This window comes from Artibeus jamaicensis, unplaced genomic scaffold (genome assembly GCF_021234435.1).
Source record: "Artibeus jamaicensis isolate MK-2021 breed Jamaican fruit bat unplaced genomic scaffold, CSHL_Jam_final scaffold_369, whole genome shotgun sequence".
Classification (NCBI taxonomy): Eukaryota; Metazoa; Chordata; class Mammalia; order Chiroptera; family Phyllostomidae; genus Artibeus; species Artibeus jamaicensis.
The window spans coordinates 10,674,864-10,963,221 of record NW_026522042.1 but is presented as its reverse complement, the minus strand read 5'-3'; the positions used below and the strand labels follow the sequence as shown (position 1 = coordinate 10,963,221).

The following is a 288,358-nucleotide window of genomic DNA, read 5'->3' as shown; positions in this document are numbered from 1 at the left end:
TCGGTTCCAATCCCGAGTGGACCACTTTCTGGTCATGAAACCCGGGCAAGCTATTATACCTGCTCCTACTTCGTCAGGTCGCCAAGATCAAGTCTAAGTTTTTTATACAACCCTTAGCATCTGGCCCCAGCTTATTTCTCCAGCTTCATTCCTCACTTAAAATCCACGTTCTAGCCAGAATTGGGCTAGCTCTAATCTCTGACCTTTGCACACTCTGCTCCCTGGAAACTCTTGGAAACCTTTCCCTCCCCTCCCCCACCAACTCCTACTGGCGTTCAGGTCTCCTGTGTGTTCACGCAGCACCTGGCACTTCCTCTCCGGAGCACTTACAACCAAGCCCACGGTGACGGGCTCTTTGCCCCTCAGTGCCTCACTCTGCTACAAGCTCCTGCTATGAACTTCAGCAGCACCCTGTTAAAGCAGCTCGCTTACTTCTGTACTTCCTCTTTCGTGCTAGACTGTGAGCTCCAGGAGGGTATGGACTGTGCGTCACTGTTGTGTCCCGGAGTCCAGCATAGTGTTCAGCACACGGCGTGAACGTGGTAAACACAGCTGACTGAATAAGCAAACCTCTCTGACCCTCAGTTTCCCATCTGTGAAATGGGGGGAAACGATACGCATCTCATGAAGTGTGTGAAAATTAAAGGAAAGAGCAGGCACAAAGCACCTCCCCAGGCAGGAGGCGATCGATGGCGGCTGTATGGACCATCCAGTGTACAGCTTCAGGGGTCCGATCACCCTCTAAGTCTAGAGAAACTTTGCATTCAGCGGGTGGGTCACATCCCATTACAGGCGTGTCTCTTTCATTTCCTTAAAAATCTCTAGAGTAGAAGCCACATGTCTCCCTTTAGCAAATGTGTAGGTCTCCCAGCCCTCTGTGAGTCAATCAGTACCTAATTATGTCTCAGTCATCAACATATGCTCAATAGTCAGCTACACTATTCACACATTAATTGATATCCAAAGTAACAAATCTTCAAAGTCACTTCCAAGAGTCATTTATTTATGGTTCTCTCCCTCCCTCCCTCTCTCTCTCAGACACATGCATGCACACACTCAGAGTCTCCAGGACACTAGAAAGTTTTCAAAGGACAAAGAGTCAGCTCCCATTCACTGAGGCCTTCCCAGTGCCCACTAGAGGCTGAGGCAGAGGCACAAAGACGAGACAGAAGCCCTGCCCTTTGGGAGTTCGCAGGCGATTGGCAGGAACAGGCACATAAACAACTGCACAAGGCAGTACATTGTTGAACTGCGGGAAATGCAGGGCAGTACCACGGCAGCCCAGAGGAGGGAGCACGAGCACAAATTAGTCGGACCTCATGGGGGCCTTAGACGCAGGCTCCCAGGTCCTGGCACGACTTGGCTACCCCTGCAGCCCTCTTGCTCTCATTCTGTCCTCTGTGAAGATGGAGAACAGCTCATCAGCCCTTTCCGAGTCATAACGGCCTCATCCATCATAAAGGCCAGCTCTAATGAACACGGCAGTCACTGAAGACACAGTGGACAGTCCTGGTCTGAATATTTCACTGTCACAGAAGTCTGTAAGGCAGGACCTGGAATCTGTCCAGTGGAACTAACAGGAACTTTCTGAACGCGAGCTATTCTGTCCTTTTGTAGATAAGCTCCGTGTAGGTGCGTGTACAAATATATCCCCCTGTTTCCTCTGAGGGGTGTTAAGCACTGGCTTGGTCTTCAGCCTTCGCGGCACTTTGTGTCTTGAAAAACCGGGCTGCAACAGAGATTTAGAATCATTACTGAATGAAAGAGAAAAAAAATCCCACACTGCATGAATTATAAGTGCAGTAAAACCTTATTTTTCTGTCTTGCTAATGAGGAAGGACACATTTCTTTCTGAGCATGCTTCACAGGAAGGCACATGCAGGGATCCAGTGCCAGACACAGCCTTAGGAACAGGTGGCGAGGCAGTCCCTGGACAGCTGCACACTGGACGCTCAGAAGGCTTCTTTGACCAGCTCCCTCTCCCACCAGTGTGCCCCCCACGGGGATGGGACGTTCCTGAGACAGAGCACTGTTATCAGGGAAGGATACCCTTACTTGCAGTTCACAAGGAACAATATCTCGACAACTACTCAATACCACCCACGACATACTCAGATAATGAGAGGCTGAGCAACAGACCTGGTGAAATGTAAGCAGGCGCCCGCACTGGTAGCACGGTGTGCCCCCAGCCCAGATGGGGTGGCAGGACGAGACCCTGGCCCCTGGAGGGGTGTAGTACCCTGCTCAGGCTGCTATAACAAAGCACCACGGCCTCAGGGGCTTAAACAGCAGAAATGTATTTTCTCACAGTTCTGGAGGCTGGAAGTCCAAGATCCCGGTGTCTGCAGGGTTGGTTCCTTGGCTTGTGTCTTCTCCCTGCGACTTCCCACAGTCTTCCTCCTGCATGTGTCTTTTGTCCTGATCTCCTCCTTTTACAGGGGCACCAGTCGTACAGTGAGCTCACCCCAGTGATCTCATTTAACCTTAACTACCTCTTTAAAGGTCTTCATCTCCAAATACAGTCACGTGTGAAGATTCTGGGGGACAACACTTCACCATGTGAATTTTGGGGAGATGCAATTCAGCCCATAACAAGGCAAGCAAAGGGAAACATGGAATGAAGGAGAAAGGACTGCTGCTTGGAATCTCCCCCACCCAGCCACCACCTCCCTTGTGGGCCCTGCAACAGGGCTGGCCGTGAAAGGCAGGAGTGAAGGATTTCATCCACCACCTCCGTGCCGGTGACTTCCAAACCTAATTCGCCTCTCTCACATTCCGGTTCCTCTTTTCCAATGGCTTCCTGGACACGGGCCCCCTGCATGACCTGCCAAAGTCTGAAACAGAACACAGAACAACTCAAACTGAACTCATTTCTGATTTCTATTATTGCCATCACCAGACTTCCAGGAATTTTTTATCTTTCCTCTCTGTATCATCAAGGCCCTTTGCTCTTGCCTCTTGTGTTCCTGGCAGGCGTTCCCTGTTCTGGGGCTGGCTGCGGAGACATCTCCTCTAGCCATTGTTATCTGGACCACTGAAAACTTCTCCCCCCAGGTCTTCCCCCCTCCAGGCTCCCCTCGTACTGATCCATCTACACACACTGCTCTCAGATTAACCTTTCTAAACACTGCTTTCTCCACGAATCTACCTCTGCTCTACAACTTCCTAAGGCTCTCTGCTATCACCAGGGGAAAAAAAATCTGAACTACATAACCTGTGTAACAGCCTGGCCTTTTCAAGTGTCATAGCCCACCCCTCCCCCCAACATGTTGGGAAAACATTGGAAATGAATGGATGAACAAATCCTCCATTTTCCACAAGCAAATCATCTTATTTGTCTCACCTCGTAATATGCCATGCGCACACTCACAGGCCTGACACTTCCTCCTCTGCCTGAACCCAAACCCAACCTTTCTCCTACTCCCAGCAGCAGCAGCCTTCCCGCCTGGTCCGTGCCTGCCTCTCCCGATTACCGAAAATATCTCCATTCACTCAGCAGCCTTTACTGTCTGAAGTGCCCCACTGAGCACTCAAGTAGAGACGACTGTTTTCTATTTTTCACTCTCTGTTCCTGTGTGTTGTCTTACTCCATAGTGACATGCGTGAGTTTGCCTTTCTCCTCAAACTCCGCAAGGGCGACGCCATGCATGTACACTTCTTCTTTGCGAACCCTCCCGCCCCATTAATAAAAATCACCAAAACATTCGTTACTGTTTGCCACATGCCAGGCATCACGCTACGTGCTTTTTAAGTACTATCTCATTTAGCTCAAACAACAGTCCAACAAGGCAGGTACTATTATCATCCCCATTTTACAGGTGAAGCAACTGAGGGTTAGAAAGGTGATATATCCGGCCCCAAATAACATATCAGGCCCCATCCCTGTGATAGTACCTCCCAGAGAGTGAGTGTTGAGTGTATTTTTTTGAGTGAAGATTATGCCTGCCACCAAAGCAATTGGGGTGTGAGGCAGGCAAAATAATGGCCCTCAAAGCTGTCCACGCCTTGATTCTCTCAGCCCGTGAAGGTGTTACATGACATGACAAAGGGAAATTAATGTTGCCAACAGAGGCCAGTTCCTAATCAGGGGACCTTAAAATAAGGAGATTACCCTGGACTGCCTGGCTGGGCCCAGTGTAAACACTCGGGACCTTAAAGGTGGAGGGGGGAGCAGAGGAGTCAGTAGTGATGCAACGTGAGAACTTGACTGGCTTTGGGGACGGATGAAGGAACACCTGCAGCCTCTGGACGCTAGAAAAGGTGAGGAAGCAGATCCGCCCCCCCCCACCACCACCACCACAGAGCCTCCAGAAAGGGCTGTGAATCCTGCTGGCTGAGCCTTTGATTTTCACCCAATGAGACAGGTTGGGTGCCCGACTTACAGAACTGTTAGATGATCCATTTGCTTGTTTTAAGCCACCAGATTTGAGCTGATTGTTTACAGTGGCGGGAGGAAACTAACCCAGGGTGTGCAAATTCCCAGCTAGGCTTGGGCAGCCGTCACGAATGGGCACTGCCTGGCGAAAGGCAAAGAGGCTGCCGTCCCAGGAACCCGAGCGCCTGCCCCGCACCCCTGCACGCTCTTCGTGGAGAGAAGCTGTACCACTTCCTTCAGTGTCCACTGCTTCCTGGCCTGCGCCTTGCCCACCCTGTCCGTGATCGGCTCTGAAAATGGCCTCCCCGAGAGGGACACGGAACGCTCAGTGAAAGCCACATTAGTGACGGTATTTTCCCAGGAAGATTATCACAATCAAAACACGGACGGTGTCCTTTTAAAATATCATTACCTGGTGCTTTCATTCCTAAGCACTCCTCATATATTATCGCAGGTGTCTGTGCCAGCCCTTAAGTGTGCATGAATGGCAGTTTCGAGCATACACCATGGTTTTTGGACTGTGGTGTTTGAGTCAGTTCCAAGAATTTTACTCTTAAAAGGCCCAAATAGCACAGTAGAAAAATGTATTTTTTGAAATGGCAGGAAAACCACCAGTTTTATATTTTTGTGCTGCTGAAGTAAGCGATGTGCAGACTTGAGTACAGGCTGCCGGGCTCGTGCCCCTGCTCACTGAGCCATCCTGCCCCTGGGGCTTCACCTGACTGGCTTTGGAGGGTCTTTAGCTGCGTCTGGGTTGAGGACGTGCTGATGGAGTTGGAGCTGGGATCCTCGTTCCTATTCCCCAGTCCCTGTGCAGCCGCCTTTGATGGATTTCCCGTGACCACCTGGCCCCTTGCCCCCTCCGCCATTTCCCTTATAAATCAACAATGAGCCCATCTCACCCTAGCTAGGATCTGTTTGATGTTTATGTGCCTATGGTAATGGAAACAATGAACAGCGACCACCCTGCTATTTTCCAGGTACTCGACGTACCCAATATCATACCATATCATTGAACGTGCAGTCGAGCACGCTGGGGAGAGCACGGATTTGGGAGCTAGACCACTTTGTCTCCGGTGCCAGTCCTGCGGCCCATCAGGTGTGTGACCTTGGCCACGTTCATGAACCTTTCTCGGGCTCAGCTTTCCCATGTGTAAATGGCAATTTAAAAAGTACTTCTTCATGAGGTCGTCGTGAGGGTTGGGCGTTTAGAAGAGTAGCATAGTCAATACCACCTAAGTGTTACCACTTCGTGACCTTGTGAGGTACGAGAAGCCTGAGCAGGTCACAAGAAGTATCAGTCCTGCCCTAGGCCACATAATGTAATGAGGGGCAGAGACAGGATTTGAAGCCGGGTCATTTCGTCTGTAAGGCCACGTGCCACCTCACATTGTTCCCGATTCCTTCTAAACCGCCGGCCCCCACCCTCATCCTGCCCGTCCAAAGATGGCCCAGGCAGTGTCCCGCGCCCCTTGTCCATCCCGGGAGGTCCCGGGAACGCCAGGGAAAACCGGGGCCCCCGAAAACCGTGCCCTCTGGAGAAGCCAACAGATCTATCTGCTCTTCATCCGCTGCCCCTGGACCCTGTGCGTCTCTCTTCCCGAGATGCACCCAGGAGCCAGGTGCGAGAAGCTGGCCCAGTGTTGCCTCCCCTCCCCGCCGACTCCTGCCCGAGTGCTGCCTGGTGGGAACCCCAACCCAGCCGGGCAGGCAGGCAGTTGTTTTCCTGCTGGTGGAACGTTCCACTTGAAATCGTTCCACAAGGGCTGTTCTCGCCTCCGACTCCGGGAAGAACTGTAATTAACACAGCAACAAACGCCCACGACGCTCACTGGCACAGGGAGTGTAACACGAGCCGCTTCTCCAACCCAGTCGGGCCAATTGCTTTCCCTTCCTTGCCTCCCTGTTTGGTCTGTTTTCGTTCCGCAGTCATCCAACTGTGGCGTTTCTTACAACACGTCAGTGGCTGGTGTTTGTGTTTCGGGTTGAACAGTTTCACACACGGCGCTGGAGACGGTCCCCGACCAGCTGCCGCGCCGGGTCCCGCCTCTCTGTGGCTTGGGGAGTGGCGAACGGAAAGCTGAAGAAGCGACTGGAGAGGCGGGGGGAGGATGGGGAAGGGCGCCCGCCTCCTCCGATTGTCTGGACTTGGGTCTGCAGCCGCCCCTGGACAAGGACAGGTCAAACCGGTCTGCCGGGTCTCCAGGGCGAGCCGCTGGAGTCGTCCCAAGTGAGCCGCTTCTTCCGCTGGGGGCTGCGCTCACCCGGCGGTTGCGCTCACCTGGCCGCTGCGCTCGACTCTGAGGCAGCGACGAAGGCGAGGGGGCCAGTCCCCGCGGATCCTGCAAACAGCACTCGGGGGCCAGCAGTCGCGACCACAGGCGGGCTGGCTTGGGGGCGCTAACCGCGCAGGGCGGGCTGCGCTCTGACCGCTCCATCTATGATTGTAAGGGCCCGATCTCGGGTGCGACCATTACAGAAACCTTGCCCTGGGCAAGTGTGAGGCATGGACCAGCAGCCACGTGGTGTCTCGTGGGCGCTCGTTGCGTGCAGAATCTCGGGCCCTGCACCAGGTCTGTTGGTCCTCAACCTGCTCTTTAACAAGATCCCTAGGTGGCTTGTAGGCACATGAAACTTTGTATAAAACGTATGCTTTTCTCTAATGTCTTTCCGTCAGTGCTCTGTAGTGTCAATATATTACCTTAGAAATTTGTGGAAAACATATAGTTTGGGGAGAAATGTCACCCTCTGCCCCTCTGATGCTCAGCAGCAGCCCTCTGCTAAGAGGTAATGAGCTAGGGAAAGGCAGAGACGCTTGCTCTGGGGTCTGGCCCAGAAAACCTCGGAGACTAGTGGGGAGCCAAAGCCCAAAGGGGAATTCGGTAACTAAATGAGATGATAATTCAAGTGACTACCCAGAGCAGAATAACTAGATTTTTATGTCTATTTTCTCTATATACATTCATATGTATGAGGTCTGTCCAGAAAAAGTCCAGCCGGTGTTAATATAACAAGAATGGTTTGTGTAACATCAGTGTAACCTGGCAGCCCAGGAGAGTGGACTGGAATGCACATGTGTGAACAATGACGACTTCACTGTACTGGTCAGTGGGGGTGGTAGATGCCACTGAGTGAGCATGTGTACTGTGTGGCTGTCACATTCAAAATGACTGAGCGAGGAGAGCAAGGAACCTGCATCAAATTTTGCATGAAGCTTGAACACTCCTCCATGGAAAACTATTTGGATGACTCACAAGGACGCAGCTATGGGAAATGGTGATGGGCAGCTTCATCAGGACAAGCTGTGCCCACTCATGCATCACGTCTGTTACAGAGGTTTTTAGAGAAACATCAAGTCATGCAGGTGACTCACCCTAAAGCCCAGATTTGATGCCCTGAGACTTCTGGCTTTTCTCAAAAGTAAAATCACCTTTGAAAGGGAAGATATTTCAGTCTGTTAATGAGATTTAGAAAAATACAACAGGGTAGCTGATGGCAAGTGGGAGAACTGTGTGAGGTCCCAAGGTGCCTACTTTGAAGGGGACTGAAGCATCACTGTCCTGTATATGATGTTTGCTGTATCTATCTTGTCTCTTCTTCAATAAATGTCTCTATTTTTCATATTGTGTGGCTGGATACCCTCTGGACAGACTTCAAATATACATAGAGAGACTATTCTAACATCGTGCCTCACACACAGTAGGTGATCATTATTTATTAAATCAATAGCTGGTGTGTACACCTGAAATTAATATAATATAGTATATCAACCATAATTGAAAAATAAAAAATTAACTAATTAGGTAAAATAGCTGGATTTAACATTCTCCTGGAAAAAGAAATTTGTGTTTTAAACCAAAGAAGCATGGATCTGTTCCCAAAATAAAATGTATTACAAATAACCCACAGTCCATTGCGTATGTCTTTAAAAACGTTAATTATACACACGTCCACTATAGCTACGTGGCCCCTGTTTGAACACAATGTACTGCAGGAGCCCAGAGAGGTCTAGCATAGCTTCTTCAAGTGCTCCGCTGAGTCCTCCGGGTAGAACAACAGGACAAGCTCGGCATGCCCGTGAAGGCCTCCCAGGCCACAGTTTCCTCCTAGATCACAGATTATAACCTTTTTCAGAGCTGTTTCAGTCTTAGGGAGTTATTGATCTGCAAGCCAAACATTTTAAAACTGAGGCTTCACTGAATGTAATCTGTGAAATACTCAAAGTTCCCCAAGTGGGCACTTCCTCATGTGAGTTGTGTGTGCATCTCTCGGTGTTTTAGAAGGATCTTTATGATTAAAAAAATATTTTATTTATTTTTTGAGAGAGGGGAAGGGAAGGAGAAAGAGTGGGAGAGAAATATCAATGTATGGTTGCCTCTTGTGCACCCCCTGCTGGGAACTGGCCTGCAACCCAGGCATGTGCCCTGAATGGGAATTGAACTGCGATACTCTGGTTCACAGGCCTGCGCTCAATCCACCGAGCTATGCCAGCCAGGGCTTAGAAGGATCTTTATGATTTTAAAAATTCATTTATTTTTGTTTTCACTGCAAGATTTTGTTGCCATTAGCCCACCAAGAGATGAGGGATGCCTCTCGCCTGCTTGTCACCGGCACTCACTATGCACAACTCACATGATGAAGTGCCGAGTTAGTGAACTTTGCGTACTTGACAGAATAAATTGGAGCTGCCACAGGCCACTCGGTGGTGTCTCCTTCAGATACAGGGTAAAGAAGGGCAGGGCTCAGTTAGGGCAGCGATTTTTTATTAGAAAAAAAAATCTCTAATATTTATACCCAACCAAACTAGCCTTTTCAGCTTTACAGATTACACTTGCTTCATGATGAGAGTTCAGCAGAACCTACCTGACACACATTCGTGGTAAGGATGAATGAATGGTCACATGCTGATGAGGGAATCATTCGGAAGCAGTTGGAATCTACAGTGGCTCCACTCTGAAAGCTTTCTTTGCTTCCACCATTACATCAATGTGAACCCAAAATTTCCTCTCAAAACTCCCAGGAGAGCTGAGCAGCAAACACCCAAACTGGAAGAGAGTAATCTGCTTTTGGTGGCAGTCCATTCAGCTACATTATCTGGCTCCATTTATGTTAAAGTATTGAGAATCTTGACATTGAAAGAATTCAGAATCAGTTTCAGATGAGAACTCCTGAAACTGAAGTTTGAAGTCATTGCCTCGGGGGATATTGTTGGTAAACTTGGCTTGCAAAGGTCACCAAGATATCATCATGGGTCTGGTAGAACCAAGCATAGTATCCAAGGAAAAGAAAAGAAGGAAAAATCTTTCTTCATCAGTGATGTCAAGAACTATAAAATCAGCAGTTCGATTTATGGAAAAAGCCAGTGGGAGTTAAAACCACGGCACACAATGATGCGATCAGCTAACCTGGCGCAGGTTAACTTTTGGTATAGCATGGCCACAATTGCTATCTTTTGCTGATACGAACCAGTGGAATAAAAAACAAACACAAATGACAATGGACAATAATAAAGATGTCTACTGTTCCTTCCTACCAACTTTTCTGATAATTATATAAACATGCCATAACATTTCCAATGCTATAGCGAAAAGAAAATATTTAATAGAAACATGTGTAGGGAAAAATCTGTGAGTTTGTTTATTTAAAAAAGCATTGAAATTAATTATGGAATGGTTTTATTATCCCAAGCAGAATTTAAATTTTACCTTCTGTACTTTTGCAACAAGAGTAAAAAAGGTAAATCTTTAAAATGTAAAGCATCTAAACATTTATCCCAGGAGGAAGTAGAAGAAATTGACTGCACATATTTATAGGCTGTAGTTCTGTTTTGTCGTGCGTGGACATTTGTCACCCTTCCTGGCCACCCATCCTCCAAGCCTCTTTTCCATGTCTCAGGATGCCCTTCCCCAGTCTCATGTCCGTTTCTGAGGCAGAGGCCGATTCCCACTGTGTAATTGGAGATGCCAGGTCCTGGATTTCTCTGCCTTCCTGTGACTCCATTCATTAGAGGCGTCCTCCTCAGACTTCAGTTAAAACGGAAAGGACTGACCAAATGTATTGTGGGTATGGGTGTGGCGGCAGCAAGATCTGGTGTTCGGAGGTGGCAATGACTACAGTTATGACGGCCGCAGCGGCTGGCACCCGCGCCGCAGACAGGAGCAGCGCACACCTGTGGGGTCTGGGGTGCAGCGGAGGTGCCCTGCAACATGACCTGGGCATTCTCCTGGGCCTGCAGCTTCCCCGCAGAGTCTGTGAGATGTCCAGTAGCCTTTAAACACATTTTTTAGCTTCTGAAATCACTTACAATATATTGGGAAACTGCACAGTGATGTGCAGCAATTACATCCAAGGAAAAGAAGTGAAAATGAAAGTTCACCTGATTCCCTTTGGGACGAGGTTATTCTGAAGGCCTTTTTGCCACCAAGAAAACTAAGAATATAAACCAGGACAGTAAGACTGCCTATCTACAAATTGAAGTATGGAAAACAGAAGCAACAACTTTCACTTGGAAGCAAATCCTAATTCTTAATAAGGTTTTAAAGTGAAGATCAAATTGTTTTCAAGATCTTAATCAAGATTTTTTTTTTGTAATTGGTGAAAGAAGTGGTCTGAGACACAGAGGAGGAGGTAGATAATTCTAAATTCGTCACTAAACACAGTATCCCAAGCAGACCGTGAAAATGTGGCTTGATGGGAACATCTAGGGAGTCGTAAATGACAGCATGAAATAAGCAAAGGTCGGTTTGGTAGGATGACATTGGACAAGATGCTTAGCACGAAATCCATTTGTTGTCTCAAAAAAATTATCAAAATTCCATCTGGAAACAGTTAAAACCCAGCCAAACATGACACTTACTATCTATTAAATTATAGCACAAAATAATAGCTAACACAAAAATAGCAACACGAGAAACACCTTTCATTAGTGGATCAAGGTTCAAATAAACATTCCCTAATTAATCCTTTCAACAGCATCAGGAAGTTATTATTTAGCATTTTTGTAGATAGCACTTAATGTTTTCAAAGTGGTTTACCAACAGTAATTAGCTGTTCTTCTCATCAGCCTTTTGAAGTAGGTCAATATCATTATCCTCATTTTAAAGACAAGCAAGGCACTGACTACAGAGTGTGGAGACCTCTAACATCAGCCTCCTGGTGGTCAAGGCCCCTCTTTATGCCACTCCCATCTTAAAAATAGGAAAAAGCACCCATTAGAAAGTGTCTCATTTTAATCCCACCAAAACCCGATGATGTAGGCGGACTTGCCTCCGTTTTGCAGATGAAAACCGCGAAGTCAACATACACACTCGCACACGCACACACACACTCCTCATGTCAGCGAGGTGGTGGCCCTTTCTGTCCTCACATAAGTCCTAACTCCATGGCCCCAGAGTCCAGGGCACTGATGCTGCCCAGGCAGACCCTCTCCAACATCTCAGACCATTTCCTTTCAAAGGGAAGCCAGTCCACAGACATCTGGACCACACCATACAATGGGTTTTGCAGGATCAGTTCTTACCATAAACAATTCTGGGCTTGTTTTATTCATAGCAGGTCTCACACAACTGGGAGGGCCATTTTGGACAGAAAGAAGGCATTTGTTACATATGGAAAATAAAAAATAAAGTGAAAAAAAAACAGGTTCCCTGCTGGCTTTAGGAAAGAAAAGCAATCTTGTTGAGAATAATATGAGTTGATTGGTCTTTGAGAAGAATAATTCAAAACTGGGCAATCAGATTTAAGAAAATAGTTGTTACTGAAACAGAATCAACTTGAACTGATTTATAGGGTTTTTTTAAAATCATATATGGTATTCCTTCACAGAAAATATAAAAAATTAACCAAACAATTACATCTTTTTTTAATTCTCTGTAATTATACTGGACATTACATTCTCCTTTTACAAAAAGAAATGTCAATTGTGTATTTTATTTGTAATTTAGTTGAGCTGTTTGCTAAATGTTTGCAATTACAGCAAAATATGAAAAATAAAAAGTTGTCAGATCATAGTCTGACCTCCTTTTCTTCTCCACTGCATGAATTCTGACTATATCAAGCAAAATAAATTAAAATTAGTACCATGCTATTTTCCATTCATCTAACTGACAATTATAGTAAGTGAAGCAAATTAGGCCTTGAAGTATATAGAATTATTCCACATTAAACAAAAAAGAGCCGGAGCCAGTCAGTGTCTCTCAGTCACTGTTCTGCAAACAATGTTTTTTTATCTTGGAAAAGCTATTTTAGGAAGCTTAAGTTCTAATATACACTATTTTTAAAACCTGCTCTTTCATTATAAGCGCATTATAGTGATTCTGGTCGATTGTTTATTTTCTTTAGTTATATCTTACTGAATGTTTCATCTAAGGAAAGCACCAGTTGGAGAAGCCAAACGTGCACTATGACAGAATGCTGCAAATAGAAAATGACTGGAAAGTGTACGTTGGGGAAATTCCAAAAGCAAGGACATGCCAAAACCGAAAAAAAAATCAACTACAGGAATTTCCCTTTGATGCCTCCTATGAGTTCTTATTACTTAGCTTCACTTAAGAATTGAAGCCAAAGACCTTCCATGAACCCTTTTCAAAATGATTTCTTTTCCTAATTTAAGTACTCCAACTTTGAGCAGAGGCCTAACTGGAAATTCCTCCCTCTGAGGGAGTTCTGAGAGCGATGTCGCCCTGACCTGATCGGATTACCTTCGTAGGCAGCTCAGTCTATTGGGCACCATCTGGCAATGCACCCCACGAGTGGTGACCCGTAGAAGTCAACAAGAGGGAGGAGCCGTGACCCAACCAAACGGAGGGGCACTGGACCTGCCCCCTTCCCCTTCCACATCTCTCTCGCTCCCAGGACTGGGAAAGACTGAACATTGTAACATGAGGCCCTTAGAAAAGGGTAAAGTGCTGCTTGAATTAAGGCGTCATCATCACAGACTTAACGTTCAGGGCCATTCACTCAGCTCTAGCGTGGCGTGGGTACAAAACAATGGCAATGGCAAATGGCCAAGTGATGTATCTGGGGCCCCGTAAGTCCCACTGAATACTTATCACAACACCCGGACGTAGGCATTACTCCACTTTTTGCAGATCATGAAACTGAGGCAAGAAGAGGCTAAGTAACTACCTTGCTGTGATTGAAGCCGCCTTTCTCTGACCTCAGCGCCTACTCATAAAACCAGTTCCTAGTTAAATGGGTATATTGTCTTGGTCTGGGCTCCTCGGCAAGCGGAGCCCAAGGCTGTGTGATACTGTTTCATTAGGAGGCACAACCCCACAGAGCAGGAGTGGGGGGATGGGAGGAGGGGGCAGGAAAGTAAGGAGAGCAAGGCTGCCTGGGACCAGCCACCACTGACCGCTCTTGATTGCTCCGTCTGCAGGACTTTGGCCCCAACAAGTCCTTTTAACTGCATCTCATAATGGGGTGGAAAGGGGGGAAATGTATCACTGTGTCCTTCCCTCTGTTGGTCAAAAGTCCACCACCTAAAACATTAACTCCCACCATGCCCAAGCTGGTCTTTAGGTGGGCTTGAAGCCAGAGCTGGATCCCATGGTGAAATCAACAAGGGACCCCAGGGCTGCCAGCGAGAGGCGTGCGCATGAGCAGAGTGCACTGCTGTCTCTGGGTGCCTGGAACGGGAGTCTGTGCAGAAGGAGAGGATCCCAAACGGTCCGTGGGAGGTCGCATGCACAATCCATGAGACCGGATCTCCAAGGTGAGCAGGAGTCAGGGCTCACTCAGGTGAAAGCCATCGAGCCTTGGAAATCAGTAACTGCTCGTGGGAAAACTGCCCCAGCTCTACCACGGGATTTAGACTGGTCTAGGGCTGGGTATATTCACGCTGGAGTAAAATTATCTGAAACAGTGAGAGAACACGTGTTACTACTCAGCTATGAAAACAACTCAGAAATCACCTGCCTCTGGCAGTCCTCCTTAATTCTCCACTTATTACACATGAAAACAAACAAACAAACAACCTAAACTACCAAATTCCCTGCCGGCTTTAGGAAAACTAGTCCTATTGAGAATAATATGAACTGATTGGTCTTTGAGAAGAGTAATTCAGAACTGGGCAATCAGATCTAAGAAAATAGTTTTGACCCAAACAGAAACAACTTAATCCTGTTTACAAAGGTTCTCTAAGTTCTGATATGTCCTGTGTGTGTGCACAGAGCTCAGCCACTGCCCTGCCCCTCTGTATTAGGATGATCTGTTTCCATGTCCGGCTTCCCCGTCAGCCTGTGAGATCCGCCAAGGGAAGGGACTGGTCTCGTAGATCTTTGAGTCCCCAGCAGGGTATTGGATACCCTCACGTGCATTAGGTCCTCCAGGGTACTGTGGAAGAAAGGGGACATTGGAAGTGTGAGCACGGCGAAGGCCTGGAACAGCCGCTCTGGGGAGTGGGAGAGTGAACAGACCCGAGAACCAGGAAAGAGTGTCCAGGCACTGCTGAGGGCCCACCCAGGGTTGGCCGGTGTGAAGCCGGCACAGAGACCATCTACCCCCCTGTGTGACTTAGTCCACCGGCACCAAACTGGGGCAGGGAGGGAGCCTGTGAGCCAGATGCTATAGATTTTGATGAGTGTCATGAGCAGGACATCAGAAGATAATAATTTCACAGGATGTTAGATGGTATTTCCTGTTGAGACCCTGATCTACAGATAATGGGTTATAAATTGTTTACGGATTCAAAGAAGGTGGTATCGGATGGTATGTCTAGTACCTGCAAAGAGACAGGTGAAAACCAGCCCTTAATCTATTACCTGTCTCTAGGCCATAAAAGAATAAAGAATGTGTTTGTCATTGGAAAATTATTGAAAGAAAGTTAGCTTTCTGGGGAAAAGGGTCATGGCATTTCCCTCCACTTTTCCAGGAAAGGAAGGAGGTTGGTGGGCACTACCCTCAAGCCAAAGAGGGGGCTGTCTTGGTCCACATGCCCCCAAGGCTTGCACTTGTTGGAAGTCCCAGATGACCCTCCCAGTGGCTCATAGCCTGTGTAACCTCTTGCTGAGTGTGGGTGAGACATGTAGATGCAATGCGGTATCCTTCCCATGATTATGTTACATTACATTACAAGAGGGATTTTTAAAGATGTAGTTCAAGTTGCCTAGAATCAGTCCAACTTCATCAAAGGGGAGACTATCCTGGGTGGCCCTGACATCAGGCAAACTCTTTAAAAGGGGCCGATGGCCTGAGATGTGCCCTTGCTACTCTGGACAAAAGCAAACAGCCGTGTTGTGAACTGCCTGTGGGGGCACCTGGCAAGGTACTGGGTGTGGCCTCCAAAGGCAGAGACCAGCCCTCCCTTGGCAGCTCGCAAGGACATGGGGACCTTGGTCCTACAGCTGTAAGGAAATGGAGTCTGCCAACAAGCAGTGAGCTTGAAAGAGGATCCCAGATCTCAGATGAGAATCACAGCCCTGCTTTCAACACCTTGGTTTCAACCTGGGCCAGGTGACTCCAGCAGAACAGGCTGCAGACCATCAGAGGACTAGGTAGGAGGTTAGCCAGGGAGGATCTTCCCTGGCAAAGAATGCACAGCAGGAGGTCTGCTGAGTGACGGGGGCGGGGTTCTCTGAAGAACCCACAAAAGCACCCCACAAGTGAAACAGCCAGCCATAAAATATAGGCCAAGACAGAGCAAGCTGATGGCCGGATAACACCATTGACAGTCAGGTAAGAAACTGCCCTTCCCTTCTGCTCCAGGGGTTCTCAACTTGGGGCCATTTGACGCCCATCCCAGGGACATTGCTGACCATCATATAATGCACAGGCCAGTCCCCACAACAAAGAATTTTACAGCCCAAAATGCGGACAGTCTGAGGCTGAGAAATCCTCTCTAATCCTCTTCTGCCTGCCCTGGGGGAGCCAGGGGCAGCAAAGAGACGATGCAGAGGACAAGAAAAGATCTCTCGCCTCCTCTGTGATGCCCTCCTGCAGCATCCCAGAGCAGTCCCAGGACCGCAGAGAGAGGCAGCTCCGAACTGAATGAGAGGTATAAATATTGATGGGACCTTTAACGTCCCCAAATGAGACTGCTCTGTGAATCGGAGCGGTCAGAAAAGCTCTGGAAGTCCGAGATACCATCAGGGGAGGGTCAGGGAAATACAACTGTGTGCATTTAAAGTCAGTTGGTGGAGAAACAATTAGGGGATTTCCTGAGTGTCTCTCACTGGGTTCGGCTAGTTTAATAAAGCTGCTACAGTGTAGTAACACGTTCCAAGAGAAGATGGTATATAGCTGGATGTTATGAACCTCAAAGGAGCAGGATGTTTTGCCTGAAGGTGAAAGTCCCGTTGCTTTAGGTCAGGTTCTTCAGAAGCAGAGCCTGAGACAGGGATTCATGTGCCAGGGGGTCAGTAAAGGAGTGTGCTTAGATGAAGCCCTTTGGTGAGTGCCCCAGAGCTGCCATAGCAACGAGCAACAAACTGTATGGTCCAGTGGGTCAGGAAGGGAGCCTGAGAATTTGCTTTTTTAATGAAGGAGCCGGTGCTGCTGATGCTGCTGGCCCAGAGATCACACTTTGAGACCTGTGGGCATAGGACAGTTCTCAGAAGGCAGCGGTCATGAGCCGTCAGCAGCCAACACTTTGAGGAGTCAGGAGCCTGATGGGATGGGTGTCAGGAGCCAGAGGGGATGGGTGCTTGAGGGGAAGGGACTCTGGGTAGCAGAAGGACTGTACCTTCTTGCAGGTGTGCAAGGCATGGGAAAATAAACCTACTGGGCTGCAGGGGAATCCACATGGTCAGGACAAGGCCAGCTCTTTTGCTCTAGCAAAGCAAGGGAGAAGCCTCTCAGAAAAGAGGTTGTAAAAAGATGGACATACCACTGCAGACTGCCAAGCTGACTGGGTAAAAAGCCAGAAAGAGAAATCCCTATTTTTAAAACAACTAGTGAGATAATTCGGGTGCGCAGTAATGCTGTGGGTGATTTTTAAACTACAGAGTCAGTCTGGGACCTACCCGGTGTGCCTTGGGACCAGATTGGCTGCCCCTGCCGGCCGACTCACTCGTATTTTTTTTTAATCTCTGAATCTTCGGGAGGCCATCAATAGTGCAGCGACACCACTCAGCCACTACGAGGGCCCGAAGAACCCCACTGAGTGTGCGGGAGTCAGGGTGTTTCACAGGTAGAGGCAAAGCTTTACGGGAGCCTTCTGCTGTCACTGATGCTTGACTCTGGCTCTTCTGGTAAGAGAGTTAGTTATCAAAGGTTGTATAAAATTGCAGCAATTTTCCCGAACCCAGTAACGTGTTCTGTGGTTACAAAGAAAAAAATGATTTCAAATGCACTACACAAAAGGCAAATTAATATGGTCAATTTAAAGAAATGGGCTAAAAACAGAGGGAGCACAGAATCAATTAGCCTCGATAGCCACAGAAGTTGCTGGAAAAAGAATCTGGGAATAAAGTTATGTATTATTTTAACAGCATCAGACTGAATTATGGAAATAGATGTTTAGAAAACAGTAGATTACCTTCAAGTTAAAAGCAAAGTAGAAAAAGGTTTTCAAAGACATTGTATCTACTTTGAGCTGAATGGACAGTAGATAGGAATGTAAAATTTACATCATACTGAATGTAAATTAGTCACATTTACAGTTACCTTTGGAAATAAGCTGGGAGCTTCCTTTGGAAGAAGAACTTTCATCCGCAGATTCATCCAACATTCTTATTGGGCAGCCCCCCAAGGAAGCCTATGGGACAAAAGGTTGGGATTTTCAAATTATCTTTAATTTTGACATGGAAGGCTCATTAACTTTTTTTCTGCATATATAAAAAAACCCCCATCTTAGTCAAGTTATTAATCTGTCTGCACCTTGGCTACTGGCTTTAAATGAGTTCCTATAAGCAATTAGAAACGCGTCTGGTATACGTGGTGAGTCTATGTACAAGGCAGCTGTGCTTATGGTAGGGAAACTCAGCACACTGACTTGGGAGAGGAAGAAGGACAATCTGAATCACGTGAGCAACGGAGCCCACTCTTCCGCTCAAAAAGCATCTGCCTGGATCCAGAGCGAGATGGGACACGGGCTTCTGCAGCTTCCACGGGGGAACGGTTCCCGGGTACTTCTGGGACGAATCCAATGTTAAAAGGAGAATAGTTTTTAGAGACAGACTCATAGATAGAGAACCAGATGACAGCTTGGTGGGAGGAGGGGGAAGAGGGTGGAGGGATTAAGCAAAAAGATAAAGGACTCCTGGACCTGGACAACAACAGGGTGATTGTTGGGGGTGGGGAAGGGAGTATAAAGGGACTAAATGGGAATGGGAAAAATTGCAATAAAACATAAATACATACATACATACATTTTTAATAATAATAAAGATAAATACTTTTCCTGCATCGGAGCCTGTAACTCATGCCGGCTTTGTCACCTGGCATTCAGGGGAAGTGACACTCTGTCCCTCTGCTGGGAAACCTTGGTACCTGGTTCTCCACTGTGCTACATTCTTAAATGATTTTCAGAGGCCAGGGTATAGAGACATGACTTTTGCCTTAATTTCCGATATCTAAGATGTCACTTTACTATACATCTGCATCCATTTCCTTTTGCTGATGGAACAAATGACTACAAACATGATGGCTCAAAACAACAGAAGTTCACTGTCCCACAGTTATGGAGGCTAGAAGTCCAAAATCTGTTTCACTGGACCAGCATCAGAGGGCCTGATCCCTTCAGGGCCCCTAGGGGTGAATCTAATCCTTGCTTCTTCCAGTTTCTGGTAGCTGCCAGCATTCCTTGGCTTGTAGCTGCATCGCCACAACCTCTGCGTCTGTGGCCACACTGCCTTCTCCTACTCAGCTTGTGTCAACTCTCCCTCTGCCTTTTTCTTATAAAGTCACTAGTGATTGCGTTTAGGGTCCACCTGAATAATCCAGGATAATCTTCCTACCTCTAGACCTGTAAATTACTCACATTTACAGTTATCTTTTTGCCATGTAAGATAACACTCAAGGATGTCAAGAATTAGAATGTGAATATATTTAGAGCAATTATGCAACCTACTAAAATACCCATGAAAACTTTATGTGTTTCTTGTGTCTTTGTGTGTGTATGTGTGAGAGAGAGAGAGAGAGAGAGAATGAGCGAGAAAGGCATCATGGGTGAGACCACACTGTGGTTTGATCTGGGTTCCCTTGAGCCAGCCCGGATCCATTCATAGGTGCAAACTGATCTCCAGAGGACAGAAATGAGTTGCTGCTCAACAGGTTTTTATAATCTGCTTTGAATACACCAGGTAGATCTTCAATTACAGTATTTCCCAAGCTTTCACTTAACAAAGCAAGCCCCAGCTCTTCATCTCCTCCATGTGTTGTTTTCAGTAAATACACATTTGGTCTTGCGTGACTGAGGAAGATTTCTCAAACCCCGTTTCTGGACCCATAACACCCTATCCCATTTGTCCGATTCCAACAGCCCTGACCCACCCTTGCTGCTTCTTCAAATACTTAAGAAACAATCAGTTTTGCTGACACACGAAATCCAATTTTCCAAATTTTCTTATGAGATTATACCTAGCCAGCAGAAGCCAGAAACTGCCTTCCATCAGAGATAAAGATTGCAGGTCTCTATGCATATTGTCAAACATTCTTACATTCTTTTCTTAAAAATATATATTTTATTGATTGTGCCACTACAGTTGTCTCATTTCCCCCCTTTATTCCCCTCCCACCCTGCACACCCCTTCCCCCACCATTTCCCCCCTTTAGTTTATGTTCATGTGTCACAAGTTCTTTAGATTCTATATTTCCCATACTATTCTTGCCCTCCCCCTGTCTATTTTCTCCCCACCATCTATGCTACTTATTCTCTGTACCTTCTCCCCCCCTTCTCCTCCCACTCCCCAGTTGCTAACCCTCCATGTGATCTCCATTTCTGTGGTTCCACTCCTGTTTTAGGTATCCACTTAGTTTGCTTTTGTTTTAGGTGTGGTGTTAATAACTGCGAGTTTGCTGTCCTTCCACTGTTCATATCTTTTATCTTCTTTTTCTTAAATAAGTCCCCTTAACATTTCATATAATAAGGGCTTGGTGATGATGAACTCCTTCAACTTGACCTTATCTGAGAAGCACTTTATCTGTCCTTTCATTCTAAATGAAAGCTTTGCTGGATAGAGCAATCTTGGATGTAGGTCCTTGCCTTTCATGACTTGGAATACTTCTTTCCAGCCCCTTCTTGCCTGTAAGGTCTCTTTTGAGAAATCAGCTGACAGTCTCATGGGAACTCGTTTGTAAGTGACTGTCCCCTTATGTCTTGCTGCTTCTAGAATCCTCCCCTTCATTTTAATCTTGGGTCATGTAATTATGATGTGCCTTGGTGTGTTACTCCTTGGGTCCAACTTCTTTGGGACTCTCTGAGCTTCCTGGATTTCCTGGAAGTCTATATTGCCTTTGCCAGATTGGGGAAGTTCTCTTTTATTATTTGTTCAAATAAGTTTTCCACTGTTGCTCTTCCTCTTCGCCTTCTGGTACCCCCATAATTTGGATGTTGGAACATTTAAAGATGTCCTGGAGGTTCCTAAGCCTCTCCTCATTTTTTTGAATTCTTGTTTCTTCCTTCTTTTCTGATTGATTGTTTTTTTTTCTTCCTTATGGTCCACTCCATTGATTTTAGTTTCAGTTTCCTTTCCATCACTATTGGTTCCCTGTGCATTTTGCTTCATTTCACTTAGTGTAGCCTTCATTTTTTCATCTAATTTACAACCAAAATCACCCAGTTCTGTGAGCATCCTGATCACCAGTGTTTTGAACTGTGCATCTGATAGGTTGGCTATCTCTTGGTCACTTAAAAGTATTGGCGCTGGGGCTTTTATTTGTTCTTTTGTTTGAGCCACAATTTTTTGGTCAGGTGGTGCCTCTTACATAATGAGTGGTAGAGCCTTAGGTGATCACCAGGGTGACAGGGCAACCCAGTCACTGGTTTGTGATGCTGTATGTTGGGGCGGAGTCAGAGAGGGAATAATGGTACTTGCTCCACTCTCTCTTGGATTTTAGTCCCCTCTGCTGCTTCCCACAAGCAAATTGGGCCCTTCTGGTGCTGGTTCCCAGGTGGGTGGGCTTTTGTATGTTCAGGGGCCCTGTGGGTTTCTCCAACAAACTCTCCTGTGAGGCTAGGAGTCTCTCCTGGCACCTCAACCCCCTCAAGTGTTTTCAGTTGGTGCTTTTAGGCTTTATTTCCTGTTGCTGTGGCCCTGGGATGCACAGTCTGTCTCACTGTTCATTTTTATCTGGTTTCTCTGCAGGTGAATGTGTGACCGAGTCAGCCAGCAGCCTTGCGCACCTCACTGGGTCTGCTCGTGTTCTCCCCATGCCCAGGGCCTGCTAGCCTCATGCCACCTGTGTGCCCTGGTCTGCCAACCATCACTTTTTCCTGCCGTGACCCCTCTCTACTGGCTGACAACTCTGCCCGTCTTACCAGTCTGGATGAATGTTTCATTGTCAGACTTCTGCACAGTTCAATTTTCTGTCTGTTCTCGTTGTGTTTTTGTTTCTAAATCTTTGTTGTCCTTAATTAAATTTGGTCGTTCGAGGAGGCACAGTGTTTCCACCTACACCTCCATCTTGGCTGGAAGTCCTTGTCAAACATTCTTGAAAAAGAAAATGCGAAGCTGGAAAACTGGCTCTCATGCATATAAAAATCAACCCATTTTTATCCTTCTCTAAATTAAAAGAAATGGATGCATAATAATTGGTACTGAGTAAATAAAATAATAATAATAGTGCATTTGGAAGATTACACCCAGTATATGTGCATGAAGGAGATTAAAAGGTGCTCAGACCCCTCTATTTATCTGAGGTGGCTATGCCAATTGAAGAAAATCCAAGAGAATTCAGGTTATATCCTCATTTTCTTTTATTGGTGTGAAACATAATGTGAAAGAATGCAGATCTTGCAAAACTTCTGATTTCTACTCATTTGAATTAAGAATTGTTTTAGAAGTGGCTAGGTCAGGATCAAGACTGCATGTGGAAACTGAGTAGCAGAAAAGAAATGGCTAAATGTGTGTAGACTGAGTTATTCTTAAGAAGCCCACCACAATAACCATGACAACCAAGGTAAACAGAAAAGGGAAAGTAATAATAGAATAATAATGATGACCTTAGATTAGTGGAGACAGAGTGATCATGGATTTCTCTAGACTGCTTATGCACTTGGTAGTATGAGATACTCTCACCACTGACCAGCCCTAACCCACCTGTCCATCCATGTCTCCTGTTTGTACCTACCTGGAACCATATTAATATTAAACACCTCTCCCCCGGGAATGCCTACCTCATTTTTTTCCCTTTCCACTGACCAAAAACTACCCATAGTTCTTGCTCTACTTTTTTGTTTAAAGTCTTCCAAAACCATCCAGTTTATGCTGACTAATACACACACAGATTGCATTTCATAGAATTCTATCAGTTGTTTTTATGTGTATCATACACTCCTTTGTATGATTTGATTACAAGGAGCACCATGTAGGTGATGAAGAGGGAGTAAACATTTTACCACTCTCTCAAGGTTAAGATCCCATTTCCAGGCAAATCATTTGAGAGAAGCATTTTGTTTTGTTTTGTTTTGGTTCAGTTTGGTTTGGTTTGGGTTTTTTTCCAGTAACTGCTGGGAGGAAGGGATGGACAGAGTAAGTGCATGTTAATGTCTGGAACTTGAACCTGAGACTTTTGAAACCTTGACAAAGTACATGGAAACTGAAGAATTGCCATTTCAAAGTAGATACTTTGATAATGGTTTGGTGTTGGGCAAGAAGTGGAGAGTTGCACATACTTTTGTTTGTTTTGGAAAAACTACCTGGACGGTATACCTACAAATGTAATGAATACCCTCTAAAGAAGAAGAAAAGAAAATGGTCTTTGAGACTGACTGTGCAGGGCCAAGGGCTAAAGCTACAAAGGATGGTAATGTCCGTGTGGTTGGCAGGTACCACTCTGGGCCTGGGCTGAGCCACTTTAAGCCTAAGTCCCTTTTCTACCATTAGCACTGCTCTGGCCCTCCAAGAACGGTGGCTGTGGGGGTGTCCCTGGCAAATACAGACTGTTGGCAAGTTCAAAACAGAATTCCCCCCTCCTCTGCCAACAGAACTCATCTAATTTGAGGTTTCAATGAGTGGAGCCCAAGGGGATGAGTCCTAATTGTTTAAGTCGGTTATAGTCATCCTGTGCGATGAAGTATAAGGAAGTGACTTGGACAGATGATCACTTCCTCAGACTTTCTTTAAGGCAGGGCAGTTCGTGACACCCCATTCTGACCAATGAGCTGTAACAGGAAATCTGGGTGTGTGCGGTGGTGGAGGAGTGCCATCTGTGCCCCACTTTTTCTCTGCTGCTGTTATTCCTTCCTGCTTTAAATCATGATGTCTAGAGTTGTGAAGGCACTCTTATGGCCACTAGATGACTCATACAGGGACCCAAAGCCAACAGAGAGGATGGCACAGTAGAAAGGTGCAAAGTATCTGAGTTCCAGAAACTGTTGAGCCAGTTTCAAACCTAGAACTGCTTTCTTCCAGACTTTCTGTTATGTGAGAAAATTAAGTCTCTTTATTACTGAAGGTATTCTTCAGTAGATATCCCATTACTTGCAGCCAAATGGATCCTAATAATAATAATAGAGCACTTCACTTTTGTCACCAAGAATATCAGCAGTGGAGACCATGCCAGGAAGACAGGACTAGCAGACAAGAGTGAAAGAACTTGGGTGAATTTTAGCCAAACAAATATGAGACAATTTTCCAGGGTCTCTGAGAAGCATGCCCAACTTCTTACCCAGAAAAGCTGGGGCTCAGGGTTATTACAGTCTAGACTTAATATAAATATGATTTTAATTGGACTCAAGCCAGAAAGCTAGAGGGGGCAGACCACTGACAGTTGTATCTCCCACAATGATTTAGCTGATTATACCAATCGAGTTGCCTGTCTCGGTGCTACTCAAAATGCCAGTCTGCAGTGACACAGGAGGTAGCACCAGAGTGTAAATCAACATACTGCTCCCTTCCCTCACTGAGAGGTCTCGCCACCAGTGAGGGGTGGGGAGAGTGGGTAGAAGCTAGACCAAACTATGCTTAGTGATGTAGTTAATTGACATTAAGCAACAAGTTCCTTATCTCCTTGCTAATTGGTCACAGTTTGAAGACCTATGACTGGTCTACAGAGCATACAGGCTAATGAGTTACAGGTCAGGCACCTGGATAGCCTGCATATGATAATATACAAGGGAAGAAATCCCATGATTCTACCCTGAAACCTACTCCAGTAATCACAGTGGAAAGCTTCTTTATATTTAAATGCACTGGCTACCAAATTATGGTTCTTTTGAAATTTTCTTGAATTTTGTTCAAGAAATAACTAAGTGTATCTGTAGCTTTTATTGCACACTTCAACCAGATGGTTGGAAGTAAAGAAATTTCATGTTCTGTGTGGCTTCTGATTAGATCTTTCAACTATACCTAATAGAATAGTACTCTTTTTCAAGAAGTCAATATATATATATATAGTATGTGTGTATACACATACACACACACGCACACACTAAATATCTGCAGTATCATTTAGGAATTACATTCAGCTAGAAGAACTGGAAACTTGAAAGGGAAAAAGAAATCGGTGGCTAAACAAATTAAGGGTTTTGTTTTTCTCTCATAAAAGAATCCAGAGTTGGATGGTTCTGGGTTGGTACAGTGATTCTATGATGCTATCAAGTCCCAGGTCTCCTGTCTTTCCACTGGACTGTCCTTGGCTGTTGCTTCACGGTCTCCTGTCAGAGAGCTACTCTACTGTCAGATTCATATTCCCATTCCAGACAGCAAGAAAAGGAAGGGCACATAGCAAAAGGCACGCGGTAACTAACCCTGACCTCTGTTAGAGAGTTGTAGCAAATGGTCCACCAGGGAACTTCCACTCCATTTCTCCTGGACCAGGCTGCTGAGGCAGGGCCACCCACGGTTGTCAGGGAACTGGGGGGAAAGTTTTTTGTCTCCCACTTATGTTAGTTTGCTAGGGCTGCCACAGCAAAGTACCACAGTCGGGGGGCTTAAACAACCAGTCTTGACTGTCCCCCAGTTCTCAAGGCCAGAAGTCTGAGATCAAGGTGTGAGCAAGATTGGTTTCTTCTGAGATCTCTGCTCGGTTTGTGGGTGGCGAGCTTCTCTTTGTGCCTGTGCGTGGTCTTCCATTTGTGTGTATCTGTATCGGAATTTCCTCTCATAAGGCACTGGTCATATTGCATTAGGGCCCACCCTAGTGACCTCATTTAACCTTGATTGCCTCTTTAATTATTCTATCTCCAAGCAAAGTTACACTGAGAGGCATTGGGCATTGGGACTTTAAGAATTTTAAAAGGACACAATTCAGCCTACAACACCCTTCCAAAACATAATTAGGGTGCCTTTTGGAAGAAAAAAGGAGGATATTGTTTATAAAGGGTAAGCACAGCCATATCTGCCAAACCTATTATATTACTTGATTTTTTTAAACAAAAAAAACCCTTGAAAATTGCTTCAATTCAGTTTAGATATTAATAAGCATGATACATGATGAGGACCACCTAGATATAACAAAAGGCATGCTTGTTTATTGAATATATTTAATTTTTCTTATGATGAAAGACTTTGTCTCCAGTGGCCATGAACTGCTTCAGTAACACTCTAGAAGACACCAGCAGATTCCATGAGGTCGAACAGCAATTGCCACAACTAAAGGAGAATCTACTTGAGGATCACTGTGCCTGATGCCTGCCCATGCCTTTATCATTCAAATGATACTTTAGCAGGACCAAGTCTTTCTCCCTAATGTTGTAGTGTCAGAAGATTTTTCTCTCCCAATCATTAAGTGAATTAAGTACAAATCCTTGATTTTGTTGGCATTTTTCCTTTTATTTTTGTTAGATTATCTATCATATCAAATAAACAAAAACATCTACTTGTAATGTTACTACTTATGCCTGTGCTTCAGAGCCTTGTGGAATTGCTGCATCTTATGAAAAGTTTAAGAATTAATTTGTTAGTTTAAGAAATAACTAGTTTAAGAAAAAAGTCTTTCGATATGTTGTATATATATATATATATATATATATATATATATACACATACACACACACACACGTATACCATTGGAATATAATTTCACCTCTCTAAAAGCATCCTTTGGAAGTGTAGACTCAGTGGTGTTTAGTACATTCAGAGTTCTGTATCCTGACCACCGTCTAATTCCAGAATATGTCTATCTGTCCATGAAAGAAGCTGCATTCCCACTAGTGATCACCCCATTCCCCTCCTCCAGCCTTGGTGACTGCTAACCTACTTTCTGTTCCTGCCTATTCTGGAAATCTCACATAGATGGAATCACACAATACGTGGTCTTTTGTGCCTGGATTCTTTCACTTAACATAGTGCTTTAAGTCCCACCCATCTTGTCACATATATCAGTACTTGATTCCTCTCTCATTTTTTACGGCAACAGTTTTCATGTAGCTTGCCTGGCTCTTTCTACATTCTCTACGCTGCAACCAAGGTGATATTTCTCAAATGCATTTCTTTTTTTTCTCCCACTGCTTTTTTCTTTAACCTTTAAATGCGTTTCATCCATCTGTCTTACCCCCGACCCCCTACCTCTGGCAACCACCAATCTGTTCTCTGTATTCTACGATCTTGATTTTTAAAAAAAATTTGTTTGGTTTTTAGATTCCATACACAAAAGAGATCATACAGTATTTGTCTTTCTCTATTTGATTTATTTCACTTAACATAATGTTCTCGAGGTCCATCCATGTTGATCCAAATGGCAAGATTTCATTCTTTTTTGTATATATACCACAATTTTTTTTATCCATTCATCCATCAATAGACACTTAGGCTATTCTCATATCTTGGCTAATGTAAAAAAATGCTGTAATGAACACAGAGGCGCATACATCTAAGTTAGTGTTTTTGTTTTCTTTGGATAAAATGTTCCTTTTCATGTCTGAATAACATTCCATTGTACAAATCTTGCTTTGACTTTAAGATTTTGTTACCTTCAAGGATTTCGTATTACGTTTCTGATTCCCTGAACAAGCAAAGAAAACCATCTTGGAATTCTCACCCCAGCTCTACTGAGTCCTTACGGACCTCAGTTGTACCATTCACAAAATGAAATATTTTTCCCTACAGCCTTAAAAGGACCCAGCTTCTAAGAGTCTCTTTTGACCCCTATGATTATTTTTTTCCTGCATTAAAAGGAAATCTGCAGACATGTGCTTCAATTTTACTTAAACTTGATTTTTTTTACCCTACAAGATGTAGAAATTTTATTGAATGTTCTTTTATTTTTCCATTGTTTTCAAAGAGCCAAGCTTTAAGAAGCATTTAAATTCACATATGGACAGATTTGTAAATAACCAGGCTTGGAAACAAAGACATAAAACCAGAAGAGCTGTGAAAAATTTTGGTTCCCCTGGAAATTATCCATTGAAGAATAAATACTCACATTACCTAGTTGCGCCTGTCAAATGAAAAAAGAGGATACTGCTTTGATATTCCAATCCTCGGCTTTTAATGAAGGGGGAATTTATTCATGTAAACATCCACCCAGTAATGTGAGCCCCTTCTACTTGTGAGCACATCTGGCTCAGAAATAGAAGAACCCAGTAGTCAAAACCACCTGCAAATTCCCCAGTCTATACAAAAAAAAAAGACAAACCACACCCATCATGCCTAATAACAAATTCTTCTTGCATCTGGTTTAACAGAGCTTGAAAAAGGATGCTTGTTATCATATTGTGCGTTCTCATTCCAAAATATCTCCCTTTCATTCAATTCACAGGGGAGTCTGTGGGTGGGAGCGGAGAGTGTGGATGTCAGGCTTGGTTAAGCCACCATTGTATATTTTATAGCGAGCAAAAAATGAGGAGCAGCTGGCTGAGAAGTAAATAAGTGTGGAACATATGTGCATATATAAATGAAAAGAAAGGGGCTTGAAAGAATATAGAACAAATGGTTAATAGGTCTGGAATGCCTTAGTAAGACACACACATGTGGCAGATAAATTCAGGGACATGCTACTTCAATGAAGTTTCTGGGAGTCCAGTAGATGGAATATATCAGAATATCTCCTCAAAAAAGTGAGAGGAAAGGTGCTGGACTTCGGAGCCCTTCCCACCAAGAAATGCCTAATGGACCTCGGGTCATGTGGAGATAACATAGGCCACGCTGAACTTCACGGTTTCCAGCCCTTCACTCAGTGATCCTCAAGGAGCAGAGAGGAAGAGGAGCTCTCCCACTGCTCTGGGCTAACACGAGTTCCTTACTACGGTACAGTCAATGATGTCTGAAATGTTTATGGCAGATATGAAGAGCCACGCTTCAAAAATCACTGTCCGGTCTCCTAGGATTTCAAGGGAAAGCCATGCCCTCCTTGAAAATAACGACTTTCCTGCTGAGAAAGAGCTTTGGCTTGCTACTCTGCCTACCGCAGTCTTAATACACACCTGTATTAGTTGCCACTGTAACAAAGCACTAGAAATTTAGGAGTTGTAGTGGGTTGACCACTGGCTACCTCCCTCAAGATAACGACTCCAAATTCAGGAACCTGTAAACGTTATCTTATAAGGAAAAACGGTCTTCGTAGATGGGATTAAGGTAAAGATTTTAAGATGGTTTGGTTATCCTGGGTTATCTGGTGCCCTAAATGCAATTACAAATGTCCTCATCAGAGAGAGATACAGGGAGATTTGACAGGAGAGAAGATACACAGAGAAGACAAGGGGAAAACGAAAACTGAGATCGGAGTGATTCAGCCATAGATGTAAGGAAGGCCAGCAGCCACCAGAAGTTGGAAGAGGCAAGGAACAGATCCTTCCCTGGAAACTCCAGAGGGCAGGCAGCCCTACCAACACCTTGATGTAGCCCAGTGATACTGCTGTGAGACCTCTGGCCTCCAGAATAAACATCTGCTGCTTTAAGCCTCCAAGTTTGTGCTAATTAGTTGTAGTAAAGCCACAATGGCCTAAAACAATGCAAATTTATTCTCTTATAGTTCTGGAGGTCAGAAGTCTGAAATCAATTTCACTGATCAAGGTGTTGGCAGGAGTGTATTCAGCTCACACATTAAATAGACATGTTGATTTCTTCAAAAAATGTACAGAACTACTACGTGGCAATAACTGTGCTAGGTGGTGGGGGCAGAAAGAAAAATAAGAAAATAAGACTGAACCCCTCACTCCAAAGGAATTTACAATCATACAAGGGGAAAGCAAGGGAGAAAGGAGGCATGGTGGGGGGGTTGCATTGTCCTCTCTGTTGCTCTTTAAATATATTTTTTAATTCAAAAACATATATTTGATTGTTCAAACAAGTAGCTCTACAAGGCTTTCTCTATCTTCTTTCCCTTTGCATTTAATGAAAGCAAATGTTGCTCTTCCAGAAGGCTCATCATGAAAGAGGCAGCACAGATTTCTCACAGGAGGCTGGTAAGAAAAGAGATGGTGTGTTTACAGACCGTCTAAAGAGCAGCGCTTGCTTGGGAATCACCATCTGGTCTAGATTTCACTAATAGGAAAAAGAAACATTAATTCACACAATAGCAAATAGTAGAATCTTTTCTTGTTTTCTGCACATCATCTGGAAGGCACTGATAATCAAACATGCAGAAAATCCCCATGTGGATCATCAAGAATAAGCTGCAAATGTATCAACATGTTGTCTGCAGATGACTGTGATTTCTCCTGATTCTCCCAGATCACCTACAAAGATCATAATTTTAGGAAATAAATTAAGCATCCATCTTTAGTAATGGCCTAACAAGCATGATACCTATTTGGAATGTTTGACCTGACAGTGTGCCCTTTGTTAGTAATAAAAGTATTAGTATTTTTAAGCATTAGAAATATGGACATACCTTGAGGTGATTTATAAGTGATGTATTTCACATTTTATATCAGATATAAAGATGCTACTATAATTATTCCATTATTTAATTTTTCTAACTTTATTGGGAACCATTCTGAATGATTGGTATGGTGCTTCCCGTGGTCTTTGCTCTCATCTGGTGAATCATTCAAGCTTTAGTGCAGAAAACTAAACCTGTGTAATTTTTTCATTTTTAAATTATTTGTAATTGTGGTGAAATACATGTAACATAAAATTTATCATCTTAATCAATTTTAAATGTACAGTTCAGTGGTATTAAGTAATTCTGCATTGTCATTTAACCGCTACCACCACGTCCAGAACTCATTTCATTTTGCAGGACCGAAACTCTGTACCCATTAAACAATGATTCTCCATCTTCCCTCTCTCTGGTCCCTGGCAAACACCATTCTACTTTCTGCATGTGTGAATGTGATTACTCTAAGTACCTGCACAAATCATACAATAACAAATATTTACTTGGCTCAGGAGCTTGTGGTTGGCTGACTGTGGCTGACAAGGCACACTCAGCAGAGGCCCCTCTGCTCCACGGGTCTCTCATCCGCCCTGTGGGGCCAGCAGGATTATGGAGCACGTTCAACTCTTGGTGACGTCAGAAGAGTGAGTGGGACAACAATAACAAAAAAGTGACAGAACTTGAAAGACAGATCTTGACAACAAGGCAATTCAAAGCAATACATATATTAGTACACAGCACCTGTTATGGTTAAAGGGTCCAGCAGGACCAGTTTAAAACCATTATTTTGTTTTTATTTTAAAGCATTTAATTAAAAGAAGCATACAATACCTGCATTTTTAAGAAAGACTTTCTGGTACTAATTTTACATTGTGTTATTTAAGCACTCAATAGAAAGCTAAATTATTAATAAATTAATTTATTAAAATCAGGTTTCATAAGAGTTGTTTCTATAAATGACCTTTTGTAGAAGTATGATTTTATAAAAGAGACAAAGAATTAGGTCAAAAAGTTTTCTAATAATAACTAATGGTTTCTGCCAACCTAAAACATAACATTCTGTATCTCAATTTGAATATTTGATTTTACAACAGCAGTAAAATACGTACACCATATAAATGACTACTAGCATCATTAATACCATCTAATGTTTGGAGTGGGGAGAACCTCTTATGCTTTCTCATGTGGACTATGTGGTCTCTAAGATCAATGACAGCTCAAACTGTATGGTTGAAGATGCTTAAAGATGTGTGACTGTCTATGACCAACATGTTGCCCTTCAACAGCCAGTGGATTTACATAATCAGCTAGAACCACCATAGCATGCACAAATATTGTGTTCAGAAAATATTCTTTGTATTGAAAGCAACAACTTCTAGCCAAATTCCAGATATTAGTGGAGTTGATCAAAGTCTTTTAAAACTTTGTAAGGGGGACTTTCCTCTGGCAGCCCACTTCACATTTCCATCCAAGTCCCTTCTTGGCTATATTCCACATTAAAAAAATTTAAAAACCACAGATTCCAATCTGTTTTAAATATAACCAATTGGTCAACACAGGGATGGTGTTCATCTCAGCAGCAAGATTCTTCTGGGCAGGAAACAAATACCAAGTGCCTAATAGCAAGACAAACCAACACAAAAAAAATTGTGTTATGTCTGGTAGTTAAAATCTATTAGGCCGGGCTCTGAGTTTCAAAATTGCATCTTGTGGAAATTATTACAAATACAATAGTTTCCGGTGAGAGCCCTTCTTTACTGTTTACTGTAACTTCTTCCTGGCCCGATTTTACAGGAACTGGTGGCATTGCCTTCAGAGCATGGAGGACACATGTTGCTTATCATTCCAGTTTTTAATACATTTTAACATAAAGATCCCTGCTGCTTTGTTTTGAATGTTATAATTATGTTATTTTAAAGTAGTCTTTGGGGAACGCGAACATTATTAACTAATTGCATAGAGTAAAAGCTCTAAAATTCCAACTGTGTTTCACTTAAAAACAATTTCACCTAAGACAGCTTGATAAACTCTGGGTTAGTTAAAACAAGCAGAGAAGCCAAAGAGATCAGTCTCATATTTCTCATCAACACACTTTTGCTCATACTGTTTATCCTAAACAGAATTCCATAGAACTGTCTCTTTTCCCAATCACAAGCTAAACACTTTTAAAAGCAGCTCAATGTTAGAAGAAATGTGTGTGTGTCCTGTCCTGGCCATTGGCCTGGCTCTCCTCACATGGGAACTTGATGTCTTAGCTCAGGCTTATATAACCAAATGCCATAGACCAGGCCGCTTAAACAACGGAAATGTATTTCTTGCACTTCTGGAGGCTGGGAAGTCCAAGATCAAGGTGCCAGCATGGTAAGGATTCTTTTTTGGGCTTGTAGAAAGCTGCCTTTTTGCTGAGTCCTCACAGTGGGGAGAGAGAGAGAGATCTCTCTTCTTCTTATAAGGCCACATTGGATTAGGCCCCCCCCCTTATAAATTTATTTAACCTTAGTTACCTACTAAAGACCCCCTGTCTAGATACAGTCTTCTTGGAGGTTGAGGAGCTACAATATGTAATTTGGTGAGACACAATTCAGTCCATAGCCCTGGGAAATGCAGGGGTTTGCCATCCCTACTCAGCTGTGAAACCAACAGAAAGGGCAAGAAACGGATCTGAGGGTGGCAGGACAAAGACAGGCGCACTCTCCACAATGCCACCATGTAGGTGTTGTCATCCTTACATTACAAATTAAAAGGCAGAGGCAAGTTCAATAAACTTATCCATAGTCAAGTGGTAAAGGACAGTGCCAGGCTCTCTAACCCCAGGCTTCTCCTTTCAGATCCAGCTGACGGTAACTTGCACTGAGCCTTCGCCATGTTCAACTACCCTGGCTCGCCTTTCTCCGAATTTCTACACCACTTTTATTCTTTACATTGCAATTTGCCAGCGAGTACTATCACGTCTTATTTACACCATTCTTGTGAGAAATATTCCATTATTCGACATTTCTCTAAATGAACCAAAAGTATTATACCTTAAGATCAGGAATCACATAGCTCTTCAATTGGCATCATTCCATTGCCTAGGTACACAGTAGATGCTGAGTAATTATTAATTGATTAATTTTCACCCACAGCATTTGCTACAGTATGAGAGGAAGGCTCTATTATTTTTGTTAATAAAGCCCTTCATCCACTTTCCAAAATGACATAGTTCTCTAGTCACCAAAAAAAATGATCTGTGACTCAAGGATAAACTATATAGATAAATAGTTTAGATGTAATCCCATGGAATGGCCTATTGGTATAACTCAGGATCTTCAAATACTTTCAATTTCCCTCTTAACTGAGTTATCTGTCAAGGTTATCTTTTTATCTTCTCCATTTTCATTCTTATTGTGAAACTGGCACTGTCTGTTGTCAAAACTGTCCTGTAAATATCTGGTGTGGTCACTATTGATCAGCAAGATGTCATAGCATCTTTTGCAGATAAAATTTGTAGAAAAATCCAAAATTCCTTTGCAAAAGTTCCTGAGGGAAAATTATAAAGATTTCTTTCTTCATCACCATCTATGTTTTGAAATATAGCATGTATTTTTTAAATTTTATTTAGTTACTTTTCAAGTACAGTTTTCTATTTCTCCCATCCCAGCCCACCCTGCCCCATGCTCCCCACCTCCCTCCCATTTCCACCCCCTTTAGTTCTTGTCCCTGTGTCCTTCATACTTGTTTCTCCAAATCCCTCCCCTTTTTTCCCCTTAAATTCCCTCCCCTCTCCTCTCTGGTCACTGTCCCCCTGTTCTCTATTTCAGTGTCTTTGTTTTTATTCTGCTTGCTTGTTTGTTTTGTTATTTAGCTTCCTGTTAAAGGTGAGATCATATGGTATTTGTCTTTCAACACCTGGCCTATTTCACTCAGCATAATGCTTTCCAGTTCCATCCAAGCTGTTGCAAAGGATAGGAGCTCCTTCTTTCTTTCTGCTGCATAGAACTCCATTGTGTATATGTACCACAATTTTTTGATCCATTCATTTACTGATGGGCACCTAGGTTGCTTCCAACTCTTGGCTATTGTAAATTATGCTGCTATGAACATTGTGGTGCATAGGTTCTTTGAAATTGATGTTTTAGGATTCTTAGGATATAATCCTAGCAGTGGAATTGCTGAGTCAAAAGGCAGGTCGATTTTTATTTTTCTGAGAAAACTCCATACTGTTTTCCATAATGGTTGTACCAGTCTGCAATCCCACCAACAGTGAACTAAGGTCCCCTTTTCCCCACAACCTCTCCAACATTTGTTGTTTGTTGCTTTGTTTATGATAGCCATCCTGACCGGTGTAAAGTGGTATCTCATTGTGGTTTTAATTTGCATCTCTCTTATAGCTAACAATATTGAGCATCTCTTCATGTGTCTCTGGATAATCTGTATGTCCTCTTTGGAGAAGTGTCTGTTCAAGTCCTTTTCCCATTTTTTAATTGGGTTCGATGTCTTCCTAGAGTGGAGTCGTGTAAGTTCTTTGTATATTTTGGAGATTAAACCTTTGTCTGTGGTATCATTGGCAAATATGTTTTCCCATACAGTTGGTTGTCTTTTTAATTTAATACTGTTTTCTTTAGCCACGCAGAAGCTTTTTATTTTGATGAGATCTCATTTGTTTATTCTTTCCTTTATATTCCTTGCTCTAGGGGACATATCAGTAAAAATGTTGCTGCGTGAAATATCTGAGATTTTCCTGCCAATGTTCTCCTCTAGGACTTTAATGGTGTCCCGGCTTATGATATATACCATGTATTTTGAAATCACTGAGAATATTATAAGCATAATGAGATAAAACAAGACCAAATTGTACAGTACTCATATTAAAATATTAAAATCATTCTACCTTTTACTTTACCTTACCTCAGCCGCCAGTTCCTGGACCCCATCATAATTAGCACATCTTTCCTCCAAGAGCCTACCTCCCTGGTGACCAGCAGTTATTCCTCCACATCACCCTTCTGGCCCCACTGCGTAAACTCCTCACCTCCCACTCTCCAGTGCAGTGACCCACCATTTCTCCCCACCCGTGGCCACATACCCAACCCCCTCCTCCCCTAACTGCCCTCCTTGCCCCCAAAGTTCTTTTTCTGCATCCTTTTTCAAGTTGCTGGACTTTCTTTGAGGAAATAACATACTCAGGGTAAATGCTTTCTGTGCTTTTGTCTTTTTCCAGAGGTAGGAGCTTGCTTTGTTTTTTTTTATTGTATATTATTTTGAGGGGCATGAAGGCTGTAGCTTCTCCTAAGTTTTGGGGGAGATCGATGGCTCCTGTTAGACCCAAACTATTTTTAATCTTTTAAAAACTTTACACACTCATAATTTAAAAATTCAAGCAACAGAAAAGGTATAGAGAGCCAAATAAGTCTCCTCTGACCCCTGACCTTTGGCCCCCTGACTGCCCTCTCTAGGAGCAATCAGCTTTTTTGTTTCCTTGTCTTCTTCATGGAATTATATTATACTAGCTGGGTTGTGCTGAGGTAGCAGAGGAAACCCCATATGTAAGTGGCTACATGCAGCAAGGGCTTTGTTTCCACATCGGACTGCCTGTGAAGCTGCACCCACCTGAGCAGCTGCCACCGCAGCATGTGGCTTCCAGGGAAGAGAGCTGGATGGCTGCACGGGGGCTTTTCTCTCCTACTGGGCCTCTCACTCGCCAGAGCTGGCCCCATGGTCCACTCACCTGCAAAGAGCAATCTGTGCAAGCAGGGGGGAACCAGCAACGGGTAAACACACGCTTGTCGTCTCTATTGCATCTGTGCTTACCCACGCGCCGTTCACACATGGGAGCGTACTAACACACTTTTCTCCATTTTGCTTTGCTTTTCCCACTTTACAAGGTAAGTGGCATATGATAGTTCCTTATGTATGGCTATAATATCTTTATCTGTTATTTAATTAGTGGATATTTAGGTCGTGTCTCATCTTTTGTCACTACAAACAGTAGCTTTAATGTGTGTCCTTGAAAGAGTAATATTAACCATTGACAGACATTGAAACCTAACCATGTACAAGGCACTGTTCAAAGCAAAATGTATGTTTGAATTCATTTAATACTCTGTGTGAGACACAACTTCCTTTACAGGTGCCTCTTTTTTTTTAAAGAGACCTTTTTCTTAAATAGATTTTATTTGTTTATTTATTTATATTTTTTAGAGAGAGGGGAAGGGAAGGAGAAAGAGAGGAAAAGAAACATCAATGTGTGGTTGCCTCTTGTGTACCCCCTACCAGGGACCTGGCCTGCAACCCAGGCATGTGCCCCAACTGGGAATCTAACCAGCGACTCTTTGGTTCACAGGCCAGCGCTCAATCCGCTGAGCTACACCAGCCAGCGCTACAGGTACCTCTTTTATGGTGGCAGAGCCTAGTCTGAAACCCAGGCAGGTGGCCCCAGAGCCTATCAAATTCGCATAGATATTTGGACCTAGAAGAACAAATATCTTAGGAAAAATTCCTGTAAGAAAATTTGTGTATCATAAAGAGTTTACATTTTAAAATCTGCCAGATATTTTCAGGTACTAGATACCTTTTGTGGACCCTTTCAATCCCACTCTGCTCTGTCATCTACAAGCTCCAGACACGCAACCCCACGGCACCTTCTCGTGGCATTCCTAGGACTCATGCTTGGGAAACACGAAAGCACCGGCAAGTTTAACGCTCACGGCTCCACCCTTGGTCAGTAGGAGTCAAGTGATAAGTCTTTCCTTCTTTTTCCCAGGAGGAAACTTCTTCGGTGCATTTCCTAAGACTTCTCAGAAGAGCTCACAGAACCGAGCAGCAGTCTTCCAGAGCAGCAACCCACCGCAGAGCCCATTTTTGTGCTGGCTTTGCTTCCTCCTTTTCCAGTCTCCTCTCCCTACTCTTACACCCTGGGATCACCTCCCACACAGCGTATCTGCAGCACAGAATTTGTCTCAACTCTGCTTTCTCTTCAAATATAGTAAATGCCGTGGTGCACTGTCCAGATCCCTGCTTCAGGCCCATAGCACCAACTTGTGCCCTTTGCCTCTGGGACTGCTGCCTGCCCGTTCCACTGCTGGGTCCCTTTCAGGATGTGGCCCTGGCAAAGAGAGCTGTTTCACCCAGGCTGACAGCCCCTTCCACAGCCTTCCCCAATGACTAATAAATGGGTGTGGGTAAAATATGGTATAGTCTTGCCTCAATTTGAGACACCTCTGACGGGCAAGAGATTCCTGTGGGATCTGCCAAACCCCTTGATGGAGCTGCACCACAGTTCAACTTCTCCCTCTGCTCCGTCCTGCTTCCCTCACTCCCTGATGGCTGTTGTTTTCTAAAACACCTCCCCCCCCCAGTAAACTTCCTGCTTGCAAATATCCATTTCAGAGTACATTTCCTACAAAACATGACCTAAGATGCTACACCAAGACAATTGGTAACAGGAGTAGCCCTTAGAAATGGTCCCTTTGGTTGAACTTTTGGAACCAGATTACTCATAAATAGTGAGAAGACCCTGTTCAATTCCTTTGACTCAGTTGGGAGAGATTGAGACAAACTGTAGGTGGAAAATGAGTTTCTGGGATAGGCGGTAGCTATGGTACTAAATGGTTGTGATGTTAACTATAATAACTGTAGTAGAGCCTGAAATGGTTTTTATTTGAAAGGTTTCATAGAAACCCAACAGGTGGAATTCACAGGGATCTGATGGGGATCTATACCCCTGAATTCTTTAAGTATAGATGGAGGTGCTAGTCACTTACTGTATTTTCTTTAGATTGTGGTATTTCTGACGACCTTGGCTGGAAGCAAGGGGATAGATTCAGAGACTTATAGAATGACTGGTCTATCAGCACAGCAACCAACACATTACCTCTCGCTAGGGGATGCATTTTACGGCAAAGGTGTATGTCAGTGAGCAGAGGAGCACAAAATAAACTAGCTTTTTTTTCACATATCTCTTTACTCCAAGCCTCTAGCTTATTAGATGGTTAAATGACCTTTTATAGGCTCAGATAACTCTCCCACTCAAGGATACCATTCTAGGAGGGGTATGTGCCCAGACATGTGCCCAGACAGGGAATCCAATCAGTGACCCCCTGGTTCACAGGCCAGCACTCAATCCATTGAGCCATACCAGCCAGGGGAAGAGGGGTATTATTTTAAAAAATGGAAAACAGTAAGCGTTGGCAAGGATGTGGAGAAATTGGAACACTGTGTGTTGTTGGTGGGAATGTAAGGTGGTCCAGCCACTATGAAAACAGTGTGGAGTTCCTTGAAAATTAAACACAGTCCAAGGTATAGAGACAAAGGAATCAAAAGTAGGGACTCAAACAGATGCTTGTATACTAATGCTGTTCACAGTAGTAGTATCACAATAGTGAAAAGGTGAAAAGAACCCAAAATGTTCATCAACAGATGAATCAAAAAGCAAAATTTTGCATATATATATATATACATACATATATATGATCTAGAAAAGATTATGCTAAGTGAAATAAGCCAGACACAAAAGGACAAATAGTTATGATTTCACTTAAAAGAGCTATTTAAAATAGGCAAGTTCATAGAGACAAAGAGTATAATAGAGGTTACCAGGGACTAAGTATGGGGGAAATTGGGAGTTATTATTTAATGTATGGAACATGTCTGTTTGGGAAGATGACCGAGCTCTGAGAGTGGAGAGTGAAGGTGGTTGGCCACACTGTGCATATTCCAAGTGCCACTGAATTGTGCACTTCAAAATAGTTAAAATGGGAACTTTTGTGTCATCTATATTTTACCACAAAAAATACAAAAAAGTAAATACAGTAATACACCTAGACAAAAATGCCACTATATTCAAGCTTCATCTCCTTGTTATTGGAGGTACGATCAGAAAATTAGGCAAAGCATGAAGACAATTTACTAAAGTGTTTTCATTTTTGTTCAAGTTTTGAGTGGTGTGGTCCTTTAGATATCAGTTAAAATATACATAAAGTTACTCTACTGACTTTGCTTTATCTCTTCATGCAAATATGCTCCATACCATCAGAATAAGTACAGTTGACCCTTGAATAAAGTGGGGGTTAGGGATGCTGACCCCTGTGGTCCATGTATAATTTTTGACTCCCCCAAAACTCAGTCGTCCCTTGGTATCCATATGGAATTGGTTTAAGGACCCCCAGTGATTTTAAAATCCATGGATGCTGAAGTCTTTTATACAAAATGGCATAGAACAAGGCATACAGTCAATCTTTCAAATCTCAGATTCAGCTAACCACAGATCATTTCAATCTTCGACTCATAAAATCCACAGTTGCAAAACCTGTAGATAGGGAGGGCCGACTATATAGTTACTGAAGAAAACAATCCATGTATAAGTGAACCTGCACAGTTCAAATCCATGTTGTTCAAGGGTCAACTGTAATTGTACAATTAAGGTAGAAAGTGATAGCGTGATTCACTGAACTACTGTATACTTTTTTACTCACTAACCCAGCTACGGAAATCCTACAAGCCAGATAAATATGTATTTTACCAGTTTTGCACCTTTTCAGGCATAGGCAATCTTCCAAGAAATTTCCATGAGTAGTTAGCTCCCTTCTGCATTCATATGCAATAGAGCAGATTCCTAGTCTAAGTGCATCATTAAATTTCTTGAGAATCCCCTCAGAGAATGATAAAAATGATAAGTTGGCTGTTGATCCCAAAACCATTGTTTGGGGCATGGGCTGGGATGGGGGTAAAAGGCAGAAAACTGTACTTGAACAACAATAAAAATAAAAATAAAATAAAATAAAAAACGGTTGTTTTGTTTTATGTAATTTCACAGAAAATTGCAAAGCTAAGATGCTGCCGTGTACATTGTAATTGTTGAAAATATCCAGATACACACATAAATTGGCACAGAGGATGCAGCAATTAGTACTTGACCGAAATATTCACGGTGAACGTAGAAAGCGTTCCTGCCACACAGGCCAGTTACTGTTCCTGTATGCAGAATTAGTAACTTAGTGTCTGAAATACAGATTATTATTTCCCCGGAGATCATATAAACCATTTTAACATGCTGGTGTGGTTAATATTTCAGTAATGTAATACTTGTTGCTTTCCCAATTATGACTCAAATAACTCTTTTCAGCACGTTGCTTTGTCATCTTACTCTGTGCAATTTTCCTTTAAAATTACTGCCATGCTTGTTTTCTGTGATTACACTATGGTTTCTTTTTACTTTCCTTTTTTACATAAAATACATAGAGTATAAAATGGAAGTGTTTGACATGAATTCCGTAAAAGTAAAACATCCTGCCTGAGGCCCACAAGGCTCTGAGAGCTAAAGGCAGAAAACCTGGGAACTTCTGTTTTCACATTTGAGTTTTATGCTGGTCAAGATTCAGTTTCTACCCCCAAGTCTGCAGATGCCAGTTTTACTAGTTATTATGATTATACAATTTGATTAAATATTACATAAAGTTAGAAATATGAGTGAAAATAAATTAGGATTTGATTCTGTGAAAACTAAGTCAAATGCTTACAAGTGCTTAAAAGGTGAGTTGCTAAAAAAATCAAATTACACGCAGGTGAGGCAACTGTAAAAATAATTTAATTGTAAAAACCTGGAAAGATTCTGCACTCAGACTGCTCTGCAATGCCTTTATATTCTCTTTTCATATGAATGAAATGGAAACCACAAAAGTGAAGGTGATATAAATGAGAGTGTAATTTATGTCAAGATTTTCTTTTCAAAAATTTAATCAGGAGCCAAAACTCAAAGGAAAAAAACTTGGCTTCACTGAAGATCTGCTGAATGAATGTGCAATATACAAGCTTTAATTTTAAAAGGTTATATAGTTTTTATTATCTCCCCCATCAACCCACTTTTTAAAATCGAAATATATTTGACGTATAACATATAACATTGTGCAAATGTAAGGTATACAACATGTTAATTAGGTACATTTATAAAGTTACAACAATTGTCATTGTGGTGATAATTAGCACCTCTACACATCACATAATTACATTTTTCTTTAGTGGTTGAAATAATTAAAACCTAGTCTCTTAGCAAGTTCAATATACTTGACTATAAGTGTATAAAAACATGTAGTAAAAAAGTCAAAATGGGGTCATAATGTGAGGCTCTTAAGCACTCAGTGAGAGAGAAAAAGGTGTGAGGCAATATGTTAGCTCTTTTTAGGAATACTTGGGGGTATCCTTTTATTTGTATGTTCACTTGAAGCATGTGACAAATTTTTCTGCTTCTGTCATTGCTTGTTTCCTATTATCTTTCCTCACAAATAGAATGAGCATTTGTTAATAATAGGTGCCCAACCTAAACAAAAAAGGACATTTATCAGCCTGTGTAACTTGGAAGTTCAAAGAGTGAACTTCAGGCATAAGCAAATCTAAGAACTCAAGATGATATTGTTATCATTTTTCCTCTCCCCCTTTTTGAGTTCTACCTTTCCCCATGTTGAATTAGTTTCCAGCAACCTCAGGAGACAGAGCATACCACTCTCATAAGAACAACAAAAGTCCCAAGTAACATTCTCAGATGTTAAGATTGGCCCTTGTTGGCTCATGTAGTCACCCCAATAACTCAGCATAGAACAGTGATTTCCAGCCCACGTGCCACAAGAATTTTTAAAGTGTGCAATCCCTGATGACTAAGTTGGGGGGCACTGACCTCTTTTCCCTTAGACTGTCACATTAAAAAATGACAGCACTCAGCAGCCATCTGGTGTGAATAAATTAAAAGTATACCTATTTTTTTGTCAGATTGGCAGAAGATATATTTTTGTTGTGCCACAGAATTTTAGTAAGTAACCTATATGTGCCATGAGATGAAAACGGTTGAAAATCGCTGGTGTAGGAAAATGCAATACTCCATGCCAGCCCCCTGTGTAAGCGACCACACACGGAGCAAAGTCAAGGTAATATTACCAAAAGAAGGGGAATAGAATTCTGGGCAGCCTAAAATTGTAAATGTCCACTATTAAATTTCTTTTCCCCCCATTACTCCTTTTTTCCTCTTCAGTCACTTTTCTTTTCTGGGAAAGTACTTGAACTAAGTCCTCTTTCAGCTTTTTCAAGTGGCTCGCTGTTAATTTGATAGTAGTAAATAAAAAAGCAAACGCTGTATTGTTATGGGTTGAATTGCATCCCCTCAAAATTCGTATGCTAAGTCCTAACGTCCGGTACCACAGAATATGACCTCATTTGGAGATAGTCCTTCTAGATAATCAAGTTAAAATGAGGTCATGGGTATGGGCCCCAACCCAGTGAGACTGGTGTCCTTACAAAAAGGAGAAGTTTGGAGATGCACCCAGGCAAGGAAAAGGCAATAATATAGACACGAGGGGAGGAGACAGGCAGAGAGCTGGGGAGAATGTATAGGTAGATGTACGTTATTGATAGTATTTTGGTTCTTGGCTTGGATGAATATTCACCATACCTTTTTTTCTGGGGGCAGGGGGGTAAATAAAAATAAAATTAAAAAATAAAAAGTAAAAGGATCATTCATGGGCCAGTGATGGTAATCTATTATGATCAATTCAATTCTGTTTACCTGTGATCCAAATAAAGTATATTATGTAGATAAAAATCAGTCAAAGAGTAGGATCAATAACTTCCAAACTACCAGAATTTAAAAAGAAAAAAGAAAGTTAAAAGGAAAAGGGAAAAAGCGCCCTCCAAAATTTATTACTTTTTTTGTTTTTGTTTTTTAGTATATTCTCTTTATTGTGGACCAGAGAAAATTTCTTCATACACCAGTTACTGGAAACCAGTGACCTAGACTGAGCCCCCCAGAGTCCCCAAGGGGTTAGAATGTCACCACCCAACTTCACACACTGCCTTTGGAATTGGGGCAAAGGGCTTAAATGTGTCTTGTCTGAGTCTGTATTCTTAAAAGTAAACATCTCGGTGACCATAAGTATTGATGCTATTGCACCTTAGAAACACATGGCTTAAGATGTATGTTAGCAGAAACCAGTCTGACGATGTCACTCAGTGAAAACATTTCCAGAAGCTTAGCACTTAATTGGCCTTATTAACACCATCTGCTCATCAGTCTTCCTTGTGGAAAAGTGTTTTCGCTGGAGAGCAACAAGTTGAAAACCAGGCAGATCACCGCACTCTCTTTTGAATTGGACACCACGCTTTGCCTGCCTCTTATCATAGTTTTAAATCATCAGATTGAATAAGGTAGCTGAATCATATCACTTGCATTTCACGTTAGACCCTGGTCTTCTGTGATCCCTCGGGCATGTGCTCATGTCCAGAAGTCTGTTTCTGCCCCATCAGATTCCTTAGCCAGACATTTGGAGAAATTTTCTTTTACTGCTTATATTGGAACAAATTTGTCCAGACACTCAGTTTTTTTATTCTACAAGTCCGGTGGTTCTAACACATTAGGTGTAAAGGATCACACAGAAATTAAAATCAGATGCTGGGTGAAGATCTGAACTAAGTATCACTCTGATTATAAACATTTGACAACTAAGCATTAAGAATATGTGAGTTTGCTGTATGGGCTTCTTCCCTTCAATGTTTACTTTAATTCTGTGAATTTAACCATGTTTATTTGGAAGATATTTATAAAATAAAGAAATATTATAGTTAATTGTAACATTCGTTTCAGGATTTGAGTTAAAATTTATGTTAAAACTGTTGCCATTCCTTTACACTTATACATCACTTTCTACAATGAAAAATGTAACAAAAAATGGTAAAGTGCCAAAGTGGCAATTTAGCCAAAGCAAACATAACACTTATCAAGAAAGAGAATGTAAACAGCAGCTTTCTTTTTTAGCCAGCTTGGCTGCGGGTATAACTGTTTATATTACACCACATTAGTACTTTTTATTGAAAAATAAAATGATAAACAAGAAAAATAAGACTGTTCAGAGCTCTATCTAGAACATAAAAGTCTCTCCCAGGAGAAAACAGCAAAAAAGTAGATTTACAAAAGTGTAAATTTAAGTTCATTCTTCTGTTTCTTCATTAGAAGAAGATGCACGCACATACAAGCCTGAGTTTAGTTAGAATACACTACAGCGACAACCATGGCTATAAAATACAGCATTTAAAAATTTTTTAATTTTAATTTATTGTAACCCTAACCCTAAAAAAATATAGCAATTTTGTATACTGATAAAATCAAAGGGATTCTGTATAATGGCCAAAAGCTACTTTGTTCTCAATCTCAAAGAATGTTAACAATTATAATCCCCTCTTAAGTTCGCTTTGCTAATTATAGGAGATAGAGGCAGATATTCTGAAGAGAGCAGCCATTTTTATTGTAAAGTATTAAAATTGGTAAATAAACTTTGCAAAGTAGAGTTGTGCTATTTCAGGTTTTCTCTTTACCTGTTTCTATAACTAACAATTTGGCATTTCTCGCCAAATGTCTTGTTAGTTTTATTCTGCTTGGTAGCATATACTTATTAAGACAACACAAAAATAATATAGTGCAGTTACTAGTCTTACACAAAAATAAATATTTTAAACCATAAAATACATGTTTAAATATGTATTTTAAACCAAAAATACATATTTTATGTATTTTACATATGTGTAAATATATCACACATTTTAGGTTACATCATTCTTAATTTTAAAATTTCTGTGGCAATATGAACTCTCACAGGGGAAAGACTGTGTGAAGACACAGGGAGAAGATAGCCAACTACAAGCCAAAGGAGAATGGCCTTCAGTGAAACATCCCTGCCCGCACCTTGATCTTGGACTTCCAGTCCCCAGGATTGTGACCAAATTTCTGTTGTTTAACCACCTCCCCCAAAAGGAAGGAATATATGAACTCTGCTAATTCTCAGAGGATTTATTTTTTTATGAGCATTAGAACAGAACAACATTTTACCTCATATAGCCGCTTTGAGCAAAATGAAATTATCAGCAAAGGAAAATATTTAAATGTACATGTAAATACTGAAGTGAAACATAGTTATGGTAATACATTTATTAAGAAAATCTAATCTGTGTTAAAATTAATCCTAACATCATTTAGGTGGTACTCCCACCAAAAATGTTCAATGTGAGTCTAATCATAGGAGAAAAAGATTATAGCAATGCAGACTGAGAGACAGTCTATGAAACATCTGACCAAGATGCTTCTATGAGATCCACGGTGGGAGAGACAAAAAAGGCTGCATGAGTTCTCAGTTAGGTTCTGGATTAATCTAGAAACGTTCTAGATTAAAGGAGACCAAAGAGACTTGACAGCGAGTTGCAAGGCAGGATCTGGGACTGGGTTCTAAAGCAGCGTTTAACATGATTTACATTGGATACTATTGGGGCAATGGAGGTCATTTGAAAATAGACTGCATATTAGATGATAATGAATTAATGTTACATTTATTAAGTATAATCATTGAATTGTTATTATGTAGAATGTCCTTGTTCTTGAGAGATATATGCTGAGCCATCAGGACACATGCAACTATTAAAATGAAAAATATATAAATCTATAGAGAGAAGCAAATATGGTAAAGTGTTAACAATTTTCAAACCTATACGAATAGTATATAATTGTTCATTGTTCTATTTTTTTCAACTCTTCTCTAGGTTTAAAAATTTTTTTTAATACAATACTGAGAGTTAAAAAAGCCAAACTACCTACTGTGAAAAGTACACTATAGCTAACAAAAAGTGGGTGCCGCCACCTCCTTTCCCACCATGCCCTCCCACCTCCTGTCCTCTCATGGTGCCAGCCGTCCATTGGCTAACCCGGCCCGTCATTGCCCAGGGGCTCCGGGGTCGTGCAGAAACCACTCACACAGTAAATCCACCGCAGCCACTGACCTGTTCTCTCCCATGATGCTGCTCACTCTCAGGTGCACGCACTTTATTCCGTTCAGATCCTCTGCGTGCATACTTGGACTACTCAAACAAGAATTTGAACGTTATTCTAATTAAAACGAAAATGTCATGAAACTCATGGGGAGGGCCTTTATTACAAATAAAAAATTCTATGTTTCTCAGTTTTCTATCAATAAATTAAAGGAACGCTACCTGCCTCACAGGATGGCTATGAGCGTTACGTGAACAAATGTATGAAAACCCTCAGCCCGGAGTCTGGCGTCTAGTAAACGTGTCGAAATTAAATACATTATGGCAACTGTTTTAGCCCTAACTTTAATTGAAGGAGCAGGGTTTTATCTGTTGTTTGTAAGGAAAATAGGCTGGTCTCCGCATGAAAATTCACAATTAAATTTAAATGTATCATTTCTACTAACAGAGAGCGAGTAAAGCCTTGTCAAATATTTCACTCACATGACCCACCTTATAGATGGATGTTACCTGGTCAAGAGAAAGATGATGGTGTTATGGAAATTCACAGGTAATATTAAAGTACTGTGACTTGTCACACCCAGGGTCTTTAATTCTAAAATTTTTTACAGGAAAGCTCTGCCTCTTTGCTAAAGAATAGTGTACAGTGATTCTTGTTCCTTTTCATGCCAAGCCCTGGTAGATGCAAATAATAGGTGTTCAATAAATGTTTCCAGGTTGAAGTAAAGATGAGAGAATAAAACAGAATGTGTGCTAACGGGAATGTCCATGGTGAGAGGGAAGAACTGTTGGACATGTACTTTAATTGACAAGAGAAAATGAGATTGGTCTTAAAAAGAAGCCCATTCTGTTCAACAAAATATAACACTTCACTTAAATTGGGTGTGGGAAGGGTCATGGGCGGTTTGAGGAGACAGTCGTGTTAGATCATGAGTTTTCCAGGCTTTTGTTCCCTTTCCAAAATATAACTTTTTATAAAATACTTATCTTTTACTACCAGGACTAAGAAAAATGATAGATTGCACGTAAAGTAAATTTTCAAAGAAAGTAAGCATTTTTTGACTTTCAGTAATATTTGACTCTCAACAGTCACTGCCTAATCTAACCTTCATTTGCTCAGACTTGGTTAGAATGCTTCTTTTTAAAGATTTTATTTATTTACTTTTAGAGAGAGGAAAAGGGAGGGAGAAAGAGACAGAGAGAAATATTAATGTGCAAGAGAGAGATACATCAATTGGTTGCTTCTCACATACCCCCAACTGGGGACCTGGCCTGCAACCCAGTCAAGTGCCCTGATTGGGAATCGAACTGGTAACCCTTTGGTTTGCAGGCCAGCACTCAATCTGCTGAGACACACCAGCCAGGGCAGAATGTCCCTTTTTAACTTGACCTCTATAGATTAACTTTTTATGCTACTTGATTTATGTGCTTTGGTTTGCAAATCATGAGCCTAATAATTTTAAAACTCTTGAATAAATGAGAATTAATCAGATAATTATTTTAATGAATTCACATTTTAGTTCTTCAAAATTGTGTTTTAAACAATTATGAATATTTTGTTTACACACAGATTTATACACATATATGTCTACACATATGCAGATCACACACACAAATTTATACACATGTACGTACACACATACATATATCATTGGCAAAAAGCCCTATAATTTATGTTGAGCTTGTTTTCTATTACAAAGTCTAATATGAATAATTTTATATTCTTTTTAGCTTAAGGTTAAAATTTTAAAACCATTAACACAGATAGAACATTTTTTTGTTGTTTTTGAGGGGAAAGGAGATTAAAATATTTACTGTTGTTTAGTTGAAAAAAAAATTCAAGTGAATTCCTATTATTGGGCCATTTTCCAGAATTTATTTTCCAAAGGTAATAGTTTTTAGTTTTTAGTTAGTAAAGGCTTTAGTTTAAAAAGACAATGTTGTCTGTTTCTTTCATGTCTAGAAAGAATGACATTTTTAAAACAGGGATTTTGAAGCAATAGCAATTTCCAATTTACTTAAATAAAATTAAACTTCCTCATAAAATGTTAACATGCATCTATTAAAATAGTACAATGTCAGATGAATCAATACCTATTTCTTCAATAATGTTAAAAGGCTTATATCAATAGAGCCTTTAAATGTTTAAAATGACATATAGTTATGAAATATAAACCCTACTTCTGATATACAAATTCAAATTTTATAAATTAAAAATTTAAATAACCATTAAGTGTATTGACATGTACATTAATGTTCAAGCCTATTGTTCTGGAATCATGTTACAAAAGAAACAAATTCCTTCATCTGAAATAAAGCCTTTCCAATGACAATAATTTAGATTTTAATTTTGAAATGATAATACCTGAAACTCTACCATTAGTCTCAGAAAAGATTAAATTCATTGTTCATCATTTTGTATCACACAAAACTGAACAATAGTAACTTGTCCTACTTAGGTGTTGGGCCAGCATTTCCATTTATTATTATCTGTATGTATTAAGTGCATTCTTTCAAGCCACTTCAAGTATTTTTGGAACAAGAAGAAGCATAAAATAAACAAATGAATTACATATATGGCTGACATTTCTCTTCCCGACATGTCGGGAAATATGTCATATGATCTCCAAAGCTGAAGATAAAAGCAAACGTTATGCTGTACTATTCACCAAAGTCTTTCATGTAAGTTGTAAGAAGATGAAAGAATACTTCATTTCATATTAAGTAACAGGTGGTAAGATACTAAATTAGGTTCTGGAAATAACCAAAGGTTATTAGTTTACAGATGGTGTCACAAGCTGATTGTCACTTTTATTTTATCATTCCTTGTGGCAAGCCTTCCAAGCACTTCAAGTTCTTACACCAAGGCATCCTCACCTCGGGTGCGGCTAACCAAAATATCCAAAAAGAAAGCCAACTGTTTCTCCAGTTCATCATCTCCCACAAGCCTGCACCCACCCCACTACACTACCATCCCAAGAAGCAATTCTAACCATAACCTCTCCTTTCCACCCACTCACGATTCATTTCTAGGATTCTACAACCACTATGATCTGAAGGATAATATCAAAATCAGGGCAGATACGACTGGTTCCCTATCTGTCGCCACTTCCCCAATTTAGTATAGTTTATATATCAATTTAAAGGGTCTCCAGTGTTCTTCAGCAGCAGCATTTTCAAAAAAGGTGGCTCCTCCCTCCCTGATATAATTATGGTATCAACCGAGACTGTAATCACATTCTCCTTTGTTGATGTTTGATGTAACCCAGTTTTGGCTACTTCTGGTCCATAAGATATGAGAGGAGTCTCCTGGGTGCACTTTTGAAAAGGAGTTTGCTCACAGTCGGATGATCCTTTCATTTCTCCTTGAATGTCTGAGGATGCAGTCACCTTGTGATGGGAGGTGTAGTTCTAGGACAATAGGCCCGCATTCAGAGGGTGGCGGCGAAGGGTGAGCCTGGCTGAGTTCCATACCTGCAATCCCCCCCCTCTTCAGCCTTCTTGTTTGTGGTGATGTTTTAATGTCTTTTCAGAGTATGTAATTAATGGTTGGGTGATCTGTTACTTGCAGCAAAAATCTTTGTAGCTGATTTTCTGAAAATTAAGATGATACCTTGCCTGCTTCACTTAACTTCAAGTGCTACTTTAAAGCCTTTTAATGACACCTCCTTTGAAGAGAAATCTTTCATCTCCTATCTTTCTCTCTTATGCTGTGTACCTATTCTTATTTTGGACAAGAGTTTACTACTAGAAAGTAAGCTTTATGAAATTATAAAGAATTAAGTTATCTGTCCCCATTTTAAGTACTCTTTCCCTAGCATCATGATGTGCCAACTTTTGAAGTAGTTGATCTCTTCCCAAACCCCACCATCAACGTTAGACTGCGTTTTCAGGAAAGTATGTTAAGTAGTTCTATACTTCGCATTATTTCAAAATCAAGATGAAAGAGGCTCTTATGCAGTGATTTTTCCAATATGTGGACACAGATCACCTGCATCAGAATTACCTGGAGGGTTTGTAAAAATGCAGACTCCTCAGCCCCATCCCAGAACTGGTGAAACTGAAGTCTTTAAAGATGGAATCCAGGAATATGCATTGTAACAAACTCCCCCATTAAAGACTGAGTGCCAAAGGCTTTACATAACTTATTTTGGTTTAGAGGAAAAGGAGATTTTGAGAGGGATGCTTGAGCCTCTTAAGTAATCCTGAAGAAATGGGCCACCTGGGAGCTTTCTTGGCCATTTGCCACGTTACAATGCTTCCTTGCCAATGGCCATGTGAACTTCTGAACGTACATCAGGAGAGCACAACCCAAGAAGGCTTCTCCCGTCTATTAAAATTATTTCCATAAATCTAATAAGGAAATAACATAGTCCACGGGCTACTAATTTCTTTTGGCTTACACTGAGCCGTCTCTGAGAGAAAAATCTCACATAGAAGCTGCTTTTCAATACTCCACATCAGAAAGCAAAACTATGCATCGAAGGTGCTCAGGAAGGAAGCAAGAAGCAGTTGTGGGTATGGTGTTCCATCAGACAAATCCCTCTTCTCTCTGCCTCCCCTGGGCCAGATGGTTTGGGTGGGAAAGGAAGTACAGGGTGTCTAATTCCTGTTCGCACCCTGGAAAGAGTTCAGTCATTAAGGAAAGAGACTTCACCACCAGAGGCTGAGTAACTAGTCTAAGTAACATTGCATTATTTATTAACAGTGCTTTGACTACACAATAAAGAGACTTTGCTGAAGAATAATTCTGACTGAAACCTGAAACTTTCACACACTGGTTTATAAAATGACCTATTATTTCCACAGCGCTAACAAGAAAAATGGACATTTCCCCAGATCGTTGGCCCAAAAGTCCCCTAAAACACATGGCAATCATGGAATTTGGTTGGGATGCACCTGAGATTTACAGGTACATGAGTCTGGCTTTTCTCCATTGTTCCGCCCCACCTGAGTCTTCAGAAGATGCTAGAACTAAACAGGAGGACTTTCACAAATAAGAGACAACCTGGGCCCTAGATGGTAATGGGAGACAAAGGGCAGAGAAGCATGATGAGAGATGAGGTTGCTATCTCATCTCAAGGGCCCCAGACGAGGACAGATGCATCTATTACAGGAAAGAAGTGGACTGGAGGTAATCGACCATGTCAAAACAAAAGCGGGGTAGACCCTCCAAAATGTAGCCCAGTGATGGAAGCATCACTGAATGTGGATGAGTCTTCCAGTTTTTCAGGGGAAGCTAGAAAACTGAATGTTTATGCGACAGTTCCTAATTTCTAAATATTGGCTCAAAACAATTTTTAAACACCGTGTGAGCCAATAAAAACACATCTTTAGGGTTGAATTTGACTTGTGAGCCTACCTACATTGCTACCACAGAATCTGGCTTTCAAAGGTGAAACAGGAGAGTAAAAAACTATTGAGATTCCCAAATAAACTGGGGAGGGGAGGGTTAGGTATCTTTTCAAAATTATTAATGTGCTTTCCCCCCCTGCCTTTCTGAGCGCATGACATTGGCCCCAATCTACTTGAAACATTGAATCATCCCTTGGCTTGGAGCAAAAATTAGGAATTTTTAGCTGGAAAAAAAATTAAAGAGACCCAAGGTAAATGAGTTAAAGATTTACGTCCACAACTGTTAAGTTTCTAGAGTGATGCTGCTTGGGAAAATCTTGGAACATTTTGCCCAGCTAAGTTCAGGCATTTTAAAGGAGCTTATCAAACCAGTCATTAGACAGTTGCCCATAATCTGTTCAGACACTAGCAGTCCAATAGGAGATATATTTTAGAAATTCCTGGAGTTCGGACTCCACAGGCCTTGCTCAGTGGTCATGTTTATTCCTACTTGCCCAGATCGTGGGGTGGAGGGGAGGATGAGGAACATGCAGATTGCAAGGTTCTCTCACTGCTGGCCTAATACTGTCGTGAACCAGCTAAGAGGTCTCTCTCTGGAGGTGATGTCAATTACATTCTCGGTTCTCTTTCTTCCCCTCTTTCTTCCCGGCTGGTTGACCCTTCGTCTAGGTGCTTAACCTCTCTGAGGCTTAATTTCCTTCCCTGTGTAATGGAGAAAATGGTAGCAATTATCTCATGGGTTTTAAGGAGTGAGATAGTACATGTAAAGCAATGAATTTAGTATATAGCATATTCTACATACCAGGTGCATAGCAGTCATTGCGATCGCCTCATTCATTCCCCATTGTGATCATCCCTTGACTAGTTTCTCTTTCTGATGACAACAGCTCGTTTTAGTGCTCTGCCATGTCCTGAGCTAATCTAGGGCCAAATGCCCTTGCCTCTCCAGCTCTGGTTGCAGCACAGACGTGTGAGGGGAAGAAAATTTCACACTTGTGGTTGGCCTGCATGCCTGAGTTGCTGCTCTCTTCTGTTTAGTTATATTACAGTAGGTGGCAAAGTGTAGCTGTTTAGGATCTCAGGATTTGTTTCTACTGCTATGTAACCTCTTTTCTTCAGTTTTCTCATCTGTAAAATGGTAGTAATTAGAGTACTTAGCACATTATTACTAGTCTTAGTTTGGGAGGGTTAAATGATTAATTCAGAAAACATCCTTCGGACCATGCTGGGTGCATAGAACACTCAATAAATGATAGGTTATTGCTATTATTTTCAATTTTCAATGAGCAACTTGAGATTCAGAATTATATACCTAGTAAGTGTCAGAGCTGTGATTTGAATCAAAGTCAGTATAACGCTAAAGTCTATGCCCCTCACCATTACTAGCCATACCCACTGAGGCAGGTAAACAATATATTTACTTATTATTTAACAAATGTATAACAATAAAGAATTTATAAACAGATATATTCATGAATAGATATTGTATGTACATTGTACTCATTTTAAAAGCAGATGAGAAATTATGTGATCAAAGGGACAAGTTATGCAAGCAGGAAATGGGAAGGTCGTGGGTGGGCCTGTGGCCTTCCCCACGCTTTTCTATTGTGAAGGGGTAGGCGCCTTGTCCAACCAACCCTTGGGCTGCATTATTTGTTTTCTGTTGCTGCTATAACAAATTACCACACATGTAGTGACAACACAAATTGTCACCTAACAGTGCTGTAGGTCAGAAGTATGGCACTGGTCTTATTGGGTCAAAATCAAGGTGTCAGCAGAACTGTCTCCCTTTCAGCAGGTTCTAGGGGAGAATCTGTTTCCTTTCGACTTCCAACTTCTAGAGGCCTTCTGCATTCCTTGGCTCATGGCTCATTCCATTTTGAAAGCCAGCAACAGTGCATTGAGTCCTTCTTACATCATGTCTCTTTGACCCTTCTTCTGGCGTGGACTGTCTCTCTGATCACAGCCAGTAAAGGTTCTCTGATTTTAAGGCCTCGGGTGATTAGCCTGGGCCTGCCAGGATAACCCAGGGTGATCTCTTCATCTCAAATTCATGCTGTCACTCATTTCTTCAAAGTCTGGGGTTAGGGTGGGAACATCTTTGGGAGGGTACACACCGTGTTTATCACAGCTACACAGAACATATTTTTTAAACCATTATTTCAGGGTAAACATTGATCCATTTTTTTTCTAGTTAGTGAAAGTTGGGGGCATTTTAATGAAATACAGAAAAATACACAAGCCAAATTTTTTCACATTGATACAGTTTTAGAAAGATGTCACACAGTGAAAAGGAAACAAAAATAGGAATGCAGTGAAGTCCAGGTTATTGAGCTAAATACAAAAATGTTTATTTTGATTTGCTAATTACAAAGGTTATGAAGCCAATTACAAATCACATTTAGTATAATTTTATTTATAGTTATTTATATCCTACCTCATTCTACAAATATCTAAGGCAGAAATGGGATTTAGGTTTTAAAAGTTTACCATTTGGCTATGCACAAAAATTTAGCCCAGAGGAGACAAAACTGTAACATTTATGAGTTGGTATTTCTACAGATAAAGAAGACATTTATGCTTGCTTTCTTTCACTGAAAAAGCAGGGCACAAATAATTATTCAGAAAATATTAAACTGCTTACTACTTAGTATTTCTCATCAACAGAACAAAAACAAGGGGGAAAAAGGCGTGGCTCTCTTTCAGGTTAGCTCAGAAGAAATTTACTTCTCTGCAACTCACAGATATGAAACACATGCTTTTAGGAAGGTTATGCCTACGTGGCAATTGTCTCCTTCAAATAGTCTCATGAAGGCACTGTCTCATACTTTCAAGAGCTCCAGAGCAGGGGGGCTGCAGAATTGACCACCTCTGTGCACTCCTCGAGACCGTTGCCACTCCCCACCCCAGCTGCTTCTCACCACGACGGCCATTTCTACTCCGTTACTTCTGCAGGTACTCCCTCCCTCCTCGCTCTTCTTTATTCTTTGGTTATTTCTTCTTTTAGTTCTTTTCACTAATCCTCAGTCTCATGGCTTTAAAAAACAAAAGTTAGCAAGATGACTTTCACGAGAAAGATTAATCAACCAGAATGCTCTGGTGGTTTCTTTTTTTTGTTTGTTTTGAGTCGTCGGTTGGTGTGGTCAAGCCAACCATCATGGTGCAGAAGGCATAAGCTTTGTTTTGACACTTTTCTTTGCGATGTTTATTTTGTTTAATTATGGGTTCAGAGTTGTTTTTGAAGGTCCAGAGTTGTTGAAGGATGGTTGTTGGACAGGCAAAGATTCACAGTAATTATGTCACAATAGCAAAATAATTCCAGATTATTGTACTAAAAAGAAAGAATTGTAGAAGTACTAATGAAAAGTTAATAACTTGAACACTTCCCTTGATGTTAATTGGCCCTAAAATATAAAACCAGTGCACCAAGCTTCAATCATAAGCATGACAGGCATATATTAAGCCTAAATTCATCTTTTTCTCCCTGAATCCATGTCAGAAAACAATAATTCTCTTATTAATACAGACTAATAACAAGAATAAAGGACACTGCCCTGGCTGGTGTGGCTCAGTGGATTGAGTGTTGGCCTGTGAACTAAAGGTCATCAGTTCAATTTCCAGTTAGGGCCTGTGCCTGGGTTGCGGGCCAGGTCCCCAGATGAAGGCATTCAAGAAGCAACCAATTAATGTATCTCTCTCTTGCACAAAGATGTTTCTCTTCCTCTAGTTCTCTCACCCTTCTCCTCTCTATAATTAAATAAATAAAATCTTTTTTTAAAAAAGAGTAAAGGGCAGTTTAACTTTTTCAAGTCAATTCATTAAAAAACACAGGTTAACTTATCTCTGTAATTTGATAAAATAAACTAAAATTTAACCTGACCTTATCATGACAATTAGCTAGGTAGCACTAACAGAAGCATTCACTGTAGTACTATACAATTCTTAGAAAAAGATACACAGTAATGATAGTCCAGACACAATAAAAAGAAAGAAAGTGAGGAAATATTTTTTAATATATTTTATTGATTATGCCATTATAGTCATCCCATTCTCCCCTTCACTCCCCTCTATCCTGCACACCCCTCCCCCCCACATTCCTCCCCTTTAGTTCATGTCCATGTGTCATAAGTTCTTTAGCTTCTACATTTCTCACACTATTCTTACCTCCCCCCTGTCTATTTTCTACCTACTGTCTATGCTACTTATTCTCTGTACCTTCTCCCCTCCTTCTCCTCCCACTCCCCTGTTGCTAACCCTCCATGTGATCTCCATTTCTGTGGTTCCACTCCTGTTTTAGGTATCCACTTAGTTTGCTTTTGTTTTAGGTGTGGTGTTAATAACTGTGAGTTTGCTGTCCTTTCACTGTTCATATTATTATCTTCTTTTTCTTAGATAAGTCCCTTTAACATTTCATATAATAAGGGCTTGGTGATGATGAACTCCTTCAACTTGACCTTATCTGAGAAGCACTTTATCTGTCCTTCCATTCTAAATGAAAGCTTTGCTGGATAGAGCAATATTATGTGTAGGTCTTTGCCTTTCATGACTTGGAATACTTCTTTCCAGCCCCTTCTTGCATGTAAGGTCTCTTTTGAGAAATCAGCTGACAGTCTCATGGGAACTCCTTTGTAGGTGACTGTCCCTTTATCTCTTGCTGCTTCTAGGATTCTCTCCTTCATTTTAATCTTGGCTAATATAATTATGATGTGCCTTGGTGTGTTCCTTCTTGGGTCCAACTTCTTTGGGATTCTCTGAGCTTCCTGGACTTCCTGGAAGTCTATTTCCTTTGCCAGATTGGGGAAGTTCTTTATTATTTGTTCAAATAAGTTTTCTACTTGTTGCTCTTCCTCTTCCCCTTCTGGTACTCCTATAATTTGGATGTTGGAACCTTTAAAGAAGTCCTGGAGGTTCCTAAGCCTCTCCTCATTTTTTTTGAATTCTTGTTTCTTCTTTTTTTTCTGATTGGTTGTTTCTTTCTTCCTTCTGGCCCACTCCATTGATTTGAGTCCCAGTTTCCTTTCCATCACTATTGCTTCCCTGTGCATTTTCCTTCATTTCACTTAGTGTAGCCTTCATTTTTTTCATCTCATTTGCGACCAAAATCAACTAGTTCTGTGAGCATCCTGATCACCAGTGTTTTGCATCTGATAGGTTGGCTATCTGTTGGTCACTTAAAAGTATTGGCTCTGGGGCTTTTATTTGTTCTTTTGTTTGAGCCATAATTTTTTGGTGAGGTTGCTCCTGTTACATAGTGAGGGGTGGAGCCTTAAGTGTTCACAGGGGTGGGGCAACCCAGTTGCAGGGTTGTGATGCTGTATGTGGGGGCGGGGTCAGAGAGGGAATAATGGAGCTTGCTCCTCTCTCTCTTGGATTTTGGTCCCCTCTGCTGTTTCCCACAAGCAAATTGGGCCCTTCTGGTGCTAGTTCCCAGGTGGGGTGGGCTTGTGAACATTCTAGGACCCTGTGGGTCTCTCCAATGAACTCTCCTGTGAGGCTGGGAGTCTCTCCCAGCACCTCAACCCCCACAAATGTTTTCAATTGGTGCTTTTAGGCTTTATTTCCCATCATGGGGGCCCTGGGTTGTGTGGTCTGTTTCACTGCCCATTTTTTTTTGCCTGGTTTATCTGCAAGTGAATGTGTGATTGCAGTCAGCCAGCAGCCTTGCATACCTCACTGGGTTGGGTCTGCTTGTTTCCTCCCTGTGCCCGGTCCGCTAACCACTGCCCTTTCCTGCCTGGACCCCTCTCCACTGGCCGCCGACTCCACCCGTCTTACGGGTCTGGATGAATGGTTTGTTGTTTTCAGACTTCAGTACAGTTCAATTTTCTGTCTGTTCTGGTTGTGTTTTTATTTCTAAATCTTTATTGTCCTTAATTTGGTTGTGCGAGGAGGCACAGTATTTCCACCTATGCCTCTATCTTGGCTGGAAGTTGACATATTTCTTTAAAAATACTGTAACATGTTCTTAAAGAGATATAGTTTTAAAAAGTAGCATAACATTCACTGGATAAATTAAGAATATTTCCAAAATGGTCAGATAACAATTCTGCCCACATAATAAGATAAAAATTATATAGCAACAGATTCTTTCTCTAATATTTCAGTCTGGTCACTGAAGAAGAAATCGAATCATACAACATTAACTTGAATCAAATGTATACAAACAGTTTACTATATGGTTCATTATTACCTTGCATGAATTTTAATTCAAACTCCATTCCAAGAAAATTAAAACAATTTACAAATAAAGGTTATAACAACTAAGTCAGTCTATGAAGAAGTTCTATTTCCCTATCAACTTTATTATAGAAAACATTTTTATTTTTTTAAAGTATATTGTAATATTATAGAACACTATGTCACAGGCACTGGCATCAATATTAATGTCTGAGTACCTACCTAAAATCATAATTTTGAAGATTAAATATGACTTCAGATAAGTAGCTTGCCCTGGCTGGTGTGGCTCAGTGGATTGAATGCCAGCCTGTGAACCCAAGCGTCACCAGTTCAATTCCTAGTCAGGGCTCATAAGTGAATTGTGGGCCCAGTAGGGGGTGCACAAGAGGCAACATATCAATGTATCTCTTGCACATTAATGTTTCTCTTCCACTCTTTCTCCTTCCCTTCCCCTCTCTAAAAGTAAATAAATAAACAAACAAATAAGTAAATAAATAAAATATTTTACTTTTTAAAAACCAAACAGATCAGTAACTTATTCATCATGTCTACTCAGTTCCTGGTACAGTGCCAAGCTCAACAATTTATTGCCAAGCAGTAGTTATGAGTGTTACCCTATGGGCAGGTGCTAAATAAAAGCCAAAATAAGAGAATTATTTTTCGCGTTTCAATCAAACCTTCACATTTAAAATCACTTAGTTGAATGGATTCATCAAATCAAGCTTAGTGTTCGTAACATCTTTGAACGGTTAAAATGTAAGCATATCAAACTGTATTTACATTTATAAACACATAATTCTGCCTGGATTTTTGCAAGTGCTATCATCCAATGGTAATTATTTTCTTGTACTTATAGCTAACGCATTTTTAAAACCTGTCAGCTCTACTTTCAAAATACATCTCGTCCCTCCACCTCCACCAATCCAGACTCCTTAGGCTCTCACCAAACTGTCCAAGGAACTTCAACTGGTCTGTTTCCCTGCGTCCTAAACACAGCCAACGGTGATTCTTGTCAAGTGGGTCACAGCACGCACTCCTCCGCTCATACCTGTCCACGGGCACCCCACCTCGTGGAGAGTAACTCTAAAGCTTACAAGCCCCGAACAGTTCTGCCTGCTGCTGACTGTGAATCCAAGCTCATCTCCTCCCATTTTCCTCTTTGCAAACTTTTCGACACTCTCTAAGCATCTTTTTGCTTTTCTCTAAGCATCTCCGGGCCTCGGGCAAGTCCTCTTCTCCTGCTTGGGTCATTCTTCCCCAGAGATCTGTGTGGTTCCCTCCCCGTCCTCACTGACAGTTCTGCTCAAAAGTTGACCCTCTGAGGAAACTTCTGTCACCACTCTATCTAAAGCAGCACTCGTTTCTTTCTCCGGTCCATTCTCCTGGTCTGCTTTCTTATCATCGTCCCTTGTGTACTTACTTGATGGTTTATTCATTTTGTTTGTCTCTCTCCCCATGGTCTGATGTAAGTTCCAGGACAACTGGGATTTGTCATTTGGCTCACTCTCTCAGAAACTCCACTCTTCCAGAAACAAAATATCCTTCTTACTGTTTTAGAGCATGCCAAGCTCTTACTCATCTTGCACATCTTACTGTTCTTTACTCTTGTTCTGTTTCGGCTTAGAAAACTGTTCCCCAGACACTCCTGTGGCTCACGTCTCCTTTCATTCATGTCCCTTACACACGGTCTCCACGGAGAGGTCTTGCTCCAGCCTTCTGCCATCATTCTCCACCCTCTTTGTCTTTCTTCACACCATTTATCACACTAGCATATTCAGTATTTATTTGTCTTTTTCCTTATTGACTGTTTTCACCCAGTAGAATATGAACTTTCTTGATCATCACTGCATCCCTAGCATTTAAAATGGTTCCTCCATAAATATTGGGTAGGTGTTCAATAAATATTTGTTAAATGAGTGAATGAGTAACTATAAGAGATACTTCGAATGACAAGAAATTGATCTGATACCTCTCCTCATATCTAATCATTTAACTGCTTTTATTGGAGGATGGCACAGGCTCATCAAAATAAATGTTTTTAAATGTAACTAATAGCCTTAAGGAAAAATGTATTGAGTCAAGCCAAATGTACTGGTGTGGCCAACTTGGGTGCAGTACAGATTGGCTAACACCCCCTAAAGGGTAGTCCATAAATTAAATGAACAAATGACTAGGTTTGTCAATCTAGGTGAAATTTGTCAACTAATTGAGATTCAACCTTTATTTTTGCTGTAACTATAAAAAGAAAAATGTCAAGAAACATAATAACTATTAGGTTTTTCTTTAAATTTCAATGTGTTTCCAAATATGTTCTCTCTTTAGATCCTCATGATCCTAAAATAGAGGTAATGCAAGGGATTATGCCCAGAGGGTGGATATACTGTGAAAGGTAAATTTCGGGACCCCTCACTTGCATGATGCTTCTAAGGACAGGCCCTAGATATGTTTTTGTATTGTTTTTCTTAATATGATCTCCATGTGTTGTTTTTTAGAGAGATGTTTTTGATGACCTACGCCAAATGACACAATGTTCCAAGAGCACCCAGAAGAATGAAAATATGTTGGGTAAAGAGTATGCAGGAACTTAGCTCCTGGAAAGAAGGAACTGTGTACTGGGGACCAAGGACTAAGATTTCCTGAACAAAGTGAGGGTCGCAGGCTGAGACTGAAAGTATGGATAGAGGTCAGATCATGGAGGGGCTGAAAAGGAATGTTTAGGATTTTGGACTTTTATTGAAAGGATTTTAGGCTTGTATTTTTATTTTTTAAAAGATTTTATTTTTATTTATATTTAGAGAGAGAGGAAGAGAAGGAGAGAAACATCAATGTGTGGTTGCCTCTTGTGTGCCCCCAAGTGGGGACCTGGCCTGGCAACCCAGGCATGTGCCCTGACTGGGAACTGAACTAGCGACACTTTGGTTCACAGTCCACACTCAATCCACTGAGCTATGCCAGCCAGGGCCTAGACTTGTATTTTTAAAAGATCATTCTAGCTGCAATGTGGAAAATAAATACATTTTAGGGCCAATTTCAAATTTGATTATACCTGTGAAATGACTTTAAAGAGTAAGAGAAAGTGAATCCAGGCATTGAGAATAGAATATGTTGTTTGGTATTTTTACTTATTTCCTTCTCAAAAAGGTACGTTTTCTTTATTTTACAATTTTTTTAAAGAAACTCAATTATTCCAGTTTTTTCCTATTTTAAACCTTTGGAGAGAGTAAATTTTATCATGATTATGAAAAACTAATGCAAAGAAAAAGAAAGCCTATGGCATGTAGTAAAAGCAAAGAAATATAAACCAAAACCAAAATACATTTCTTTTTTTATGCTTAGTAAACTAACAAAAATTATTAACACTAAAAACTACTAAAGCTGAAATGGAATAAAAACACACACAATTTTACTGGTATTCTTCATTTGGAGAAAGATATAATGCTAGGTAACAAGTGTTATATAAATGTTTATACCCTTTGATCCAATAATCCCAATTTGGGATTTTTTCCCCCCAAAGACAATTTAAGGATAAAGCTTTCCATAAAACAATGTTCATGCAGGCTTTAGCCAAAAACAGTGGCAGGTAATAGTGACTTATGTCGTAAGGCAATGAGGCACAGACCTGGTGATGTTTACCAGGGTATAAAAGTCTGAGACGCTGAAGCTGGGTATACTTTTCTGATACTGGAGGTTTCAGAGTGGGGTACTTTCCTTGGGCAGACTAGAGTCTGTATGAAGGTTCTGGGATCTGGAAAAGATGAGATGGTGTGCAAAAGGATTGTCCCTTAATTTAGGGTTATTTTCTGGTTACAGTATTGTTAGGCCATGACATTCCAATGAAATTTTTCTGGGCAGACTTTTGTAAAACTACTTTTGAGATGGCAGAGGATAAATCACTCAAATGAAACAACGTAACATACCTCAGAAATTGGTGGAGCTAAGAGCCTGAGAAAAGGTATCAATTCCATACCAAGGTATCTTTGAATTTTTACGCTTTATAACACAATTCTATAACCAAGTAGCAATGTGCAGATTTAGTAATTTTAAATGAATATGTGTCTAAAATACATTTTGGGTAAAATTACAAGGCAAATAATTCAGAGAAACATGTTTGCTTTTGTTAATATAAACAAAAAATTAATATAATATGAAAGAGTTGTTACAAATAATTAAGGCAGATGGCTGCTACCATAGAAAAATATGTAAATGACATAAAAATGGGAGATGAAATGCAAACAGACAATAAACAACTTAATTAATAATAAACATGCAAAAAAAGAAAGAGAAACTTTCTGGATAGTCGAAGTTTAAAAAGATTTATAATAGTGATGTTGAGAGTGTTGAGAAATGAACATTCTCTTGTAATTGATGGGATTATAAATTGATTCCATATTTTGGAAGGCAGTTTGAAAATATATCCCAAACTTTTAAATGGGTATAATTTTTGCTCCAGCAATACTGCTTCTAGAAATGTATCCTAAAAAGATAACCCAGCAAATACTCAAAGATGATATAATAAGGATATTCTCCAGTATTATTCATGTGTTATTAACAAATTGGAAACACTCTTAACTGTCCTTGAGTGAGAGGTGGTTGATCAAACAGCTTATCACTCAATCATATACCCGGTCATATGGAGTCATGGCATAGGAAGTTGTACACAGCATAACGTTTCGTCAGAATGCAGTGCACAAAGCAGTGCGCATGTAGATCTTCCAGTTATTTAAAATCATACGCAAATGTGTACATGTGTACTACAAGATGGCTGGGAAATTGTTTAACACAATTTCAGGTGAGATTTCAGGTGATTTTACTCACTTCACTCACGCCTTTGGGCATTGTTTTGATTTTTTAAACTTTATTACTTTTACTTTTTTAAAGATTTTATTTATTTATTTTTAGAGAGAGGGGAAGGGAGAAAGAAAGAGGAAGAGAAACACCAATTGTGTGGTTGCCTCTCTCGTGGCCCCCACTGGGGACCTGGCCTGCAACCCAGGCATGTGCCCTGACTGGGAATCGAACTGCGATCCTTTGGTTCGTAGGTCCAAGCTCAATCCACTGAGCTACACCAGCCAGGGTTGTTTTGATTTTCTAAACAGAAATCATGCATTACCATTAAAGTCAGAAACACATAAAACTCTTCTCATTTGAAAAAAAAAGTACACTGCACGTTTTATTTCTCACTTTAAACTCCCCAGTGAGCACTTTTTATTTAGAAACTTATTCATGGACATCCACTTAATTCAAATTGTCGATTCTGTAAAAAGTAAAAGTAAAACTGGTTCATTGCAGTTTGAGCATCATAATGTCACTACAATTTCTTTTTTAAGTATTTTCTCTTTTTTTCCCAGCCTTTACATTAAAGAACATCTATTTGGACCAGCCAACTCTTTAAAGGGGAAAATTGTTTCCGCTGTACGATGATTTACAGCCCCCGCCCCCCTGGTCCGTGACACACACACACACACACACACACACACACACACACACACACACACACACACACACACACACACACACACACACACACACACCCGCCCCCCCCCCCCCCCACGCACCACCCACGCAACCGCACGCACAGCAGGGAGCTCAGCACAGCGCGGCCGCCAGGCTGAGTGCGGACTCCGGGAACAGCCAGTGGACGCTTCCATTTTTCAGAGTGGCGGGGGGACTCCCTTAGAAATATAACTTACTTATCCCACTAACTAATAAAGGAACTTCACGATCACCAATGAAACACATAGGACAAGTGACAATAAACCAGAGTGTGGCATCAAATGACTGAGTCTGAGGTGAAAACTTGAAATTGAGGATTCTCTGGTCTCTCCTACGGGAACTCGCGGAGGAATGGTTTAACCCGAGGCTTCCCGCTCAGGTGAGAGGCTCCGCGGTTCCCTCCGCCGCTCGCTAGTTACTAGGCGATTCTCCGTGAAGTCCCCGCCCGTTAGTGGGTCCTCTTGCAGAAGCACAAGCACCCGTCCCGTCCCCGTTACGAGTGCCCCCCAGGTTACACAGCTGATAGAGCCGCCTCGTCCTGGACCCGCCCCCTCAGGTGTGCAGAGGTCGGGGCTGGGAGGGCACGTGGGATGCGCTCAGTACCATAAACAGAATCTGCGCGTGAACTTGACACGCGAACTGTTCTAGACTCCTGAGAAGGTGGCTGTGGGCAGTTGGAGGGGGAGGAAAAAGCAAACCTCTGGGATTTACCAGGGCAGCCCCGGTTTCGTGTAAACACGATCTTCAACGAAGGTGATTCCTTAAGTGTAAGTTTTCTCTGTCTTAACATTGAAAACAAATAGAGGAACGTCCACGTGCCCGGGTTTCTGGTTCCTCGCCGACGCCCGGCCGGAGGGGAAAGTCGAGGCTCCTCCGGGAGACGAGAGCAGAGGCGGTTTCGGGAAGGGACGCCAACGCCGGCTCAGCGCCGCGCGACCGACCGACCGACCGACGCGCAGGACCGCGCGGACCTCCCGCTGGAGGAAAACACGCCTTTTCCCACCCGGGGCAGGCCACGTGCTCCGAGACACGGAAGCAGCGGAAGTCGGAGTGTGAGGGCCCGGCCGGCCGGGCTCCCGCGTGTGCCGCAGCAGACGGGGCCGTGCGCGCCGACAGGCCGTGGTCCTCGGCCGCGCGGGGCGGGGCAGTGGCGCCGCCGCTCCCCTCCCCCGACCCGCCCCAGGCCGCGAGGGTCCCACGGGGCCCTGTGCTTTGAACCGAAGCAGAATGGAAGATGCGCAAAGCACTTTTGAAAATCCTTTCTTTAAAGCGAACTAGAATCTCGAGGACGTTGGTGACAGATCAGTGACTTGTTCTCTAAAGCACGTGGGAAGCGATAACCCAGGCGTGCGCCGTTTCCGGGGTGGCCTGGGCTTTTATTTTTACTTTATGTGATGGTGAGTTGAGCGTTTATTAGTTATGAAAAAGGGCGCAGCTTAGTTTTGCCCTTCCCATAAATTCTCTGTGATCTGAGTCAATCATTTTCGAATAGTTTATTCTTTAGTGAAATTGGTACAATCTTGTATTACCTTAGTCACAGCATATTCATTTCTTAATAAAGCGGATGATGTTTCTTGGCTTACAAGTTTAGTAACATGGAAAGTTCCATAAAAATCTCTGCAAATAATAATCCGTTCCATAAAAACTATTAGTTTTTATTTTGGGGAGGAGGAGTGAAGTTAAAGAAGTTAAAGACAGCACTTTTTAAAAAATCTAAAGTGGAATCTAAGCATTTAAAAGTATTTTAAAAAATATTTTTTATTTATTTTTAGAGAGAGGGAAAGGGAAGGAGAAAGAGTGGGAGAGAAACATCAGTGTGTAGTTGCCTCTCACGTGTCCCCTACTGGGGACCTGGCCTGCAACCCAGGCACGTCCCCTGACTGGGAATTGAACTGGTGACCCTTTGCTTCACAGGCCCGTGCTCAATCCAATGAGCTACACCACTCAGGGCTAAAAAAATATTTTTAATTGCAAAATATTTACATCAATACCATGAGCTAGATTAATACTTAAAAAATACAAATTGCATAATTTCCCTGATATCAGAATTAAAACTTAGGCTAGTCCAAAAATACAAACATTTATTATGTGCCAGGCATTGTGCTAAAATTTTAATGTATTATTGCTTCTAATCTTGACCCTTACCTGTAAGAGTTAGGCACAACTATAATTTCTAATTTATAAATGAGGGAACAGGTTTAGAGAGTTGTGACATTTATAAAAATTAAGTGATTATCCTAAATTCTAGCAATTACTTACTTAAATCTAATTTTTAAAAGATTTGAATTATTTAAAGAGAGGAAAGAAGGGAAGAAAGGGGGAGAAACATCAGTATGCAAGAGATATTTGATAGGATGCCTCTTGTATGCCCCCAACTAGGGACCTGGCTGGCAACCCAAGCATGTACCCTGACTGGGAACTGAACCGATGACCTTTCTGTTTGTAGGCCTGCACTCAATCCACTGAGCCACACCAGCCAGGGCAACTTAAATCTAATTTGTTAAGGTGTGTGCTTGATGAAATTCTCTATTTCACATAGAAATGAAATTTCAAAATAATAACAGTAAAGACTAGACAAAAATATAACATTTTAGGGTATATTTGCTTTTAGTTTATGAAAATAGGCTAAAAATTGACCCATTCTTGCAATATTGTATTTTTTATGTAAATACTAACACTTCAATTTTTTAAAACATTTTTATTGATTTTACCTGAACTAATGACTTATATCTGCACAAGCTTCTTTTAAAACTTAAGATTTAAATTATTAAAAGTATTGGAAAGACAAATGTAAATGTTACATGTGTTGACTTATATGGCGAACTTATTTATAAAACAAAAACCCATTAGTTTTAAAGATATCTAACGAGAATTGGGCCTGTTTTAACCATGTGGGCCTATTTGGTATAGTTAGAAAAAAATCCTTGAACAATGTCCATTCACAGCATGCTGAAAACATTTGCACACTTATTATAACATTCAACTTGGAATTAGGTAGTGTGGTTTCCTACAGAAAATGTCTGTTTTCATTTATTATTCCATATGAATTTTAGAATAATTTTTAAGTTCTACAAAAAGAATACCTATGAATTAGAGGACAATTCTCTTCTAGGTTTTTTTATTGTTCTCAGTAAAAAGTTTTATACATTTTTATATAGACTCCACACATTTCTCATTAGGATTATCTGAAGTTTTTTGTTATTGTTGTCATTGTGCTATTTATTCTAAATGTAATCAATTTAGTTTATTTTAATGCAGTAAAATGGCTAGATTGTGGCAACTTGTCAAAGAGTTACACTGATGTTACTTTAGATCTAAAACTTTTTGGTAATTAAAGGGACACAACTTTGTCTGATCCTGTCTTGGTCATCTTGGGTGTGATAACAAAATACCATAGACTGAGTGGATTAGAAAACTGACATCTATTTCTCACACTTCTGAGGCTGAGAAAGCCAAGACAAGGTGCTAGCAGATTCGGTTCTTGGTAAATGCTCTCTCTGTCTTGTAGATGGCCACCTTTCTGCTGTACGGCCATGTGGTGGAGAGGAGCTCTAGTGCCTCTTCCTCTTCTTAATAAGGGTACTAACCCCTTCACAAGGGCTCTCCCCGCATGATCTCGTCTAAACCTAATTACATCTCAGAATCCTTATCTCCTAATGCCATCACAATGGTGGTTTAGGGCCTCAACATATGAATTTGGGGAGAGGAACCAATATTCAGTCCATAACAAAGCCCAAAAAGCTAACATGATTGTATTTCATGTTTGGTGTTGCAAGCAAAATGCCTGAATATACTGAACTTGAAACTGCAGAGGAAGAAAAAAAAAAAGAACTGATGAGTTGGTGAAGGAACTATAGTTATTAATGTTCAAATCAGAACATGGGGAGTGGGTAGATGTTACTTGGAGTGTGCATTCATGTCCCTTATCAGACTGCCTTGTGCTAAATAGAAGCACAGAATTTGAGGAACTGCTGAGCTATTTGGCAGAAATAAAATCAGAATTTCTGAAGAAATTTACATTAGTTGAATTATGCTTTGAAGTTTCTGCAGCTGACTTTAGAGTGATATATTTGAATTTTTTAAGCACATGCCTTGTCAACATGGCTCTACTTCAAGAGGAACCAACTGAAGTGAAAACAGACTAGTCCACTAATAATCAATAGTATCCCTAGGACATTGAGGATGATTATATACATCACACATTACTATTATGAAATTTCTAGCTCTGTGGTCAAATTCTTGCAATATATGAGTCTTCCAACTTTTGTTAATTTGTATTATATTCTTTGCTGAAACAGTGGAAGTTAAATCTGAGGGCCACTTTCAGTAATGTAAACCTGAAGTGGACATTGAGATGTTTCCTGTCTATATATGTAGGGTCTTTGTTTTGTTTATTTAACAGATTTATTCAGACAATTCACACACCATAGAATTCTCCCATTTAAAGTGTACAATTCAGCGGTTTTTAGTATATTCACAGATATGTCCAACCATCATCAGTCAATTTTAGAACATTTTTATCACTGCAGAAAAGAAACCCTGTACCCTTTAGGTATCATCCCTTTTATCCACTCAACACGCTTCCTGTCCTTGCTGCACCCCCCCACCCCCCCTGCTTCCTGGGCCCAGCAGCTTTAAGCAACTGCTAATTTACCTATTAATTTCTCTATTCTGATTTTCATGTGAAAAGAATCACACAGCATGTGGGCTTTTGTGACTGACATAATGATTTCAGGATTTATTCATTTGCAGCATGTATGTCTACTTCACTCCTTCTTAAGACCAGATAATACAGGGCGGAGCAAAAGTAGGTTTACAATTATGAATGTGTTTATTCTTGTATTATTATTTGTTGTATTATTTTCTTGCCCCACCCTATATATCCAAAAATGGAAATACTGCATTTTGTTTACACATTTCTCAGTTGATGGACATTTAGGTTGGCTCCGCCTTTGGTAGATTCTCAATAATGTTATTATAAACATTTGTGTATATATTTCTGTGTGGGCATGTTATCATTGCTCTTGGGTATATCAAAGGAATAAAGTTGCTGGATCATGTAGTAACTAGATGTTCAATCACTTGAGGTACTGCTTGCTTCCCAAAGTGACTGCACTGCTTTGCATTCCCACCAGCAGTGCACGATGAAGGTTCTGGTATTTCCATATCTTTGCCAATACTTGTTATTTGACTTTTTTTATTCTCACCATCCTATCAGGATGGAGTGTTAACTCATCGTGATTTGGATTTGTTTTTCCCTGGTGACTAATGATGATGAGCACCTTTTCATCTGCTTAGTGAGCATTTGCATTTCTTAAGAGAAATATATATTCAGATCTTTTATGCATTTTAATTGGGTTGTTATTGAATTATAAGTTTATATATTCTAAATGCAGATCCTTTATCAGATATGATTTGCAAATATATTCCCCATTCTGTGTGGGTTTTTTTTTTCATTTTCTTGTGTCTTTTGAAGCAGCTTTTGTTGTCATATCTAACAATCCTTTGCCAAATCCAAGGAAATTATTTCCCCTATGTTTTCCTCCTAGAGTTTTATAGTTTTTACTCTTACATTTAGGTCACTGATCCATTTTGAGTTAATATTTGCATATAGCATGAAGGATCCAATTTCATTCTTTTGAATCTAGCAAGTTGTCCCAGTACAATTTGTTGAACAGCCCTTGGTTTTTGAGCAAAATTTGTTCTGTTGTGTAACAATAGTCTCACTTATTTGTCAAAATTTATTGAAGACTAGTAATTGGCCAATAATCATGCACTTTCCTTTGAATAAAGCTGATTAGACTATTTGGACAGTATTAATACTAAATATTTTTGAAGTTAATAGACTACAGTTTATTATTGTTATGATTTAAAATGTATGTGGCCCACAGACATATGGATTTCTGATTGTGGGTTACTACTGAAAAACATAGATATCTCTGGAATATGTTTTGCATAATCTTCACTTCCACCATTATGCTATTTTGTCTTATTACTAGATGACTGGAAAGATGAAGACTGTGATATTACCCCCTGACTTGAAGGAGTCAAAATATGTGGGGAGAGTAGAAACCAGTGACTGAATAGATATTATCAGAGGGATAGTAGTAAGAGAAACAAGGTTTAAGAAGGAATGATTTAAATGAAACAGCCAGAATAGTCAGAAGTGTGTATTGGATTGGAGTGGCACCTTAGGGCCAGTACAGTCAGAAACTACTTAGAAAGTTTGTAACTAAACTTTCTAGATCTGAGATACAAGTATTATATAATGTTAAGACTTTGCTGCTTAACAATAAAATGTCATTAACCTTTTCTATTCTTTTTGGAAATCAACCTCTGGTCTCCTATTCTCCCATTTCGAGTAAAATATAAGAGAAAGACACAGTAATTGAACAACTTCCAGGATTAGATAGTATAAGATGTTATAGGTTGATTTTAGAATCAAGAATCTGTTACAATATTTAACTAAATGTCATAAATAAAAAGGGTTCTTTTCAAATTATTGGATTATAAAACCATAGCAATCTTTGGTAGCTTGCTTTTTCATTAATGGTCCTTGTAATTGTTTGTACATTTTATAAATTCTCCCTAGGTTCAACTCTGTGGCTTCAACCATCACTTTTATGAAGATGGTTCTCATGCCTTTAGCTTTGTCTCCTGAGTAGCCACATATTTTTTCAACTGTCCACTAGATATTTCTAAGTGGAAGTCTGATAGGCATCTCAATTTTAATTCATCCCAAATGTATTTACTGTCTCTGCTCTCAGCCTACACTTTCTCCCATATGTCTATCTCGTTTAATGACACTGGAATCCACCTAAAGAACTAAACCAAAATCATCAGTAATGCTTGAGTTCTCCCCTCCTCTTCGTACTTTATATATTCATTGGCGAGAGTCCTCAATTCTACTTTATCTTTTAAAAATCTACCTCCTCCTCTCCAGCCCTGTTCCCATAGCCAAGCGCTCATGTCTCACCCAAGAGATTAGCTTTCTTACTGATTCACATTTTTCTAGCCTCTCTCACATTCTACCCTTTCTTCATTCAGTTGCCTAAACTGCTGTTTTAATTGAAGTAACAAAAGTAATATGCCTCACCAAGAGTCCAGATGAGAAAGTACTGTTTTTAGAGGATGAATACTCAGCTGGGTACATATTTCTAAATTGTATGAAACTTCTCGGTTCCCCCAAATTTCACTAATTATTCTTTTCTAATGCAATATGTACTTTCTAATGTTAATTTGCAGTTATTCTTTTTTTTTAAATATTTTATTTATTTATCTTTAGAGGGGAAGGGAAGGAGAGAGAGAGAGAAACATCAATGTATGGTTGCCTTTCGTGCGTCCCCTGCTGGGAACTGGCCTGCAGGGAACTGGTCTGCAACCCAGGCATGTGCCCTGACTGGGAATCGAACCGCGGTTGTCTGGTTCGCAGGCCCGTGCTCAATCCACTGAGCTACACCAGCCAGGGCAATTTGCAGTTATTCTAACATGCAAATTTCATCATATTGTCTTTGGTGTAAAATCCAAACACTTTGTTCTGGAGTAGCAGGTCTCAGTCCCCTCACCAAAGCAATTTTCAGATATGAAATACAAGGAACTTTCTCATGCACATTATATATATATTTATATTTATAATGTATATATATTATATATAAGTAATATGTGTAATATATTTTTTCATCTCCTTTCGATTGGTTGATTTCCTCCCTTCCTTTCTCTGCCTGGAAAGTTATTTCTCTTTCACTAATGTTCAAACTTCACCTCACCTATGAAGCTTTCCCAAAACCTCCAGGTATCTTTGGTACTTTCATAATACTTTTGATGCAGTTCACTGTATCATTTATCTCACTTTTAAATTTGATTTATTCTTCCGCTGGGCTTTGTGTTACATGAGGAAAGAGAGAAAGGTTATTCATTTGTATTTACTGATTTTAGCATATAGGTGCTGGGCACAGGCTTATGGAATGAAGAGTCTATAATAAAAATGTTGTGTATTCACAAGAACAATTTATCCCCCAACTGTGGATGCATAAATTCAAAATTTCTTTAAGAAGCATGCTCTCTTCTGATATGCTTAGAATATAATAACAGTTTTAAAAATTTAGAAAATAGGAGACTCATTTATTCAGAGGTCATACTTAACTCATAACATATGGGATATGATAGTTATATGATAGTCAGAATAGTTTCGAACCAGTTTTGGGGTATTTTTAAAGAGCCAGATTTCACAACTATGATGTTTTACAGCAATACCATAGGTAGAATTAAAGTTTAAAAGGTCTAATATAAGCACAAGATTAAACATTAATTCATGATCAATTCTAAGCTCTTAGCCCAAAATAGATATTTAAAAAATTTTACAGAAGGCCTATAAGATGTACACTAACTTCTTCAAATTAAAAATACTTTAGCATAATGAAGTATTGTCAAGGACTACTATAGATCTTCTAAATTCATAATGTAACCTATTTTTCCATACATCAAGTAAAAGTTATGTAGTTTGCCTGCTTTGGCTCACAAGGAATCATCTATATAGATTGGAGAAAGCCAATGGATGTTGATGGTAGAATTAGGAAGAATACTGAAGAAGCTACATCAGAGAGGTGCTTTAGAAAAGGTACAGAGGAGGAACAACTATGAAGGACACAAGGACGAGAACTAAGGGGGGTAGAAATGGGAGGGAGGTGGGGAGCATGGGGCAGGGGGGCTGGGATGGGAGAAATAGACAAAACTGTACTTGAAAAATAAATAAAATTATTAAAAAAAAGAAAAGGTACAGAATTCAACAGTGTAACACAGAAAACTGGTAAATTAGAAACATGACTACAAAATCAGTTTGGGTTTTGGTGCTGTTTTTTTTAAAAAAAAAAATTAAACACCTGAAGAGCAGTGTTAAAAACAGTATTCACGCATGGGTATAAATTCCTAACTAAAAGTTTGTATTTAATTTTTTTTTTAGGGAGAGCAAAATTCATTATTCAGACCTCCTGATTTTGTTCACTAAAGTCACGTCCTTGGTGATTTTCCTAATCATTCCCTACTCCGAAGTAAGGTATGAGCTATTTTCTTTCCTTCCTTTGTTTGGTTTTGGGTTTATTACTCTAAACTGCAAATTTCATCATACTGTCTTAGGTGTAAATTTCCTTATCTGTTGAGTATGGGGTACAATCCAAACACTGTACTGGAAATAGCAGGTCAAACTTAGGAGTATTAAATACAAATTAGATAAAACAAAAAACTTATATGACACATTTAATAGGATCTTAAAATTTTGATTTTGGTCACAAAGTTAATGGTTTTTATAGGGCTTTTATATGAGTTAACCCATTATTATGCTTATCAATAAATAAATGGTTCATGGCAAAGCTACTGCTACCTTATTAATGGAATTTTTAAAAGATTATAATAGTTTTCAGTGGCTGGAAACAGTAACAAAATTAAAAATATAATTTAAAATGTTAGACTGTTTATACAATTCTAATAGCCCATATCAATCACAATTTCTGTGCAAAAGCAGCACATTAGTTGTAGTAGTACAGGAACTGCTTTTTTGGCACAAAAATGTTTCTAGGGCTGATAATGGATTAGTTTTACTTCTTAGATATCATTGCAGTGATAATCTAATTTGACACAAAATGCCAATATACTTTCCAGTATATAATAATGACAGTATAAAGTTAGCATTATAAAAGAATGGAGCTACACAGTTTACAATCTACCTTTTATTACTCAGTATCAAATGATTTGCTTCTAAGTATCATCTACTTGGATTCAGTTAGTTGCATATCAAATTTCTATAACTGTTCAGAATTGCTAAAATTAAATCATTCAACGAGATTTAAGAATTTTGTCTAGTTTATAACAAAGATATGCTCCATGTCCTATGGAGATGTTAAATGTTCAAAAGTAGGTTTTTGGAATGAATAAACACGTAAGAAAATGTAACTGTAGCTAAAACTCGCCTGAATCTACTGTCCTTCTATGCTTTGGACAATGTATTTTCACAAACATCATGAGTAAGTGGCTAAACTAGCAGAATTGAATTTATTTGTTTAACTAAAATTGCTTGGGCCTTTAAACATTTATTTTGATGCAGTTAGCTAAAACCCAGCTGTTACAATTTTACTTCAAATAATTTTATCAGGCATTTTGATGTTCTTGGAATATATTAAATAAGCTGCCAGTACAGTTATCAGTCATTATATTCCTCCAAACATGTCACAAAATAGGTATGGCTTTTTGTTGGATTAATAAAGGGTAGTGAAAACAATTTCACTTTCTATTTTTAAAGTAAAAAAAAATCTCATTATCTTACTATAATCATTTCTATTAAAATTTATCCCTTGCTTCTTAGGTTGTCAAAGTGCATATAAATTTAATGAAAATTCAATCTACTTATTTGTGGAAACTTTGTAATTTTAAAATGTGCCTATTTAGAGTCTAATTTCATTCTAAATAAAAAACGGTATTAAGGAATGGTTCACTGTTGTATCTGGCTAGTAATTCTTTGTGCTCTAAGGTACTGTTTAGTATGGTTTTCCATCTTAGGCGATAATAGTGAAATACTTCTACTTGTATATTTCTATTTTAATTTCCTTTGCTTAATGGTTGATAAGCTTATCATTGCTTTGCTCTGATCCACCTAAGTTTTAGTACTTGTAGTAGGAAGGAAATCAATATAACGGCATATTTTCATTCCATTTTTAACATCTTGTTTTAAAGAATTCTTTTATGCCAAATATTCTACCTCTGGGCTGTCCTTAACAGAAGTGTTTCCTTTCAGTTTGCTTCCTGCAAGGTGATTTTGACAGTTAAAATTGTCACCCTATCTACATCTGATACATTTTTAGCCTTTCTGTACTTCAGTTGGCTTTTTGGTAAACTAAACTCAAGAACAGCTGCCAAAACAGTCCAACTCAAAACAGGAAGTCATGTGGTCTTCCTTTGTACTCCTACCTTTTAGGACTGACTTGGCTCCCTCTGCTGGTTAGTAATATAATTTCTTTAATTAAACAGGGTATATATTATGTTGGTAAAATACTTGGGAATAAGCTTTGGTTCAATAATTGACTAGAAGATTCTTATTTTAGTTCCCTAGGAAATTTTGTGTTTCACTAAGATTTTAATCAAACCAGGTGTTCAGTACCTATAACTGAAAGGGAGCTAGCATCATACATCCGAAAGATTTGAATGTTCTTAAATAGATGTGCACAAGATTACAATAATAAAATCTACTCTGAAATAAGTAATGAAGTGTTCAAAATCATATTAAAACATTTCAGTATAACATATTCCCTACCTTATTTTCTGTGATATTTTTCACCATGTATACAGTACATTGCCTTCCTTTCAAATTCTACACATAATTTTTTTATTACAAAATTCTGTACAAAATTTTAAGTACTTAATTAAATATATGAATGAGTTGGTTGGCAAATGAAAGTTAACCATTTACTTTAAGAAATGATTATTTACTTTGACTAGAAAGAAAAACCATACTGAAAACTGCTTAACTTTTTGGAGGGAGAAAAAGTTTCAATCATTTTCAGGGAATAAATTCTTATAATAATTACTTTGTGAGTAATGGGAAGTAATGTGAGAAGATGGGAAGAAGTACAAACAGATTTTTTTGCCTTATATTTATTATTTTGCTGTATTGGACATTTGAAATTATATGTGCTACAACAAATCAATAAGAAAAGTCATAAATCTAAACACAGCAAATTTAGCTTAATGAGGAAAATAATTCCTCACAAACACATTTGACATTTCTACATAGTTTATCTACTTTTTACCTTAAGATCATCTATTTGAAACCAACTATCAAATCTCCTAGTGCCTCCTCTAAAATTCCTATTTCACAGGCAATCAGAACTTCCTAGTAGTTTCTTTTTTCAATTTTCTAATGGAGGTAGTAAATGAAAAACTAAACTGCAGATTAAAAAAAAAGACACCAATTTTTTCAGCCTATAATCCATGTTACAAAATATACAGGGGTGGGCAAAAGTAGGTTTACAGATATGAATGGAAAGACATGCAGGTTGTGATTATTACAATGGTTGTATTAATTCAAAAGAATGTTACAATGGCATTGTAAACCTACTTTTGCCTACCCCTGTATGTTACCAAATAACCTAGCACATGCACACCCGTAACTGAAATGTTCATGTAAAAGTAATAGACTTTATCATCTGTAATGTACTTAGATTTTCTATTCTATATTTTAAATAAAATATACGTCACAACCCACTAAATTTATTTCATGACTCATAATGGTACATGACCCAGTTTTAAACCAATGGTCTAGGGAAGAAACTCTGAAATGAGTATCACAACTACTCCTTTCATACCTATTTTAGATGTGTTTAATGGATTTTGTATTTTTCCTTAATAGATAAAAACATTTTAAAATTAATGTTGGTCCAGCTTAGTTTAGTATTAAAATACATGTATAGTTTAATTCTCTGGTTCACATTTAGGATATGTATAGGCTCCATTAAGATTAGACTTTTGTGAAGATTTAATGGCTAAATAATTTTATACTAAAATTATATTTTAGAAATGCATTTTGGGGGGATGCGACCCTATGCAATGCACAATAAAGCTTGTAATGTAGTGTAACACATAACTGGTCACTTTGATTTAGGAACATAAAGCACATACATGCAAAAAATGTAAACAATAATATAGGAAAGTCATAGGACTATAAATGGATGGCATGGATAATAAACTATGAATTTAGAGGGGAAAAGAATTAATGAAAGGACAAAGCTTGTTCTTCAAGGACAAGAAAGTCATCCAGGGGGAAAATTATTCATTTCTACCATCTTAACATAAATAAAATATGTTGAATAACCTTCATAGATACTATCACAAATCTGATTAAGTTGGCTTAATCAGATTTGAGGGGGAGTAGAGGGGTATTTACTTTAAAAACTTGAAGTAGGAACTTATTTACAGACTGTTAAATTGTTTGATATTTTTATAGCTCATCCTCAAATCCACATCTATAATCAACTGTTTAAAGTTTTTTAAGATAAAAATTACTCCCAAAGTAACTTAATTTTCCTAAATATGAAATAACTTTGGTAGAAATAACTTTAAAATAATGTCCAAAACATACAAAGTAAAGGCCATACAAACACTATATGGCCTTTACTTTTTTAGTATATTTTAAAAATCTGTTCTTGTAAGAGTTAATTTTGCTCTGGCTGGCATGGCTCCTGTGGACCGAAAGGTTGCCTGCTTGATTCCCAGTCAGGGCAAATGCCTGGGTTGTGGGCCAGGTCCCCGGTTGGGGGTGTGCAAAAGGTAGCTGGTGGATGTTTCTCTCCTGTTCTCCCCACCCCCGTCTCTAGAAATAGACAAAACATTTCTTTAAAAAAGAGTTAATTTTACCACTAACAAAGTATAGAATTGGTGGGCATGAAATATTAAAATGATTTTCTAAAATTTTTCATTGCTATCATTTTATGACAAATTGTATTTCTCTTAAAGATAGTATCAGTAAAAGTAATTCATAATCTGTCAATTGCACCAATTCCTCCTGATGAATCAATAGTTAATATTTAAAATCCACTAAAATATTTTATTAAATCTACAATTTATTGATCAACTATAAATCAGCCCATATTTGACAGTCTCAAAAATGGAAGAGCAAAATAAATGGATAATGTTGAGAAAAATAATTATTAGGCAAAACCCCCCAAAACAAAACACAAAAAATAAATGAGACAATAAAATCAAGAAGACACTAATATTAAATCAATAGCTCTACACAAGATCTCAACTTGGATACTTAAAATTTAGGCAAACAAACATTTACTTAATACAGAGCCATTCTAATATGCACTAAAACAATTTCTTTAACTCTATGATCTAGAAAAAGTTGCTATAAACTGTATATAAGTTAAAATCGTAAAGGCAGAGACCTTGTCTGTTTTCATTCACTAATACACAGGAAGTACCTATCATAAAGCTAATGAGCACTTAATAAGTCTCTAATAAGTAAATGAGAGAAGAAACCGAAAAATAAAATATCTAGTACTTGAAAATAAATCTACAATAATGCCAAGACTTCAGTTACCCAGACATCCAAAATTATAGTTTATCAGGAACATTTTAAGTATGGATATATAGGAAGATAATTGTGTTTCCTTGAGTGAAATGGAATTTTAAGTATTTTGCAGTTGAATAAAAAACATATTCCAACCTTCTGTATAACACTTAAAGCTGTTCTTAACGATTAATGGATAAACTTAACAGACTGTTGGGTTTATTAAACAATGGCTAATTAATTGTTAATGGTTATAAAATAACTATCAAAACTGTCTTGTCTAAAAATTCCATAAATGACTATTTATAATATCATAGCCAAAGCTTTATTGCAGTTTCTAGTTTGTAAGTATACTTACTCATTTTAAAAGATCTGTTTTTTCAGCCACCAGGAAACAAAGATTCTCAATTTTTAATAGTTTTAAAAATTAATTTGACATACCTAGAGCTATCATAAAGTAAATGTATCTAAATGAACAGCAAGATAAAAGGTGAAGTAAAATCTCCATACTAATCCTGCCCTAAGCTTCACTGACCTTTTCTTCTGAAGCAAACTGTAAAAATAAATCTCACTAGCCTTTGCTTTTGCCTGACAGCATAATTGAGTAGTAACCAGAGTAGCCTGATGTGCTCCTTTATATAAGGCCTCAGAAACACGCACCTTTGGAATCACTGACTGGCACACATTCTGTGCCCAGTAAATACTTGCTGAATGAACTTTTTCAGTAGCGCTGCGTTTGGACTAAGCCAACCAATTCTTAACTTTAATTCAGTGAAAATAGCATGTATTTTGCAAGAAAAGGGGCAGTAGGATGAACAAGTCGGTTTGTAATTCAGGAAGAGAGCAAAACTAATGGGCCCAGTAAGAACACGATCACTTACTTGATCGATCCACTGTCCGATAGCAAGCCCATTTACAGAAACCTAAAAAAATTATCATCACTGGTTTGTGGCTTTCTGGTGTTGTGGGTTTTTTAAATGTCTAGAAAGTGCCTTTTTCCAGAACTCTGTAATAAATTCGCATCCCTCCCCCCCGCCCAGTTTTCACATCTTTCATAGTTATCTGTAGCACATGTAAGTATAAATAAGAAACAGAATTCAGAAACTGGTGTGTGTGCAGGGAAGTAGGGGGGGTTATTCATTCATTAACCAAATACTAAGCATCCACTCTGTAAACCATCATTCTAGGCATATTTCCTCCACAAAACACCAACGGAAAACAAGAGGAATGTACGTTTCACTGGGTAACACAGATAATAAATACGTATGATATGTAAAATGCCGGAATGATAAAATGGGAAAGGGAACTCGCAGTTTAAACAGTAGCCACCGGAGCCCCGAGGTGACTGACATTTGAGCAAACACTGGAAGGTGAGGGCGCAAGTCTTACTGTCACTTGGGGAAAGAGCCTGGCAGAGGGAACAGGGAAGGCAGAAGTTTGCTAAGACGCCAGCCGCGCAGCTTCTCCCATCCCAGCGCGCCAGGCCTTCACTCTGCCAGCACGGCTTTGGCTTTTACTCTCAGCTAGATGTGAAGCCATTGGAGGGTCAGAGTAAAGGAGTGACAAGATCTGATTTAGTCCCTCCAGTGATTTTTTTTTTTGACACAAAAGGAATAACCTGTAGGCAAAAATTCCCATTTACAATTAATGTCATTTAACCAAATTCATGAAAATATAACACAAATATCATCCCGTTTACTAAAATTCGCGTACCTACTGCATTTTTTACCTACAGAATAGTGCCCCTTTATTTTACCCAAGTACACTTAATCAATAACTCTAGAACGATAGTTACTTCACGTGTTACAGTAAGACTACAAGCATGGTACTCTACACGTAATCACTTTTGCGCCCCAGAACCTCACTGTTTCAAATATACCAAGGAAAGGGATGTCTGAAATCGGCCCGCCAGGGTCGCGCGGGCAGCTCTCCAGCGCGCTCGGCTCCACCCACACTAAAGGGGGGCGCCAACCCGCGCGCTCCGGACCGCCGCGGGCCAGCCACTCGCTCCAACAGCGTCGCCTACAGGCCTTTATCCCGACAGTTAGGGAACAGCCAGAACCACCGCCAACAAAAAGGAGATTCAGAAAAGACCACTTATTTCCAGAAATAAATGCATCACAAACACGATTCCAGTTCGATTCAGCTGGGAATCTTCTTCACCTCCAGGGGCTGCGTTCTTACCCCGCAGAAATAATGCTGAGACAGGCGTAAAGTCCGGCCTCTCAAAAGGAGAGAAGGTGTACGACACATCCACCAGGCTGCAGGGATACCATTTAAAAAATGCAGTGTCGCCGTCGAATCTCGGGCGTCCTCTATGTGTCCGCCCCGCGCTCGGCTCCCTACAGCTAATGAGGACCCGCTGGGGCAGCGAGCGCGGCCTGCGAGCCGTGCCTGGCCACAGGGCCCCCCACGCACTCGACCTCCACCGAATCCGGACAGCAATCCGGTCGGCCTCCAGGAAAATAAAGACCCGAGGGAGCCGGCCCCCCTGCGCCGCAGCGAAAACGGCGCTCCGCAGGATCGTCAATAAAAAGCAACATCCACAGCCGCCTTGAGGAGGAGGAGGGCGCGGAGCAGAGCCGCTGCCGCCTCGCCGCCGACCCCGCCAGGCCTCGGAGGCCCTGCGGAACGAAGCGGCTCGGCCGAGGACGCGAGCCGAAGTGGCGGCGGCGGCGGCGGTGGCGGAAGTGGAGTGGGGAAGAGGGGGTGGTTGTTAGTGTTTGGCGCCGGTGGAGGGAGTCATTCCTCCAGCTGCACTTCCGGTCGGCATTTTGTTCTGAGAGGGAGAGACGGAACGAGAGAGAGAGACACACAGGGCTCCTTCCCCCCCCGCCCTCCCCCCCCTCCCTCCGTCGGTACCGACTCACCCGACACCACCAAGCCGCAGGGAGGGACGCCCCCGCCGACTGGAGGATTGGTTCCCGGGCCGGCGGCGATGCGCCCCCGGTAGCTCGGGCCCCTGGCTGGGTGTTTGTGAGTGTTTCTATGTGGGAGGAGGAGGAGGAAGAAGAAGCAGCGATTTGTCTTCTCGGCTGGTCTCCCCCCGGCTCTACATGTTCCCCGCACTGAGGAGACGGAAGAGGAGCCGTAGCCACCCCCCCTCCCGGCCCGGATTATAGTCTCTCGCCGCCGCGGCCTCGGCCTCCCCTCGGATTCAGAAGCCGATTCGCCCAGGTAAATTCCTGCTCTTTATTTCGGCGGCGGCGGCGGCGGCGGCGCCAGGTCCTAAGCGTCTCTCCTCCTCGCTCCCCTCCCCGCCGTTTCCTCAGCGGCCCCAGGTCTCCTCCGCGGGCGAGTCTAGAGTTCGCTCCTCTCTGGTGGCAGCCGCCCTGGTCGCGGGGTTTAGTACCCTCTCCCGGCCGCCTCCGGTGGCGGGCACGGCTCCTGCCGGGCGGCCGGGGAGGCGTAGGCCCGGCGGAGAGTGCAGGCCGCGGGCCAGCGGAATCTACTTGAGCTCGGGGATTAGGAGAGCTCCGGGCTGAGCGGGGCTGCTGCTGGTCGGTGACAGGCCTCGCCCGGGAGAGGAGCCGCGGCTGGCGAGGAGGCGGAAACAATACAACTAACAGCGAGTGTGCCCTGCTCGTCCCCATATTTACAACTTTCCCGGTCCGGGAGTGGGGAACGTCCCAGTGAAACAAACAACCCCCCTTCTTCCCCCTGTGACCCTGTGAAGGGAGGAAGTAGTTTCAGTTAGTGAGAGAAATGTAAATACTCCGACACGGATCCTGGGGTAATTCTTTCCCCGTGTAAAACTTGTTTGGACGTTGGAAAGTTCATAAAGACTCATTTTCTTTTTTTGAAGAATTAAGTTGTTCACATGAATATTTAATACAGAAGACCATAGTATTGTAGACACTGCATTATGTCCCCCCTCCATGCCAAAAAAAAGCGCTTTTACGTTCTTTGACAGTGTTTGTTGCTCATGGACTTTTTATCCAGAGACAAGTATAAAGTACTTGACAGGTTTACCCTGCCACTTTATATTTCTGTGTGTTATGTAAGGACAGTTTTAGACGATTGTAACATAAAATACTCAGGTACTTCCTGCTTTAGCTTTGTAGAAGCATATAAAAACAATTTTAGACGTTTTGAGAATTGTGCTGAGATACAAGTAAAACCAATTTTCTTCAAAAGTATACAAATCAAGTTTTGCTTAAAATCCCTGGGAGGTTAAAAAATGTAGAAGGTGCCATCCTTTCATGTCAGGGCAGATCTTCTTGAGGTCCCAGGATTGTCATTGGCTGTTTGTGCCCATGATGTTTGACTGTGTAATGAGAGAGGTGTCATTTTAATAGGTCAAATTATCTGTAAATGCTGGAGAAAAACATAAGTTTTATCTTAAATTCTAATTGAAGTGTAAGTTAACGTGTTTTGAGCTTGTTTATGGGGGCATAGATTGGTAGAAAGGAAAACAACCATTTAAAAGTTTTCAGCCATACAAATTGCATAGCAAGATAAATAAATGTACCTGCATTAGACCATTTTGATACTTTGTACTATGTTCAGTGTAGGGAAACTTTTATTGGTTAAAATGAAGCAACACTGATCAACAATGTCCCTTGTTTTATAAACTGTGGTGGTGGTACATTGGTTGGAATTTTTTTGTCTGGTAAAATTGTCATTGTAGACGAGAGTAACTTTTCTGAAGGTTACTTTTGAGTTTAGTATTGTGCTTAAAATAAATTGTACCACATTTACTGCATACGTATGGAAAAATGTTAAAAAGACTGAAGTTAATATAGCTGTCACGTACTGGGTATGTTTTTAATGCTATAAATCCGTGTAGTAGTCAGTAGCGTGTCCGTGATTTGTATTGGTCAGGGAGCAGTTTGAATTTTAAAAAGCCTGAAGCTCCTGCTGAGCCCCAATCCCGGCCTCCCTCCCTCCCACTAATCTCCCATTCCTGTCTTTGTGCTGCCTGCTCCTGTTAGACACTGTTTGCTACTGGGCCTCAGGCCTACCCTGTTGGGGGGCATGCGAATGGGGGCCTGCTGTGAGAGAGAATATAGAAGGGAGAAACACTTAACATCTTAAGCAGAGGGTTTGGGGTTTGGGGAGACAGATAAGGGCCTCAGTATAAATGTTTAAAAGGCCCTTACATGAACCTGTAATTGTCATTACAACTTAAAATACAGAGACATGTCAAGGGCTGAACATATTTCTGTTAGAGGTAATGGGAAGAAGTTCTGCTTGCTTAGTTTTCATCAACAGAAGGAACTTTTAGAATTTTTACTTAAAGACAGCTTGCTTACACAGATATTTAAATCTATGTGTTAGTAATCAGTTTATGTGACTGATTTTTTTTCTAGTGACTTTGGAATTAAATGAAAGTGAATTAATTATTATCAGATCTTATTTTCCCAGTTGCACATAGTTAGCAATCTCTAAGTAATAGATTTTGTAATAGCTTTTATTAAATGTTTAACAGCATAAACACTTCTTTAAAGTAGATTGAAAATATTTTTATTTAGTCAACTAATTAAATAGGTTGTTTTTAAAGGAGAAAACATTATAAAACTTGAATAAAACCTAAACTTGAACTTTAAATTTTTGATAATGTAGTTGGAATGAATAATTTGTATTTCCCTAGAGATTATGAATAGCCTGCTCTACCTCCCCTGTATTGGTTGGAATAGTCACCAGTGGTTAATCTTGTATTCTCTTTACTAGTTTTTCAATTCAGTGAAGGGAGACAGCTGTAGTGCTCCAATAATTTTACATTGCTAGTTACTATATTATTTGGAGAAATATTTCCTAATATAACTAATTTCAACATTATGGTTTACTGTTTCTCTTTAGTCTGCAGACTAAAAGGCCATTCAGTATTTGTTTACTAGTTATTTAAAAGCATTTTGAACCTATGCTAGGGGTCATTATAATACTGTCCATCTTTGAGAAGGAAAAAAACTATCTTTGAAAGAAAGACAGATTTTGTGAGTCTCTTTGGGGAGGAAAAGTGAAAGTTTTCAGTATGGTAGTAAATGTACTTTGGTTTTCTGCATAGTGATCATTATTCAGTTTCAAAAATATTATTAGCAAAGCTATACCCATTCAAACATGAAATTTTCTTTATTTGGAGCTGGACTACCCAGCTTACATATGAATTTTTTAAGAATTCCTAAACTAACTTCATATTTAATTTTTGCAGTAGCAATCCATCATCAAACTGCTATGCTAGAAACATTTGAACTTGTGTGTATTATATTTTGACATACTGTAATGTGGTATTTTTACCTTCTCAAAATAAGATTTAAAAATTAGTAATACAGGAGTAAATAAAAACTAAACAATGAGTTTTATATAATTTCATTTAACTTTCCCCATTGCTTATTAAGAAGACCATAATTTGTAAGTAATTATGAAATTAAAAAAAAAGATTTTGGCTTCATATGAAGTGAATGGGAAGACTGAAGTATTGCAAGTAAAAATTTCTTTTGGAGAAATGTCACTTCAGTTCTGTTTATCACTCTTATTTGCCATAGAATGATTAGGAAATTACCAACTAGGAACTTCATAGAAGTCTGGTAATTAACTGTTTAGTTGAAGGTATTTATTTTAATATCTTGAACATACTGAGCTTTGGTGGTAATTTATGGTTTTATATAGCTTTTGAAAATCATTTAAAAATCCTCACTCCAGGATATATTTATTTTAGAGAGAGAGGAAGAGGGGGGAGAGAGTGAGAGAACATCGAATGGTTATACATGCCCCGATTGGGATTGAACCCACAAGCTAGGTGTGTGCCCTGACCAGGGATTGAACCTGCAACCTTTCGATAACATGGGATGATGCTCCAACCAACTGAGGCACTTGGCCAGGGCTTTAAAATATACTTTCTAAGTAGAGTTTTCTCTATTTTTAGTAGTCATTTATTATTACTCTTCGTAGTTTTTTTAAAAGATTTTATTTATTTTTAGAGAGAGGGAGCAAGAAAGAGAGGGATAGAAACATCAGATTCTTGCATGCCCCAACTAAGGTCCTGGCCTGCAACCCAGGCATGGGCCCTGACTGAGAATCGAACTGGCAACCTTTCAGTTTGCAGGCCAGCATTCAGTCCACTGAGCCACACCAGCCAGGGCCTTTTGTAGTTTTAAATTGGTCCTTTTTCAGGGTGATCTGAGTTCCTTTAAAAATATTCTCATTTCCTTGTGGAAGAAGGGACCAGTATGATTGCCATTTTTTTGATGAAAAACTTGACATCAGAGGCCACATGATTGGTATAGATTCAAGTAGTGAGTCAGTGGGAGAATAAGGGATTCCCTGACTCTTAATAATTTTTTATTAGATTATGTTGTTTTAAGAAATATTTGAGGTCTGGTCTTGCTGCTATGCACTGCTCAGTATTGACACTGATACATTTGTAACTTTTTCAGTTATCTGAGTCCAAGGTGCTTTTCCGTCTTCTTTTAGAGAGATTTGATCTCTCTTGGTTATATTTTCTTGGTATGAAAATAGTACTTTTACATTAGAAATTACATTAGAGTAGAATTTTAGTGTTTCTAATTAATTTAAAAAGTTTTAAACACCAGGTCTTTTAATGTAAGGGCATAATTGTAATTTTAAAGAGTGTTTTATGTGGTTAGAATTTTTTGTCCAGATAAGTAAAGTAATAAAATAATTTTAGATATTTATCTTACATACTGTTGTGTTTGGTGTAAATCCGGAGTTGGTTTTGATGAACTGAGTTTGTTATTTCATTATGTCTTAAGGCATATTCCTTTCTATTCCCAAAGTGATATTATTAGGAGAGATTATTTTTGTTTTATACAGCATTGCCAGCTAGTTAATATTTTAAAGGCTTATTATTTGTCCAGAGTTGTGTTAAATATTTCCCTATAATATTGTCTTATTTAATTCCTCTAAAAAGCTCATGAATTAGAGATAGGTAACCATGCACAATTTATAGGTGAAGAAAATGAGGGTGGAAAGATTAGAAAATTGCTGTCTTATTTTATTAATAGTAAATGATCAGCTGGGTGTGGGGGGTGTAAGGGGACAATGGTAATGGAAAAAACAATAAAGATTAAATAAGAACAAATAAATAATTAAAAATAGTAAATGATCAATCTGATTTATCTATATATGTTGCTAGGGATTTAGGATTCCACATTTCTACTTTTAGTAAAATCTTAATATTATCCTTTGGTTGCTCATTTGATTCAGTACTTTCAAGTAATGTAGTCAAGGAAATTGTTTACTTTAGGCAAAGAACTATAAGTAGAATTCAGGCTACATATCGTATATATGTATATATAATGTTTTTGAAATCAGCAAATCTTTGCTATCTTTTATTTTTTAAATATTTTATTATTTATTTTTTTAGAGAGAGGGGAAGGGAAGGAGAAAGAAGGGGAGAGAAACACCAGTGTGTGGTTGCCTCTCATGTGTCCTCTACTGGGGACCCGGCCCACAACCCAGGCATGTGCCCTGACTGGGAATCAAACCAGCAACCCTTTGCTTCACAGGCCTGTGCTCAATCCACTGAGCTACACCAGCCAGGGCTGCTATCTTATATTTTAAATTTGAGTTGTTAAACAATCTGATATTTTTACTTGTAATTTTTTTATATTAACTTGAAGTGGTCAAAGTATCTACATTCAGAAAGGCAAAATTCATCTTTAGGCAGTGATTTCTTTCATGGAAATCACTGTCTAGACCAGTTGTCATATAGTAGATAATGAATGTATAAAGTAATATGACTGATTATTTTTTAAAGTTCCAGTATTTGTGTAACCAAATAATTTGATCCTTTGAAAGTCATCCCCTTGAAAAGTTGTACGCCTATTCCAGAGCTGTTGCTGTTGCATACGGCCTTATGGGGATTCCTGTAGCTAATACCTTTAGAACCTTTGAGATAGTCTTTTTCTTATCCTTACTGGTAAAGCTTCATTTTCAGAGGTGAATTTGAATTTTAGAGAAAGTAAAAAGTAATTTAGAACTTAGTTTAAGAAAATTAAGATTTAGTAAGATTTTTTGTGTGTGTGGCCGGCTCTGTATTAAGTGCTTTTTATTTGTAATATGTAATATTATTGAGTGATTTTCATGTGCTAGAAACTGTCAGGGGCTTTATATGGATTTTCTCAATTCTTTAACGTATAGTATGAGTTTGGTTGTATTTATTATCCTAAGATACGTGAGAAAATTGAGGTATAGAATGATTAACCAACTAGGCCAACATCACACAGGTGTGGAAGTGGAGAAAGGACTCCAGTGTTAATGCTTCACCTGTCAACCTTAACATTACTGTATATTGTGATTTGAATCACCCAATGAGGTTAGTGATTGTGTTATTATTTTACAGACAAGGAAATTGAGGTTCATCATGTTTAAGAAACTTGTCCAGGGTGGCAAAGACAGCAGGTGTTAGAAAGGAGATTCCAACCTAAATATTTCCAATTCTGAAACTTCTTTCCATTTTCACATACAGGGTAGGCTTGATTATAGAGATATGAGACTGTTATTCTTGTGTAGCTTATAAAGAGATCCTGAAGATAATTTAAAAACAGGAATTCTGACATGTTGTGGTCAGTTATCACCAATACATCATTGGGTTATAGTCTTTAAAAAAAAACATGTTATTTTACACCACATACAATGTACGAAATGTTTGTATGTATAACATGCATTTAAATAGGACATTATTTTTAAATGCAGGGTGGGGCAAAAGTAGGTCTATAGTTCGTATGGAAAATAATATAATAAATAATAATGAGAATAAACTCTGTTTTGTGTACTCAAACCTATTTTTGTTCCACCCTATGTATGCATGCTTTATCTGTGTGATAGATAGCTTTTGCAAATATAGGAAAGCCAATTTATTTTCATCATAATTATTTTTAATAAAAATGTTGAGCATTAAAAAAATACTCCCCAAATACATTAAATTATCAACATAAGTTATGAAGGTAAATTGTTTTGCCATTTTACATCTGTGTAACATAGCATTTAACATAAAAAATACCAAACTCTTAAAGTTTTCTGTGGTGTATATTTGCCCTTGGGCAGAAAGGAAAAATTTTTTCAGTATGCAGAAACATAGAATTAGCAACATTAATTAATTAATTTATTAAAATAATTTCTTATGCTTTTACACCTGAGAAATTCAGGAACTCTGACATTATTTTAAATACTGGATTTATTTTTGTTAGAGTTAACATATTTGGATCACTTATACTTCTCAGTCCTTTAGTCATGCTGATAAAATGCAAGCTTGTTTTTGATATGAGTACTGTTTTTTTAAGAGTAATTATTCTAGATACCTTAAAAACTAACAGTGTTTGAAACACTAATGAATTATTAAAACTCAAACATAACTTACTCTAAAAATGTCTTTATGACTGTATATTTAATTTTTTATTTGTAAAACAAAAATGTCTTTGAAATTAATCCTAGCAAAGCAATACATCACTGAGTTTTCTCAGCACTGCTCCTTGACAACCCTTTGAGATTTTAAAAACATTTTTACTTATCTTTATCTAATAAGATTGTGGGTTGCCAGTTTCCATCTAAAGAAATTGATCATCTGAACATAGGCTATATGTAATTTAGTTTTTCCTTGGTAATGACCAAGTGGGAAAATGTAATGGCCTAAAAGCTACTGTTACCATTCTTTCCATTTTGAGACAAAAATTAGGAATTCAGTATTTATTATGCCATAACCTGCCTTTGGCTTACCCTCAAAGACATATTGACATATATTTTTCTTTAACTGTGCTGATCTTTGTACCCTTTTTTCTTTCCCTTTTCATATGTGTGTCTTCCTTTCTCTGTCAGTGTCCGTACAATCTTTATCTCCTTTTAAGCAAATTTTTACATAGTGCGGTGAATATAGGTGTTAATGTGCATGGTCTTGTAATATATTACTGTTGATCCTTGAACAACACAGTTTTGAACTGAGTTCGTTCACTTATATAGTACATAATTTTTCAATAAATACACTTTCCTTGATGAAACCTAGAACAGTTTGAAAGGCCTCAAATTCCAAGATCTTCCTAAGTTCATAATGTTGCTGGTCTCAAAATATCAAGTCAAGGTCCGGAGATTTTTTATTTTAAGAGAAAGAGAAAGCATGGCCTTTCTTGTGAAAGTTTCCCTGGTCATTCCATTTTGTAGTATTTGTCAATGTATTACTTGTGTCTTTTGATAAAATAAATTATTCCTGTGTCCATCAGCCATACTAAATCACCAGTGCTGTAGTAGTGTTTATCCTATGTTATAGTTATTCAGTATGTTTTTGTTGAATCTATTAATTAGAATTGAGCTATATAATATTTCTTCGGGATATATTTCTAAATCTAAGATTTGTTAGGGGCAATTATATTTTTGTATTAATTTCAAAATACAATTTTTGGAGGATATAGATTATGTACCTTGAGGTTTATTTTTGGGTGAGAACATTTTATTTGCATACATCCTTAATGGTACATACATAACATAACTTGTGTATAAAAATAAATCAAAGTAAAGTTTAAAAGACTTCCTTTAGGTGTTGGTAAGGATTGTATTGTTTCAATACTTTGGGCAATAGAATTGGAACTAAGATATTGGGGGTTTTTTGTGAGAGGGAAGTTATCTGCTTTCTTGTTTTTAGCTTGAGATCGATTTATTACAGTTTTTAAAAAATGATTCTATTTATTTTTTTAGAGAAGACGGGAAGGGAAAGAGAAAGAGAAAGAGGGAGGGAAACATCAATGTGTGGTTGCCTTTTGTACACCTCCTACTGGGAACCTGGCCTGCAACCCAGGCATTAATCGAACTGGCAACCTTTGGTCTACAGGCCAGCACTCAATCCACTGAGCCATACCAGCCAGGTGACTTAATATAGTTTTTATTTTCTTTGCTAATTTAAGTAGTATGTATAGTACTGTAGGTAAGCTAATTATAGTGAGAAACACATTACAGCACATTGAAAATGCTATTCAGCCCTAGCTGGTGTGGCTCAGTGGATTAAGTGCCAGCCTGCAAAGCAGGGGGTCCCTGGTTCAGTTCCTGGTGGGGACACACGCCTGGATTGCTGGCCAGGTCCCTGGTGTAGGGCACGTGAGAGGCAACCACACATGGCTGTTTATCTCCCTCTTTTTCTCCCTCCATTCCCCTCTAAAAATAAATAAAATCTTTTAAAAAATGCTGTTCAACTAAAATAGTGATACGATGTCTTCATTTCATTTTTAATTTGAATAAGGCTTATTGAGGTGCAATTTACACAGTAAAAAATCACTGGTTTACATTTACAGGTTTTGACAAACATACAGTTTTGCGACCACCACCACCACAGTCAAGACAGAGAGTATTTCCATCACCCCTGAAAGGCCCCTTGTATTCTTTTGTAATCGGTGTTTTATACCTATCCCAGCCCCTGGCAACCAAATCTGATTTCTGTACTAGCAGTTTTATCTTCTCTAGACTGTCATATAAATGGAATCATATAATATGTAGGCTTTTGTGTTGGATTTGATTCACTTAGAGTACGGGTTTTTGAGATTCATCCATGTTGTTATGTGTATTATTAGTAGTTTATTGGTGACTGAATTTTGAAATGAATGTACTCTTTAACTTTGATATTACTGTTTATCAAAAATATTTTGAACAGCTTTAGATATTTCTCTGTGGCTGCTTTGTACTTGATCATTTTTACCCCTCATTCCAATAATCTTGTAGTTGACATTATATGGCATTAATTTATATTCATTAATTCTGTTAGGTTAGATGCTCTAAAGGAGATAAAACAGACATTACCCTCTTCTCCATCATAATTGAAGTAGGTAGCATCATATATTTGGAACATATAGCACATAGAAACTGGAGCAAGAAATGAGGGATGGTATAATAATAACTTACCAAAAATTGTGTTTATATTTTGCTTAAGTTTAATGTTGGTTTCTTATACTAAAAATAGAACATGGGTTATTTTGAATAAGTTACTGCCTCTCTTTTAATGCTTCAAGTTGAGAGAAGCAGTGCTCTCTAAAGGATGGGGCAGATAACAAGAAAGGGGCCATTTTCTGGTCAGTTTATTTGACTTCCCAGCCCCCATCCCATCCCTTAACACCCTTTTGAAACAGCTTTCTCTCTTAAATTCAGGGATATATCAGTCTCTTCTTGTTCTTCCTCTATATATTTGGCTTCATTTGCAGACTCTTGCTATTCTTCCCTTTGCCTGCCCTTAAATATTTGTATTCCTGAGGTGGTTTTTCAACCTTTGTTCTTTTCTCTCTTCCTATTGATCTCATCTATTCATATGACTTTTTACTTGCTTACTACCTGTGTGCTGATGACTCACAGATTTATGTCTAGAGTATATTTCTCTTCTGAGACAGAGCCAACAGTCTACCAGGCACTTCCTGATGCTCCATAAATATTATAAATTTGAAAATATGTAGATCTGAACTAATCTTTCACTTCTTCCCTACTCTTATCCCTGTCCACACCAAAAGGAAGAAAACTATTCTAACAACTATGTGAAGTAGGTTAATGTTTCCACTATCATCAGCTGAGTTGCCTAGGCTAGAAACTTGGTGATAATGCTTGACCCTTCTCCTTTACTGTACTGCCAATCCAGTTGTTCACCAGTTCTGACATTCATAACAGCTCCCTGAAAATTCAGGGAGGACTTGAATCCAGTCCTCATCTACTGTTTGATTCTGAGAGTGGGCATGTACATAAAATTAGTCAGATAAAATTATTCCTGGCATTTTAAGAAAGATGTAGAGGTAATTGTAGAAGTATTTACTGTTAGGATACTCTTTGCTTATATACTTGGGCTCTGGTATTTAAAATTAAAGTGTAATCTTCAGTAACATTCCTGCTTTATAACCTACATATGACGGACTGTCTTCTGTACTCATCTCCATTATTTCTAAAATCTAGGGCTTCTGACTTACTGCCTAGTGTGTCAGCTAGAACTATTTGAACTCAGACTTTAGCTTTCCATACCTTACTTTTAGAGTACTACATTTCATGGATGTGTACATTCATTTCAATATTGTGTGTTTATATGTTTAGGAGCAGAGTCTGAGTTGAGAAGAAAATGGGAATGTGGAGGGGAGAAGGGTTAGGAAGAGCCTCTAAATTGACTTTACTATTTTGTGAAAACAAGTTCACTTCAATAACATTTTCACTTTTCTTGCAGATAACAAAAAACTAAAGAAACAAATGGCATGGAATATGATACCATTCAGTTGCTAGGAATAATGCATGGCATATTCTTTTAATGGCAAGAGCCAGATATGTTGTAGTTGTGTTACTTGTTTGTGAATTTGGAAGTTATTGCTCATGGCTTTGTATAACCTTACAGTGATTCTTCCTTAGAGTAAGCAGTTACTCTAGCTTGAACAAAAGAGTCTGCTTAGAGTTACTGGTGTAAATAACCTGAATATCTCTTGTATGTAGGACATGTTAAAATGTGATGCTATCTTGAAAAACAAAGTAAATATTTTCTTCACTGTATCTAGAGTTTATAACTAAAGAAATAATAGGTGCTACATTTTGCTTTGGTGCTAATTACCATGTTTTTGAGAAAATGAGATCAATTCAAACGCGTTTTTCAAAGGCCGATGGGAAAATCCTGCCTAGTTGTTGAGTCTCTATAGTGGCTTGCCCATAAGTAAGCATTGAACAAACAATTGTTGAATACATAAATTTGTATTTCAGTTTTGGTATATAGGGTTAATTGTAGTGACAGAAAATAGGGGAGGCTTGCTAAATAGTGAGCAACTTATAGAAGAAAGAAAACATGAAGCTCAGAAAAGGTAAGATAATATAGCATTTAAATCCAGGCTTTGGTGTAATTTAGTTAATTACTTGTAGCTGGCCAAATAGATTTGCTTAGGTGGATAAGAGAAAGATCTATATATTCTTTTATTCCCACTCCAGCTTTGTTGGGCTTCCATTGACTGCTAAGGGACAAATTTATAGGATCAGGGCTTAAGTGACTGACCTGCATAATCCAGAAATGGGAGGAGTTGATGAGAAAGGGATCGAGGTACTACAGTTCCTTGATCTTTTCCAGTTATTTATGGTTTGTAGTGTATGTCATAGTGCTATTGTGTGTCCTCATTGTTCAGATGAGGGGGCCTAAAAACTAGAATTTGAAGTGACTTATAATTTGTAAGTTGGTGACTATTTTAGCATGAACTGTTTGAGTCTGCACTGTTTTACCTAGCTGTTGAGCCATGTTGCCACCTACACTAATTATTGTGGTTTTATTCTGATGTTTTCAACTAGAAGACAGCCATGAAAGTTTTAGTGTTTTTAATAAAGTTTTATAGCTCAGCGACTCTTCATGCCCATAGTTTTCTTGAAAACTACTTAGAGTTTTTTGGAATGTTAAGTAAGGCTAAATTGTATAATTTAGAACTTAAAAATTTTTAAGAACCTCAAAGTTAAAGACTTATTTTTTTTTTAATTATAAAATGTGAAGAAAAATGACATGCTTTTTGGAAAAGAAAATTTAGATAAATGAAAGAAGGGAGTAGTTCTTAGTGATACAGTTGTAGTTAAGGGATCATCAGTCTGCAGGAAAGAAAAAGTGGTAAGTAGATTCTAGATTGGAACATACTAAAAAGAAAGATCAATCTTTACATAGATGCTATTACTTAATCTTAATATTTGAAATATGACACATCTAGCTGGATATAGACATGGCTGTGATCTCATATTCAGTCTCTCATTCATCAGACATTGAATGTTTTCTACATGTTGGGACCTGTAATACTTTAGAAGTGGCAAAATAAAAGACTTCAATCATGCTTTCAAGGATCTTACAGCCTAATATAGACAAATAAACAAAGATAGTGTTACATTATCCAGATTAACAAAAAGTACCGTAGGAGTATTGGGGGCAGGGAACACCTAATTTAGAGTAGAGGTAGTATGTAAACTAAGTGTTTTAGTTCATTAGTTAGACTTAGGAACTTGGGGCAATAGTTCAGTATTGGAAACTGTAGACACTTAGATTATTGGAGCACAGGGCTGGAAAAGGAGTGTACCAAAAGATTTGAAACCACAGAGAGGGACAGTTCAAATTATGAAGGAATGTAAATGCTTTCAAGCAGTGTGCATTTTATTTTAAAGGCATTGGGGAACCAAGAAATTAATTGTTTAGTAATGAAGTATATTTTGCATTTGAAAAAATATTTTTTGGATACTAATGCTTCTCTCCCTCTCTTTCTCTTTCCCCTCTCTCTAAAAATAAATTAATTTAAAAAAAGAAAAATATTTTTTGGCAGCGAAATAGACATTAGGTAGTAGGCAGAAAGAAAGGAGACAAGGGAGGCCATTTAGGAATTGATGAGGTCCTCAGTTAAGACAATGTGAATGTGGAGGAGAAACTCATAACATACTAAGGAATTAGCCTGGATGTAGTTTGGTGTTTATATGTAGGTAGGTTGGGTAATGGAGAGTGCAAAGAGTCAAGGATGCCTCTTTGATTCTCAAATTTCATACCTCTGGGACTTGAAGTATGGAAGTTCCATTCTTTAAGATTAGAAGAGGAGAAGGTTATACGAATTGGACAGCAGCAGGGCTATGAAAGAAAGAAGGGAAGTTATGCTACAGTTTTAGGCATGTCGAGTTTAAGCAAACTGTGGGACATTGAGATGTATGGTGAACATGGAATTTAAATACCTTAAGTTTTCAGAGCTCAGAAGACATTAGACTTTTCTTTGGCAAAGCATATAATTATGAAGTGATTTATTAGAGGATTATTTTCATGAGAAGATGTTTGTAAATCTATGTTAACTTTTTAAAAGGCTATATAGACCTGGCTGGTGTGGCTCAGTGGATTGAACGCAGGCTGCGAACCAGTCTCCAGTTCGCGATTCCCAGTCAGGGCACATGCCTGGGTTGAGGGCCAGGTCCTCAGTGGGGGCCACGTGAGAGGTAACCACACATTGATGTTTCTCTCCCTCCCTTCCCCTCTTCTCTAAAAATAAAGAAATAAAATCTTAAAAAATAAATAAATAAAAATAACAGGCTGTATAAGGTTTAATTTTAAACCATGTTGAAATCCTAGGATTCCTTATTACCTCAACTAAGAAAGTCCAAGATAATATTTAATTTATTATTATAGTTCTGGTATACAGATTCATGAATTAGAATTAGCATGGAGCTTTTAAAGCCAAAATAAGTAAAATTAATTTGGCTGTCTATGAATAAGAATACAACCTACCAAAACTGTATCACTGCACATTTTGGGCAAACTAGATATTGAAAATTTAGTGGCTCAGTCAAACAGTTGTAAATAACTAGTGGTTATTTGAAAATTACTTTCAAGGCTAACTTAGAAGTTCTCTTCAAATAGTCTTAAATCAGGGTTAAAAATGGTGTGATAGATTCTATGTGTTTAAAAAAGTCTCATTTGATTTAAATTACTGGAAGATAACAATACCAATATTCCCCCCCCTTGAGGCTTTGTTTTCCAGTATATTGACTATAGTGGTATGAATTTAGAATAACAATTAATGTTCTTGTACGACTGTTTTTTGTTGTGCATTTCTCTTCCTAAAGAGCAGTGTCTTCCTAGTGTATCTATTTAGCTTAATCTGAAGGCTACTTTCTAGTTAGTTTTATATGAAATTCATAAACATAATACAGTCTTTAGTGAGAACTTTGTTACTTTGCTCACGAAGGATTATTTACAAATATAATTAAAGGTCTTTTTAACTTTCAAAGATTTTTAAAATTTTATTTTTTATCTATAGTTTACATTGAATATTTTGTGTTCGTTTCAGATGTACAGCATAGTGGTTAGACGGGTCATATACTTTACAAAGTGATCCCTCGGGTAGTTCAAGTTCCCACCTGGCACCATACATAATTATTACAATATTACTGACTATATATATTTTCTATACTATATTTTACTTCCCTGTGACTGTTTTGTAGCTACCAATGTGTACTTCTCATTTCCTACACATTTTTCACTCAGTCCCCCAAACCCTCTCTCTTCTGATAACCATCAGTCTGTTCTCTGTATCTATGCATCTGTTTCTATTTTGTTTATATTATTGTTTAGATCTCCCATATAAGTGAAATCGTATGGTATTTATCTTTCTCTGACTTACTTATTTCACTTAGCGTAATACCCTCTAGGTCTATGCATGTTGTCACAAGTAGTAAGATTTCATTCTTTTTTTATGGCTGAGTAATAGTCCATTGTGTGTGTGTGTGTGTGTGTGTGTGTGTGTGTGTGATTACTTTTTTATCCATTCATTTATTGATGGGCACTTGGGTTGCTTCCATATCTTGGCTATTATAAATAATGCTGCAGGGAACATAGGGTTACATGTATTCTTTCAAATGAGTATTTTAGGTTTTCTTGTGTGTATACACAGAAGTGGAATTGCTGGGTCCTAAGGCAGTTTCATCTTTAATTTTTTGAGGAACCTCTCTACTGTTTTTCATAGTGGCTGCACCAGTCTGCATTCCCACCAACAGCGAGCATTCCTTTTTTTCTACATCCCCATCAACACTTGTTGTTGATTTATTGATAACAGCCATTCTGACAGGTGTGTGGTGATATCTCATTATGGTTTTAATTTGCATTTTTCAGATGATTAGTGATGTTGAGCATCTTTTCATATGTGTGTTGGACATGTGTAAGTCTTCTTTGGAGAAATGTCTATTCTGGTCCTTTGCCCACTTTTTAATTGAATTTTTTGTTTTTTGGGTATTGAGTTGTATGAGTTCTTTAAGTTTTGAATATTGATCCCTTATCAGAGGTATCATTGGCAAATAAATTCTTCCATTCAGTGAGTTGTCTTTTTGTTTAGTTGATGGTGTCTTTTGCTGTCCAAAAACTTTTTTGTTTTAAATAGTCACACTTATTTTTTCTTTTGTTTCCCTTGACTGAGAAGATAATTCAGAAAAAAATATGGCTAAGAGAAATATCAGAGATTTCCCTACCCATACTTTCTTCTAGGATATTTATGGTTTTGAGTCTTAATGTTCAAGTTGTTAATATATTTTGTTTATTCTTGTATATGGTGTAAGAAGATGGTCTGGTTTTATTTTTTTTTGCATGTATTTATTCAATTTTCCCAATACCATTTACTGAATAGACTGTCTTAACCCCGTTGTATGTTTTTGCCTCCTTTGTCATATATTAATTGACCATATAGGTGTGGGTTTATTTCTGGGCCCTTTGTTCTGTTCTACTGATCTCCGTATCTGTTTTTATGCCAGTACCACACTGTTTTGATTACTATGGCCTTATCGGATAGTTTGATATTAGATAGTGTAATATAAGATTTACTTTTAGAATAATTAAATTTAAAATGTCATTAGCTTTTCAAAAGCTACTGTGCCAGAGATTATAAAGGAATCAAACTAATTTATCAAAAATAATTGATCAGGTGTCAGTGTCAAAATGAAAATTAGTGCTTTCCTTGGATCTACATACATCTAAGCAAATGTACTTTTTTCGTTTGAGAGCTGACACATTGTAATTACCTATGGAATTGTTTCAAAGTGTAGTCCTTTTCTGGAGATGTAAGGTTAGTTTATAACTTTCTGTTGTGGCCAGTTTCTTAGACTTTTTAATCATTCCATAAGAGTTAATTGAATGACTGCTATGTGCTCAGCAATGAAGTCTAGCCACTCAATGTTCAGACTTTTTTCAACTTCCCTTCTAACTTTTACATGCTGCCTACAAGATCCCTCTATTTTTTTTTCCTGTTCCATAGAGACGTCATCTGTGAGAAAGGAGCAAGGAAGCACTGTGAGTGGAGTTACTAGTGTACTAGAGTTAAAAATAGAGAGAATGGAGAGATGTGTTGAGTTCTGAAGAATGGAGGGTAGTCGCTGGATTCTGGAGAGGACCTAGTAAATTTGAGGAAAAAGAGTAGCAGATACCATAAATGAATTTAACGAAGAATTGGTTAAAAAAAAACTGAAGTAAAAATAAGCAAATATCAATTTGCAATAGTACTTAGAATAAAATTAAAAATTCTGGAAATGACCAATTTGTTTCTAAGAATGGTTTATGTTTAAAAAGTCGAATTGAATTACCTTGTGTATTTTGAATACACACTGCTTAAAAGTAACATGTAAACTGCTTGGAAGTATGCGGTACACTTAGAGTAAGTCCTCAGCAAATATTTGTTATTTTTGTTAGTTGACAGCTACCTTTCTAATTGTGATTTGATGATTAAAATACCCTTTAATTTCTAAATTAAAATCTAATTTGTGACATTTCTAGTGAATTATTACAAAAATACAAAAGAAAAAGTAATCAAATCAGCTCAAGTTCATCTGGTATTGAATTATACATATTTCTTCATAAGATAACTTGACTATATACCCCAGATCCAATGAAGTACACGAATGAGTGTTTATACAAGGAGCTTGATTTAACGAATCTTTAATAAGCTTTACTGTAACATACGAAAGCACACACACTTTGTATATAAGTATATACAAATATATCTACTATAAAATAACTCATTTTTTATTTTTCTGCTTCACACCTTTTAATGAAAACCCTTGTTGCCTCCTTTTTTCTCCTGTCCAAATTCTGTCTTCTTTGATTTTGTTTTTTTATGGTGATGGAAGGAATGTTAGCATATCAGTCACATAGCTTTTTTATTTTTTAAGCTTATAATTCTTTCCCCCTTTGATCCTGCCTCAATTCATGTGATCTCTTTCTCTTCTAATACATACCTGTGTGTAGGAGTTAGTTATATAAGTTATATGTTGACTTATCACATTTTCTTATTATCAAGCTGTGTTTTATTTTGTTTCATTTTCACATTATTTCTGTAGTCTTTCCAATTAGATTATAAACTCTTTGAGGGCAGGGTCTGCCTGTGGTCCCCGGTAAAGTATTTTGCCTGCAGCGGGCTCTTAGCAAGTGTCTGCAAATAACTTTATGTGGCTCATCTGAACTAGTTTGAAAAATAGCTCACATTTTCACAAACCATAAAATTCACTCTTTTAAAGTGGAAATGATAAAATGTAGTGGTTCTTTAGTATAGTTGCAAGTTATACAACCATCATCACTACATAGTTTCAGAACATTTTCATCACCCAAAAAAGGAACACCCCAGGGTCATTAGTCAGCATTCCCCATTCTTCCCTATCCACAGCCCTTGGCAGTCACTAATCTACCTTCTGTTGCTATGATTTTTTTTTTAGAAATTCATGTAAGCAGAATTATACAGTGTGGCGTTTTCATGTCTGGCTTCTTTCACATGGATGACTTGACATGTCATCCATGTCATCATATATCAGTACTTCATTGATTTTTATGATCAAATAATACCCCATTGTATCGCTGTGCCACAGTGTACCTGACTTTTGCCAGTTGATGAACATTTGGGTTGTTTTCCCCTTTTGGCTATTGTGGGTAATGCTGCTATAAACATTTGTGCACAAGTTTTAATGTGGACATATTTTTTCAGTTTCTCTGGGTAGAAACACAGGAGTGAAATTTTTAGGTCATTTGCTTCTGTTTAACTCTTTGAGGACCTGCTAAACTGTTTTCCAAAGAGGCTACATGATTTTTACATTTCCATTAACAACATTAGAGATTTACAGTTTCTTCACATCCTTGCCAGTACGTATTATTGTCAGAAGAGTATAGCCATCGTAGTGAGAGTCCAGTATCTCATTGTGGCTTTGATTTGAATTTCTCTAATGACTAATGATATTTAACATCTTTTCATGTGCTCATTGGTCATTTATATGTCTTTGGAAAAATGTTTATTCTAATCTTACAGTTCTTTAATTATAAGTTTTTAATATATTCTAAATACAAGTCCCTTACCAGGTATGTTTCACAAATATTTTTTCCTTTCTGTGGGTTTTTCATTTTCTTGATAGTGTCCTTTGAGGCACAGAACTTTTCATTTTAATAATGTCTTACTACTTTTTTTCCCCTTGGGTTGTTTGTGCTTTTGATGTCATGTTTAAGATACCATTGCTTGATCCAAGGTCGTGAAGATGTATACCTGTGTCTAATTTTTGCTCTTACATTTCATGTTAAATTTTTACATACGATTTGTGGTAGGGATTCAACTTCATTCTCCTACATGTGACTGTCCAGTTGTGACATCACCATTTGTTGAAAAGACTTCTTTTTTCATTGAATGGTCTTGACACCCTTGTTAAAATTAAAAATCAGTTGAACGTAAATATAAGAGTTTATTTCAGGTGGAATAAAAGACACATAGTATTTTATTCCACCTATCTATGTGTCTGACCTTATGCCGGTACCACATTGTCTTGATTACTGTAGCTATGTAGTAAGGTTTGAAAACGGGAAGTGCGAGTCCTCCAACTTGTTCTTTTTCAAGATTGTTTTGGCGTTCTGGATCTCTTGAATTTTTATGTGAACTTTAGGATCAACTTGCCCATTTATGCAAAATGGGCAGCTATAATTTTGATAGGGATTATGTTGAACCTTTAGATTAATTTGGGGGGTATTGCTATCTTAAGTCTTCCAGTCCATGAGCATAGGGTGCTATTTTATTTTTAGGCCTTAATTTCTTTCACTGAAAATATTTTGTAGTATACAGGTTTTGCACTTCTTTTGTTAAATTTGTTCCTAAGCATTTTATTCTTTTTGATGTTATTGAAAATTGGATTGTTTTCTGAATTTAATTTTCAGTATGTGAGCACAGTTGCTTCTGTATGTGTGAGCACAGATGATTGTTTTAATTTTTTTTGCCCTTTACTGATTTGGATCAGTGGGTTGAGTGCTGGCCTGCAAACTGAGAAGTCACTGGTTTGATTACCAGTTAGGGTACATGCCAGGGTTATGGACCAGGTCCCCATTTGGGAGTGTGTGAGAGGCAACAGATACATGCCTCTCTATCTGTTGAATTAAAAAACCTCAAAAATAAATAAAAACGTTAAATTTTTTATTAATTTATTTTTAGAGAGGAGAAGGGAGGGAGAAATTCTGAGAGAGAGTAACACTGATGTGTGAGAGACACATCGATTGATCAGTTGCCCTGGCATGTGCCCTGACTAGGAATCAAACTGGCCTTTTGGATTGCAGTATGACGCCCAACCCACTGAGCCACACCAGTCAGGGCACAATTGATTTTTATATATTAATTTTGTATCCTGCAGAGTTGCTTTGTTAGTTCTAATTTATACTCCTTTTTCCTAAGGACAGTTTATGCTTGTTCTTCAGTAAGATTCAGGCTGCCCTTCTCTAGACTTCGAAATATTTACTATGTGCAAACAGTAGTTGCAAGATAGTATTTTCCTATTTGTCCAATCCTTTGTGAGGTAAGAAAACTTGTGCACATTTGAAAAGTAAGATTAGATAGCTCAAAAGCAAAGTTGTGGACACATTATGTAAAATTTTCATTTAGTGCTGTCTGGCCATAGCATTGGATTAAACAATGAGGAATTGTGGTTTAATATGTAAAGCAGTGTGCTTTTATCTGCAGTAAGGGCCATCTCAATTGTTTGTTGCAGGAATAAGTAAATGCTTATGCTAACAATGTATATATGGATGCAACATAAATTCTGTTGGTTAGTAATTTCTAAAGTTATCTTACACTAGTCAGTAACTGATTTTCAGTAATCCACTTGGAAAGCTTGAATTCTTCAGGTGGGAATAAAAAATGATTGATCAAGTATGGTAAGAGGGAATTAGGAACAGAGGAAAGAGAGGCAAGGAGTCAAAATTAATAGCTTGAATTTTGGCAGTACATGATTTAAATAGATCTGTTAGCTGATTAGGACCAAAAGAGGAAACAGTGATAATGGATTATTATTCCTCAAGTTTTAACTTCTATTTTTTAACCTAAGTCAGAATTGAACCTACAATTGAGCCAGTCTCACTAGCAATTAGGAAAATAAAGAGGTATACTATAGTTGGTTTTTGATATGTTCTTGATAATCAAAGATTAAATAAGTGCAAAACTACCCTAAAATATGCTTATTTAATAAGTTTTAGCTTTCATTCTCATTAATGTTGTTTTTACCACTAACCTTTATATATTATAATACATATAAAAATAGGTAGGATAGTTCTCCCTGCTCTCTTTTAAATTTTTTTACTCCTCACCTGAGGACATGTTTATTGATTTGAGAGAGAGAGAGAAACATCGATTGGCTGCCTCCAGTATGTGCTCTGATAGGGAATGGAGCCCACAACCTTTTGGTGCACTGATGGTGCTCTACCCAACTGAGCACCTGGCCAGGGTCCTGCCTCCCTTTAAAAAAATGAATTGATCAGAAGCTTTTTTTATAAGGTGGGGCAAAAGTAGCTTTACAGTTGTTCATATGAAAAATAATACAATAATTAATAAATAATAATGCAAGAATAAACTGTTTTACTTATTCATATCTGTAAATCTACTTTTGCCCCACCCCGTATGTTTTTTATTTAACACTCAAAAAAATCATGGTGTAGATATTATCTGCATTTCACAGGTAAGTAAATTGAAATTTAGGAAGTCAGGGTTGCATAGCTTAAAAATGGAGGGAGGAGAATTTGAACCCATGTGTTTTTGATTCTAAAAAACTAATCTGCAACTCTTTTATTATTTTAAAATATTTTATTTATTTATGTTTAGAGAGAGGGGAAAGGAAGGGAGAAAGAGAGGGAGAGAAACACTGATTGGTTCCATCTTGTAGCACCCCAGCCCCATCAGGTAGGCCGGAACCCACTCACATGTCCTGACCAGGAAATTGAACCCTTGATCTTTTGCTTTGTGGGGCAGCTACCAAACAGCTGATCCACACCAGTCAGGGCTGAACTCTTAATTGCCTTATTAGTACTGCTGCTCTATTCCTTTTAAAGAGTGTACACACGGATTGATATTATTATATATAGTACTCCTTGGATCCTTAAACTATGAGATAAAATTTAAAGGAGAATTTTTAAATTGAAATTTTATTTTACTTCAGAAAAAATCTAAAGTCTTTGCTTTTGAAAATCAAATAAAGTATTTGACCATTCTTTTAATGTTGCTGCCTTACCCAGTTGTCATGGTTTCAAACATTTCCTTGGTGTCTTCACTTTGGAAAGTTGGCTCTTGAAACTCAGTGCTTTGGGTCCAGAAGCTAATAGACACAAGAAAACAGAGTCCTAGGAGAGCTCCTTGATTAATTTTAGGACAAGAAGTTATAGCTTAAAGAGAGAGTTGGTAAAAAGTTGAGAGAAGTAAAATAATTCTGAAGATGTGTGTTGAACAATTCTGTTTTACCTTAGATTTTAGCAGCATAAAAAAATAACAGGTGTAATGTAATTGCCTTTATAGTTACTTAAAAAATTAATAAGTATTGTATTTAAGTTGATCCTCTATGGAAGTTTTATGTATATCATTTGCTTGTTCTGTGTTACACCTTTCTTGGGGAATATCTGTTTTAGTGAAAACGTTTGTATTGAGTTTTGAACAGTAGGATTCCATAGAAAGAAATTTAGCCGAAAGAAATCATCCAGCACTTTGATGGTGTTATGCCCTTTAAAAAATTATAGGTTTAAAACGACTGATAATGAATTACCTCCAAATGATTGTTTTCTAAAACTTGGATCAGTTAGACTCTTGATTCTGTGAACTTTTTTTCATTTTTAAGCTTGAGTACCCTTTCTTTGGTTGGTTATTTTTTCATTTCAGGATACCTCTTTTTTTCTTTTCTTCTTTCATCAATAGCTGCAAGTCTCTTTTTTCATGCCCTTGAGAAACTCCTTCCAGTGTATTTTATTTCTTACTGCTTATATTTTAGGGCCAAAGTGAATTAAGGCTTTCTACCTGAATTATTCAGTATTCTTAAGTATACATACCCACAGTTTAAAATCCTGGTAGTACTCAAATAATATCAATTCTAGATTGTATCATCAGAGACTTTGCTGATACAACAGGTATAGTTTTTCAGTACCTTTTTTGGGGGGTATTACAACAGACTAGTTTTTAATGCCTTAGTTGACAAATAACATTATCATTTCTTGTACTTTGTTTATAGTATCTAGAAGGAGCTAAGCAGAAAGGAGTTCTTTCTGTTTCTTTTTTGTGGTTTAGAAAACAGAAAAATTGTTTACCTAATACCTTTAATTGCCTTATTCTAACGATGATGATAATAATAGCAATACTGGCTAATACAGAGTCGGGCAAAAGTACATTTGCAGTTTTTTGTATGGAAAATAATACAATAATTAATTAATAGTAATACAAGAATAAACCATTTTGCATACTGACAACTATAACCCTATTTTTACCCACCATGTATTTATTGAGCTATTTCAAATCTTGTGTTACTTAATCCTCAGCAAAGTCCTTTGACATATCATGTTATTTCCACTTTACAAATGCTTAAAATGAATGTGACTCACCCAAGAGATAAAAGAGATCAAAGATACTGTAAGCAATTCAAGGTTGGCAAAATTAAAATGAACTCATGCTCCTTCTAAATTCAGTTAGATTCTGAGCTCCTTGAGGTCAGGAACTTAATATCATACTCAGATTTACTGCTTTATTTCTATTTTCTAATATAGGAATTGAGCATTATACAAGTGCCAGGCATATAGTATATGCTTAGTTTTCTTAAGGTGAATAAATGTGGTTGTCAGAGACTGATTCATTAGTCCTAACCATGAACCTTGTGGGAATCCATACAAATCTCATTCACAGGGCATAACTTACTCCTTTTATGGGGGACTACTATTTTCACCATCTGTGTCAGGGTACCTGGCAAGTTACTATTTAGTCTTCAAGTTCCAACATAATCCCATATTTTCTGTGATACATTTTTATCTTGTGTAGGCAGGATTTGTTGTTCCCTTCTATCCTCCCACTTCTTTTTTTTTTTTTTTTTTAATATTTTATTATTTTTTTTTTGAGAGAGGGGAAGGGAAGGAGAAAGAGTGGGGAGAAAATAATTTGGGGACTTTACATATTCTTTATTATAGAATCTTTATTATAATACCTATTATGATTATCTTCTTCCCTTGGGAATCTTCCATAGGTCAGGAGAGGGGGCAGTGGTGTACTGTGTCTTACTTATATCAGTTAAACTCAACATTAGGTACAGTTTCTGGCACTTTAGGTGCTCACTAAATGTTTGAGCTGAATAAATTCATACAAACAAGCTAAAAATAGACTTTCAGGTGAGTGTTGAGGCACTTAGTTCAATGTTGCCATTTTTAATTACTGACATTTGCTTCGTGATTTTAGGCTACTCCTTAAAATTAAAACAAATCATTAGGCTGCTTTCTTTCACTAGTACTAATAATTGAGGAGTTACTAAAGCTTCTCAAGATTGCGACCAGGGTATTTTGTTGTTGTTTTTTAAGTTCGTTGACATTTTTATCCTTTGGGGAAATTTCTTTTTAAGAAAAGAGGGCATGTTATAGATAAACCACATGTCCAGGAATGAATAAGTTAAGAACTTGAGTATAGAAAAGAGTATATTAGTTTAAATTTTAGGATCCTTAATACAGGGTATAAGTTGGAATTATATCTGCTCTTATACCACTTGGAATTGTTTATAAGGTTCAGTAGAAATAATATAGGAGTGCTTATAAATAGGATAGTAGTATATTTGTGCAAAAAGAATTTTATTAAGCTATTAATAAACAGGAGTCCCCCCCTTATCTGTGGTTTTGCTTTCTGTGGTTTCAGTTACCCATGATCAACCGTCATCCTAAAATATTTAGAAAATTCTAGGAATAAACAATTTAAAAGTTTTAAATTGTAAACTGTTCTGAGTAGTGTGATGAAATCATGCAGTCTCCAGCCCATGGCATGAATTTATCTTTTGTCCAGCTTTTCCACGAGGTACATACTATTCTCTGATACTTTACATAAAAATGACCTTAAAAAAGCTCAAAAGTAGAGATGCTGGCATTACAGATATGCCAAAGAGAAGCCATAAAAATGCTTGCTTTGTTTAAGCGAAAAGGTGAAAGTTCTTAATAAGGCAAGAAAAAAATGTATGCCAAGGTTGCTAAGATCTACGGTAAAAATGAATCTTCTGTCCATGAAATTGTGAAGAAGGAAAAGAAATTCATGCTAGTTTTGACCTTCTGTCAGAAGGTCAGTAGTAACCCAGTGCTATGTCACAGTAACCTACATCATTCACCTCACTTTATCTCATCACATGGGCATTTCATCATCTTACATCGTCACAAGAAGGGTGAGTGTAGTCCAATAAGATACATTCATATAACTTTCATAACAGTATATTGTTATAATTGTTTCATTATTAGTTACTGTTAATCTCTTACTGTGTCTGATTTATAAATTTAACTTAATCATAGGTATGCATGTTTAGGAAAAAACATAGTGTATATAAAGGGTTTGATACTATCAGCAATTTCAGGCATCTACTAGGGAGTCTAGGAGAGTAATTTACTGTACTGTAAATTAAATTATTCTTAGAAATTGTTTCAAAAACTACTAGTTATTATTGCTATGTAACAAGTTACTCCAAAATTTACATCATAGAACAGTAAACATTTTTATTGCACAGTTCTTGTGGGCCAGAAATCTGTGTACAGAATAGCTGGGTGCTTGCTAAAGTGCAGTCAAGGTATTAGTGGGTGCTGTGTTCATGACAAGGCTCAACTAGCAAAGGATCTGCTTCTAGACTACTTGGCTGTTGGTGGGCTACAGGCTTTCACTGGTCATTGGCTGGATTGATTCATATAGACCTTGCTATTAGCACAGTTCAAAACATGACAACTGACTTTCCTTAGAGTGAGAGGGTACTCGTGACAGAAGCAATAACCTCAGAAGTGACATGCCATCCCATAACCTCAGAAATGACTTAACGTTAGAAGTGACATGCGATCACTTTTGTGGTATTCTGTTTGTTTGAAGCAAATCACTAGCTCCATCTTACACTCAGGAGGAGGGGTTTATATAAGGGCCCAAGTACCAGGAGGATGGCATCACTGGGGGCCATCTTAGAGGCTGTCTACCACAGTGCCCTCTGGGATTAGTAGGAGGAGTTAAGCATTGCAAAATTTAAAATTTAACAAAAGTAAAAGAGAGCAGGGTTGTTTTTGGTTTTGTTTTTGTTCTTTTATAAATTACTGTTAATTCAGAAGGGTAAATTGACAGCCAAGAACAGAAATATGTAATGTAGTTTGTCAAAAGGTTAATAAGAAGTGAGTTGAATTAGATATTAAGAAAAATATTACTCCAGAGTGTTCTTTGTGTAATAAATTCACCTCTTGCTATATACTTTTTATTTCTGTGTTGGTTCTGATATAAAAGTCTTTTCCTGTTTAAGGGAGATCCACTAATGGAAGATTCTTGTTTGAAGATTTAGGGCTTAATAATAATGGGCTATTGAACAGAAAAGCCTGTAGTTTGTTTATTAAGGTCAGGGTTGGACTTGACTATGGAATACCTTCTTTGATTTTGTTTTTTGTGTGTGTAAAGAGCAATTTTTAAATGCTTTTTAAAAAATCATTCTTAATGAGGAGTGTATGTGACATATAAAGAAAACTTTAAAACTTTGAGAAAGGCAAATAGAGAAACTTTTGAAGATGCCTATTCCTAAATTATTTATTGGTGTAATATTTTCTTTTCTTTTTAAATATATTTTATTGATTATGCCATTACAGTTGTTCTATTTCCCCCCTTCACTCCCCTCCACCCTGCACACCACTTCCCTTACCATTCCCCCCCTTTAGTTTATGACCACGTGTCTCAAGTCCTTTAGATTCTATATTTCCTCTACTATTCTTGCCCTCCCCCATCTATTTTCTACCTAACGTCTATGCTACTTATTTTCTGTACCTTCTCCCCCCTTCTTCTCCTCCCACTCTTCTTTTGCTAACCCTCCATGTGATCTTCATTTCTGTGGTTCCGCTCCTGATCTAGCTGTCCTCTTAGTTTGCTTTTGTTTTAGGTGTGGTTCTTAATAACTGTGAGTTTGCTAATCCTTTTCACTGTTCATATTTCTTATCTTCTTTTCCTTAGATAAGTCCCTTTAACATTTAATACAATAAGGGCTTGGTGATGATAAACTCCTTGAATTTGATCTTATCTGAGAAGCACTTTATCTGCCCTTCCATTCTAAATGAAAGCTTTGCTGGATAGAGCAATCTTGGTTGTAAGTCTTTGGATTTCATGACTTGGAATACTTCTTTCCAGCCCCTTCTTGCCTGTAAGGTCTCTTTTGAGAAATCAGTTGACATTCTGATGGGAACTCCTTTGTAGGTGACTGTCCCCTTATCTCTTGCTGCTTCTAGGATTCTCTCCTTCATTTTTTTTTCTTTTTTTTTTTTCTCTCCATTTTTATCTTGGGTAATGTAATTATGATGTGCCTTGGTGTGTTCCTTCTTGGGTCCAACTTCTTTGGGACTCTTTGAGCTTCCTGGTTTTCCTGGAAGTCTATCTCCTTTGCCAGATTGGGGAAGTTCTCCTTTATTATTTGTTCAAATAAGTGTTCCACTCGTGGCTGTTCCTCTTCCCCTTCTGGTACCCCTATAATTCGGATGTTGGAACGTTTAATGATGTCCTGGAGGTTCCTAGGCCTTTCCTCATTTTTTTTTGAATTCTTATTTCTTCATTCTTTTCTGTTTGGTCATTTTTTTTCTTCCTTCTGGTCCAGTCCCTTGATTTGAGTCCCAGACTCCTTTCCATCACTATTGGTTTCCTGTGCATTTCCCATCATTTCAATTGGTTTAGCCTTCATTTGTTCCTCTAATTTGTGACTAAAATCAACCAGTTATTCAGCTCTAGGATCTTGAGCCATGTTTTGGTCTGTTTGCGCCTGTTACGTATCAGGAGCAGAGCCTTAGGTGTTCACCAGGGCAGGGCCATCCAGGTCGCTGGGTTGTGATGCTGTATGTGGGGGCGGGGTCAAAGAGGGATAGTGGTAGTCCCCTCAGCTGCTTCCACCGATGGGGCCTGGGCAGTCTGTCTCACTGCTCGCTTTTTTGCTGGTTTATTTGCGAACGAATGTGTGACCGCAGTCAGCCTACTGCCTTGCGCCCTCACTGCGTCTGCCCGTTGCTACCCCACACCTGGGATCCGCCCATGGCTGCCTGAATGCCTAGGTCGGGGGTGATTTTTCCTGCCGGACCCTGCTCTGCTGCAGGCTCCGCCCCTCTTACTGGCTGAATGGTTCGTTGTTGTCAGACTTCTGTATAGTTCAGTTTTCTGTGTTTTGGCTGCGTTTTTTGTTACAGAAATTTTGTTGTCTTTAAACTTGGTTGTTCGAGAAGGTACGGTGTTTACACCTATGCCTCCATCTTGGTGGAAGTCTCTCTGGTCTAATATTTTCAATCAAAATTCAGCAAACTTGGGGAAACTTGAATTAATGTTTCTTTAATTTTTCAGAAATTAAATTGTAAAATTCTGAAAACTGTTAGTTAATGGAAAGGGGAGAACAGGCATGCTTTACCATATGTTAAAACAGATAATTAAGCTATAATAGCTGTGTCTCTGTACAATATATTATAATAAATAAGTCATTGAAACAGAGGAACCCTAAAATCCTAACAATCTATCTCTGCAAGTTAAGTATATAAACAATATTATACTATATGTAATATATTTTATATAGTATCTGACAAATATAGATAAAATATGTAAAGGAACTGCATCTTTAGGCCTCCCAAAATAATTTAAAAAAATGAAAGTGGTACTGATACTAATTTTGTGACTCTGTTTTAACACTAACTTTAACCAGAATGTATTTTATATTAAGCATAGGCTTGGAAGATGTTTACATAATTCTTCATTTTGTTAAAATCATTGTATTGTATTTATTAGTTTTTTTTTTCATTAAGAATGACTTATATCAAACTTAATGTAGTAGCTTTTTAAAAATTATTTCTGCCTGTGTTCATTGAATCAATCAATGAAAATAATCAGAGTCTTGGTGGCTGCAAAGTTTTTAGTGTGCTATTCACTCTGATTCCATCTCCACTAATAACTTGAAAAGTTACTCAGTAAATAACATTTTTGGCTAAGTGAGATATCAGGAAAACAAGGTTCTCCCTGATTCTGCTCCATGAAGCTCCAGGTAATGTTCCAACAAGAAATCTGCTTATATTGGTAAAGTGGTTTAGGGCTTAAATCTTCCAAGTCTCATACCCCCGTGCTCACAGCACAGAAGGGTGCTTTGCATGTACAATAAGACCTATATAGCTTCATCAGTTTTCTTAAAATTATCTTAGAAGCTGAAGCCAATAGCCCTCCTAGTTAATTTTTTTTTTTAATGTAGTGTCAGACCCAGTGTTTTCTTATCTCCTCTTTAAAAATAGATTTTGGTTTACTTACTAGTGGCTTAAAATTGTTGATTTACTGAAAGAAGTGGGATAAAAATTTGATCACGATGTATATGGACTTTTTCATAATAATTTTCCTTGAAGTTAACCACATACATTGACCAAGTATTTTAAATTATTTAATTAAAAACAATTAATTGACTTTGTTGCAACCTGAGTCTTTATTTTGTCAAAATGTAGTTATCTTTCTCACTAAATCTTCAGTACAAAATACAATTAATACTTAGTGATTTCTAAATCTGAGTATTGGAGAACAGGGCACATTGAAGTGTGCTAGATTTTGAATATATTCTAGAACCTTGACCCTCGTGTTCTTTGAAGGAATGATAGCTTTATAAGCAGTACCTTGGTATGGAAAAATTGATCCCGAAGAATGGGAATGAGTCTCAAAGTAGTACTAAAAATGCCATAGTATATTTCTTTGCATGGTGGTTACTGGTGGGATTGTGGATACCACCTATCTGCGGATTTTAAGGTGGCAATATCCAGTTTGCTACATGTTAAAATCATCTAGAGGGTGACTTTAAAAATCTCAGTTTCCAGCCTTTTAAGTCCCTACAGAATCACTATTTTCAGGATGGCACCCAAGGTTAAGTACTTGTTTAAAGTTTTCCAGGTGGTTAATGTATATAGCCAAATTTGAGAAGCACCACTGAGAGATGCTCACTGAGCATCTTTTAAAATACAGAATGTGATCCAGTAGATCTGAAAGTAGGATCTGAGAGTCTTCGTTTCTAACAAACTCCCAGGTGGTGTGATACTTCTGGTCTGTGTTCCATGTTTAAAGTAGTAAGGTTCTAGAATACTAAATTGCTAGATAGACTTTAGTCGTTGTGATGTCTTTATTCAAAAAGAACTTTATTCTATTCTTGATCTCTTACACTTGAAAAGTGTAAGGTATTTTGTTAGGTGAATTCCATAAACATTTTTACCCTCACATTATCCCTACAAAGTATAATACATGTTTAATGTGAAAAATTCAGTTAAGTGATAAGAAAAATAAAATTAGGTACCTACCTGAAATTAAAATAATATTTATAGCTTTGTCTAAACACTTTTGAAAGTTAAAGCCTTCAGAAATGTTTTATCATATGCATTCTCCCACCTTAGGTAAAGAAAATAAAATATTGTAAAATATTGTGGGAGCAACATGACTAAAACTAAAATGCATTTGCTCAGAAAAGACCATAAGAAAATAGGCCCAAACATACTGTGGTTACATTAGTGTGACAAGATTATAGATAATTTCCTTTTTTATCTGTCATCTAAAATATTGTTCATATATTACTTTAACAGTAAAAGGGGAAAAAAGCCTTAAAGTTCTCTGAATGACTCTGAAAGAGGCATAAAGTTCATCAAATGCCTCTGAAGAGCAAGCCTCAAAGGTAATTAACTAAATAAATACTTGACAATTTATATGAAAATCATCAAGATTTCAATGGAAAGATGAAAACAGAATTGTTTACACAAATGAAAGTACAAATTGTAAATGAACAGTTGAAAAAATGTTTTTAGAAATCTAAACCAACTTTGATAAGGCATTTTACATGTAGTCTAGTAGGTACCTCCCTTTCCTCAAAAAAAGTGTTTTCCAGCTAATATCCAGTGCTAATAAAGCATAGCAGAACTGTCATGCAACCCTTTGAAAGACAATATGAGTAACACAAAGAAAGATTGAATTTAATATAGTTGCAATAAAATACCAAAATGTTACAATATACTTCAACAGCCACTATGTTACGTTTGTATGCTGAAAGAAAAAATTTTAAAAGTCCTTACTTGAGTATAAAGAGATGAGATTACAGAATACTTCAGTATTTGCTTAAAAATTCTTTAACTTTGCAGATTGTCTTTTCAGCTAAAAAAAAATCAAGTATGTTTGAATTAACATATGATAGTCCTCTGGCTGTGGGGTAAGAGAAGCACATTTTATATATTATGGATGTTTAGGAGGGTTTTTTTGAATCTCAGTCCTCTTCAGGCTATTTTCTATAGAAATTTTCTAAATCAGAAACCAGTCTTCATTGAGATTTGCTTTTACATTGTCTGGTATTAAAGCCATCCTTTTTATTCAAAATTTAATTGAGCTGACCTTGTATGTGGTACAATTATTGTACCTACTAAATATGGAACATAGCATTAGAACTACAAGGAAATTATGATTTTAAGGAAATTATGATTTAAGAAATGGAAAGGTATTTAAAGGCATTACTTCAGAAGTGACTATATAACTTTGTGCATTTTTTAGAAAATAATTTGTAAGTTCTGGTTTTAGTTTCTTTTCAGTGTCCAGGGCTGCATCCAGAATAGTACAGCCTCTGCCAAACATGTGCATTAAATCTTGGAGAGCAAAAAGAGAAGCAGTCTGTACCACCAATGAGCCACAGTAGTAAAAACTTTAAGCAGAGAAATTTCAGAAGTAGTTAATCAGATGCAGGTTCTTTAGGAACTGGAAGCCTTACCTAAGGAAAGGAAGTAAAGGAAAAGAAAGATACACTATTGCAAATACTTCACAGAGTTGTTATTTTATTCAGATCCAACCCTGCAGTTGTTACTGTTCCCTCACTTAAAACTTGTTGACTGTCTTTACAAACTTCTTAAAACTGAAATTGAGCAGCATACCCCAATTGTCTACTCTCCTTATTTCCCAGCCAGAGGTGGGTGAGTGCTGTTGGCATTTTGGACAAGACATTGGTGGTGCTGGACTGCTCAGTGGTTTAGTGTCCCACTTTGCCAGTTGCAAACCTTAGGTATTATGAATACCAAAAATGTCCTCATGGTTTTCTGCATTTGTTATGAGTACCACCTTCCATTAAGAATGCATCGGTCTTGTTTCTAGAAGAATGTCAGTTAACTCTTTTAAAAATAGAAATGTTTTATTCTGCCCTGACTGGTGTGGCTCAGTTGCTTGGACGTTGTTCCAGTCAGGGCACTTGTCTTGGTTATGGGCCTGGTTCCCTAATGGGGGCCCAGGCAACCAATGTTTCTCTCCCCCCTGTCTCCCTCCCTTCACCTCTCTCTAAAAATGAATAAATAAGCTATTTTTTAAATAAAAATATTTTATTCTTTTAATGTTTATTTCATATTATAGTGTTTAGATTGAAATTTCACATTGGACATGAATGCTAAGGGTTAAGGATTTAGTGCATTAAAACAAATATGAGGGATTTGGGTCTTCTTTTTTCATTCCAACAGCTGATAGCTTAAAGTAATGCAAAAGAGTACTTACTACAATCTTTCTAGAGGGTAGAAAGATTGTGCTACTACGTCAATCATAATTTAAAATGTACATGACTATTTCTCATTAACCCCAGTTCAGGAGTTAACCTGTCCTATAGAAATCTTGACATAAAACTCACATTTTAGGATGTACATTTGAGGTATGATTGCTAATAAACTTACAGATAAACAGAAGCTAAATAAAACAATTAACCAACAACAAAAAACACCATCTACCTAAGTGACTATAAGTAGTGATTAGATAGTTTATGGTACATACTGTATACCTACTTAAGAAGGAAGTAGGAATAAACAATATGTTATTGCAGGGAAAAAAGCAAATGAAAACTATATGATTAGTATGATCCCAGTTTTGCAAATAAAATGTGTGTGGGCATGCATGGGTGTATGTGTGAGGCATGGAAGGTGTTTTTAGTATTGCTTAACCAAATACATTAAAAGGGTAGAACCAGGGTTTTCGAAGGGTAAGACACAGTAATACTTTGTTATTCCAGAACACAGTTTGTTTTTCCATCATTTACCTTTATTTCCTCCACTTCCTCTTTTAGACTTCCAATTGCAGTTAATAGGAAAGGCTTTCTCTTGAATTTCTACACAAAAAAATCTTTGAAAAGATCTAGCAACCAACGGGCCAGTAGGTAGCACTATCTTCATGGGTATTCTAGGCTCAGAATTTGTCATGTTTTGACTGTTTATCTCTTTCCTTCTATGTTGTCACTTCAGTTGTTGGGTCAGTCTGGAAAGCATATATCCCATATATTTTTCCTTCACGTGTTCTTACTGTTTTTACAGTAAGCTCATATCCTCATTACTTTATGGTACTTTAGAGCAGCCTATGAAACTGCTCCCATTCTTTCAGCTACAGCCCATCCCATTTTCATGCCAAATAATATCTTCTAAGCATGACAGTCAGGTTTAGTACTATATTCTTAACTGTGCTTACAATAACAGTTTTGTGTTAATGTAATTCCAGCTGTGAACAGTATACCCCAATAAAAATGTTGCTTCTGCTAATTGTACCTCTCTATAAAGAAATAAACTTTTCCAGGAAGAGAGGACATTATTATAGTCAGGATTTAAAATTGATATATTTATGGGAAGAGCTTGCATGGTGAGTTGTATTTTAGGATTAGAATTTGTATAATGAAAAAGTATGTCTGCACTTTAAATATCTGTAAGTTCTTGGTTTATTTTACTCTTTTGATGCCATTCATCTTCCCTTTGAGAAATTGTCAGCTAACTAAGAAAAAAAAAGATTTTGGTATTTTGAATGGTATCTGAGACTAGCATTGGGTGAAGACTGGAATCGTGGTGAAGCTTGCTCAAAATTGGTCAGGTGTCTTCTTGAGAGCAGGAATTCGCATTTAGAGAAAGTAGCAAAGATGGCAAAGCTCTTTGAGAGTTATTTATAACACTCATCAGATTCTAAGATGTATCTCAGTTATTATTGATTCTCTGTTTGAGAGTCAGTTCTAATGAGAATGTCATAGTCCTCTGTGTTTTGGGGCAGGAATTAATTTAGAGTAGTTGCCTTAGAGAAAGTAGTTGGCAGTAAACCATGATTGTGTCATTCACACTCATGCCTGCATCTTCCCTGATTTCTTTCCAGCCTTTCCCACTTAGAAGTAATTTCTCCCTCTCCTGAACTTCATTGGATCTTGCTTATGACCCTGTGCTTTCCTACTTACCTGTAATTATATGTGTACCTTTTTGAAAAACTACAGTTCTACACTGGAAACTCTTCCTTGAGCAGAATGCATATAACTTTTTTTCTTGTATTTCTCACAGTACTTAGTGCAAGTTCTTGTGCATGGTGTAGAGACCAAGCAAATATTTCCTGATCAAACTACTTGTTTCATTTACATTGGAAAAAGTTAGTGAACTTTAGATATCATTCTTCTTCTACCCCCACCTCCCATGAACTGTTTTTGCTGCAGAGGAAAAAGGCAAAATCGTAAGGATGATATCCAGTGACTAAAGTTATGAAAGTAATGTAACTGAAAAAAGCATCAAGTGCAAGTCCAGAAGTGACCAGGCATGGGTCACAGTCAACTTTCTAAATTCAAGTGTTTCTGGGTTTGAATTGTATTCTGTTCTTGAAAGGGAGCCATGGAAGGATTTTAAGAGGTGAGTCCTTCAATCAAATTTATATTTTAAATACAATAGTATGATGATACAATTAGGAAGCTCTATCTAAAGATAGTAAGACTGGAAGATCAGGCCCAATTAGGCTATTTAATCTGTTATAGGAAAGAAAAACATCTTAAAGCTCTAGAACAAAGGCAGTATGGTAGGGTAGAAGAGGATGGGTTTAAGAGATACAGGTTAATTTGATGTCTTTTTGGTTCTTATTTGATGTGGGGTAAGGCAGAGATGAGTGTCTTGACTAGGCTTTAGAGATTGCATGAAGTGCTGATACTTAAGTTAGAGAAGAATATGGGAGGAAGGAAAGTAGCATTAAGTTTTGTGGTGGGATACATTTTGAGCCTGTTACATTTGAATTGTTTGTAGGACAGCCTGTTGAAGATGTCCAGCAATTGGTTTGTTATATAAGCCTCAGGAGAGAGGCTAAGGAAGAGGTCAGGAATGTGAGACATGGCATGCAGGTCCAAATTAAGAGTGGTTAATATTTGCCCTTGAAGGTTTTGTAATGTAGATTTTTAAAAACCAATTTTTTTTGGTGATTTCTGTGATATCCTCATTAGCCAAGATTGTTATGGTTTACTTTCTATAAATTTTTTCATTATGAAAACAATCTCTTATTTTAAAAAAATTTTTATTTATTGATTTGAGAGAGAGAGAGAGAAAGGAGTGCTACCCAACCAAGGCCTAAAAACAGTCTTTTAACCTGAATCTAATCATGAGGGGAAAAAAGTAATTCAAAGTGTGAAAGGCTGCAAAACAATTGGCATTAACTCTTCAAAGATATCATTGTCCTAAAAGATTAGCCCAGGCTGGTGTAGCTCAGTGGATTGAGCACTGGCCTTCGAACCAGAGGATGTCGATTCGATTCCCGGTCAGGGCACATGCCTGGGTTGCAGGCCAGTTTCCAGCAGGGGACGCAGGAGAGGCAACTATACATTGATATTTCTCTCCTTCTCTTCTTCCCTTCTCCTCTAAAGATAAATAATAAAACAAGATCTTTAGAAAAAAGATTAAAAACAGGTTAGGGAACTGTCCTAGGTTAAAAGAGACTAAAAGAGATGTGATAACCAAATACAATGTGATCTTTAATTAATTGCATGATCCCTAAATTGCCCCTGTAGAAGACATTATTGGGATGTGGGGAAAATTGAGTATAGATTGTATGTTAGACAACTGTATTTTAAATCTAACCGTGATAATTTACTGTGTAGGAGAATGCCCCTTTTCTTATGGTGAAGTGTCGATATGCAGCTAAGGTAGCTCAACATACAAACCAAGTATATGTGTAGAGAGAAAGGGATAAAACAAAGGTATAAAAGAAATATGGGTTTGTAGTATAAAGAGCTTTTTAGTTATGTAAAAGTGTATTTTTATTAAAGTGTCAGTTTTTTAGTGTGGTTGAATATTAAAAGTTGAATAAGGTTGTATTTATTACATGTTTGTGCGTTTCTCCATTGATTATGGGAAATAGTTAAGACAGTAAAGCAACTGGTTTATCATGGCATTCTTCTATTTGAAACTAAGCCCACTGAGTAAATGGATTTGAATTATTATGATCTGTGATTAATAAATCCTTATAAGAATAGGGTGGGTTAACACTACATACAGTCTTACCACAAACAAGATTTATTTTCATTCACATTACCTATCCATCCAACAGTTTGTCAGGGAGGAGATCTGTCCTACTTCATAGGTCAAGAAGCCAGACTGATGGAGTTTCTGACAATGTATAAACTGTAAACTATATGCCTGGAACTTTAGGACTCCACAGTGACCATCACAGGAAAAGAAAGAGCTGGAGGGTCTTCCTTTGGCTCTTAAGTATTTTAGCCATGAAATGACACACAGTTTATTTTCACTCTTAGCCTGTCAACCAGAACAAGTTACATGGCCCTGCCCTATTGATAACAGACATGTGGAGACCAAATGGATGTTTGGAGAACAGTAAATGTCTGTCACCTTTTGTAGTTCATCTTAAGAAATACCAGCCCTGGCTGGTGTAGCTCAGTGGATTGAGCGCGGGCCTGCGAACCAGAGGATCGCGGTTTGATTCCCAGTCAGGGCACATGCCTGGGTTACAGGCCAGTTCCCAGCAGAGGACCCACGAGATGCAACCATACATTGATATTCTCTCCCTCTCTCCTTCCCTTCCCCTCTAAAGATAAATAAATAAAACCTTAAAAAAAAAAGAAATATTGAGTGTACATAGTAGTTTTGAAACCTATGGATGATGGTCATTGTTGCCATAATTCTGCTTCTTAAAAACTGGGAAAATTTATCACTTTCAGTGCTGGAATTGGCTTATCGTCTTTATATTAACTATTTCTCACAGAACCCATTTTATATTTACTACCTTTAAACTACATAATAAATGTAAACTGAATTTGAGGGAAGTTTAGTAATTTGCTCAGTTATAGAGTATGTTATTTAGAGAGTTTGTGGGCTTTTGAGATTTTGCTTTGCCGTTTTAATTTTAATCATAGCTACTTTTATTTATTTATTTGTTTGTTTGTTTAGATATATTATTTATTCATTTTTAGAGAGAGGGAAAGAGAAGGAGAGAAATATCATGTGTGGTTGCCTCTCACGTATCCCTTACTGGGGACCTGGCCCACAACCCAGGCATGTGCCCTGACTGGGAATTGAACTGGTGACCCTTTGGCTCATAGCCCATGCTCAGTCCACAGAGCTACACCAGCCAGGGCATAAGCATAGCTACTTTTAAATGCCAGTTTACCAGAAAACTTTATTGAGATTTTAAATTTTATTTATTTATCTTTAGAGGGGAAGGGAAGGAGAGAGAGAAACATCAATGTGTGGTTGCCTCTCATGCATCCCCTGCTGGGAACTGGTCTGCAACCCAGGCATGTGCCCTGACTGGGAATCAAACCGTGATCCTCTGGTTCGCAGGCCCGCACTCAATCCACTGAGCTATACCAGCCAGGGTAGAAAACTTTATGGAGATTTTTAAAAGGGGGTTTTCCTCAGGAAGTTTTTATTTTTCTTTTTAAATTTTCTATTATTTACATTTAAAATACACTTCATAGTATTTTTCAGAGTATGATTTATCAACCACTGCTATATAACCCTGTTTACAATCTTTCTCTTATTCTTTGGCATTTAGTTTGACATTTCTCAGAGATATACATTCTAATGTATTTCTGAACAAATAGCCAATGTTTTGTTTGTTTTAAATATATTTAGAATGTCTACATAGATTAATTAAACTTATATAAATAGCCTTTAGTACAATTTATATGTATGAGTTGTAGCTTGAAATTAATTTTTAATATTAACATTTTAGAACTACAGGAATAGAAAACTTCATTTGGAATAATTCATCTTAGGATGTTTGTTCTAAATCTATTATAGGCAAAATCAGTTAACTAAACTCCTTACTTGACTTGGTCCCTTTTCCAGCTCTTTCTACATACTGCTCTTTATCAATTAGATAAATTATAGGCCACAGCTCTTATCAGATGAGTTCTGAGTATAGGTACAATATAGTCTTTTTGCCCCAGTAATTCTTGATGGCAGTTTTATTTGAAAAATAATACCTTATGAAAAAACACTGAAGCTCTATTATAACTTTAGAATCAAAGAAAGAGAATTAACATTTTAATGTTAAGAATGCATAAAGGTTTACAAGCTTGAGTTTATTAGCTCTGTTCTTTAACTTTGTTCAGTTATAGTCCAAAGATGATTTAAAAAAATAGCCACTTCTAGCATCTCTCTTAAGTGGTTTCTGACCCTTGTTTTGACACACAAAGAATGATATAAAACTTAGCACATAGTAGTATGTGGTAACACATGCCTAAGGATCTCCAGAGCTGCCTTTATTTTTTGCAGAAGTAAGGCTATACTGAACACAACAGAAATTCTTTGCATTTGTATCAGATTCCCTAAGGATCCATCTGTTAGCTTATAAGTCAGTGAAATCATATTTCATCATTTATTATTGTGAGCACACAGAATAAAAGGCAATGCATCTGGTATCCATTTCTTTATATCACTATCTCCAGTGGAAAAATATATGTGGAATATATGCACTCAGTTGTTGCGAGTAAATTGTCACTGTCATTTCATTTGTGGTAATTTTCCTCCCCCCCCCCCAAACCATCTATTTCCTGAAGAAAAGAAAGGTTAGTGAGATATCTTTTCTAAATACACTTTATACAAATTTGAAGCATCCAACAAAACGTAGGTAATTGCTTTCTGGAAGTTTCCTTCTTTATTACAAGTTCATTTAGATGTTTGGATTTGTTTTTCTGATAAGTTAGGAGATAGCCTGTGTTTTGTTTCTTTTTAAAAAACAAATTTTATTTATTGATTTGAGAGACAAACACATTGATTTCTTTTTTTTAAACAATTTTAATATTTTATTTATTTATTTTTTTGAGAGAGGGGAAGGGAAGGAGAAAGAGTGGGAGAGAAATATCAATGTATGGTTGCCTCTCATGTGCTCCCTGCTGGGAACTGGCCTGCATGTGCCCTGACTGGCAATCGAACCGCGATACTCTGGTTCACAGGCCCGCGCTCAGTCCACTGAGCTACGCCAGCCAGGGCCCAAACACATTGATTTCTTGTTTCACTTAACTTATCTATGCATTCACTGGTTGATCTTGCCCTGACCAGGGATCTAATCTGCAAGCTTAGTGTATCCGGATGACACTGAAATCCAACTGTCCTGCTGTGCTAAAGCATGACCTGTGTTTTCAAAATTATTTACTAAATTATTGCTTTAGTTAGAAAGAAACTGATAGCTTTCTCTGAAACTTTCAAAAATACAAGTAAACACCTGGCCAAAGTAAAGCCATTCACTTTTGTATTGGAAATGCCAGGGTATTTATTTAATGCCAGTGTTTTTCACTAAAAGCCCTAAAAATTGTGATCACAGTTGCATTTCGCAATGGGTAAAGTAAAAATAAGAAAGCTATAACTTCAGAATAAAGTACCACATTCATATACTTATATCTTGCATTATCTTTATTTCTCTTGTTTTACCATGTGCTTTTATAAACTTTATTTTTATCCTTATTTGAAAAGTATGTTTTTGAATATACCCAGTGATGGAAAGTTTACAGTACTTACTGCAATAGAAAAGGAGCTTTTGATTTAGTAGGCAGAGTTGTTATGTGTCAAGTACATGCCTGGGAAACTAGATATTTTTATTTGAAATACATTTGTTTACATAGCAGAGCATCCTCAACTGTATTTCTAACATAGGTGTGGATCCATATATGTGATGAAAAAAACCTCTGATGACATTGACACAGATTTTAGTTCATCCAAATGTTCACAGGAATAGAATTTTCGAGTACCACACGAAAAGGTATAGCCATCAACACTGGACTCAATACTTATTTTATCCAAATGCAGACCTTAACGTACCTACCTTGGATATTTCTCAAAATTATTTTATAAATTCTGTTGTTAGGTATTCCAGTTTATCTTATGAATTCTAAAATATATTGTGACAGGGAGTTCATATAGTATTGTGGTAAATGACTCGGATCCTGAAGCCAGCTTTCCTGGGTTTGAATCCCAACTCTGCCACTTACTAATCGTGAAATTCCTGGGGTAAAGTGGATTGTTGAAACTCACTGAAGTTTGTTTTATGCATTTAATGTTAGTACCTTTACAGATATTTTTTTCAATATAACTATTGTACATTATACCCCTGACTTCATAGGTAAAAAGAAGTTTGAAAAAAGAAAGAAAAGGTTTCTCAAGTGGCACAAATGCAAATGTTTTCAAAGACTAAGGAAAAGCATAACTCGATGGCAATTTATAAGCATTCTATCAATTTTTCCAAGCATTTCAACAAATAACCATTTTAAAGAAAAACAATAATACACAGATGATACTCAGATATGGTGAAATCATACAAGTAGACCTTGAATGAGTAGTGAGCAAATTGTTTTAAGATAACATGTAACTCAGCTTTTCAGACTTGATTGTGTAAGTTTAGAGTTACTGTTATAATTTTTTATTAGGTTGAACTTAGGAATCTGTGTTGACTGATATTCTTTTTTCTGATAAGATACATTAATGTAGAATAGGAAACAATGTTCTCAAGTGGTAATTACAAGACTATTTCATATCTGTTCTGAAAAATGGACACAGCATAACAATTGTGTGCCACAAAGCATTTCAGTCAATGACAGACCAGATATATGATGCTGGTTTACCATATAGGCTAGGTATGTAGTAGGCTACACCATCTAGGTGTATGTTAAGTACACTCTGTGATGTTCACATAACAATGAAAGCATCTAATGACACATTTCTCAGAACACAGCCCCTGTCATTACATGATACCTGACTGACTTACATGTTCTTTGCTATGAGTAGCTATTTATTCACTGTCATCTTTAATCAGTGACTGGGGCTTTGCATCTCTTTTTGTTTTCTTATACTTTTTTCCTCAGACTGAGTTTATGCTCTCATTTTAAAGTACTTTGACTAGATTTTATAGTACCTTTGGGAAAAGTTTCAATCATAGTGTTTAATAATGTTTAACCATAATGTTATAATCAAACTTTGAAGATGTTTAAGCCATACCTAGACTCAAATAGAGGTCAGTAGTCTCCAAAGTCTTCTGTAAATGCTTCTATAGTCACTTTGCTCTCCACTCATTTTTTTTGCTTTGCTGCAGTTATCTTTTGCTCTTCCTATTTTGATCCTGCCATTTAGGGTCTGTAAATTATATTTTATCATGAGTCAGGTTTAACTCATCTTTAAAAACACTCAGGTTCTTATTCATTCCTTAACATCAAATAATGTACTTGAATTCTCTTAGCTGATTTTTAGTGACTTCCTACCCCCTCACACCTACCAAAAGAAACTCATTTCCATAAGTATATATTGCTTCTGGTTTGAATACTATTTTGAAAATGGAGTAAGATATGTAAAAATCTAGGTTAAACATCTTAAAACTAACAAAATTATCATTTAAACATAATAGCCTGATGATATTAATTCTGTTACACTGGTCCCACCAAAGCAAGTAAGAAAAGATAGTTCACTTGGAACTGTCTTGTAATACTGTGCCTGCCTTCTTCCTTACCATTCCATGAAAATCTTCATTCTTCTACTGGGGATCATTTTCTTTGTGTTTTTCCCACAGAAGAATAAAAGTGATGATTTAGGACTTGGGATAAATCCATATTGTCACTTTTCCAATATTGCAGTCTAACAAAAAATGTAGCCAGGATTTGTTTGCTTCAGTTAGGTGAAGGGCAGCTAGTTTACCACTCAGTTCAATCCTGTAGTTTATAAAGATATTTTAATAAAAATTCCAGGTTTCCAAAATGAATGTGACCAGTACAGAATTAATTAATGCTTAAATACTTTTTGTTTAATTTTATATCATTTTGATAAATTGTATTTAATACAAGGAAACAAATGATTCATGTTCTGTTGTCGAAATACAATGTTTTCCTCAATATGGTTCTTTAAACACAGGGTGGGACAAAAGTATGTTTACAGTTGTGAGTACATAAAACACAGTTTATTCCTGTATTATTTCTTTATTTAAATTTTTTTTATCTTCACCCGAGGACATTTTTTTCATTGTCTTTAGAGAGAGAGGAAGGGAGAGAGGAAGGGAGAGAGAGAAACATCGATGCGAGAGAGAAGCATCATTTGGTTGCCTCCTGTATGTGCCTGGACCAGGATCAAACCCATAACCTAGGTATGTGTCCTGAATGGGAATTGAACTTGCAGCCTTTCAGTTACCAGATGATGCTCCAACCCACCGAGTCATACCGGTGAGGGCATATTGTTATTTATTAATTATTGTATTATTTTCCATATAAACAACTGTAAATGTACTTTTACACCCCACCTTATATATAACCAGTTTCTATTACTGTCCATTTTTTACTTTCTTGTTTTTTATGTAATGACCTTGGATTTTGTGCCTATTTCTGAGAAATTGGGTCTTTATTTTAATTTCTGTACCCTCGTCTCTTACCCTAAGCTTATGTCTTAGTTTGACTTTTGAATAGAGAAAATCATGCTAGTCACAGTACAAGTGATAAATCTCATTTTGAGGTTACCCAATTTCAGAGAATATTTGTAGAAATTTTTGAATCCACAAGAGCTACATATGAAACAAAACTCGAGTTTGATTTTTCCTTTGGCCATTAATGAATAGTATACTTTTAACCTAGAATGAACTGTTGGAAATACCAAGTACACTTCTGGTTTCTCTGAATTCACCCTGGCTTTTTGACTATATGGTATTTGAGATTGCTGTACAGTAATATAAAACCTATATTTGGTTTTATTTCAGAAATTCTTGGATTTGGCTTTCCTACTCATTTTATGAAGTTGGGAAGGTAACAGCTTCTCTGAGGTTGATTTTATCCACATATATCACTTAATTTATATGATAGAATTGTTATGCCTAAACTTGATCATTTATGTACGATGGTAATTTTGTTGAGGATAAATAAAACATAAAAATGCAAACCCCTGGAAATTTGTTTACCTTTTCTTACCTTACTTTCATAACGGGAATTTTAACGTGTGAGTGATAATAAGACAGGCAATATGTTTGTAGATTTGGACTACAGTTTTCTTTTCCACTACCTGTAAGTTCTTTGGGGTACTTTCTATTAATATCACTACATACAGTTGTAGAAAAATACATTTTAAAAGAAAGATCTGTTATAACTGAAACAATTAAAGCTTGCTTTTGAGGGCCAGTGATGCTATTATCTGAGGTAGAAATTTTAGTTCCCTTCATGAGTAAGTTGGGATATTTTCTTTCCTGATACCACTTAATTTTGTAACTAGGGTTATGTTTAATTTTTTGCTGGTAAATAGTTATTAAAAACTGCTTATCAAGATTGATTTCAGAAACTTAAAAATATCTCACTTTGATATTTTTTGTTACTTGAAACCTACAGTAATTTGATTACATTACTTTACAGTTTGAATATTCTGAGAAATACTCTTGCAAAATTTCATACATAGGAGAAGCTTTTCGTTACTTACAACTTAGTATTTAGTCTTAATCTTAGATACCAACTGTTTGACTTGAACACAAGCCTAAGGGGATCTATATTAAGTGATAAGACCCAGTTAAGACCAGTGGGTAGGTGTGAGTATTCACTACTGTTTGTAAAAACTTTGAGTATAGTATTATATAACACTTACAGATTGAGTCCTGCCAGTTTTTAGTCTTACAATGTGTAGGGTAAGATTCAGTTTTGAGTGTTTTAGTGATGATTAATTTTTATTCTAGAAATTCCTAATGAAGGTGATTAAGAATTATGTTTCTGAGTTCCAAGTTAGTTGTCTGCATTCTACTAATTGTCCTATAGGTGGCATTGTTATATTTGTAAGTTCATATTGTTTCATAGATTATCAGCATTATAGAATTTATTTTTTAATTGTGTTCAGACAATAGGTGTAGTGGTTATGAGCATTGATTTTAGATTTCAGTTCATATCCCTACTCTGTCCCTTGTGAGCTGTGTGAATTTAGGGAATTTTGCTTAATTAATTAATTAATGTATTATTGTTTTTCAAGTACAGTTGTCTGCATTTTCCCCCTACCACTCCCCACCCACCCACCCCCAGCCATCCCCACCTCCTTCCTCTGATTCCACCCTCCCTTGGTTTTGTCAGTTTTGTCCATGTGTCTTTTATAGGAACAACCGTTTCTGAAATCCCTTCCCTCCTTTCCCCCCATTAGCCCCTCCTGCCCCCCCTCTGGTTACTGTCAGATTGTTCTTGTTCTTAATTTCATTGTCTCTGGTTATATGTTGCTTGCTTGTTTGTTTTGTTGATTAGGTTCCATTTAAAGGTGAGATCATATGGTATTTGTCCCTCACTGCCTGGCTTATTCCACTTAGCATAATGCTCTCTAGTTCCATCATACTGTCCATGCTGCCCATGCTGCCCATGCTGTCACCTCTTTAAAAGAAGTTCAGTTCTACAGTAGTCTGGGAGCTGGTTAGGACAGGGACACCGTTGTCTTGTATACAGTTGTATATACAATGTCTGGCACATAGTAGGTACTCAATAAATTTGAAACTAAACTTACTGGAGTAATATTGGTTAGTAACATAAATTTCAGGTGTGCAACATTATAAAACAAATGTTTATAATATAACAACATCTGTGCACTCTATTGTTTGCTCACATCCAAATCAAATTTTTGATGAATGAATAATACCTGTATTGCAAGATTGCTAAGAAAATTAAATGGTAACATGAATATAAAGCAGCTAGTAACGTGCATAGCAGGCATTAGCTACTGCTATTATCAACAATAACAGAAAATCCCCAGTCCAGCTAATAGATTTTTGCCCTTGACTCTCATCTCTCATATTCCCTTTCAAGGTTTTCATTTCCCATCCCCACCCCAGATGTTTGCATTTTGGTTCAGTTTTCTGTGATATTTCCTGGGCCCTCTGCCAAAGGCCTTTTCCTTTGACTGCTTACCTCCAGTATATCGATCGGTATCTTTGTTAATATCATCAGGTTAAGAGACAATAATTGCATTTTTTACAGGGAAATATTTTACAATGTTATTAAGCAGTTATGTTGATGTCTCTCTGGCAAGAATCTAGTAAAGACTAAAATTTGTGTAAACTAGCAAATTCCTGGCATCTAGGAAGCATCTAATAAATGGTGCTATATATCAGCAGTACTGATATTAACATTTTAAAACATCCTCTTTTCTACTGTATAAATGGTGCATCTCAAACCTGTTAATGTTTGTTTATTGAAGTCTCCTATGTTGATTTCATATACATTATTTCATTTCATCTTTAAAATAACTGTCAGGTACTATTATCCTCACTTTGTATTTGCAGAAACCTGCAAGCCTTTAAAGAGGCTAAGTAAATAACCTAAAGTCATTCACTAGCAAGTGATAGAATTGAAACCTGTGTTTTTGCCAGTATTCCATGTTGTTTGAATGTTATTTCTGCTTGAGGCTGAGCTAAGAGAAAGTATATAACTTTTGTATCTTGTTGTCTGTTCATTTTTCCATCTTTCACTCAAATTTCCTGCTTTTTTTTCTTCTGTTCATATAGAACAGAAACACAGTATTTCATACTCTCTCTCCAACTTCTGATCATAAATTTGTTTTAATCTCCAGCTTTGCTCACTTTGGTAGGTAACATTTATGAATATCTTCTCATTCTCATAACCATTCCTAAATCCAGTTCATTGATGATTTAGTTACTTCAGTTAGCTTCCTCATCCTCTTGACCTTAACCTGAGTTTAGCCTTAAAAGTGCTTCTGTCAGTTTATGTCTTTCTTATGGTAGCAACGTACATACCTGGGAATTACAGTAGGTGTTCAGTACTAATTATAAATGAATGTGACAATAATTACAGCATTTTATGTTAGTTACACTTTAGAGAAAATAAATTTTGTTGCCTTGTAACTTTATCATTTTATTGCCATAAGTCGTGTATATTATTTTTCTGCCCTTTTCTCATAGTAACAGTAATTATTTTAAAGCTGTCCTTACTAAACTTCTATCCACAACTGATGGCCCATACTGCGCCAGGTGTTCTGCATATGTTATCTGTAAAACTAAGGGACCATACAAAGTTGTAGAAACTAGCTCCATTTTGCAGATAAAGATAAGGACCTAAAATGAGCTAAATGACATGCATAATTAATATGCGTATTGTGTTTCTATTCTTTGGTCTCTGTCCCTTCCCATTCACCAGTGTAATGTCATTTTTAAAAAATATATATTTTATTGATTATGCCATTACAGTTGTCCCATTTCCCCCCTTCATTTCCCTCCACCCTGCACATCCCCTCCCCCATCATTCCCGCCCTTTTGTTTATGTCCACGTGTCTCAAGTTCTTTAGATTCTATATTTCCCCTACTATTCTTGCCCCCTCCCCCTATCTATTTTCCACCTACTATCTATGCTACTTACTTTCTGTACCTTCTCCCCCCTTCTTCTCCTTGCACTCCCCTGTTGCTAACCCTCCATGTGATCTTCATTTCTGTAGTTCCACTCCTGATCTAGCTGTCCTCTTTGCTTTTGTTTTAGGTGTGGTTGTTAATAACTGTGAGTTTGCTGTCCTTTCACTGTTCATATTTTTTATCTTCTTTTCCTTAGGTAAGTCCCTCTAACATTTCATATAATAAGGGCTTGGTGATGATGAACTCCTTGAATTTGATCTTATCTGAGAAGCACTTTATCTGCCCTTCCATTCTAAATGAAAGCTTTGCTGGATAGAGCAATCTTGGATGTAGGTCCTTGCCTTTCATGACTTGGAATACTTCTTTCCAGCCCCTCCTTTCCTGTAAGGTCTCTTTTGAGAAATCAGCTGACATTCTGATGGGGACTCCTTTGTAGGTGACTGTCCCCTTATCTCTTGCTGCTTCTAGGATTCTCTCCTTCATTTTTATCTTGGCTAATGTAATTATGATGTACCTTGGTGTGTTCTGTCTTGGGTCCAACTTCTTTGGGACTCTCTGAGCTTCCTGGTTTTCCTGAAAGTCTATTTCCTTTGCCAGATTGGGGAAGTTCTCCTTTATTATTTGTTCAAATAAGTTTTCCACTCGTGGCTGTTCCTCTTCCCCTTCTGGTACCCCTATAATTCAGATGTTGGAATGTTTTAAAGATGTCCTGGAGGTTCCTAAGCCTCTCCTCATTTTTTTGAATTCTTGTTTCTTCATTCTTTTCTGTTTGGTCATTTTTCTCTTCCTTCTGGTCCACTCCCTTGATTTCAGTCCCAGTCTCCTTTCCATCACTATTGGTTTCCTGTACATTTCCCTTCATTTCACTTAGTTTAGCCTTCATTTGTTCCTCTAATTTGTGACTAAAATCAACCAGTTCTGTGAGCATCCTGATCACCAGTGTTTTGAATCGTGCATCTGAAAGGTTGGCTATCTCTTGGTCGCTTAAATTTATTGGCTCTGGGGCTCTGAGCTGTTCTTGAGCCAGAACGTTTTGGTTTGTTCCCACCTGTTACGTATGAGGGGAGGAGCCTTAGGTATTCACAAGGGTGAGGTCACTGGGTTGTGATGCTGTATGTGGGGGTGGGGTCAAAGAGGGGCAATGGTGGTCCCCTCTGCTGCTTCTCTACACTGGGGCCTGCGTGGTCTGTCTCACTGCTCGCTCCTTCGCTGGTTTATCTGCACGCAAATGTGTGACCACGGTCAGCCAGCCGCTCCAAGCCCTCACTGGTTCTGCCCTTTGCAACCCCATGCCTGGGATCCGCCAACCACCTCCCATGCCTGGATCAGTCCAGCAGAGTTTTCCTGTGCAACCCCGCTCCACCAGTTGCTGGCTCTGCCCCTCTTACCAGTCTGACTGAAGGATTCATTGTTGTTGGACTTCTGCGTAGTTCAATTTTCTGTGTTTTGGTTGTGTTTTTGTTACTAAAACTTTGTTGTCTTTAAACTTGGTTATGCAAGGCGGTATAGTGTTTCCACCTATGCCTCCATCTTGGCTGGATGTCATAATGTCATTTTTAATTCCTATATTTATTTGGTTGTTAAATCAAGCAATCTCTTAAAGGCTCTTTTATAGAGCACAACAAAATTGAGATGAAGATACAAAGACATGTCATATACCCCTGGTCCCCACACGTGTATAGTCTCTCTTAAAATCATTCACCAGAATGTTATATTTTTTTATTGGGGGTGAACCTATATAGACACATCATAATCACTCAGAGTACCTAATTTAATTTAACTAGGGTTTACTCATGCTGTTGTGCATTCTGTGGGTTTAGATAAATGTATGATAACATATATACTTTATTATTATACCATACAGAGTATTTTCACTGCTCTGAAAGTTTTCTGTGCTCTGACCATTCATTTCTCCTCCCTCTCCCCACCCCTGCCTGGCAACCACTGATCTTTGTATTTACTCCATAATTTTGTCTTTTACAGAGTATCTTGTATTTGTAATCATATTGTATGAAGCCTCTTCAGATTGACTTGTTTCACTTAGTAACATACATTTAAGATTTCTCCTTGTCTTTTCGTGGCTTAATAGCTTCTTTCTTTTTAGTGCCAAATAATATTTTGTTGTCTGGTTACATCACATTTTACCTCTTCACCCATGGAAGGACATCTTGGTTGCTTTCCATTTTTGGCAATTATGAATAAAGTTGCTATCAACATCCACGTTCAGGGTTTTTGTGTTGGCATAAGTTTCCAACTTTTTGAGGTAAATACCAAGGAGTGTGATTGCTGAATAGTATCTTAAGAGTATGTTTAGTTTTATAAGAAACCACCAAACTGTCTTCCTTTAAAATGTCTGTACTATTTTGCATTCCTACCAGCAGTGAATAAGAGTTCCTTTTGTTTCACATCCTCACCAACATTTGATGTTTTTAGTGTCCTGGATTTTGGTCATTTTATTAGGTATTATGTGTCAAGTAAAGTTTAGAAACCAGTTGGTCTCTGTCACTTGGATTCTGAATTTTTTTATTTCAATATTCTTTTTCTTTTCTTATTTGTATATCACTCCCTTTCTTCCCAGGGCAGTACTGCTATTTCCTCTTAATTACATATAAATTGTTTGTTTTCTAGATGGATTCTGAATTTTTTTATTTCAATATTCTTTTTCTTTTCTTATTTGTATATCACTCCCTTCCTTTCTTCCCAGGGCAGTACTGCTATTTCCTCTTAATTACATATAAATTGTTTGTTTTCTAGATGGAAAGAAGTCATCATGTCTTTATGCTTCAATTCACTAGCTATTTTAAATGTTTAGTGAGAAGTTGCCTGTTATAATTTATAAACTGTTCAGAGTATGAGATTTTCACAGAATGAAATTATGATCCAAAAACCTTAAAATAGTTCTATTACATATTGGAACTGGCTGTCATAATCACAGAAAGATAAAGTAGTTATCTTATAAAATAGTTATCATATACAGTAGTTATCATATAAAGTAGTTATATGTTGTCATTTAAGTTATAAGGAATAAAATGGGACATAGGATTAAAATAGATAGATTTGATTTCCAGAAGAAAAGGAAAAGAAAATATAAGTAATATTAAATCTGAAATGAAAACTTCCTTGTTGCCAATTTAATACAATATGTTCTGAATGTTCTAGTTATTTGTTGTTGTGGAACAGCCTAACCCACAACTTACTGTGATTTAAATTTACAACCATTTTCTTATGTCTCTTGATTTTGTGGGTAAGGAATTTCAGGTAGGACTCAGCTTTGTTTATTTCGTGTTGATGGAGATTGCTTGGAGGTGGTAAGCTAGCCAGTCTCTATGGTGTACGATTGCTTCACCCAGTGAGTGTCAGCCACCTTAGTGGAGATGGCCAGAAGGCTGGGCTCAGCTGGGACATCAACCAGAGCAAAGAATCACAGAACGCAAACTCACCACCATGGCTCTTTCATGGTAGTCTGACATTTGACATGGTGGATCAGTGCTCCTGGAGAATGCAATAATATGTTGAGTGAAAGCTGCAAAGGTTTCTTATGACTTAGGCTTGGGAATCCAGTTCATCTCTGCCAAGTTTTATTTGACATGAAAGTCACTGAGGTCAGCCCAGATTCAAAGTGAGGAAAATTAGACTTCACCTTAGTGTGAGGACTAGGAAAGAATTTGTGGTCAATTTTAATTTCCCATAGCTTATCATACCAATGATCTTAGATTGTGTAGATTCAAATGCAAAATGAATTGGTGGTAGAGAGGGCAAATGGTTTCATGTATTTTCTGCTAATTTAAACAATTATTGTTAGAATCAGAGCAGCTATAACTGAAGTTGATCTTTTCCTGTATACATTTATTGATTTGATTGAAAAGGAGAGGTTGATTTTGTTATGTTAATATTAGAACTATAAACCTTATTTTTTATATATGTACATTCCCCATTTAATATTTGTTTTATGATTGACAATGTAAAATTATGTTCTTCATCTCACAAGTTTAAGAATTATAGATATGAGATCTGGGGAAAGATAATCCTCTGCTTAATTTTTTAGCTTCTGAGCCAACATTGTATCTTTTGCACCAACTTATATAACCCTAAATATTATAAGTTGTGTTTCCTAAAATAAAGTACAGGCTAGTATTAAGGGTAGAAAAAAACAATTAGGAGACAATGAGGAAGGTGCCTTGGGAATGGTCGAATTCTCAGATTATATCCCAAGATATATTTTGAAGGTAGAGGCTCATGATCCAAAAGTAAAAAAAGAAGTCAAGGATAATACCAAGATTTTTAGCCAAAGCAACTGGAAGAATAAATTGTCCTAAATCAAAATAGGAAATGTTGCCAAAGCAGCTAGTGTGAAGAACAGTGTAAGGAACTCATTTTGAATATACTCACCTTTGAGGTGGCTGTTAGACATCCAAATAAACGTATCACATAGGCAGTTGAATATACCAAACTAGAGTTCAGGAGAGAGGTCCAGTCTGGAATCACTAGCATATATGATGTTTACAATCCTTGAGACAGGGAGATCACCAAGGGAGAGTAAAGAATGAAGTGGTTGAGGAGTTGAAAATGAGAGTTGGCTAAGAACATGAAAGAAAGTAAGAAAAGACAGGAATGGCGATGTTAATGCTTGATGGGGTAGAACTTAAACTACTCGATCATTAAGTGAAAAGACATTGGGTTAATGGGTAAATAAAAGGAAAGTTTATTAGGAAAGTAAAAAAGATACAGCGAGCAAAACTTTTATGAACTCAACAATTAGCTAAATATGTAAAGCCCCAAAAAAATAAAATGTAAAGAAAACTTGACAAAATACTGTGTGTACACGTGTGTACACACATACGTGTGTGTATATAGATTTAATACACATTTTTAATCCTAGACACCTCGAAGACATAATTGGAGAGGTATTGAAAAGAGTAGTTAACAAGCTGAATAAAGAGATACATATAGAAGCTCAAATAAAGAATATACATTTTAAAAGTAAAAATCTCCCTTTTGGTCTCAGGGAAAAATTTAAACTTTGCTCTCTTTTATTTAATTCTTTCTTTTTAGGTGATAGTAAGAAATTATCCCCTTGTCCTGGCTTTATCAAATGTTTATTGATGCTTGTCACATGCATGCTTGGTTACAGTGTAGTACTATACAAGATATGCCCAATTTCTGCTTTATTAGAACTTAATGTTCAAGGAGAGAATTAGTTATAAAACGGCTAGTTATTTCATTATAGTTTTGACCAATGCTTTTTGGAAGAGCACAAAGTATTTGAAGATATGTTCACTAGAGGGCATAATCTAGTCTAGGAAAGATCATGGAATGCTTCTTTCAAAGAGTGGAGTGGGAATTAGACCCCATGAGGGATTAGGGGAATGGGTAGTTTTCAGTTTAGGAAGTGGATGGCTTTTCAGTTTGGCCCCAGAAGATGTCTACAGCTAAAAGAAAGCCAATGTGGTTACATTACATTGAAAGATGGAAAGGGTTGCATGGATATGAGCCCGAGGAAGGATTCAAGAGGTAAATAAATCAAAGCAGTGTTCAAATTCTTTGAATCAAACCAGATAATCTGTCATTATAGTTGAAGAAGTTAGCTGTACATTCTTTCAGAGGTCACAAACTGGTGCCCTGTAGGCCAAATACCTCCTGCCGATTTTTTTGCTTGTTTTTTAAAAATAAAAGAAAGTGGCCAAGATTTAATACAGGAATCCATAGTAAAAAGAAAAAAAGGGAGGAGGAGGAAGAGGAAAGAGGGCAGATTGCTAACTTATCTTGAATACTAAAAGATCCGGTGATTTGACCTGAATGCCCAAGTGACTGCAAGCAAGTAGAGTGGCTGCTTTGGTCATTCAGTCTCCACATTGGTACTTCCTTCTCTTATTTTATATATCCATCTTTGTTTTCACTTATTTAGAATAACTTCATGGTCACTGGGGGCATTCAAGTTTCCAGCCCCTACTTTAACAGTACATCTCTATGCCTCAGTTATTGGGAGCTGTAAGCTTTGATAACAGAAGGAAAAGAGCTTTTCTTGATCAGGTAATCCTGTTTTGATAGAAAGATCTTTTTTCAAAAGTCAGTTTGGTTGTGCATTATATATATATATACTATATACGCATACATACATATGTATATATACCTATAGTAAAATGCTTATCAGCAGGTCAGCAATTAAGTATACCATTTATTCAGTATGTAAAATGGTCTGGTATTGTAATAGGCACTAAAAATATAAAGGTAAATGATAATGTCCATGCCATCAAGTAGTTCATAATTTAACATGAAACTCAATTCATAAATAATTAATTACAGTGTAGGATAAATGCAAAAACAGAAGTATGCATTAATATGTAGGTAGCATGAGATTATACAAATTAGAGTTTTAGAAGAAAAACTCGAAGAGCTGAAGATAGAGTAGATAGAGCAGGATGATCACTTTCACATCGCTGTAATTAGAATTAACCATGAAGATTTCTTTAGAGATATCTAATAAGTAAGTATATATATAGTAATAACCCAAATAAAAATTATCAGGAATAGATTAAAGCTATATTATTAACAATGCTATTTCCTGTCTGCTATAGAAATGACTATAGTACAAACAGAAATCTTATTATTAGAATCAGGTGGTTAGGCCAGTTAGAGAATCATCTGAAAATCAGTGTTTTTGGCTTTAGAACTTCCTCAGCAGTGTCTTTCATTCTTTCTTTTCATTCTTTATTTTCCTCCTTTCTTCCTTCTCTCCCTTCTTTTTCTTCTAATTTTAAAAAATTTATTGATTTTATTAGGAAAGGAGAAGGGAGAAAGAAACAGAGGTTTGTTGTTCCACTTAGGCATCGATTGGGTGATTCTTCTGTGTGTCCTGACTGGGGATTGAACCTACAACCTTGGCATATTGGGACAATGCTCCAACCAACTGAGCTACCCAGCTAGGTCCTCTCTTCTTCCTTTCTCTCTACTTTTCCTTCCTCCTTTTTTCACTTCCTTTCTTCCTTTTTTTTTTTTTAACTCTAGTTGTGTTGTTTTCCATGTCGACACAGTTCATAGTCAAATTCTGTGTGAAGTTAGCACCAAATGTTGCTACAATCACTGAGTCCTTTGCAGTTTCCAGTCTTTCTTTGGATGCCTATCCTGACCAACTCCAGGTCTTTCCAACTTTGCTTTTGTCTCTTTCATGTTTTTAAAATAGTGTAGGAATTCATTGAGGAAGATAGACTCCTAAGCAATAGACATGCACTTTCTTTATCTTCATTTTTTTCAAGTTATTAAAAAAATTGGTCCCTGTAACTTTGTAATACAAAGTTTTATGAAACATATATTTAAACATGTGTTCTCAGAAGGGATAATATCACCTTCAAAAGGGTTACAACTGGTTGAGGAGAAATCTTAAACAGTTTTTAAACACTGGTTTATTATATTGAAGTAACTATGCATCAGATTGTAAGAAAACAAGTGTGATTAGATAGAGGAAAGATTCTAACATCTGGAAGGGACCGGACAATAAAAGCTGAATTTGAGAAGCTAGATTTTAGTATATCTTGAATTGTACTTCGTATTGGTAAGAGGTCATTCAAAGCCAGATGTATTTAAACATTTTAAGCTAGATAGAAGTATTTTATAACACACTCTTAACGAAGCATAGTGTAGAGTCATTGAATCCCAGCGAAGCATAAACTGCAACATAATTGCTACCTTCCTGGTTTTGTATAACATTGAACAACTATTGTCTCAGTGATTTTTTATTTAGCTCAAACACACATTTTATACTTACTGTGGGGTTCAGAGGTTACTTACTGATTTTATTAAAAGCCAACATTAGTTTTATAGAAATATTTCCTTTTTTTATTTTTACATAGGTTTACCCCCTTATCCAAACACTGTAAACCTCTTGACAGAAAACATTTTAGTCTACCAGAAATATCACAGTTTCCAGTTCTTTGTATAGTTTCTTCATAGTCATTATGTGATTTTAGGTGATAATGCCTACTGCTATTGGTATACTGTTACAGATTTTAAATGGGTATATTTCCAATTTCAAGAGCCTAAAAATAGAAGAGAGTAAGAATAGAAAAACACAAGTTTAATAGAGGAAATAATGGAATTAGAAATACAGGAATTAAAGTTTTTAAGTGTTAACAGAATAAAATTTCAAAGGGGGATGTCATTCAGTTCTGGAGTAGTAGCTAAAATAGTGGTTTCCACGTTGATGTGTTTGTACTAGAAAAGATGCAGTAAGGTGGGACTGGAGCTGTGCAAGATTTAGCTCATTGTGAAAATTAGAACCTCTAGACATTATTATTACTATTTTATTTTATCTTTTTAAAATCTATTTTGTGATTTTCCTAATAAACATTATTTTACGTATCGAGGATGTAAGCACAACAGTATTGAAAATGCTTGTTTTAGAGGTTATTGCTTTGAAGTATTTGAAAGAAATGTTAAAAATGGACATGAGCTATGAAATCAGATAAATTCAGTTTTTTAAATTCTGGTATTGCTATTTACAAGCTTTGGATTTTGAACCTCAATTTCTCTAATTATCAAATAAGGTAATTCTTTCATGAGGATGTTTTAAATACCAAATGAGATAATAAATTTGTAAAAGCTCTTTGAAGTTTCCTTCTTTTTTTATAGAATATAAAAGGAATCAACAATTTAGGGCTACAAGAAATATGTTCATATGGTGAGAAATTAATCATCTGTGTAGCTGTTGCCTGGATATTTCCTCTGATTATTTTTATGATCTTGTACCATTTTCTACTTTCAATAAAACCAAAGTCATAGCACAGAAAGAACAGGAAAGTCAGGAGACTGGGAAAGACTGGGAAGCTTTGCAATTAACTTTCAAAATGTGCTCTTGAACACATCATTTTTCTTCATTGCTGCTTCTCATGTAAAACAAAGGGGTTAGTCCCTGACCCATGTGACTCATTTGGAAGAGTCCCACAGAGCCCCACAGAGCAGAAGGTGGCCAGTGGAATTCCCAGTCAGGGCACTTGCCTGGGTTGCAGATGTGGTCCCCAGTTGACACGTGCAAGAGGCAACCAATTGATTATGTATCTGTCACACTTGGGTATTTGTCTCCCTTTCTCCTTCCCCCTCCAAAAAAAAATAGGTAAATAAAATCTTTTTTAAAATAAAAAAAAAAACTGAAGGGATTGGGCTAGATTGTTTATAAGATGCTTTCATACTCTTATTTATCAGTGATTCTATTCAAAACAGTGTAATTCTATTGACTGTAACTGCCATCCTAGGGTAAATGAAATAGTCTTTAACTACATGCAGGTAAAAAGTGTGTGAGCTTGCTTAAATAACATGATTGCTTTCTTTATTCTTCACAAGAAGTTTTTGTCAAGTACAGTTTAGAACTAATTAATACTACCAAATCATAGTGTTTATATTTGCATTCCTAGTATATGACTGATATGTACAGTAGGTTTATGACATAATTGTCTTTTTAAGAAAAACATTGAACTAGGAAAATGTTTAGTTATCAAAAGGAAAATATCTCTAATTGCATTTTCGCAACTTTATTAAAGTATAATTTACATAATATAAAATTCACCTATTACAAGTATACAATTCAGTGATTTTTAGTATATTTATAGAGTTGTGCAGCCATCAACCCAGTCCAGTTTTAGAACTTTTCTGTCACTCCCAAAATTTCCCTTAAGCCCCTTTGTGGTTAGTTCTCAACTTCCACACCCCTTTTCCTGCCTTAGGCAATGCCTGATCTACTTTCTGTTTCTATACATTTTTTGGAACCTTGCATCTAGAAGGAGTCATGCTACATGTAGTCTTTTGCATCTAACTTCTTTCACTTAGCATAATGTTTTTCATTCTTGGCATAGCATTTATGAGTATTTTGTTCCTTTTTATTGCTGAATGTTTTATTGATATACCATATTTTATTTATTTTTTAGTTGTAAGACACTTTGATCATTTCCAGTTTTTTACTATTATGAATAATGTTCCTTTGAATATTCATGGATATGTCTTTGTGTGGGCATATATTTTCATTTCTTGTAGGTAGGTTCCTAAGAATGGAATTGCTAGGATTTACAAATATAATTAACTTTTTAAGAAACTGCCAAACTGTTTTCCAAAGTTGCTGTTCCATTTGACTTTCCCATCAGTAGTCTATGTAATCCAATTTCTTCACATCTCGCTAATGCTTGATATTATTTTTTTATTATAGCCAGTTTAGTAGGTGTGTTGTGGTATCTCATTATAGTTTTAACTAGCATATTCGTAATGACTAATGGTGTTGAGCACTTTTTGTTCTCATGAGCCTTTCGTGTATGTTCTGTAGTGAAATGTCTATTCAAGCAAGTCTTACTCAGTTATGAGAGTTTGTCTGTATTTTGATTACAGGGGTGTTGTCTGGTACATGGTTTGCTAATATTTTCCTCCCCATCTGTGACTTGTCTTTTTATTGTCTGATTGCTGGTGGTTTTTTTTTAACTCAATTTTATCTTTTACGGCTCATGCTTTTGTTGCCTAAGAACTCTGCCTAACATAAGGCCACAAAGATTTTCTTCCATATATATTCTTTCAGGGCCCAACACAAAATTGTAAATTTACTTATAATATTACAAGATTTTTTTGTGGTTCCACATCATTGTATTTAATGTGTGGCCCAAGAAAACTCTTCTTCCACTGTGGCCAGAGATGCCCAAAGGTTGCACATCCCTGTACATGGTTTATCACTTTAGCTCATAATTTATGTCTTTGATCCACTTGAATTAATTTTTGTGTATGGTATAAGGGTCTAAGTTTTTATGCATATGCTATCCAGTTGTCCCAAACCATTTGTTGTTACCCTTTGTGAAAAATCAATCTAACATAAATATAAGGATTTATTTCTAGAATCTCAGTTCACTTCATAATCTTTTCTTATACTTACTGTTTTTTAAAATATATTTTATTAATTATGCCATAACAGTTGTCCTGTTCCCCCCCTGCATACTCCTCCCCCACCATTCCCCTTCCTTTCCTTTATGTCCATGTGTCACAAGTTCTTTAGATTCTGTATTTCCCATACTATTCTTGCCCTCCCCCCTATTTTCTACCTACTGTCTATGCTACTTACTCTCTGTACCTTCTACCCCCTTCTCCTCCTCCCACTCCCCTGTTGCTAACCCTCCATGTGATCTTCATTTCTATGGTTCTGCTCCTGATCTAGCTGTCCTCTTAGATTGCTTTTGTTTTAGGTGTGGTTCTTAGTAACTGTGAGTTTGCTGTCCTTTCACTGTTCATGTTTTATCTTTTGTTTTTCTTAAATAAGTCCCTTTAACATTTCATATAATAAGGGCTTGGTGATGATGAACTCCTTGAAGTTGACCTTATCTGAGAAGCACTTTATCTGCCCTTCCATTCTAAATGAAAGCTTTGCTCTCATCCAAGCGCAATCTTGGATGTAAGTCTTTGGATTTCATGACTTGGAATACTTCTTTCCAGCCCCTCCTTGCCTGTAAGGTCTCTTTTGAGAAATCAGCTGACAGTCTCATGGGAACTCCTTTGTGGGTGACTGTCCTCCCCTTATCTCTTGCTGCTTCTAGGATTCTCTCCTTCATTTTTATCTTGGCTAATGTAATTATGATGTGCCTTGGTGTGTTCCTCCTTGGGTCCAACTTCTTTGGGACTCTCTGAGCTTCCTGGATTTCCTGGAAGTCTATATTGCCTTTGCCAGATTGGGGAAGTTCTCCTTTATTATTTGTTCAAATAAGTTTTCCACTCGTGGCTGTTCCTCTTCCCCTTCTGGTACCCCTATAATTCGGATGTTGGAATGTTTAAAGATGTCCTGGAGGTTCCTAAGCCTCTCCTCATTTTTTTGAATTCTTGTTTCTTCATTCTTTTCTGTTTGGTCATTTTTTTTCTTCCTTCTGGTCCACTCCCTTGATTTCAGTCCCAGTCTCCTTTCCATCACTATTGGTTTCCTGTACATTTCCCTTCATTTCACTTAGTTTAGCCTTCATTTGTTCCTCTAATTTGTGACTAAAATCAACCAGTTCTGTGAGCATCATGATCACCAATGTTTTGAACTGTGTATCTGATAGGTTGGCTATCTCTTCTTGCTCACTTAGAATTATTGGTTCTGAGGCTTTGAGCTGTTCTTGAGCCATAATGTTTTGGTTTGTTTGCACCTGTTACATATGATGGGTGGAGCCTTAGGTGTTCACCAGGGCTTGGCTACCCAGGTCTTTGGGTTGTGATGTTGTATGTGGGGGCAGGGGGCAGAGAGTGGTGTTTGTTCTGCTCTCTCTCCGATTTCAGTCCCCTCTGCTGCTTCCCACAAACAAATTGGGCCCTTCTGGTGCTGATTCCCAGGTGTGTGGACTTTTATACCCTCCAGGACCCTGTGGGTCTCTCCAACGAATTCTCCCAGCACCTTGACCCCAAAAGTCTTTCCAATTGGTGCTTTCAGTCTCCTAATTCCCATCGCTGGGGCCCTAGTCTGAGAGGTCTGTCTCACTGTTCGCTTCTTCACTTGATTTATCTGTGCTCAAATGTGTGACCACGGTCAGCCAGCTGCCCTACACCCTCACTGGGTCTGCCCATTGCCACCCCACACTTGGTATCTGCCAACCACTGCTTGCGCTCCTTGATCTGTCCCCCGATCTTTCCTGCCTGACCCCACCCCGCTGCCGACTCTGCCCTTTTTATTGGCCTGGCTGAATGGTTTGTTGTTGTCAGACTTCCATACAGTTCAATTTTCTGTGTTACTAAAACTTTGTTGTCTTTAAACTTGGTTGTGCAAGGAGGCACAGTGTTTCCACCTATGCCTCCATTTTGGCCTGAAGTCTGTATTCCTACACTTATACTAATAACAAAAATTATTTTGATTACCTTCATACAGTGTTTTGAAGTTGGTTGTAAATCCTCTGACTTGGTTCTTTTTCCTATTGTTCTGGCTCTTCTAGATCCTTTGATTTCCACATAAAATTAGCATCATCTTGTTTCTTTTTTTTTTTAAACTAGTTGGGATTTTAAAAAGATTGCATTGGACCTGTAGATGAATTTGAGGAAAATCGCCATATTAACTAACAATATTGAGCCTGCCAGTCCATGAGCATGAAATGTTTCTCTATTTGTATTTTTCTCTAAGCAATATTTTACAACATTATAAGACTTGTACTTCTTATATATTTTTTTCTAATTATTTTTGTGGTGTTATTTACAATGGAATTGTTTTATTTATTGTTTTCATATTTTTGCTAGAATATAGAAATGCAGTTGGTTTTTGTGTATTGATCTTATATTTTGTGACCTTGCTAATAAGCTTGTGTATTAGGTCTTGTGGTTTTTTTAGGGGTTCCTTCAGATTTTCCACATATGTGATAATGTCATTTGGTGATAAACAGGTTCACTTCTTTTTATTCTGAATCCATGTAATATCTTTTTAAATTTAAATTTTATTTTTAAGTTTATTTTTGGGACATTACAGCACTGGCTAGAACCTATAGTACAGCATTCAGTAGAAGTAGTAAGGACAGACATCCTCATTTTTCAGATATTTGGGGGTAAGCTTTCACCATTTAAATATGTTAGCTGTAGACTTGTCATAGGTGCCCTTTTAATCAGTTGAAGTTCCTTTGTATTTTGAGCTTTTCAAGCATTTTTATAATGAATAGGTGTTGGATTTTGTCATGTGCTTTTTCTGCATCTCTTGAAATGATCATGTGGTTTTGTGTTTTATTCCATGCATATAGTGTTTTAGATTAATTGATTTTTGGATGGTAAACCTGCTTTGCATTCTCAGGAAAAATCTCACTTGATCATAATGTATAATGCTTTTCTATATGTTGCTGCATTCAGTTTGCTAATCTTTTTAAAAGGATTTTTATGTTTGTGTTCACAAGAGATACTGAGCTGTAGTTTTCTTGTGTCTTCTTTGTTTCTTACATATATCATAAGCTTTATTGGCGAAACCATCATTCCTAGGCTTTTTTAGTGTGAAGATTTGTAATACGTGTAGTTCAGTGTCCTTACTTGTTAGAGATTTTCTAATTTTTGTAGTCATTTCTCATAATTTGAGTTTTTAGGGTTTTCTTTTTTTTAATATAAGTTTTTTCATTTGTTATTTTTAAAGTTGTTCATAATATTCCCTTGTGATTTTAATTTTTAAAGGATCAGTATTTTTCCTCTTTTCCATTCCAAATTTGGTAATTTGTGTCTGCTTTCTGCATTTTCTTGGTCATTCTACCTACAGGTTTGTCAGTTTTATTGACTTTTTTTCAAGAGAGACAATTTATGAAGTCATTCACATTTCTCTTTTCCTTTGTATGGTTTTATTTCATCCATTTTTACTCCAGTCTTTTATTTCTTATTTTGGATTTAATCTGTTTTTTTCTAGTTCCTTAGGGTGTAGAAATTTAGGTTATTGATTGGAGGCTTCCCCACCCCCAATATAAGCATTTAAATCTATATATTTTGCAATAAATGCTACTTTAGTTATTTCTCATAGTTTGATATGTTGTATTTTCATCTTTATTTGTATTCAACTGTCTTTCTAATCTTCTTTGACCTATGGATTTTCTCAGATTTCTTTCTGTTACAAATTTTTAAGTTTCTTCTGTTATTCAGGCAGCATTAATTTATGATTCTCTATTTCCTTAGATTTGTTCATAGCCCATCATGCAGTCAGTTCTGGAGAATGTCCTATGTGTGCTTCAAAGTAGTGTGAATTCTGATCAGTTGAGTAGAGTGTTCTAAAAATGTAAGTTAGGTCAAATTGGTTGATAGTGTTGGTAAGGTCTTTTATATCCTTGCTGATTTTCTCCCTAATTCTACTTTATTCAGTTCTGTTTTTGCTTCATGTTGGGCATCTTTGTTGCTATGTGTGAATGATACTTTTATAAATGTTATATCTTCTAGATGTATTATTGACTCATGAAATAATCCCTCTTTATTTTTGGTACTATTTATCTCAGTCTATTTCATCTGCCCCTTAGCTACTTCATCCTTCTTATTGTAATTGTTTGTATAGAATATCTTTTCCATTGCTTTACTTTCAACCTATTTGTATCTTTGAATCTAAAAATGTGTCTTTTGTAGAAGTAATGTCCTGAGTGTAATAATTAATCTCTGCCATTTGAGTGACATGTTTAGTGTATTCCCATTTAGTGTGGTTATTGATGATTGGATTTATGCCTGCCATTCTTTTTCTGACTGTGTGTGTGTGTGTGTGTGTGTGTGTGTGTGTAAAATGTTCTTTTACTGCACATTTAATTTTCTTGTTGATTTTTTTTTTTACCATTTTTAAGATTTACTTTTTTTAGAGGTTGCCGTAGGGATTATAGTATATATCTCAATTTATCACAAGCTACTTTGTAGTTGAATTTTTATCTCAATATAGTACTTACTGGTAAAGAGAAGTTAAACTAGATTTGTCTAGAATGGTAGTACTAAGTTTAAAAAGAAGTACTGTTTTCTAAAGAATTATAAATTTTTATGCATTGATAATTACATTTATTCTGTGTTTCTAAGCCATGCTATTGTCAGTTCTAGTGTGTTTTCAGTGATAGTTAACTATCCATTTCAGTATTTAGAATTTATATCTAGCCAACTATTGTTTCAGAATCTGTATTGAGTTCTGTTATTATGTGAGTTACACAGTTATTATAAACTCCCAGTTTTTCCGTTACATCAGCTGTAGTAATGATATTTCTCCCTACTACTGATCTCCAAAGCTTTACAAATATACAGCATTCCTATTTCTTATGTAAAATATCCTAGTTAGACTAGAAGTTAGACTGGTAACCCTGAATTTTCTTCCATCAAAATTCAGTGATTCTATTTGATCATCAGTTTCTGTGGGCATTGTAATACTCAATTTGATGCATTTGCATAATGATAATTCAAAACATATTCACCCATAGTTGGTTGACATCTGATTAGATAGTAGAGACATTTTTCGTTTCTGGGTTTTGGTCTTAGAGGGATGAGAATTTAATCTCAATTTTAGAACTAAAAGGAGGCTTGTAAATTACGAAGCCATACGTAACATGCTGAAAGTAGAAAGTTTGTTTTTAATATCAACCTCGTGGTAATTTTTGGTAAATAATTTAATTTTTTAATGTAATAAGTAGAGTTATGGTTTCAGAAATCAATAGTGAAAATTATCCAGTTCCATTCACTTCAGCACAGAAAAGATAGCAACTGGATTTTATTATTTAACTTGCCTCGTTTCCTCATCACCTATCAGCATTTATGTTTGATAAGAAGTTAGTAATATTATATAAGCTTTTTATGGATCCGTATTGGATTTTATTCTAGATTTTTTTCCAATGATTTAAATTACCAATCAGTGTAAAAATTCAACTTTAATTTTTGTACTCTTACTTTTAATTACTTTTATTTTGTTAATTCTCATCCAAGGTTATGTTTATTGATTTTGAGAGGGGAGAGGGAGGGGGGTATTGATGTGAGAGAGAAACGTGGTTGTGAGATAGGATTCCAAGACCATATATTTGAATGGCTGTATCTTCACCACTGCCAATGTAAAACATACTAGGTAAATTTCAAGATTTCAAACCTTTCTGTCCTTAGAATATATCCCAGTATATTATTAGATACCTAGAGCTTCTGTAATAAATTCCTACAAATTTGGTGGCTTATAACAAATTTATTCTCTCAATACTAAAGCCCAGAAGTATAAAATCAAGGTGTCAGCAGGCCTGTCCTCCCTACTGAGGCTCTAGAGATAGTCCTTCCTTGACTCTTCTAGTTTCTGGTGGCTCTGGGCATTCCCTGAGTTGTGACTGTGATCTCTGATCTCTGCCTCCATTTTCACATGGCCTTCTCTGAGTCTCTCTGTCTCCCATTTCTATCTTTTATAAATGGACATGTTCATTGGATTTAGGGCCCACCCTAAATCTAGGATGATTTGGTCTTGAGATCCTTAATTACATTTACAAAGACCCTTTTAAAAATAACATCACATTCGTAGATCTGGATGGATCTTTTGGGAGGGGGCCACAATTCCTCCCACTACACCCAGTAATGATTGGTATGCAGTCAGTGTGTGGTCAGAATTCCTTGGATTAAATTGTATGTGTGACTGTGTTATTATTTGATAATAATGGTTAGGCTCATTTGTTGCTGTTTGCATTCGATTTTAAGATTTGCTTTTTTACCCATTCTGATTTTATTGTTGATTTCTCAGTATGTAATAACATACTAGATTTTTACATGGTTCAAAGTCAAAACTATATTAGGAAGGTAGTGACTACCATTCCATTCCTGTCTTCCTTGTGCCATTCCTACCTTCTCTATGGATCACTATTTCATTAGTTTCAAATTTATCTCTCTGGATTTCTTTTTGTGCTTAAGCAATACATATATATTATTTCTCTTTTTTTAGAAAAGATTGTACTTTGTATACACTTTATTTTGCGCCTTGCTTTTTTCACTTAGTGTATCCTGGGAATTACTCCATATCAGTTTATAGTATTACTCTTTTTTTTTTTTTTACCTGCTGCGTAATATGTTATGATGCAGATGTACCTTGGTTTATTCAGTTAGTTTCCTATGCTTTGACATTACATTGTTTATAAAAACATTTTAAATTGCAGACAGTGTTGTAATGAATAATATTGTACATATGTTTTTCATATTTGTGTAAGGTAAATTTCTAGGAGTGAGAAAATTTTTTTGTTAAGTATTGTAAGTTACTGTTAAACTCAACCCATTTTGCATTCTAACCAGTGGTGTATGAAAGTGTCTGTTTCCTCAAAGCCTCAACAACAGAATGTCTTAACATTTCTCATTTGTCCGGTTAGCCAGAATTTGAGGGCTTGCTGTCTCAATGTAGTTTTAATTCACTTTTTACGTATTATGACTATGGTTGAGTCTCTTACTATGTTCAAGACCCATTTTTAAAATTTTTGTCCTTGAATGATAAATTAATTTTAAATCCTGATTTCATATCTTTACTAATTATTATACTTTGGTCAATTCATTTCAGCTTGTTGTCTTCCCATCTTTTAATGAAGATAGTGAGACTTATTCATTGGGTTATTATGAAGATTAAATGAAAAAGGGGGGGTGGAGAGAAGAATAATGTATAATGCAAGTAACACAATGCCTAGTACATAGCTGGCACATAGTAGATGAAAAAACTTTTCCTCCTCCTTTACCTTAGTATGAGCCACTTACTTGCCTATGGTTAGATAGCCTAAGAAATTTATATTGATACAATCTTTTCTATAAAGGAGAATTTGTGGTGTGTTAAACAAAGAATATAGGCAATATAAAGTTTATTGAGTAGAGTAAGATGTTTACCAACTTTCTGGGCCTTAATATTCTGAAATTTGTAGTATATAGCATTTATCTATAGTTAGCTGGAATGGTTTTGAAATTTGGAACTATGATCTATTCATTCATCCATGTGTTGGAGCAGAATTCAGATTATTATTATTATTATTTTTTTTGGAAGGAAGATTCTAACCTACCTGAAGCTTCTATGTAGAAGTAGGACATATTTGGGGTAGGCTTCTTAAACTTCGTAAACTATCTTCTCTTCATTTTTCTTGCCTTGATTAATTGGTAAAACATATCAGATACAAAATCCTTCTAAGGCTTCCTGTAGCATTGTTATATTTGGATTCCTTAACTTAAGCACATAAAGTTTTTCATGATGTGGCATCTGTCTATTTAACTTCCTTACTGTCCACACCTTTTATCCTGAAATATTTGAGATTTGTTAAACCTGTCATGTAGTTTTATATCTTTCTATCTTTGTATCTGCTTTCCCACTCTTTCTCATCTGATAATTCTTAATCAAGCTTTCAAAATTTATTGCAGGTGTACCTTCCTCAGAAACCTTTCCCTATCTTCTAGCATAGTACTTATCAGTAAGATTCCTAGGTCAGTAGCATTAGCATCATCTCAAAAAGTTGTTAGAAATGCCAAAATCAAACTCTGGGATGATGCCCAGCAATCTGCAGAGCCTAGTGGTTTTCAGATTTCAGCATGCATCAGAATCATCTAGAGGGCTTGTTAAAATGCCAACTCCCATTCCTGAAAACCTTGGTTTGGGTGGGTATAATAGTTGCATTGATAGCCCTAGTTCTTTGCCCTTCCTTGTATCCAAGTCCTTTCCCAAGTAGTACTTCTTCCCACTCCTAAAGGGGCAGAGAATATTTCCCTTCCCCTTGATTTTGTATTCAGACATACATGTATTTGGACATGCTTTGACTATTGGAATTAGTAGGTGTTGGCATGACCAAATACTTGAAAAGCATTTGCAGGGTTGGGCTTGCACTTTGGTACCTCTGCCATCTCCAAGGGACCAACATGTTCAGTCAGCATGGCTCACTGAATCTAGAAGGTTGAGAGACTATTTTTTTAAACCATTGAGTTTTTCTATTTTACATATACCCTAGGAGTGAAATTGCAGGACCACAGGAGAGTCACCTTTAGCAGATAATATCAGTTATCCAAAATGGTTGTACCAATTTTGTATACTCCCACCAGCATTATAATGAGAGTTGTTTTGTTTACCATGCTTTCATTCCCACAGTTGAACTGATTAGTATTTTTAATTTTAGTGTAGTGGTGTCTCACTGTGATTGTAATTTGCATTTCCCTATAAACTGATGAAGTGAAGCACCTTTCTATGTGGATAATTGAATCAATTTGATCAATTGATTCTAAGTTCTATGAAGACACAGGGATTGTCATCTGTTTTGTTCACTGCTATACAACAATGCATTGCATATTACAAGCACTCAATAAATGTTTGTTGAATAAGTAGTATAAGAGCAGAATTTAATGTTCAATTGAGCATTTGCCAACTTTACCTAATAATTGATTCTGTGATCTCTGTCAAGATACATAACATCATAACGGCCAAGATGGAGGCATAGGTGGAAACACTGCCTCCTCGCAGAATCAAGTTTAAAGACAACAGAGTTTTAGTAACAAATGCAACCAAAACACAGAAAATTGAACTGTATGGAAGTATGCAACAACGAACCATTCACTCAGACCAGTAAGAGGGGGGGAGTCAGTGGCTGGCAGAGCGGGGTTGGGCAGGAAAAATCAGCTGGACAGACCCAAGAGAGCAGGCGGTGGTTGGCAGACCCCAGGCATGGGGTGGCAATGGGCAGACCCAGTGAGTGTGCAAGGCGGCTGGCTGACCGTGGTCACACATTAGCACAGATAAACCAGGCAAAGGAGCAAGCAGTGAGACAGACCTCTCAGACTAGGGCCCCAGTGATGGGAATTAAAACCTAAAAGCACCAGTTGGAAATAGTTTCTGGGAAGGTGCCAGGAGAAGCTCCCAGGCTCACAGAGGGTTTGTTGGAGAGACCCACAGGGTCCTGGAGGGTGCACAGGCCCACAACACCTGGGAGCCAGCACCAGAGGGGCCAGGTTTGCTCGCGGGAAGCAGCAGAGGGGACTGAAATCTGAGAGAGAGCAGAAAAAAGCTCCATTGCCCCTCTCTGACCCTGCCCCTACATACAGCATCACAACCCAGTGACCTGCCCTGGTTGCCCTGCCCTGGTGAACACCTCAGGCTCCGCCCCTCATATGTAACAGGCACAAACATACCAGAACATTATGGCTCAAGAACAGCTCAAAGCCCAGAGCCAGTAACTCTTAAGTGACCAAGAAATAGTCAAACTTTCAGATGCACAGTCCAAAACACTGGTGATCAGGGTGCTCACAGAACTGGTTGATTTTAGTCACAAATTAGAGGAACAAATGAAAGCCAAACTAAGTGAAATGAAGGAAAATGCACAGGAAACCAATAGTGATGGAAAGGAGACTGGGACTGAAATCAAGGGAGTGGACCAGAAGGAAGAAAAAAAATGACCAAACAGAAAAGAATGAAGAAACAAGAATTCAAAAAAATGAGGAGAGGCTTAGGAACCTCCAGGACATCTTTAAACATTCCAACATCCGAATTATAGGGGTACCAGAAGGGGAAGAGGAACAGCCACGAGTGGAAAACTTATTTGAACAAATAATAAAGGAGAACTTCCCCAATCTGGCAAAGGCAATATAGACTTCCAGGAAATCCAGGAAGCTCAGAGAGTCCCAAAGAAGTTGGACCCAAGGAGGAACACACCAAGGCACATCATAATTACATTAGCCAAGATAAAAATGAAGGAGAGAATCCTAGAAGCAGCAAGAGATAAGGGGAGGACAGTCACCCACAAAGGAGTTCCCATGAGACTGTCAGCTGATTTCTCAAAAGAGACCTTACAGGCAAGGAGGGGCTGGAAAGAAGTATTCCAAGTCATGAAATCCAAAGACTTACATCCAAGATTGCGCTTGGATGAGAGCAAAGCTTTCATTTAGAATGGAAGGGCAGATAAAGTGCTTCTCAGATAAGGTCAACTTCAAGGAGTTCATCACCAAGCCCTTATTATATGAAATGTTAAAGGGACTTATTTAAGAAAAACAAAAGATAAAACATGAACAGTGAAAGGACAGCAAACTCACAGTTACTAAGAACCACACCTAAAACAAAAGCAATCTAAGAGGACAGCTAGATCAGGAGCAGAACCATAGAAATGAAGATCACATGGAGGGTTAGCAACAGGGGAGTGGGAGGAGGAGAAGGGGGTAGAAGGTACAGAGAGTAAGTAGCATAGACAGTAGGTAGAAAATAGGGGGGAGGACAAGAATAGTATGGGAAATACAGAATCTAAAGAACTTGTGACACATGGACATAAACGAAAGGGGGGAATGGTGGGGCAGGGGATATACAGGGTGGAGGGAAATGAAGGGGGGAAATAAAACAACTGTAATAGCATAATTAATAAAATATATTTTAAAGAAACGCATAACATCTCTAGATCTTGATTTTCTTGTGTGTAAAATAATAAGAGAGTTTAACTATTTAGTCCTAAGCTATTTTTCAACTATGAAATTATATGAGTCTGAAATTTATAAATTGTTTTTCACATTGTTTCTGTTGTTTTAGAACTCAAGCCATGCTATTTTCTCTTGATTGTCTATTTTTCATTTTATATCTTCACTTCATTTTCACTTACTTAAAAGTTAAATGAATGAGTGAAATAGCCTGCAGTGGCATACCAGTAGCAGAAAACACAATAGGCACTGTATTTAAATACTGTTTTCTGATAAATAGAACCAGAGCTCTTGTCCCTGAAAGGCTGATTTCCACTGCTTCAGTAAGGAATGTATGAGGTGAGATTGTAACATCTTATTCCACTGGAAAGTAAAGAATTGCTTATAGAATAATAGGACATAATACAAGGACATAAAGGTCAACTTAGAGTAGCTGCTGCTGTGCAGTTGTAGAACAATTTGATGACACTTCCATTGAATAAAAAAAAAATTCCTGATTCCATACTGGAAGGAAGGGCAGGGAGAAGAGAAATGCTCCATCACAGTACAATGGCAACTAATAAAATATAACAGATAGATAGAAAATCATTAATGGTGTTGAACAACAATTAAAATAAATTTTTATATATATATATAAAATCATTAATGGTGTTAAAAATAGGGAGTAAAAGTCCGATAGGATCAGTTATTTACATAGTCTCAAAGTATCTCTCTACAGACTACTAACAACAGAGGGTTACTTTACAGTGAAGAACATGGCCTACACCACCATAAATCACCCATACCACCATAAGTCAAGTGATCAAAGTTAAAAACTAATATCAGATACTTCCTGATATAATACACTGAGAAAGATACAACATTTACCTCTGTAGTATTTCTACCAAAAATCTGTCACCTGAATCTAATAACATCTGATAAACCCAAATTGATGGATTTTATAGAAGTTTGCCTATACTCTTAAAAGATATCAAAATCAGTAGAAAATCAAAGGAAGTATTCCATATCCAAAAAAACTAGAGAGGCATGATAACTAAATGCAATATGTAGTCCTTGATTGGTTACTGAACCAGGACAAAATAATAACCATAAAAGGACATTATTCCAAAAAGTAACAAAATAGGGATCAGGGATTAGAACTTGCTGGTATTTTTTAAATGTTAAATTTCCTGATTTTGTTCATCGTACTGTGGTTATTTTAGAGAATGTTACTGTTCTTGGGAGAATTTACAGGAATGGACTATGATATCTCCACTTGCTCTCATAGAGTTCTGGGTGAGGAACTATGAACACACAATTGGGTAGGGAGGAGGGAGATAATGTGAATGTGAATGTTAGAGCAAATGGGGCAAAACCTAAAAAAAAAATTGGTGAATATAGAAAAAGTTATGGCATTTTTCTGTACTTGTATGGCAATTTTGCATAACTTTATAGTTTTTTTTTGCTAAGTTTGAAATTATCTCCTCAACCTAAGAATATTTGAAAACTTAAATCCTTCAGAAAAAACTCTTAAAAACATAATAACTTTTAAAAAATTAAAATTTAAGAAAAGTCTTCCTATAAATTGCTGTGTAATTTCTAAATCAGCTAGTTTGAACCTTTAAATTTGTTTAATAATAAAAGCCTGTAATGCGAATGAACTAGGTACTATATAGACTGTATAGGACACACAGACTGTAACTGTTTTTTAAATTTTAAATAAAAAGTAGATTCATAGAAAGTTAAAAACATTATGAGGATATCAGGTACACCCTTAACCTACCGTCCTGCAAAGGTCACTGTATTTTTTCGGACTATAAGATGCCCCCCTCCCCCCATTTGGGAGGAAGTAGGGGTACATCTTATAGTCCAAATGTAGCTTACCTGGCTCACTGTGGGGGGGGGCTATGTTATTAATGTTATTAAATATTTTACATTTTTGCTTCAATTTTTTTCCTATTTTTCTCCTCTAAAACCTAGGTGCCTCTTATGGTCTGGTGTGTCTTATAGTCCAAAAAATTTGGAATATTATATATAATTTTACCATTTCAAAAACAGGATATTGACATTTGTACAGTCCAAGAATTTATTTAGATTTAGTGTATTCTGTGTATGTGTTTCTATAAAGTTTTATCATGCATGTCGCTGTGTATAACCACACTCAACAAACAGAACTGTTATTATCAACACAAGCACTGTTCCCTTCTACTATAACTTCATAGCACATACCTGCACTCCTCATCTCTAACCCCTGGAAACCACTGATCTGCCCTTCATCTCTATAATGTTGGTATTTTAAGAAAAATGTTATCTAAATGGAATCAAACAATATGTAGCCTTTTGAGATTGGCATTTTTCACTATAATTTTCTTGAGATCTGTCCAAAGTTGTTATATGTGCCAATTGTTTGTTTCTCTGTATTGTCGAGTAGTATTCCAAGGTATATAGATCTACCACAGTTACTGAACCATTCGCACATTGAAGGACATTTGGGGTTTTTTTCCCCAGTTGAGGCTATTACCAATAAAACTGCTATGAACATTATGTGCAAAGTTTTGCACAAACCTAAGTTTTCATTTCATAAATAACTGCGTGTATTTTTTTCTTATTTAGATTTAGGATTTTTTAAATTTTTTATTTATTTAAAAATAGAGAGTGAGAAAGAGAAAGAAAATCAATTTGTTATTCCACTTATTATGCATTCATTGATTTATTCTTCTGTGTGCCCTGACCAGGGAATGAACCCTGAGCTACCCAGCCAGGGCTCTTAGGTTAATTTTTTAAAGTTCATTCGGAGCCAGTTAATTTTATACTTTATTTATGTAAAACCATTGTTCCTTCTAGTATTTTTTTAACCCAAAATTTGTTTATTGAGATGATTCCCCACTCGTCTTGATTCAAGATGCTTTTGGTGCTGCTTTCTTCTGAAGGGGCATTCTTCTGTAAGTCTTGGTTTTCCTGCTGTAGGCTGACAGAGGACACTGGAGCAGCCAAGACACAAAACTATTGTTGGTGCATGGCTAAAGCTGGTGGTGATTTTATAGCATCCTAGGCATTTCTCATCCATGAAGTAGGAGTTGGGGCCCTGCCCCAGGCGCTTTTCGGGTTTTCTGTTGGAGAGGGGTAAAGGAGGTCCTTAGCAAGAGGCATGTGGTCATGGGAAGGTAATCGCTGCTGGAAAGGCTTCTTCTAGTGTTTTAAAACTATGCCTAAGTCTGTAAACATGGTGAATTTAAAGACTATATACAGTCTTTGTGAAAAGGGAAAGATAGATTCAAAATTAAATAACTCTAGTTGGCTCTGTTCAGTAACTAAAATATGTATGTAAATGGCCTCTTGACCTGGCCTGCCAAACTAAATATAGTCTAATTTGTATATGTACCTTTTCTCCCTAATCTTGTATCAGTCCATTATTATGTACCAGTCACATAAACAATTTTTACTTTGTGTTAGGCTGTGTTCTTCTTTAGGGACTTGAAATGCTACTCCCATCCCCTTTCTTCCCTTTTGCCTAACTCTTATTCATGAGATTTTCTTAGTTATCATCCCTTCTTCCCCCCAAATGCCCTATTCTTTTCATTTAGAAAAGAGAAAGCATTCAGAATGTTGAGAGCAAGCATTCAGAATGTTGGAATCAGAACCTTTATTTTCCTCAGTTTTTATATTAAAATGAAGATAATAGTAAAATAGAATAAGGATTAAATGAATTCATGTATAAATATGAATTAAAGGAACAAAATATAAATAAATATGAGATTTAACTTGTAAATTCCTTAGAACAATTCCAGACATATATTAGGTGTTAAGTAGCATTACTTATTATTGTTCTTATGAAATGCATCATAATGTGTAATCATGTCACATGGTGATTATTCATAATATCTCTCCTGCTGACTCTAAGCTCCATGAGGATATTACCCTGTCTGGATTGTTTTTTTTGTTTTTTGGAGCTTTTTTTTTTAAACCGCTACTCAACACTGTATCTGTCAGGTCCTATTCTAGGTGTCGGGTGCTAAGTGTATAATAGAGTATATAAAAATTGACTTTTAAAAATCAGATAGATAAGCAAAAAAAGGAAATTAGTCGTTTACAAATTTCATCTGCCAGTGATAAGCATACTTATTACCAGGTACTGATAATGAGAAGCTAACCTACTTCTTCAGGTCTAGACAATTCAGTATTCTGATTCAAATCAAAAGTGTTTAATATCCATCTTAAGTCTAATTTTGTTTGTGTTTATATATAATAATTGTATTAAAAATTATTTGAGAAATCTTTCTTTTTACATCCCTGTTTTCTGCAAAATCCCACCCTCCCATTGTACTTAGATGTCTTAAACAACAATAAAAGTCCCCTGTAACATGAGATAAAGTTTCTATTTTTAATCACTTATTTTAGGTACTTTTAAAATGAGTCAGACATTATATATACCGGTCACAGAAAATCGCTAGTTAATATCCCAAGATTTTCTAAACCAAGAAACAAAATAAAGATAACAGTAAAAACACTGTTTTGGGAACCTAAGATTTAATTAAAGAGTTTGTTCAAGTCCTTTTGCTGTTTAATAGCATTATTTTGGAGATCTCTTGTAGCACACAAAGTCATTTCATCTGTATTTTCTATAATCTACCTCAGGCTGTAGTTACTATTATATTTTCTTTTTCAAAAATATGTGTTTCATAGAAAGTTTACTTTTGTGTAACTCTGATCGTATAGTTTCATCAGAAACCCTATTTAAATTTAAAAATCTGTGTGTTCTGATCAAAGATGGACTGATAATGACAGACTTTTTTCATTCTATATACAGAAAAGATACGGCATTTGATGTTTTGAAACCTGTACTTTATGATTAGTTCATTGAACATGAGCTTATTAATTTAGAAAAGTATACATCCTAACTTATATCATCCTTAATTTATATACTTATGTCCTATAAAATGGCATAGTGGTAGGGGCAGGGTCCATTATAAATCATAAAAAGGTTACTATACACAGTGTGAATCAGAAATCACTTTTCTTTGTTTATTATTTCTTCCCCTGTAAGTTGAACTACCTAAAATAATTTTGAAATGGAGCTCTTAGTAAGGAGCTGTTTGTTATTGGTTTAAATTGACTTTTAAAAAAGTGTATCTTCCCTGAAAAGCTGTCCCACTTTTTTTCTTTTTTTCACATTCATCATTCATATTATTTAATGGTGATATTTGGTTCTGTTGCATTCTTTTGTGGGTTTTTCAACCAATTACAGAACTAGAGCCTGAGGAAAACATGGTATCTTAGTCCATTTAGGCTGCTATAACAGAATACAATAGACTGGTTGGCTTTATAAACAACAGAAATTTATTCCTCACTGTTCAGCAGGCTGGGAAGTAGATAAGGGTGCCAGCAGATTTAGTGTCTTTGAGAATCCCCTTCCTGGTTTGTAGATTGACATTTTACTGTGTCTTCATATTGTGAAAGAGGCAAGGGAGCTCTCTGGAGTCTCTTTTATGAGGGCTTTAATCCCATTCATGCGGGCTCCACTCTCATGACCTAGTCATCTGCCAAAGACCCCACCTCCAAATACCATCACATTGATGATCAGGTTTCAACATATGAATTTGTGGGGACAGTGATGGGACATTCAGCCCATTAGTATATGGTTTAAAGCAGGAGTGTCAAACTCATTTTCACCAGGGGCCACATCAGCCTCTGGTTGCCTTCAACTGGCTAAAATAATTTTAGGGCTGTATGAATGTAACTACTCCTTAACTGTTAAGGAGTTGAAATTACATTCGGCCCTTTGAAGGCAACCATGAGGCTGATGTGGCCCCCAGTGAAAATGAGTTTGACACTCCTGGTTTAGAGGGAATAGATCTGAAAAAAGAAAGGCTTTTAATTAATGCTGACTTTAGTATGAGATAATGTTTTGCACCCCACAGAAAAGTTTCCTTATTTTTTTTAAAAACTCTTGTATTATGAAAAGTTTTAGTCAAGTACATGCAAAGTCAATAAAGGAGTATAGTGAATTCCTAATGCCCATTACCTACCTAGCTTCAACAGTAATCAACTTGCTGTCATTGTTATTTCGCCTGTGCTTCCACTCATTCTCCAGCCACTTTCACAGATTTTTTTTTTTGGAGGGGGGGGTTGTTTTTGGTTTGGGTTTTTTTTTTTGGAGTTTTGTAGTATTAACATATACTGAAAAACAGAGGTCTTAGCTTTGCAATTTTGGGATATGTGTATGCTTATGTTGATTAACATGAGGTCTGCCTAGAAAGTATCCAGCCGCATAATAGGAAAATTAGAAACATTTATTGAAGAAGATACAAAATACAAGAAACATTGTACATAGGACAATGATGCCTCAGTCTCCTTCAGTGTAGGCATCTTGGGACCTCACGCAGTTTTCCAAATCACCATCAGCTGCCCTGTCATATTTTCCTGAATCATTGACAGTCTGAAATCTCTTCCCTTTCAGTAGTGATTTTAGTTTCCGGAACAGCCAGAAGTCACAGGGCACCAAAATGGGTTGTAGGCGGGGCTGAGTCACCTGGGAGATTGGATGTTTCACCAAAAAACTGTGCCGGAGACATGATGCCTGAGCAGGTGCCATATCATGATAAAGCTGTGGATCACCATTTGCCCTCAGCAGCTGCTTTCTGAATCATTGGAATAGTTTCCATGGAGGAATACTCAAGTTTAATGCAAAATTTGATGCAGTTTCATTGTTCCACTCGCTCCATCATTTTGAATGTGATGGCCACACAGTGCACATGCTCACCCAACAGTGTCTACTGCTCCCACTGACTAGTACGTTGAAGTTACTGTTCATGCATATACATACCAGTCCACTCTCCTTGGCTGCCAGGTTACATCAGTGTTGTGCAAACCATTTTCATTATATTAACAGTGGTTGGACTTTTTCTGGACAGACCTCATAACCCCATCATGATATAGAACATTTTCATCACACCAGGAAGTTTTTACCCCCCCCCCCACCACTATTGCACAGACTGATACTGGACCTCAGATACTGCTAAGAAAATGAAAAGACAATAAAAGACTGGGATAAAATATTTGTGCGATACATATCTAGTACAGGACTTTTATCTAAAGCACATAAACCATACTTTCAAAAGTCAACAGGAAGTTTGCCAACTTCTGTTATAGAGCTGTACTTACTGGGATATCAAAGCAAAGATAGATGTTCCAGCAGTCAGTTGGGTATATGACTCTAGTGTACTGGAAAATGTCAATTTGGAGTCATCATCACAGAGGCTCTATTGTAAAATCATGTAATTGAATGAGATCAACAACAGATGAGGACAGGAGGATGAGAAAGATCCAAAATAGGATTCAGGAATGGCCAATATTGTGTGAGGAAAAACTAGGAGAATGTGTGGTTCTAGAAAACAAAGATTTGTTCAAACAGTAGAAAGTGATCAACTGTGCTGAGTGCTAGGTCAAATCAGATGAGATCTGAGGCTTGCGCATTGACACTTAACAGTGTAGATGCCATTTCTAACCATGGCAATACATCTGGTGGAATGATGAGAATAAAAACACATACAGTGTAGTTTCAAAGAAGGTAGAATTAGAGGTGAATATAGAAACTGAAGAAATTTTGCTGTTATAGGAAGCAGAAAAATTAAGTAATTGGAGAGGGATAAGGGGGTCAAGGTAAGGTTTTTGGCAGAGTTTTGGTTTTTATGGGAGTAGGGGGAGTTATCAGCATGTAGATGTGTATATGCTGATTGTAATGATTCAGTAAGAGGTAAAATTGATGATGCTGGAGAGAGATGAGAGGTGCTAAAACGATATTTTGGGGGAAGTACACCAGAAAAGGAATTGATCATGCAGATTATGCATAAGTGATCTTGATTTTTTGCATGTCTTCTGTGTGTACTCTTTCTCAGTTGCCTTTTAGATGCTTTAATTATGACCTTAACCTGTTGAACTGGTAAAATTTCTATTGTATCTGAAACTTACTCTCTTTGTTCTACTAAATTGTCTTGAAGAATTCATTGTTTCTAGGGGCAGTGTCACATAATGAGGATCAAGAAAAAAGAAGCCAGTTTCTTTGAAGGATTGTTAGGGAAGCCAGATTTCAAATAGCTAACAGAACCAAGCTGGCTGATAAGACTGTTATGTACTTTTGTCATTTAGTATTAATGTAGAAATCTTGGTGTATCCAAGCTTTCCTTATATTTTATATGTGTCCAAAATAAATTTCCCTGTGTTTAAACAAAAAAAATGACAGACTTCAGGATCTGTTGCTTTCTAATGGTGTTGAATAATCAATTGAGAAGAATCTGTCCAAACTTTGATAGACCAGTATAAAAATGTGAATTTAAAATTTTTACAGCAATTGAAAGTGTGCCCTCTTGTGGACTATTCAGTAATTTTACATAAGTGTTTTATATCTCAGATTGAATTAAATCAGATTGAATTGGGATGTATCATCAAGTATGTTATGGTCAAAAGTCGAGACTCTATATGTTATTGTTCTTTAAGACCTAACCCTTCACAGTGGAAAGAAATAAAATCTTCACTGATTTTTCATTTCTAATACCATTACATGAGAAATAGTATATTGGGACTGTATCTTATAATGATATAAGATACAGTCCCAACTTTATTAGGGCCTGGAGATGGGCCCTTTCTTTTGCAGTGGAAAGGTGAGATCATTTTTGGTGTGGGGGGAGTTTAGTAGGAACCCAAATAATCCATATCAACACCTGGAAATGTCTTCCATGGTCTTGCTATAAAAAAGATTTTAATCAAATTCTAAGGCTCAGGAATTTTTTCTTCCTGATGCAGCACGTATGTTTCCATATTTTGTTTGATTAGACATCATGTAGCTACTCTGCAGGCCTTTGCAAGTCATTTGCACTAGTAATCAGCTGGGAACTTTTCAAATGATGAGAAGTTTTATTAAGGTTACTTTGTATAGAAATGCATGCATGTGAAAGAAACTGATTAGCCCCAGCCAGGTAGCTCAGTTGGTTAGAGCATCACCCTGATACTCCAAGGTTGCAGGTTCGATTCCCAGTCAGGACACATACAAGAATTAACCGGTGAATATGCAAATAAGTGGAATGACAAATTGGTCTCTCTCTTCTTCCCTCCCACCTTTCCTCTCTATCTGAAATTATAAATGAGCAAATACATACATACACATATATATAAATTGGTAAGAAGAAAGCTGATTATACAATAAACATTTTATTAATTGTTTTATTTCTTAATGAACATACACATATTCTGTTAACTGCTTTTGAGGCAGCCTAAATCTACGCTTCATTTACTTATTGCTGGCTTTTCTCTTCATAATATTACTCAATAATGCAACTGTGGCCTTCTGTTACATATTATATAATATGGTATAGCCACATTTTTGGAACACACACACAGCAATCACACATTGATATCCAACAGGGAGGTCAGGGCTCCAAAAAGCAAAGCATATGTCCAAAGAGAGTTTTTGTCCAACCTGCAGTCCAGGATGGCTAGGAATGCAGCTCAACACAAAACTGTAAATTTACTTAAAACCTTTTTTCTGCTCATCGGTTTTCGTGAGTGTTTGTGTATTTAATGTGTGGCCCAAGACAGCAATTCTTCTTCCAATGTGGCCCAGAGACACCAAAATGTTGAACACCTCTGCTCAAAGCCTTGTTCTCTTTTGCATTTTTCTTATTTAATGGAAATAATTTACAACTATAGAAAAACAGAGATGTTTTAAAGAAATGAGAGTTTTCACAGTGCAGTTGATTGGCAACTCTTTGCTTTTGAGCTAGGATTTTGAGGAAGATCTTTTTGAAGTGTCCTAAAGAGAATTTGCTGTTGAATAGTAGGCAGCAAAAAGGAGTCTGAAGATAGCTTGACTAAAGTGAAAGGAATTTGTTGGAGAGGCTCCAGTTTCTAGAGTCACTGTTTCCTATTTAAAATGATATTTAAATAGTACAACATAGTTTCTGATCTAGCCTCTTAGAATGAATATTCTATTTCCCCACCAAATTTGAGGCAGTTTATAGTATTAAATATAATACAAGCTGAGATAATAAAAAATATATCAGTTGTATACCCTCCATCTCTTCCCCCCCAGAATAACATTACCAAAGAAAAAAAGTGTTAATTAGATAAATAGTCCATGTATATACAGTTTCAGTTTATTCAAAATGTTACAATCATACAAGATAACAACATAGTGTGAGAATACTGACCTACAAATCCAATATTTGTATTCTAGTCTTGAATAGGTCAATCACTAGCTATGAGACCTTGAACATTTAGTTTATCTGAGGAACAGTTTCTTTTACCTTTTACTGGTTTATCATTTTGTCATAGCAATATAGATATTTCCTGGTTTTATGTCCTTTAGATAGATATATATGAGAATGGAAGATTTTAGAAATGCCCGAGGTCAAATCCCAGCTCTGCCAAGTGCTATCTGTGTAGTAATTGGCAAAACATTTAGACTCTGACCCTTCATTTTTGCACCTGTGAGGTAGAGATAATCTTCACAACTCTCTTAGTTTGGTATGATAAGGAAAGGATGGGTTAATGTTTGGTACAGAAGAAATGCTAAAAAAGAATTCCTTTATAACCATGTCTCATCTCATCTATTATAATTTAACCATCATTAATCCTCATTGGACCATTTTCATATCTATAGCTGTGGTTCTTTTGTCAGTTCCAGAACATCTGACTTCCCATTTCAGACCTCTCCAACTAGACGATACATTGGCCTTTTCACCTGAATGAGTCCATAATCGAGCTACAGTTACGTGTCAATACTTCATTATTCTTCCAACAACTTTCTGCCTCCATTCTCTTTACTGCCCCCTTCTCCTTGTCACTTACTAATCTTACTGAAAGTTTAAGTTCACTTATATCAAACTTTATCACTTATATATGGAACAAAAGATCACCATTTCCTAACAAATTCTTTTGTGGGCTCCAGTTCATCTTTCTGGCCTTAAGTGTTTATAAATTCACTCTGGCAGAAGTGTTTATAAATTCACCCTGCGTATCTGCTAGTCTTTATTAGTATCTAGCACAGTACCTACATACAGTAGATTCTTAATATAGGTTTCATAGATAAATATTTGACTATCCCTGAGAAATTTATGTACAAAAGCAGCGACTGTTAGACTCATTTAATGCTTTTTACTTTTATACAGTTTATATGATCACTTTTATGAATTATAAATTAATATTCAATAGGTTTTTAAAATTCCAAAGAACAAAAATGAGAATTTCCCTAAATCCCAGATTACCTTCTCTCAACCATTCTTACCGGCTTGAACATATATTCTTAAAGAACCTTCTGTCTTGTTAGAACATTTGTATGAATGATATAAATACATTTGAAAATAATTTTAAATAAAAATTGGACTTGAACTTTATACATTGATATTCTTTTAGTTAGCAGTAAATCTGTGTTTTTTCATGAATTTTAAGAATCTTTGGCATTTAAAAAATAAATTTGATGCGGATCATGAAGGGATTTAAATATGTAGTTACAGTAAAATTGGTCAGGGTTTTAAGTCAATGATTCTTTTCCTTTTATCCTCCCTGGGAGATTTACCCTCTTTATATTTCCATGGCCAAACTCAAACTTCAAAGGGTAGAAACTATTTCCATCTTAACCACTGCACTTTGCTTTCCTAGCATAATATCTGACACATTGACACAAAATAAATATTAAATGCATCATCCTAAAGGGCTAAATACTATAGAAACATAGTGTGTTCTTCTGGATAACATTTATAATCAAGGAATACCTGTACAGGATTGGATAAACTTAACACATTTAAAAACTATTTTCACTATGAGGTGAAAGGAAAATGCTTTAGTTAAATTAAAAAAAATAAAGCAGATTTTTTTTCTGGAGGAAAGCACATGGTAGAATTTTAAAGGAATTCCAATTATTAAATTAAGGCTGACTGAATAGTTGTTATGGGAAAAGTTACCAAATTGACACCTTACATTTATTGTACACTTACTTCATCATTGATATACTTGGGAGAAATAAAGGGTTTGTTCTTGACCAGAATTACTTATTAAAATACCATGTCAATTTTAAGAAGTTATGAACATGATATAAACATATCAGAGTATTTACTTATTCAAGATTGATTTTCTTCAGGAGTTTCGCTTACTGCTGTGTAGTCCAGGTCAAGAAGAAAGTTGAAGAGTACTTGAGGTACCATGGAAATTTGAACCAAGATTTGATGTTTCATTAAAGCTGTAAAGTAATATTAGAAAAAGAATTAGATATATCTGCATATATGAACTATTTCTGAGATAACATAGGTTGTTATCTTGTTCGAGCAAGATGCAGAAAATGTATAATAAATATCAGCTCACATTTATTGAATCTTACTATATGCCCAGCTCAGTTTTAATTACTTTACATGTATTAATTCATTTCATCCTTACAACATAGTATCAGATGAGGAAATAGGTGCAGAGGGATTCAGTAACTTTTCCAAGGTTACACAGTAAGTAAAGGTGCTTGTGTTCAAATCCAGATAGGCTGTTCTCTTTCTTCCTTGACTATATATTGTGACTACCTCCTTTCCTCTCATCTATATCGATTGTAAAATGTGATTTGTAGTTGTTGCATAGTAATCATTCATGGATGTAACATTTATTATACCAATAATGGTAAGCTAGTACTATTGTAGGTGTTACATAAAGTGTCCATGTGCCAAACAGCCTGTATTTGACTCCTGTTCTAGGTGCATGTAAGACCTTAGTAAAGTTATTTATTCTGCCTGTATGTCAGTTTCCTCATAAATAAAACTGCATTATTAGTACCTTGGTGTCACATAAAGATTAAATGAAAGCACATCTAAAGTGTTTAACTGATTTTTATTACATTGGAGGTGCTCAGTAAATTTTAGTTATTATTTTTACCAGTCTTTCATTAATAAAAAAAGTAAAGTTGTTAAGACTATACACATTTTTTGGTTATAGAATACAAAGTGGCTGTCTAGGAAAGTTTATCTACCATTAGATTATGAAAGTGCCTTTTAGTCCAAATACATCCCGGTTTGAATATTGTAAGTTCTATCAATACTGTTTTATATGCATTTCTTTTGTTTGCCTAAAGGAATCATAAAATTTGAAGTGAAATTAAGTGAACAAAGAGCTAGGGTCTTTAAAAATCTTGGCAGGTACTTACAAGTTCCTTTCAGACTCATTATAATTGGTATACTATCTCCCACTAATTAACCATTATTCAATTAACCATCAAGCCATTCTAAAATTAGTCTATAAATGATTTCTTCCACATTTGTGCGTATTTGATTTACAAGTTAGATTTTTTTCTGCCTTTTACTGCTGGTACTTATTTCAGCTAACTTATTATTTAAGTAATCATGGGCATATCTAGGACTAGTATACATATCAGTATTTATAATACAATAGTGAAATGTACTGGAATTTCAAATAAAAAATTATAATAGAGCTTTCAGAAGTAGTGATTATTTGTACTGAAAAGACCCCTTCCCCCCTGACTCACCTGTGTTTCCCTTCTGCTTCTCTCAAACGTGTGGTGTTTTTAAAAGATATTTAAATATTTTATTTTTTAAGTATTGTTTAAACATTTAAAAAAGATTTTATTTGTTCTGGCTGGTGTAGCTCAGTGAATTGAGTGCCATCCTGTGAACAAAGAAAGGGTCGCCAGCTCAATTCCCAGTCAGAGCACAGGCCTGGGTTGTGGGCCAACTTGAGAGGCAACCTACATTGATGTTTTTTTACCCCTCTCTTTCTCCCTTTCCCTCTCTCTAAAAAAAAATAATAAGTCTTACAAAAATGCAAGAAGATTTTATTTATATTTATTTTTAGAGAGAAGCAAGGGTGGGGGGAGAAAAATGAAGGAGAAAAACATCCAACTAGGGAGGGACCTGGCCCACAACCCAGACATGTGCCCTGACCAGGAATCAGACTGGCAACCTTTCGGTTTGCAGGATGATGCCCAATCCAACTGAGCTAACACCATTCAGAGCTTGAGCATGTGTTTTTTAGTTAGCAGTAACACTGTTAATTTTCTGGAGCACTTACTATGTCAGATAGTATGTGAGGTGATTTACGTGATTTATTTCATTTTCTTCATCCCTTAAGAAGTGGGCTACTTTCTTCACTCTTCCATTTCTTTAAATCTGCAACTTTCAAATTGCTTTGCCTTAATGACTCACTAAGACATTTTACCTTGACTCACAAAGTAGTGTGCAGGGTACCCTTATATTTCTTTCTATTCCTTCCATCACTCTCAGTGTTGATCTGAACCCTCTAAATTTATTTTATAACCCACTAATTGATCACCATTCACAGATTTTAAGCAAAACACTGCCTTAATGGACAGTTCTAAAGCACTCCATAATCTTCTTTCCCATTTGGTTACCATTTCATTCTGGATACATTATTCCCCGGAGATAATGACTTTCAGCTTCAGTTTCAGCAGTTTCATCAAATTGTACTTTCACAGAGCCAGGTAGACCAAACATTGCCTGATACAGAGCCAGAAATGCCATGTCTAATTAATTAGGGATGTGTATATTCATTTTTAGAATTCTAGGAATTTTGGTTTTTGATGGACCCTGGTCACATTCTAGCATAAGGTAGTAATATTTCCACGGTTTACTCATATTTTTCCAAATCTGTGACTTTTAGGGAAAATTATAAATCCCCTTCTACCAGTCTTCTGCTGTTCTTCAAAATCTTGCATTCCAATGAAAACAGTGTAGCTCAGTATGCAATCTAAAGTTCTGTGTCATCTACTCAGTCCATACTTAAAACATTTTAAATCAAACATACATTGTTGCTTCCCTTCCTTCCTCCCAGTTTTGAGTTGACAACAGAGTATTTGAAAGATGCTTTGTTATGTTACTAAGAAAAGCACAATCTTATGGTTAAGTTGATTAATCTTTTCATTCATGTGTGGTAACTAATTAGATGTAAATTGTTATTAGTCTAAAAATCTCCAGCCTAGGGTTGGGTTTGCTTTATATATTACCTGAGATTTTGGAAAACAGAATAAAGTTGGGTAGCCCATGATAAACCTTCTTGCATATGTTATCTATGGGTTCTAGTCATCTCAATTAAAAAATTAAGCATGGTCACTTGTTACTTAATCTGCTTGTATATGGCAGTTTACATGTACAGCAATGAGTCATGTGTGGTAACAAGATACTTTTGTGCTGTTCTGTACATAATTTTCTTTCAATAATTTTTCTCATTGATTACTAAGCATAAATTGAACCTTGCTTATTAGCCTTACTTAGGAAAAACTCACTGTATTTTGGTGACCTCTCTCAGGTTTTACATTCTGATTCTGTTTTTTTAGTGCATAATACAATTGCTAAATGTGTAGTGTTTCTTTAAAAATTTCTTTAGTGATGGTTAAACAATCAATAACTATAGAGAGTCCACAGTGAAACAAAAGGACAATACAAGATAACCAAGGATATCTTTTCTGTACTATTTACTGTCCCATTTCTTTTCTCTGGGCTTCTGCTAGCATATTTTATTTCAGTCATTCATCAAAGGAAAGCAGTATTTTTTCCTTGACCAGCTGCTAGAAAAAATGAACATATAAATAAAGGTCATTAAATTATAAAGGGACCCCCTTCACCTTGGCCCCGCCCCCGACGCTCCTCCTCCTCCCTCTCTCTCTCTCTCAAAAAAAATTATAAAGGAAAAAAAAGAAATGATTACCAAAAAGACAGGATAGTTGTTACCTCTAGAAGGAACTGTGGTCCTAGCCTTCTAGATGGTGGTTCTGTGGACCCGTAGACCTCTAGTTCAAATAAAACGTATAAGGGGAGTTAGCAGTGTTATTTCACTGTTTTTGAAGTTTATAACTCCAGAAACTTAGAGGTTCTCTCTGAAGTGACTGACAGCAAGTACAACCTCAAAAAAAGGGAAACATTTAAACTGAAAATTACAATTCAGCTTTCTGTTTTGGCACTATGTTTTAGTTGATGTGACATGGAACCTCTATTTATTGATTAGTTTATAGTCATTTAATTAAGGCATATTTTGATAAATATGCACTTATTAAAATGTCTTTATTTTTCAAAAAAGTTCTTTTACAAGTACTGTTTATGAAAAGATGAATGTTCCAAAGCCACATATCAAAATTAAGATGATAAAAATTTGGGAACCTTGAACATAATAATGGAAAAGATGTTCAGGAATTTTATAAAATGTCTAAATACACACATCAATACATCGTGATAAAAACTGAATATCTAAGTTAATTAAATCATTTTATAGGAACGTTAAAATGTTAGCAACTCAGGTCTTTCTCTGCCCTATATATGATTATATATTGATTATGTGATTGATTGATTGATTGATTAAGAATCATACAGTGATAGGAAGATAAGCACATGAACATTAAGTAATTATGCAAGAATGAAACGTGTTTCAAACAATGTTACAAAGGAATATATAATTATTTACTAAAAATGTTAGGCAGTGAATGTGTTAAGTTCAGAATAGATTTAAAGTAGGATGGCTTTTAGCTGAATTTGTATGGGGTTTCATGAAATCGCAGACACTTGCTATGGATCTTGAAAAATTATAGAAATTGGACTAAGTATAAATGAGCTATCTGGGTAGGGAGATGTATTAGGAAATAACAATAAGGAAACACAGGGTAGATTCAAAGGCATTTGATCATCTTAATTAGAGAGGATGATTTATGTAGGAAAGTAATGAGAGACAAAGGTAGAAAGGCAAGTTGAAGCTAGATTTTAATGTGTTTATGATGTGGAAGAGAATTATAATGCTTGTCAAAATTGAGTATCTTTGTCTACTAATACAGCCTTCTGGTAACACATATTCTTGGGCCAGATTGCTTTGGTTCTGATCTTTGCTCCACATGTTAATTTAAATTCCCTGTAAATTACTTTCCTCAGTAAAAGGCAGAAAAGAATAGTACTTACCTTACTTTGTTGTGAGAACTAAATGAGTTAATATATGCAAAGCATTTTGCAGTACCTGACATACACTAAGTAGTTTATGAATGATGGCTATTATTGTTATAAAGATTGAACATAGAAGAAAAGAAAAAAATTTTTTAGAAGCTTTTCCCTGGTAGTAATGTATTTGACATATTATAAATAATTGTATCTTTTTCATTGCAGTGTTTGGGAGATGGGAAGTAATGACAGCTGGCACCTGAACTAAGTACTTTTATAGGCAACACCATTCTAGAACTTCAGGATGAATGGGGATATGCCCCATGTCCCCATCACTACTCTTGCGGGGATTGCTAGTCTCACAGACCGTAAGTTTGGTTAATTTATATAAGTTACATTCCACTGTGTGTTAACAATGATTTTAGAAAAGCGGTAACATACATTGTAGCAAAATAACAAAAATTTTAAGAGTTTATATTTAGCCAAAAACAAAGACATTTTAGTTAACTTTCTTAACTTTTAGTTTAGGCAAATGATCAAATTTACATTTTGTGAAGAGTCATTAAATAGTTGAATTTAAACTACTATAAAACATTTACTATATGTTCTTTTGTTTGCTGTTTAGAATAGAATGAGGAAAGGAGAGAATTATTTAGGAATTTACAACTTAAGCAAAAAACCTTAGATAATCTTCCTCCAGAGTCCTATCTATGAATGTTTTCCTGCTAAAGTGAGCTGTTTATGTTTGCATATTAAGAAACATGGTACTTGTCTATCTGGTAGAGTCAGGTGTTGTTATTTATTTAAGTGAGGGTACTAGTGATTCTGATAACTCTTATAAGCAAAAATAAAAGAGACTAATTAATGTCTCGATTTTTGGAAGTTAGTTTTAACCTTACCTTTTTGGCTACTTATTTATTAAATTAATAAAAACTTGAGCCCTGACTGGTGTAGCTCAGTGGATTGAGCGCGGGCCTGTGAAGCAGGGGGTCACTGGTTCGATTCCCAGTCAGGGCACATGCCTGGGTTGCAGGCCGGGTCCCCAGTGGGGGACACATGAGAGGCAGCCGCACATTCATGTTTCTCTCCCTCTCTTTCTCCTTCCTGACCCCTCTCTCTAAAAATAAATAAATATACTTAAAAAAAAACTTGACATGAAAATCAACATGGATATGAAGGAGCTGAGTTTTATTCTCAGAGAGTTGTATCATCTGTTATGATCTGAGTGATGATTTGGGAGTTTTGTAGAGTTGATACTGGTAACTTATTTTTAATTCCAAAACATATATAAGCACTAAGAGACTTATTATAGTCACTCAGTTTCTAATAATCTGATTTTATTTCAAATAGTCCTGAACCAGCTGCCTCTTCCATCCCCTTTACCTGCTACAACTACAAAGAGCCTCCTCTTTAATGCACGAATAGCAGAAGAGGTGAATTGCCTTTTGGCCTGTAGGGATGAAAATTTGGTTTCACAGCTTGTCCATAGCCTCAACCAGGTATCAACAGATCACATGTAAGTACAATCTAAAACAAAGTAAAAAGTTTTGTTCTTACTAAAAGAATCAGTATTCTTGGTTTTACTTTTTATTTCAAAAAAAATTAGATATGTGGTTTATTTTTAAAATATATCAGTACCCAAGTGAGAATATGAAACATTCTGTGCCTGTGATGAAATATTAATGAGAATTAAATAGGCCATAGTACTTTGAGACAACAGTTTTGACTCATGTTCTGTGAAGACGTTTTTCAATGGTTTTGGAATGATCTTGAGATATCATCCATCATGACGGATCTGTGCAGAGGTCTTCGAGGTATCTTTCTCTTTTTTAGTATTTAGTTAGAGTGGACAGAATTCCCAGCCACCAGGGATGGTGCTACTGCTAGCTTTATTTGGGCTTTTCATCGGAAGTTTAAAAACAGCTCAAAAGACTTAACTATGGAAGGTTACTACAGATACAAACTTCAATTATATAGTTTATTTATAATTTTTGGCACATAAGTCTACTTTTTAATTTTTTACTGCAAAAGCAGTACATACAGTATCTTAACAGCACAAAGTAGTCTTAAATTATTTTTTAAAAAGTCTCCCACCCTGTCTCTCTACATTCCACTGCACAGTGGTACTCATGTGTTTTCCTCTCGTTTAATTTTTTTTAGATTTAAATATTCACTATTTAGAGAAATGAGGAAAGCACATTATAATGGAAAAGTCCCTGCCATTAGATGCAGTACTTACTTTTGGGCCATTTATAATGCTGATGACTGAGGTGGAATCCTGAATGTGAATTTGCTGATGGAGAAATTGAGATAGGATTAGTGAAAATCAGAAGGAAGTGTAGTACTAATATTTTGTCACTCCAGAAATTTAATAATGTCTAAATATTGCATCATTTGTTATGCTCATGCAAGATTAACAGTTTTCATCAAACATTTTAAGAGATTAATGGAATGGTACATCATACAGTTATGATTTATATTATGGAGAGCTACTTTAAGGTTTCACTCAAAAATTGAATCTTATCACTGAACACCATTTTTATAAGTCTTTCTTATATTTATGGAGTTAACAGTGACATGTAGTACGTAAAATTTTAAATACTGCCTGTATTTAATTTTATTATTGATCTTCTGTAGTTATGAATTTAATTTGCTTCTTACTTTCAGGTTTATTGAAAATTGTGACTATGGTCCTGGCCTTGTAGCTCAGTTGGTTAGAACATTGTCTTTATCTGCCAAGGTCGCAGGTTCAATCCCCCATCAGGGCACATACAAAAATCAGCCAGTGAATGCAGATGCATAAACAAGTGGAACTAATTGATCAATGTTTCTCTCTCCCTCCCCTCGGATCTTTCCCCCCTCCTTCCTACCTCTCTCCCCTCCTTACCCTCTCTTTCACTTCCCCTCTCTCTCTTTAAAAAATGTGACTATTCTTAACCACTTTCTTTGGATATTTTTCTTCCTCATGACTTTGAGAAAAAAATATGACGGTAAATTATATAACCTCTGGGTCTTAACTAATGTGGTATTAGTATTTCAGAGGACATTCTCATATTGAGATGTAAAGGAGAAAATATATTCTAAGCCCAGATATCAGCTTCTGTGCATAATTATCACTTTTATACCCTTCTGTTATTTTGAATAATTTAGAGTAGACTCTGCTTTCTACTTTGACACTGATGTGACCATTCTTAAATAAGCTTATAATGTCATAAAATATGTTTTGGGCTTTTTTGTATGTGTGTGTTTAAAATAAAATGGGGGAAAAGTTGTTCTTGGAAAAATTCTCCTGTTGTTTTTCATAAGTCTGTTTCTTCTAGGATAGCGTCTTTGAAAATCCATTGAAGTATTAAACACACTTGCATGATTTGTTTTTATATTATGTCTTCTTGTTTTTCTGACTTAGCCTTTTCTGAATTTCACTAATGAATTGCTGTCTAATGTAGAATAGAAAATTATTAACCAATCACTATTTTAATTTTTGATATTTATTTTTTTAATGCCAGAGAGTTGAAAGATAATCTTGGCAGTGATGATCCAGAAGGCGACATACCAGTCTTGTTGCAGGCCGTCCTGGCAAGGAGTCCTAACGTTTTCAGGGAGAAAAGTATGCAGAACAAATATGTACAAAGTGGTGAGGTTCACAATAATTGAATTTTGCATAATATTTATATGAGTTCATATCAGAACTTGTTTAACATGTATTAATTAAATTGAAGGGTCTCCTTTAACAAGCTAACCTATTATCTATGAATGCAGCATTGATATCCTGAATCAAAACCAAGAACAGGAAGGAAACTAAATGGATACTAATATACTTGCAGTTTATTTTTTTTGTATTTGCAGTTTAATATGCAACCTAATTTCTTGAAAGTCAGACAAAGTTTAAAGTGTATTTTGTTAGATATTTCAGAATGTGTTTGTTTACTCAATCAAAGAGCTTTAGGAATGTTTTTAACTTTAGAAAATTATATCATTGGTATGGAAGAAGTGTTTTCATTAATCAAGTAAGAATATTTGCAGAGCTTTTTAACATGCAGTACATGTATAAATATATCAGATATTAGTTTCATTATTGATGGTAACTACATTTATGGCTATACAATAAGTAACCGGTATAACGCGTCTGTTGCCCTAGCAATAGAAAATTGGGCTTATAATAAGTTATTATTAAGGATAAGCCTATTCATAATGCATATTATAAAAGTCATAAAAATACGATGACCAGCAAAGGTAGCATTTTTGTGTGGCATAGGAGCACCTTTGAGTTAGGAGCATTCTTTAGCCTAAAGCTTACTGAATTTTTCAAGCCTAAGTACTTTGCAAGGCTCTCAAGATTAAAATAGAGAACAACTTCTGAAGGTTTAATTTACTGCTCATTGATTAATTGTATTAAAAATATTGCCAGATTTATTGGAAGCACCTCCATGAAGCACCCCATTCCATCTCCCAGTTTTGTTTTGTTTTTAATAGTATTTTTTTGTTGATTTTGTGGATTGTATGTACATCGTGTTTTTAAAACAATTGCATATTTTACTGTTCATTACTCAGAGAATCACCTCTGCCCACCTCACCTTTAAGCAGATCAAAGGTAGGTAGGTAGGTATTCAGGGCAAGACTATATCTTCACCAGAACTAATAGGCTAGATTGCAGTAATAGGAGACATCTGAATTTTGAAAGGGAAACGAGAATTATACTTGTTTTAAAAGAAGGTTGGAATGGAAGACAATATGGGGAGATTGTTGGATTGGAAGATAGACTGATAGGTTAGAAGCATGTAGTACAGAATAATGTGAATAACCAGTTGGATAAAGGAAGTCTTCAAGGCTATTTATGCTACATTTGGTAACTTATATTTTTAAACATTTAATTTGGGTAGTGAATAATTGTACTAAAAATTCTAGTAGAGTAATTTACCTTTCAGTCACATATTTTGTGTTCTATACTACATATATAATTTAATCCAAAATGTTGTTAGATTCATTTTATATTTTTTATTGTTATTCTATTACAGTTGTCTTACATCCTATTTTGTAAAAACATAAACTAGCATTTAAAACTTAATAGCACATTGTAATTTTTTCTAACCATTTTTCAAGTGTGATAGCTTTAAAATTGTAAAAGGTGATTCTAAGTGTAAATGTGAGTTACACAGAGAAAATTTAATACTGCACAAGTAATTTTATTTATACTTCTTTGTAATTTTGAGACAATCAGAAAGAAATATTAGAATTTCATTTCTTTCTTTTATGTATAAAACTGTTGCTTTCAAACTGGTAATTCCAGCTTGTCCCAGTGATGACTTTTAAATCAGGATTTTTTTTTTTAAATCTCCCATTTTATGGACTATTGCCATCTCTGTTTTAAAAAATTAATTAACAGTAATCATAGTAATTATATTATTAAGCTCTGGAAGATATAATTTGGTATTGAATTTGATTTGGAATAGAAAGTTCAAAATTTGAAATTTAAACTGTATGTAGAGGAAACCACATTAGTATTACTAGTAACTTCGAGGTGATTTTGAGCCCTCATCTCATTCAACCACTAGTAAGAGAGCTAGAATCCCTTCTGTAGTATTCTTGGCAAATGAACATGTAGCTTCTCTTTGAATGTTTCTGGTGAAAGGCATTTCTCATGTCAATAGCAGGAAATGAAATTTGGAAATATAACATGATGCTTGAAGTTCCCAAAAAGATTGGCTATGCATATCATAAAGTTCAGGGTTAATCATAGGTTTTATCTTTGATTTTAAAATGTCTAAATAAATGAATTTTTCTTATCTCCTATTTAACAAAATGCCATTTGTGTAACAGTTGAAGGAACAGTGTATAGCTTGAAAAGAAATGTGAGAATCTGAAATGTACCCCCAGATTTCCTCTCATTGATCAAATATTTATTTAACCCTTAATATTTGGTAAAGAATTCTTGTAGAAGAAAGAATAGGAGTATTCTGTTTTGCATAAAAAGACTTTCAGATGGGTTGCAGCTTAAACTTTTGGCCCCTAAATAAAGAACTTCTAAAAACCTAGGTCTGAAATAAAAAATAATGATTTAAAAAAAGAAAACTAGTTTTGAATCATAATGAAATGAATAGTATATTGTGAAATAAAGCTCCTGAGGATGAGAGATGTACATAATCAAGTATTCCACTTAATTGAAAACCACCCAGCGGCCTATTGTAGAAGGAAGAGTGAGTGGTATTTGATCAGGGTGTAAAGCAACTTCTCAAAGTTCTTTTAAATTATAAGTCTAAATGTTAGGACTTTAAACAAAGCAAGCAAAATTTTTTAAAAAATTTAAATTTCTGTATCTGCTTCTAGATTGGTTATGTAGTAAAAGAATATTTTGATTGAATTGGTTGAACTTTACAGTTTCTGCATTTTGCTCTTCAAAATTAACAGGTTAGAAAAAACAAAGATCTTTTGAATGTTTGTGAAAGGACAATTGATTTAAATCATTTAAAGGAAACAAAAGAAATTAATGTTTACTATCTTTGTGTTTTTTAGGAATGATGATGTCTCAATACAAACTTTCTCAGAATTCCATGCACAGTAGTCCTGCATCTTCCAATTATCAACAAACCACTATCTCACATAGCCCCTCCAGGTAATATATTTATTATTTGATCAACTATTGTTTTCTGTGGTTCATATATTTGTGAATATACAGAGTGTACATACGTATAGGTAATGGTGAATTATATGTAGTTAAGACGTTAAAGTGCTTACTTTAGTCTTAAATAGTAACCCATGGGAGCATTTACCTTATATGCGTAAGTGCTCTAATTCAGGGATTGAAGTATCTGTCATTTTAGTAACTTAATTTCATACAGACAGAAAAATGTGTTAATATAACTAGTGTGTTTGAGGTAAGAAAATTTATGTAGTAGAACTTGGGCAGCAAGGCTTTATATAACTTAAACAGATGGATACTTTCCTGCAAGTGAAATAAATGAATTACTCCAGTTTTTATAAACTCTTTAGTGTAACTCTTAGATTATGATTTGTGAATGATTTTTGTATATCTGACTTTTTCAGTTTTTTCTGTTTGCATAAATTTTAATTTAAATAAATTAGAATTTGTAGAATTTTATGATGGTGACATTTCAAGGAATAGCCTACGTATTTTATTTCCTAATATTTATTTGGATTTGGCTTTTAGCCGGTTTGTGCCACCACAGACAAGCTCTGGGAACAGATTTATGCCACAACAAAATAGCCCAGTGCCTAGTCCATACGCCCCACAAAGCCCTGCAGGATACATGCCATACTCCCATCCATCAAGTTATACCACACATCCACAGATGCAGCAAGGTAAGAAAGTTGGTTGTTTACTTAAAGGGAATACCTAGTATTCCAAGCAAAGTCATTTCTTTCTTTTAGAATTTTTAAAACACAAAGTAAAATACTATACTGTATACTTGGCACCAAACATTCCTTTTTAAGATACGGCTTAAGTTACATTTAAATGTAGACATGTTACATTTATTATTTGGGAGGCGAAAGGATCAGTGTGATTTTGACTCTTTGGATTAGGTTTTTATACAACTGACTATATATCTAGTTCTGAAATTAGGAACTGCTTTTTAATTGTGCTTTCTTCCTACAGTGGCACTAAGTCAAAGGAAAATTACATTTTAATTGGTAAATATATATAGTGTGAAGATTTTACTATAAAGTAAATACAGTATAAATAGAAGACAATTAATCTTATGTAAAAATTTCTGGGATTAGATGACTAGTTCTCAGTTGAAGGCAAATATTGATAGTTGATTTTTAAGTTTACATTTTGCTTGGGATGCATGAAATGGCTGCTAAGTGATTTATTATTAATATAAATTTACTTTGTGGGAGAAATTTTTAAAAGTGCAAAAGATAATACAACAAATATCTGTGTTTTTGTCTTCCATCATTAACAGCAAATTTTTATCATTTGTAGTTAGGCATTAGTTTCTATGTGTATTTTTATTTTTTATTATGCCTGAAGTCAAACTCTTCATTTATAAACTTTCTAACAATAAGCTTTTAACTTAGTCATCCATCAAAACAGCCAACTTTTCTGGCTTCCCAAAGTTAGAGAATGAAGTACTAGGTTGAAACTGTTTCTTACACTAACACAAAGAAAAACTAGTAGACAGATCACACATTTCAAATAGATACCTTCAAAATTACAAAATTTAGTGGGAGTGCTAAACGCAAGTATGTACGTATATGTAGACTAATACTAGTGAAATAGTATATTCTGGCACACATAGTTATGAGGAACATTTTAAATATAATTAATAGGGGGACACATTTGTTGCTTATGGAAATGTTCACATATACATAAGTATGTGTAGGAAAGAACATAGGTTTTTACTCTAAATACTGTTGTTTTTTAACAAGATAAAACCAGCTTTTTCAGAAAAAAATACATTGAATTCACAAAATCAAAGGAGAAATTTAGTTTGGGGGCCTGTTCAGTTAAGTGTCATTTCTTGGAAATTCTTGGACACTTGAGGAACTAAAGATGTAACTCAGGGATTAGCCCTATTCAGATATAAAAATTATTATAAATAGGAAAATTAATTGTGGTAAAGAGCAAGTGGATAGGTATATGGGACAGAAAAGAATCCAGAATGAGGCAAATATATATGGGAATTTAGGGTATGTGAAAGGTTACACTTAAAACACTTTTTCAATTTTATATTATAAAAAATTTAACCATGCAGAAAAGTTGAAAGATGAGCACAATAAATCTCTTCACCCACAGACATCATAACTCTTTGCCTTAAGTACATCTGCAAAGAAGGAAATTATGCTGTGTAAATACCACGTGTAATTATTTACCCTAAAATTATTAAGAATGGTCTGCAGTATCATGTAATATCTAGTCTACATTCAGTTTTCACTATTTGTCCCAAATATGTCATTCATAAACTTTGTCTTATCAAAGCCTGATCTAATCTAATTCCTCACACTTTGCGTTGGATTTTTACATCTCTTTCCCCCTCATAACAGTAATTTTTGTTCTTTTTAAGAGTTTGTGCTCCTTTTGTTGTAGAATATCTCATATTCTAGCCTTTACTCTTTCTTGATAGTGTTGCTTAATTTGCTCATATATTCCTTATATTTCCTATACACTAGAAGTTATCTTTAAAAGCTCTATTAGTTTCTAGTTATATATTTTTGGCAAGACTATAAGTAAATAAATAATGTGCACTTCATATTGCCTCACGTCAGAAGGCACATAATGTTGTGTGGTCCCAGTATTAATGGTGTTTAGGTGGTGACCACTTTGTATAAGTACATTATTTTTTACTCTTTGCAGTTAGCAAGTAATCTAAAGGGGGATATTTTGAGATCATGTAAATATCCTGTTCTTATTAATCTTTTACCTAAAAAGTTTAGTGTCCAATGATTCCCATTTCATAGGTTTTCAGACCAGTCATTGGAAAATGGTGATTGCTTTTAATTGGTGTTTTGAGGATGGCATTTTTACATCAGTATATAAGAAGAGATTGATTAATAAATCATGTTGGATTGATTGGCTAGGCATTTGAAAATTTTTAGTTGGATTCTTAGATCATCTTGAGTGTAAATGTTCTAGATAGGTGAATTATTTACCTGTTCATTTGGATTTTAAGTGGTGAAATTATAAGACAACTCATAATTACTTATGAGTTGAGAAGGCCTTATTTCTAAGCAGACTTAAAACCTGTATTCTAAATATGGAAAATAAAATGATTTAATTATAAATTTGTGTGTAAGAGGAGAGAACATAAAGACAAGTAAATACAGGAAAAGCATCTTTTAAATTTATTACAAAGTATTAATTTTTAATATACTAATATCTTGAAAAGATTGATAAAATTAGACAAAAGTAAACTAAAGAAGTAAAGAGATAATCTGCTGTAAAAGCAAATTGCATACAGAAAGGTTACACACATGACAATTTGCTCAACCTGTCTCATAATTAAAGAGATATGAATGAAAGTTAAAATGGAATGCCATTTTATATCTATCAGATTAGTAAATACCTTATAGATATATGATACCTAGAATCAACAAGTGTACAGGGAAAATTGAACTCACAGTCTTCATAGAGGTATAAATTGGTATAACCTTTTTTAGAGAACAGTTTGACAATATCTATGTAATTTAAAATGCATGTACCTCCTTCTGTAGTTCAAAATCCAGCTGCTTTAGAAGGGGGCGGGATGGATAAAACTATGCCTAGGCAGTTTTATCACAAGTTCTAGCAAGCATTCAAGGAAGAGATATTCTAATCCTAAAACATTCCAGCTATCATCTATGAACACGGGAACGAAATTTCTAAATATTACCAAACCAAATAAATAATGTTATCAACATGTATGGTAAAATTGGATGTATATGAGAAATACATGGATTGGTTAATATAAGAAAAATTAATTCAGGTTAAGGAGATGGGGATCCTGTGAACCTTTTACTAAGTGCCAAAAGAGCATTTAAAAATTTTTTGAACTTCCAGCCCTGACTGGGTTGCTCACTTGGTTAGAGTACCAGCCCAACATGCCAGGGTTGTGGATTCTTTCCCCTGTCAGGGCACACACACAAGAATCAAGCAATGAATGTGTAAATGAGTGGCGTAATGAATGGATGTTTCTGTCTCCCATCAGTCAGTGGTAAAATTTAACTTCCACTTAATGATTTTTAAAAGTTTTTCACTGAATAGAATAGGATAGCCTTATTCTGGCAGCCTTTTTCTGATAAAGACTATTTTACTCATGATGAAAAATTAGAAACATTTTTCTTGAAATCCAGGGTAGTAGTGTATCAATACTTGTAAGAATCATCATTTTTATTTAGTGTGTGACTTACTTTACTACTTAGTATCTTAGTCAATGTAAGAAGATAAACATAAAATATACATATACAATTATTGGTAGAGAAGAGATGAAAAGTATTATTTTTAGTTGATATGGTTATCTTAATAGAAAAATCTAAGAGAAGCTACAAACAACATAATAGAATTAATAAAAGTACTCCACACTGGTACTGGATACAAGACCAAAATAATGAATTGAATTGCATTTTTATAAGCCTAAAATAAGTGGTTTTAAATATACTTCTAAAATATTAACAATTTCAAGGAAACCCGTAAGAGACCTAGGAATACTCTTTTGTGAACAAAATTATAAAACTTTTTAGAGGTATTTTTTTAAAACCTAAGAAAGGAAAGACTTTCCTGCCACTTCACAGGTGCAAGGACTCAATAGAGGACAGATGGGAATTTTTTTCAAATCTATAAACTTAATACCACATTAATAAAAATCCCTAGTAGGTTTTTTAGGCAGTTTAAGCTACTTCTAGGAATTCATGTGAAAAAACAAAAATTCAAGAATAGGCAATATAAGTTTGAAATGTAATGAGATGTAGCTCAATCTAATAGGAACCCAGATTTATTATAATATTGCTCCAGACATGGAAAAGTAGAATATGGTGAAGTGGAAATTGATAAAGAGGTCTTGGAACATGGAACTTGATCTATATGGAAAAAGGAAAATTGGGATTTCTGTTTCATACTACTCTTAAAAATAAATTTTATGTGGATTAAAGATTGAGAAAAAACAAAACTTTAAAAGAAAATACAGGGAACTATGTTTTTATGATTTTCTCTTAATGAGGGAATCCGAATGGCCAATACCTGTGAAAAGATGCTTGGCTTAACTGTTAATCCAGGTCACAACTGTAAGTGACAGTCAAGAGACGTTTCCCATTCTCAGACAAAAATTGTTGGCAAGGATACAGAACAGTAAAAACTGTCCTATACTACCAGTGGAGTACAGTTAGACATAAGTAACTTGGCAGGCTATTTGTTAATATTTGGCAGGGTTTCAAAATTGACATATCCAGCAGTTTCACTTGTTAATACATTTGTAACCAAAAAAAAAAGTCTTGTACAAGAATATGCATTACAGCATTATGACAACAAAAGGCTATTAAACATGTAACATAAGAATAGATAAATTCTGTACATTTATTCAGCAGAATATACATGTTTTTCAAATAAGTGAATTTGTAATTACATGTATAAAAAGACATTTCATTTTTGATAGTGGGGTGTTAAAATCCCCCACTATAATTGTGTTGCTGTCTATATCTTTCTTGAATTCCTCTAAGATTTTCTTTATATTTTGGTGCTCCTATGTTGGGTGCATATATATTTATGATGTTAATGTCTTCTTTGGTGGATTCTTCCCTTGAGTATTATGAAGTGACCTTCTGGGTCACTCTTTATGGCTTTTTTTTTTGAAGTCTATTTTGTCTGATATGAGAATTGCTACCCCAGCTTTTTTTCTTGTCCATTTGCTTGGAAAATTTGTTTCCAGCCTTTCACTTTTAGTCTGTGATGGTCTTTTGTCCTGAGGTGGGTCTCTTGTAGGCAGCATATGTGTGGGTCATGCTTTCTTATCCATGCAGCTATTCTGTGTCTTTTGATTGGAGCATTTAATCCATTTACATTTAAGGTTATTATTGATAGGTACTTATTCATTGCCATTTTTGTACCTGTGTTCCTCTCTGTCTGTCTCTTTTCCTTCCTTTCCTTAAAGCAGACCTTTTAGTATTTCTTGTAGAGCTGGCTTGGTGGCAGCAAATTCTTTTAGACTTCTTTTGTCTTGGAAGCTCTTTATTTGGCCTTCTATCTTGATTGAGAGCCTTGCTGGGTAAAGTAGCCTTGGTTGTAGGCCTCTGTTTGTCATTACTTGGAATATTTCTTGCCAATCTCTTCTTGCTTGGAGTGTTTCCATTGAGAAGTCAGTGGCTAACCTTATTCGGACTCCCTTGTATGTTATTTCTTTTTTCTCCCTTGCTGCCTTTAAGATTCTTTCTTTGTCTTAGAATTTTGCCATTTTAATGATGATGTGTCTTGAAGTGGGCATCCTTGGGTTCCTCTTGAATGGGACTCTGTGTGATTCCCGGATTTGTGTGACTTTTTCTTTTGTCAAATTAGGGAAATTTTCTCTCATTACTCTTTCAAATATGTTTTCTATCCCTTGTTCTTTCTTCTTCTTCTCCTTCTGGTATTCCTATTATTCGGATATTATTACGTTTCATATTGTCTTGCATTTCTCTTAATCTCTCTTCATTCTTTCTGAGCCTCTTTTCCCTTTCCTGTTCTTTCTGTGAGATGCTTTCTACTTTGTCCTCCAATTCACTAATCCTATCTTCTGTTTCATCCACCCTATTTTTAATGCTTTCCACTGTGTTTTTTAATTCAGAAATTGTATTCTTCATTCCCTTTGGCCCTTGCTAATAAGACATTTCAAAATATTAATTTAAATGCAAGTTAGAGAAGGATATATACCATTTACATAAAGTCAGTGTACAAAACAACACTAGGTATTTAGGGATATATTCACAGCAAAGGTGTAAAGATACAGGTAGAGTGAATTCTAAAATAAAGTGTTACTTTTAGGGAGTAATCGAAAGGAAATAGAGGAAAAATATGCTAATATATGGAGAGTGTCAACCATATCTAATGTTTTACTTTATTTTTCTGAGAAATGCACTATTAGGCCATTTCTTCACTGTGTGAACATCATAGAGTGTGTTATACATAGAGTGTGTAGCCTACTATACATACCTAAGCTATGTGGTATAATCTATTGCTCTAGGCTACAAACTCATACAGCATGTTGTTGTACTGAATACTGTTGGCAACTGTAACACAGTAGTGAATAGGGTTTGTTTATACCAGCATCACCACAAACAAATAAATAATGCTTTGCACCACAGCGTTATGATGTCCACAACATTATGATGATGTCACTAGGTGATAGGATTTTTTCATCTCCATTATAATCTTATGAGACCATCATCATATATGCTACTCATTGTTTACTGAAACCTTATTATGCCACGTGACTCTAGATCCGAATGACATGTGACACAGTGTTAAGACCTGATCAAGCTCTTAATAGTTAGTACATGAGTGTTAGTTATATTATTCTCTGTAACTTTTGTATGCTTATTTCTTGTGAATAATTATTGTCCTTTAAGAATTTTAACAGTTTATTTTTATAAAGCTTTTTTTATTCTTATTAATTTCAGCATCGGTATCAAGTCCCATTGTTGCAGGTGGTTTGAGAAACATACATGATAATAAAGTTTCTGGTCCGTTGTCTGGCAGTTCAGCTAATCATCATGCCGATAATCCTAGACATGGCTCAAGTGATGACTACCTACACATGGTGCACAGGCTAAGTAGTGACGTATGTAATATATTAGTTGTCATTAAGGTAATAAAATAGTTCTAATATTTGTCTCATAACCTGGTATTTTAATTCCACAACTTAAAGGATATCTGTTGTCAAGAATTATACTAGGTCTGAGAAAATAGATACGAAAAATATGGTTTCTGTACCTACAAATCTTATACTAGACAGGGTTGGTAAACTGGCCAGTAGGCTGACCCACAAACTAAGAATGGTTTTTACATTTTCAAAGAGTTTAAAAACAACAACCACAGCAAAGCACATTATATAACTGTATGGGGCCTAGAAAACCTAAAATATATATCATCTGTTTCTTTACTGAAAAAGTTTGCCAACCCCTGGTCTAGAGGTTTACATTCTTAATAAAATAAAATTTCATTTCTAAATATATGCTCACATAAAAATGATCTCTTATATAATGAACCTTTACTTACTAGTACTTAGCTCTTTTCCCCTCTAAATCCTGTATAAAACTTTTCCCCTGAAATTTAATGTTGCTTTGATGTTGTTAAAATATTTCATGTTACAGAAAATTTGTCTTGTTATTGGCTGAGTGGTTTTGTCACATACCACCAAAGTTAAATGTATGTAAGGAAATACCAGAGATGACAATGGACTCTGCCCTCGAGACATTCACGGCCTGGTAGGGTAGGGTGTTTGTTCACAGCTCCTTTTGTAGAAAATAGCAAACAAAATTGGAGCATACTAGTAATACCAGTTTTCTTATTCATTGCCATGCGTAGGCTGTTGATTCTTTTGGATACAATTTCAATTCTTCTAAGATAAACCATGAAGAAAACAGGAAAGTGCAGAAGAATTATGCTATTGAATTGGTACCAACACTTTACCTGTCAGTAATTTATGTCTTTTATTGGTTCTCTTTAAGATTTCTGTAAAGCCTCTCCTATCATTCAAGATACAAATTTTATACTCTATTCTTAGGATGGAGATTCTTCAACATTGAGGAATGCTGCATCTTTTCCATTGAGGTCTCCACAGCCAGTATGCTCCCCTGTTGGAAGCGATGGAACTCCTAAAGGTATTATTGTAATGGAAATTTTTTCCAGCATTTCATATTTCAAATTGAGTAAAGAACTCAGGCTTCTTAATGCAAATATCAAAAAGGATTGTCTGTTGTTTTCATTTATTGAAGGAAAAAAATCAAGTCTGTACTCCCTATAAAATATTGATAGTGTTTTTAGATATATACAATATAGTCCTCGCTGAGAAATCCAGTGCTCTTTACAAACCACAAATGTCTTACCTTTCTTAGACATTTGAAAGTATTGATCAGCTTTCTCTATCATCCATATCCCTCCCAACAAAACTTACTTGACATTTGATATACCTGTTTTCCTCCTACTTCTTTCATAGATTTTTTCTTAATTAGCTCTTCTCTCTGCTCTCTCATTTTTCAGTATTTCCATTATAAAGCTTATCTTTCATAGTACTTTTTTCTTGGCTGTTTTACTCAGTTTTGGTAACAACATTTATTACTTTTGCAAACACATTTCCCAAATTTGTATCTTTGGCTCTAGTCATTTCCAAGCAAAACTTTCTCATGTCTAGCTGGTGTTTCACATTCATCTTCAAAATTGTTCTCACTTTTTTCCTGCCATTCTTGTTTCTTAAAATGCTATCTCACTCCTGAATCATCTTAAAGTCTTCTTACTTCTTAGGTAGTCATTTATCAAAATACGGCCGATTCACCGTTACTGCCCTAAATCTCTTACATCTGTTTTCACTTCTAATTAGAATCCTGTATTTTCTTTATGTTCTAAGTTAATGGGTGATCTTCCATGGACCCTCCAGTAATCTCTTCAAGCTATTAGTTTATACTTTTTCTGACAGTTTATCTGGTGCTTTCTTAAGGACATGAATTTTATATTGTTTATCTTTGAATTACCAAAACACCTAGTGCTCTGTGTATAACAGATTCACAAAATTGTGGATTTAAGTTCAGGTTTGGGCTATTTTTTGAAGTACTTAAAATTAAAGTCTGATTATTTGAATTACCAGTTTGTTGGAAGAGAAACTGTACCCTACAGTAAAGAATTAGCTAGTAACTAATGGTAATATAATTGACAATAAATTTTCTCTATTCATGAGAATTCCGAATTATAGCCATCTACAACATGGACTGGTCTACTTATTAATGTAAAGATATTTTTTTCACAGATTCTGTTCCAAGTCTTTGATCAGGACATTTTTCATGAGGTGAAAGTTGAACTTTTATGAACCATTCAAATTTTATAATTCTGTAAATTTTCAGGAATGAAAATAACCCATTTTCTGAAAGGGAGAGCAACTTCCAGAGTACCTCTGTAGGTTAGCTCACAAGCATTGTCAGGGTGAGAAGTTATTCAAACTTCTAGGGAGAAATAACAGTGGGGGTAGCTGGTTGATCTGGTTAACCAGCCCATCTTTCCTTTAACTCTTGAGGATGGATGGATGGGTGGGTAGATGGATAACTCTAGATTAAAAAAAAAGAAAACTTTAGAACAATTTCACGAGCACATTATTTATCAGAAATCTACTTCTGTTCACGAGGTGTGTTTTAGCAAGTTTTAAAGGTTGAATGAATCGTCAGTCTAATTTGATTTTTAGGTGAATTATTGGAATTTAAAGTTTGTTTAAAATATTCATTATATATGTAACTTGCCACATCAATTTTAAATTCAAAGGCGATGGTATGGTGTATTATAATAATCCAAACATTAGACAAATCTAGGTTTAATTTTTTTCAGTATTGTTAGCTATATAACCTTGGGCAAATTTTTTAACCTCTGTAAGCTTCATTTTTCTTTTTGCAAAATGGTATTGATAAAAATATTCTTCAAGATTTTTGTGAATCAGTTAAACGAATTGATGTGCAAAGTACTTTGAGCAAGCTCCAACACAAAATAAATGGTCCAAAAGTATTAGTTTTATTTTTTTAATGTCCTATATACGCTTCATCTAAAAACACTATTTATTAATAACACTTCAAACTAACATTTGTAGTAAATTGCTTCAATAACATGTTTATCACACTTTATGTAATAGCTAAGCTATGTCCTCTAAAAAGTTATTTGTATATATCACACTTTAAATATATTAACATTGCTAATTGAAATGATGGAGAGAAAAAGAACACCACATAAAGGTATATAAGTCAGTACTTTACCACCAGTTTGTGAAGTATATAAAGACTAATAATTGTAATTTTTTCCATTTTCTTTTTTATACAAGTCAGTATTCATATGAGTGTAGTCAGTAAGATTAATTAATTTTTTTTTTAATTTGACAGACTTTTATTTACTTTGGATAGTTTTCTAGATGGTCACTGAAAGAATAGCGATCATCATGCCCAGAATATTTGTGGTGTTCCACCTTTAGAAACAGTGAACTATTTTGCTGTTTTCAAGCTTAGTATTTATATTTTACTGGCACAAAAATAGAAATAATACCTGTTTGGAAAATGATACTCATAGTTCAGTACAAACCTGGATCATCTCCCAGCAGGTTAACAGGCCATGAGGGCCAAGTCTTCAAGATTTCTTTTTGTCTTTTCTAAATAAGGAGCTTGGACTAGATAATTCTCTAATATTTTTTCTAGCATCACTATATTATCACTTCTTATTTCTATCACAATATATGAAAATATAAAGCTAGCACAAGCGTTCATTCCTGTCTGTTGAATTTTGTTTCTAGGGTCAAGACCACCATTAATCCTACCATCTCAGCCTCTACCTTGTTCATCACCTCGAGATGTTCCACCAGATATCTTGCTAGATTCTCCAGAAAGAAAACAAAAGAAGCAAAAGAAAATGAAATTAGGCAAGGATGAAAAAGACCAGAGTGAGAAAGCTGCAATGTATGATATCATTAGCTCTCCATCTAAGGACTCTACTAAACTTACATTAAGACTTTCTCGTGTAAGGTCTTCAGACATGGACCAGCAAGAGGATATGCTTCCTGGTATGGAAAATAGCAATGTTTCAGAAAATGATATTCCTTTTAATGTGCAGTACCCAGGACAGACTTCAAAAACACCCATTACTCCACAGGATGTAAACCGCCCACTAAATGCTGCACAGTGTTTGTCGCAGCAAGAACAAACAGCATTCCTTCCAGCAAACCAAGTGCCTGTTTTACAACAGAACACTTCAGTTGCTACAAAACAGCCCCAGACTTCTGTAGTACAGAATCAGCAACAGGTATCACAGCAGGGACCTATATATGATGAAGTGGAATTGGATGCATGGGCTGAAATTGAGCGAATAGAGAGAGAATCAGCAATTGAAAGGGAGCGCTTTTCAAAAGAAGTTCAAGATAAAGGTAAAATAATCTCATTACTACCACTTCTTACTCTAGGCAAATATATAATTATAATGTCAAAATAGTTTTTTAAAGTTACTTTTTCTAATTGTATTTTATAATGCTTTATGTCTCTTTTCAATTACATATTTATTACTAATGCTCATATCTCAGATTCTTAGTTTCATTTTTTATCCGAAACAACTGAGATTTGGTAATTCTGTATCACAGATCCATCTTTTATATACCAAGTGATTTTTTTCTGTGCTTGTCTACTAAAGTGAACATTAGCATTTTTATATCACGTGCATTTTCACAAGTTTCACAAGTTTCATAATACAGTTTTGCATCTTCAGCTTTTTTCTGCCAAAACATGGTTGACTACTATAGAATTAATTTGAATCACTACATTTAACAAAAGTTTGTGTATATGCATATTATGCAATTAGATTTTTCCCTTGGTTTTCACTCCTACCACTTCTTAATAATGTGACTTCTTTTTAGTAAAAAAAATTATGAAAAGAATTTTAAATTAATATTAAATAGCAAACCTTAAGGATCAAAGATCTTTTGTTTGTGATTAGTCAAGTGTTCCCTTTTGTCTGACTAGTATATTATTATGGAGATTCAAGATACATGTTCTGTGAATTTTTGGGCTTTTTCCTGCTTTATAAATAATTATAATCAAATAAAAGTAGCTTTCTATTAAATTCTTGATTATTTAAGAGAAACTGACAAATTAGTGATTGAAATTAGTAATATGATTGATGAGTTTGCTATCTTTACAGATGCATATATATATATATATATATATATATATATATGACTATCCAAACCAAAGCATACTTTATAATTTAACTTCACAAATATTCTAGATTGATTTATAGTTTTCTCATAAATAAAACTTAATGTTAGAACTTATTTTTATATATGATTTTTTATATGTGACAGGATCATTTCTAGGTAACTGTTTCTATGCTAAGAAATATACTGAAGATTTGTATTTTATTTCCTGTCTGTATTGATGGCTTTTTTTAAATGTTATACATTTTTTTAAAGACTATGTTTACTGATTGTTGCATTACAATGTTTACTAAATCTATAAATCACGGATAGATGCAAGTAAAAAAATTGATATTGATTGGAGAACTGGGTTTTTTTTTTTAAACTAGTAAATCATTGACATTAAGGATGAAATACAGTGTTGTTTGTTCTTTGCATAGTAGTGTGGGGTTCAGCAAATAAATAGACCATATGGGTTCTAAAATGTATCTTCTCCTCTAATCTCTTATAAAAGTATATGTATATCAAATGAAGAGAGCAATATCACTCGGCTTCTCTTGATAATATACTCCAAATTTCTGAATTCTATGGCAGTTTTGCAAGAAACATAAAATTGTAATTTCTTGACCAAGAATTATTAGATGCCTCAAGAGCAGAATTTTTTCATGATATTTTAATCTATATTTTGGAAAATCATATTCTTAAGAGTATAATTTTTTTATGATTTTTTAGTTGGTGGGGGTAACAAACAGGAAATGGTGAACTGGAGTTGTTTTTTTTTAAACTTTCTTGAACTTTTATTGTATCATACTTGTTGAAACCAAAGTTTTTACCTTTAAAACTTCAATGAAAATAAGGATAGTAAATAAGGCTAATTGTCTGTTAGCAAACATGTCTTGTCTTTGGGAGAATAATGAAGTCAACAAACAGCATACTGTTCTTTCAGAACCTTGTAATATATATTTTACTTTTAATTATCTAATCAATTTTCTCTGTGACCTGTGATGGGGTGGCTATAGCAAATATAATTAAAAGTTTAATGAACAGAGCTGACAGAATTTCAAGCTCTGTAAGTTGACTTACAGAGAAACCTGGTGCTATAGGATTAAAAGAAAAATGTTTATAGAGCTATCTTACTTTTAGTTTGCTTTAGATGAATTTAGTGTGTATATTGACTATGCTGATTTTGCTGACCTGATATAACTCATTTTCTGACAACCATGTTCCCATTATTTCATGGCTTTATTTGAAAACTTTTGGAATGCAGGTACCATCTAATACCTTTGATTTGATCCTTGTAATTTTGTATTCTGTTTCTGCATTGTGTGATGGGATAGTCTTTTATATATAAGCAGTTATCTTGAGATTTTGGAAAGATTAAATGTTTGATATGTTGTTGAAAAGTTGTAGGTGAGGCCATAAATAAAAACAAATTTTTCTGAAGTGATGGTTTTTAGTCAGCCCTTGAGAGATGAAATACTTTTTGAAATGAATTTATCATTAGTAACCGCTGCATTTTAGGAGTAAATAGTAAGTTAATATTTACTATATTCTAAGGTTTGGCACTGCTTTTTAATAACCATTGCATTAGTGGAGGTAAGGACCAAACAAGACTACTTTGGTTTACTGAGATCTTTACTCTAGGGTCTGAGCTTATTTCCTGTTATATCCTTTTGTCATGGGAGAATCATTCCCTTCAACAGACTAGGAATTTAAAATCTTACTTTGTAAGATTAGAAATATGGTTATTTGATAATTGTAGAATTCGAGAAAGAGGATAGAGTACTCTCAAGAAATATTTTACCTGGGCTGTGGTAGAAGCTAATGTACCTCTGTGTTCCACACATAGAAGACACTTTTTTGGCTGCTGGATATTTATTTCCCTTTATCTTCTTCTTCCTTCTTTGGACAGTTTTATATATACTGATAGATTAATTCTCTGTAACTTAATATTTTATAATATTTCTGAAGGACTTTTCTCAGTCTTTTGCTTATATTTTAACATCTGTAATTATATAAATTAATTTTTAAAGGCTATCTATCTTTGCTTCTGGAATAACCTATCATAAACATTAATATCTCCTTCATGTGCTGAAAACTCCTGCTTTCTTTTGTCAAAGAGGGGTCTCTTTGTTTATCTTTGCCTGATTTCACCTTTTCCCAAGGTCCACTTTCCATGTTAGCAAGTATAAGGAATGGCCTAGCTACACTAATGTTTTTTTATAACGTTATAATATTCTTGCACTGCAACCTGTATATGAAGAAAATTATTACCTACTGTCATTTGGAATAAGAGAGAGGGATTTTGAACAGGAATAGAATAATTTTCAGGGGTGGGATGTTTTTATTTTTCATAATTGGCTATTATGTGTACAGTTGTGCTTTCTACTTCTAAGTATTTTCATTTATCACTTGTAGTTTTAAGCAAATGATATACTTTGTTTCTCATAAGTATAATCAAGTTCAAAATTTCTCTAAGGGCTGGATCTTATTTTTAGAATTTTAGCATCTGGATGGCAAGTGTTGTTGGTTTTGAAATTATATCTTTTTGTAAGCATTATCTTCAGGAAGATATGCATTCTGATAGCCAATCTTACGGTTCCCAATGCTAAACAGGGCTTAAAGATAATGTGTTTAAAAAATTAAAATTTCTTCATAGAGTTGGCTTTCCCTAACTAGTTGGAGGTTATGATGTAATGAAGACTGATGAAGGAAGTGGGTAGACAAAAGTGACTTACTCAGATTCAGAGCCACTTTATAGGAGTAAGTTCATATCGGAACTGAATTAGAATCAGTGAATCCGAACCTGCCTTCTCTTAATGTGTACAAGAATACTTGTAGCAGTAATGGAATTTTTCCCGGTTTTACAGAAGAGGTGAAGTACTTTTCATGGGTGAAAAATTAAAGCTTTCTTTAGCAATATTTCATGCACAGTGCAGCAAATTATAAGATCTTTCCCAATCTTAATGCATTATTCTTGTGCAATGCTTTCAGAAGTTTTTATTATACATGATTATAGCATTTATAGTTTAAGATAACTAAATCAGACATAATTTCTTTGAAATTAAGCTATTTGCTAAATAGGTAAATGATCTATAAACACTTAAATCCTTTAAAATTTACCTTTCAAGATATTTTAATGTTTTCCTAAAAGTCAGATTGCTTATATTAATAAAAGGGTGAGCCACAGATTTCTGGAAAACATTGTAGTTATAGCTCTTAAGTGTGCTTAGGTTACCATTTTATAGCTTTCACAAAGCATAATTTTTGAAAATTATAAAAAACTTACACTATTTACATTTCTAAATTCTTATCATAAAGGTCTAAGGAATAAGTATAATGTGATAAAGTACCCTATTTATGAGGTAATAATTATTGGGTGTGCCCTGTGGCAAAGTATAAAGATTATTTCACATGGCAGAACATTAAAAAATAAAATTTCATAAACATAAATTTATTATTCTGTGTGGTTTTTTTTTTGAGGCATTGATGCAAAAAGTTTCATATAAGTTTTTACCAGGTTGGTTTTAATTAGGGAAAACAGTCTAATGATAATATACTTTATTATTACTACTACGACGACAACAGTGTTATCACATAGTTGTTTTGCAAATGCAGTATATGCAATGGTAGATCTGATTTCTGAATAACTGAAGAAGATTGACTCAGTTCTATAAAATTACCAACACATATCTGAAGTAATATTTAGTAATATTTGATTAGATTTAGAGCTGGATGAACTGCTACTTGTTACTTTGAAAACAAAATAATGGATCTTGGGCATTATAAAAGCAGCATTGCCATTAAAAATTTTTTTCAAAACTTGATTTCCTCACAAGAAGGGGCTGTTAGTCTAGTGGTCAATTTGACTTTTATCCTTGTCATGCTGTTTTGCTTAAAAGATAACACATTAATGACTATATAACAATCTAGAAGTTCTCCTGTAAAAATTATTTAAAATGACTCTTAGAACATAGCCAGAACATAGCCAGGTAATGTAGTAAGTAAATATTAAAGCAGGATTACTGTGTTGTAATATAATCATTTCCAAGAATCGTTTAGAGATTTAATTTATAGAAAATGACCTAGCAGCCTATTAAGCTAAATGAAATTATGCACAGAAATACACAACCATTCACAGTTCCTTGACATTTTATTGTGGATTTGTGTGGGTGTGTATTTTTATCTTTACATTTCAGATTACTGTAAATAATGTGTTACTGAGGCCAAGATATAGACCCCTAGAAGTATACATTGAAAAGCTAAAGCATTTTTTTCTCACTGGAAATTGCTTAAGGCAAAATTTTATCTAGAAAGTTCTTACATGCTTTTATTTTTATACTTACAGTGTTACCTTATTTTAAATATACTTCTCTGTGTTAGCTTTAAATTCCATTTGTGCTATTGACACCTTAAGAATTTGAATCCTGGATCAAAGGTTAATAAGAAACTTTTTTTTTTTACTGCCTTTGTTTGTGGAAGTTTTTTTTCCTATTGACATGATTTCTGTTTTCTCTTGGGTGTTCCTTTTTTCCATACTTATATATTGTTAACACTTTCTATTTAGTGTGTTAGCAGATTTATAGCTGTTTATAGTTTTTGGTTAACTGTTTTAATGCTCATAAATGAGAATACATGATTTATAACTGGTTGCCATGTTGATACAAAGAATCTGGTTTATATTTAACATATACAAACAAAAATATGTTTGTATTTAATGTATTAGGTTCCATTTATTTTATATTCTTAGGCTTATTTATATGTTCAACAAGTATACTGTTAAATTTCTTATACTATAGTCACTAATATTTATTGAGGTAGAGGAAACTTTGGATTTTTTTAAACATTGCTTTAAAAGTACTGTCATTCCTGCCTACTCTTTTATATATGTGTATTGACATTTGCATTCACCACATTGAAAAAGAACATGACTTTAAAAAATAGTCAAAGTCCATATGGTTTTTTAATAAGATAAGAATATATGTCTATTACTGATACTGAATATTTATCTTTAAATTTCAGATAAGCCTTTGAAAAAAAGAAAACAAGATTCTTACCCACAGGAGGCTGGGGGTGCTACAGGAGGTAATAGACCAGCTTCTCAGGAGACGGGTTCTACGGGAAATGGGTCAAGGCCAGCATTAATGGTTAGCATTGATCTTCATCAGGCAGGAAGAGTGGACTCTCAGGCTTCTGTAACTCAGGATTCAGACTCCATAAAAAAACCTGAAGAAATCAAACAATGTAATGATGCACCTATTTCTGTTCTTCAGGAAGATATTATTGGAAATCTTAAACCTACACCAGAAAACCATCCTGAGACTCCTAAAAAAAAGTCTGATCCTGAGCTTTCAAAGAGTGAATTAAAGCAAAATGAAAGTAGATTGGCAGAATCTAAACCAAATGAAAACAGATTGGTGGAGACAAAACCAAGTGAAAGTAAGTTAGAAACTAAAATTGAGACACAAACAGAAGAACCTAAACAGAATGAGAGCAGAACTATGGAATCCAAACAAAGTGAGAGCAACACAGCTGAGCCTAAACAGAATGAAAATAGACTGTCTGACACAAAACCAAACGACAACAAACAAAATAATGGCAGATCAGAAACAACAAAGTCAAGACCCGAAACCCCAAAGCAAAAGGGTGAAAGTCGACCTGAAACTCCAAAACAAAAGAGTGATGGGCGTCCTGAAACCCCAAAACAAAAGGGCGATGGGCATCCTGAAACTCCAAAGCAGAGAGGTGAGGGCCGACCAGAAACTCCAAAGCAAAAAAGTGAAGGTCGGCCTGAAACACCAAAACATAGGCACGAAAATAGGAGGGATTCTGGAAAGCCATCAACAGAGAAAAAACCTGAAGTGTCTAAACATAAACAGGATATAAAATCTGATTCACCTCGGTTAAAATCAGAACGAGCTGAAGCCTTAAAGCAGAGACCTGATGGACGATCTATTTCTGAGTCACTAAGACGTGACCATGATAGTAAACAAAAATCAGATGACAGGAGTGAATCAGACCGACATCGGGGAGATCAGTCTAGGGTTCGAAGACCAGAAACACTGAGATCTTCTAGTAGAAATGAACATGGCATTAAATCTGATGGTTCAAAACCTGATAAACTAGAAAGAAAACACAGACATGAATCAGGGGACTTGAGGGAAAGACCATCTTCTGGGGAGCAAAAATCGAGGCCTGACAGTCCTCGTGTTAAACAAGGAGATTCTAATAAGTCAAGACCTGATAAGCCTGGTTTCAAATCACCAAACAGTAAAGATGACAAAAGGACAGAGGGTAACAAGAGTAAAGTAGACAGTAATAAAGCACACCCTGATAATAAGGCAGACTTTCCAAGTTATTTGTTGGGGGGCAGGTCTGGTGCATTGAAAAATTTTGTCATTCCAAAAATCAAGAGGGATAAAGATGGCAATATTACTCAGGAGACAAAGAAAATGGAAATGAAAGGAGAACAGAAAGACAAAGTAGAAAAAATGGGATTAGTTGAAGACCTAAATAAAGGAGCTAAGCCTGTAGTTGTCCTACAAAAACTGTCTTTGGATGACGTTCAGAAACTTATTAAAGATAGAGAGGATAAATCAAGAAGTTCCCTTAAACCTATCAAGAATAAACCATCAAAGTCAAATAAAGGTAAGAATAATTATACTGATGTCATTTGTATTTTAATCAGTTTTACTTTAAGTGTTAGGGTTATGAAGGATTGAAAAAAGGGAAATTTACAAAAATTCAAGCACTGCTACATGAAAGGATAACAGTTATATAAAATAACAATTTTTTTTCAGTAATAGAGATAAAAAGTTCTCGAATTTTTTTTCTCCTACTTGAACTATTCACTGTAGTCATAATTTTTTCTGTTTGGTACACAGAGATAAGTTCTTTTGCTATTCAGTTATTTAGGGTATTTTTTGAAAATTGCTTGTCAATCAAGTGAGTGATTAGAATGGTTGTATTTTAACAACTCTTAAAAAGTTGTTTTGGCTGTAGAGATACTCCATTCTGTGAGGTAATAAATTGAATTATACAGTGTCCCAATACTGTTTTCTTACCTCTTTCTGAGTTCACTAATGATGAATAGTTTGAATTTTTTATAGTTTAGTAAGTTATATAAGGGGTTGTTTATTTTTGCAGGGGAGGTGGTAAGTTATATTTTATTTTAAAAATATGTAGTTTTGCTCTTTTCTGTGGAAAAAGTAATAGGGAATAGTGTTTACCTCAAATTGGGTTAAATAATTGTGAGGGTTGTGGGGTTTTTTTGTTTTGTTTTTGGCATGGTTGTTGACTTAATTCTCCAATTACTGGAGTAGGTGGTATTGTTTCCAAGGGGGTGGGATAAAAAGGTCTTGAGTGCTGAAAATAAAGTAGCAGTTTATGCAGAAAATACAATTTTGTGTTCCTTTGTATACTACCATATATGTGTGTGTACGTGTATATATGTGTATGTGTGTGTATACATATGTATACACACACACACACGGGTTTTTCTTTTTGATGATGCTATGTGGCAAAATTTATTTAGCCCATGCAATGTAAATAGATTGAGATATAGTTCTTTAGGCAATAGAAGAATATATTTGATTTTTGAGTTCTAATTCTGTGAAAGAAGCTCATTAAGTAAGAACTTAAGATTTATATTTATAAAAAAATATATGAAACTTTAAAATTGTGCTGTTCAAACAATAGTCATTAGCTTCACTAGTCTTTTAAGTTGAAATTAGTTTAAACTAAAATTTAAAATTCACATCCTCAGTAGGTACATGTGGCAAGTGGCTACCTTATTACTACAGGTAGAGAACATTTTCATCCTCACAGAAAGTGGCATTGTATAGCACTGCAGTATATTAGGAGATATAGAAGGTGTAATGGTTATTTTTGTAAAATACTGTGTGCCTTGTCTATCAAAAAAAGCTTATTGAAAACATAGTGTTACTACTAAAAACTCTATTCAAAAAAGTGACTTGTCATGACTAATCTATTTTTATTCTTACTTGGTCTTCATTAAACATTTACTTTTCATACTTTATTTGGTTTTTTGTTTCAAAAGTGAAAGAGATTGCTTTTGAGTTGCTAATATTTGTACTCTTTTAGTGAAACTTTCAGATTTTAAATTATGGCAGTCAGACTTACAAAAAAATGACTTCAGTTTTAATTAATAAGCAGTTTTTATTATCTAACTTGAGTGCATCTTTTTGTGAAAGAGGCTGTTAGAATGTAGTGGCTATCGCTATAACTGTTTTCTTTTAGATAAAGATTGTTTTTAAAAATTTTTGTTTGAAAGTTTGGAAGTGGTACATATGTATATATATTAAAGAGTATAGTTATACAATTTTAGAAAGGTCAGATGGAAAGTGGTACCCTCTTGTACTTTGATCTGGACCATCTTTTTCTCCCCTGCCCTCTGTCAGCTTATGCTAGCCTTGCTTTCTAAGCTCTGTTTTAACAAAGAATCTTTACAACTGAACATCAACAAATGAATATAGCTCCTAATTAGTAACTGCTGTTTTTATTTACCATTGGTTTGTTTTTTTTTACATGTAATTTCAGTGCCTGTGAATGTAAACTTTTTAGTACTAATCCTTGTTTCTCCTAAGTGTACTTTTAACACAAATACATATACTTGATATGTTCTTTTAATGAGTAAGTAGGCAATCTGGGTGTGTCTGCCTGTGAGAGTAGTGTGTGCATGTATATGTATATACATACACATTAATATCTGCAACTATAAGTGGACCTTTTATGAAAAACATTTCAATACTTATTTCATGATAGCATATAGATATTTTTTTGGCTTTATACCTTAGAATTGGTATCTGTTATTTTTAGTAATGTATTAATTTTGGCTTTATTTCAGATCTCTGCTGCTGAGTTAGCAATTGTAGCGTTACATATTGTGGATTTTTTTTAAAGTTAATATGCACTGTTGTAGACTACTGACACTTTCTAATACACTGTATTTGGGACTTACTTTGGAGAGTCACAGAAAATCACCTATTCTGACAATTTGGTGTTTTTCTAAGTAAAGGAATTAGACTGAATTAATGCTGGAATACTTTTGTAGTTAATTCCTAGAGTCAGAATTCTTGGTAGTCTTTTCTTTTTTTTAGAAGAGCCATAAATTTTCATCCTTCAAGTATTTTACCTAATGTTCGTATTTAAAACATTCATTCTTTAGAGTAACTTGAAATTCATTGAATATGCTTTAAGCTTGGAAATTGTGAATGGTAGGGCATAGATGTAAGACTCCTGGTGTAGATTACTTATTTTTTGTCTTCTGTGAACATATTAAATGTAAAGTGACATTGTTACATTTGATTTTGTGGGTATGTGTGTGTATCCCTAGTACCTAGCATAATACCTAATATATAATAAGAGCATATTAAATGCCTACTTAATGAATAGAGACTATATTGCCACCATGTTCAGAACAGGCTTTTGTGTGTAAATTAAAATTGTGTTTTCATCCTTTACGCTTCCATCAGTAGACCCTCTATCTCAAGAGCTACATAATTTTCAAATTTTGTAAAAATCCTTTGACCCCATCAACTGTTTGGTTTGTATTAAGGTCCACAGGAGACCTACTTATATTCATGTCTGTTTAATTTACTCTTTACTTTAATTTTGCTCTATAATTATTATGAAATTGGCTCAGTATCAGTTCTAATCTGTTGCTTCTGTCATCTTCCCAGTCTTTAACCATCACCTTGTTTCTTCCTTGCCAAGTGGAAAAATGAAGTTGGGGAACCAACATAACCTTTGTAAAACTTTTAACATTTTAAAAGTATCTGTTTGTTAAAATATGTTCAATGCAAAAATGATATCTTTATTGTAAAAATATTTTTACCAAAAATATCATCCCACTATACCCTAATGTACAATATGTCTAAGTCATGAGATCTTTAGGACTGTCATGATCATCAATTAACATGTCTTAAAAGTGTTGTTAGCAGCCTGGTGTCAGTAATTATACATTAACAATCTGATTTTGATAGTTTACATTCCAGTGTCTCAAAATAGCTTAACTTAATATCCAAGGAAATCACGTTTATTTCTTCCTTCCCCTGTTTCTCTCCAACTACTATATTGTTTTTCCATGATTTACCCTCACTACTTTCAAGAAATATCCCATACCACCAGCTGTTTGAGATTACAGTCTTTTAACTATAGTGCTTATTTGATTAGCTATTGATTTTAGTCATTATTAGGGACCTTTATTTCACCTCAGTTATTACTGTGGCAGTTACACTGCCAAATGTTGATCACTAACGTACATTAGCTAGTTGACTTTTATGTAGCACTGAACAGTCTAGTTGGATTTCATTTAGGACTCTAGCTTTCTGTAAAATTTGAGAGAAAGTACTGTTTCTGAGAGTGACTTATTGGCATCATTTATGAATTCCTAAGTTGAGGAATTCTTGGTAAAGTATATATGATTGTAATATTCAAAATCTTTAGTAATGTTTCCATGGAAATTTATTTTGATTTGGTTAGTTTTATAAAATACTTTTCTGAAAAAGCTGAAGTTTTTATTTTAGTTTTGTAAAAACTTTACTAGTGTGGGATTGCAGACTGGTACAACCATTATGGAAAACAGTATGTAATTTTCTAAGAAAACTAAAAATGAATATGCCCTTTGACCCAGCAATTTCACTGTTAGGAGTTTATCCTAAGAACCCTGAAATACCAATCCAAAAGAACCTATGCACCCCAACGTTTATAGCAGCACAATTTACAATAGCCAAGAGTTGGAAGCAACCTAGGTGCCCATCAGTAAATGAATGAATCCAAAAACTGTGGTACATTTACACAATGGAATTCTATGCAGCAGAAAGAATGAGCTCCCACCCTTTGCAACAGCATGGATGGAACTGGAAAGCATTATGCTGGGTGAAATAAGCCAGGTGTTGAAAGACAAATACCATATGATCTCACCTTTAACAGGAAGCTAAACAACAAAATAAACAAGCAAGCAAAATAAAAACACAGACACTGAAATAGAGAACAAGGGGACAGTGACCAAAGGGGAGAGGGGAGGGAATCTCAAGGGGAAAGGGGGAAGGATTTAGAGGAACTAGTATATAGGACACATGGACAACAACTAAGGGGGGTGGAAATGGGAGGGAGGTGGGGAGCACTGGGGAGGGGTGGGTTGGGGTGGGAGTAAAAAACAGAAAACTGTAATTGAACAATAATTTTTTAAAAAGAAAAAGAAAAGGCTTTACTAGCAACAATATCTTTAGAAAATATTTACAGACTATTTATTATAAAAGTTTGCTTAATATATACTTAGCTGTTGGTGAGTGTGGTTTCCCAGCAGTATTTTGAAAATTTTTGTCCATGATTTCCATGAATAATTTTTTGGTCCAAAATTTGCTTAGTAGATAATTGATATTAATATTAAAGCGGTTTATTAAATAGAAATTTTTCATAAAAATTAGATGTGTTAAAGTATGCTGATGGTGTTCTCTCTCCTTTCCATTCCGTATCTCAAGCCAGTCTGAGGACATAGCTTCCAAAAGGTTTTCCTATTTGTAAATTGAGGGGTAAGAAGATAGCAAAAAATTCTGAAAGAACCTGCTCCTGATTATGAAGAAATAGTCATTACTCAAATGTACAGAATTCTCTTTTCTAAAATAACTTACAAAATCCTTCCCTGTAAGGTCCTGATACAGATATTAAAATAATAAATACCTACTTGATATTATAATGTAATGTAGTATATAATTAGTTAATATATTACTGTAGTAACAATTATATAGTATAATGTATTACAGTATATATAATGTAATACATAGTATAATATATCATGGTATAGTATATCAAGTAGTATTCATTATCTTGATATCTGTATCAAGCTCTTAGGGCAGGTTTCAGTAACATTTTTAGACTAAGAGAAGTTATAGTGTTAGAGTAATACTATATAATATACAATATACAGAATTATAGTAGTATATAATATAATATGATAAAATATGCAGTTGATCTTTGAACAAATTAACGTTAGGGGTGCCCACCACTGTGCAGCTGAAAATGTGCATGTCGCTACAGTCTACCCCTTCACATACATAGATTCCCAAACACAGGGTTGACCCTTGAGTACACAAGTTTGAACTGTATGGGTCAGGTGAATTATGCTGGTCAATTGAAAAAAAAATTGTATGTAAGTAGATACACACAGTTCAAATCTTTGTTATTCAAGGCTCAGCAGTACTATGGATCCCCTCCCTTACCTACAAGGTTTGGCATTCTCTTCTATCGGACTTACTTTTGAAAATTCTTTATTAATAAGCCCAATGTACACTGCAGTACAGAGAGCACTGGAGTCAGATTCTTGAACAAATCATAACCTTTCAAAGCCTTGGTTCATTTACCCTTAAAGTGGAGAAACCAGTTTTCTTCCTATTTCATACAATACATACATGTATGTATGTATTGTGAAATGATTACCACAGTAAATGTAGTTAATATTCAGTACATTTTACATAGCTATAATTTTTTCTTGTGACAGAAACTTGTAAGATTTGTTTTCTTAACAATTTTAAATATGCTATACAGTACTGTTAACGATAGTCACCATGCTGTATGTTACATCCCCAGAACTTACTTACCTTGTAACTAGAAGTTAGTACCTTTTGTTGGGTCATTTCACCCACCACCCACCCCTTACCTCTGTCAACCACCTGTTTTCTATGAATCTGGATTTTTTATATTCCACATGTGAGATCATACGGCGTTTGTCTTTAACTTCTCTTAGCGTGATGCCCTCAAGGGCCATTCATGTTGCAAATGGCCCAGATTCCTCCTTTTTGATGACTGAATAATATTCTGTTGTATATATACCACATTCCTTTATCCATTCATTCATCAATGAACTAAATAACTGGTTATTTCTACATCTTGGCTGTTATAAACAATGCTGCAATGACCATGGTAGTGCAGGTATCTTTTAGTCGTTTGGTTTCATTCAGATATATATACCCAGAAGTAGAATTACATGATCATATGGCAGTTTTTATTTTATTTTATTTATTTTTTGAGAAATCTTTATTTTTCTATGGCGGCAGCACCAGTTTACATTCCTACAAATAAGTGCCTTAGGTTTCTTTTTTTCCACACCCTGGCCGATACTTCTTATGTATTGTCTTTTTTCTTTTCTCTTTTTCTTTTTTCTTTCTTTCTTTTCTTTTTTTTGTATAATAGCCATTATAACAGTGTGAGGTGATATCTCATGGTTCCTATTTGCATTTCCCTGAGTGTCGAGCATCTTCACATGTAGTTGTTGGCCATCTATATGTCATCTTTGCAAAAATGTCTATTCAGATTCTTTGCTCATTTTTAATTGGATTGTTTTTGTTCTGTTATTGTTGAGTTACATGGATTCCTTATATATTTTAGATATTAACCTCTTATCAGATATGATTTGTAGTATTATGTCATTTGGTAGGTTCCCTTGTATTTCGTTGGTGATTTTCTTTGCTGTGCAAACGATTTTTAGTTTGAAGTACAGTTGTCCCTTGCTATATTGCGGGTTTTTTAAACCCCGTGATACAAGGAAGCCACAATAAGTGAACCACAGTATAGCAAGGGATGACTCTATACTTCACTGGTGAGTACCCATTTAGAATTTTATATGTTGTTAAAATTACATAGGTTTAAGAGTATATGAAGTATTTATAAAAATGTGGAAAAGGTTATTAAAAGAGTGGGAAAAGTTTATAGGAGTGTGGGAAGGGTATATAAAGCCTTAAAATATACATAAATAATAAAACAAATATAATGCTGCTCCTTCACGGATTTTCACCTATCTAGGGGGTCTCTGGAACATAACTCCCACCATAGGTGAGGGATCACTGTAGTCTCATTTGTTTATTTATGCTTTAGTTGCCTTTGCTTTTGGTGTCACATCTAAAAAAATTATTGCCAAGACCATTGTCAAGTAACTTACCACCTATGTTTTCTTTTAGGAGTTTTATGATGTCAGAGATGTTCAAGTCTTTGATCCAATTTGAGTTGTTTTTTGTGGGTGGTGTAAGATAGTGGTACAGTTTACTCTTTTACATATGGCTGTCTGTTTTTCTTAGCACCATTTATTGAAGTGACTGTCCTTTCCTCATTGAATATTCTTGGCTCCTTTTGGGGGAAATTCAACTGATCATATATGTGTGGGTTTATTTCTGGGCTTATTCTGGTCTATGTGTCTGGGGGTCTTTTTTGGTTTGTTTTTTGTTTGTTTTTTAATTATTGTTCAAGTACAGTTTTCTGTCTTTTACTCCCATCCCATTATTCTGGTCTATGTGTCTGTTTTGATGCCAGTACCATACTGTTCTGGGAACCACAACTTTGTAATGTAATTTGATGCTCCCAGCTTTATTTTTACTTCTCCAGATTGCTTTGGTTATTTGGCTATTTTGTGATTCTGTACAAATTTCATGATTATTTGTTTACTTCTGTGGAAAAAATACCTTGAATTTTGGTTGGGATAGCATTGAATCTGTAGATTGCTGTGGGTAGCATGGACATTTTAACAACATCAGTGTTTCAAATCTATTTTTTGTATCTTTAGTTCCTTTTATCAGTGTCTTACAGTTCTGAGTGTACAGATTTTTCACCTCCTTGGCTAAATTTATTTCTGCTTTATTCTTTTTGATGCAATTGTAAATGTAATTTTTTTCTCAATCTCTTTCCAATAATTAATTGTTAGTGCATGAAAACATAACTGATTTTTGGTAGAGTCTTTAGGGTTTCCCGTATAATATGTCATCTGCATATAAAGACAGTTTACTTCTTTCTAATTTGGATGCCTTTATATCTATCTTTTCTTTAACTGCTTTGACTAGGACTTCAAGTACTATGTTGAACAGAAGTGACGAGAGTGGCATCCTTATCTTGTTTCTGATCTTGGAGGAAAAGCTTCCAGCTTTTCATCATTGAGAGTGATGTTAACTGTGTGCTTGTCATAGGTAGTCTTTATAATGAAGAGGCTTGTTCCCTCTGTACCCTCTTTGTTGAGAGTTTTTATCATGAAGTATGTTGAATTTTGTCAAATACTTTTTCTTCATTTATTGATATGATTTGATTATTTTGTAATGTAATGTATCACACTGATTGATTTGCAGATACTGACTGTTTCTTGCATCCCTCAAATAAATCCCATTTAAATCATGCTGTACAATCCTTTTAATGTATTATTGAACTCGGTTTGCTGATACTTTGTTGAGGGTTTCTGGATCTGTGTTCATCAGTGATATCGGCCTATAATTTTCTTTTCTTATAGTGTCTTTTCCTGTTTTTGCTATCAGGATAATGCTGGCTTTCTAAATGGATGTGTTCCTTCCATTTTTTTGGAAGGATTGATATTAAATATTTTCAAAAAATGTTTGGTAGAGCTTATGAGTAAAAACACTTTATCTTGGACTTTTCTTTGTTAAAAGGTTTTAGTAGTTGTTTGCTATTTTTTTTCCATTTTTTAAATTTTATTGTTGTTCAGGTACAGTTATCTGTGTTTGGCCACATCTCTCCCCACCCCTGCCCCTATTAAGAGGTTTTTTAAAATTACTAATCCAATCTCCTAGTAATTTGTTCAGATTTTAAAAATTTCTTCATGATTAAATCTTGGTAAGTTGCATATTTCTAGGAATATATCCATTTTCTCCAGGTTGTCCCATTTGTTGATATGTAACTGCTAATAGTAGTTGCTAATGATCCTTTGTATTGTTGATATCCATTTTAATGTGTACTCTCATTTACAGTTTTACTTAAGTTCTCTTTCTCTGTCTCTCTCTCTCTCTCTCTTTTTTTTGTAAATCTAGCTAAAGGTTTGTCTTTTTTTTTTTTTTTCAAGCAATGTAGTTTCGTTGACCTGTTCTCTTTTTTTGTCTATTTCATTTATACTCTGGTCTTTGTTATTTTCTTACTAATGTTAACTTTGGGCTTAGTTCTTTTTTTTTTTATTTAATTCCTTCAGATATAAAATTAGGTTGTGCTTTCTACCTTTGATTTTTCTCTCTATATACATATATCAAGGAAAGGATCATTTGATCCCTGCTTTCTACTTTCTATGTTAAGTAGTAGTAAATTGTCATTTACATAATGGACTTCCTAGAAAGCATGTTTCTTCTAGTTCTTTCTCATAGTAACTTGGTAGCCTCATAGAAAGTGCCGTTCATATCAAAATTTTGGTACTTAAAAGCAGATAGTTATTAAAATCTTTTCTTTTACCTGCTTCATCTATAATAGTGTTTTTTCAGTTGCTGTAAACCAACACCTTGTTATTTTTGTCTTCATTAAAAAAACCAGTTTGCAATGACCTGAACTGCACAAGATGTAACTATATAGGTTATATAGTTATGTATAGGTGGGTGGCACTGTGTTCCATTTTGAATAAAGTATGACATAATATAGATAAAGGGCCAGCAAAATTTCTTTGTAAGCACCCAAATATTTCAGACTTTATGGGCCACTTTTCCATAACATTGTACATTAGGACAAAAGCAACCATCCACGAAGTGTAAATGATTTTATCATTGTATTCTAATAAAACTTTATATATACAAAACAAGTGGAACCCTGGCTGGTGTGGCTCAATGGATTAAGCACTGACCTGCTAACCAAAGGATCACTGGTTTGATTCTCAGTCAGGGCATAGACCTGTCAGCTTCACTGGGCAGGCCAAGTGAGCTTCCCCATGGGGAGTGAGTGAGAGACAGCCACACATTGATGTGTGGTTTTTCTCCCCTTCTTTCTTCCTCCCTTCCTCTCTGTTTAAAATAAGTGAAATCTTAAAACAAACAGACAAAACAAGTGGAGAGACAGATTTGATCCTGCAGGCTGTAGTTTGCTGAGCTTGATAATAGATACAAAGTTGAAGTTATATACAGGTGAATATGATATTTCTCCAGCTCTTATCCAGTATTTATTAATATAACATGAAATTGGCCAAGTATTATTTTAACAGGATATTTAATATTTGTGTGTACTTATTTACACATAGTGGGACTATATATTATTAATATATAATTAATCAATATAATATATAACATATACTTATTCAAATTGCCTCTTAAATATTTTATACTTCTCACAAATATATAATTTAATACTTGATTAGATTGATTAAAATACTTAAATAACAAATCTCAACATGTGAATTTTGTTCTTTTTTTTAAAAATTTATTTAATTATTGTTCAAGTACAGTTTTCTGTTTTTTCCTCCCATCCCAGCCCACTCCCCCAGTGCTCCCCACCCTCCCTCCCATTTCCACCCCACTTAGTTGTTGTCTATGTGTCCTTTATACTTGTTCCTGTAAATCTTTCCCCTTTTTCCCCTGATATTCCATCCCCTCTCCCCTCTGGTCACTGTCCCCTTGTTTTCTATTTCAGTGTCTGTGTTTTTATTTTGCTTGCTTGTTTATTTTGTTGTTTAGCTTCCTGTTAAAGGTGAGATCATATGGTATTTGTCTTTCAACACTTGGCTTATTTCACCCAGCATAATGCTTTCCAGTTCCATCCATGCTGTTGCAGGAGCTCATTCTTTCTTTCTGCTGCATAGAATTCCATTGTGTAAATGTACCATAATTTTGGAACCATTCATTTACTGATGGGCACCTAGGTGGTTCTTGATTGCTTTTGTTTGTTTGTTTCTATGTAACCTTAACATATTAAATAATTAATAGTATTTTAAGCTAAAGATTTCTCCCGTAAGTTTGATAGGACAAGTACATAATAGTGACATTAACACTTCGCAAAAATGATCAGTTCATAACTGTTTTCTCATACCTTTCATATAAACATACAGAATAGTTCTTAGATGATTTCCCTTCCTTGTCTTCCCCTTTCAGCCCATCTTACAAATTATTGCTAAAGTAACATTTCTAAAGCATATTCTGATTCTTTCATTCCTGAAAAGGACTATTATATGAGCTTTACCTACTTTTCCAGGATTACATATTTTGTTCCCTATTGAATGTCTTATTCTGCCCAGAGCAGACTACTCAGACATTCCCAAATTTATTTCTCCTGACTGCTAACTTCTTTTTCTTTGCCCCTGTCCTACATCCTCCAGTTCTCCGCCCACTGATTCTTTACAATCATTGACCTTTTTCTTGTTTCCTTAAAATTTCTTTCTTAAGTTAGTATAACATGTACATTTATTTCTTTCAACTCCTTACAAATACACAGATGCAATATGGTATACCTATCATTTTGCATTCTGTTTTCTTTACATTTACTATCTCTCTTACCAACATATTTCATAATTATCCTTAATGCCATCTACTCTTCTACTGTGTTCCCCTGTTGTTGGATATTTTGATGTTACTTACAATACATAAAATTGATCTGAACATCTTTCTTCATAAAGCTTTTGTTGTTTCGTTCTCTAAATGTCCTTTGATAAATCCCACTAATGGTATAAATGGGTTAAATGCTTTGACCACCATTTGCTGTGTGTTATATTTTTCTACATTATACCTGATTGAAGTTAAAGATTTATTTGATGCTGTTCCTTTAATATGGGTAGGTTATTGAAAGAATTGTCACTGAACTACATTATGCTTGCCTAATTTTATGGCTTATAAAATTGAGGTTTCTGTGACTTTTCTTGGAAGGCAGCTATGCTCACCACTATACCACCAACACCACTGACTTTTCTTGAATCATTTCTGAACATGACTGGTTTCTATTGCTGAAGCTTTGGTCCTAAAGAGTTCATGAACTGAGGTAGTTTATTTTTAATCTCAGGGTTTTCCCATTCAAAACAAAACACATTGTCAAGTCAGTGACTTTGGGACTTCTTAAGTCTTTTGATGGCTTCTGGTTTCAGTAATCTTGTCAGTGTGCTAATATGAGTAACTCACACTACAAATCCAAGATGATTGCTCAAATATAACACTTCTAGAAGTTAGGGTATTCTGTGGCCTTATTAGAGCCAAAAATAGAGGCACACTATATCTTATGGAAGATATATCTGCATAAGCTGGAAGAGTGGTACCTCATAAAATTGTGACTAGATGGCATTATTCCTCAAGTCGGTAACTTAAAATTTTATGGACTTCAAACACCTGATTTAAAGAATAAAATAGTAAGAATGGGAGAAATTAGGTAAGAAAGAGAATCATAAACTATTAGCAGTCTCAAGTTTTTAAGAATAAAATAGCTCAGCAAACAATAATCTCTATAACCGTCAATCTAGTAAACAGTAGTGAGACATTATGCTTTCGTTTAAAGGATTATTTTCTAATTCGGGGAAAAGAACGTAACTAAATATGTCATAGGGATCATTTGAAGTACTTGCTGTTTATTCATTTTTGTTGAATAACCAAATCAGTTATCTGAACCGTAATGATGTAGTAAAGATTCTCTGTGTGAGTTCAGGAAAGTCAAGCATTTTATTTCTTATCCTTTGTAATCAAGGGACCTGGCTGAGTCAATTTATGGTGCTTTATAAAAAGGAAGAAAGGATGTTCTTAATTCAGAAAATATGTAAACATGTACATTGACATTTCTATGCAAAATGAAACAACTTTAATTTTTGGAGGGCAGTCCATTGAGAGACATTAACCATTACTGCATTTTTAAAAATTGGGTCATCATCAGAAATGAAATATTTGGTCTTTGAATTACGTTGCTGTAACTTTCAGAGTTATACAGAGGTTAAAATGATTTGCAGAGTAGTATAGCTCTCAAATCTGATAGTATTCTTTATAATTTAGGGAATAAGGGACAGTAGACTATAATGAATAAACTGAATAAAGTTTTATGCCTGCATTATCGAATATGAGACATACGTTTTCTGTGTTTGCCTATTAAGAGGATTTTTTTTTTTTAACAGAGAAACGAGAGCAGAGGCTTTGCTCTGGGTATACAATAAACCATATAAAGAGAGTACAAGTACCAATATATATCTTAAACCTTGATTACCTATTGTATATTTATCTACAGCATAGTTTTAATTCTGGGATATTAGTATCAAATCAGTATGACTTTGTGAATGGGAATTTAAGCAGAATATAATCAGTTAGGTAAATCTGCTTTTTAAAAAAAATCTCATGATGAACTAAAGGCCAAATACGTGGGTTATTCATATTTGTAAGCCAAAAAGATTATAATAAAAGATTATAATGTTTGAGGCAGTACAAAAAATAATTCTTATTTTAAAAAATTCAAAAATGTCTTTATTTTTCTATAAAGTGTAGCAATTCAGAAACTAGCCAGGATTTATCTCTGTAAGTAAACATAGGAAATTGAACCACAAAGTTGGGTAATCAGAAAGCATTTATTGACCGTCTAAATATACATACTTATAGGTCATGTGGAAAGGGAAAGATAAATACTAGGAGACATAATTCTTCTATCAAAAAACCACTAGAGGTATTCAGAGCATTAAAGATTTTTAAATGAGATGCAGAGTATGTTTACATTGGGGCTGAAGAAACGGACAACCCAAAGCTAAAGATTTTTTTTTTTTTACTTCTACCAATGTTCCAAAAAGTGGACCTCACTGATAAATGACAATTAACTTAAGAAACCAGCACAAAGAAATGTTGCATGATTTGAAAATTACACAGATAATTTACATTGAACATTAGTATATCAGGATTCTCAGGAATGAAATCTTCGAAATATTACCAATCATGATTATTACCACTTTGTTGGGTAAAATTATTGTTGTGCATATTCTTAAAAGACTTGAAGACTAAAGGTTACTAAAATAACTTCTTTATGATGTTAAGTAAAAGTGCTATAAAAAATAAAAGGATTATTTTTTCTATTGAGATTAATAATTTCTATTTGGAAATTATTTGTGTATTTCTGAGGCTTTGAAATTGTCTTGATACCCATTTATTTTTGTCATGACTTAGTTTTATTTTTCACATTTTCATTTGAATGTTACAGTGTTAATATTGATTATAGTTACTGATATTCCCTGCTATAAACCTGTGTGGTACTCTTTGCTCCCAGTTCCTAAAATTTAGCAGGTAAAACCTCACTTTTATACTTGTATTTAAAGATTTACATGGGTAGGTAAAGCTAAAATTGTCTTCTTCAGTAGTCATCAAGAATGTGTTGTCCTCAAAAATAGATTTTGCTACTTCTACTTTATTTTTTAGTTCTCAACAGGATATTACAATTTATTTCTTCATAACAATTGCTTTTGTGTGTGTGTGTAGAATTAGGTAGTATTATGTTAATAGTTTTTATTGTATTGATATACATCCTGTCTTTACTGTTTCATTGGAAAACATAAACTTATTTCATAACAGACTTAGATCTACTATTTTTAGTTGTAGATATTTATATATTTTAAAATATTTTTGTTCTTTTTATCCTACCTTTCATGTTTCTGTTATTTTTAATTAAATGTATATGTGTTATCTGTTCAAGGAAATTCTAACACTGAAGGCATTATCTTGCTTCTCAAATAGACATTGATAGGTAAAAGCATATAAAACTCTTGTTCCATCCACTATATACAACTACCAGGATCATACAGGAAGACAAGGACATGATTAGTGTCCTCAGGTTCTTCTCATTTATTCTGAGGGATAGCACTGCTTTCAAAATAACTGCCTCAGTTCTCTATAAATCAAATCTGGGTGCTATCAAGAAGGTGAGATGTACCCCCTATCACAAATACACGTGTAATGGCGGTGGATCTCTAGTTTCAGTTAGGCTTTTCAGAAAATATTATATTAAAAACTTGATATAACTACATATTATCATATTTTTTAAATTGTTAAGTAATGAAATACATTCAAAAACTGCATCATCAGTTTAGAGTTAAGATTTACAGTTATAAATATGACTGTTTTATTAAAATACAAAAGTGACTTGACAAACTTTTGTAAATACTTCCATTTTATTTTCTTTATGGTAATTTAGTTAAAAACTCTGTTTTATCTTTAGATTGACATTTTCTTCTTGCCTTTCATTAATAGGTAGTATAGATCAATCAGTGTTAAAAGAATTACCCCCTGAACTCCTGGCAGAAATTGAATCCACCATGCCACTTTGTGAACGTGTGAAAATGAATAAACGCAAGCGTAGTACAGTTAATGAAAAGCCAAAATATGCTGAAATCAGTTCAGATGAAGATAATGATAGTGAAGAAACTTTTGAATGTAAGTATCACATAACTTTATTATTACTTTAGAACCTAAAGGCAGATTAATGTGTTTGTCTCATTTATAATTATTTGGGTTAGCAAGAGTACAGTGATCTTAATTTGTAATAATATAGCAATATTTTTTCTTTATACGTAAAACCTGTATGAAAGATGAGATCAGTTGGCACCAAGAAAAAAATCTAATCTATAATTAGTGTCAGATAACACATATGCATGTGTATATGTGCATTTAGCAAACATTTATTGAGCTTCTCCTATGGTATATGCTAAGCACAGAAAATAAAAATACAAATAAGATGTGGCCCGTCTTTGAAAAACTTTTCATTCTAATGGGGGGAAATGTAAACAATTGTAGTACAATGATAATAGTAAATACAGGGTGCTGTGGGAGCACATTGGATTGGCATCAGAAATCATACTGGGGGTTCAGGAAATGCTTATTGGAGGAGGTGACACTTGAGTCTTAAAGGACACGTAGGAGATAGCCAGGTGAAAAATAACTTAAAACCATACTATCACTAAATTATGAATGGATTAGCACATTGCTGATTATCTGTGTGGTTTGCACCTGGCTTCTCTTTTTTGCCCAGCTGTGTCCTGGAATTCCTCCCTTGTTTCACTGTTTTCCAGAGCTGGCTTCTTCACTACACAGCTACCTCTCTACAACACTGTGATCACCTGTCTTTGCACTAGACTTGCTATACCTCGCCTGTCTTCCTACTGGTCCACTGAAAAAGTTCTTCTCTTTTATCCCTATCTTCCTTCTTCTGGAGCAAGAGAATTGAGCCTAGCCAAGAGGGGTCAGCAACCTTGTTTGACTTAAACGGCATTCAGTGGAAACAGACTATGGGAGATCTTCACTTGTGTGCCAACTGACTTAGTCATTATGACCAAAAGAAGTGGGAAGACCACCAGTGTGTTCTACCTTTTCCACCTAGTGTCCATAGATTGAGGTGTGACAAGCAAGGGCAGGAAAGACAGATGCATGCTGCCATTTTTAAATGTATATTGCTGATGCCCTTCACCTGCATATTGCTGAAGCCCTTCACCTGCTCCAAAGTTTTCAGTCAATGTTCATTTACTCTGATTGTCTTAAAATTGTGAGCTCTTGAGCTATGAGCAGTAGATTATGAATACTGAACAAATCTGAACAAAGTTTTAAAATTGAAATAAAATATATAGCAAAGTTAATCTGACATGTAATTACATGTATACTTGTTACCATTTGTATTATGAGATGTATTTACATATAGTATATTTCAATGGCTAAAGTTAATAATTTTATTATAATCAAACATTTTGTTCATTTGGGAATATATATACTGGGAAGGGAGAAGAGAAAGGAGATCAGGTGGCCTAGAAACTTACTCCCCTTTATATGCATGCTTCTCCTCCCTCTTCTCAGTCCCCCTAATACATCACCCATTTCTAAAGGGAATAGCTAAAAAGAAGTTAGTTAATTACAGATTGATTTCAAATCACACTTCAACTCTAGTTCATTGAGAGTGACTGATGAGAATTCTGAAGCTACCTTACAATTAAGTAGAAAGGACAGCATAATCAGAAATGCCCATGTAGTGTAAAATAGGGCAGGGAGCCACACATGCCTCATGTTTGTCATCAGTGCCAAAAGCCACTATACTTTTCCTAGTTTCTATTATGAGAGCTGTTGTCTTATCTTAGAGGCGCACAGATTCATAGTAAAGCCTTGGATCCCCTTAGTTAGAGACCCTTATCTTCAACCCCTGCTAGGAATAAGAGAAGTTTCTCTGGGTTTTGCTAGAGATCTCAGAGCATATTCCTGTTTTTCTTGGTTTATTTCTGTGCAGTAACAGAAATGTCAACGTGGGGGCCGCATATTTTAGTGATGAAAAGATTCCAGTTGATAGTTGACAAACAACTAGATTGTGATTATACCTCAAGAAAGACAATATAAAGGAAATACAGTGTGGTACAAAATATAGAACTAGTATGAACATAGATAGAAAGCTTATGCTGTTTTGACATACTTTTAGAAATACAGTTTTACTGTAGTTTAATCAAATTGGTTTCCCAAAAATTCAAAACCAAGGAAATAGTTTAGTTGAAGGAGAGGGGGGAAGGGTTGAAGGGTAATTTTGATACTTACGTCACACAAATTTGGAAGCCGTGGCTCAGATATAAGATCTGGGGAAGGAGGAGGAGAGATATAGTAAGCTAAAGAGAGATGTAGGAGAAATTCGTATATAAGAATAAACTCTGTTTTGTATACTCACAACCATGAACCTACTTTTGCCCCACCTTTTGTATTAAGTCCCTCCCTACTTCCAGGGGAATGAGAGAAAACTGAAGGAACAAGCCAGTCACAATGCACTGGGGTCCTGATAGCCTATTGCAACACTTAGTAGTGTCTCATAGAGGTTGGGTTTTTTCTAATTTCCATTCCATTTTCATCAAAATTGCCTAACGTTTAATGAATTTTAACAAAAGTTTTCAGTGCCTAAAAATTACCACCAATACAGCATATTATATATACTTGCTAAAAACTGTAAGATTTTTCAACCATTTCTCATAGACTTGAATGCTTGAGATATATCTTATGAAATTAATTAAAATTTAGAAAAACTGAGTAGGTCATATTTGAGATCACAGAATACTATCTTCTGACCAAGTTTGTTAGTGGTTATTCCTGAGATTTGTTAGGTATTTCAGTACTTGTTGAAAAAAAACATTTAGTGAATGGTATCCATAAATGACCTGTTTCTCTGACACATACACACATACCCACCCCTATTTGCATTTTTATATAAGGCAAGCCCTCACTAAGAGCATATACTGGAGCATACCCTAACAGGGGAAGAAATTTTACCTCTTCCTTATGTTTTATACTCAAATTTATGCCTAATCTTGAAGAAAATCACTGTAGGTTTAAGTATATCCACTTACATTTGGCCTTTTTCTTTTTCATGAATCATCTTGCCCTGTCAAGCCTATGACCACAAATAAAAGGAAACAAAATTATCTTTTTCTGTCGTACTGTCAATAGATTGGACAGAAGGGTCCAGAACTAGAAACTGAATTAGATTGTTGAATAGGAATAGCTGGAGTGGTGTGTAAGGGTAAAATTAAGTAGGGTATAGATAGACATTGATTATCCACACAAGGACATGGGTACAAGCATACTTGGACCAAATTGGCTTCCTTACATCTAAACCAGGTAGGGGACTCAAGCAAGAATTTTGTCTTAAGTATTTGGTGGGTATTGGTCTTAGCTGGGGAGTCTGAAATAGAAGCCAGTTACAAGAAAGCAAAGGAGTCCAATTTAGATCAACAGACTAGAAAGTATTTCATTGTTAACAAGTGGTCACAACAACAACTAGTGTACGATCCCAAGTGTAGGACACATCAGTTCTCTGTCTTAGTTTTAACTTGGTTGTACTGTACCCTAGAGCAAGTATGATAAATATTTGTCACTTCTACTGCCCTCCATCTCTCAGTGAACAGACATTTCTAATGAGTCACTCACTTGTGGACTTAATTTGGCTGTTAATTGATTGTATACATGGTTACCCATATTCTATAATATTTTCAGTAGTTTACTGAAAATATTTTTCCTTCGTACCCTGCTCCCCATCAAGAATCCACACGTTTAAGACGTTTCTGTTTTCATCCAAAATGCTAGATAAAGATTGCTTTACATGCCTTAATTAATCCAAAAGTACTGAATACCTCTTTGAAATGAGCAGTGTGGTTTAATTCAGACAACATTCATATCTGTATGTATTAGCAAACCAAGTTCATGTAAAAATCTTTAACTCTAGATAGCTAAAATAAGTGATAACATTTCTATACCCTAATTTATATTTCTGGTTAAACAGAATGACTCAGAATTTCCTAATTCCATACATGTAGATTTTTTCCCCCAGGTAGTTCATTTTTAAAGTGCAAGTTTGAATGTTATTTTTAAATGAGGTAAAATATTTGTCATGGGGATTTGCTTCTAGCCTCTAGGAAACGACATAAAAAAGATGATGATAAAGCTTGGGAATATGAAGAGCGTGACAGAAGAAGCTCTGGGGATCATAGGAGAAGTGGCCACTCTCATGAAGGAAGAAGGAGTTCTGGTGGTGGTCGTTATCGAAACCGAAGTCCATCAGATTCTGACATGGAAGATTATTCTCCTCCTCCCAGCCTTAGTGAGGGTAATTCATCAGTATCAACAGATACATTACATAAGCCGATTTAAATTTAGGGCTGTTAATTTGAAGAATATTTGATATTTTTATGACTTAACCATTTTTAATCAAGACAAGTGTATATTTAGTTTGGATTAGCAATGATTATTGTTTAAGTATTTGATTAATGGAAGAAATCAGAAACAAATGGAAACATTTTAAGTTGTCATTCCTGCATTTTAGTATTTCTTTTTGTCCCTTTTAGTTGCTAGAAAAATGAAGAAAAAAGAAAAACAGAAGAAGAGAAAAGCTTATGAACCAAAATTAACACCTGAAGGTAACAATGTATTTCTTTTTATTCATGTTCTTCAACTTCCATTTTTCTATTTGGAATGTGGATATAATAAGCTTTTCCTTTTTTTTTTCTGTGTTGCAGAAATGATGGATTCTTCAACTTTTAAGAGATTCACAGCCTCAATAGAGAATATTTTGGATAATTTAGAAGATATGGATTTTACTGCATTTGGTAAAAAAATTTAAATATTTTTATCTCTATAAAATCAGTTTAAAATATTATATTTATTTACCTATGTGCCAGTTACTCTAGTGGATTCAAAGGCATGGTCTGTGTTTTCAAGAAACTTAAAATCTAGCTGTGAAGTCCAGTTTATGTTATTAAGCAACTGAAAACTTTAGTATAAAAATCAAGTATTAAATTAGTTAAGTATTAATAGTGTCTCAAGAATCCTGAGAGTATAGCCTCTACAAGTTAGAGTAATTAAGGAAGTCTCTGTGCAGATGAAACTTGAGTAGGCCCTAGATATGGAAGGAAGCTATAGTAATGAACAAAGATGTAAAAATAGGAACTCATTCCTCTATTAATTTATCTAATACCCAATGTGTATTGAATAGTGTTTGTCAAAAGTATGTTAAGTGCTAGAAATGCAAGAATAAATACCTCAGCCCCTGGCTTTAACTACAGTAAGTCCTCACTTAATGTCCTCAATAGGTTCTTAGAAACTGACTTCCAGCAAAATAGTGTTTAATGAAACCAATTTTACCATAGACTAATTGACAGAAAAAGAGTTAACATCCTGTGGCAGATTTCTGGTTACAGAAACGTCACCAGATTTCTAAATAAAGACCCAAAACACTTCTACCGTTAAACATTGAAATAAATGTGAGCTATACACGGATTTAAGAAAGATTAATAAAAACAAGATAATTATTTTCCAATCAGCTCATTCCAATTTAGGAACACAGGTGGTTGGAGTCTATCCCAGCAGCTCAAGGTACAAAGTGGGACCAGCCCTGAATAAGATGCCCTTCCATTGCCAGGCATATTCACACACACCCACACTCACTCAGACAGGGACAAATAGACATGCCGATTCACCTGATACGCACATCTTTGCAGTGTGGTAGGAAACCCTAGTGCCCAGAGAAAACCCACACAGATATGGGGAGGACATGCAAAGTCCACACAGACAGTGGACCCATGTGGGAATCAGTTGTCTGTTTTCCTCATTAATGTTATACCAAACAACGGAGAATAAAATGAAGTTACTCAAGGACCTGCTATAATACATAGTCTAATATGGAAAACAAAATAGTAAACCAATTAGAATATAATAGAATTAATGTAATAGTCATATATTTTATAACAATATGTGGATATCATAGCTATAAAAATGTAAAATTCAAAATATTAAATTTATATAAAAATATGGCTCACGGTGTTTAGAGCTACTCAACAATTTTATGCCACCTTCAGCTGGTACAGACACTAGTGCCTAATTTATACATAAGCCATATGGCATATGAGCACTTTTTATGTGAGTTTATCTATTTGAAAATTCCATAGAAAGTATGTTACCCTTTATGTTGAAGGTATTTGTATTGTGACAGTTACTTGCCTAAGTATCATTAATGGTTTTTTTTTCCGTTATTTGGAGTATCAGTTCTTCATTTCTAAAACTTCCCAGTTGTGCGCTGAGAAACCTTTGTCTTCCACATCATTTAAGATCTCAATGGGAAGACATATGGCACTGTTAATCGAGGATAATGTGAGGAGGAGTTATTTACAGAGATATCAGTTACAAAAGTGGGGGCAGAATAGTGTTTGGAGCCCAGGGTTTACAGGCATGGAACTGTTATCTTCTCTACACCCAGAGGAACATGGCTAAAGAGAACTTACTCAGTGGGGAGAAGTTATAGAGTGAGTCGCCTTGATAAAAGCAGTAACCTTTTGGTCAGAGGTCAAGGTCAACTTAAGGAAACTTTTCAAGGAAGGAGTCAGGAATATAAGTACCCTAACCTTTACTCACTTCTCTTTGATCTTCTGACAGGGCACCCCACTGGCTATAAACCTATGCAGAAGCCCAGTGGGCAAGGGAGACTGTTGATGTCTGTACAGATTAGCCTCCTAGGGAAAAGAGTTTGGCGGAGGGTATATTCAAAGTTAGTAAAGATAAGATAGCTTTTCTCCTCTTCCCATTTTAGTCACTGTCTATTCAATCAGGGTTTGCTTGAAGTCTACAGAGGCCTCTTAGGTTATTGTTTAGTTAGTTTTGTTTTGTTTTTTAAGATTTTTAAAATTTGTTTTTAAAGGGGAGGGGCAGGAGAAAGAGAGAGAAACATCAATGTGTGGTTGCCTATCACACACCCCCTACTGGGGATCTGGCCCGAAACCCAGGTATGTGCCCTGCCTGGGAATTGAACCAGTGACCCCTTACTTTGCAGGCAGACCTTCAATCCACTGAGCCATACCAGCCAGGGCTGTTTAGTTTGTTTTAGAAGTGTTTGTGTGTCCAGAAATTTTATTAAAAAGTTAAGCTTACTATTTCTAGCTATTTCTTTTACCTAAACTGTTCGTTTGTTTGATTTGGTTTGTCAGGTGATGATGATGAAATTCCTCAGGAACTACTCTTAGGAAAACATCAACTTAATGAACTCGGCAGTGAATCTGCTAAAATTAAAGCAATGGGTATAATGGATAAGGTATCTCACTAAAGTAGAGTTTATTAATTTACTTATATCTAATGTTTAAAGTGTTCAAGGTAAATTGCAAAGTTACATAAAGTAAATAATAATGCAAAGAAAATTCATGGTTGCTTTTGAAAGTCTAACCTGACTTCTTCCTTTTTCTTTTTTTTTTAACCTTGAATCAAAGAAATATTCTGCACATTGTTCTAAAGGAAATCATTTCATTGAAAGAGCCATGGGATCTCTTCATGTTTTTACTTTTTATTGTCTCAAAAATTTAGATTATTTACGTGCATATATACACTAAATTTTTTCTGACATTTGCTTTAATCACTTACAGTTGTGAAAGACTAACGCTATAGTCAACACATTAAGGCCATAGGCTCCTTGCTGTAGGCTTTATAATCTGTGAATTGTCTTTCCTAGGAGCTCTTCATTGCTCAGTAGTCTCATTGCACTGATGGAATTGCAGGATATTTTTTATTATTAATAATTTCAGACAATAGTGACAGCATCAAGGAATTGCTTTCTATAATCTTTATGAGCCACCATTCACCCCCTAAACTATTGCATGATTTCTATGCAAATATAAATTTTAGACGAATCATCTCTTCTCTTCTAATCAGGCTCCCTCTTGCAGAAAATTATTTAGTCTAGGTCTTAAATTTCCTAGTCTGTAATTTAGAGATAATAATTTGTTCTTCAAGAATAGTAAAAGAATTAATCAAAAATTATGTTTGCCTATAGAGTTTATTCTAAACAATTTAAACTTAGTTTTCAATTTATCATTTTAAAGTAGATTGTAAAACATTTTGATGTTTCACAAGGTTAAGATAATCAGTTATTTTATATTCATTTATGTATTGCCTATTACCAAATAATAAATGTGCCATAAATTTGATGTTTTTTATTAAGCTATAATTGACATTTAACATTATATTATTTTCAGTTATACAACATGATTTGATATTTGTATGTATTACAAAATGATCACAACATATGTAAATCCAGTTAACCTTCATCAACACAATAGTTTTTTTTTCTTGTGATGAGAACTTTTTTTACTTAGCAACTTTCAAATACACATTTGACCCTTGAACAACACTAGTGTGAACTGTAGAAGTCCCCTTATACATGGATTTTTTTAAGTAAACACATTTTCTTGGTATATTCAGGTTTCACATCCTTGGATCAAAAACAGTATTTTAACACTCCGAACCTTGGATCGAAAATACTCTTTTCAACCACAGTTTAATTCACAGATGTGAAAGGCCAATTATAGTTAAGTTTTTGGGGAGTCAAAGTTATACACAAATTTGGGCCTACACTATTGTGAGTAGGCATCCTTAACATTTATGTTGTTCGGGGGTCAGTTATACAATATGATATTATTAAGTACAGTCACCATGCTATACATTATATTTCCAGGACTTATTTTTTATCTTAAAGCTGAAAATTTGTACCTCTTGACCACCTTCACCCATTTTGTTCACCCCCACCTGTGACATCCATCAGTCTCTTCTCTGTTACCTGTGACTTTAGTTGCTAGTTGCTGCTTTTTACATTCCAGATGTAAATGAGATCATACATTATTTGTCTTTGTCTGACTTGTTTCTTTAGCCTTCACAGTCTATCCACATTGTCGCAAATTCCCTTAATTTTAGGGCTAAATCATATTTCATTGTACATATATGCTACATTTTTTATTTATTCATTCATTGTTGGACACTGATTACTTCCATGTCTTGGTTCCTATAAATAATTCTGCAATGAACATGGATGGGGTGCAGATATCTTTTTTTGAATTAGTGTTGTCATTTCTTTTAGATATATAATTGCTGGATCATATGGTAGCTCTGTTTTTACTATTTTGAGGAACATTCATATTGTTTTGTATAGTGGCTGTACCAATTTACACTCTCACCAGTAGTGTAAAAGAGTTCCCATTTGATTTTTAAAGACAGGCATCACATAGTTAACTGATAATTAATTGCTGTTGGTTTACATTGATATTTCTATGTGTAGTGAGGGTATATTGATTTATTTTGTACATAGGAATATGGCATCAGTTTTCTGAGGGGCCATTGCCAATTTTAGGTTTTAATTCATAAGTTCTACAATTATATGTAGCGAAGAATATTCTTTTTCAAAATTGAATTTGCTGAGTATTTTCAAAGTATCAAAGGTTTACCAAAAGTCACAGTAGTTTAATCTGTTGTTAAAACCCAGCATAAATAATGAAAATATACTTATGTTAGTGCTCTGTTTGATCCTCCCATTTGACTCTTCTTGCTGATTTCGTTGTGAGTCCTAGCTACATACTAGTACTCTAAAAGGAGACCTGTTCAATCAAAAGAATGTAAATATCAGTTGCCTCCTGGCTGAGCCTCTAAAATCAACTAAATTTTTTAAACAGAGGAAGAATCTTTGTAATAAGTAAAATAGGAGATATTAAAATAATAATGCTGCTACTAAATAAAACAATGTATTTTTACATTTGTAACTCTTATTTACAATTCTATACTTTTGTTATTGAAAATACTATCTTGGGTTTTAAGACATTTGCTGAATAACATTCTAATATGGGAACTGTGCTGTAATCAAAATAACAGATCTTGTGTATGTGTGTTTTATATGCATGTTCAGTGTCACTGGCACAAAAACTGGGTGCCAACCATCAGAGCAAACTTAGTCTTGACTAACTGTATAGTTAAGGGTTAAGAGTTAGAAACATGCGTGTGCCCATTGTGTATTTGCTCTCTGTCATTCAGAACAAATGATTGATTCTCTATGTAGTTCAGACTTGAGGATGTAAGTAGGAAAGTTTCCTTTCTGTTCTTTAAGAGGGTGGTAATTTTATATACTCCATAGCCTAACAGGGATAATTTTACAGAATATTTCTTGAATATTAGTACTTTACTAATGCTGGATAAAAGAATTTATGTTGCTGTTTCAGCTTTCTACTGACAAAACTGTGAAAGTCCTAAATATCTTGGAGAAGAATATTCAAGATGGGTCAAAGCTTTCTACTTTGTTAAATCATGTAAGTTTAAAATTCATACTGTTTTTACCCTTACTGTTGTTAAGATATATTTTTTCCACGGGAACTTTGATTTATAGGGAAAATTCCTAATTTTATTAATTTAAGCTTGTTACCACCATTTACTGGTTACAGTCATTAGCACTGCTGCCAGAGTTACACTTTTAGAAATCCCGAATTGATTGTACACATTATCAGTTCACAGCTTTGACATAAAGTGTGAAAAATGATAACAGATATAAATTCATTTAATTTAAAGGATTGTTCCTTTATATTATGCTCTTTCTTGTGTAAGTGTATGAGTGTGTTTAAAATGTCTTTTCATTTAAGAAGTAAATGATAGAGGGTAGTAATTCTGTTGACCTTCCCTGGAAAATTAGTTAGAAATCTTATGCTGATTTTCTAATGTACCCTAAAACATTAATTCTTATATGCCATTTTTATACCTAGCTCAAATGGTTGGTTGTCAAAAGATTTAGATAATTCATGTAAAGTGCTTAACAATGTCTGGCATGTTGTAAGTTCTCAGTAAATGGTAACTGGAACTGTTATTACATTTTAGCTTGTTTATATCAAAAGTACTTGGAACATGATGTAATGGTTTATGAACTGATTTAAACTACATTGCCTGGGATCTGCCTTTCTAGCATTATAGCAGACATTCAAAGTCATATGTGCATTCAAATTGATCTTGATATCTCTTTCATTAATGAATAGAAACATTGATGTTTATAGGCGTTTAATATAAGAGATAAAAGAGTTGGGAAAAATTTTGAATTAATGAATACTCATTTTTAAAAGCCTGATTTCAAAAACAGTGTGTTTATTTTTAAAATTTTCCAAAACATAAAAAGCACAAAAGGTCCATATTCCTATCCATCAATAACTATTGTTAACATTTTTGATATATGTACTTCCATTCTCACATGTAAATACATACTATTTCTTATGTATTAGTATTCTGATACTAATACATATGTATTTTATACATGTACTGGATTTTGTCTTATGAGGGACATATTCCTGATGTTTTTGGAAGCCACAGGATTGCTAAGTGATGTACATGGAATAAAAAAATTGTGGGAAAAAAATCTGAGGTTGTATTTCAATGGCTTATTAAATATATGCATATTTTACAATTCCCCCTCTAAATTAGCTTTTGAATGATAAAAACAAAAGGTTTAGAGAAACCTATAGTTGTAGTATGCTCCATCTTTAGTCTACAGGTTTTTTTGTTTGTTTGTTTGTTTTAGTTTAATTTCACAGGACATTGTGATAAATATCATCAAGAATCTAGAGTTCGGGAGAGCTAGCTGATTCAGTCTTAATGAAATTATTTTTTATTTCTAAAAACCTTAGCACTATTTAATGTGCTGCAGGTCATCTTAATGTTTGGCATCAGTGATAAACCTCTTTAACAGACTCTTTTTTTTTTTAATATTAAATTTTCTTTAGTTACTTTTCAAGTACATTTTTTTTATCTATTTCTCCCATCCCACTCCACCCCCCCGCCCGGTCTCCCCCCTCCCTCCCATTCCTCCCCCCACAGTCCTCATCTCTGTGTCTTTCATACTTGTTCCTCAAAATCCCCCCCCCTTTTCCCCTTAAGTTCCCTTCCCTCTCCCCTCTGGTCGCTGCCCACTTGTTCTCTATTTCAGCGTCTTTGTTTTTATTCTGTTTGCTTGTTTGTTTTATTCTTTAGCTTCCTGTCAAAGGTGAGATCATATGGTATTTGTCCTTCAATGCCTGGCCTATTTCACTCAGCATAATGCTTTCCAGTTCCATCCATGTTGTTGCAAAAGGTAGTAGCTCCTTCTTTCTCTCTGCTGCATAGAATTCCATTGTGTATATGTACCACAATTTTTTGATCCATTCGTTTACTGATGGGCACCTAGGTTGCTTCCAACTCTTGGCTATTGTAAATTGTGCTGCTATGAACATTGTGGTGCATAGGTTCTTTGAAATTGATGTTTTAGGATTCTTGGGGTATAATCCTAGCAGTGGAATTGCTGGGTCAAAAGGCAGGTCAATTTTTATTTTTCTGAGAAAATTCCATACTGTTTTCCATAATGGTTGTACCAGTCTGCAATCCCACCAACAGTGAACTAAGGACCCCCTTTTCCCCACACCCTCTCCAACATTTGTTGTTTGTTGCTTTGTCTATTATAGCCATCCTGACTGGTGTAAAGTGGTATCTCATTGTGGTTTTAATTTGCATCTCTCTGATAGCTAACGATATTGAGCATCTCTTCATGTGTCTCTGGATATTCTGTATGTCCTCTTTAGAGAAGTGTCTGTTCAAGTCCTTTTCCCATTTTTTAATTGGGTTCGATGTCTTCCTAGAGTGGAGTCGTGTAAGTTCTTTGTATATTTTGGAGATTAAACCTTTGTCTGTGGTATCATTGGCAAATATGTTTTCCCATACGGTTGGTTGTCTTTTTAATTTAATTCTGTTTTCTTTAGCCATGCAGAAGCTTTTTATTTTGATGAGATCCCATTTGTTTATTCTTTCCTTTATATTCCTTGCTCTAGGGGACATATCCGTAAAAATGTTGCTGCGTGGAATATCTGAGATTTTCCTGCCAATGTTCTCCTCTAGGACTTTAATGGTGTCACGGCTTATATTTAAGTCTTTTATCCACCTTGAATTTATTTTGGTGTATGGTGTAAGTTGGTGCTCAAGTTTCATTTTTTTGCACGTAGCTGTCCAGTTCTCCCAACACCATTTGCTGAAGAGGCTATCTTTACTCCATTTTATGTTACTGCCCCCCTTTGTCGAATATTAATTGACTGTAGAGGTTTGGGTTGATTTCTGGGCTCTCTGTTCTGTTCCATTGGTCTATGTGCCTGTTTTTATGCCAGTACCAGGCTGTTTTGATTACAGTGGCTTTGTAATACAGTTTGATATCAGGTATTGTGATCCCTCCTACTTTGTTCTTCTTTCTCAAAAGAGCAGCTGCTATTCGGGCTCGTTTATGATTCCATATAAATTTTTGAAGTGTTTGTTCTATGTCTGTGAAATACGCCATTGGTACTTTAATAGGTATTGCATTGAATCTGTATATTGCTTTGGGTAGTATGGACATTTTGATGATGTTAATTCTTCCAATCCATGAACACGGTATATGTTTCCATTTGTTTGTGTCTTTCTTGATTTCTTTCTTCAGTGCTGTGTAGTTTTCTGCATACAGGTCTTTTACCTCTTTGGTTAGGTTTATTCCCAGATATTTTATTTTTCTTTTTGCTATATCGAATGGGATTTTTTCCTTGATTTCTGCTTCTGCTGATTCATTGTTTGTATACAAAAATGCCTTTGATTTCTGGATATTGACTTTGTATCCTGCTGTTTTGCCAAATTCATTAATTAGTTTGAGCAGTTTTTGGGTAGAGTCTATAGGATTTTCCATGTACACTATCATGTCATCTGCAAACAGTGACAATTTTGTTTCCTCCTTTCCTATTTGGATGCCTTTTATTTCCTTTTCCTGCCTGATCGCTGTGGCCAAAACTTCTAATACTATATTGAATAGGAGTGGTGAAAGTGGACATCCTTGTCTTGTTCCTGATCTTAGTGGAAAAGCTTTTAGTTTTTGTCCATTGAGTATGATATTGGCTGTAGGTTTCTCATAAATGGCCTTTATTATATTGAGGAATGTTCCCTCTATTCCCATTTTGCTGAGTGTTTTTATCATAAATGGGTGTTGTACCTTATCGAAAGCTTTTTCTGCACTATTGATATGATCATGTGGTTTTTGTCTTTGCTTTTGTTTATGTGATGAATTACATTTACTGTTTTGCGAATGTTGAACCATCCTTGCATCCCTGGGATGAATCCCACTTGGTCAGGGTGTATAATCTTTTGGATATATTGTTGGATGCGATTTGCTAATATTTTGTTGAGGATTTTAGCGTCTATGTTCATCAGCGATATTGGCCTGAAGTTTTCTTTCTTTGTTGTATCTCTATCTGGTTTTGGAATTAGGATGATGCTGGCTTCATAAAAGGAGTTAGGGAGTTTTCCATCCTTTTGGATTTTTTGGAATAGTCTGTGAAGAATGGGGGTTAGCTCTTCCTTAAATGCTTTGTAGAATTCTCCTGTGAATCCATCTGGTCCAGGGCTTTTGTGTGATGGGAGTTTTTTGATTACTGCTTCAATTTCTTTTGCTGTTATTGGTCTATTCAGGTGTTCTACTTCTTTTTCATTGAGTTTTGGGAGATTATATTTTTCTAGAAATGTGTCCATTTCCCCTAGGTTCTCAAATTTCTTGGCATACAGTTCTTCATAGTAATTTCTTACAATCCTCTCTATTTCTGTGGTATCAGTTGTAATCTCTCCTCTTTCATTTCTGATTGTGTTTATTTGTGTCCGTTCCCTTCTTTTCTTGATGAGCCTACTTAAAGGCTTGTCTGTTTTGTTTATTTTTTCAAAGAACCAACTCCTGGATTCATTGATCTTTAGAATTGTACTTTTAGTCTCTATGTCATTTAGTTCTGCTCTGATCTTAGTTATTTCCTTCCTTCTACTTGCTTTGGGCTGTTTTTGTTGTTGTTCCTCGAGTTCTTGCAGGTGTAGAGTAAGGTCATTTGTTTGAAATGTTTCTGTTTTCTTTAGGTAGGCCTGTATTGCTATAAACTTCCCTCTCAGGACTGCCTTGGCTGTATCCCATAAGTTTTGGGTTGTTGTGAGATCATTTTCATTTGTTTCCAGAAACTTTTTGATTTCTTCCCTAATTTCATTCTTGACCCATTCATTGTTTAATAGCATACCGTTCAGTGTCCATGATTTTGGGTGTTTTGGGTTTTTTCCTTTGGGGTTGGTTTCCAGTTTCAGTCCCTTATGGTCAGAGAAAATGCTTGGTATGATTTCAATATTCTTGAATTTGTTGAGGCTTGTTTTGTGCCCTATCATGTGGTCTATCTTTGAGAATGTTCCATGTGCATTTGAAAAGAATGTGTATTTAGCTTCTTTGGGGTGAAGAGCTCTGTATATATCAGTTAGGTCCATTTTATCAAGGGTGTTGTTGAATGCCGCAATGTCTTTGTTGATATTTTGTTTGGAAGATCTGTCCATTTTTTATAGTGGGGTGTTAAAATCCCTCACTATAATTGTGTTGCTGTCTATATCTTTCTTGAATTCCTCTAAGATTTTCCTTATATATTTTGGTGCTCCTATGTTGGGTGCATATATATTTATGATGTTAATATCTTCTTGGTGGATTCTTCCCTTGAGTATTATGAAGTGACCTTCTGGGTCACTCTTTATGGCTCTTTTTTTGAAGTCTATTTTGTCTGATATGAGAATTGCTACCCCAGCTTTTTTTTCTTGTCCATTTGCTTGGAAAATTTGTTTCCAGCCTTTCACTTTTAGTCTGTGATGGTCTTTTGTCCTGAGGTGGGTCTCTTGTAGGCAGCATATGTGTGGGTCATACTTTCTTATCCATGCAGCTATTCTGTGTCTTTTGATTGGAGCATTTAATCCATTTACATTTAAGGTTATTATTGATAGGTACTTATTCATTGCCATTTTTGTACCTGTGTTCCTCTCTGTCTGTCTCTTTCCCTTCCTTTCCTTAAAGCAGACCTTTTAGTATTTCTTGTAGAGCTGGCTTGGTGGCAGCAAATTCTTTTAGACTTCTTTTGTCTTGGAAGCTCTTTATTTGGCCTTCTATCTTGATTGAGAGCCTTGCTGGGTAAAGTAGCCTTGGTTGTAGGCCTCTGTTTGTCATTACTTGGAATATTTCTTGCCAATCTCTTCTTGCTTGGAGTGTTTCCATTGAGAAGTCAGTGGCTAACCTTATTCGGACTCCCTTGTATGTTATTTCTTTTTTCTCCCTTGCTGCCTTTAAGATTCTTTCTTTGTCTTAGAATTTTGCCATTTTAATGATGATGTGTCTTGAAGTGGGCATCCTTGGGTTCCTCTTGAATGGGACTCTGTGTGATTCCCGGATTTGTGTGACTTTTTCTTTTGTCAAATTAGGGAAATTTTCTCTCATTACTCTTTCAAATATGTTTTCTATCCCTAGTTCTTCTTCTTCTCCTTCTGGTATTCCTATTATTCGGATATTATTACGTTTCATATTGTCTTGCATTTCTCTTAATCTCTCTTCATTCTTTCTGAGCCTCTTTTCCCTTTCCTGTTCTTTCTGTGAGATGCTTTCTACTTTGTCCTCCAATTCACTAATCCGATCTTCTGTTTCATCCACCCTATTTTTAATGCTTTCCACTGTGTTTTTTAATTCAGAAATTGTATTCTTCATTTCCTCTTGGCCCTTGCTAATAATTTCCATTTCCTTTTTCATGTGTATATAGTTCACAGTGAGATCATTGTAGCTTCCCTGTAGTTTCTGGTAGCTGATTGTGAGCTCTTTGAACTTCCTGATAATCAGTGCTTTGAATTCAGTATCTGATAGTTGACTTGCCTCTATTTCATCTAACATTCTTTCTGAGGATTCCTCCTTTCCTTTCATTTGGGGATTGTTTCTTTGTCTTCCCATTGTTTGTGAGACTCTTCTTGTTAGCCTCAGCTTCTTAGATTAATCTGTTTTGACACCCTGGGTTTATGGTATGAACTTTTGTGGTGGAATGCCTGTGAATTTCAATGGTGCAGCCTCTTTTGGTTATCCTGTTGTTCTCTGCTTCCACCTACTCAAATATGCAGCAACTTGTGGCTTCTCTCCTATAACAATGTGCAATTTGTCTCTCTGACTCTACTATTGGGAGGCCTCTTCTATGGGTCCAGCTCTGGTCTTTTCATATTTTCAAGTTGATTGTGACTCTTGTGGCTAAAAGAAAGAAATGATAAGGAAAGAAATAAAAGGAAGAAAGAAAAAAATGGTAGGGGAGTGGAAGAAAGAGCAATAAATTTAGAAAGAAAAGAAAAAGAAAAAAGAAAATCCGGGAAAAGAGGACAAAAGTATGGAAAGATGAAACAGTAATAAAGTTTAAAAGAGATAACAGATTACTTTAAAAAAGCAAAAAGATAAAGAAAAGGAATGGAGAAGGAAGAAAGGTAAATAAAAAAAAAGAAAGAATAAAAATAAAGTAAAAAAACAAAAAAACGCACAAACAAAAATAATCTCTCAAAAACAATCTCAGAAAAGGAAATGTCACTTGTTGGCTTCAAACTAGCCGAACCGGTTTTTCTGGTTGCAGTTGGCTGAGGGTAGATTGTTGTGATTTTTTCAGCCAGCCCCTCTCAGGATCCAGACACTTGGCACCTCTCCCCCAGCTCCCTACAATGGGGAACTAGGACTTTCTCGCAGCGCTCCCCTCCCAGGGGTTACTGCCATAGTCTGGTTTGCTGTGTTGCAGGCACCTGCACCGGCCTAGTTGCCTGGTTCCCTCAGGAATGAGCACAGGCCTGCCCCCCGTTCAGTTGGGGAGCCCCTGACCCTCTGCCCAATCCTGGGTTTGCTGCCAAACTGGGTGTGAAGCAGACCAGGCTGCCGTGTCTACTGGATTCAGAGCCCCAGGCTGCACCTCTGAGTTCTGGGCTGGCAACCACAGAGTCTTTGGTTGGGGCCCTTTGTCCTCCACACCCTCTCTGTAAACTCTATCAAACAAGTCTCTCCTGGCCCCCCACCTTGTTTGGCCAGAAAGGAAGGGGGTTGAGGGTCTCAGCTCTTTTCCCAGGACCCCTCAGCGCCCCGGGCTTCCAGATAGTCTGAGGGGGGTAGACTGGAAGCCGGGAGCCGATCTGAGGACTGGGCGCCGACCTAGAACCTCTGTGTGCTCGTCATGGCACGCTGTGTGGTGTGTATCCCTTCTGCTCCTGTGTTTGTCTGGGTCCCCTGGCCAACCTCTGGCAAAAAAAAAAAAAAAAAACCTAGGGATGTAGCAGCACCACGCCGGGTGCTGGACCCAGAACTGCGTGCAGGCTGAAATCTCCTCTGCTCCTCTCTGGTTGGGTCTCTTGGCCGGTCCGGGCCCAAAAATCCTAGGGAGGGAGCTTTCTGGGCGCTGAACATTGGCCTAGGCGCCCTCAGGCACTTGCCCAGACACACTGCGTGTGGAGCGACTAGTTCCCCAATTGCGTGCAGACTGAAATTTCTTCCACACCTCTTTGCCTGGGCCACTCGGCCTGCCCGGCAGAAAAATTCCAGGGAGGGAGCCGTCCGGGCGCTGAAGGCTGTCCCAGGAGCCTTTGGGCTCTCGCCACAGGGCGCTGGTTCCCCTACCCTGCACCGGCTGTTTCTCCCTGCTCCGTCCCAGAGACTACTGTACCGCTGCTGTCTCCCTACCGTCTGGTTCCTCCGTGACTGATGAGGTTTCTGGTCTCTTATTTTCATATATGCTTGGCAACTGCTGGCTTGCTGGCCTCACCTCCTCCGATCGGATAGGTTTCTGTCTCTTTTGTACTAGGAACTGGTATCTGCTCCATCCTAGTCCACCGCCATCTTGAAACCAAATCTTTAACAGACTCTTCCAAACAGCAATTTTTTTTTAAATTTTTTTATTGATTATGCTGTTACAGTTGTTCTATTCCCCCTTTATTCCCCTCCACCCTACCCCTCACCCCCACCATTACCCCCCCTTTAGTTTATGACCATGTGTCTCAAGTCCTTTAGATTCTATATTTTCCATGCTATTCTTGCCCCCCCTCTATTTTCTATCTACTGTCTATGCTACTTATTTTCTGTACCTTCTCCCCCCTTCTCCTCCTCCCACTCCCCTGTTGCTAACCCTCCTTGAGATCTTCATTTCTATGTTTCCACTCCTGATCTAGCTGTCCTTTTAGTTTGCTTTTGTTTTAGGTGTAGTTGTTAATAACTGTGAGTTTGTTGTTCTTTCACTGTTCATGTTTCTTTAACTTCTTTTTCTTAGATAAGTCCCTTTAAGATTTCATATAATAAGGGCTTTGTGATGATGAACTCCTTGAATTTGATCTTATCTGAGAAGCACTTTATCTGTCCTTCCATTTTAAATGAAAGTTTTGCTGGATAGAGCAATCTTGGATGTAGGTCTTTAGATTTCATGACTTGGAATACCTCTTTCCAGCCCCTTCTTGCCTGTAAGGTCTCTTTTGAGAAATCCACTGACAGTCTGATGGGGACTCCTTTATAGGTGACTGTCCCCTTATCTCTTGCTGCTTCTAGGATTCTCTCCTTCATTTTAATCTTGGCTAATGTAATTATGATGTGCCTTGGTGTGTTCCTTCTTGGGTCCAACTTCTTTGGGACTCTCTGAGCTTCCTGGATTTCCTGGAAGTCTATTTCCTTTGCCAGATTGGGGAAATTCTCCTTTATTATTTGTTCAAATAAGTTTTCCACTGGTGGCTGTGCCTTTCCCCCTTCTGGTACCCCTATAATTCGGATGTTGGAGCGTTTAAAGATGTCCTTGAAGTTCCTAAGACTCTCCTCATTTCTTTGAATTCTTGCTTCTTGACTCTTTTCTGTTTGGCCATTATTTGCTTTCTTCTGGTCCACTCCATTGATTTGAGCCCCAGTTTCCTTTTCATCGCTATTGGTGTCCTGTGCAGTTCCATTCATTTCAATTAGTTTCGCCTTCATATATTTGTCTAATTTGTGGCTATAATCAACCAGTTCTGTGAGGATCCTGATCACCAGTGTTTTAAACTGTGCGTCTGTGAGTTTTGCTATTTCTTCATCGCTTAGATCTATTGGCTCTGGGGCTCTGAGATCCTCCTGTGCCATTCTTGGTCTGTTCGGGGCCCTTTAAGTGTGAGAAGCGGCGCCTTGGATTCCCAGGTCGCTGGGTTGTGACGCTGTATGTGGGGGCGTGGCCAGAGTGGGGAAATGGCAACCCCCTCTGCCGCTTCCCACAGCTGGGTGTGGAGGAGCAGTGCCTTAGGTGGTTCACCTGGGCTGGGCCACTCAGAGTCGCTGGGGTATGTGGAGGTGGGGTCAGAGCAGGGAAATGGTGGTGCCCTCCACTGCCGCTCGCCGTGGGGACCTGCGGCCCGGTCCAACCGCCCACTCCCTTGCCTGTCCACCCACACACAAATGCGCGACCTCAGTCAACACGCAGCCCCGCTGCCCCGCTGTCTGTCTCCCCTGTGGTCGCTCGCTCGGTCGCTCACTAGGCTCACTAGGTGCAACCCTGCACCTGGATTCCGCGCGTCTGACCAAGTTTTCCTGTGCAACCCTGCTCCGCCAGCCGCTGGTTTCGCCCCTTACCGGTCAGGCTGAAGAATTTGTTGTTAACGGACTTCCGAAAAGTTCAATTTTCCGTGTTTTGGCTGTGTTTTCTGTTGCTAATATTTAGTTTTCTCTAATCTTGGTTGTGTGAGAAGGCACGGTACATCCACCTATGCCTCCATCTTGGCGGAAGTCCCAAACAGCAATTTTAATATAAAAAAAAAGCTACTTTATCTTATTTTTAAGTAGGTATGTAAGAAATAATATGAGAGAAAACTGGAGAGTTAGGAAAAAGGTGATCAAGTTTTTAGGCATTGAAGATTAGAAAGCCCCTCTCTGCTTTAATTACTTTATTTATAAAGTAAAACCCTCTACTTTATAAAGTAAGATTAAAAGTACCCCTTCACAATTGCAACACAGGTTGCTGATGTGTAAATTAAAATGTGGCCTTCAGTCAGTTGTTGGATTATCCATTTAAGAAAGTAAATTATGTTTTCAGTAGTATGCATAATCATTGCTTTTAATCTCAGTTTCAAAAATGCAGTGTCGTTGGAAAAGAGGTATAGAATGATAGTAACATTTTACTACTTTTAAATAAGGCTCTACCTTTTGTTATTGTTAATTTTTGCTTTGTTCTCACAATAGCAATCAGAATTTATAAAGTTCTTTTGACTATCATAATGCTTATACCCCAAACACAAAATTAATGTATATAATTATAGTCTCTAGCTAAAATCTTAGATGTAGATACAGTACACAGGTAACTATAATTTTATCATTAGAATATCATCTAGTGGTGAAATTAAAAAACAGTATATTATGTTGAAAAATAGCAATATTAGTATTTATACTTCATTCCTAATGTTTTTAAAGAATATACATACATCAAAACTCTTACCATGTTTTCCACCTGTGAAAATCAAATATATCATAATTTGTTTTTTTTTTATATTTTAAGGAATAAATGTGTTTTCATTTCATTAACAATGTTTTATAGAATAACGATACCGAAGAAGAAGAAAGGTTATGGAGAGACCTTATTATGGAGAGAGTTACAAAATCAGCGGATGCCTGTCTTACAACCATCAACATTATGACATCCCCTAACATGCCAAAAGCTGTATATATTGAGGATGTAATTGAAAGAGTTATACAGTACACTAAATTTCATTTGCAGAATACACTTTATCCTCAGTATGATCCTGTTTACAGATTAGATCCTCATGGAGGTTAGTTTTCCCTTTTATATTGACAGTTTTTTAGTATAATATCAAAATAATCTATTATACAATTTTACCATGTTGGATGGATCAGAATGCAATGACTTAAAATGGCATACAAATTAGATTACATAGAATGTAATAAACATTGCCTTTGATTTGACTAGAATATAAAGCTTAGTTATCCCAGTGTTTGTTCAGTTATTTCTTTAGCACCTATTTATGTATAATAAAGTAGTGTCTACTGGTCAAGGAAGAATCCTAGATAATATAGCTTTTGGTTCCATTTATTACTTTCCCTTAATTTTACTCAAAATATTAGTTGTCTATAAAAAGGATTGGCTCAGGATACATATTCTTTTATTTCTAATCTTTTATAAATGAGCAGTGAAATAGTTAACATGTATGTGGTTGAAGAGAGGAGGACAAACTTCGTTTCTGAATAATCTACAATTAGTTACCCATTTAATAATTGCAAATTAACTTAAAGGGAAATAGAAACTTACTATGTCATAATCTTACAATTAGTAAAATAAAAATGAAGTAATATTTTAAATACAAGAATTTAATAGCCACTGAAATGTGCCATACAGTGCTGTTAAAATAATATTTACTATCTAACTAGACATACCTAGAGTAATTTTCTCTTTTAATAAATATCCAGCTTTATTTACCAGGCTTTTACGTAGGAAAAAAGTGTATTCTTTTAATTCAGAAAACAGTTGTATTACTATTTATTAAAAATTATTAAAAGTTTATATATTTCTTGTTTTGAATTTTTTAGGAGGCATATTAAGTTCAAAGGCAAAACGGGCAAAGTGTTCTACTCATAAGCAGAGAGTAATAGTAATGCTTTATAATAAAGTTTGTGACATTGTTAGCAGCTTATCAGAATTGTTAGAGATCCAGCTTCTTACAGATACAACAATTCTTCAGGTAAGTTATTTTGAAGCATTTTTATATTTATGGACCAAATGATTTAAGAATAGAGAGTCTTCTTGAGTTCAGTGTAACCTCACTCACTTGATAATAATACCAGGACTGTGTGAATTTTTTTTTCATGCAGAGTATGTATCTTAAATTGAAATAAATTCCAGGGAAGTTTTAAAAAGAAACATTTTGTGCAGAAGATAGGTGAATGAATGTAGTATAAATTCTAAACCCTAATTCTTTGAAAGATATATTATCATTTTCCTTAAAATATGTCAGGACATTTTTATCCAGAATGGCAGCAGTATTTTTGTTTCTTTATATTTCTGTGACATTTATCAGTCTAAAAGGTGGAGTTAGAGGAATTGCAGCTGTGAAGGAGGGTATATACTAATGTGTTTGAAGATGAAAGGGATCAGAGAAAGAACTAGGTGCAGATTAGTGAGGGGAAGTAAATGCCCTTTTGGTGTTTTGCAGTAAGTTTGAGAATGTTTTAGAATTTAGTAAGGTAGACTTACTGAAATCAACTAGAGATGTGTACTAATTACTCTTGTTATGTGTGTGTGCAGGTATCATCAATGGGAATAACACCATTTTTTGTGGAAAATGTCAGTGAACTACAATTGTGTGCCATTAAGTTAGTCACTGCAGTAAGTATAATTAATCCATATTTTTAGTTTATCCCGCAAGAAAAATATTGATAACATTTAATCCAAACTTGTAAAAATCAATGCAAATTTGAGTTTCCCATCAATTCATTTCAACATAAAAACTGTTTCAGTGTCCCTTAGGTTTTAAGCACTTCTAAATACTTAAAAATATTTTAGTTAGTGCCCTGGCTAGTGTGGCTCAGTTAGTTGGAGAGTTGCCCTGTAGACCAAAAGGTTGCAGGTTTGATTCCCAGTCAGAGCACACATCCAGGTTGTGGGTTTGATCAGTTGTCCAGGCACATGGAAGAAAGCAGCCAGTTGATGTTTTCCACTCACGTCGATGTTTCTCTCTCTCTCCCGCCTTGCCCTCTTTTTAACAGCCATGGAAAAGAAATGTCCTTTGTAAGGATAAGAAATAAAATATATATATATTTTTAGTTGGTAATCTATAATATTTTATATAAAATCATAATTGTTTAAAATCAGTAGAATCTTTCTGTACTCTGACTCCTATAAGAATGTTATTAATCATAGAAAAGCAGGTTATTTCAGTCATTGCTATTGAAAATCTTGAAAACATTTTCATTTTAAATGAAATGTTTTATATTTCATTTTTTAATATTTTATATTTTTATCACAGTATAGTATTATTTTTGTTTTACTTCCAAATAATTATAAAAACTTTAATTTGGAATCTTGTAATACTAAACAGGTATTCTCAAGATATGAAAAACATAGGCAGTTAATTTTGGAAGAAATTTTTACTTCACTTGCAAGATTACCAACCAGCAAGAGGAGTTTAAGGAACTTCAGGTAATTATAGCAAAGGTCAAGTATAATTGAGAGCTTCATTATATTGTAGCCTTTATATATTTTTCATTATTTCTGTCAATTCTTTAATATTCAAATAAAAGAGAGTTCATTCAAAAGAGAATAAGAATAGCTTAGATGTGTGGAATAACTACATATTTGGGTGAGTTAAAGAAATTCACTGATTCTCAAATGTAAAGATCTATGGCAGGGTTTTTCAGTCTTGGTGTTATTGACATTTGGGGCCAGATAATACTTCGTTGTTCAGGGCTTTCCTGTACTTGGTAACTTGGATGCTTAGCAGCATCCCTGACATTTCTACCTACTAGATGCCAAGAGCAACACTCCTCCTCCCAATAAGTGACAACCAACATTTGGTTGGTTGATAAATGTCTCCTGAGAAGCAAAATCATCCCTAGTTAAGAATCACTCATCTATAAAAAGAGCAATAAGGAATTGGCTCTAAAGAGCCAGAGGCAGTTTAAGGATTTTACACTGAGGAACTTGCATTTAATAATTTATATAATACAAAGTCACCAAATACTGTTTTTAAAAGAGCCAAAAGATTACTCTAACAGCAGTGTAGAAAGTATACATGAAGATTAAATGCTTTAAAGCACTAAGCACCAAATAACTAAGGATGTTGTTCACTGCTGTGGTTGGCATTATTGCCTTTGTTGTCATAGGTAATCATCATCATTATCATAACTATCATTATAATATTCTTAAGTGAGTAAATGTGTCAATCTGGTATATAGAATTATATTGCTTTCAAGGCTGCCTTCTGTAAAATAATTATTATCTTAATTTTTGAGACTAATTGTGTATTGGTAAACATCTTGTCTATTATACCTGAAGAAAAGCTATCAACATGTAAAAGAACTCCTATATTTTTATCTTTCTAACAAAAGATTGAGAATTTGATTTTTTATATTTTATCTAATAGAAATTACACTGTAGCACAGATGATCACGAACTGACTATATCAGATATTAGTAAGAATGAATACCACAATGCAGGGGCATTTAGAAATCTGAAAGACTTTTCTCATTTAAAAAAATTATTTTGAGAAGTATTTTATATTTTTCATTATAAATGTTTTATCTCTAGTACATATGAAATGTGGAAGGAAATATTAAATAATTCATTTTCCTTTGTTTTAATTATCTAAGTATGTATAGGGATTTAATTGGCATTTTTTTAAATTTATTAAAAATAATTACGGGGGAGGCTGGGATGGGAAAAATAGACAAAAAACTGTACTTAAAAAATAACTAAATAAAATTTAAAAAATAAAAAAATAATTAAACATGATACTACTGTAAGCACTAAAGCTAATGCCTAGAAGTATGGGTAATGAAAGCATCCCAAAAGTTAAAGGTAACGGATGACATGCAAAATTGAAATTCTCTTTATACTCTGTATGATTTAAATATTTTCCTTTTCATTAAAGGTTAAACAGTAGTGATATGGATGGAGAGCCTATGTATATTCAGATGGTAACAGCACTGGTTTTACAATTAATTCAGTGTGTAGTACACTTGCCATCATCAGAGAAGGACTCTAATTCAGAAGAGGACTCAAATAAAAAAGTAAGAAATGTTTATAAGTTTTATAATTTTGTACTTTTATAGGAAAAAGCACATACATGAGGATTGACCCCTTGTAGTACATGCTTCCCACTCTAGGTGAGAGTTCTCAGAACCCATTTGTATCAGTGTACCAGGTATTGTTGTGAGAGGTTGCATTCAGCTTTGGTGAATATTTTTTAAAGAGTTTCAGCGTGTTTGCTCATTTCATTATGGGCGATTTATAAGTGCACCTGCCCACACTGCACTGAGTGTTTGGCAGTTTATGAGCAAAAACATCATTACCCCATTACCCCCCACCCACCCGATCCTGCCCCAAGCAACTTTTTTTTTTGCTTGTTTCCCTGAGTGGAAAAAAAAGCCCTCAAAGGGTTAACATTTTGCTGATGTGGAAGAGTTGAAACAAAAAACAAGAGAAGTGTTAAAAGACATCAAAATTGACAAGTTCAAAAACCTGTTTTTGAGCAGTGCAAGAAACATCATCTCATCAGGTGTATTGCATCAAAATATTGTATTATACTTTGAATTTGAAGGTCACTGAATTTTAAACATGCAAGAATAAATACATAAATTTTTTAAATTATTTATTTGCTTTTAGAGCGAGGGGAAGGGGGGGAGAAAGAGAGGGAGAGAAACATCCATGTGTGGTTGCCTCTCATGTGGCCCCCCACTGGGGACCTGGCCTGCAACCCAGGCATATGCCCTGACTGGGAATTGAACCGGCGACCCTTTGGTTTGCAGCCCACATTCAATCCACTGAGCTACACCAGCCAGGGCTAATAAACACATAATTTTTTATAAGTAAATTTGGCTCTTTTGTGCACCCCCCCTCTTTATATTCTCTGCCATTCTTTTTTTTTTTTTTAAGGTTTTATTTATTTATTTTTAGAGAAAGGTGAAGAGAGGGAGAGAAACATCAATACATGGTTGCCTCTCACATGGCCCCCACTGGGGACCTGGCCCACAACCCAGGCATGTGCCCTGACTGGGAATCAGACCGGTCACCCTTTGGTTCTAGCTTGTGCTCAATCCATTGAGCTACACCAGCCAAGGCTTCTCTGCCATTCTTATAGAACTAAAGTTCTTATTTAGGGCTTCATGGCTGGGCTTTAGGACTTGAATTCTGGTTTAGACTATTAATATATATCAGTGATGAAACAAACAGATCATTTTGATCTGAGTTTGCTTCTTCCACTATGAAATGGTGATGATAGTACCTAACAAGCCTACCCTACCAATTCGTAAGACTCAAGTAAGATAATGAATGTGAAAGTGAATATTATAATATGTAATACCTATATTAATATATAATTGTAATATAATTAATTTATGTATAAAAGGAGTTTATGACTGCACAGTTAAGTAAATTATAACTAAGATCTGTTGTTGGTTAGTAGATTTTGTACCCCAGCACTTACAATTTTTGTAGGTTTTATAGTATTGCTTCAAACAAGTCCAAAAGAAATAGGAATAATTAATTAAGTAAAAAATGCATATCAAAAAAGTTAGGTCCCTCTTGTTTCTCCTTCCCCTCCTAATCCAGTTATTTTCTCTCCACTCTTCCCTTCCTTAACCATCCACAATAAGTATCACAAGAGTGTTTAATCCTTTTGTTTAAATATTTATCTGCCTATATTTGATACAGAATTATTTTTTGAATTTATATGTGATATCCTGACATATTTACAGCCAATTTTTTTCTCAACATTGTTTTAGCAGATATAATTTACTAACAGCAGATTTCTTTTTGACTTGAGGTAAATACATATAACTATATCATAACTTTGAGCAAGAGCATCTCTAGATATAATTAGAAGTAAAATATTAAATCATAGTGTGCATACAACTTTACTGAAATTTGTCAGTTTGCTTAACAAAGTAGTGTTCCAGTTTACATTCTTACCTTTTGATTTTTACCTACTCTGACCAGTGTGAAATACCATGTCATATTTTGCATTTTCCTGGTTAGTCATGAGCTGTTTCATATATTTATTTGCCCTTTGGTTTTCAAAACTTTGAATGACTGGTTTATATCCTAGCCTTTAAATTTCTAATAAAGGAGCTAAATTTTTTTGTATTGTATTCCAGCATTTCATAAACTTAGAGCTTGTAATGATTTTGTATTTTCAATCACTTTCTTGTTCTTGCCTAGATCATGATAAGCAATTATTAATATTGCATTTGTTAACCACATTTGTCACTCTTACATATTTTAATAAACTAATATGAACTCAATATTTTTATTTTATTTTTATAAAGTATTAAAATATGTTTAATATGGTGATGTAGCCTTTCTCTCTATATGTAAAACAATAGTTAGCATTTTAGTATTTAAATGTATTACCAGGCTTCTAGCCACAGTTGTGGTGTAGGTAAACATAGCTCACCTCCTCACACAACCACATCAAAATTACCACTAAACTATAAATCAGTCATCATTCAGAACCATCATACATGAAGCTAAATGGAAGTCCTACGACTATGGAATTAAAGAAGAAATCACATTGAGACTAGTAGGCAGGACAGAGATGGGGAACAGGCTAGTCCCACACATGTATGGAAGATGAAAATCAGAGGGATATCTCAGGAGTGAGAGGTTCCAGGGCCCCCCCCAGCCCAGGGTTCAAGTTCCAGGAAGATAAGTCTCCATAACATCTAGCTGTAAATCCAGCAGACATTGGGGCTATCAAAGACAAGCTTCTGCAGTCTAGGGCTAAAGGGCTCATGCACAGGCTTACTTTGGACTCACTGCCTCTGAGCTCCATTGCCAGGGCAGCAGCTTGAAAGGCAACAGAGCCACATGGGGAGGATCTGAATTGTCCAGCATTAAAATGAGAGCTGGGAGGGAGCTTTCTCCCAGGTAGAAGTGCTGGCCAAGGCCATTATGCCTTTTACAGCCCTACCCCTTACCCAACCCTTACTCCTGAGCAGGCAGGCACTGTATCTGATACTTCATTAACCTGACTCACTCTGTTTGCTCCACTTGGCCTTCAGGCCCACCCAAGCTGTTTTACAGTGGCTTTTCCATACAACTGACTTGTCTTTACCCACTGACTTGTCTTTACTCATGCTTCAGATTTTCCTAAATTCTCTCAAACAAGCAGCAGCTGGCTTCAGTGAGCCCCATACCTCTCACTGAGTTGCCCCAGGCCAGGCACCAGCCAGCCATGGTTCACAGCTTGGCCTCTCCTGGGCACCTCCAAGCCTAGCACAAGTATCAGCCATCTGCATATTGCTTTGTAGCTTATGCTGTGTGACTCTGGAAAAAACACAGGTGGTGGCTGACCTCGGACATGGCAACAGCAATCAAGGCTCAAATACAAAAGGAAGGTGTACACAGCCCACACACAGTAGGAGCACTTTGAGTACCCAGCTTGGGTTATAGGGGAGGCTGTGCCACTGGGACATGCAGGACACCTACTACACTAGGCCACTCTACCAAGCCTGGGAGAGGTAGCAGCTCTACCTAATACATAAACACAAACACAGAGAAGCTGCCAAAGTGAGGAGACAAAGAAACAGGACCAAATGAAAAGAGGGGAAAAAAAAAAACGAAAACAGAACAAAACTCCAGAGGAAGAACTAAGTAAAATGGAGGCAAACAACCTCCTGGATGCATAGTTCAAAACACTAGTTATGAGGATGCTCAGAGAACTTAGTGAGAACCTCAACAGCATAAAAAAGACCCAGTCAGAAACAAAGGATACATTAATTGAAATAAAGAACAATTTACAGGGTATCAGCAGTAGAGTAGATGAAGCTGAGAATCAAATCAGCAATTTGGAATATAAGGAAGCAAAAAACAACCAGTTGGAACAGCAAAAAGAAAAAATTCAAAAAGATTTTTCCCAGATATATAAGAAACCTCTGGGAAAACTCCAAGTATACCAACATTTGTGTCATAGGGGTACAGGAAGGAGGAGAGAGAGCAAGAAATTGGAAACCTATATGAAAAAAATAATGACAGAAAACTTCCCTAACTTGGTGAAAGAAATAGACATACAAGTCCAGGAGGCACAGAAAGTCCCAAACAAGATGGATGCAAAGAGGTTCACACCAAGACACATCATAATTAAAATGGCAAAGGTTTATACAAGAGAGAATCTTAAAAGCAGCAAGAGAAAAGCAGTTAGTGTCCTGGCTGGTGTGGCTCAGAAGCACCACACAGTGATGCTTGTCTTCCTCCCTCCATTCCCCTCTGCCTAAAAATAAATAAATAATGTTTTTTTAAAAAAGGTAAAAAACAGTTACCTCCAAGGGCGCTCCCATAAGATTGTTGGCTAATTTCTCAAAAGAAACTTTGCAGCCCAAAAGGGATTGGTAAGAAATACTCAACTCGATGAAAAGCAAGGATCTACAACCAAGATTACTCTACCTAGCAAAGCCATCATTTAGAATGGAAGGACAGATAAAGAGCTTCCCAGAGAAGAAGCTAAAGGAGTTCATCATCACCAAACCAGTACCACATGAAATGTTAAAAGGTCTTCTTTAAGAAGAAGAAGAAGAAGAAGGTTAAAAATATGAACAATAAAATGGCAATGAGTACATATCTATCAATAACTAAATCTAAAAATATAAACAAGCAGAACAGAAACAGAATCATACAGAGAATGTTTTGATGGTTGCCAGATGGAAGAGGGGTCAGGGATGTGGGTGCAAAAGATGAAGGGATTAAGAAGGTCAAACTGGTAATTACAGAACAGTCATGGGGATGTAAAGTACAAAATAGGGAATAGAATAACCAAAGAACATACATGCATGACCTGTGGACATGGACAACAGTGTGAGGATTGCATGAGGGAGTAGGATGGCAATTGAGACAATTATAATATTATAAACAGCTAACATTTAAAAAATAAATATGTTACCTATATTCAGTAATAACAGAACATTAGCAACTGCGGTTTTATTTGTTGGTTATTTCTTATCTCTGTATAAATTTATTTTCTCAATCTAGGTTGACCAAGATGTTGTCATTACCAACTCTTACGAAACGGCCATGCGAACAGCTCAAAATTTTCTTTCCATCTTCCTTAAAAAGTAAGTGTTGTAGTCTTATCTGATTTTTATTTTGCCAAGTGTAGGGAATAGTTTATTTTAAGTAAAAAGTTTATTGAATTTTCTACCATAATCTGAACCTTGTTTATATCTTTCTGGCTCTTGATTTTTTTAATCTTTAAAATGAGGTACTTGGAATATTAAAAATCTAAAATTTTGTTAACTTGCTTATATGTTGTTCTTCAAAAGTTAAAGTACTAGATTGAAATTCTGTACTTTTTCTTCTTTTTAGTAAATTTTGGGGCATGCTAATTGAATAGGAAAGTTGTAGAAAGAGGCTACTTAGCCTCCATAAAAATGTATGGTGATGTCATAGTAAAACAGTGGTCATTTTTCAAAATGTGTTATACTTACCGGAAAGCAATGTTAATAAATTAATTCCCTATACTGGGAGGGCTTGGGGGGGGGGGGATGAAGTTTGAGAAATAATTTATTTTAAACCATGTTTTTATGTACTCCTAATACCTTGTTATTAGATATATAGAAGAGAAAACTCAGCAAAATTTCAGTCATATTGGTCAACAAGTCACCTAAATTGATAACCTTTTTATTATTTGTCTCTGAACAGATGTGGTAGTAAACAAGGTGAAGAAGATTACAGACCCCTATTTGAAAATTTTGTTCAAGATCTTCTTTCAACAGTCAATAAGCCTGAATGGCCAGCTGCTGAACTACTCCTTAGTTTGTTAGGGAGACTGTTGGTAAGAGTATAGCATTTAAAGATTATTAGATTACTAGAAGACAACATAATGAGGATGTACTCTGATTCACAGATGATGAATTCTTTAAAAATGTGTAAGGAAATATGACCATTGCATCTCTATTTTTGCATGTGCATAATTGTACACAATATTGTCAGTACCTTGTAGAAAACCAAAATGTTGTGACTTTGGTGCTTTCATTTCATTACATAAAATATTAATAGAGCTTCAGAATCAGTTGGGTTTTTTGTTGTTGTTCTGTTTTGTTTTTTATTTTGGGGGTGTTTTTTGTTTTGTTTGTTTGGAACCTTTATATTATTAGTTAAAGCATCTCAATACTGAGTCATAAGTTATTGTAGCTAATTCATTTCAAAGCATGAAACTGATTGACATGACTGTAATTTTTTAGAGTATTTCTAAAGACATGACACCTTTTAGTCCTCATGTAACAGTAGGGAAATGCAAAAAAATTCAGATTTTTTTTTAAACTTTTAAACTATATTTGGACTTGTGCAATACAAATTTTTACAAAGCTGTTGGGACTTTATTTTCTGTGAACTGGAAAATAATAGTATTCTAGAACCAAAGTAATGTTATAGGCATCAGAATTCCAGCCTAAGAAATCCCATTTTTTACGAATTAACAGCTGAGCCTTTATTTAAAGAAAGTGACTATGTTCTTAGGTTTAAGCTATAATTATTTTTTATGAAAATGTTCATAATGCAGAAACTCACAAGACAATTACATTGTGGAACAATATCACAAGAAAATTTTTCTATTTCAGATGATATGGCATAGATTTTGAATATATATACTAAATTGTTATAGAAAATACAATTATAAACTGATTAAATTATACCAAAATTTGCTTTATTTTGGTGTCTAGGTTCATCAGTTCAGTAACAAATCAACAGAAATGGCTTTAAGAGTGGCATCTCTTGATTACCTTGGAACTGTTGCTGCCCGCTTGAGGAAAGATGCAGTCACAAGCAAAATGGATCAAGGGTCTATAGAGAGAATTTTAAAACAGGTATTCAGATAAAGGATTAAAATTATGGAGATAAATAATATTTAAGTACTTTCTTTAGGTATGTCATTTTGCATGCTTTGTTAGATTCAAAATCTATCTCTAAAAATGGGCTTTTCAAAAGCCCTACTAGTAGAGAAAGTTGACATTTAGGGTGAAATATGTCTACCACGAACATTTAAATGATTTACATAAATCTTTAGTTTGCTTTCTTTTTACAAACCATTGTTACAGGTATATGATGCTATTTTCCTTTTGGTTTAACATGTTTCATTTAAATCTTTAGTTTACTGTGATACTGATTTTTCACACTCAAATTGTTTTGTACCTTTGAATGGTGTGTATCTTTTTATATTGGGGAAGAGTGAGGAGGACTTCTTTTGATTTCTTTTTCATACTAAAGATTTTATTTATTTATTTTTAGAGAGAGGGAAAGGGAGAGAAGCACTGTGTGGGAGAGAAGTATCAATTGGTTTCCTCTTGCATGCCCCCAACCAGAAACCTGGCCTGCAACCCAGGCATTTGCCCTGACTGGGGAAGTGAACTGGCAGCTTTTCAGTTCAGGGGCTAATGCTCAGTCCACTAATTCACACCAGACAGGGCAAGGACTTCATTTGATTTTATTACATGAGAGAGCTTTCATGTTTGTGGGCAAAAAAGGTGGTTTCTTGCAGCACTTACTCTTTTTTAAGTATGGATGAGGTGGTAGTAGTACCATGTTACTTAAGAAAATTGGTAGGTAGATCTCTAATCCAACCACATACAACCATTTTTATTTTTTCTACTCTTTTTTTTTTTTAATTGTTCATGACTTTGTCTATGCTGGCCATTAAAAAATACCTCTGATAATTTTCATTATACTTTATATTTCAAAATAATTTTAAACTTAACCAGAAAAGTTTTAAGATTAGTATGAAGAGATTCCATAAACTTTTTACCTAAATTTCTTACTTGTTGACATATTTGCTTTATGTTTCTTTTTCAAAATATACCTTTATGTATATCTGTAGGTGTGATTCCTTAAACAGGTAGTGCCAACATTACCATCACCTAGGAACTTGTTAAAATGCAAATTCTTAGGACTCTTCTTGGACCTACTGATTCTGAAACTCTAGGGGTGGGGTCCAGCAATCTTTGGTTTAACATATTTTTCTTGTGTTTCTAATGAATGCTGAAGTTTGAGAATCATTACTTGATATATATTTTTTAAAAACAAGAACTTTCACTTAAATATCCACAGTATAATTGTCAAAACTAAGACATTACTATTAGTACAATACTGTCATTTCTTTTTAATAGGTTATAATTTGTTGCTATCATTATTTTAATGCTCAAACTGTCTAGGATTTGACCAGTGAGAGTACCTTTAAATTGGCTTTTGTATCTTTTTGATATATTCCTATCTTCCTTTGAGAATTTTCTTTGTGACACAGTGAGAAGTATCAGGCTTATCCTTTACTTACTTTCTGCAGCCCTGGAGTCAGCCATTTCTCCAAGTACTGTTGGTCCCTTTAATTAGAAAATGGTAATTTAGAAACCAAGATCTAGGTACTTAGGTGACTTTCATTATTTCTTAGAGTGGACCTGGGACCTATTATTTGTCACATGGCCAGGTAGATAGTACACTATAAAACTAGAGAGCAGGAGTCATTCATATTTTTATGCCTCTTGACATACATCCAAATTGCTTTTGAAAGTTTACAGTGTACTGGTTCACAGTGCTATGATGAATTTCTGAATATATTCATTTTACCATTCTTCTAGAACATGGGTTATTCTTATCTTTGTTTTCTGCTTGTATATGTTTTAAACCATGTATTTGTCATTGCACTTGGCCAAATCAACAGTTTAAGCTGGAGACATGAATGTCAATTCACAGTTTATATCTTCTCTGTATTATTCTTGACAGGACCTAAATATAAAGCTCGACCAACCACTGTGTATTTAATATCCCATGTGAACTAAAGTACTATTTTTATATTAATTACAGATAAAAATTTCCCCTTCCAGAATATTTTTAAAATAATATCCCAAAGAAACCCATAACACATAATAATACAGATAATAACAGTTTCCATCTACTAGATTAAAAGTTTGGAGTTATCTTTTCCCAAACAGAACAATAGTGCCAGGACCTTTGTGCCTCTGAAGATTAAAAACATTGTCCTGATAATTCTTGTCAGATACTTATGAGCTCTGTGAAAGAAAAGATAACACGTAGTTTATAGAAATAAAGGACAGCCTCAGCTGTCGATATATTTTTCAAAAATTGTATTTTTCAGTTACTTCATTTAGTTGCTATACTTATATTTTCATTTTTATCATTCGTTCATTTTCCTCAGATTTGTGGTTACGACTAAAGAATTTATTAAAGTACATTAATAATTTTATTTGTTCTTGGCTTATTTTATAGGTTTCTGGAGGAGAAGATGAAATCCAACAATTGCAAAAAGCATTGCTTGACTACTTGGATGAAAACACTGAGACTGATCCTTCATTAGTAGTACGATTTTTTTGTTTTGGGTTTTGTTTTTGTTGTTGTTGTTGTTGTTTGGGGGGGTTGAAATATCATGTTTATTCAAATTGGGTCTGATAGGAAATTGTATCATGAAGAGGAAGATTTTTTAGAATATCAGTTTTTGAAACAAAAGAATAGTTGATAATCCAAACAGAAAATAATGGTGTTGATTGATATGTCTTTATGAAATTCTGGTGCAGATATTATAGTGTACTAAAATTGTGTGGCATGAGAAACATTTGGAAGTCTTTCCATAGGTTATCTTTAAAACTAGGCTAGATCATTGATCCTTGCAGGGAGCCTGGCTTAGGTGGTACAAGAGGTAATGTGTTAGCATATAAAAAGGAACTATTAGAATTGTAGATGTGTGTTTATTTTTAATATGATTTTTAAATCTATTTTTGTGTATGTTATAGTAAACATCAAAAATATTAGTGTAATGGGTTCCTATGTAAATTTTTTTAATTGATTGATTTTAGAGAGGAAAGGAGGAAGGGGGTGGCAAGAGAGAGAAACATCAGTTCATTGTTCTACTTATTTATGCATTTATTGGTTGATTCTTGTATGTGTCCTGCCCAGGGATCAAACTCTCAACCTTGGTGTGTCTGGACAGCACTCTAACCAACTCAGTTACAGGGTTCCTATGTAAAATTTATAAACTATATTAGGAAACAGTGTGCATATGTTGGGATACTTTTTAGTTTTTTAATTGTATTTTACTGATTATGCTCTTATAGTTGTCCCAATTTTTCCCCCTTTGCCCCTCTCCACACAGCATCCCCTACTGCCTCAAGGCAATCCCCACACCATTATTTCTTTTCTAAATAATGGGGTATATACAGTCTAAAGAGATTGGAGATTACCAAGCTATTTAGCCAACTGCTGAAGGTTTTCAATCATTATCGAAATGAACAAATTATAAGTATGACTCAGCATTAAAATATTTCAATAATAATTGTGTATTTCTTGAAGTGAAGATTTGGAGAATAACTAGAGACTTCTACCTTTGGCATTTCATCCATTTGTTCTAAACTCTTCTAGTTGACTCATTAGCTATCTAATTTTACTGACTCATGTGATACTGTCCTTAGTTAAGTCATCTACAGTAGTATCTTAGATTTTATATAGTTGTGTTTATCAAATTATCTTTTGACATTATTATATTGGGACAAAGTAAAATAATATTTTTTATTATTTAGATATTCTAAACATTCCACTTCCCTTAAAATCTGGTTTTAGCTGATGGAAGTTGTTTTAAAATAAACCTTAATGTTTGTATTCCTGATTGTATACTAATTTCATCAAACTCGTGTCTTATTTCTTTTCAGTTTTCTCGTAAATTCTATATAGCCCAGTGGTTCCGTGACACAACTCTGGAAACAGAAAAAGCAATGAAATCACAAAAAGATGAGGAATCATCTGATGGAACACATCACGCAAAGGAAGTTGAGACAACTGGTCAAATTATGCATCGAGCTGAAAACCGGAAAAAGTTTCTTAGAAGCATTATCAAAACCACGCCTTCTCAGTTCAGCACATTAAAGTAAGATCCATAGAGATCCATCTTTACTCTCTTAGTTCTCTCTTTGAAATCTATTTACCTACTTTACAAAAGAATAAATAAAAATTTAATGACTTGTTGTTGCAGGATGAACTCTGATACTGTGGACTATGATGATGCTTGTTTGATTGTTCGATACTTGGCCTCTATGAGGCCGTTTGCCCAGAGCTTTGATATTTATTTGACACAGGTAAACTGGACCAGAATTCCTTATACTGACTTTTCTAATTCTGGATACTAGGTAGTACACGATGTTTCATTATTGAGAAAAGATAAAGATCATGAAAGTAGCATTTGTTTCAATGTTCACAATAGGTATTTAACTCACTTATAAAAAAACTTAAAGGGAGGTAAATATATTTATTTTTATTCTTTTGCTTGTTTGCATGCTATATTTTGTTTGAAATTATATGCTCTAAAATTTATGAATATATCAATGTTTGCTTGGCAGATCCTTCGAGTTCTTGGTGAAAATGCAATTGCCGTTCGAACAAAAGCCATGAAGTGTTTATCTGAGGTTGTTGCTGTAGACCCCAGTATCCTAGCAAGGGTAAAGAGGAGCACAGATGATTTTTTTTTGAGCTTTCTATTCAAATTAAAATATTATCTCTAAGTGTCAATTATATCTTCTTTATTTTTCTTTAGCTTGATATGCAGCGTGGAGTCCATGGGCGATTAATGGATAACTCCACTAGTGTCCGAGAAGCAGCAGTAGAATTACTAGGTCGATTTGTCCTTTGTCGACCTCAGCTTGCTGAGCAGTATTATGATATGCTGATTGAAAGAATATTGGTTTGTTTTTTTATTTTTATTATGATTCGTAATTTTGTTTTCTTAGTACAATCTGTGAACTGTACATTTATATTTATATTTCCTAATCTGTGAACTATAGCAGCTTTCTAAAGAAGGACATACTTTGCCCTGGCCAGGTTGGACCGTCATCCCATACACCAAAAGGTTGTGGGTTCAGTTCCCAGTCAGGCCATGTATCTAGGTTGGGGGTTCCATCCCCAGTCGGGGCATGCACGGGAGGCAACCAGTCAGTGTTTCTTTTTCCCCCTCTTCCTCTCTCTAAGTGTGTCCTTGAATGAGGATTTAAAAAAAGGACTGCTCAATACTGTAAAACAAATCATTGGTGAAATTTGGATTCCTGTTTTTAGTTAGTATTTGCTTTTGACTATGTCAGTTTATAATGAGTAAACAGTAGGAACTATATGGCATAGTTAAGTATAAACAAATTATTTCAGCAAGAGCTAAGTACAGAACTTAGATACCTAATAATATTTTTCAATTCTTTATGTGTATCGGCATGATTCCTTAGAGCTGAATTACAAGCAAGTTAAACCAGAAAGTCATTTGTATCTTCAGAAAGTCATTTGCAAACTTAAGAAATATTGTTCTATAAGATACTTAATTTTCTTGTATGTCATGGATTTCTCTGGCCATGAAGCATTTTCCTGGAATATAAAAGGAGACATTGGCATTACTAGATAACTCTGGAATCTACACACCACCCACTGCAGGCATTTTGACTTCTGTAACTCACAGAGACGTATTAGGCACAGGAGTTTATTACCTTTAGACTAGTATCAGAATACTGTGATTGAGAGTTATAGATAATTTCAGCTTCAACTAACGTAAAGACTTGTTTGAAACAAAGAATTTAAGGAAAGAGTGGAAGAATTTTTTTATGTTTTTAGTGCTTCCATCTTTTCAAGAGTGAAGGGTAATAATCAACAGGATTCTCAAAGCTAATTAACTCTGATAGCATATGCCCTAGCAATATACCATACAATATTTTCACAATTGCTAAACTGTATAATGGAAACACATTGTACAATTTGTGTTTGGTGTTTTTTATTTATTTTAAAAACTCTTGTAATTATGAAAATTTATAAAGATAGAAATAGTATAGTGAACACCCATGTATCCACCACTATATGTCATCTATATTTTTTGCTAACTTAGTTTAAATTAAAACATTTTGCTGCTTCTCTTACATATTTCAACTGAAGTCTTCAAAAAACAAGATTACTGCCCTTACCTAATATCTCACTCAACCAAAATATCTAATAATCAGTTCATATTCAAATTCTTCAATTTTCCCAAAATTTCACAAAAATTTCTCTTTCAGCTTATTTTCAATCTAATCAAGATCTTGCTTTTGCTGGTCATGTTTTAAAATTTAGGGTATACTGCCCTGGCTCAGTGGATTGAGCACAGGCCTGTGAACCAAAGGGTCGCTGGTTTAATTCCCAGTCAGTGCACATGCCTGGGTTGCAGGCCAGATCCCCGGTGTGGAGTACAGGAGAGGCAACCACGTGTTGCTGTTTCTCTCCCTCCCATCCTTTCCCTCTGTCAATAAACAAACAAACAAACAAATAAATAAATAAAATCTTTTTAAAAATAAAATAAAAAGGGTATTCTCTAACTCTTTTTACACACTTCCTCTGACATTGACCAGGTTGGTCTTATTATTCCTCATTGTTTTATGTAATTAGTTCTTTTGTTTCTTATATTTTCTATAAACCATAAGATAGTAACAATGGTTTGATTAGACTTAGGTTAGACATTTTTGTTAGAGTGTTTCATATGCTGTTTGAATGCCAGGCACTATTCTAAAAGCTTCATGTCAGTTACCCCATTTAATATTAGCAAGTTTATACTCTAGTATTGTGTTCAGTGCTAGTTAGTATTTTTTCATGTATTGGATATTGTATTTTACAACAATGACAAGATAATAAAATAACCTGTATTTATAGTAACATCAATAAGAAAGCTTATAAAGAAGAAATATATAGACCATGCTTATCATGTTAATATATAGTGACTATACTGCTTGTTAGTATTTTCTAATTTAATTTTATCAAATTTCATACACCGAGATATACTGATATTTTTTGACATTTAAAAGTATCTTTCTGTTTTTAGGATACTGGTATTAGTGTCAGGAAAAGAGTAATAAAGATTCTAAGAGACATCTGTATTGAACAACCAACATTTCCAAAAATTACAGAAATGTGTGTAAAAATGATTCGCAGAGTTAATGATGAAGAGGGCATTAAGGTAAGATAAAACATTGAGTACTTTAAAATTCTTTTTTCATTAGTATTTTAAATCAGATGTTTATTATATCTAGATTTTGTTGATTTAAATATATAATGGTTGATAAAAGTAGGTTTACATTTGTATAGAAAATAATGCAATAATTAGTAAATAACACAAGAATAAACTGCATTTCACATACAACTGTAAATCTACTTTTGCACAGCCCTGTATATAAAAATTTACAATATTTTTAGATTATAAATTCAAGAAAAGACTTTACTTTGATGCATATTTATTTCTAGATCTTGTATTAATAATATCTGATTTTTCCCAACAAATTCAGCACTTATAATATTTAATGTCATTGTAGGGGTTGCATTATATATAGGAAATTTACTATCAAATTAAAGTTATTTTGATTTGCACATGGTGTGGTTTTCTTAATTAGTAGTTTGTTTGAAATTTTAATCCTCAGTTTACTAGTAAATTTACATGTTATACTATTGTCTGAATATTTGTGTGTTTTTCTAAGTAACTTCTGCAAAAGTAGTAAAAATGTTTTTTAGTTTGATCAAAAATATTCAGGTATATACTAAGCAGAAGTTCTAGGCCAGGCATAGTGTCACCCATATAAAATATTTACCAAATAAAAAATAATTATAATTTTAATAAATTGGTGATTTGGTAATTTTTTTAAAACTGAAAACTTCTCACCAAAAATTCTCAGTAGTTGTTTTGATAGTTATTTATAGCCTTTTGTTAGGCTTTAATAAGAATTTGAGGTTGAGAACTGTCATGTTTGTTATACTTAGTTTGATTTTTTTCCTTCTAGAAATTAGTAAATGAAACATTCCAAAAACTCTGGTTTACTCCAACTCCACACAGTGACAAAGAAGCAATGACAAGGAAAATTTTAAATATCACTGATGTGGTAAGAAGGACGCAACAAGGGAATGGTCCCTGTGGGTACAAAACTAATTGTGGTCTACCCCATTTTATGAAGGAAGGGCAGTAATGAGAGATTTGATTAACATTGACATTTTGTACTACTCTTTTTTTATGTTTATGGAGATACTCAAGGGATGCAAATAAGATGAGGTTGGTGTTTCTACATAGCCCCATTTTTTGGCATTCATTGATTTAAGCACCAATATTGAAATTCTTCACATTCTTCTAATGATTTAAAACCTCAGAAGGAAAGAAGTAGGTGATGAGTAGATACAATAAACCCAAGTATGGCAGCCTAAAATGAGATAATAATTCCTACCTATCCCTGGCTGGTGTAGCTCAGAGGATTGAGCACAGGCCTGTGAACCAAGCGGTTTGATTCCCAGTCAGGGCACATGCCTGGGTTGCAGGCCAGTTCTTCCCAGCAAGGGGTGCATGCGAGGCAACCACACATTGGTGTTTCTCTCCTTTCTCCTTCCCTTCCCCTCTTCCCTTCCCTTCCCTTCCCCTGTAAAGATAAATAAAATCTTTTTTTTTTACGGGACAAACTTTTAAAAAATAATAATTCTGACCTTTTTCAGGACAAATTAAGATTAGTTTCATTATATTTAATTCTGCAAATAAGCTATAAATTTTTCAACAGCATGATACTTTTTATATTTTGAACACGAGAAATTTTATATTATCAGTTACATGATTATTTCTGTTTCACTGATGTCTTTAGATTTGTTATCTAGAAGGAAAATATAAAGCATACACTTTTTTGTTTTAGAACTTATGGATGTCTGAGAATGTGTGATTCAAGTTATTAGTCAAAGTGTAATACCCCATTTAATATTTATACATTGTACTAATTAATGTATTCGAAAGTATTTTGAAAATAAAATTGTTAAACATTACTCAGTTACTGGCTTACTGAAAACATTACTTTAAAAATAAATTTTTTAATTGAGGGCATTGATGAGGCATTTATATAATTAAGGCTAACCCGTAACAAAAAGTATTTTTTATTCAGAATAAGTTTCTAATTTTGATAGTTTTACTGTATTTTTTCGTATAGGTTGCAGCATGCAGAGATACTGGATATGACTGGTTTGAGCAACTCCTTCAAAATGTGAGTATTGTTTTGATTCCTGGTAACAAATAACATGAAATTTAATACAAGTCCTTTGTAGACTGTGGTATAGTAGAACCTCTTCAGTTATTTTTTTTAAGTATTTGCTTTTTGGTAGGGACAGTTTATTTCAATACATTAGACTGAATGTTTTTGGTTAATACCCCTATTTAATCTGTTAATGAATTACTGTAAGTTTTCTAAATCAGTCATTGAACTTCTGTCTTCTCTTCCAGATAATTATTTTTTCTTATCACTTTAATCTAAGTGATAGACATGAGATGTATAAATAGATGTACAGATTGCACTAAATATAACTTTGCATAATTTGGCATATTCTAAAACATGTAAAACTTCCTATAGTAGTAGATTTAAACCACATTTCATGTTCTTTTAAAATTTCATGAATAGAAATATTCTTTTCCCTATAAATTTTTTTATTCAGAGGTTTTCAAATAGAAGTACCCATCATCCAGCTTCAGAAATTATCAGCAATTTGTTCAGTCTTCTTTTATCTTTATCCCTCTCCCATCATTTTTTTTTTGCTGTAATACTTTTAAAGCAATTCCCATACTTTGTATCATTTCACTCATGAATACATTAGTATGTCTCTAATAGAAATTACATCAAAAAACAATATCATTATTATTTATATCAAAATAAATATTAATAAATTATTCCCTAATATCTAATACCTAGTCACTCTTTACATTTCCCTGATTGTCTCAAAAATATATTTGTATAGTTGGTTTGCAGTTGTTTTGGTAAGTCTCATAATCTGTAATAGTCAACCCCTCACACCTCCCTTTTTCATACCACTTACATGTTATTCTGTAGAACTACCCATATTCTGGATTTCATAGATCTCTTCCTTCTGGTGTCATTTAAGTTGTTCCTCTATCCACCATTTTTTCCCATAACTTCTTACATCTAGAGGCTTAGTGATCATTGAAATTGAGTTTTTAGAGTAAGGCTCAAGGACACACTTCATAGGTGATTTCTGAATATTACTGCATCACATCACAGGCACATAATATTTGGTTGTCCCATTGTCAGTAATCTCTGAGTTTAGGTGTTATCAACCTGATGCAAATATTACAGTCTTTCCAGATTGGTTTTAAATGATCATTACCTAGATTAATTATTTCCATTAGAAGGTGCAAAATACTGATTTTATTCTAATTTATTTGTTTCGTATTATTTAGCTGAGACTCTTCTTAAAAGAGGAATTTTATTCTGATTAGTTATTTATTACTGAGAAATACAGTTCATACAGGAAAGACAGGGGAAATGCATGAGTCCATTACTTAGCAGTTTTCAGAATAATGAGCTCTTTTGTTATCTTGCAAAGGTGACTGATCAGTTTTTTATTTTTAACAATCAATATGAACTAACAAGATTCTTTTGTTTTTTTATATATTTTAATTTATTGTAATCATAATTATTTTTGAGGCTCAGATTTTCCTATCTTTGCCCATTGTTAGTCCCTTTAAGTTGGTCATGTATCCTTTTGATACAACCTTTTTGTAACCTGAAATAACTTCTGCTTCTACAAGATGCCTCATGCTTATCTTGTACATTATATGCACCAAACCTGAAATCATTCATTTTTCCCATAAGCCCTAAATCTCTTTATTAGGAATAATCTCAGTGCTGTGGATGTTTGCTGCTAAGGGTTATCTTAGCTTTGGGCCTTTTAAAAATATGTATTTTTTTAGAAAGAGAAAAATAAATCAATTTATATTGTTTTTAATTCAAATTTAAGATCATGAAATTTTTCTTTGATTTTATTCTTTAAGCTAAAAATTGTGGTTTCCAAGAAAATCAGCATAACATTTATTTGCTTTGCCCTACTGTATTAAGAGTAAGGTTTCTGGCCCTGGCTGATGTAGCTCAGTGGATTGAGTGCAGGGCTGTAAACCAAAGGGTTGCCAGCTCGATTCCCAGTCAGGGCACATGCCTGGGTTGCAGGCTAGGTCCCCAGTAGGGGGCATGCAAGAGGCAACCACACATTGATGTTTCTCTCTCTCTTTCCCTTCCCCTCTCTCTAAAAATAAATAAATAAAATCTTTGAAAGTTTTTTAAAAAGAAGAAGATTTCTGGATACAGCTTAAGATTTTTTGCATTTTTTATCTATAGCTCACTAAAGATATACCATTAGAAGTCTATTTTGAAATAACTTTATTTGATTATGTCAGCAATTTACTATCTATCGAAGTCCATTTTTTTCTGTTTATTTTAAAATTTTTAGCAGTACTTTTAGTAATAAAACAGTATTTAATAAAACAGTTTATTGGGGCCCAATTTATATGCAGAAGATATACAGTTTCACTAATTTTAGTAATTATATACAAAGATGCAACCTACAGCACAATCAAGATGTAATAGAATGTATCACCTTTAAAACCTTCCTTATGCCTCTGATCCCCTAATCCTAGGAAGCCACTGGTCTATTTTTTGTCACTATAACCATATTGGAGGATTTCATTTCAGTGGAATCATACAGCTTATAGTATTTTGTGTTTGACTTCTAATTAAGAGGAGAATGTTGCTGGTATATTAATATTTTATTTCTTTTTATTGCTAAGTGCTATCAATAGTATCATAATTAATTTACAAATTTATGGACTCTTGGGTTGTTTCTGGTTTGGACTGTTATGAATAATGCTGCCATGCATAATTGTGTGCAAGTTGTGTAGATGGATGTTTTTATATCTCTTGTGTAAATTATGAGTGCCATTGCTGGGTCGTGATGTGAGTGAGAAACTGTCAAAACTGATTTTCCAAAGTGGCTGAACCATTTGCATTTACATCAGCAATGTTTCTGTTGCTCCACATCCTCATCAATACTTGGTCTTGTTAGTCTTTTTAACTTTAGCCATTCTGGTGGTGTGTAGCAGCAGTATGTTGCTTTTTAAAAAAATTTAAGATGCGTTTTCAGACACCTTCATGTTGTTTGCTTTTGTTATTCAATCTATAACATGTTAGACTCTCTTCATAAATCATCTTTCATTTCATGATTATTACATGTATATTTGGCATAAATACCCTTCTAAATCAAATAAGTATATTATAAACTCTTATGACCATCTTTACTATGTCAGCCATTCCAAAGGGGATATTGTAATTTCTAGAAGGCTGTATAACCATGTTTTATCTGTTAATTGCAATAAACAATTAAGAATTAAGTGTAGTTTTCAGGAATGTTATTTTATTTCTGAAAAGGATCTAAGATAATATTCTTGTATATTATTGGCAAGTTAGAACCGGAAATGAGATAACTGGATTTGTAGTCTCTAAGCAGTACTTTTATATTCTTTATATCTTGTCTCTCTGGTCCTCTTTTATTATTTAGTTATCCATTCAACTTTTCCTTCCTGTTTTACACTTTCCTACTTTATTTTCTGCCAACAAATTAGTTTACTAGTGGCATTGTGACTTTGTGAGACAATGAGATAACAACAAAAGCTCAAAATACTTTAATACGCATGAAAGAGACATAACCCCTCAGCAGTTATAACAACATGTATACATAAGTTTTAAGAGAAGCTAGGAAAGATATGGAAAATGGACTGGAGTTACTGTAATTGAGTCAGAAATAATTAGCTTACTTACTATTTTTACATGAGCTCATGCACACACATTTCATTCCATCCAATTTCAGATATTTCTCATTTTTATTCATCTTGGGTTGGTTTCTTATAGATCGCTGATTCTCAATTTATGGAATGTGGGTTCCTAAGGAAACTTCAGGTACTGCATGAAATAGCTTCAAATTCATACACGCACCAAAAGAATTCACTGACTAAAAATTTTGTTTGTGTGTGAATACATACATACACATAACAGGTGGAGAGTTTGGCAGAAGCATTACTTGTAAGGAAGGCAGATCTGTTTCCAGAATAAATGTCTATTCTAGTAAGAACAAAATGCTTTCCTTCTATGACAGAAGCAGTCTAATGTGATCAGCCTGCCAGCAGGTAGCTAACTGATCACCAAGGGGTGGTTTCATATCAGGGACTTGGTGTTGATCTCTGCTGCTGGCAGATTGGACATTCAGCAGTGGCCATAGCCAGGTCAGCCTTGATGAAATAGAAGTCTAGTTCGCTGCACCCATGCTTAACTTCCATGCCTGCCACCATCAATAATTTGTTCAGGAGCCCATTAGGTGATGAAAGGAGTGGCTGGAGAGAGAGACTGATATCCTCAGAGAAGTTATCTATAGAATGGGTCATTCTGTGCACTTGATTATTAAAATCCTCCTCTGCCGAATTCACCTTTTCATGACATTCAAGTGGAAAATGAATATCATCACATTTTTACCCACTTGGACATATGTATCCACATACCTCTTTCCATTATTGTTCTTTATTAGTCCCTGACCATCTAGTCAAATCATTGGCCGCAGCCCATGAATTGGCTTATAATTACATATCTGATCACTTCTCCAAGGAAAGTAAACAACCAGATGTACTGCTCAGAGTACTGCCCAGTGGAAGGATTTCCCTTCACCATTGTGTCCTTTAGGGAAGTCCCAGAAAGTGGCAGAATTGCTGCAGCTGTCCGATTTTAAGAGGCATCTGCATATTGTTCAGGACCCTCTGTAAACCAGGCTCATCTTATCTTCCTCTGTAAACTGATCATAAGGAACTCACTGTGAAGCCATAGGTGCATCCTTCAAGTCTTTGATGATAACAGTAGTTTCAGCAGTCTCTCCAGTAACACAGTATGGCTTGAGCAGTCATAGTGGCTTCCACGTGACCTTTTCCACTGCGATAGCCCGTGTCTGAAAATCAAAGGCCAAGTTGGGGATTCTGTCATTCTGCTGAAAGGATGGAGTACATATATGGAGTTACATTTATTCCAATTACATATTTTAGTACTGGGGAACAAAACCACAGGATGAGTTTGGGACCAATGGCCTCACTGCAAAACAGACCTGACCTGAACTTTACCTTTGGATCACCTGATTTTCATAAGCCCCAGCTCTAGTGGGACATGGTGATGGTTTGGGTCTCCTGGAATTAGTTTCCTTTCAGAGCTAGTGTCCAGTAATCCCTAAAAGGTCTGATAATTTCCTTCTCCCTAAGGGACAGTTTACCTAGTAAAATGCTCTTAGGTCCCTTTGGGGAAGGTTGGGGCTGGGGGCAGGAATTAACAGTGTGAATTTTCAGAAGTCTGTGGGACCCCTTCATCAAGAGGATTCCTCAAAGAATGCTGTGGATTGAATATTTGCTTCTCTTCAAAATGACTATGTTGAAGCCTACCTAATAATGTGATGGTATTAGGAGATGGGACCCTTGGGGGCAAATTAAGTCGTGAAGGTAAAACTCTCATGAATCAATTTAGTACTCTTCTAAGAAGAGACATGGGAAAGATAACTCTCTGCTGTCAGCCATGTGAGAACACAATAAGAACATAACCACCTGCAACCTGGCTGCAAGAGTATCTTCTCCAGAAAGCAACCATGGTAACACCTCAATGTAGGACTTCCCAACCTCCAAAACTATGAGAAATAAACTTGTGTTGTTTAAAGACACCTAGTATATGGTATTTGTTATATCACCCTAAGCGAAGACAGAAATCGATACCAAGAAATGGGTTTCTGCTGAAACAAATACATAAAAGTGTGGAAGTGGCTTTGGAATTGGGTAAACAGTAGAGACTGGAAGATTTTGAGGCACATACTAGAAAAAGTTTATATTATTGTGGAAATACATTTAAAAGCAGTTCTGGTGAGATCTTAGAAGGAAAAGAGGAGAGCTGTAGAGAAAGCTTTTGTCTTGGAGTGTACACATAATCATATACAGAATGTTGGTAGGACTGTAGGTGGTCAAGGCCATTCTGATGAGGTCTCAGATGGAAATCAGGAAGATGCTATTGGACAACAGAGAAAGAGCAGTCCTTGTTATAAAGTGGCAAAGAACTGGCTGAATTGTGTTCTTGTAATGTTTTGTGGGACACAACTTCAGGTACAGTAATGAAATTATGTATTTAGCTGAGGAGAATTGTAAGCAAAGTATGGAAGGAGCAGCTTGGTTTTTCCTGCCTGATTTTATAGTCATACCAGGGGGAACCCCCCCACCAAACCAGAATTTATTAATTAAAAATTGTATTCGTGCTTACATGTTTAAGTCTCGGTCACCTTCAAAGTACTCTTCACTTAATGCAATACATCTATCGAAACTTTTCCACTGCTCAAAGCATTTTTTAAGCTTGTCGATTTTGTTGCCTTTTAGTGCTTCTGCTGTTTTTTGTTTCATCTCTTCCACATTGGCAAAATGTTTCCCTTTGAGGACTTTTCTCATCTGAGAAACAAACAAAAAAATCACTTGGTGTGAGACCGGGTGAATAAGGAGGGTGAAGCATGGGAGTCATGCCGTTTTTGGACAAAAGCTGCTGAATATTCAGCGCTTTGTGGGCAGGTGCACTTGTAAATCACCCATCATGAAATGGGCAAACATATTGAAAGAGTCTTCCAGAGAAATTCACTGAAGCAAAACTCGTCTTCTCACAACAACGCCAGCTGGATACACTGATACAGATGGGTTCCTAGAACACTCACCTAGTGGGGGAAACCTGTACTACAATGGATCTGTCCTCCAGAAGATAATTCTGGGTTTTGGGGGGTTTTTTTTGAGTTCCTATTCATACTTTTCATTTCCATCAACCTATAAATGGGTTTAAAAAAATAAAAAAACCTGAAACTGATATATCCAGTTAATAGTACTTCACATCATAAAGTAATAAACCGTTGATATCTACAGCAACATAGATGAATAAAAACATTTATGCAGAGTAAAGGAAGCCTTACACAGAATAGTACATAGTCCAATTCCATTTACATGAAGTTTTAGGAGAGGCTGACTAATCTGTATTGGAAAAAGTCAGAAGAGTGGTTGCAGGGGGTCAGGGATTGACTTGGAAGAAATATGAGGGGAGTTTTGCTCTAAGGGTAATAGTCTATCAGTGTTTCCAACAGTTATCAAGATTACCTGCGATTTGTTAGAAATGCAAGTTCTGAGGCTTTACCCCAGACTTCATTAATCAGTGACTCTGACAGTGGAGCCCATCATTCTATATTTTAATAGTATCTCCAGATAATTCTGATAAACTAAAGAAACCACTGTTTGTTGGTTGGAGTCTGAGTTATAATGGTGAATGCATTTAATAAAACCGAACAAATGTGCACTGAAGATTTAGACATTTCATGTACATTTTATCTCAAAAGGGAAAAGGGTTGGTATATTGGTCTCTGTAATTTACTTTGAAATGCATAAAAAATAAGATGTGTTTACTTATGGTTTAACATGACTGTGTGTGTGATTTGACATTGAAGAAATAAGTAATCATTTCAGAGGACATTTTATAACTTCTAGAAACTTAGTATTCGACAAAGTACAAAAGTTATACTAAATGGGAGAATGTTAAAAGACATCTCATCAAAATCAAAACAAAATATTCACCAAATATGTCAAGGTGATTGTAAAATGAGTATGGAAAAGGAAAGACCTAAAAGTGTTATTTTTGAAAAGTGCAGGAGTGCTGTTTGGCTTACCAAGCAGCAGGACTTATTTTTTAACATAATAATTAAGATTGTGTGGTATTAAAGAGCTGACACCTTTCCTTCTCAAAGTATTCTACAAAATTCAAGAGGAGGAAAGACTCCCAAGCTCATTTTAAGATTGTATGGTCTTAAATAGACCAGTGGAAGAGGATAGAGAGCTCAGGAGTAATCCTTCACAAATATAGAATATACTTACTATGAACAAAACCGGAACTGCAGTTTATGGGGAAAGGATATTCAGCAAATGGGGCTGGTTATCTATAAGAAATTTTTTGATTCCCACTTCAACTCAACAGTCCTTACCATGTAGATTAAAAAAGAATCTTTAAAACTTTTAGAGGAAAATAATATCTGAATATATTTTTGAATTTTGAGTCACAAAAGCCATTAATCTTAAAAAGAGATTCATAAATTTTACTACATTAATATGAAGAACATTTAGGAATCAAAAGACATCTTAGCCCTGGCTGGCATGGCTCAGTGGATTGAGCACGGGCCTGCGAACCACACGATCGCGGTTCGATTCCCAGTCAGGGCACATGCCTGGGTTACAGGCCGGTTCCCAGCAGGGGACTCACGAGAGGCAACCACACATTTATGTTTCTCTCCTTCTCTCCTTCCCTTCCTCTCTAAAGATAAATAAATAAAATCCTTAAAAAAAAAAAAAAAAAAGACATCTTAAAGAAAGTGAAAGCCCAGTAAACAAACAGGAAAGATACTTGATATATATAAATGTAATTGGGAAATGATGATTAGTAAGAAGATTTAAAGCACTCCTCACCTACAAAACAATGTAAGGCCAGAGTCCTGGTAGGAAAATGGATAAAAGTCATAAATAGTCATCTTGTGGCGGAAGCAGGACACACGGTGTATATGGTGTTTAGCCTCATTAGTAATGGGGGAAAGACAAATCAAGACCACGTTTTACATTTAACTTGACTGGCAAAAGTCACGAAGTCAGATGATGGAGAAGAGATGGATTAAGTAGTATTTCTTAAAAACTGCTACTAATAGAGAAAACATTACAACCAGTTTTTAAAAATAGCATCATTTCATAAAATTGAACATTCATATGTCCTATGACCCAGCAATTCTGCTATGAGATTTATACTCAATAGCATTCTTGCATATGTGTGCCAGAAGATAAATGAGTGTGCATTATGCCACTAAAATTATAATTAACCTATCTCCAAAAGAATGAATAAGTGAGTCATATATAGGCACACAGTGCTTTTTACATAGTGGTGAAAATGGTTACCTGCGGCAGCCTGGATTACAGTTGGTGACATAATGTTGAATGAAAATTGTCACCTGCAACAGCCTGGGTTACAGTTGATAACATAATGTTGAATGAAAAAAAGGCAAAGATGCAGAAGACTACATATAGTATGATTCCTTGAAAATGAGGCAAGACTATAAATTAGTATATAGCTTAGACTGTGTTTTAAAGCAGAGAAATGATAACGTTCTTCATAGTGGTTACCTTGAAAGTGAAACAGGAAGATAGCATAAGAGGAGGAACACATTGGTAAATATAAATTATTAAGAAATACTGTTCTTGAGTTGGTATTGTTACAAGCACATAAAAGGGTACATACCAGTATTGAAGGTGGGTCATGAACCAAAATTTATTATTAATACTTTTGTGTATATTTGATGTCTTGGAAAAGAAAAAGGAAAAACAGGAATGCAGGGATTGTTTATGCTCCTGCCTGAAAAAGACCAGGCCAGCATGTGATTTTAATAGCTACTTAAGGAATTAAGTTACAGAGCAGGACTAAGAAAATTTGCTGTTCTGAGTTGAAACTGAGTAAATTGAAGACCTCTTTTTTGATTTACTTCTTTAAGTTTGAGGTGGAGGCAATGTATGTGCTATGTTATTCTGATTGCTGTTAGTTGATTTAAGTCATCCATGTATCTTGTAGTGAAATTTTGTGTGTTTTCCAGCTAGCCACGTGTTTTTTTAAGTTAATTTATATTTTTATTTCATTTTAATTCCTAAGTTATACTAATCATACTTCAAGTGTTAAGTAGTTGCAATTGGTTCAAGGCAACCATATTGGACAGTACAGATACAGAACATTTCCATCACTGAAGAAACTCTTCTAGAAATTAAGTGCACATTTAGGTTTCTTTAATATCCCCCGAATTGTATCAGCTAATCTTTATTAACAAAATAAAACATGCCTCAGATGACTTTCCCATTGCATTGACCTATGATTATGAAAGATTGGATTGGTTGGAGTTTTGGAGGGGGTATTTTGGGGATGGTTTAGCTGCAGTTAAATCTATCTTTTCCTTATCTCTATTTTTCTAACTTTCCTAACATTGTTTTTTGATAATTTGACAAAGTATAACACAGGAGAAATCTAATTTTATGTTTTATAAGTCCAAGATTTAAGGTGTAATTCAGATATAATTACATAAAAACATGTAATTAAACCATAATAAAATTTTAAAGATATTAAAGGACTTGGGATAATGAGGAATAAAATTCTGATTCTTTAAAATAATTCAGCTAGCATTGAGTAATACTCTTAAAAGAAGGTCACCTTTCTTCTCTCTCTCATATCCTACCTCAGGTCCTACATACAGCACTTTAAGTACTTCATGCTAAAATTTTTTTACAGTATTTGTAAATTATTGGTTCATAAGTTATTTTAAAGCATGTTTTATGAATGTTTTATTTTTATTATTAATTTGCATTTAGTATTAAATTGTTAATAAATTTAAAAGCTTACTATTTATGAACACGTTTAATGCATTATTATTATTGTTGTTGTTGTTGTTGTTGTTGAATGAATAATTATACTGGGATCTTTTTTTTTTATATATATATATACACATATGTAGTTGTTGAAGTCCGAAGAGGATTCCTCATATAAACCTGTGAAGAAAGCTTGTACTCAACTTGTTGATAACCTAGTTGAGCACATTCTTAAATATGAGGAATCTCTAGCTGGTAAGATGATTTATATATTGGTCATTAAGTTGATTATATATTTTAAAATATTTTGAGCACATTTCTCATTTTTGCCTCTGGCTCTGCTTAGCCTAATAATAAAATACTTCACTCTTAAATGAAAAATGTTTTTTGTTTGATGTTGTAGCCTTGATTATATTGTTACAGTTGACATAGGCCTCATCTCTTTCACATAGCTTTCAATAGCATGTACTTTTAGATGTCATATTGAACAGGAATAAAAGGAAATCCAGGGGCTAATACATATTTAGCTAATTGCACTTATCCAGAAACTGTTTGATATCTTATAAATCCTGTAAAATTTTCTCTCAAAATGAAATTGTTTTAACTATTATAAAATTGTTTTTAAAAGATTAGTAGTATATTCATAATATCATTTATAATTGTTATATAAAAATGTGCTTAATCTTGCCCGAGCTAGAAAGCTATTAATATTTATAATTAAAAATTCCTTAAGTTCTTAATATTTTATATTTATCACAGTTATCAGTGACAAATCTGAAATTCTTAACCAAAACATAAATAATTATATAAAACTATAAAAGTCATAATTGATATGTATTGCTTAAAGCACACAGGACTAACATTACTTCCCATTTGCCTGATCTATATTAATGAGGAATAATAGTCAGCCTCGGTCATTCTCTGATATTGGGGGCCAGTTGCCTCTTATAGAGAGAGAGGTACATTTATGGCACCTAAGGAAATTGTTGATACCCTTTATATTTTGATGCAGTTTTTTCTTTAATTTTTAAAAATTTTCCATGTGTACCTCTTTTTCTTTTTATTTCCTTGTTTTTCCTATTCTAGATTTAAAGGGTGATACTGTTGTGTCAATATTAAAAAGTTGCTAAACTCCTCTAAAAACTAATTAGCCACGCAAGAACCATTGTTATCTCCTGACTAGCAACAGCACTTAGTTTTCCTTTCTAATGTAGCACTGATTCAACTTAATTTCTCACTTCCATCTTTTAACATTCCTCTACATCAGCATCTCAGTTTTCCAGCATCTTTAAACACAGTATCACCTCAGTGAAATTGGTTTTGTCCCCATTTGCTAACTTTCTTTTCCATATTCACTTTCATCCATTTTTTAGATATAACCAATACCATGTTTATTTCCAAAGTCCATCCCTAAACTTCTCAACTTCCATTCTACTTTTTAACACCAACCCTCCTCCCCTTAGGGAAAAACTTGCCTTCTGTAGTGTAGCCAGCCTTTTTTCCTTTATTCTTACTATATATAATAAAGACAAAAATGAAATGCAGGAAATCTAGTATCATAAGAAATGTTAATTAGTTTATATTGAGGCATGTATTGAATCTATTCAGGGGATGGTATTTCATAATTTAAATAATAGACAGTTTAATTTTCACTGCCTTGTTATATTTTAGTGTCTTATTTCCTGTTTGTTTTTCTAGACTCTGACAACAAAGGTGTGAACTCTGGAAGATTGGTAGCCTGTATAACCACTTTGTTCTTATTCAGCAAAATAAGACCTCAGCTCATGGTTAAACATGCCATGACTATGCAGCCTTACCTTACCACTAAATGTAGTGTAAGTATAGAGCTGTTCTGTGTTTCTTTCTACTATAAACCATGTACTGAGTATTTTCAATTTAGAACTTAATGTGTATTATTCGCATTTGCACTGACAGGGCAGCTGTGTCATGTACTCAGATTTTCTGATATCTGTGGGAAGTTACCTACAAACATTTTTCCAATATATTGTAAATAAAGTTCAGGCACCATTTTTCTTTAAGCTTCTCAAGCCAAACCCATAGTATATGCTTACTAAATGTTGTAACTATTGCTGAGACCTCAAAGGTGGAAAGAGGCAGAATCCTGTCATTAAGAAACTTACTGTCTTTTGGATTCTGAATTTGCTTTTCATTTGCCAGTTTTAGTATACTTGAAACATTTATTTTTGTAACATAGTATATTGAATATGGAAAATCTAGTGTTATGTCAGAAATATTAGGCTGTTGTTTTAAATTAATATTATACATATGGTTTCCTAAAACCCAATGTGAAAATTAAATAAAACATTGCTTAAGTAATATATTCCAGCAATTTATGTGGCAGCATGGTTAAAGTGGCTTATTCAAACACCGAATTTTAAATACTTTGAAAACTTTAAAATATAAATAGTTTTGCCCTGATTGGTATGCCTCAGTTGGTTGGGTGTTGTCCTGCAAAGCAGAAGTTTGCTGGTTCAAAATCCAGTCAGGGCATTTTGGGCTGCGGATCCTTCCCAGTCGCCTCTAGAGTATGGACTGTAATGTAACTTGTACAAATAGTCTTCATTTACACCAACATTTTTTAAAAATTTGTATTGATTTTTAGAGAGGAAAAAGAGGGAGGGAGAGAGATTAATTTATTGTTTCCACTATTTGTATGTTTATTGGTTGGTTCTTGTATATGACCTGTCTGGGGATTGAACCTGGAACTTTAGCATATTGGGATGACACTGTTAACTAACTGAGCTACCTGCCCACGGCACACCGATATTTTGGAAAGCAAGCTTACTCTGAAAACATTTTGTACAAGTTTTTATGCTTATATATTCAAATACATATACACACACACAAATATAAGCTTTATGTAAAGTAGTTCCCTGTATTTGCAGAGGATATGTTTCAAGACACACACACACACACACATATCTGAAATCACAGATAGTAGCAAACCCTATGCATATTGTACTTTTTCCTAGGCATACTGACCTTCCCATGTAAAGGAAACACTTCATGGCCTTTCTTTGGCATTTCTGAATTGCCAGCATCACTACTCTTGTACTTTAAGGGCATTACTAAGTAAAATAAGGGTTACTTGAACACAAGCATGGCAATCCTGGGAGAGTCAGTTTGATTAATCAAGTTGTGTACTAAGTGACTCACAGGCAGGAAGTGTATGCTGGACAAAGGAACAGTCCATGTCCTGGACAGGATAGAGCAGGACAGCACAAGATTTCATCACACTACTAGAACAGTATGCTATTTAAAACTTTTGTATTGTTTGTTTCTAGAATTTTCTATTTAATGTTTTTGGGTTAGTTGACCCCAGCTAACTAAAACCATGGAAAGCAGGCCTGGCTGGTTTAGCTCAGGGATTGAGCAGGGACCTGTGAAGCAAAGGGTCTCCAGTTTGATTCCCAGTCAGGGCACACGCCTGGGTTGCAGGCCAGGTCCCCAGTAGGGGACACACAAGAGGAAACCACACATTGATGTTTCTCTCCCACTCTTTCTCCATTCCTTCCCCTCTCTCTAAAAATAAATAAATAAAATATTTAAAAAATGAATAAATAAAATAAAACCATGGAAAGCAAAACCACAGATACGGGGGACTACTATAAGCCTATCTTACATATGAAAAAATGCCTTTCTCAATTTGTTTTTTATATCCTACCACCATCTAATTCTTACTAGTCTCAGGATAAGCAACCCATAGTAACCTACGTACTTTATTCATGTTTAATTGTGGACGCACATAAATAAATGGTTGACTGGGTTTTTTTTCAAGTTCAGGTCATGTTATCTACATTTCTATTAAGCATATTTACTGTTTGAAGTTACCTGATACATATGAGGTCTGTCCAGAAAGTATCCAGCCACATACTATTAAAAAATAGAGAAATTTATTGAAGAAGAAACAAGAAACATTGTACAGAAGGCAATGACTCCTCAGTCCCATTCAAAATAAGCACTTTGGGACAGCACGCAGTTCTTTCAGCATCTGTCCCACTGTTCAAAACTCTGCCAAATCCTTTGTTGGAGGAATTGCCATCAGTAGCCCTGAATTGTTTCTCTGAAATAATTTGCCATCGTATTTACGTGAATCTCATGGACTGTCTGAAATCTCTTTCCTTCCAAAGGTGATTTTAGTTTTGGGAAAAGGCAAACGTCTCAGGGCACCAAATCTAGGCTGTAGGAGGGCTGAGTTACCTAGGTAACTTGATGTTTCCTAAAAAAATTCTGCAGTGGCTGGCCTGTTTCTGGACAAACCTCATATTTGTAATTCATTTTTTGAGTGACTACATAGTAGCCATTTTATGGATGTCCTATGGTTTATTTAACCATTTCTTATTTTTGCAGGTATTTAAAATGATTTCTACTGGTAGCTACTACAAATAATTCCTTAATAAACATTTCTATTCATAGACAGTTGACCCTTGAGTATCAGTTTGAACAGCATGGGTCTACTTATACATGGATTTCTTTTGGTACATAAAAGAGCCAGCTCTTAATTTCTGCAGATTTTGCATCTGTCTATTCAACCATCCACGGATTAAAAACTATTTTCTCATTCCCATTTGTGGTTGAACTCACAGATGTAAGGAGTCAACTGTAGTTAAGTTTCTGGGGAGTCAAAACCTATATGCAGACTTAACAGCACAGGGTTTGGTGTCCCTAACTCCTCAGTTGTTAAAAGGATCGACTGTGCTTTCAAATACTGGTGGCTGTTTTGGGGGTGACCAATATATTCTGAGGAATGGACTTGATAAATTAAGGGAATTGTTTTGGTTTTAAATAGATGTTGCCAGATTGCTGGTGGAGATGTTATATAGCCTCTTTGGACCAGTACTGTGGGGGCGACTTCTCTCTCGAGTCCCCCCGGTGCCACGGACACGTGTGAATGAATAAATATGGCCGAGACAAGATGAGATCTGTTTGGGGATGAGGCGTGGGCTGTGGCCAGTTTCTCCGAGGAAAAAAAGGCCCCGAGCACCCTCTTCCATAGCCTTTTATTGGGTTGTAATACACAGAAATACAGGGTAACAAGGATCAAACAGTAGATAACATTACAAAGAGATCTGAGTCAGTGTCTGTCAGGAAGAGAGTTGCAGAAACTTTGGGAGACATACTCATTTCCTCTTGGACCCTTATATGAATGAAAGCACTCTTAGCAGAGCAGATTTCACAGGTTTATCAGGAAGTCTTTGTGATGCCAGATTTTTTTCCCAGGACATGCTCTAGCAAGGCAAGGAGCTGCACCTCTCTCCAACAGGTATTCAGGCTTAAGGGGATTAGAGCCAGGAAGCACTTCTCCCAGGGGACTTGGGGACTCAGGCTATCTCAAAGCCTGGGGGCAAGAGTCCATTGCTCTTTGTCGCAGCTCCCCCCTCCCCCCAATCCTTCCATGAAGGCCTCCCAAGTGATTGAGTCTGGCTTAAGTTGCCCCCCGCTGTGAGGGTTGTACCGTCATTGACTTCTGACCAAGCTTTGAGGGCAGGGAAAGGAACTGAGGCAGCCTTTGCTACCAGAGACAGGCTTTGTCTCCTGTGGCTCACATTTCAGAGGTAGTCTCTCACCCTTAGCCACAAGGGGTAGAGATACAATTCCTAAAATCAGGCAGAGCAGTCTACAACACAGTACATGACAGTCTGTGTCGTTTTTGTCTTTTTTGCCACTCTAACAGGTATAAAGATACAGTTTATTGTTGCTTCAGTTACCTTTCCAAGAAGGTTAAGAATCGTTTTTATGTTATTAACCAACTAGACTTATTTTTTTGTGATTTAACTGTTCATATCATTTGCCCATTTTACCTTTGAATTGAGCCTTATTAAAAAATACTCTTCAGCCCTGGCTGGTGTGGCTCAGTGGACTGAGCGCCAGTGTGCAAATGAAAGGGTCACTGGTTGTATTCCCAGGTAGTGCACGGGCCTGGGTTGTTGACCAGGTCCCTCCCCAGTAGGGGGTGCTCAAGTGGCAAACACACATTGATGTTTCTCTCCTTCCCTTTCTCCCTCTTTTCCCCTCTGTCTAAAAATAAATAAATAAATAAAATATTTTTTTTTAAAAACAGGCTGCCTGAAAGGAAACATTCTCAGCATTTTAAAAAAAAAGGGTCTTCAATCTAAATGTTTTAAATATCGAACCATCTTATGCTATATTCATTTTAAATATTCTTAGTATTATGTTTTGTTCTTTTCCTTTAAGATTTCTATCTCTCTTTAAATTTTTCTCCTAGATTTTAATATACTTCTCTTAATTGATTTTCCAGGCCACTAATGTTGAGAGTAGTTTCAAAAAATGTTACTATATATTGATTTAAAAAGTAAAGTTTTAGCAGTGATTCTCAAATGAATTAACCTTATTTGACAAAACCTCTTCCATCCCTAAACCCACTTTAACTCATTCCCTACTGATTAAAGGGGGTGGGAGTGTGAGATGACAGGGGACAGCAGGACTGCAGTGTTATTTCGAAGTATTCATCTGACCTTTTTTTTTAACAATCCTGTGGGTGTGCTGAAAGTGAGGATGAATGTAAGGTCGGAAGGTTTTTAACCAATGAGGTAAGAAGCTCAGAGTCCAAAACATGTATCGATAGGCTATGGCTATTTTTATTGATAGATAAAGTGTATGTTGAAAACTTTACTCCATACCAAAAAGTAATAATAATAAATAGAAATAAAAGATGTGACTTTGGCTGATTTAGGATGGGGGAATTAGGTGACTAGATGATGGAGTTGGGAGATTTTTTATTGTAAATCCTATAATACTTTTATATATTTTTTAATGCTTTACTTATTTTTTTAATGGGTTAGCTTTTTTAATCAAAACTTTAAAACTTTTAAAAATTAAAAGTTATTTTAATACAGTGTTATAAATTTTTAAATAAAGAAGTCTGTACCTGTTTTAGGAGACTACATTTTCATCTGTCATAAAAAGGATTGACACAGGGCTTCTCAGCCTACTGACATTTAGGGCCGGATCACTCTGAGAACTGTTCTGAGCATTATAGGATGTTAGGCAACGTGCCCTATTTATACCCCTTCCTTCACCCTTTTTGTGACAACAAAAAATGTATCCAGATACTGCCAAATATCCTGTGGGAGACAAACTCTCACCCCCAACTGAGGACCAGTAGGTTAACATACCCCAGTTTGAAAAATACTAATCTTAAAAACTGTACCAGTCTTGGTAAAATTCTCTATTAATATTTAAACACCTTTGTTCAGAATTGACTTACATTGCATTTTGGGGGGAAAAAACAATAACTATAACATTGTGATTAAGTGACCAGAGGTCACATGGTATGTTAGTGGCATAGCTAAAGTCCAGGTTCCTGGCACTGAGGCTTTTTCCTCCATACCTTAAAGCTCTTTCCTAATGGTTTGTTTAACTGGAATTTTACATGTTGAATACTTTGATCCCCGAATACATAAAACAGTATATAGTTTATTTTTAGATTTTGATATTCATAAAGTGCTAATTTTATCCTTGTAGACTCAAAATGATTTCATGGTTATCTGCAATGTTGCAAAAATCCTAGAGCTGGTGGTTCCACTGATGGAACATCCAAGTGAAACTTTCCTTGCTACTATTGAAGAAGATCTAATGAAGCTGATCATCAAATATGGCATGACTGTAAGCGTCTCTGTATTGATTATATTGAAGTACATAATTCACAAGTGATAACTTAATCACATGTTTTGATTTGTCTTTAGTTTTTGTCTAACAATAACCTTTTCTGTATCTTTTAGGTAGTACAACATTGTGTGAGCTGTCTTGGGGCAGTTGTAAATAAAGTGACACAAAATTTTAAATTTGTATGGGCCTGTTTCAACAGATACTATGGTAAGTTCAGTGCCTGGGCTTTAAAATTATTCTGCCAGATTCTTCACTGTGTCCAGCTCCTTTTTAGTTCACCTAATAAAGGATAGCATCTGGGGAATTGTAAGAGGTGTGATTGTCCTCTGTGGTCCACTCTCAGGAGTGTTTTCTAGTGTCTTCTGTAATCTCTTAATAACACGATATGATTACTTCAGAAATGTATCTTCTCATAAGTAAATGTTGGTAAGTTCTGCCCACTATGTAAAATAAAATTTAAATTTTAACTTTTTAGGCTCTAAGGAGTGTTCTCGTAATTCTAAACATATTTAATACTTAGAATCATTAGTAAAATTAAACTAATTCATTAGCAATAATTATTTGGACATAATTCAAGGATTGAATGCTTATTATAAATAAATATTGCTTTATCAGGTGCCATTTCAAAATTAAAAAGTCAGCACCAAGAAGATCCAAATAACACTTCACTTCTAACAAACAAACCAGCACTTCTTAGATCACTTTTCACTGTTGGAGCACTATGTCGGCATTTTGATTTTGATCTGGAAGACTTTAAGGGTAACAGTAAGGTAAAGATCTTGATTTTAATTACTTAGTATGTTGTAATAAAATAGAACTGTATGACCCTGTGAACAGAAAATGACTGAAATGATCCAGGATGAAGGCAGCATTAATGTGGTCTGATGAACATTCTGACAGTGCTACTCAAAATACGGTTGTCAGAGTGGCCTCTGATTTTTGAATTGTTTGTTATTGGTCGATAAGACAAGCACAACTTCTATCAGCTTTGTAAGAGTAAGTTTAAGTCAGCAGCTGAGCATATTTTTAAATTTCTTAATGAGGGAGCAGTACATTATTTACATTCTGGTACAAGCTTCTTTGTCACAGACCTTTATTTTGAATGCTATTATTCTAAAATGTATCATTTTTATAAACTTATGGTGACTCATTCTTCAGAAAAATTTGCATGTGGAAGTTCTCATTGTTGGCTTTAGGGTTTTTTCCCCTATATATTTAACAACTAATCTAAATTGCTCTTTATGAATGTTTTCTTCTTAGGTTAACATAAAGGATAAAGTACTTGAACTATTGATGTATTTTACAAAACATTCAGATGAAGAAGTACAAACAAAAGCCATCATTGGTCTAGGTAAGTTAAGTCTAAATTTCATTATAGTTTTAGTTGTTTGAGAGGTTGAGCATATTTTAAAACATTGTGAGTCTAAGCAGTTGATTTATTTAAGTTTGTTTCCAATTGCAGTAGGGTCTGGTACATAGAATATAGGGGGTTAAAACACCTGGTTGACATTTCTGGCTCTACCAATAACTTCCCGGGTGACCTTGAGCAAGTTGTGTAACTCCCTCTGTTGATCAGTTTCTTCATTAACAAAATAGATGACAATAACGTCTTCTTTTTCTACTTTATAGGGTTTCCTAAGAATACTCATTACAGCACTTTGATAAAGAAAGATGATTTAGAAGAATTTTGTGTTGTTACATATTTTTTAAGTTACTGTTTTTCTTTGGAAAGCTGTGTCATTATATGTGCCTGCCATTTCTAGTTAAGAGAGTGGGCAATCTACACAGACTTTTACTCATATAGAAGCACATGGTAACCAACCCAAAAGAAACAATTTGGATGTGTATCTGTCCCATTATATTTTTCCAAGAACATTGATGTAGTAAATGTGTGCCCTTAAAGAAGGTTATGGTTTATGGCTTATATGAAAAGTTAATGGAATATGGAAGAAATGTGAAAAAGATAGTATTAAAGTACTTGAATTGAATGCATTTTAAAACAGTACAAGAAGAGTACTCTGTCCAGGGTTTTGTTTTTTATTGTTTGTTTCGTTTTGTGCAAATACATGTAAAGCTGCTCAATAAAGTCAGTAACTTACTTTGAAACTTTATTTTGATAGCATTAACAAGGTTTACAATTTAATATGCATAGACAATCATTTATATTAGTCTTTTGAACTAAAATGAGTGCTAAAAGTTTCTAAGTTACTCAAATCTGACTAAATGTTTCTTTAAATAAATTAAAATTTTGTTTTTGCATTCCTCCTTTTCTTTCAGAAAATTACATATAACAAATATAGTAAAAATTCAGATATCATTTACTTCTACGTTATATTGATACAGTATTACCTTCATGCCAAATATGTACCTCTGAATATTTGGTGTGGACATAAGCTAAATAAAGTGATAAAACTAATGGTGTTACATCTGATTCAGAGAACAAATACAGTTGACCCTTGAACATCATGGAGGTTAAGGGCATCTGCCCTCAGACAGTTGAAAAGCTACATATAGCTTGTCTCCCCGTGGGGGATTGATTGCAGGACTCCTCACAGATACCAAAATCCGTGAGTGCCCGAGTCCCTTATATGAAATGGCATGCCATAGAACAATGCATACAGTCAGCCCTCCACAGCCACAGATTCCCAGCCACAGGTCAAAACACTGTTGGTTGAACTCAGGGATATGAAACCCAGGAATACAGAAGGCCTACTGTATATTTATTGGGGAGGGTGAGGTGGAAATGCATATATAAGTGGACTTGAGTAGTGTAAACCCAGGTTATTCAAGGGTCAACTCTATGTAAATTTTAACTTAAAGAAGTAGTACTATGTGGAAAATAATGCCTCTAGACCAGTTAATGAAAGCCATCTTGCCTGGGCCATAGTTATCCTGTGTGACCTTGGGCTAGTTATTTGATCACTCTATGCTTTGAGTTTAGTGTTATTTGGCATCAGTAATACTTGGTATTATCAAAGATCTTCATTTTATCATGCATAAATAAGCATTTTATACAAATAAACATAATAGTATTTTGCTATTTATTAACTTATTATAGAATTCAGCTTTATGGCTTCATTATAATGCCATATGAGAAATAAATGGAAGATATTTTTTGCCTTGGTTTATTTTAGAATTATTCTGTTTCATCAAATGGATATATTTCAATATATATTTTTAAATAATGCCAATATAGTACCTTCTGCTAGAGATCTAAAAAAATGTTTGCAGACATTACCTCTTAAATCCTGAAAACATCCCTTTGAGGTAGGTGGGTGGTAAATATTATTGTCCCCATTTTACAGATGGAGAATTGAGGCACAGAGAGATTATGTGACTCACCCAAGGTCACACTACAAGTCAGTGGTGGAGCCAGGAATAGAATCCAAGACTCCTGTCTCCTAATCCACTCCCCTAGCCACTAGGCCCTGCTCCCTCCTCAAGGTTTCCTCTTGTGTGAAATTCTCCTTTGAAATGCAATTTCTTGTTTTTAATTCATGGGGAAAGAAGTACCTGCTCTAATACTTCTCTAGGTAAGGCCACTAGCATATTCTTCCAGTCATTTTAAGTTTTAATTTTTGAAATAAGGCGTTCTTTATGTAATTTTCAACATTTTCATTAAATGCTATATTTAACTTTAATATGAATATATCAAGAGGGTTTTTTTCCTCTCTTCTTCAGGATTTGCCTTTATTCAGCATCCAAGTCTAATGTTTGAGCAAGAGGTGAAAAATCTATATAATAATATCTTATCTGATAAGAACTGCTCAGTAAATTTAAAGATACAGGTGTTGAAAAACCTCCAGACCTACCTACAAGAAGAGGATACACGTATGCAGCAGGCAGACAGAGACTGTAAGTGAAATGTATTTTTTACTATCACAGCGCTGCTATACTTAGAATACTTCGACTCATTTTTAATTCAGATATCTAAATTTTGTCTGTTAGATGAAGGAATTCAATTCAGAGGAGTCTTTATGTCCATAGCTAGGTTTAAGGATATTCATAAATTCCCTAAAACAGTTTGTAAAATGTAATATATGTGTACTCATTACATTTTGAGTGAGGAGAGGGATTTAGTTCTCATTAGGTTTACCAAGGGACGTGGCCATCTGACAGAGACCTTCTCAAAAAGGAAAAAAAAGAAGATTTAGGAGTCATTGCTCCAGAGCACTAACTATAACATTTGTGCTTTTGGTTGTGGTCTGATTTGGTATATTTAAGCAAAGTTTAGTGTACATGTTCTTAATATGTCTACTTCCTTTTGTAGGGAAGAAAGTTGCAAAACAGGAAGATCTAAAAGAAATGGGTGACATTTCCTCAGGGATGAGTAGCTCCATCATGCAGCTGTACCTCAAACAGGTGCTTGAGGCGTTTTTCCACACCCAGTCCAGTGTGCGCCACTTCGCCCTCAATGTCATTGCATTGACTCTAAACCAAGGTCTTATTCATCCAGTGCAGGTGAGTATGTTTTAGTTGCAGAACTTACTCAAAGGACTGGATTTGTTGTCATTCGATGACATTGTGATTGGAGAATAAGAAGTTCTTTATTCCTCTTAGTTATTTGTTTTCTTTTTGGTCCTAAACTCTTGAGTCCAAGTTTTAGCCCTTCTTGTAGGTTGTCATTACTGCAAAATACCCAAATATTTATAATGTCTCTATTAAAGAAACTTCCCATTTATATTGGCAGAATATGTACTTGGAATGATTTTCTATGTAGGGATGATAGATTTGTTTTAATATATATTAACTCTTATCCCAAAGAACCAGCAACATGTAATATCAGGAGAGTTAACTCTAGTAAGAGCGTAAGTCTAACTTTAAACAGGGTGGATTTTAATCCACAGAAAATAAATTATGTAATCCGATGTCCTTCATCTTATAAGTTAGAGTTAATATCATATGCCCATACCTCAAACATTGATGAGTACTAAATGATGTAATAAAAACATATTAGTATACTAAGGACTGACCGTTAATGGTGATACAGTAGTGTATGTCTGAGAGGTTCAGGAGCATGCAATATGCTACAAAAGTGCAGTTATTAGATAACCAAAGCCTGTTACCATTCAAGATTTTTATTTTGGCTGTTTTTTGTGAAACTTTTTTTAAAAAGTATGTTATGTGTAAATATGCTTTGTTCTCCCCTGTGTCCTGAAACAAAGTGCAATAATGAAGCTAAACGATGTTTAGGCTGTTTTGCATGACTCAGGGTTATCATCATCAAGATCACCTAATAAAATGTACAGTGGTATGTTGAGACTCGAATTTTTGAGATACTTACAACTTTACTGATATTCTGAATAGCCTCAGGTGGTTGGTGCTTTTTATTATTATATCTGCTTTTTACATTTTTTTTAAGTTAACACTTACTTAAAAAAGTATAGGAGTGGTGCAATGAACTCCTTCCTTTATACTCGCCTGTCACCTGTTATTTACCATTTGTTAGATTTTTGCTACATTTGCTTTATCTCTTGCTCTTCATACACATAATTTTTTCTGAATAATTTGATGGTAAGTTTCAAATATCACTATTCTCTACTTCTAAATACTTTAATATATATTTTCTAAGAATAAGGATATTATCTTATAAAACCATAATGTAATAATCAAATTCAGGAAATTTAACATTGATACATTATTATCTAATATGTAGTTTTGTTTTCAGATTTGGCCAGTTTACCCAATAGTCTTCAGTGGCCTTTTTTTCTCATTGATTTGGAATTTAGTTCATGATCACCCATTTGAGTTAGTGTCATGTCCACTTTGGTTTGTTTGTTTGTTTATTCTTTTTCTTCCTTATTGCTATCTGATTCATATTCACCTAACTTGGTAGTGGTGTTTCTTGACTTCAGAAGTACAATAAACTGGCTGTTACTAGAATACTAGCTCTCCAGTCATTGAAGCTATATCTAAAATCAGCTGTGTAGAAAAATTTCTATTTTCCTAGTTTTGAGTATGTAAAACAAATTACTTGCTGCCCTATTTTATCTTTACATAGCTAATGGAGTCAAGCTTAAAAAATTATTGGATAACACATTTATAGTATATATCACAATCTTAAATGGATATTCTTAGTTGAGCCTTAGTTGAGGGCCTTGTTAGAGGGCCTTAGTTGAGGCCCTTTATATTTAAAGCGCCCTAAAGTCACACTGAAATTATTTAAATTTCAGTATTACCACATTAGTATTTTTGCTTATGCACCAGTGCTTTTTTGCTTTAAGCTAAATTTAAGGAGGATTAATCATTTTTAAAAGAACACCAAAGCATGGCATTTAAAGGCCTATGAAACTAAATATATATATATATATCCCAGATACACAGCAAGTTTTAACATATGTAAAGATACACATAGAGCTTTTACTACTGTGATCTCCTATAAATCCTGTGTTTTTATTTCCAGTGTGTACCATATTTAATTGCTATGGGCACAGACCCAGAACCAGCTATGCGGAACAAGGCTGATCAGCAGCTTGTGGAAATAGACAAAAAATATGCTGGATTTATTCATGTATGTATATTTAAATTGTATAACCTAAATTTAAACCTTTTTCTTTAGTAAAAACCATTTATTTGATAACCATCCTGTCCATATTCCTATTAGAATAAAATATTTTGCTTAGTGATTACTTAGACATGCAACTGAGTTTGTCCCCCAAGGTATTTATTGTTGTTTAAAATTAACTCTTAAGATTGAGATAGAGGTGGTGGATAGTGCAGCAGGTACAATGGCCATTCATGGGTTCTGGTCCCTACTGTTTGACCTCGGGAGTAGTAGCTCTTTTGGCTCTCGGTTTTTTCCTTCTGTAAAATGAGGGGATTTTAATAGATGATTTCTAATGTTCAAGCACTTGAATTCTGTGAGCTTATTACTTATATAAGAAAATCAAATAATGAGTTAGCCTCAGACTATAATGCTCAAAGTACATTTTTAATCTGACTTTTAATTATCATGACAAAAATGAGGCTTTTATTGATTTCAGATGAAAGCAGTGGCTGGTATGAAGATGTCTTACCAGGTACAGCAGGCAATCAACACATGCCTAAAAGATCCCGTAAGGGGTTTCAGACAAGATGAGTCCTCTAGTGCTTTGTGTTCACACCTTTACTCCATGATCCGTGGAAACCGCCAGCACAGACGAGCCTTTCTAATCTCTTTACTCAACCTCTTTGATGACACAGCAGTAAGCACAAAAACTTATTATTTTGAGGAAATAAATGTTTGATAAATTTTAATGCCTAAAGTAGTCACAAGTTTTTAATATTGCAGTTTTAGTAAATAATAATGACTATATTAAATGTGTTTCTTTCGGTCTTCTGTGTTAATTATATAGTCAACAATTGAGCAGGAAATTTTACATGGGAGTAAATACAATGAGGGGTGGGTAAAGTATAATTGTGTCTTCATACTGGGTATCCTATAAACTTCGATAACAGTTCCTTCAAGCATACCTGTAAATAAAGTGTATTACTAACCTATCGCTTTGAGGGATATATTAGATAGATAGATAGATAGATAGATAGATAGATAGATAGATAGATAGATAGGAAGAAACAAAGATACGATAAAATTTTACTGTTTCTGTGAGACTCAGATATTGTTAGAATAACTCTTCTAGGATTTTGGCTGTTGACATTTCCTTTGTGTTCAAATTCACTTCCTTAATGAAGAGCCTATGCTCATTCGTGTAATGACCTATTGCTTCTTTGGGCTATTGCACAAGGGGCATTATCTGGCAAAAAAAATAGGTCATCCTTAACTTTAAGCTTACCTCTTAATTTATTCATTCATTATATTCAAATATTCATTCATCACCTGCTGTATGGTAGCCATCGTACTAGGAGATGAACTTAAAACAGTAAACAGGACAGGTGTGATGTGCACCCACATAGAGCTTAGAAAATGTATTATAAACATCTGTTTCAAGCCCTGGCTGGTGTAGCTCAGTGGATTGAACTCGGGCCTGCGAACCAAAGGATCGCAGTTCGATTCCCAGTCAGGGCACATGGCTGGGTTGCAGGCCAGTTCCCAGCAGGGGACGCACAAAGGGCAACCATACATTGATATTTCTCTCCCTCTCTCCTTCCCTTCCCCTCTAAAGATAAATTAAATCTTTAAAAAAACCGCCTATTTCAGAAATAATTGGGTATAATTTAATCACCACCACCACCATTATATCATCAGCATTAAGCTTTCATTTCATGTGAGATATTGTACTAGGAGTCCAAAGTGGTATGATAGTAGTGCTCTTGCCCTTAATGGGTCTTCCCTCCAGTTGGGGAGAAAGACACAAAATAAAGGAAATATATAATAGTTAAGGTTAGCATCTCCTGAGTGCCAGGTGGTTTGAGTCAGTGATACTGCTGTAGTTGTTTTTCTCTCTCCTGAGCCGCATTCCGGTGTGGTTTCGTTGCCTGCTGCGTGTCCTGGGCTTGTGTTCTGTCACCTCAGCATGTAAAATGCTAAATCCAGCTTTCATCAGTACTTTCTTTTTTGGTCCAACAAAGGATGTCAGAGGAAAAGCAAATTACTGAAGTCTTAGGGAGATTAGATGGGATGGATGTACTATTTGAGGCAAGGATAAAAGCATGAATAAAGGTACAAAGATAAGAGTATGTGGGAAATAATGAACAGGTGGTTATTTGGAGCACACAGGTCATAGTGAGGCCTGTTTATGGGAGCTCTTCTAGACAGTGGAATTGCCAAAGAGCATTTTAACATTGTGTTCACATTGAAGGTAATACTAATGAATTTATTATGACAACAGTAGAAAAGGATAAAAGAAATTTTGTGAGGAACACAAATGTTTTAGCATTGGGGTCACATCGAGGTAATGAATTAATCTATTGTGATGACAGGAGAGAAAAGAATGGACAGTAGGAAAGGAAAGAAATGTGAGGGAGGAATAAATAAAACTGAGAAGAAGAATAGTCAAAGGATAACTGGGTATTTTTGTGCTAAGCACTTGAAAGAATAATAGGATTGTTGCTAAAAGCAATTTGAAAAGGGAGTAGGCTCGAGAAGAGCATAGAGGAGGAATAGTCAAAGAGCTTAGAAAAGAAAACTGAGGAGTGAAGATTTCAGGAAGGAAAGGGTGGGGTAATAGTATTCATGCTATTAAGTCTAGGAGAATGCAAAGTTAAAAAAAATAGGGTGGGATATTTGTGTATAGAAATGCTCAGGCGGGGAGGCACAAAAGATTGTTTTAATTAAAGAACCATAGGGAGGGCCTAGAGGAAACAGCTCTAGATTATTATTTTAAGAAATTTGTTTTTTGGAAGGAAGGAGCAGTGTTAGACCTTTTTTATGGTCAAAGTTGAAGAATGTTCACAGTGTTTTTTTAAAGGTTTATTCAGAGTAAGTCTGAACATTTATTTTCAGTTTTAGGAGGGGGAAAATAAATATGGGTATGTAATGAATATATATGTATAAAAATCCCAGCGTCAAAACCAATGTATGATGTAGGGTTCTGTGCATCTTCCTCACTTTAACATTTAAGTGTTATACATATTTAAAAATAAAAAATAGAGTAAGAGTCTCATGAATATCATAGCAAGTTTATTCCATCTGTCCTGTGGGATTATTGTTGTACTACAGCTGCTGCTATTGGGGTTTTTATAACAGGGAATGGTTTTTTATTACTATTTTTCTTTTTTTTAAGGTGTAAATGTTTTAAAGGACTTTAAATGTTAATAATATATCTTTCAGCTTATATTCTGTATGATCATGAAATGCTGAAAGTCTCTATTGCTTCTTTTTAAAGCAAACTAGTAGTAACCATATTTTTTTCTTTAAATTTTGCCTACCTGAGAGTTTTTATAGTGTGAAACTGTGGTAGCACTGTCAAAACGACTCTGATATTCTATATTAAATATACATAGGAAACTGACGGATGTTTTATGAGTATAAGAATTTTATGGGGCTTTTTAACCTGCATATTAGTACTATAATTATGTATTTTTGAGGGAAGTATAGTAACTGTGTATAACTGATCTTCATATGGGTTAAGCTCTTAGAAACACGATGACAAATAATTGTGAATTTGTGTGTATATTATCTGGCATGATATGGATTCATCATGAAGATTCCATATACTTTATATAAATGTAAAGGGAAGTCCACTTGGGTGCACTAAAAAATTTCACCTCTTCATTTCTCAAGGTACTATGGTATAAGTCATTATGAAATCTCTTAAAATGGATATGAAATTATTTTATAAAATACATATCTATTCCCCATCTCTTTTTCTTACTGCCCTCTGTCTTTACCCCTTCCCTCCCTTCTCTGAAACATTAACTGAGGTGAAAGTGTCCGGTAATATTTTTTCTAAAAAGGCATTTTGGATGGGTTTCGAGATTATCCACTAAATGTGTACCTTTTTTTTTTTTAATTTACAGAAAACAGAAGTAAATATGCTCTTGTATATAGCAGACAATCTAGCCTGTTTTCCATACCAGACACAGGAAGAGCCATTGTTTATAATGCATCATATAGACATTACACTCTCAGTTTCTGGTAGTAACCTACTGCAGTCATTTAAGGAGGTAAGTTACACATATTACTATTCTTCATGTATCTATATCTTTTAAAGTGCAGACATGCAATTTTCACTGTTTTGTTTCTCATTGTTCTCTTTACTCTTTCCATGGGCGTATGAAATCTTTCTAAATGAACTTACTGAAATCTGGGCAGTGCTTTAATTGGGGAGAGGAAGTGTGTTGCTATTTCTTATCTACTAAGAAACACCTACAACCATTTTATTTCAGATCATTTGGGTGGAATATACACTCCCACATATACTTACATATATATATACTTACACATATATGGATTGTTCAGTTGTTAAACCACCCCACTTCTTTATTTCTCTCACTTTTTAAAATTTTTATTTATTTTTAGAGAGGGGGAGGGGGAGAGAAACATCAATGGGCAACAGACATATCAATAGGTTGCCTCTCGCACACCCCCAACCAGGCACCTGAAACCCAGGCATATGCCACGACTAGGAATGAAACTGGTGACATTTCATTTTGCAGGCCAACACTCAGTCCACTGAGCCACACCAGCTAGGGCTATTTCTCACTTCAAGCACTGACTTTTAAGTGTTTGGTGTCTATTCATGTGTTCATTTAAACCCTACTTTAAAGTAATTTGCAATTCTGCAGATTTGGTAATGCTGTAGATCACAGTAGTACACTTGAAGAGATCTAGATAGTGATACAGATAGCTTCCTGAGAAAGAAACAGAGCAGTGCATAAAACCATTGATTTCCTTATCCTTGTATACCAGCATCATAATTAAGTGGGTATGTTTTGTGCCCAAAACTTTACCGAGTTCGTTATAAACCTTATGTCTTTCCTTCCTGGTTTTTTAGGATGAAATGTAATTGGCTTAATTATAAAAGCACCTGGTATAGCACTGGGCACATACTTGGCACCCAGTGAAAGTTTTACAGGTTCACTGGAATATTTTCTCGTGCCTCACAATACAAGTAGATCTCGTTTTACACAATCATGTTGTTCAAAACAGCCTCCTCAAACTAGTGAGGAATATATTTTAATACCTAAGGGGTAGGACTACATGTAGAAATTTAGGAGGCCCCACTGTAGACCTGCACATTGAAGTTTGAGAAGTTAATAATTTCCCAGGAACTTTAGCCATTGTATTATCTTATTTTACTTCACTTACTATTATGCATATACTTGTATATGTTTCTACTGTTATTTAACATTGCATATAATCTAGTCTTTTCCCCCTTTTAAACCCAGCTGACTTTGCTTCTTTTTAAAAGATAACAGTTTCATAAAGTACAAATAAATAGAATTTAAATATTTTTAAAAATTACCTATTGCTGAAAAGTTCTTGAAAGGCAAATATTAATAAAAGCCGATGATGTTCAAGCCTATTGTAGTCTCCCAGTTAAATTATTATTACTGCTTTTCCTCTGTATTGGCTTACCCATATACCAAAGTAATACTTTTATAGTTAATTTATTTCATTACTTTCCTATAAGAAAATTGTTTCCCTTTGAATATTTCAGAAGGGGTTGGGGGTGGTTACAGAGAGGAGATTATACATGATTTTATTTAGTCTTGGAACTTAGTATTTCCCCCAAGGGCTAGATCTCCAGTCGTTTATGGAAAGGCAAAAGGTTTCATTACATAAAATATTGACATGAGGATGCTTTGGGAAGCTGTTGAATGGAGGATATGTGTATTTGTGGCATTTTTTAAATTGTTTTTTTAAACAGAATAATTTTCCTTTTTTGCAGTCTATGGTAAAAGACAAAAGGAAAGAGAGAAAATCATCACCGAGTAAAGAAAACGAGTCAAGTGAGAGTGAAGAAGAAGTTTCCAGGCCTCGGAAGTCACGGAAACGTGTAGATTCAGATTCAGACTCAGATTCAGAAGATGATATAAATTCGGTGATGAAATGTTTGCCAGAAAATTCAGCTCCTTTAATTGAGTTTGCAAATGTCTCCCAGGGTATTTTATTGCTTTTAATGTTAAAACAACATTTGAAGAATCTCTGTGGATTTTCTGATAGGTAAGGTTACATAAGCAGGGAGAGAATAAATTTTGTTCAAATAATGAAGAAATATGAAACCCCGTTTTGATTGAATGCTTACTTTAATATCAAAAATACTCATTTTTAAGGAGTTTGTTTCTTTTTATTGCTATATAATATTTTGTTGTATAATACTGAGTTGGCCAAAAAGTTTGTTGGCTTTTTTCCATAAGATGTCTCTAGTAGCACTTAGTTTAAGTTCATTCAAAATAATTTTGTTACATTGTATTGTGACAATTGTCGTATTGGCATGCATTCAAAAAGTATTTATCAAAATTGATGAATTTTTGTGTAGCCATTTTAATATTGAAGATGAAAGAAAATAAGCAACTTTTTGGCATATTATGCTTTATTTCAAGAAAGGTAAAAACTCAAATGAAATGCAAAAAAAATTATGCAGTATATAGAGAAGGTGCTGTGACTGAATGGACGTTTTTAAAAAGTTGTTGGCAAAGTTTTGTGCTGTAGATTTCTCCCTGGATGATGCCCCACAGTCGGGTAGACCAGTTGGAGTTGATAGTGATCAAATCCAGACATTGAGAACAATCGATGTTCTACCACGTGGGAGAAAGCTGACATAAACAAAATATCCAAATCAATAAAGTTATTGGTGAACATGACAAATGTGTCTTTTATGGAAAAAACTATATGAACTTTTTGGCCAGCCCAGTAGAGCATGTTTCATCTAAAGGGCTCAGGTATTATTCAGATGATCATCAGCCTGTTGCCACAGAGGAAAGTGGACACAGTGTGACCCACAGCTTCCACTTTTTCAAGAAAAGCTATATAACCCAATTTTTATGAGAAATATTTTGATGTTAAATGTTGGCAAAGTAATTTAACAATAAGGTCTTGGGGCACTGCTAAGGAATTGTAAGATTTTTAAGCAGAGTTGTTAATGTGAAACAGACTCGTAAATCATTCTGGCTGCTGTGTAGGGAATAAATAGTTGGAGGGAGTGGGCAAAAAGGAGAAGGAGGTAAACTAGTTAGGTGGTACTGAGTAATTATACTAAAAATAATCACAATCATGGTATTAAAAAATAGATACCAGAAAGTCGTTTAAATGATGCCTCTATTCAAGTAAATACTGAGGGAAATAAGAACATTATTCTTTTTAATCTTTACCTTATACCTTTACTTTTGTTTTTTAAATTGTATTTATTTTGTGTACAAGTTCGCTGATTAAAATTTGTATGACAAAAAGTTAAGTATTAGTAAATAAATTTTAGACACAGTTTAAATGTAAAAACCTGGAAATATTTTAGTTAATGGTTTTGTTTTCCCAAAACAGTAAAATTCAGAAATACTCTCCCTCTGAATCTGCAAAAGTATATGATAAAGCGATAAACCGAAAAACAGGAGTTCATTTTCATCCCAAACAAACACTGGACTTCCTGCGGAGTGATATGGCTAATTCCAAAATTACTGAAGACGTGAAAAGAAGTATAGTAAAACAGTATCTAGACGTGAGTAGTAAAACCAAAATATATTTTCTTCTAATCATGGTTTTTTATAAAACATTTTGGGAGGGAGTTAGCTATCCTTCTTAACCTTGAAGATAAGCTTCATAAACTATCAAGATTATTATTTTCTTTTTTGGTCTGGTTTTAAGGAGTTACTTTAAGCTTGCTTTCCCATTTCATCCATCTAATTATTGCATCCTAATTATTTTTTTCTTAAAGAATGCCACCTAACCACCAATTTTATTTTAGTGAAAATGAAAGTTTTTAGGTAAGTTTTAGGAAAAAGCCATGCCCATTTATATATATATTTTTTAATTCAGTGGATTACTACATGGTGTAATTTTCATAAAAAGAAAAACCATGTAAAGTCATCCTCCCACCCTCTTTAGCCATTCTATTCTCCTCTCTGGCAATCAATATCACTACTTTTTCCTGTTTAGTTACAGAAGTCTGAGTGTGTGTGTATTTTTGTATTTCTGTTAACGTATACTCACTTAACAAGTATGAGAGTGTGTGTGTGTGTGTGTGTGTATGTGTGTGTATGTAAAATGTACTTTTAAAATGTATTTTAAGAATAGCCCTGGCTAGTTGACTCAGGGGATTGAGCACTGGCCTGCAAACTGAAGGATTGTGGTTACATTCCTGGTTAGGCTACATGTCTAGGTTGCAGGCCAAGAAACAACCTATCAGTGTTTCTCTCATACACTGATGTTCCTCTACCTCTCCTTCTTCCCTTCTGCTCTCTCTAAAAGTAAATAAGTAAAATCTCTGAAGTTTATAGAATAGACAGATTTATAGAGACACAAAAATAGAGTAGAGGCCCAGGCTGTGACTGGTGTGGCTTAGTGGTTTGGGCATCATCCCACAAACCAAAAGGTCACAGGTTTGATTCCCAGTCAGGGCACATGCCTGGGTTGCTACTCACCTTGTTTGAAGGGTGTGAGAGGTAACCAATCAATGTCTTTCACACATATCCATGTTTCTCTACCTCTCTTTCTCCCTTCTTTCTTCTCTCTACAAAAATAAATAAATAAAATATTTTTAAAAATAAATTTTTAAAGAGAAAATCAAATAAAGTGTACCAGGGCTTATGGGAAGGAGGAACGGGGAGTTATTGAGTGAATACAGAATGAAAAAGTTACAGAAAAGGTTTTGGAAGTGATGGTGTAATGGTTGTACATCATTGTGAATATACTTAATGCCAGTGAATTGAACACTTCAAAATGATCAAAATGGTAAATTTTCCATTCTGTATATTTTACCACAATAAAAAATTTTAATGTTTAAAAAATGTTTTTAGAGACTTTTTAAAAATATAAATTAAGTTTTTATTTTAATCTACTTAAAGCAGTAGCTGAACATAAGTAATAATGATTTTTTTACCCAGAATGAAACCTACACAATGGTTTTCATGTTATTCATAGATTCTAATTCTAATTTTTTTTAATGTTATTTTATTATTTTTTTTTAAATAATTTTTTATAAGTTTTATTTATTTATCTTTAGAGGGGAAGGGAAGGAGAGAGGGAGAGAAACATCAGTTTAGGGTTGCCTTTCGTGCGTCCCCTGCTGGGAACTGCCCTGCAGGGAACCAGCCTGCAACCCAGGCATGTGCCCTTGACTGGGAATTGAATCAGGACTGTCTGGTTCGCAGGCCCATGCTCAATCCACTGAGCTACACCAGCCAGGGCCATAGATTCTAATTCTTAAACTTTAAAGTTGAAAATTACTTTAGTTCTCATTTAAAATTTTTAAACATTTTGCTTACTCTGGTATTGGCAGAAAACAAAGAGGGCTGAAAATTTTTCAGTGTTGTTATTTATTAATCACTTAGTTGCTTGATGGCTTAGACCAGGATCACCAACCTCCGACTTATGGAGGGAATCTGGCCTGCTGCTTGTTTTTGTAAATAGTTTTTGCCCCTGCTGGTGTGGCTCAGTGGATTGAGCGTGCGCTGCAAACCAAAGGGTCACTTGTTTGATTCCCAGTCAGGGTACATGCCTGGGTTGCAGGCCAGGTCCCCAGTGAGGGCCACATGAGAGGCAACCACACATTGATATTTCTCTCTCTTTCTCCCTCCTTTCCCCTTTCTAAAAATAAATAAATAAAATCAGTAAAATTTTTTTAAAAAATAGTTTTGTTGAAAAAGCCATGCCCATTTATTTGTGTATTCTCTACTTGCACGGTACGATGGCTGAATCATGTAGCTGTGAGAGAGATTCTTTAGCCTCCAAAGCCAAAAATATTTACTCTCTGGCTGTTCACAGAAAATGTGTGCTAGCCCCTGACTTGGACAGTAGCTAAAGTGTATTTCACCCACACCAAACTAAATTTAGGAAAGAAAATTTAAAAGAAAAGAATGTATTTAGGGATTTAACAGTCTTATTTGAAATATTTACTTAAAGTTTTAAATTAATATTTTTTGTAGTTTAAACTTCTTATGGAACATCTGGACCCTGACGAAGAAGAAGAAGAAGGGGAGGTGTCAGCGAGCACAAATGCTCGGAACAAAGCAATTACCTCGCTGCTTGGAGGAGGCAGCCCTAAAAATAATGCAGCAGCAGAGACAGAAGACGATGAAAGTGATGGGGAGGATAGAGGAGGAGGCACTTCAGGGGTGAGGCGGAGGAGGAGTCAACGTATTTCGCAGCGTATTACGTAAAATGATTTTTATGTGCTTATATATGTCAGTCTTTTAAATGTACATCAAGTAATGTAATACTTATGAGAGAAAACATTTTGTAGATAGAGATTCTCTACTTAACCATTTATATATCGTTTTGTAGAAAGTTTAACATAAAAGACAATAAAAAAGAAAAAACAAATGAGATTTATTCAGCATAAAGGGGTATTAATTTTTCTTTGGATTGTATTAATGTGTGTTATTCTTTTTATTGTTGCTAAGGTTTATGTAGCTTTATGGTTCATATGTATATATAATTTTATATATCAATAAGAGTGAAGACACGGGTACAAATTAAGAGTTCTATGGTTTTACAAGTATGTTAACCCCTTGGCGCTGGCGGTCACAGTGCGCCTCATTGCCGGCAATGGAAGTGTGCTGGGAAATCCCAACTCCCGGCGTCAAGGGATTAAAAGCAATAAAAACAATAATTTCACTAAAATTATTTTGTATAACACTTGGTCTTTTTTCCCCCCTCCCAATGTTTTAGTCATTGAGAAGGTCAAAACGAAATTCAGACTCTACGGAGTTGGCAGCACAGATGAATGAAAGTGTTGACGTCATGGATGTCATCGCTATTTGCTGTCCAAAGTACAAAGATCGACCACAAATTGCAAGAGTAGTACAGAAAACCAGCAGTGGCTTCAGTGTTCAGTGGATGGCAGGCTCCTACAGTGGCTCCTGGACTGAGGCTAAGCGCCGTGATGGCCGCAAACTGGTGCCTTGGGTAGACACTATTAAAGAGTCAGACATTATTTACAAAAAAATTGCTCTAACGAGTGCTAATAAGCTGACTAATAAAGTTGTTCAGACTTTACGATCCCTGTATGCCGCCAAGGATGGGACTTCCAGCTAATGAATTTGTATATGCAGCCAAATTTACAGGAATTTTTTTAAGGCAGAAAAACTTGAAATATCAACCTTCTGGCAAAAAAAAAAAAATCAGTTTTATGAAGAGTAAGAATGGAACCTGGGATGCAGGAACAAAAGAAGGAAATGTTGGGCAAACATTTTTGTGGGAGCTCCCTTCGCTGTTGTGCAGCAGAAACAGATTCTCAGTTCATTTTTACTCCCACTGTATTATAGTTTAACAAAAATTGTTTATATCTTGGAAGAAACTTTCTGTTTAAAAAATAAACAAGTGAATGTTGGAAATTAGTCTGTTAATGTTCTTAATAAAGTGTTCTTGGAGTCTAACCTAGCAGCGGATGGCTTTCTTTAGCTTAGCCCAGTTTCCAGGGAAGCATTGTTTTTTCCAGGCTGTAAAATGGCAGAATCTCCTGGATATATAATTTATTCTGTTGAAAAAAAAAAGCATGCAGTATCTATGACCTATCTGCAGAAGGAGTTTTTGTAAATGTAGATTTTGATGTATTAGGTCACCCTGAAAACAATACAAGAAAAGGGATCCCCAGGCAATCTGGTGGAGCGAATACTGCAATAAATTTTTTTACTTCTCTTTGTTACTTGTCTGTTTCCATTTGAATTTCTTATTGTAAAGATCTGTTTAAATCCATTTATATTATTTTTCAGTTTTTTATGTAAAATTTATTATATCACTGGTTTTCAAAGCAAAACATAAAATATTGTTTATACGGTTTGTATAGGCTGACTTCTGAATAACTGGTATCTATTATTTTCATTCCCATAAGAGGGTGTAAACAGTTAACTCCAGGGTTTTATTGTATCCTGCAATATTTAGTATTAACTATATATGATTTAGCACTGTGCCAAACACATTTTCAAGAGTACATTTTGATATAAAAAGAAACTATAGTTTATTCCTTGTATGCTTCAATTTCTTTCTAGTGATGTCATAATGGTAATATTTACTTTTTTTTTTTAACTGAATTCTGTGGGACAAAACTAGATTGGGTTTTCCCCCCTTGGAGTTCGTTTTATCAGCAAGTGATTTGAGGTGGCTGTGAAAAAATACGATTTATTAAAAAGTAAAATACGTTAGCATATAGATTACTAAAAAATAAAGATGTGGGTAAAAAAGCCAATTTTGAATGAAATGGGCCTAACATGTAATGATGCTTGTTGTAATTTAATTCTTACAAAAACTCTGCTGATTAAATATTTTATACCTATTTTGTAGATAAAACAGGCTCAGAAGGATTCAGTAATTTGCTTGCAAATGTTATAATAGAGATTTAAATTCAGAGTTGGAGTAAATGCATCCTATTACTCGAAGCATACTGAACATCAGGCATAAAGAAGGTGGTCTTTATAGAAAGTAAGCATGTTCCTAAGGAACCTTGAAGTATAAATACTTGGGGATCCTATTTAGAGTGAGCATCAGGAGGTAGACACACAATAGTAGTAAGGCTGTGTCACAGGTGATGGTTGCAGATGAATTGCCATGTTTAAGAATTTTCCATATATTCTAAGTTTCATTATTTTAGTTAATATAAGCCAAATGTTGATATAACTCATAAGCCTTAACCTTTAGGTATACAAACCAAAGTATTCAAAAAGTAGATTTCTCAAATATGACTTTTGAGGTCTTAACACAAAATTAAGGCTTTGGCTGTCAAATATACAAAATTGAGGGTTTTGAGTATATTGGAGATTTACAAACTTCTATCTTAATCTATAGTTTGTTAATACTGTAGTAAGCCATATCATCTTTATTGACTTGTATTAAAAAGTTGTTATATTTGATATAAAAATTTCCAAGTACCTTTTTAATATATTAATATGAAAGCTTAGTATTTTCTTAAATTATTATTTTGACCAAAAAATGGGTAGTTTAAAAATACATGCCAAAATACAAATGCAGAAAACAGAGTTTCATCTTTAGTAGAAGAAATTATGAAGTTTTAGAGACAAGTAATATATAGCTTACTCTGTTCAATTGTTTAGTATTTCGATTGTTGGCAGGTAACTGAAGCACACAGACAATTTTTGATGAATAGTCTATCATGAATACAGGTAAGTCAAATTTTTTGTGCACTATAGATTTTTTATGAACAGCAAGCAAATTTATCATATGTTCATTTAGGAAGCAAGCTTAACTAGGAAGTATGGTTATCCCACACACACCACTTCTAGTTACACAAAGAATTCATTCTGGTTACTATCCCAATGTCCAGGTTTTCTACATCTTCAGAAGTGTTAATATAAACTGGAAAAAACACTACTTTTGTGAACATAAAACACCCATCAGATCATTAATTTGAAATAATAATGTAATTTGAACACTTGATAATAACTTTCACTCTACAAAATTTTTTTAACTCATGAATCTCTCCAACTTTTTTAAATTTATTTTTTATTGATTATGCTGTTACAGTTGTTCTATTCCCCCCTTCATTCCCCTCCGCTCTGCACCCCCCTCCCCACCATTACCCCCCTTTTTAGTTTATGACCATGTGTCTCAAGTCCTTTAGATTCTATATTTCCCATACTATTCTTGCCCTCCCCATCTATTTTCTATCTACTGTCTATGCTACTTATTTTCTGTACCTTCTCCCCCCTTCTCCTCCTCCCACTCCCCTGTTGCTAACCCTCCTTGAGATCTTCATTTCTATGTTTCCACTCCTGATCTAGCTGTCCTTTTAGTTTGCTTTTGTTTTAGGTGTGGTTGTTAATAACTGTGAGTTTGTTGTCCTTTCACTGTTCATGTTTCTTTAACTTCTTTTTCTTAGATAAGTCCCTTTAAGATTTCATATAATAAGGGCTTGGTGATGATGAACTCCTTGAATTTGATCTTATCTGAGAAGCACTTTATCTGTCCTTCCATTCTAAATGAAAGTTTTGCTGGATAGAGCAGTCTTGGTTGTAGGTCTTTGGATTTCATGACTTGGAATACCTCTTTCCAGCCCCTTCTTGCCTGTAAGGTCTCTTTTGAGAAATCCGCTGACAGTCTGATGGGGACTCCTTTGTAGGTGACTGTCCCCTTATCTCTTGCTGCTTCTAGGATTCTCTCCTCCTTCATTTTAATTTTGGCTAATGTAATGATGATGTGCCTTGGTATGTTCCTTCTTGGGTCCAACTTCTTTGGGACTCTCTGAGTTTCCTGGATTTCCTGGAAGTCTATTTCCTTTGCCAGATTGGGGAAATTCTCCTTTATTATTTGTTCAAATAAGTTTTCCACTGGTGGCTGTGCCTTTCCCCTTCTGGTACTCCTATAATTCGGATGTTGGAGCGTTTAAAGATGTCCTTGAAGTTCCTAAGACTCTCCTCATTTCTTTGAATTCTTGCTTCTTCACTCTTTTCTGTTTGGCCATTATTTGCTTTTTTTCTGGTCCATTCCATTGATTTGAGTCCCAGTTTCCTTTTCATCGCTATTGGTTTCCTGTGCAATTCCATTCATTTCAATTAATTTCGCCTTCATATGTTTGTCTAATTTGTGGCTATAATCAACCAGTTCTGTGAGGATCCTGATCACCAGTGTTTTAAACTGTGCATCTGAGAGTTTTGCTATTTCTTCATCGCTTAGATTTATAGGCTCTGGGGCTCTGAGATCTTCTTGAGCCATTTTTGGTCTGTTTGCGCCCTTTAAGTATGAGGAGGGGAGCCTTGGACTCCCAGGTCGCTGGGTTGTGACGTTGTATGTGGGGGCGTGGTCAGAGTGGGGAAATGGCGGCCCCCTCTGTGGTTTCTCGCAGCTGTGTGAGGAGCAGAGCCTTAGGTTGTTCACCGGGGCACGGCCACTTAGGTCGCTGGATTATGACGCTGTATGTGGAGGCGGGGTTAGAGCGGGGAAATGGCGGTGTCCTCCGCCGCCGCTTGCTGCTGGGGCTGCTGGCTCTCGTCCAACCGCCCACTCCCTCGCTTGTCTATCCACACACGAATGCGTGACCACAGTCAACCCGCAGCCCTGCTTCCTCGCCATTTCCCCGCGATTGTTTGCTGAGTTGCCCACCAGGTCCAACCCTGCGCCTGAGTCCGTCTGACCGAGTTTTCCTGTGCTACCCCGCTCTGCCGGCTGCTGGTTTCGCCCCTCTTACCGGTCAGACTGAAGAATTAGTTGTTATCAGACTTCCGAAAAGTTCAATTTTCTGTGTTGTGGCTGTGTTTTCTGTTGCTATTATTTAGTTGTCTCTAAACTTGGTTGTGTGAGGAAGCTCGGCGTCTCCACCTATGCCTCCATCTTGGCGGAAGTCCTCTACAAAATTCTTACTTGTTTGAGCCTTTCAGTCTTTGCCTTGCTCATTTTAAAAGTAAAGTTTAATTCCTTAGCACATTTTTGTCATAGGAAGCATATTAATTACACAAATATACATTATTGACTTCAGGCTTTTTCTAACTGCATTTCTTGTCCTATTTGTCCTATCTGAGAAACAGTTGAATGTAAATTTGATATGATAGAAAGGTCACTGACCAAAGAAATTTCAGTTTGCATAGTTTATTAACCAAGTGGTTATAAAATCCCCATGTGCTTTGCATAACATCCACCACCCTTCCTTTGAAAGATTCCCTTTGTATGTGGCTTCATTGCTCAAAGTAATGCAGTATACACAAAATTATTTTTTTCTTCATTAGAAT

At 36.1% G+C, this 288,358-nt stretch overlaps 1 protein-coding gene and 1 pseudogene across 5 annotated transcripts; one reads left to right on the top strand and one right to left on the bottom strand.

The window, feature by feature from the left end:
• Positions 1–79,940: 79,940 nt before the first annotated feature.
• Positions 79,941–284,328, top strand: NIPBL (NIPBL cohesin loading factor). 5 transcript variants are annotated; one of them, XM_053657315.1, is made up of 49 exons: positions 79,941–80,267; positions 122,270–122,380; positions 122,984–123,029; positions 165,538–165,680; positions 166,663–166,828; positions 168,819–168,946; positions 171,823–171,922; positions 172,478–172,629; positions 179,392–179,552; positions 180,498–180,594; positions 183,249–183,875; positions 189,660–191,285; positions 206,585–206,767; positions 210,756–210,953; positions 211,192–211,263; positions 211,363–211,452; positions 213,823–213,926; positions 216,868–216,954; positions 228,046–228,277; positions 229,053–229,204; positions 229,768–229,848; positions 230,561–230,661; positions 232,112–232,250; positions 237,205–237,287; positions 237,874–238,006; positions 238,893–239,036; positions 241,447–241,536; positions 242,880–243,094; positions 243,200–243,302; positions 243,564–243,662; positions 243,758–243,904; positions 246,044–246,178; positions 246,993–247,091; positions 248,169–248,222; positions 258,643–258,751; positions 260,195–260,331; positions 266,003–266,143; positions 266,260–266,353; positions 266,762–266,916; positions 267,407–267,497; positions 269,828–270,001; positions 270,417–270,607; positions 272,550–272,657; positions 273,130–273,330; positions 276,545–276,691; positions 278,419–278,693; positions 280,008–280,182; positions 282,608–282,796; positions 283,353–284,328. In XM_053657315.1, exons 4-49 carry the CDS (start codon positions 165,617–165,619, stop codon positions 283,716–283,718), a joined length of 8,415 nt encoding a protein of 2,804 aa, XP_053513290.1. In that variant the 5' UTR covers positions 79,941–80,267; positions 122,270–122,380; positions 122,984–123,029; positions 165,538–165,616; the 3' UTR covers positions 283,719–284,328. The 5 variants fall into 5 exon arrangements, with proteins under 5 accessions (XP_053513290.1, XP_053513289.1, XP_036984857.2 ...); XM_053657314.1 differs by lacking the exon at positions 122,984–123,029; XM_037128962.2 differs by lacking the exons at positions 122,270–122,380; positions 122,984–123,029.
• Positions 151,248–151,552, bottom strand: LOC119036966 (40S ribosomal protein S27-like; annotated as a pseudogene).
• Positions 284,329–288,358: the final 4,030 nt, after the last annotated feature.

What these genes read in the sequence shown, in the direction of transcription:
- NIPBL (XM_037128962.2), top strand. Translation starts at nt 165,617, where the DNA reads ATGAATGGGGATATGCCCCATGTCCCCATCACTACTCTTGCGGGGATT. An exon ending in CCATTAAGTTAGTCACTGCA is followed by an intron (nt 229,849 to 230,560) that starts GTAAGTATAATT and finishes AATACTAAACAG; the next exon opens with GTATTCTCAAGATATGAAAA. An exon ending in TTGATATTTATTTGACACAG is followed by an intron (nt 243,303 to 243,563) that starts GTAAACTGGACC and finishes TTTGCTTGGCAG; the next exon opens with ATCCTTCGAGTTCTTGGTGA.